This window comes from Periplaneta americana, chromosome 11 (genome assembly GCF_040183065.1).
Source record: "Periplaneta americana isolate PAMFEO1 chromosome 11, P.americana_PAMFEO1_priV1, whole genome shotgun sequence".
NCBI classification, from domain to species: Eukaryota; Metazoa; Arthropoda; class Insecta; order Blattodea; family Blattidae; genus Periplaneta; species Periplaneta americana.
In genome coordinates this window covers 151,588,218-151,876,575 of record NC_091127.1, presented here as the reverse complement: position 1 = coordinate 151,876,575, position 288,358 = coordinate 151,588,218, and the positions used below count along the sequence as shown (strand labels likewise).

At 34.8% G+C, this 288,358-nt stretch overlaps 1 protein-coding gene and 1 non-coding gene across 2 annotated transcripts; one reads left to right on the top strand and one right to left on the bottom strand.

Annotated features, from left to right (window-relative positions):
- Positions 1–46,427: 46,427 nt before the first annotated feature.
- Positions 46,428–212,907, top strand: fuss (SKI family transcriptional corepressor fussel). The gene is made up of 8 exons (XM_069838675.1): positions 46,428–46,555; positions 52,769–52,907; positions 59,924–60,475; positions 63,812–64,441; positions 186,345–186,396; positions 191,815–191,940; positions 210,099–210,191; positions 212,795–212,907. The coding sequence occupies exons 1-8, from the start codon at positions 46,428–46,430 to the stop codon at positions 212,905–212,907; spliced, it is 1,833 nt and encodes a 610-aa protein (XP_069694776.1).
- A 60,581-nt stretch (positions 212,908–273,488) lies between these two features.
- On the bottom strand, positions 273,489–273,561 carry TRNAY-GUA (transfer RNA tyrosine (anticodon GUA)). Its single transcript has one exon. It is a non-coding gene; the product is annotated as a tRNA-Tyr (tRNA).
- Between the last annotated feature and the right edge of the window lie 14,797 nt (positions 273,562–288,358).

The window sequence follows — 288,358 nt, the reverse complement described above, 5'->3', positions numbered from 1 at the left end:
TACCTATTAATTGTTTAAAATTACTCACAAATGGCTGTTAGAAAACCCGGAGATTCATTGCCGCCCTCACATAAACCCGCCATCGGTCCCTATCCTGTGCAAGATTAATCCAGTCCCTACCATCATATCTCACCTCCCTCAAATCTATTTTAATAGTATCCTCCCATCTATGTCTCGGCCTCCCCAAAGTCATTTTCCCTCTGGCCTCCCAAGTAGCACTCTATATGCATTTCTGGATTCGCCCATACGTGCTACATGCCCTACCCATCTCAAACATCTGAATTTCAGGTGAAGAATACAATAGGCCTACGTGCAGTTCTGCATTGTTTAACTTTCTCCACTTTCCTATAACTTCATTACTCTTAGCCTGAAATATTTTTCTAAGTACCTTATTCTCAAACACCCTTAATCTCTGTTCCTCTTTCAAAGTGAGAGTCAAGTTTCACAACCATACAGAACACTGCTAATATAAGCGTAACTATTAGATAAATTACAATTTTCAGCTTTTTGAAAGAAGACTGGAAGACAAAAGCTTCTCAACCGAACAATAGCAGGCATTTTTTCTGTGTTTAATTTCCTCCCGAGTGTTGTTTATATACTTTACTGTGGCTCCAATATTTTTTTAAAGTTTCCACCTCCTCTAAGAATACATTTCCAATTTTTATATTTCCATTTCGTGCTATATTCTGGCCACGAGACATAATCATAGGCCTATAGGCCTACTTTACCTTTCGGGATTTATTTCTAAACCTATCTCATTACTTGCTGCAAGTAAAATTCCCGTGTTTTCCCTAATAGTTTGTGGATTTTCTCCTAACATATTCACGTCATCCGCATAAACAAGTAGCTAATGTAACTCATTCAATTTCAAACCCTCTCTGTTTTCCTGAACTTTCCTAATGGCATAGCCTAGGTCTATTCTAGAGCAAAGTTAAAAAGTAAGGGCTATAGTGCATTTCCTTACTTTAGTCAATAGTTACCGAGTGCCATTTATATTTGTTACTGTGACTCCAAGATATTTAAATTTTCCACCTCTCCTAAGGATAAATTACCAATTTTTATATTTCCATTTCGTACAATATTCTGGTCACGAGACATAATCATATACTTTGTGTTTCAGGATTTACTTCCAAACCTATCTCATTACTTTCTTCAAGTAAAATGCCCGTGTCTTCCCTAATAGTTTGTGGATTTTCTTCTAACATATTCATGTCATCCGCATAAACAAGCAGCTGATGTAACCGGTTCAATTCCAAACCCTCTTTGTTTTTCTAGACTTTCCTAATGGTAGGCCTATAACCTATTCTAGAGCAAAGTTAAAAAGTGAAGGCTATGCATTTCTTTACTTCAGTCAATAGCTATCTTAAAATATCACATAGGCTAGCTTATTTAATGCAGATGTTTACGATAAAAGTAAATGAATTTAGTCAATTGTGTGGAACCGTCGAACAATGCTTAAACATAGCCTAGTCGTCCTGAAAGAAATTTAAATTACGTAACATTATGACTGTTCCCACTGCTATATGTTTCTGAATGTTAGACAACAAAATCAAAACAGAAAATTTATGTAGCATAACTTATATACGCCTATAAACTTCCTGCGAAGGATTATAGGATAAATTACATTTTATTAGAGCGGTAAAAATGACATTCGACACAAAATAAAAATATTCAATATAAATGAATAAAAAAATCTAATATAAGTATGGATGAGCAGACCTAGTAGCCTACCAGCATTTATTATAGATAGGATCAACGGCAATGAAACGTCTAATGTAGGCCTAATTAAGTAAGATGACGCTAAGCCTATTGGTGAGAAGAGAGTTGAGAGATCTAGACTAATGTTGGCAATGTTAGAACGTTGTTGATGTTGATAATGATGATTATGATAATAATAATAATAATAATAATAATAATAATAATAATAATAATAGGTCTATCATCATCGTCATCACCATAACTAAAATCATCAACAAAGATTGTACGAATTAAAATTCACTGGCCTGTTTCGTCTTCATAAAGTTCAGACAGATTTAAAAATAAAATTCATATACAATCATGCAACATAGGCCTACTATTTGCTCGTAGACTATTTTTATTTCACCAACTAACTGTAGGCCTAAGTAGATAAGTAAGTTATAGGTCCTACCACAAAATTGGAAATTTATCTTTGAAGAAGTGGAAAAATTCAAATACTGTATCTTGGAGCAACAGTAACAAATATAAATGACACTCGAGAGGAAATTAAACGCAGAATAAATATGGGAAATGCCTGTTATTATTCGGTTAAGAAGCTTTTATCATCCAGTCTGCTCAGCTGAAAGTTAGAATTTATAAAACAGTTATATTACCGGTTGTTCTTTATGGTTGTGAAACTTGGATTCTCGCTTTGAGAGAGAAACAGAGGCTAAGGGTATTTGAGAATAAAGTGCTAAGGAAAATATTTGGGGCTAATTAAGTTACAGGAGAACGGAGAAAGTTACACAACGCAAAACTGCATGCATGGTAGGCCTATTCTTCACTTAACATAATAAAAACATTAAATCCAGACATTTGAGATGAGCAGGTGCATGTAGCACGTATGTATGAAACAGGAAATGCATACAGAGTATTAGTTGGGAGACCAGAGGTGAAAAAGATGTTTGGGGAGCCCGAGACGTACAGTAGATGGAAGGATAATATTAAAATGGATTTGATGAACCTCCGTGTTCTCTAAAAGCCATTTGTAAGTAGGTAAGTAATATAGTTCAATATTACACAGTGAATTGAATTGGTATGAGCATCTAAGTTATTAAAATGGAGTCAAATCGGATCCATTTCTATTAATATCATCATCATCATCATCATCAACATCATCATCATCATCATAATCATCATCATTAGCATCATCACGGGCTTCGAGAATCATACTCGTATGTTCTTTGTCATCTCTCCACTTAGGGATTATCTGGTCGGTCATGGTTTCTGTGGGAATTAGCTTTTTAATTTCGCTTTTAATTTATTGCTGGTAAGCCTAATTGGTCTGAATCTGTTATTTCAACGTGACGTTTCCAGTGTGGTAGGCTGTCGACCTGTTTAGACTGGACTTTCTCTGAATGTCAGTCTGTCTGTAATTCCCCTATAATTTCTCGATTTTTTTTTCATCTTTCAAGTCACGCTACTTTCAGATCAATTTATTAAGCTATATCGGACAAAAAAAAACACACACACACACACTACTACAATACTCTACTAATATAATTACTACTATAGTTCAACTATAGCCTAAACCATACTTCCAAAACAACCTCTCTGCAAAGAGAAATAAAATAGTAATATACGTTACAAGAGCGGTATGTTGACGTTTTCATGTTCGAGGAAAAGATTGAAAAAGCGAAACGTAGTTGAGCTTTTTTAATTTCCGAGAACATGAAAACAAACATACCGCTCGTGTATCGTACATTATTTTGTGCGAAGATCGTTTATTACATACCTGAAAGACGAATTTCTAATTAGTTGCAATGAAATCTCCATCTTGTTTTCTGTTTAATGACGGCAACTTCGGAATACCAAAATATCTTTCTTCAACATTGTTGCTATAAAATGTTTTCTGTGTTTACTATACTCCAGCAGGCCGTGATATACGTCTGTCTTTTTTTTTTCCCAGTCTATAAATGCGAACTTAAAACAAACGGCAAGGTCATGTAATGATTTATTTTTCATTTTAATATTTTAACAATATTATTTATATAACATATTGCAGTAATAACATCCGCATCTGGAATCTTGTTGATTTTTTCACGGCTTCCTTAATGTTACTTGTATCAGGAATGCAATAAGTTTCGTGGAGTAGTAGACTTTACTTAATTTTTGCAAATATTTAAAAACAATAATTAACATTGCAATTTAGGTGAAATTGGAGTGATAAGTTTCCAATTTATAATTATTGCTATGTTAAACGTCTCTAAAAATAATATGTTAAAAGCCTAAAGTAGTAAAATGAATGTCGCGCTTAAGCGGTAAGAAGAGGGAAATTGTTATGTGTGTTACGTTGGGAATACTGAATGTGGTATTTCACACTTACCGCGTATTGGTTCTGTGCGGAAAACAAGCAAATACGCACGATCTCGCACAAAAGTAAACTATTGCTATTCTCCATACCCTGCAAAATAAATACAAATTAGACCTATAGTTAAACAGATAGAACAAGTCAATTATTTAAGATTTTTATGTTCACCCATGCAGTCCAAATACAAAATGTGAATTGTTGTAAATTATAAAATTGAATATTTAAATCCTACGTAAGTAGGTTAGGCTACTAAGATAATGAGAACGCTAAATGTGCATGGAAAGAAACCAAATTAAAACTCTATGAAACTACAACAATATTATGTACGCTATAAGCTTATAGGCAGATGCTAAATTTGAACGATGAGAGAAAAAAAGTAGGTAGGCTTGGCCTAAGAGAAACAGCCGAAATATAGGTCTAAGAATCTGCAATGAGGAAAGAAGAAAATATGCCTATAAAAATTGAAATATTCGAGACAATTTTTTTTCTATAGGTTAATGAAATAAACGGTTAAAGAAAAAGTGTAAGAACTCATACGAAGACTGGATTTCAAGTGAAAAGCGAGATGAATTTTTAATCGCTGAAGTAAAATAAATAATAGATCTATTATGGGAAATGTCTAGAAATGTTCACGACAAAAGAGATGATTTCAATAAATCGCAATCACAGAACCTTGACAGTTCAATGTTTGAAGGAAAAAGAAGGAAAATAATAGACCTACATTATTATTATTATTATTATTATTATTATTATTATTATTATTATTATTGTTGTTGTTATTCTTATAATATAAATTGTGGAGTCCCGCAGGGATCTACTTTAGGACCTCTCCTATTTATTATATTCATAGATGATATATGCAAAAGAATAAGTTCTGACTGTTTATTATTTGCAGACGATTTAAAAATTTTTCGTACAATCAAAAGTAGTACTGACTGACAATCACTTCAGTGTGACATTAATTCAGTCGCTAAATGGTCGGAAGACAATGGTATGACAATTAACGTATCCAAAACTAATGTAATAACCTTTTCTAGAAAAACTTCTTCACTGAAATTTAATTATTATCTAAATAATGTACTAATTAACAGAACGGATTGCGTAAAAGATTTGGGAATATTCTTTGACAGTAAATTGTATTTTCATAGTCACGTTGATTACATTTACAATCACGCAATCAGAATGCTAGGAATAATACGGTCAATAACTTATTCTTTTTCCACGCCCGATTCTCTTTTAATGCTATACTATACATTGGTGCGATCGAAACTCGAATATGCATCTGTAGTTTGGAACTCGATTACAACTACGGACTCGGCTAAATTAGAAAATATACAAAGAAAATTTATATCCTTATGTTCATTCAGATTTCTGCCCATTAATTCCGGGTATAGTTAGGAGAGAAAATATTTTAATTGTCAAAATCTATATGCTAGACGCCATGAGCTAGATTATCTGTTCTTTTGTAAAGTCCTCAAAGGTGATATATCCTGTGACTCTTTCTTAAACAATATTACCTTACGTATTCCAACAAAAGATATGAGAGCCCACAAACTTTTCTATATTAGAAATTCGAAATTTTTTTCACCAGTCTCCAGATGCATTAAAAATGCCAACATGCATGGCTGCGAATTCGATCCCTTCAATGTATAGACTTTGTTTGCTCTTGGCAACGATTTATCATTTATGTATTCTTTTAGGCATTATACTCAATTAACATTGTCTCATAGTATTCTTAGTTATCCATTCATCGTCATTATTGTAATTGTAATTATATTTATGTGTAATAATTATTTTTGTTCTATGTTTTTGTTATATTTGTGCTGAACTGTAATTGGCCACTGGCTGTTGTACAGCACATTAAATAAATAAATAAATAAATAAATAAATAAATAAATAAATAAATAAATAAATTATTATTGTTATTAATCAACTCTTAGTCTATTACGCCACTTCTTAAGAATTGGATGCATTTAAACTTATTTTATTCCTGTGATTTTCCATGTTTCGTGTTAAAGAGTCAGTTTCGTTCGGAGTTCATGTTTTTTTCTATGTTTCGCCAATGTCATATAGTTTACTCCCTTCAGTATTATTTCTTGGATTCTTACAGAATAAGACTAAGTTACTAACGCCGGCTCTCTTTTCCAATTTACAAACCAAAAGGAAAAGAGAACGAACGTTCAACCTACACAGTCACGATACACGATGGGGAAGGATGAGACAAGAAAATAAAAGCAAGTTCGTCAATAGGATTATTTCTACAGTTGTCGTAAAAAATAATAATAAAAAAATCACTGCAAACTAGTAGTCATTAAACAAAAAGTTCGTGTGCCGCTCTCTAGACTAACCTCTGTGTAATTTATTGCAGTAGACCTACTTTAGACCCTGTAGATTTTTTTCATTTCTACCTTCCATTTTATAATCATCCCCTTCAAATATAGTCTATCTTAATTGTGAGTAGAGATAGATTGTTACTGCGTTTCAAATAATACCATCGTGTAAACTATTTTCACTGCTGTCTAAGTTTATACTTTTGTTTGTGTTGTATCTCTTCTATCTCTCCTAACAGTGGTACTTAGCCTAATACTCGAAATTTTCAATCTAGGCCTAAACATACTTTAGGAATCCTGGTTAATAATGTTGTCTGCTTTCTCAGTCAGTCTACGAGTGTTTAAGATAAAAGCATATTTGCTGCTTCATGAGTAAATATATGACGTAAATTAGGCCTGTTAAACTGACTTCAGGCGCTTTGATATGTCTATTTGTCAATATTCTCATTAAGAAATGTAGGTCATAGGATATCAACATTAATTCTGGCATCTATAAATGTGTTTACTACTCAAGGAGATTCCACCGCCTGCTTGAACACATCTGATGGCCGTTTATACTGCCTGCTCATAAGACCATTCTAACAATGCTTTCGCTGAAATGGTAGACGGCAGCACCAAATAATAATAATAATAATAATAATAATAATAATAATAATAATAATAATAATAATAATAATAATAATAATAATAAACTAATAATAAGTAACTTATAGCTCTTGAATTAAAAACTCTTACTTTAGCATTTTCAATTCTATACTCAATCTCTTAAAAATTATTCTGTTAACTTCAGTGACTAGCTACTTTTCGTAGTTTCTTATCGTGTGACTACTCAACATTTATAATTCCATATCCGTTAGAGCTTTGACTTTCTCTTCCCATCTAATTTTAACTCTAAAAATAAATTTTCCTAATTTATGCAGACTCCTGGCGTTAAGAGGACCATTCATTTTTATAAGCTACTATAGCGTTTATTTGTAGAAATCTTTTATCCACCCAACTGTGTCTCAAATCATTCGTTGCCTGACACTTTAACGCAATATGCATTGCGTCTTCCGCTAGTATACACAAAGGACATTTATCCTTCTCTACGTTCCCTCTCTTATTCTTGAGCCTCCAGATACCCTCCACCATGTCATTCCTGTTCTCTCTTCCCTTGAATTTAGTCTAACATATTCTTCCTGTTCCCAAAACTGCTTAACCTCCCTATAGTATTTTAGTGGTCCTAGGTTTTTAATATTACTAAAAATATCTTGTCTCGAAATTTCGTTTATCCTCTCTTTTACTATTCTTCCAATAGTTTTCGTGTGTATAGACCCTAGTTCTCCCCATAGCCAATTTAGACCTAATCTGTTTATTTCTCGTTCCAGCTCTTTCAGCCAATTCGATTTCCAATTACCGGTTCCATATAAAAGATACATGTTTTCATAATTGCTGAATCATTCCTACGCAGAATATTACATAAATATTTGATTTTTCTTTCTAGACTCGAATCGGTACCCATCTCTAGTAACGCTGCCAGGTTAGAAGCATTCTCCGGTATTCCTAGAAATTTGTTACACATTTGCAGCACCAAATATACTATGGTCTTCGTCAGTATTTTAAGAACAAAAATAATAACTTAACCTCACAAGTTCCATAAAATGTCCTACGTGTAGTTAATTTGCCATTATAACTTGGAAACTGTTTTTAATTCTAGGCCTATCACATAGGCTAGCAGTTTTTGTAAATGAGCAACTCATTGAATGGAAAAAAATTGTCGCTACATGGCAGCTTCTAACGGTCAGTGAAGTCGCTTGTGGATATAGACACAATATTGGTCCGTCCCAGAAATCTGTAGAGTAGAAAGACGAAACAAGACCTCTGCGCAAGTGGTATGTGGGAGGGCTAGGGTCAATGACACTTTTGCGGGGGGAGGCATTGCTTCAACGAAGCGAGCAATAGCTTGTAGGGAGGAGATCATTTCTATCTGAACTCTACTCTAACTTCTACTACGAGCATCTTACCCCTTAGCGGCCTCGAGCTGATGCCGCCCGCAATACACTCCGGCACAGATTAGGCTCAACCCCATATGCGTGAAGTTACTCTACGGATTCCTGGGTCAGACCATAGGTCATGTTACAGGTTTGACCATTGAATGAGCAGGCATAAGCAGCCATCGGATGCATCGAATTCGTTCGAGCAGGGGGTGAGAGATTCAGACCTCTGCTGATGATATCATTGTACAAAATCCAAAATAGGCTATTTCAATTGCTAATTTATTTTATATTAATATATACATTATACTGTCAAATTTAGTTATAAATAATGTTCTACCTTTATTGATGAATTTTTCTCTGGTTATGAAAAACCTTGGCAGTTACTGTAATAATAATAATAATAATAATAATAATAATAATAATAATAATAATAATAATAATAGTATTTTATTTATTTATATTGGCAGAGTTAAGGCCATAGAGCCTTCTCTTACACTCTAGTTTATAACATCATATTAATAAAACTGTTATTGCAGTTTCATTAAATGAAACATTATTTATGGAATTTCAATAAATAATTTCGAAACTGACATTACAAAATGTATAATATTCTATTAAAGTATAATTTTATTAATTAACTTAATTACATGTAAATGACCTCTGCCGGTATCTTTAATGTGGCGATATTTGCTGTAAACTGGCATTTTTGCCTACATTCCTCAAATATATAGGGTAAACATTGGTAATTTCGTGATAATTTCATGAAAATTAATGTAAAATGCAAATGTGTAAATATATCCTTATTCCGATTTTTTCATCTAAAAGACGATAATTTGCTGAACAAATCTGGAGACATAAAAGATTGGACACGTTCTTGAACAAGTGCCAAAAACCACTTTTACAACTTAAGCTGAAAGGTTGGTTATTTCGTGATAACCTTGGTAATTTTGTGATAGTACATTGATAATTTCGTGAGAGGTAGAAAAATTGTGGAAAAATTCATTAAAGTCAAATGAAATTCTCATTTATTGTTACAAGACTTCAAACATAGTAATTCCGTCTAATATTCATAGCAACACATAGGCCTATTCTTAAGCATGTAATTCATACCCATTAGGTTTAATTTTATTTAATCTTATTACGATGACATCTTTGTTTCTTCATTACGAATTCTAGGAGAAAAATATTTGTCCATGATTGTGATGAAAATGTAACTTAGTTTATCCTTTATAAATTGATCTGACAATATTCCCAAATTAGGCCTAAGGGTTAGGCCTACCTAAATTAATTGTGAAGAAATTCAGTAGGTAGTCTATAGGCCTATGCCAACAACTTGACAATCCACACTTACCAGTTCTGTGCAATTTTAATGAAAGAGAAAAATTACATTTATTGTTTCCTAAATAGAAGATTGTAGGCAACTACTTATTTCAAATATAGGCCTAATGGAGATCCGAAATATGTAAATCTTATCATAGACTGTCATTAAAAAAATTAAGTTTGCTGTCACATCCTCTATGCCTGGATAACTAACTTTTTTCGAACATTGGTATCATATTGTTTGGTTTATCTCCAACAACTTTTTGTATAAAACATCTTTTTATTGAAATTTAAGAAGTTATGAGAAATATTCCATAACTTAACTAATGAATATTATGTATAATAATTTCTGTAGTTTCGTTAAACATAGCAGTCAATTTTTCCCAGATTAAATTACGATTTCTGCCCCATTTTCAAAATGGATCGCTCCATCTTTTAAGTGGACGTCTCAATTTTTTAGGTAGTCCTAGATATTCTGTGATGATACGAGCGTTTTAAAACTTATCTTTTGCATTATGTTCTCATTCATACGATTTAGATATTTCAGCAATTTGACTTTGCTTTATTCTTTTGGTACAATATAGATAGGCCTACAGTACTTACATATGTTCTGACTTAGGCTATTTACAAATGGCTTTTAAGAAACCCGGAGATTCATTGCCGCCCTCACATACACCCGCCATCGATCCCTATCTTGAGCAAGATTAATCCAGTCTCTACCATCATACCCCATCTTCCTGAAATCCATTTTTATATTATCCTCCTATCTACGTCTCGGCCTTCCCAAAGGTCTTTTTCCCTCCAGCCTCCCAAATAAGTTAACACTCTAAGTATAAGCATTTCTGGATTCGCCCATACGTACTACATGCCTGTCCATCTCAAATGTCTGGATTTAATATTCCTAATTATGTCAGGTGAAGAATGCAATGCGTGCAGTTCTACGTTGTGTACTCCATTCTCCATTCTCCTGTAACTTCATCCCTATTAGCCCCAAATATTTTCCTAAACACCTTCTTCTCGAACTCCCTTAGCATCTGTTCCTCTCTCAAAGTGAGAGTCCAAGTTTCACAACTATACAGAACAACCGGTAATATAATTGTTTTATAAATTCTAACTTTCAAGTTTTTTGACAGCAGACTAGATAACAAAAGCTTCTCAATAGAATAATAACACGCATTTCCCATATTTATTATGTGTTTAATTTCCTCCCGAGTATCATTTATATTTGTTACTGTTGCTCCAAAATATTTGAACTTCTCCACCTCTTCAAAAGATAAATTACCAATTTTTGTATTTCCATATCGTACAATATTCTCGTCACGAGACATAATCATACACTTTGCCTTTTCGGGATTTACTTCCAAACCTATCTCTTTACTTGCTTCTAGTAAAATTCCCGTGTTTTCCCTAATCGTTTGTGGATTTTCTCCTAACATATTCACGTCATCCGCATAGACAAGCAGCTGATGTAACCCGTTCAATTCCAAACCCTCTCTGTTATCCTGAACTTTTCTAATGGCATACTCTAGAGCAAAGTTAAAAAGTAAAGGTGATACTGCATCTCCTTGCTTTAGCCCACAGTGAATTGGAAACGCATCTGACAGAAACTGACCTATACGAACTTTGCTGTACGTTTCACTGAGACACATTTTAATTAATCGAACTAGTTTCTTGGGAATACCAAATTCAATAAGAATAACATATAAAACTTCTCTCTTAACCGAGTCATATGCCTTTTTGAAATCTGTGAATAACTGATGCACTGTACCCTTATACTCCCATTTTTTCTCCATTATCTGTCGAATACAAAATATCTGGTCAATAGTTAATCTATTACGCCTAAAACTACACTGATGATCCCCAATAATTTCATCTACATATGGAGTTAATCTTCTCGAAAGAATATTGGAGAACATTTTGTACGACGTCAACAAAAATGATATTCCTCAAAAGTTACTACAGTTAGCCTTGTCCCCCTTCTTAAAGATAGGTACGATTATGGAGTTCTCAAAGGATAGCCTATATTTTCAATTTTATTATTTCCATTTCGTATTATGTTATGGTCAGATAGATGTTCACTATTTTTAAAAATATATTATTAAATACTGGTATTTAGAAAACATAAATGCTTACTGAATCCATAAGCAAATAAATTTTCAATTCAATTTAGAGGTCTTTACGCCTCCGTACCTAACTTAATTCCATAAATAATAAACAGCTTTATCCAACAAAATGAGTTACCACAGAGCACATAGCCGTTGTATCGCCGTGCACAGTGGAATGGCTCGTTTTCAACCTCTTTATCGACGTCACAGACATGCGTTCCTAATCAAGTGTAGAGAATTGAATCCTATGTTTTAAAATAAACGTTTTCATACTGGTTTACCTGGCTCTTTCGTTTAATTATTTTAAGTAAATGCGATCAACACTGTTTTATGCAACAGTATATATGAATTAAAAATAAATCCACCGTCCCATACCGCTTTGCCTGCTGTGGTTATAGCTTTCATTACTTATTAAATCCGGTGTACAATTCAGGGAATAAGTGAATGCATAAACGTGTTATTTGTGGCGTAGTTTAAACATGACGGGAGAAAAATAGGCCAAATAGAATAGCAGATGAAGAGATTTCCAGTGAAATTGTTGCGGGATTTCTGGCTTATCAGTTGTAGTGGTTAGTTAATGTCTCACTGCACCGCAAGCTTTCCGTGACTTTCACACACGTTATAGATACGTGATCTCTCTGATCTCTTCAAAATATGTGACTGGTTCTCAGTCAATAAATTAGTATTAAATTGTAACAAAACTAACATAATTCAATTTAAATCCTGTCCAAATTCAACGTCGCAAACTTCTAGCGCAATAATTAACAATAGATCCCTATTAGAAACAACAACAACCAAATTTCTTGGCTTAAAAATCGATAATGTGTTAAATTGGAATAATCATATTAAAGAAATTACCCCCAAACTAAATTCAGCTTGTTTTGCTATTAGATCTATGCAAAAGATAGTAAATATCAATACCTTAAAAACAATATACTTTGCATACTTCCACTCGGTAATGAGTTTTGGAATAATATACTGGGGAAATTCCACAGATAGTAACAATATATTTCTATTACAAAAAAGAGTAATTAGAATAATAGTAGGTGCGAAATCTAGGGAGTCGTGTAGGACTATTTTCAAAAATCTACAAATAATGCCCATGGCTTGTCAGTATATCTTTCCATTAATAGTCTTCCTCGTATGTAATCGTGAAAACTTTGTAACTAATTCAACAGTTCATAGCATAAATACACGTCAAAAAATGACTTTCATACTCCATCGGCAAGTCTATCATGCTATCAAAAAGGAGTGCGTTATATGGCAGTAAAAATTTTTAATAGCCTCCCTATCGATGTAAAAAATGAAACTCAAAACATAAGATTATTTAGGGCCAAATTAAAGAAGTACCTAATTTCTCACGCCTTCTATTCTGTAGGTGACATTCAATAACACTTCATGAAATTGATATTAAAACTATGTGTTGTACTAGTAGACTATATATTGTAAATCTCGTCTGTATATATTTCATCTAGACTGTGACTATAAATTAAGATTTTATAATAGTATTAAGTTTTTTGACTTGTTCCATATTCTAGCTGTAAGCATGTATGAATACCATGGAACGTTAATAAATACAATACAATACAATACAACGCTTGTTTCGTCATTTATTACTCTCCGATAAACAGGTAATCCTGTCGATCTGGACACATAATATATTATAAAATAATATTAAATAATAGGATTTAAAGATTAAGTTTAGAAGTAGGTCTACTTAGATTATGCTCGTTGGTTGCTAGCCATTTTTCCAAGAATTGAGTTTGGAAAGATGTAGGCATTAGTTTCCTTGACTACATTTCAATCGTGACCCGTACGCTAACAATCTCTGATGTAACGGCTACGAAGATAGGATTATTAATATCTGCAGCGTATAAGCACTGTACGCATTGTAAGCATAACCTCTACGCAGACGATTTACAAATCTATATCCATACAACCCCTGACTCACTCAATGACGCAATACAAAATCTTAACGAGGACCTTGAATCTATATCTGCATGGGCCAGAAAATTTGGTTTGACTCTCAATGCAAAAAAATCACAAGCAATCCTAGTGGGACATCAACGTCTATTATGCAACATTACTCCTGCTCTTCCAGTCAAGTTAAACGACACAATAATCCCTTTTGCTTCCTGTGTTAAAAACCTTGAAGTTTACTTTGTTACGCATTTAAACTGGAATAACCAAGTAACCCATATTACCAAAAAAGTGCTTTCCATACTACATTCCTTAAACAGCATTCGAAAATTCCTTCCGCTATCACTCAAGAAAATACCAGTGGAAACACTAGTAATGCCCCACTTCGATTATTGTGATTCTCTACTGACTGACCTCAATGTCAACCAGTCGCAAAAATTACAACGTGTTTATAATTCTTGTGTTCGCTTCGTCTGCGATGTCCGTCGCGCTGACCACATTACCCCATCCTTCCAAGCTCCAAACTGGCTACGGCTTAACGAACGTAGAAATTTTCATTCTCTTGTTCTCCTTTACCAAGTCCTTCACACTTCTACACCTACCTACCTTGCCTCCCAGTTCAGTAACCTGTCATCATATCATAATCTCTTCACACGCACGCAAAATAGCCGCATACTAGCCATACCAACACATAAGACATCATCGTATTCATCATCATACACAATCTCGCTCTCGCGCTTGTGGAATACCCTACCCAGTGACATCAGAGATTGTCGGAATTTAGTAGCGTTCAAAAGCAAACTTATTAAGCATTTTCTTACTGAGTGGAGTAGGTTTAATTTTTACTTGATCAATAAAAGAAATGCTTCTCTCTTCTTAACTTTTACAATAAACTGTCTAGCTTTTATTAATCAGTTAATCTTTTAGTACTTTGATTTTTATTTTATTTGTAAATTTACTATTAATTGTAATTATAATTGTAATTGTATTCTTAATATTGTAGTTGTAATCCCCTGGTAGAGGGGAAGAGAAGGCCTGATGGTCTTATCTCTACCAGGTTAAATAAATAAATAAAATTAAAAAAAATTAAAAAAAATAAATGTTCAAAATTTATACAGTATGTAAACGATATAAACTGCCAAAATTATAGGCCTAATAGACAGTACGCATCTGTCTACTGAACAAAACGCCTAGTGAAATTTAATTATTTCTCATAATTCTTTTTTTAATATGTAAAATATCATGTTTTTAAGATTAATAGTGTCTAATATTTGTTTATATTTCCACTGAACGTGAAAGCTACTGTCAGTGAATGACCTTGCGCCGAACACATAGGTTGTACCAATAGTAGTGTAGCAGTAGTAATATTGAGTAGCTAGGGACGAATTAAGGACGACCCTTCAGCAGGTTGGCTCGACAGTGGCCTATTGTGCGCCCCGAATTATGGAATGAATGAGAATGAGGTGTACCACCCCACTGGTCACATGAGACCCCTCACCCGCTCACCCAATGGGCCCCCTACATTATTGATTTGTAATTTGGAGGTCTTCAAACATCAACTCACGACGAAAAGCATGTTAAACTAATGTTACACTTTTAAATTTTGCAAATCTCAATACGCTTCTTATCGCTCATTGCTTTGCACTAAACGATGTTTTGTTTATTCAGTCGTTGCTAAGTGATAAGTCTGATTTCTTTTGTTCATAAAACAATAAGTATGGAAAGGTTAGATTTATCCCTTGAAAAAAAAAATGAAAATGGATCGAAATTCAATGAATAGGCCTAGCCTATAGGCATGAAGTGACAGATTATTTTAATGTGGAAGAATGACTTGAGATAATATCTAACTCTATCCCAAAATTCATTGATCTCAGTATACTCATTCCGGATAGGATAATTATTTTTTTCCTACAAAAAATGTAATCTGTCAATAAGTTTTCATAACAGAAAAATTGTTGTACAATCCATAGTTTGGAAGGATCAATAACTATTTTCAGGCATCATACATATGAACCATGACTTTAATTCGCATCTCCTTGACGTTACTTCGTTTATTATCATGTTTCAATCTAATTCAAATTGTTATTTTTCACTCAAACAACAATGTGTCACTAAGCCTCAAGGCATTTACTCTATTTATTGTATCATGGTACTCTGTCAATGGCAACCTGTAGTGGTTACAGGAAGGTACAAAGAAAGAAAGAAAGAAAGAAAGAAAGAAAGAAAGAAAGAAAGAAAGAAAGAAAGAAAGAAATAAGGAAATAGATAGATAGATAGATAGATAGATAGATAGATAGATAGATAGATAGATAGATAGATAGATAGATAGATAGATAGATAGACAGACAGACAGACAGACAGACAGACAGACAGACAGACAGACAGACAGACAGACAGACAGACAGACAGACAGACAGACAGACAGACAGACAGACAGACAGACAGACAGACAGACAGACAGACAGACAGACAGACAGACAGACAGACAGACAGACAGACAGACAGACAGACAGACAGACAGACAGACAGACAGACAGACAGACAGACAGACAGACAGACAGACAGACAGACAGACAGACAGACAGACAGACAGACAGACAGACAGACAGACAGACAGACAGACAGACAGACAGACAGACAGACAGACAGACAGACAGACAGACAGACAGACAGACAGACAGACAGACAGACAGACAGACAGACAGACAGACAGACAGACAGACAGACAGACAGACAGACAGACAGATAGATAGATAGATAGATAGATAGATAGATAGATAGATAGATAGATAGATAGATAGATAGATAGATAGATAGATAGATAGATAGATAGATAGATAGATAGATAGATAGATAGATAGATAGATAGATAGATAGATAGATAGATAGATAGATAGATAGATAGATAGATAGATAGATAGATAGATAGATAGATAGATAGATAGATAGATAGATAGATAGATAGATAGATAGATAGATAGATAGATAGATAGATAGATAGATAGATAGATAGATAGATAGATAGATAGATAGATAGATAGATAGATAGATAGATAGATAGATAGATAGATAGATAGATAGATAGATAGATAGATAGATAGATAGATAGATAGATAGATAGATAGATAGATAGATAGATTAGATTAGATAGATAGATAGATTAGATAGATAGATAGATAGATTAGATAGATAGATTAGATAGATTAGATAGATTAGATAGATAGATAGATAGATAGATAGATAGATAGATAGATAGATAGATAGATAGATAGATAGATAGATAGATAGATAGATAGATAGATAGATAGATAGATAGATAGATAGATAGATAGATAGATAGATAGATAGATAGATAGATAGATAGATAGATAGATAGATAGATAGATAGATAGATAGATAGATAGATAGATAGATAGATAGATAGATAGATAGATAGATAGATAGATAGATAGATAGATAGATAGATAGATAGATAGATAGATAGATAGATAGATAACTAGGTTTAAACTAAAAACTTCATTTTTCACAGGTGTTTGTTCCCTGTAGCAAGATCAGAGAGTCTCACATAAGTATAAAGTCAGGAGTGAAACATCTCTTTTGAAGGGATGTCCTTAAACATTTGGTAGAAGCTGCATATACTGTATGTCTTCCCAAACGGATCACAAGGCATTATTGCTCTTATGCTCAATTTCAATTTACGTAGAGCAAAGGCTCAAGACTTGGCTTCTATGTATTGACGTTTCCACCTAAAACAAAATAACATAGCTTACAACGGTAAGGAGAAACATTCATGATTACAATGGAACTCGAATCCACGATTGTGACCTAACGCCAGTGGTTCCCAACCTTGACTGACGACACACTTTACTGAACGCCCACGATATCGCGACACACTTATTTGTTTTTATTAATAATATAATAACAATAACCAGTGATTTCCTTCTGGATAAAAACGTGGTCGATCTCTGTGTACACTTCAACACCAAATTACCTTTCGTCTCGTTTCTCTTATCTATACTCTAACCACGACGTAAATACCAGATCACTTATCTGTGGCGCGTTGAGTAGGCCTAACTTATACATCTTCATAGAACATCTCGTTATTCATCATCTTTTACAGTATCCACCTCGAGACAATGGAATTCCCTGTCACAAAGTATTAGGGGCTGCAAGACAATAAACACTTTTAAAAACAGCTTAAAAGATAACCTTCTTAGCATTTCACTCCAATCATACTGACTTGAACTATCACTGTCTACATTGTTACTCCTTCCTTTAGACATGTATCCTGATAGTGCTGTATTTTCAAAATTGTCTCACAATAATCTCTTTCTATTATCTAACATTATTTGAAATATATTAACATTCTATGTATTTAGCTTAATTCTGCTACATAGTTTGTATTTCAGTGTTTACTTAATAGTTCATAATATTTTATTGTTTAATTCGTAAATAACTCTTGTATACATGTAGCTCTTATCCAAATCAAATTGTTGAATTCTTTGTAAGTTCATACATATGTTTGTATACTTTTTGCTGGTTGAGTGGAAGCGAAGGCCTTACGGCCTTAACTCTGCCAGCTAAAATAAATAATCATTATTATTATTATTATTATTATTATTATTATTATTATTATTATTATTATTATTATTATTATGATCCTATAGCGGACGGAGAGATAATTACTGTTCAACGCACGGGAATTTTGTCTTTTTTGGCTGCCAGATCTTTAAAAATGGTGGATGGAGCCTAAATATATTAGAACAAAAACATATCGCACAAATGTGTAAAGTCATCATTTATGTACAAAACCAAAAATTTTAAGTTTTTTGCCATTTTGGCCAAAAATTCAGTCCTGATGTTCCTTAGGCCTAAGTCAGTCACCTCCGTACTTCGCTAACTGATGATCGGAGAAATGCTGTGAAAATGATAATGGAACGGACAGCGGCCAGAATGATACACATATTGATGCTTATCATGAACAAACAAACTCAGAGAAACCCCCCATTTGCGGCTTTGTCCGCCATGCCACTGCATTTTTCAATAAAATATCCCAGATCTGACCGGGACTCGAACTCTGTTACTAAATGTAATTTATCGCGATGCTTATGTGATTATCGAAATACTTCATTGAATCTGTGATTATCGAAATACTTCATTGAATCCTAAAAAAAAAAAAAGGAGACGCTAACTTCCAACGTGGATATTTCTGATCATTTTATTTTAACGGGGACATTGAATCAAAGTGAAATTATCGATGACTCTTTGTCCTCCAGAACGTGCGTCCTATTCTGCTATCACGGCGATATTATTCAACTAATTACAGTCACACAAAATTATCACGACACGAGAGCGGAATTGTTCAGCCGGTCTAAAATGCCCGCTAGTACGAAGGCACATTACCATCGCCGACACGAACTGTTAGTCTAATATTGACTAGAAGTATTAATAATAAACGGTTGCCATGGATAATGGGATAACAAAACACGATTTGTTGTAATTCCCCCTATAAAAAAATACCGCGCAATCAGTAGAACAAACTGTCACGGTATAATGAAACTTAGGTACGTCATTGATGTGTGGTAATTATCACTCCAAATAGTAAGTCTAGTCTTCACATGGAATATGTGCTTCCAGACAACATTAATTCCATTTTTGCCCTATAATGAATGTACAGTATGATCCATTTTGGTCTGGATAATATTAATTTAGTATTATAGGCCTAAAGCTATTATGAGAAAAAATGGGGGTATAAGGGTACAGTGTATCAGTTATTCATAGATTTCAAAAAGGCATATGACTCGGTTAAGACAGAAGTTTTATATGATATTCTTATTGAATTTAATATTAACAAGAAACTAGTTAGATTAATTAAAATGTGTCTCAGTGAAACGTACAGCAGACTTCGTGTAGGACAGTTTTTGTCAGATCCGTTTCCAATTCACTGTGGGCTAAAGCAGGGAGATGCATTGTCACCTCTGCTTTTTAACTTTGCTCTAGAATATGCCATTAGGAAAGTTCAGGATAACAGAGAGGGTTTGGAATTGAACGGGTTACATCAGCTTCTTGTCTATGCGGATGACGTGAATATGTTAAGAGAAAATCCACAAACGATTAGGGAAAACACGGAAATTCTACTTGAAGCAAGTAAAGCGATAGGGTTAGAAGTAAATCCCGAAAAGACAAAGTATATGATTATGTCTCGTGATGAGAATATTGTACGAAATGGAAATATAAAAATTGGAAATTTATCTTTTGAAGAGGTGGAGAAGTTCAAATATCTGGGAGCAACAGTAACAAATATAAATGATACTCGGGAGGAAATTATACACAGAATAAATATGGGAAATGCCTGTTATTATTCGGTTGAGAAACTTTTATCGTCCAGTCTGCTATCGAAAAATCTTGAAAGTTAGAATTTATAAAACAGTTATATTACCGGTTGTTCTGTATAGTTGTGAAACTTGGACTCTCACTTTGAGAGAGGTACATAGGTTAAAGGTGTTTGAGAATAAGATGCTTAGGAAAATATTTGTGGCTAAGAGGGATGAAGTTACAGGAGAATGGAGAAAGTCACACAACACAGAACTGAACGCATTGTATTCTTCACCTGACATAATTAGGAACATTAAATCCAGACGTTTGAGTTGGGCAGGGCATGTAGCACGTATGGGCGAATCCAGAAATGGATATAGAGTGTTAGTTGGGAGGCCGAAGGGAAAAAGACCTTTGGGGAGGCCGAGACGTAGATGGGAAGATAATATTAAAGTGGATTTGAGGGAGATGGGATATGATGATAGAGATGGATTAATCTTGCTCAGGATAGGACCAATGGCGGGCTTATGTGAGGGCGGCAATGAACCTCTGGTTTCCTTAAAAGCCAGTAAGTAAGTAAGTAAGTAAGTAAGTATTATTGTTATTATTATTATTATTATTATTATTATTATTATTATTATTATTATTATTATTATTATTATTATTATTCTATCCCACAGAGCATAAAGAAAATTAATACTTTATCAGCAGCAATATGTTCAATATAAAGCTTGTCATCTTTTGCCCAATGACTTTATGACATATTTAAAACATCCACTTCCTACTTCAACTCACTTCGGCCGTAGGTGTATGGATTAGCTTGTCTAGACGACTTACAAAGATAGCCTACATAGGCCAATAAACCTGCGATGTACAGTATCTTCAGATTATACATGTCTGTTTAGAATATGTTTAATAAGATCGCGTTACGCTTGCGGGACAGAAGTCAATGATTTATATACTATTATTAAATCGGAGCATATCGATTATAATCAATATAATTATATATCAATAACAGAAGAAATTCATTACTTCTTCCCAAAAATTAGTATAGGCTATTAATTTAACAATTACTGGTGAAAGGAACACACTTCTGAGTTTTTGTATTTTATGTATTTTTTTAAGTATCGAAGTACTTTTCATGTGTTGCTGGTTGCAGGATGTGAAACTAGGTAGGTCCTATGTTCATGCTTTTAATTCCTTTTTACAGAAAGTATCTCCCTTTTAATTAATGCCGAATACTATTACAGTATATTATCCACAGTAATGTCATAAGAGGTCTGAGATTCCCCGATAGATTCACGAGCGAAACGACTGGATTTATCTGGATAATCTCAGACCTCGAGTGACATTTATTAGGACTATTTCGTGAATAAAATAAAAATGTAAATAATATAGCTCTCAAATTCGCTCATAAAATTTTAATAATTGTACACTTATGAATACTTAAACCATTCAGACCTTGTGAAGTTAAAAAAGATGAATATCGATTACTACAATAAAGAAATTGAAAGTTATTCAGTAGTGCCAATTGAGAAAAGAGAAATACAGGTTCAACAATGTTAATTACATGTACTGGGCTTTTCTCTTGTTATTATAACAGAAATACGTTATCAATATCTGCTGAAATAATAATTTAATTTAAACATTTTATAATATAGTTACAAATAAACTGATTAATACTTTAATTAAATGAACAATTGTTATGAAAGAGTGTAATTTTCTTTAGATACGATGGACATGGAATTAGAAGATGAAGATGTAGATGTGGATGCAGGATTTCGCACTTTATTTAGTACAATGGATTCATGCTCATCGATTTATTGGGAAACACTGGCGATACTGACTAAACAAAAGTACGACCATGCAATAAATTGATAGTGATAAATCGAGCTGCAAAAATTATCGCGATGTATGACTGTGATTGGTTGGAATTCAAGATTTAATTATACTTCATTGGTCGAAAATGGAATGAGGTCATATAAACGAAATATCAAATTGATGGATAATTAGTTTATTCCGTCGTAGAGACAAAGCTTAGATTACACAACATGGGAATAAATTAGAAGTTTTCTTCACTCTTGGATATACTTTTTTTAACATTTGTAGGCCTATAATCACTGATTAACGTTATGGCTGCTTTACTGTGTTAATACTTTAAAAATTACCTGGCTGAAACCAGAAGATAATGCTGGACATCACTTAACTTCGGACAATGACGGACACCACGTCGAAATTTGTCAGCCATGTAATTTTTATAATATCAATATAGAAGTTGTCATTAAAAACAATCATTTTAAGAAACATTTTGTATGTTGATCTCATAATTTTTCTTTTTTAGGCTTATCTAGAAATAAAAAAAAACCAATACTGCATCACACTATATTTTAGATGCATATTATACAATTAGGCCTAAATAAAGTTACACCGTTTTAATCATTGTGGAAATAATTTATACTTAGCTAGTTTTAAGAATATGAACAGAATGAATGTGCACTTTCAGCAGCCACTAAAGGCTGTAACAACACTGTGTGCGGTCTTTTCGAAAATCTTATAAAAGGTAGACTTAAGGTCGAGACATTGAAATTTTTATTACATTATTCTTCAATGAATCGGAGCTTTTTTGCGAAGAACATTTGCAAAATGCAGAGAAAAATTATGATTTTTCCCTCAAATCATGTTCCGTAGTCGCATGTGTCCATCTGATAACGGAACTGGTATGACTATTAACTAAAAATCGTGTAAGTTACGACACCTCATAATATAATATAATATAATATAATATAATATAATATAATATAATATAATATAATATAATATAATATAATATAATATAATATAATATAATATAATATAATATAATATAATATAATATAATATAATATAATATAATATAATATGATATAATATAATATAATATAATATAGGCTAATATAATATAATATAATATAATATAATATAATATAATATAATATAATATAATATAATATAATATAATATAATATAATATCATTGGAAGAAATATTTTATTTCGTGTAGAGCTGTAGACAGTTTTTCGCATCCTTTAGTTTTGTTGCTAATTTCTAGTTTGTCCCTTACTCAATTGTTCAATTTAAATTTCAAAATTGGATTAAATTTTATTTTGTATAAGACAGTTTGATATGTTTTTTAGATAATATTGTTCTAAATTAAAGCATTAGGTAAAATTGTTGAGTAGGATAAAACACTCTATGAATTATTATTGTTCCAATATTTATTGTTTATATACATATATTTTTTAATGTACTGTATATTTCATTATATAACGTTTCAAATTAAAAAAAAATATATATTGATAAAAATACAAAATGTTACCATAGTTATTGCATTATTATTGATGTTTGCGAATGAAAACAACGTATGTAATATAATATAATATAATATAATATAATATAATATAATATAATATAATATAATATAATATAATATAATATAATATAATATAATATAATATAATATAATATAATACAATATAATATAAATTAATATAATATAATACAATATAGGGTAAAGTTGTCTAATACCGTGATACACCTAATTCCGTGATACGCTTTTTTCACTGACTATCACGGGATTGGATATCTTGCTTGAAAGTTCACCGATATCTCAAAAGTAGCTGAAAGATGCACTCTTTCGAGAAAGATGTCTGGCACTATGATCGAACGGCAAAACTTTGACTGACATTCAGCTTTAAAAAAAGTATCACGGGATTAGGGGTATCACGGCATTAGGCAACTTTACCCTATTTGTCATCAAACAAATAGGCCTACTCTATCAAACTCTCAATACAAATTTGTGGAGATATAATTTTAATATCAATAACAAACTATTATGTCCCATTATTGCGTCCATAATTAATTATTTACTTGTTCGATAAAACTGTGTGTACTGATTAACAGAAATAATGCTGATCTTCAATAATGATTATAAAACACAGTAACTCACCGTTCACACAGTTGGTAATTGGGCTAAGTGGATTATCAAGAAGAGGTTTTAACGCCAGTAGGCTATACGTTGTATCGATGCATAGTCTGTCTCGCTTAAGAACTCGATTATTCAAATTTCATTTAATGTACTGTACAGTTGCGAGTTTTACGGACCAATAGAAGAGTCTATTTTTCTGTTCAGGGTAAACGATAAGATATTAGCTAATTACGGATGGATGGTAGACCAAGCTCTCGCCTATTAGGCCACTGATGTGGGTCCATTGTTACATCCAAATTTTGTCCTTTCCGAGAAATTGTAGGAAAATTTTACGTGGAATCCTCTATTAAGGGCAGGCTTCTATTACGACATTGGATTCCTGACTTTACTCCCTCTCAAAGGAAGGCGTACTAAGAATTTTCATCATCTGTAAGGGCCGTATTCATAGACATTCTTAGCGCGGGCTTCCGGTGGATGATCAGCGAACTAACGTTTTTCGTATTCATGAACCAGTGTTAGCGATATGATATGATATGATATGATATGATATGATATGATATGATATGATATGATATGATATGATATGATATATGATGTGATGTGATGTGATGTAATGTGATGTGATGTGATGTGATGTGATGTGATAGGATATGATATATGATATGATGTGATGTGATGTGATGTGATGTGATGTGATAGGATATGATATATGATATGATGTGATGTGATGTGATGTGATGTGATGTGATGTGATGTGATATGATATGATATATGATGTGATGTGATGTGATGTGATGTGATGTGATGTGATGTGATGTGATGTGATGTGATGTGATGTGATGTGATGTGATGTGATGTGATGTGATGTGATGTGATGTGATGTGATGTGATGTGATGTGATGTGATGTGATGTGATGTGATATGGTATGATATGATATGATATGATATGATATGATATGATATGATATGATATGATATGATATGATATGATATGAATCCCGTACAAGTAACCAATCGATAGCCTGGGCTAGTTTAGCACGCTCGTAGCGCGGGCTAGCGAAATGTCTATGAATAGCACCCTAAGAATTTATTACTCTTAGTCGGACTTGAATCCACGGACTGAGATACAGTGGCAAGCATGGTCCATTAATTAATTCTATCGCGGAGATTGTCTTAAGCGATAAGAACGGTCGGCTAAAAGAAATCTATGAAACAAGTGTTTTAACAGCACAAATAGCTAACCTCTTATTTTCTATAACAGAGAATTATAATATAATATAATATAATATAATATAATATAATATAATATAATATAATATAATATAATATAATATAATATAATATAATATAATATAATATAATATAATATAATATATAATATAATATAATATAATGCAATGCAATACAATACAGTACAATACAATACAATACAATACAATACAATACAATATAATATATAATATAATATAATATAATGCAATGCAATGCAATACAATACAGTACAGTACAATACAATACAATACAATATAATATAATATAATATAATATAATATAATATAATATAATATAATATAATATAATATAATATAATATAATATAATATAATATAATATAATATAATATAATATAATATAATATAATATAATATAATTGTCTATGTCTCGTGATCAGAATATTGTACGAAATGGAATTATAAAAGTTGGAGATATATACTTCGAAGAGGTGGAAAAATTCAAATATCTTGGAGCAACAGTAACAAATATAAATGACACTCGGGAGGAAATTAAACGCAGAATAAATATGGGAAATGCGTGTTATTATTCGGTTGAGAAGCTTTTATCATCTAGTCTGCTGTCAAAAAATCTGAAAGTTAGAATTTATAAAACAGTTATATTACCGGTTGTTCTGTATGGCTGTGAAACTTGGACTCTCACTTTGAGAGAGAAACAGAGATTGAGAGGCCTGAGGGGAAAAATACCTTTGGGGAGGCCGAGACGTAGATGGGAAGATAATATTAAAATGGATTTGAGGGAGGTGGGATACGATGATAGAGACTGGATTAATCTTGCTCAGGATAGGAACCAATGGCGGGCTTATGTGAGGGCGGCAATGAACCTCCGGGTTCCTTAAAAGCCAGTAAGTAAGTAAGTAATATAATTGTCATCAAACAATATGCATAGCTATATGAAACTTTTAATGGCGGTCCTCTTACAATACTTTCCTGTTTCTCAGGATTATTTTCTGTGCCAAAATATTGAAGTGAATTCTACACATTTAGGCCTACACACACGTGTAGAGCTCATGGATTATTTCACACAACATTTTAAGAATATGCCAGCTATGTCATGAATTTTTTTGAGCTTTTAATATAATATTGTTATTATGAAAATAAATTAAACTGCCAACTATGACTGCCATATCATTAATATTTTAGTCATACGGATGACTGAAAAATGGGTGGAAGTTACATGTTATTCATCATTTAAAATATCTAGACACTCTATATGAAGTATTATCGAAACTAAACAGACGCCATTGTGAACCTGAATAGCTATATTTTATTACTTTAAAGACTAATCCGAATAATATTAAGGCATGCTCATAAAATCACCTCATTGAAAAAAGAAATAGTTGTATATTCGAATTCAATAAATTAAATTCATGTGAATTTCATTCGTATTAAAGAAAATCTTATTCCTAATCCATCTCCCAAGTTTTATGACTTTATCTCAAAAAACCTGTGAATAATTAAATCAATAAAATTGTTAATTTTTGTTCCGACGGTTGAAAATTGCTTGCTACGTGTGGCGGTCGTAGCGTTCACGAGACTTCATAACGCTATCTCAAACGTCCGTCTCCCTGACTTTGATCGCGCAACATTCTGTACGACGGGAGAGCCTACCTGCTGAGCTCCTTTTTTCCAGTGAGTTATTTTTATTAAAAACTGACATGATATTTAAGTCAGCACTCTGAAATTTTCATAGTGGAATCAATAACCCTAAAGGATTAAACACATGTTTTTTCGTCTGTGAAATGAATTGCATTTTGTGTTATTTATTTTTTAAAATTATTTTAGGGTGGGTAACTATTTAAAAAATTATGTTTTTTTTTTTTTTTTTTTTAAGGGCATTTATAAACAAGGCTCTCCTTTTTCGAATTGCATTTAAATCACTTTTCCATCTTCCTTTACATAGTAAGAAAACTTCAATGAATGAAACCATGTTCTTTGTTAAACCAATATTTTAAATTCTGATTGCTGCCAAACTATGAAAGATATAAATATAGTATTGCTTAAATTCATATTTAGAACATACAAAATAACCTACTACAATATTTTTAACCTTTGAGACATTATGGTTAAAAAACATAGCTATTTTTTTGCATGGAATAACCCTCATGCATTTTGTCAAGACATTCTCCCACTCTTCCCGCAGAGTTCGGATGAGTCTACTTACGAATTATAGGGGAATGGGTTAGCTTTTGCCTTGAACTCGGTAGACACACGCCCGACCTTCCCTTCTACTCCTACCTCCTCTACAGAAACGTTGTTCTCCTACTGCGCATCGCGAGTTTCTTGACAAAATGCATGAGCTGTAAATGTTATAACTATAAATATTTGGAAAAGGCGGAGTTGCGATGCGATGCTTTGCGACATGATGTGATATGAAGTGATGCGATAGTCCTATGGTTTGATATGATACGACATGATTCCATGCGATGAAATGTAACACTAAGAGATTTGGTATTAGGGGAGAGTCGGGTAGTATCGGACATCGGGTAATATCGGACAGTGAGTTTCTTTCATCTACCACACGATGATAGTACCTGATTGACATGGTTACGTTTCAGTAATGTCGCATAGAGAAACGTAACCATGTCATTCAGGTACTACCATATGGTGGTAGATGAAAAAAACGCACTGTCCGATACTACCCGATGTCCGATACTACCCGACTCTCCCCTATACTACATGATGCAATGCAATGCAATGCTTTCTGATATGATGCGATATGATATGATGTGATCCGATACGATGCTATGTGATACACTATGAAACAATACGACGCGATGCAATTCTCTTCGATATGATATGATATAGATTATATAAGACCTGTACGATATGATGAAGTTAGACGGTTATCATTCTATGTTCTCGTTTCTCTCTGTATTTTTTTAACATCTGTGGCTTTTATTGCAATTTATGTCGTAGGAAATACGCACTTTGCTTTCCCTTCAACGTCTTTGAAGTCTTTCTACCCACCTTCTCCTTGAATGACGATTTTCTTAACAGTCCTTACTAGCTTCTTCTTTGGTAACATGACAAGCTCTTATTCAATTACACGTTTAGGCAGTATATATATTCTATTTTCTAGAAAAGTTAATTAATGACAAGATGTTCAAACATTCCATTTAGTTGATTAAAGACAGCGACCTTATTTAGACCTAATTAAATTTCATGAATACAATCATTAGCCTGTTATGGTTTAAACAACAATAACAGTTGATATGCTCGTCACCATAAGTCAGTGTGTAGCGTGTATATTTCTGAACCAAACGGTCTGTAGTTCGATTCTCGTCACAGAAGATATTTTATCTCCATTCCACGAAACTGTACTTGTTCTGCGACGTCTCTGCGATGGCCCTGCAGTGTGCTCATTACAGGGTCAAGGAGGTTGACCATGTGAGAGAATTTAACATAGATTTAAAGAAAGACCTAGACATCCAAATGATATTCTACGTCTCAAGAAGCAGAAGAATAGTAGATATAAACTCAATTCTTCCTGGAGTGTCTAACAGTACTTAACTGTTGGTTCCCGGCCGCCCAAGCAATTTCTTGTGCGAATAATATTTAACTACTGTTGAAAATGTTTATTAATAGGCCTAATGTTTATACCATTTCCAAATAATATTGTTAATTAATTAATTAATTTGTGCATGTATTTATGTATTTATTTAATTCCTTATTTTTTCACAAAAAAGCTAAAAGCTATAGGACTTGTCAAAGAAAGAAAAACAATAACTAAAACAGAATTAAAATTACAAAATTAGCACCAATGTAAACCCGCACATATTTAATTTAAATTGTAGGGACAGAGGTTTGTTAAAATTATTTTGATATACCATTATTTTAAAAACACCTTAAATCATTCATATTTTTTATTTGATCAGGTAAATCATTATATTAAGCCATAGACCATATACGTATTATTGAAACTTGTTAGACGATGTGTTGGAATATTAAATTATCCTTAAAATGAGTGTTGTAGTAATGAAAATCACTATTTCGATAAAATGGTTCCCATTAGTATAGTTCTATAAACTTAAAAATATGTAGTAAAACATAAAATGTTAAAATATTAAAATTCTTAAAATATTCCCTACATGATGTACGATTATCTACATCTGCCATGCACCTCACAACATGCTTCTAAGCAATAAAACATCACTAATCTTTTCATTTGACCCCCAGAAGCATAGGCCTATCGTCGTTGATTTTATGAAACCTTCAATGTGACAGAACAGAGCATAATTTTTTTCAGGAGGAAGAAAAAAGTAATTAAATATCAATAGGACTGCAGAAGAATATGAGCTAATTCGGTAGAAAACGTTGGTGAATATGATCATCGAGGATCAGTGTGGGCATGTTGATATTTAATTTTATTCCTCCTGAAAAATTATACTCTGTAGGTCTACTGTCACACAGGAGGTTTCATAAAATCAACGACGATATGACATATGATAATCTCGATTCTACTTCGACATAGTAGAAAGATCGAATCGTTCTACAACAAACACAATATCTAAATTTGTATATTTAACAGACAAAATTTATTATCACAAGTAAGTTTGTGATATTTCCTTAATTTTACAATAGACTATTTCTTTGCAAGTGGCCACTGATTTGGATAACATAAAATTAAAACTAAAGCGGCAGACATATAAGCTAGGACTTTTTCCATAGGCAGTGTAAATGAAAGTACAAAAATTCACAATGTATTGAAGGTTATCTATCTTTGTTTCCTGGCGAATGAAATAGTAAGAAATTTATTCTACTTATTGGGGTAGTTAAATATGTCTAAATCCGCATAACTGACCAACGACTGGCAGTAGAAAGCGAGATATTAATGAAAATAATAATAAATGTATAACTTAAATAAAATTAAACCAGTGCTTCTATTTGAAGATGTCGAACTAACACAACTGATTTCTTATTTACGAAATTGTATTATTAGGCCTATTATTATTATTATCATTATTATTATTATTATTATTATTATTATTATTATTATTATTATTATTATTATTATTATGCATCTCTAGGTGCATTAAAATGCCAACATGCATGTGAATTCGATGTATAGACTTAGTTTGCTCTTGGCAATGACATCACATATGTATTCTCTGAAAAATTATACTTAATTTTCATAGTATAATCAATAATATTATCATAGTATAATATATCATAGATTAGAGAAAAAGTCTTCGTTTCAAATGATTTTCTTTTTATTTTTTATGCATCCATTAACTAACATTACAATTTTAATTTACTTATTTTAATTTTTGCATTATTATTATTATTATTATTATTATTATTATTATTATTATTATTATTATTATTATTATTGCACAAGAATTATTTCAGATATGTATAACGAGGAAAGAATCATTGTCGGGCCATTCTTTTATCAAGAAACAATGCCCATAATTATATTCTGTACTAGCCGTACCCGTGCGCTCCGCTGCACCCGTTAGAAATAAATATAAAGTAATTACATAATTAAAATAGGACGTTTGATCCAGGGAACATTCGTGTTTGATAGAAGGATAAATCGTTTAATATGTTGCTTAATTTAAATTGCATCCGAATAATTAAAATGCGATCATTTTGGTCCAGAGACATTCATTTGGTGCAATGACAATTCCTTTAATCTGTTTCTTAATTTTTATTACATGCAACCATAGTTTAATGAAGATTGACATCATTTAGATTTAATGTGTATATTTTATTTTACTTGTTATAGGTTTCCATTGAATTTTAACCCTTGTATTCTACGTATTCAGTAAATGGCGCTTGGCCCACTATGGTTCTGAACCTTTCAAATAACTTAAATTATATTACATATTATATTATATTATATTATATTATATTATATTATATTATATTATATTATATTATATTATATTATATTCTATCAGAAGTTACTGTAATATCATTATAGCATTATGTCCATCTAGAGAAACTACACTTTCCAATGGTGAAATAATAATTAATTATACAAATCGGTTAATTTAGCTTCAGATATTACTTCAAACAAACACAGAAACATTCTCTGTAGGCTATCTTTCATAGCTTTCGATTGTTGCTGTCCAAGGCTCCTTATAGACAAAGTCATTTGTTTTTTAATTCATTACACGGCCTTAGATGGCAGTTGTTTTAATTTTAAAACTCATTTATCTCATTAAATATCAGTCCTATCAAAATTTGTCAAGGAATAAACCTTATCGCAAATTATTCTTAAAGAAACGTTTGTTATGTAACATTTGTCACAAAAATCAATAATAAGCGAGATATTTCGATTTATTTAATTCAGGCCCCCTTATAACCCCCTTTTAAGTAATGTATTTTGGATGCCATATAGCCTAAAATCTAAGTTGCAACGAACTTAATTTATATTCCAACTTTCATCGAAATCCATTCAGCCATTATCCCGTGAAAAGGTAACAAACAGACAGACAGACAGACAGTCAGACATACAAACAAAAATTTCAAAAAAGCGATTTTCGGTTTCAGGGTGGTTAATTATATATGTTAGGACCAATTATTTTTGGAAATTCGAAAATTACCAGAAAAATTTCGGCTACAGATTTATTATTAGTATAGATGTGAATCTGATTTTGCACTGAGGAAGTTTTTATTATTTATTTTATGGATAGACCTAGGAAAAGTTGAAGGATCAAGACATGTGAAGGCGGAACAAAGCAAACTTGATTTACACCATAATGATGATGATGATTATGATGATGGTTCATTTGTATGTATTATGAATTTCTCTTAGACAGTTAATTAACCACCGCATTTAATCTTATTTGATTAGCAACAGATAGCTCTCAGATCATACTGATGTTACGTGCTTTATGCGTAAGAGCTGCTGAAGAGGATGCTGGCAAGATTAGGAATTAGGTAAGCACGAATATAATTATCGAAGGAAATTCTGAGATTTGTCAAGGAAAAAATATGAATTCTATCTCAACTGTAAGTACATGCATTAATGTAAATCGAAATTCATAAGCCTATTGCTTAAAGAAAGCATTCTACTTTTTTGTATTTTGTAAACAGTCAGTTTGCCTGTTAAGGCTAGATAATTCCTTTTGTCTTTATCGGGTCGTGTCTTATTTCTGCGTGCCGGTATTTTATATATTTTTATGCTCGACCATGCCGAAATTTAGTAATTATACACCTGGTAGCAGACCTTTAATGCATGTCATTAAAGTACACCTACTCATTAAAGGTCAGGTCTTTCAGCCAATGACGACACAGGATACAACTGTTCAGCCAATGACAGGTCAGCTTTCTACCGTTATAAAACCGCAAGTATCGATTATTCTCGGATATGCAATCGAAAGAGAATTAACGGAAATTTACGGAGGCTGGAAATCCAATACTGTCGCAGAAGGTTATGTTCTGTTACTATAATAATTAGCGTTAATTGTAAATAATATTCAAATAAATTCAATTTGTCATCTCGTTTTTCAATGCCTAATTTTATTTCAATGTTATCTCTGTAGGTTCTTATGGCCTAGCAAGGTCAATGTGAACATCTGTTCCTCGGAAAAAATCAATACTTTCGCGTCTGCCAACATCTCACAACATACGGGACATTGGTCAAGGTCAGATACAAAGAAAATTAATAATATCAAGTTAGAAATATGGTCGAGCATAAAAAGTCGTATGAAAATCGCCTACAATGGTAATTAAGAAGCTCGTATGAAAATTATGAAACTCGCTTGCGCTCGTTTCATAAATATCCATACTCACTTCTTAATTATCTTCATTATAGGCTCGTTGCATAATGTACTATTTCATAATCACTTCTAATTAATCTTTTTTTGGTTATTTAATGACGCTGTATCAACTACGAGGTTATTTAACGTCAATGGAATTGGTGATAGCAAGATGGTATTTGCCGAGGTGAAAGAATAAGTATCACAAATGCAGCACTATTGCGTTGGTCATGCTACTCCTTTGTACTTCCACATCAATTATATTTCTATAAAATTATTATTAGGACTTGTACTATTTCAGTTTTTAAATTTATACTTTAATTCTTTCCAAGCTTTCATCTTCGAAGTTAATATTTTTCATTCAGTTTGTTTTATCATTTGTAACAATTAGATATTGCCGGAATCACGTAATCACTCACGTATTAGCTCAACACTTCTCTACACAAACAGACTCAGTTTCATTAAATGATCCACAATTTCCTAGACTCTAAAACAGAATACAAATATAAATTATTATACATAATCAAGCACTGTTTGCATAAGGTTAACTCAAGACATTAACCACGATTAAAAAAATGACTCCGCACCAAACATATCAGAACACTGTCACTTTCTGTGACACTTTTTATATTATCTTTGAGACTGTCAACTTCCAGATTCGACACATCGCAAAGTGCGTGAAATGGTAGGGAGAGAAACTATTATGTGTATAAAATTGGCCTGAAAATAATGCAGCAAAATTCTTATCATGTTCCAGCAGTTTGTTTTGGTAACATTTATTGTGACTTTATCAGTTCTTCAATCGCGAGTAAAGTCTCGACTCACTATGAAGCGTACTCAACCCCAATTTTCAGTGCGATTGTTGTAGATGCAGTTCCTTGATAAGAGTGACACGTTTGTTTCTTTATAAATTGCCTTTTAATTCCGACAAGTATAACTTTCACAATATATCCTATTTAACTATCTGAAAGCTAGTACTTTTATTTATTGACACGAAGTTGAAACTTTCCACATGTAATAATAATAATAATAATAATAATAATAATAATAATAATAATAATAATAATAATAATAATAATTTTTATTTTATTTATTTATTTAATTATTAATGTGGTAATAACAGCCATAAGCCAATAATAGCCCAGCACAATTGATACAATAATAAACACAATTAAAATTTCAATGCAATTAAACATATACAATAACAACAATAATAATAATAATAATAATAATAATAATAATAATAATAATAATAATAATAATTTATTTTATTTCTTTTTATATTTATATTTAATGTGCTGTTCAACACCCAGTGGCCAATTACAGTTCAGCACAAATATAACAAAAACATAAAACAAAAATAATTATTAAACATAAATACAATTACAGTTAATTGCAATAATGATGATGAATGGATAAATAATGGATGACTTTAAAATACATAACTAAGAACACTATGTATGAGACAATGATAATTGAGTATAATGCCAAAAAGAATACATAAATGATAAATCTTTGCCAAGAGCAAACAAAGTCTATACATTGAAGGGATCGAATTCGCAGCCATGCATGTTGGCATTTTTAATGCATCTGGAGACTGGTGAAAGAAATTTCGAATTTCTAATATAGAAAAGTTTGTGGGCTCTCATATCTTTTGTTGGAATACGTAAGGTAATATTGTTTAAGAAAGAGTCACAGGATATATTACCTTTGAGGACTTGAATAATAATAATAATGATAATGCAAAAATTAAAATAAGTAAATTAAAATTGTAATGTTAGTTAATGGATGCATAAAAAATAAAAAGAAAATCATTTGAAACGAAGAATTTTTCTCTAATCTATGATATGGTATGGTATGGTTTATTCTCACTCAAACCTTTGGTCCTGCTGGCCCTTCACATAATAGTATTCGGACCACCAGTCCCTTCCATATACTATTTACAACTTGCACAACACCCGATGTTAATGACCGACTTCTCTTCATCATTTAATGTTCACCCACTATTTCTTTCATGTTCGTTCACCACACTTCCTATATTTCTGCGTTTATTAACTATTCCTTCTTTCCCTCTACTCCTACCTTCTACTATTTCCTATTCCTAATAACAACATAAATATTACTTTTTCTACTCAGCTTTTTCACAGACCCAACTTATTTACAAATCACTACAATCATTTTACTGTACTATAGTCTTAACTAAGCCTACCCTCTATTATTTGCTTTACATCTATCTATATTACTTCTTTGTCCTACTGATACCTATCTAGTCTAGTCCTACTTTTAGCTCCTCTACTCTTCCTATATTTACAGTACGTCCTACTCATTCCTACTAATTAAATAAACTCATCATGACCCTTCTCATACTTAAACACTATTCACCTATATTCACTGCACCCTTAATTAATCCTTCAATCCACTGACACACCATTTCCTTAGATTGTATGCTGGTTTATCCTTGCTGCTCTCCGCCTTATTTTAATCTATAATATATTATACTATGAGAATATTATTGATTATACTATGAAAATTAAGTATAATTTTTCAAAGAATACATAAGTGATGTCATTGCCAAGAGCAAACTAAGTCTATACATCGAATTCGCATACATGTTGGCATTTTTAATGCACCTAGAGATGCATAATAATAATAGTAATAATAATAATAATAATAATAATAACAACAATAACAATAATAATAATAATAACAATAATAATAACAATAATAATAATAATAATAACAATAATAACAATAACAATAATAATAACAATAATAATAATAATAATAATAATAATAATAATAATAATAATAATAATAATAAAGGTATTTTCGGTACAAAAAGTCAATATTTGACCGCCGTTAATTTAATAATCTTAATTGGGAAATTAATGCCAGGAGAAAATTCCTCCCAGGCCATAATCTTGAATTGATGTTATTTTTATTGTTCCCAGTTCTTCATAGACCACGTCCATGAGATACTCGTTAACCCTGTGCTGCAAACATTAGTTGCTCTGCACCAGTACAGCCGACTATAGCTCAGTGTGTACCATTGTGGCGCCTCGTCTGCAGTTTTATTGTAGTCTGAGCGTCCAATTAATGCCCAGGCGGTAGACTTAGTGTTGGATATATTTTTTATATTCATCAACACTTGTAATGTCAAGCGGTGTTGTCACATTTTCGTTGCAAAGATTATTCCTGATTATAATTATTTTTATGCTCGACCATGCCGAAATGTAGTAATTATACACCTGGTAGCAGTCCTTTAATGCATGTCATTAATGTACACCTACTCATTAAAGTACAGATCTTCAGCCAATGATAACTCAGCTTACATGTGTTCAGCCAATGACAAGTCAGCTTTGTACCGTTATAAAACCGCAAGTATCGATTATTCTCGGATATGCAAACGAAAGAGAATTAGCGAAAAGTCACGGAGGCTGGAAATCCAATACTGTCGCAGAAGGTTATGTTCTGTTACTATAATAATTAGCGTTAATTGTAAATAATATTCAAATAAATTCAATTTGTCATCTCGTTTTTCAATGTCGAATTCAATAATCAAGGTTATAATATTATAATATTATCAAGTTTAACGGGACTACGTCAAGGTCAATGACATTATTGTTCCTCGGAAAAAATCAATACTTTCGCGTCTGCGTACATCTCACAATTCACGACCTAGAACAAGGTCACTTCCGATCTTGTCAGATACAAATAAAATGTATACATCTGAATACCGGTAATTTCAAGTTAGAAATATGGTCGAGCATAAAAAGTCTTATGATACTCGCCTATAATGGTAATTAAGAAGCTCGTATGGAAATTATGAAACTCGCATGCGCTCGTTTCATAAATATCCATACTCGATTCTTAATTACTATCATTATAGGCTCGTTGCATAATGTACTATTATAGCGATATCAATATATTGATTTCTACCAACACTATCAACAGTGAATAGCCTACACTTTAAGCTATAAGATTACTTTTAATTATTAAAATTTAAATTTAAATTACTAATATATTTTTTTTCGTCATCAATCAACTCAAGTTACGATAATATTGATTTTTACTCCACGTGGAGTAGATCTGAGAACATCAATTACGAGCCCTAACACATCATTACATACATACATACATACATACATACATACATACATACATACATACATACATACATACATACAATGTCCTGCGTCTCCCTATGGGGAGCATAAGGCCACAACAAAAGAGCGCCATTTTGACCTATTTGCGGCCAAGGCCTTCACTTCTCTTCAGTTCTTCCCTAGATTTTGGGCTTTTTCTTGAACAGAGCGCCGCCACGTTATCCTGGGTCTTCCTCTTCTCTTGCTCCCCTGGGGATTCCATTCGAGTGCTTCTTTAGCATTGTTTCCTTCTGGGCATCTCAGGATGTGTCCAATCCAGCACCATTTTCTCCTTTTTATCTCCAGATCAATAGGCTTCTGTTGCATCTTCTTCAATGTAATGTATTGGAAATGACGTTCCGCCAATATACCCCCAATATGTTGCGTAAACAACGATTCACAAATGTTAACACACCATTAGTAGACATATATTAGCGGTTCTTGTGATTAGTTTGGCATCTGAGAAGACCTAATCAATAAATAAACTCTTATCTCACCCCTTCAAAAGAAATCGCTCTTTGACACCGCCTGGGTATGAAATGAACGCTCGGATTATGCGTCTTGTTTGAATGGAAATAAAAGCGACAAGCTGAAGGATGACTTATAACCCCGTATACGTTCCAGGGCGCGAGAAGTCTCGTATTTCCGAGGTAACACGTGCGATGTGGCGATATGGAATGACCAGACCGCGCGATTACCAAGACCCGAGACACGAAGCGGGCCGTCCCGACTCCCCGCGCGCTGTTCTTTGTGTAATTATTGATTATTGTGTTACTTAATGTGCCAGAAATGTCATTTAGCAATTAAACTGATAATGTAACTGCATTATAAATTATTGCCGATCATATCAGCATAACATTATCTTATTGACAGGAGAATGGTTGCAAGTTGTAAATACTTGTAGTTACCATGTTGTACAATGGCGGACAAAAAGATGGCCGGCATTAAAATTATTAAATTATACCGCGCTGTCACTTGAGCTACGGAAAATTGTTCTTTATATGGCGATATAATGTGGTCCTACATGTAAGTAATAGATTACATCGATTCATAGATACCTTATCCCAATTATATAAATCTCATGACCTTTTGCTTAAAATGATCATCATATTATTGCATGCATCCAATAAGGTACTGTTATACGTGTCACGTGCTACAGATAGCGAGACTGATTCCGAATTATCGTAATACTCGAAACACTGAAAAAATAAAATTGAATTAGTTAAAAACGGAAAAAAAACTTGCTCTGGCCCGGGCATCAAATTCAGGACCCCGTTCTAGGCACTGAATGTTCTACTTCCACTCGGTAATGAGTTTTGGAATAATATTCTGGTGAAATTCCACAGATAGTAACAGTACATTTCTATTACAAAAAAGAGTAATTAGAATAATAGTAGATGCCAAATCTAGGGAACCTTGTAGGACTATTTTCAAAAAACTACAAATAATGGCCATGGCTTGTCAGTATATCTTTTCATTAATAGTCTTCCTCGTATGTAATCGTGAAAACTTTATAACTAATTCAACAGTTCATAGCATAAATACACGTCAAAAATGACTTTCATACTCCATCGGCAAGTCTATCGTGCTATCAAAAAGGAGTGCGTTATATGGCAGTAAAAATTTTTAATAGCCTCCCTATCGATATAAAAAATGAAACTCAAAACATAAGATTATTTAGGGCCAAATTAAAGAAGTACCTAATTTCTCACGCCTTCTATTCTGTAAGTGAATTCATGACATTCAATAACACTTCATGAAATTGATACTAAAACTATGTGTTGTACTAGTAGACTATATTGTAAATCTCTCTGTTTATATATTTCATCTAGACTGTGACTATAAATTAAGACTTTATAATAGTATTAAGTTTTTTGACTTGTTCCATATTCTAGCTGTAAAGCAATGTATGAATACCATGGAATGTTAATAAATACAATACAATACAATACAATACAATACAATACCACTGAGCTACGCCGAGATTCAATCCACAGCATCGGATCAAATCTTTCTCCATGTTGAATCTTTCGTACACTACTTTTAACACTTGAATATAAATAATTGATTAAATGGCGATCTTACTCGTGTTAAGAAAGACAAAACAAAAGGAAGACAAAACAAAAACTCAAGAAACACAAAAACACACAAAACACAACACAAACACAAGAACACAAGAAATACATCACACTGACATAAGAAAACAAAAACACACACAAGATCGCATCCTCATTCAGAAAACAGAAATACAACATAGCATACAGAACAGAAAACACACTGCAAAGACATCTCAACACACAAACAACACAAACAAATAAATACGACCACACAGGCGTATACAAGCTCACATGCAATAGTTGCGACAGTTTCTACATTGGACAGACAGGCAGATCATTCCAAACTCGATACAAAGAACACATTAAAGCAATAACCAGAGGACACAATACCTCGTATGCCGAACACATAACTAATACTAACCACACATACAATAGCATAAATACAGACATGGAAATCCTACACATTCAACCCGAAAACCAAAAACTCAACACACTAGAACAATATGAAATATAGGCTACAGACACACTAAAACACACCCTGGTCAAATTCTCTACACACAGATCAATTTCAGAACACACACACTATTTGACACCACATTTCAACAATCGAACGCACCCACACAACAGGCAGCGAAGTTCGAGATGACGCCGAGCTCTAGTAGGCTCTGAGGATGGTGTGAAGAAGCACCGAAACAGCTGTAAGCCGCACATGCTTACACAATTAACACGAGTAAGATCGTCATTTAATCAATTATTTAAATCTTTCTCCTTTGGTTTTTTCCCCTCTGTGCATAGAACTGGTGGAGATGGGCTCATAAATTTCATCTCCATTAAGGGTTAAACACGAGAGTTGATGGTCATCATTTCTTTATGATAAAGTTATGTTTAGAGTACTGATTAGAGTGCGGAAGTTAATGTCAGACTCCCAACAGCACTGTCAATAAGAGGATGTTAAAGTGAAAGCATAGAAGTTTGTTTGATTTTAAATGAGAATTTACCCTCATACTCATGTGATTACACATTTTCAGCAGTCGTACTCGTTCCGTTCAGAAATCTGTAGCCTCTTCATACTAATATCCTCTGTTAACGATAGCCATTAAATAAAGCTTAGAAAACTAAACAAGAGAGCAAATAACGCTGGTAGAAACTCAGTTTCCTGCAATTCGAAGGATTTCTGAATGAAGCGGTAAATACATGTAGTATCCCTCAATATTGTGAACTCCACTTCTAATAATGACTTGGAATGGTGAGATCCCTTAGTAATAAGCAAAATTCAGCTCCACTCTGCAGTTAAGACAGCTAATAATGAAGTAAGTTTCGCTACTCGGCACGCTGCAAGTAATTCCATTGTGCTCTCTACTACACAAGTAGAAATGCGACTAGAAGTTGGCACTATTGCTCAAATGCACATATCCTACATTTTGTTTAAAATTATTAATTGAAAAACGTAGAGAATTCTATCTGGAAACCCACTTTTTATTTATACATTACGGAAAATCTTTCCACTGTGTGAACAGATAACTTCTACAGGGATATCATTTTATTTTTACTAACATTTCTAATATTAACCTGGCTATACCTTTGGATCAACGATTAAGAACCGGAAACACCGTTTGTTACCCCCTTCCACGACTGGAGTTCGATGATACTGGCGTAATATACAAACAAATCACTTTATTAGGTATAAGAGGGAAGAAAAGTAGTTCATCCATTTACGTAAACTAGGAAATATCGCGATTTTGAGTTTGATAATTTTCATTATGTTTTTGTTTAATCAAAATACAGTACAGTATTAACAATGAGTGTTTTTACTCACGAACTGAGCTTTCCATGCGGACGTATTCATTATGCAGTGTATATTATACTGTCTACAGCACATTAGCGTACACTATAGAGAATGAAGTTAAATTGAAAAATAATCATAATATGGATATTTAAACACATTTTTGAAAATGGTGGCCGTTCATTTCGAAACAGGCTTCAGTTCTAATGTGCATATTATCGCACTATAGACTATTGTACGTAATTCCAATTACCAGGTTCGTACTTCGTATCAGTAACTCATGTTGAAATAATTCCGTACCTACTCTATAAAAGAGACCTTACGTACTGTAAATTCAATCTTCACTTCTGCCCGATCCGAAAAGATAAAATTACTCAGACATGCTATCTACTGTCCGTCTAAGTGGTTACGTCGCAGCGTCGTAGAAAGGGAGGAAATCACGTGACAGTTAATTACTTAACGAGGCCCTTTTATTTAAGTTATTTTAAACAATTGTATGGTTATAATATTACGTAGAAGTCCAATTCCTAACAGAAATTAATGTTCTCAGAAAAGAGCTAAGACAGCCCAGCCACTAGCATTTACAGAGAGGCGAATAGAAGCAGGTGGGGGAAACCGGGATGTGACGTAGGCAAAAGGAAAATGATGCAATATTGAAAGCTCTTTCGTCACTGGAAAACGCGAACATATTTTTGGAACGTACTGTTCACTATGACCGTAAGGCTACTATGACTGTATATGCGGTCTTGGATCTGTGTGGAGGACGGTTGAACTTCATTAGTAGAAGGGGTGGGAGTGAAGTACATTCAAAAACTCAGGTACAATAAAAATTGAAGTAAAAATAAAACGATGTCCCTGTATTTAATATTATGAAATCCAAAAATATTCCAATTATTTTACTAAATGCGATCATATATATATACTCATAAGCAAGTATGTACAATTTACAACTCAAAGATGTCTGACAAAATCGCTATAGATAGAGGAGTACGCCAAGGATGTTCATTATCATAAGCGTTATTCAATATGTATGTAAACGATATCATTGCAAAATGGCAAAAGGAAAATATAATTGGAATTCCAATTTCACATAATATACAACTAAAAAATCTACTATTTGCAGATGACCAGATTATAATATCCAATTCTGAGAATAACTTACAAAAAGCAATATATAGGTTAGGTTGCCTATATCGCACCACTTTAGCATTTATAATTTTTATTGAACAATACAGTTTTTATTTTCTCCATTACTTTACAGGGATACATTCCCAGAACATTTACCTTTCATGTAAAAAAGAATCCTTGAATTTGATTTAATATTTTTTAATTAAAATTACATTTTCGAAACACATGTCAATGGTGCCATTTAGGCAACTGGTTTCCTAAATAGCACCTGGGGTTTCTTAAATCGCACCTCTTTATCTGCAGGGAACAGAATGAAGGAAAGCTTTTAATATTGAACATATTGAAGAGTATTTGAATGAATAATGTAATAAATGCAAATTACAAGTTTACTGACATTAATGAAAGAGAGTAACGCATCTTAAAATGAAATTGAAAAAATAGAGCATAAATTACCTAACATTCAAACTTCCTGAATGCGTTTTTTATTGTTATACATTTGCCATGTGCTTCACCAGGCAGTTCAGACTGTAAACTGCGTCATCTTTTCTTCACGATTATCTCGAAGCGACCTAAGAACTGCTTCATGATATAGCTGTCTGAAATGATTTGAAGATAGAAACATCTAAAGGCTGGGCCTATGAGTATTATGACGAGGAAGCTGAAACAGGAGCATAGCATTTTCCCGAGATAATCTAGCTTCTAAATTTTTGGAATGGGTCGTATAGGTGGACATACAGAAGCAGCACTTTTTTCTATGGCAGGTTTGAGTGGCAAATAAAATGTTTGAGCTATTCGACAAATAGTTCACTCTTGATGTAACCTGACTCAGAACAAACAAATAACGATCCTGGAGGAGCGCCAGCTGATAATGAAGGATGCACTGTTTGACGTTTAAAAATTATCACAGGTGGCACAAAATACCTGGTGCGCTTGTACAACACACACTTGTTTTTTATTAATGCCCTTTTCACCACTTGATATTGCACCCACCTGATACATTCCTCGTTCAGTTAAAATTTTTGAGGCCTTCTTTTTTTACGGTTAGAATTGCTACAGTTGCTCATATCGCACCGGTGCGAATTAGGCACCTACAAAGTGGTGCGAATTGAGAAACTACGTCATAAGTTATTATTTCCTTCATTCTAGCCTTTAATCACCACATGTTCGAAAATCCTACTAAGTTAAATGTTCTTTAATACCTCTTTAAACCAATAACATCTTAAGATTATGGATTCCTTTGCATCCAAATCCGTTATTTAGTTACAAAATGTTAGATAATATACATTCACTTGAGCGATTATATTAGATACACTATCGCCACGCTGCTGACACAAAGAAGTGGCAGAAATCAAGTGACATGGTGGAAATTCATATGGTAGATTGTAACAATACCACTAGATGCCACACTACTATAGTAATTTGTTTTAAACTAGCAGTGGTGCCACTTAGGAAGCGTTGCGATTTATGCTACTCTACCCTATACTTACAAAAATAATATAAGAATAGAAATTTAACAATATCTATACAGAAAACAAAGTCTATGGCATTTAAAGATCAGTCACCGAAAATAAGTAAAATTGTGATAAATAACCAAATTATCAAACAGATAGGCCTAAATCAGTTCAATATTGAGGGCGTTCCTACGTCGCTCTTCCATTTCATAATAGGTATATAAACATATTGTTTTTTATTGTTTTTATTTTCACACATTTCTGGGGCGTTCTTTTCATTCTTTTCAAGCATTCTATCAAGAGGGTCACGTAGTATTGAACGCAATAAGATCGACATAAGCAACGATTTCTGTTTGGTGGAGTGTACCTGTGAGGCCGAGCGGACTAACTGTTAAGGCAACATGCTACAGACCCACTGTGGCACTCAATTGCTATAATTACCTATACGGATTACCTGCTTTCAAGTGTTTGTTACTGTGGCAATGGCGGACTAATGATTACTAATGCAATACAACTACTGTACACTCTGTTGCCTAACCAAATTGCGCACTTGTTCACTCTAATTAATGTCGGAATTGACTTGATCCAAAATTATACTTTCTTACATAAAAACACCTTCATTACTCAACATAAGCGTGAACTGTAAGATTCTTGAATTTTTTTGACTATTTTTTTTAATTTGCGATATTGGCCAATAGCGCTTCAGAAACGCCTTAAAATCAACCAATCACAGTTCTGTTTCTTGATAAGACGCTTTGTAAGGAAATAAGACGTCACGTACAATACTGGACATGCAATCGCATCAGTATGCAGTGATTACGTCATCACTCTGTTAGCGGTAAATTCAAGCTCAGAAAGCTGGTTTAGAACAAAAAAAAAAAAAACACACAAAACATTCTGGCCGATCCACAGCAGTATCAAATATAGTTCAGGCTGGATACAGGAACAAGAAATAATACAAATGACAGGTCATGCCAATGCAGTATCACTGAAATCCCATTTCCAGATAAGTAAAGCATCATTCATCGATCGTTCTCTCTAAACGGGACACGATGTATTATATTATATTATATTATATTATATTATATTATATTATATTATATTATATTATATTACATTATATTACATTATACAGTATTAGGGAGAAGAATAGAGCTGTGAAATGGACAAACAGAATGAGAAATGAAGCTGTGTTGAAAAGATTGGGTGAAGAAAGAATGATGCTGAAACTGATCAGGAAGAGGAAAAGGAATTGGCTGGGTCACTGGCTGGAAAGGAACTGCCTGCTGAAGGATGCACTGGAAGAAATGGTGGACGGGAGAAGGGTTCGGTGCAGAAGAAGATATCAGATGATAGACGACATTAAGATATATGGATCACAGCGGAGACAAAGAGGAAGGCAGAAAATAGGAAATATTAGAGAATGCTATGTTTGCAGTGAAAGACCTACTCTTGGGCAAAAAAACTTTGAATTTATATTATACTAGTGGCTTTTACAGCAAATGCTGCAAACTAAGTTCATTAGACGTTCAAATAAACATTTTTCAGATTTATTTTCAATGATGAACACCAGACATTCTGAAAGTTATTTGCTTCCGTAATAATGAAAGATACTCTCTCTCGAGCCAATACTGAAGAGAACCACGCATATAAATATCTACACCACACCGCCATGAAATATATGAAGAAGACCCAACCCCACTTGATTAATAACTATAAAAATATTTTATTTTTAATAATATTATTATCTTACATAAGTTTTATAGTTTTCAGTAACATACACTATATATATATATATATACTATGTAGCCGCCACTCAGTAAAATATAGAAATCAAAATCTAATTTAAGTTATTCTCTACATCTACTTATATAACCCCAAAACGTTTCACTTTCATGTCATCAATAGCATTAATGAAAAATAGTCACATCATGGCATTAACTACAATAATATTTTATTTCTAATGGTAATAATGTCATCAAACCACCTCAAGTTTTGTAGTTTTTAATATCCAATACACAGTTGCACGCAGAAAATTACACACCACAGAATCGAATCTGTAAATTATTTTTTGTAAGTTAAGTTTTTAATAACCAATTTAATTTGAGCTCTAAATATGTCAGCATTCTTGCAGATCATGGCCTTCGTGTAATATTGTTAACTGTAGTGTGTGTTTTGTTTTATTCTGAAATGCAATTAGCTAGTTCTCAAAACTGACGACAGATGGATATTGGAAAATAGGAAAATTATGTTGAAAAATTGAAATTCCACTGAAAACTACTATTTTTCTGAAAAACTTTGAGTTCCAAGCTTCAAAATGAGGGGTTATTTATTAAAATCCGTTCAGCCGTTTTCCCGTAATTTCGATTACCAGTTTAAATTATGTATATAGATTACACAATATTATTGTTGTTATTATTATTATTATTGTTATTATTATTATCATTATTATTATTATTATTATTATTATTATTATTATTATTATTATTATTATTATTATTATTTTATTAGCCTAGTCCTATGTCTCGAGCTGTTGCAGATCCTGTGATAAATTAGTTGCTCATGTCGTGACGTGTGTTAAGTAACTTTATAAACCAAGCTAGACTTCGATCACCCTTGCGCACATATTGTTGCAGAACAAGATTCAACACAGTTTGATGAATTCATCGCGGCTGGAATTGGCTTACCCGCGGGCTCGAGCAAACATTAAATTACATTTGCATGGGGAATTGTTGAACAGACTTCCGTAACGGCAACGCAGCTTTTTATTGTGCAACGTCACTGTCTATTTGTCTATCTGTTGCTTAGATCAAAAACCACATGTGCCGTGTACTAGGAAGGCATGCGTAAATGGCACAGGGGATGGAACTTTATTAAACCAGAATGATGGAAATCATTGCCGCTCCAGCAATGTGGCTGGAATATAATTTCATGGACCACAAGAGATTCGTGTCCCCAGAGGACATCGCTGCTGAATCAGCGGGGACTGCTTGTTTTGTTTATTACTCTTTGTATGAAAGTCCATCTATACGACTCTATTTTTACTTTATTTTTTTCTAATATTATAACCTATGAGGTTCCTACGTCTCCTCGGACAGTAGACTGAACAACAACAAACAACTATAAAAAAAATCCGAGCCATAAATAGCTCATATTCACTTACTAAAAATCTTACTAAATCTTACTGGGATCCGTACAGACAAAACCAAATCGATTCAATAGGAAAGGTCCAACGCAAGGCAGCAAAATATGTCAAAATGGGGAAGGGACATGGTGAGGAGATAGTAAAAGACTTAGGGTGGGAACTTCTCAAATCAAGGCCACGAAAAACCAGACTCACCGCATTGTTTAAGGCACAAATGGGACACAAAGCATGGACCGATATGAATGCTAGATTAGCAACACCATACTTAGGAAGGGCTGATCATATTAGGAAGTTTAACTGTAGAAAACAAAGAACGGACGTGGCAAAATTTTCCTTTGTTAACCGCACAATAGTAGACTGGAACAGCTTACCAGCGGCGATCTTTCAGAGTGGTCCTCTTAAAATCAATACATTTAAAGAAAGGTTGAGAAGATTAGACTGAAAATGTAATTGGAGGTGCAGTGTAATTATTTAAGTTGTGCCATGTAACTAATTGAGTTGATATATAATTAATTAAATTGATATGTAGTTAATTAAGATGATATGTAATTTAGTTGATGTGTAAATAAATTAAGGTGATATTTAATTAATTAAGATGATATGTAATTAAGTTGGTATGTAATTAATTAAGGTAACATGTAATTATTTACATTGGTAATAGTTGGGTGAAATAGAAGTACTTATAAGTTAGATTTACTTTTGCTTATCGTAGGCGTTATTATAGAATAGTTTTTATTTATAGTCCTAGGTTTATTGCATCTACTATTTATAGATTTACGTTTATTTTATTTTATTTCATTTACGTTTATTTTATTTTATTTCATGTAAATTGTAATTTTTGTATATTATACATCACTGTCACCGGGTGTATACCCAATTGTAGTGTTAATAAATACATACATACAAAAGGATGGCAGGATATTCTTAGAATCAGTATAATTGCGTGCATCGTTTAAGTGGTTGGTGATTGTGTGATTTCACGCTATCGTAAGTCACTACTTGATGACAATCATCTTACAAGCAAACATTCTCATGAGGTAATATAATTTAATTTTATTTAGAGTTCAGTCTAAATGACATATCATAGTTTAAAATCAATAACACTTACAAAAGTAAATGATCATTGTATATTATAACATTGAAATGCAAACGTTTTCGCCCTTTGTTTATAATATCTCGAAGAATAACGCCCTGAAATTAATGGCTTTACTTACTGTTTATTCTGTATACTCGTATTATGCAAAGATCAAAGAACTGAGCTATTTGGTAATTTGTGGTCTTCATCAAATTTCTTTCGAAAAATAAAAAAACTTGTATGTTTTATTAACCGTACTTATATAAAAAAGAATACGCTTATTAGTAGGGCTAGGATTTTGATGACCTCTAGATCAAGAAAAAATGTCCTAAAAACAATGCATTTATGACCTAAAAATCTTTCAAAAATTGCCCTTAAAAATGCCCTAAAATTGATCTTACTTAACTGGCTTAATAGGAAAAGAGGTTTTGTACTACCTAATATTTAGACTAGTAATTACATTAAATTCTAGTACTAACATTTAAGTTTATTTAATGTTACACAATTTTTCTTAGTAGTACACTTTAATTAATTATTTTACTTCCATGTAGTCCACCCCAAGGCCACTCTTATCCGGAACTAGCAGGTATAGAGGAGTCTATGTTGAAGGGGTGGTTGGACTGATCCATTACATGGGGTGTACTACGTTAAAATGGCAATATTTGTGTAGAAAAACGATTAAAATATTATACAAAATAATGGGTATTAATGGACAAAATGTGTAGAGAAAATATCAAAGGAAATAAATATTATTTGACATTAATAATGGGAATTTATGGCCAAAATTAATGAAAATGCCTAAAAAATGACCGAATAAAACAAAAAATGCTCTTATGAGCTGAAACAGGCAAAAAATGCAAAAAAAAATGCCCTAAAAATGTGTCTTAAAACACTCAGTTTATCACCTAACATATAAATACTAAAGCAGCTATGTTTTTGGCTTAACAGAAACAAGATGCAATTTCACCAAAATCCTAGCCCTACTTATTAGCTACAATGCCGTCCTCCGGATTTCTTACTTTGTAGTATTTAGGCCAGAGCCCTTAATATGTGCGTATGAGTCTAACAAGGCCTACAATTTTCTAATCTCTCTTAAAATGAATGTAGGCCTATATACTAATGTAATAATACTACTGTTAAATTGAGGAATGTTAAATTAATCGTAATATAGGTTTTATGACAAGATTGACGTCATTCCAATTTGCAAACAGTCGTTTAATTAAGTCGAAGAGAAGAGGAGTTTCCTTATGACCAGTTCTGTACAAGGTAGAGACGGAAAATGTCAAATAACAGAAAATCCTTGTAGCTCCAAAAGTCTTTCTGCGACGGTTTAATACAGCCGGCTCTTGTTCGCGATACAGCAGTCACTTGTTTGTTTCTTCTAAATAAAGAGACACCCTCTCCCCCCTCCATCACCTCGAATTTAATTTCCGGCGTCACAAAAGCAGAACAGTTTGTTTAACGCATTCGCGACAAGGCCGGAGTGTCAAATTGAATTATCTAATCCCACGGGAGCCGGGCGGCTGGAGGGGGAATTTTGTTCAGGATTCAGGCGCAATTCCAATTAAAATTGACCTGCTCTTTCCCCCACCCCTTCGCTTCTATTAAACAAATTGGGAAACAAGGGACGACTGTAGCTACTCCAGGACTTGAAGCAGTACTCAAACTGAGCTCTACCACTTGTCGTTCCGAAGTAGGAGGGTCGACTTCAAACCCGCAGCTCGTTTCAATATGGAGCTCAGCATAAAACCTCCCTTCAATATTAGTAACATCCGTGCCATCTTCATGGTGCTGTAGTTGTCTCTGGACTCAAGTACCGCGAGTTCGGTACCGGTTGTTCCCCTTCTTCATAAAATACATTATATTAATGAAAGCAAAATTATTATATGTAAGGTGGGTGCTTTTGTTATGGCCATGTTCCTGATATGGCCACCCCCTCTATTGTGAGTTAGTTAACCAAAAAATCCGCTAAATTGCAGCAGCATCCAGTGAAAGGGCATCCTGGTATCAGTGGCGTAGCATGAAATTTTGAGCTAACTCAAGTTGTCTTTCATGTACATATGAGAAAACGTATTACAAAAATATAGTCTTAAAATAAATAGTAGTCAATGTCAAGTCTGCAGTCCGAAGATTGGTTGGAACCTCGTATGTAACACAAATAAGGCATGACCTCAAATGGTACGTAGTAAAATATGATTTCATGGTTTACACATATTTCTAACAAATAGACACGGTCATTTGTTTTTTAAATCGCACTTTTGTTCGTAAGTCAGTCTTGATAATAGAATTGTCCTAAAAATTCAAGTACATTGGTGTCAGGAACTGTTATTTCACTCATTATTTATTATATCAGCCGCAATGCACACTAACACTTCAACTGAACACAACTCACGAAAGGGATAACTCGGAAACTTTCAATGTTAAAGCTAGCTTCTTGCGAGCCTTGCGACCAGGGTAGTTTAGTTAGAAAGGGATGGAAAATCTGCGGCTGGGTTACACAGAAGAATGAGTGAAAGAAACCACTCTGCTTGGAAGCAGGTGTGTGCAGGCTTCTAGTTTACTGCTGCATCATAAATCATCCTGAGCTGCCGCATCACAATATTTAACGCATAAATATAAACTTAATTAAAATTAATACATAATTTTGTTCGTAAACTGCAGGTTTATTATGAAATTATTATTAACTGGGGAAGCTGAGCTTTTTAGCTTACACTGACGCTGCGCCACTGCCTGGTATGTCACTTGATCGTTTTCCATCCAGTCAGGTTGAGCAATATGGCGTCAGTTGCCTGTTTTGCGGTTTTCATGTGACTTCTTCTTATTTTTCTCTGGTAAGTCTCCTTTGTAATATAGTACGAAATGGAACTATAAAAATTGGAGATTTATCCTTCGAAGAGGTGGAAAAATTCAAATATCTTGGAGCAACGGTAACAAACATAAGTGACACTCGGGAGGAAATTAAACGCAGAATAAATATGGGAAATGCGTGCTATTATTCGGTTGAGAAGCTTTTATCATCTAGTCTTCTGTCAAAAAATCTGAAAGTTAGAATTTATAAGACAGTTATATTACCGGTTGTTCTGTATGGTTGTGAAACTTGGACTCTCACTCTGAGAGAGGAACATAGGTTAAGGATGTTTGAGAATAAGGTGCTTAGGAAAATATTTGGGACTAAGCGGGATGGAGTTACAGGAGAATGGAGAAAGTTACACAACGCAGAACTGCACGCATTGTATTCTTCACCTGACATAATTAGGAATATTAAATCCAGAGGTTTGAGATGGGCAGGGCATGTAGCACGTATGGGCGAATCCAGAAATGCATATAGAGTGTTAGTTGGTAGGCCGGAGGGCAAAAGACCTTTGGGGAGGCCGAGATGTAGATGGGAAGATAATATTAAAATGGATTTGAGGGAGGTAGAGACTGGATTAATCTTGCTCAGGATAGGGACCAATGGCGGGCTTATGTGAGGGCGGCAATGAACCTCCGGGTTCCTTAAAAGCCAGTAAGTAAGTAAGTAATTAAGTAAGTAAGTAAGTAAGTAAGTAAGTAAGTAAGTAAGTAAGTAAGTAAGTAAGTCTCCTCTGTTTTATGCATCTTTTTCAAAGACTTGTTTCATGACAACCATAGTACTCCATTCAGTTTTTAATGTTCTGTTGATTGGTGTTGTCGTTGATGCGTATCTTTTACGAGTTGTTCATAATCAAACGATTTTCGTGAAAGCTTACCTGCTCCTGATATGGCCATATCAAATGACCATGGCCATATCAAGTTCATTTCACTTTTATTTTTTCACCTGACAAATTAACATGCCTTATAGCTGGGATTACGCAAAAATTTTGTATTTTAAGAAAAACAACTTAATTTTTTATGGAAAAACCTGTTTTAACTACACTTTTGAATTATAAAAAAGATTATTAAGTGTCGTTTTTATTCATTTTACACCAAAATTATTTAATTTTAGCACAACTGCGCTATCAAACTGAAAACAATCACGATTTGTAGAACATGGAACAAGGGTGGCCATATCATATGCACATGTTCCTAATATGGACAATAGGTAGACTTTTGGAATTTGGGACTTTTTGGACAATTAAAGCTATTTTTATGGGGAAAGGAAATTGTTTTAAGAAAGTCCATTAGACTGAGAACGAGTAAGAAAAAAGTGGTTTACATATTTTTTTCAAAATGGCGGCTAGAAAAATTCTCAAACCTTAGCATCGCCATATCAGGGACACCTACCTTACAACTTGATTACATAATTTTTAACACTATATCACTTTGGAAAACGTATTATATGTCTTTCACGTGTTAAATTTTTTGTTGCCTTACAAGCGTACACAAACTCAAATGTAACACCTGCAACAACTTCTACATAGGACAGACAGGCAGATCATTTCAAACACGTTACAGAAAACACATCACAGCCATAACAAAATTACAAAACACTTCCATATATGCAGAACACATCACAATGCTAACCACACATACAGAGACATCAACACAGACATGGAAATTCTACACATCTAACCAAAAAGCCAGAAACTAAACACACTACAACAATACGAAATATACAAACACACAAAAACACATCCACATGAAATTCTCAACACATAACTCAATTTCAGAACACACACACTCTTTGACTCCACATTACTTTACACAAACACACTCTCACAGGAAACAAAACAAAAAGCGCCAAGACCAGCAACAACCAGTTCTGATGATAGCCGATAGCAGGTCGAAATATGTTAACAAGGTAACATAACATTTAACACGTGAAAGACATATAATATGTTTTCCAAAAGTATATGCCCAAATCCACAATTTAGACACGAGGGAAGTCCTTCTCTTCCTGGAACTGATGTCAGCAATGAACAAATGTTGTTGCTGTCATGCTCGAAATGTTCTGATTCGTCTTCATGCTTTAGAGATGACAGCAGATTGCCAAAAATACGATCCATGTACCAAGAAATTAACGTCTTTTTGTACCTTTTCTTTTAGATCGGAGCGTTGCTTCTCAGGAATGGAGTCTGCTACGGGGATACCAATTACCTCTGCTAGTCACGTGACTGAACCGCGTAGTCCCAAGGAACAGAAGCTTTCGCCGACTCAGCCACAATTGAACTCGAAACCGAACCAGGTAATTTAATCAGCATTCTTATTTATGTAATTCTGAATGGAATATATTGTTAAAATGAGTTGGGCGGCTGAATAAAGCAAGGCTGAACAGATGTCGGTCTTCAACCCCCACCCATTCATGCAGAACACATTTTATTCGCATAACTTATGTAGTACTAGACCTACAGAGAACACCTGGAGCTAGTCTATACTGTTTTCGCTGTAAGAAAAATCCTAATGTAAACAAAAGCACGTGGCTGTCATACCCGTGATTGGCTCCCAGTCGAAACACTCACACGACGCAGGAATATATAGTCCGTATTTGGAAACTATCATCTTATATTACGAGTAGCCTATTTGAAAATAAAATATTGAATTCTAGTTGTTAAATACAATGAAACATATAACTTCACTCATATGTAAAACGCCATGTAAAAGAAAAGCTACTTTTATATTTTGTTATGTATTATGAACGCGGATGAACACCAACAGTAACACCGAGGTAGTCTGTTCTTGTAACAAGCTGGCGTTACTTGAGCTCGTAGTTGTTCACGTAAGCACGTGGTACTGAAGTATGGCTTCTGCATCCTCGGTGTGGTTGGTTATTAAACATAAGAGTGGAAACCCTCTCAAAAGCAGAGAAAAACAAATAGTCTTAAATGTATATAATAAGTTATGTGAGTTTTAATTACAGTAATTATAAAGTAAATGTTTCCTAAGCAAACGAAAGCATAGTAGTGAGGTTAGGCCTACTTGACGAGTAACGGGAAATGTTTAACATGAAACAGAATGTACAACAGTAGGCGGGAACACGTACTGAGAATCTATGGCGCCAAACAGCGGCCAATGAAGCCTCACTTCAGTCACGTGCTATTGTTTATATTAGGATTTTTCTTACAGCGAAAAGATTATAGGCACTGGTAACATTCCGAAATTGTCTGCAATTGCCTTTATAACAGCCATGGGCATAAAGGGGAAGTGAAAGGGAAGGGAGAAACTCCAACCCATGCCCTTTTGCTTACACCACCTTACAAACAAATGCATATTAAGGTACTGTGTATCAGTGGTAGATTTTAAGCAACCAGCGAGAGCCCGAAAGTTCGTAGAAGCTATGATGCCTGCCTTATACAATCCGTTACTGAACAATACATGTCTGTTCGTATCGGACGAAAACATTACTGCCTCAGCCGAGGAAGGTTGAGTGAGGAGTTAAGGGGTAGTGTGCAGTGACTCGATTGAGGTATTAGTGTCCAGGCCTGATTTACAACAAAGTGCCATTACTGTTCTATGGATAGTGTACGAACTTCTCAACCCAGTGCTCCGTGGTTAGATTCACGGCGTGGGCAGAGACTGATCTCCATTCCACGGGAATAGGTCCACTGAGCTGTGATTGTTCTGTGATATCTCCGCGGGAGTCCTGCGTCGAATCAAATCCCCAGCAAGGAGGTTCCATATGTGAATATAAGTAATGTTAAGCAAATAAAAACCCCTCTCTTGTACCGCACTGACTTTTAAAACGGAATAAGGTGGGAGAAAAAATAAAGAAAGAAAGAAAACAGAAAGTTTTTGTACTACTTTATATTACGGACAGACAGCTCTATACGAACTGTATAATGTATTTCATTCATGAAGACAATCATAAAGGAAACATTCTTAATCATAACCAAAATTATTTGGAAATAACACGAATTGAACAATTCTTTTACAATTTTAGAAAATTGGGCTTATACATAAAACTTAACTATTTATTTGGTACAAAGGAAAATAACGTAGTAAGGAACGAAATCGTATACAAGAATGATGTTTCGATTTTATAGGCCCTAATATTGGAACCTAATAGAATATAACAAAGAATTTGAATCAATCTTATATCCGATTTCTTATGGTAATTAACGGATTTCGAGAGACTAATGTTGAACTATTACAGACGATACAAGTTCTATTAAAACATTTTCAATTAAATAAAATTGATGGTCACCAATTGAAAGTGGCTCATCCATGTGAAAATAATATAAATAAGAAACACTCCAACTCAATGGGGTGAGAGTTTTCCGACCTAAAAAATCTACTACAGCTGCGGTAGACATCATCAGTGGCGAGACACACTAAGTCATAATGATCTTTATATGCGGTACTAAATATATGTATTTAGATTTATTTATTTATTGTTTATTGTTAATAAAAATAACATTGACAGAAATACAATCTTAGTTCTTCCCTGAAGGAGTAAAAAACTCGTGCTCAGGGAGATATCTAAACACAAAGATAATTTTTTGACACAAACTGGGTCAAGAAAAAAAAATTTACAGGAATAAATTAAATTTAAAAATACAATTTCAATTTTAACAATTTAAGTCATACAAATACATATACATATTAAATCAATATATATTCTTTAAAAATTAAATTCCTAACGCTATTTTTGAAATTCCTGATACTAAAATTTTCCAAATTTGGGTATTTATCAATTATTTTATTGTATAACCTTGGACCAAAGTAGGTACCATGGCTCAGAGCTGTGCTTGTGAAACACTTTGGTTCCTCTAGTCGTATAAAATCGGATCTTTTAGTTCCATATTTATGATGATACAATTTGAATTTATTACGGTTTTTATGTATGAAGATTAATAAGGCAATATAATAAATCTGTTTAATTTTCAAAACATTAAAATCAGTAAACAAAAGCTCGGATGAGTAATCAATTGGTTTATTAAGGCATATTTTAATTATTCTTTTCTGAATAAGTATTAGTGGAGTGAGATTTGATATTGTGTTTTCGATATTTTATTGGCATCGATATTAAAAATAGCAGTATAAAAAAGTAGGCTATTCAAAGAAACAAAACGAATCGGATTTGTAGTTAACCATAGTAAGTTACTGTGTTGTATTGATTGTGTTGTGAATAAACAGCTAAATGACTCCTTCTACAAGTACATCATGGACTTATTTCCGTAAGAAGGATGTGTAGACGAAAATCATGACAAAGAAGAGTTTTTGGATGTAAGTTAAATAATATGAGATTCAGTATCGACACCAGTATCGCTTAGAATACAGTATCGCAATGTCCCTAGGTGTATCTGTGCACTTTCTGAAAGTCACGAATTTCGTATCTGCTAATGTTTCAGTGAAGGAAATGGACTCAAGGCACACTCATGGGTAACTAAATAATGTAATGCTGAAAATATTCAATGAATGGGGCATCGAGACGGAAAAAATCCAGCATTGTTACTGTTAATGGGCGCAATATAGTGGCATTGCTCTTTAATGAACTTTAGCGATACCAGTCGATATTATGAATATGGAATTCAGTATCAATACTAAGTAACGCTTAAAATGGAGTGCCGTGACGTCACTAGGTATAACGGAATGCGACATCTCGTGATACCATCGCTTAACTCGGAAAAAAAATTATCATGACAAATGCCCCAACTCTCGTATAAAACCAGTGTAATAAATTTATTATAAAACACAGTATTGTTACTCTAGTCGCCATCTCAGAAGTTTTCTCCGGGAGCTACAGTTCCCCTGTGGCATCCCAACAAATCTCCATCATCTCATCTCATTTCTTCGCGAGTGTTGCAAAGACCAGTCTCCTAAGGCACACCCTGGGCAACCACTCTGTCGGTAAATTGGTCTACATAACTGGCTTCATGTGAACGAATAACGAAAAGTGAAGTACTTAGGCCTACCCTTAGTAAAAAAAAAAGTATATGTATATACAAGGTGAGTTATAAGTATGTTTGAAAAACGTGTGAGCGTGCTCCTGAATAAAAAATAAGAACAATTCCTTATATGAAAATTTGACGGAAAAATGCTTATTTTTGGAGAAATGGTCATACTTTGTTTTTGTTCTTTTTTTGTTGTCACAAGTACATGCTTGGAAACCTGCCATTTAACGTTTACAAAAAGTTCCTCTCCAATGTTTACACATGCCTGAGTACGAGTAGCGAAGCGTGACACAGTTTTTGGGTAAGCTGGGATTCGAAAATAGTGGTCTAGACCGTGCTTTACGTCGCTGGAAGGTAAACGAAACGCGGAAACGCTTCTGTTTTTAATTAACTAAATTCTAAATTGGTCTTATCCCTTCTTCGAAAATGTTTGGGAAAGCTCAGCGTACCTTGCCTATCCTGACGAGTTCGCTCAAACATCATGTTGTCATCACTGATCAATTGACATGCATTTTCAACACGTTGCAATAACTCCTCCGCATCATTCACTGGTGTTGCATAGACGACAGACTTCAAGTGACCCCAAAGGTAAAAATCTAATGGGTGAGGTCAGGTGACCTGGGTGGCCAAGGAACTGGACCATCGCGTCCAATCAAAACAAAAACAATGTACTACTGTCTTTTCACTGCGTTGTTTGTAAACAAACACTGGTACAAATCAAAACAAAAATAACATAATAATATGATCACATACTTATGAAAATAAAAGTCACTATTACTATTTTTCCCAATAAATAAGCATTTTCCGTCAAAATGTAAGGAATTGTTCTTATTTTTTATCCAGGAGCACGCTCACGCGTTTTCCAAACATACTTATGAGTCACCGAATTTGGACTACACGTTTCCGCTGTAAGAAAAATCCTAATGTAAACACAAGCACGTGGCTGTCATACCCGTGATTGGCTCACAGTCGAAACACTCACACAACGCAGGAAAATATAGTCCGTATTTGGAAACTATCATCTTGTATTATTTGAATATAAAAAATTGAATTCTAGTTGTTAAATACAATGAAACATATAGCCTAACTTCACTCATATGTAAAACGATATGTAAAAGAAAAGCTACTTTTATATTTTGTTATGTACTATGAACGCGGATGAATACCAACAGTAATACCGAAGTAGTCTGTTCTTGTAACAAGCTGGCGTCACTTGAGCTCGTAGTTGTTCACGTAAGCACGTGGTACTGAAGTATGGCTTCTCCATCCTCGGTGTGTTTGGTTATTAAACATAATAAGTGGAAACCCTCTCAAAAGCGGAGAAAAACAAATAGTCTTAAATGTATATAATAAGTTATGTGAGTTTTAATTAGAGTAATTATCAAGTAAATGTTTCCTAAGAAAATGAATGCATAGTAGTGAGGTTAGGCCTACTTGACGAGTAAGGATACGTACACGTTGGAGCAACGATAAACAATAAGAGAAATGGTCTAGCGACGCTTTGGTATTATCAAAGAATCAAGTGTTCATATCGGAGCAACGAGGACGCGAGAAGCGAACATTTTGATTTATCAGTAGAAGATATTCTATGTATCCACTTAATGAGAGAAGATATATAGAAAGTATCAGCTGCCAAGTTCAAGGTTAATATAACTTAAAAACGTACAAAATTAAACCCGTTTCTCATCCCAAAGATAGTATAAATTCGTTGTGTTGTGATTGGTTCTTGTGATCACATAACATAGGACGAATAAATACACAACTGATCAATTTGTCAATATCTACAATAATTAATTTAATAAGCCGAAATAATAATAAATCGATTAATATTCGGATATATTGATAATCACCGGTAATTATACAGATTAATATAATCTTAATCAGAGATCATATGAACGACAAGAGCGAAGAAAATGGAACTTTGGATTTTCGTCGCTTTTATCGTGTATCTTCGCTTTTATCGTTACTCCAGTATGCACACCTTAATGACAATGCATGCTTCAATTCTCTCTGATATAGCATCGCTGCTTCTTTTATCGTTTATCGCCGCTCCAACGTGTACGTACCCTAACGGGAAATGTTTAACATGAAACAGAATGTACAACAGTAGGCGGGAACACGTACTGAGAATCTATGGCGCCAAACAGCGGCCAATGAAGCCTCACTTCAGTCACGTGCCATTGTTTATATTAGGATTTTTCTTACAGCGAAAAGATTATAGACGGAGAGGGCAAACTGAGCAAATTTGGTGCTGGTGTATGTGTATGTATGTATTTATTCACACTGCAATGGGTATATACCCGGTGGCAGTGGTGACTAATTACACTCAATAATGACAATAATAAACTTATTAATTGAAAATACAATTAATAATACTAATAATACTAATAATAATAATAATAATAATAATAATAATAATAATAATAATAATAATAACAACAACAACAACAGAGAATATCCTAAGTCAAATGAAACGATCACTTAAAATAACATTTGAAATAAGTCTAATTTGTATCTTAAAACTAGGATCGAACTAAAACCCACGAGTATGATATGTTCATATCTGCACAAGTACCTTTCAACACTACACTCATTTCGCTGTCAACTCACTCACTGCACTGGAACTACGACACATTTCACTGATTCTATCCTGATTTCACTAACACTTCAAAAACATTTCACTGTTCAAATACTTTGCACTGCCACTATAAACTATAAAGCTTCACTGTCAGGAACACGTTTCACTTACACAACACACTTCACTGACACAACATAATTCTTCACTGATACAACACTTCAATAACAAAATATCATTTACACCCTTTAAATACTGTGTATAATTACCGTCTATTAGTAAGGTCCTTAAGCCTATTTTTAAATACATTTTGGTTGTTGGTAAAGCCATTAGTAAGTCTGCAGGTAAAGCATTCCAGTCCCTGATAGTACGATTGAGAAAAGAAAACTTTCCAGTGTCCGTCCTCTGTCTTCTTTCCCTCAATTCATATGAGTGGTCGTTCCTTGAAGAGTAATTTGGCGGCTGCAACCTATTTTTTATTTCTCTCCAGGCAGGCTCATCTCTGTATGTTTTGAACAGTGCGCATAATCGAATTCGCATTCTCATGTCCGTGAGTGTGTCCCGTTTTAATGGTGAATTTTTCCGACAATACTTGAGAGCCCGTTTTTGAATCTTTTCCAGTGTCTTAATATGTTCTAATCTGTAAGGATCCCAACATGCAGCACCATATTCCATTACTGGACGTACTAGTGATTTATATGCAATCTCTTTGGATTTATCAGAACCTCATCACAAAGTGTAACGCTCTCCATGCTTTTCCCGCTATTCCGAGGTATTTACATTTGGTGTGTGCAGGTGGGGACGGTACTGCTGTATGGCATCCCCATCGTGTCGCTGGTGATCGAGTCGCAGGAGCGGCTGTGCCTGGCGCAGATCTCCAACACGCTGCTCAAGGAATACAGCTACAACGAGATCCACAACCGCCGCGTGGCGCTCGGCATCACCTGCGTGCAGTGCACGCCCGTGCAGCTCGAGATCCTGCGTCGCGCGGGCGCCATGCCCGTGTCGTCGCGGCGCTGCGGCATGATCACGCGTCGCGAGGCGGAGCGTCTCTGCAAGTCCTTCCTGGGCGACAACTCGCCGCCGCGCCTGCCGGAGGACTTCGCCTTCTCGGTGCACCACGAGTGCGCGTGGGGGTGCCGGGGGGCCTTCCTGCCCGCGCGCTACAACTCCTCGCGCGCCAAGTGCATCAAGTGCACCTTCTGCGGCCTCTTCTTCTCGCCCAACAAGTTCATCTTCCACTCGCACCGCACGGGCCCCACCGCCAAGTACGTGCAGCCCGACGCCGCCAATTTCAACTCCTGGAGACGACACATGAAGCTCAGCGGATCGCCTCCCGAGGAGGTAGTCGATTACTTCATTATTATAATTACGAAAAAGCATTGTCGTATTAGATTTGTGAATGGAATTAAATCTCAAAATCAAATAATAGTGTTAGTATAAGTATCGCAGATCTTCTTGGCACTTGTATGTATGTATGTATGTATGTATGTATGTATGTATGTATGTATGTATGTATGTATGTATGTATGTATGTATGTATGTATGTATGTATGTATGTAAAAAATTATGTTTTATTTAACGACGCTCGCAACTGCAGAGGTTATATCAGCGTCGCCGGATGTGCCGGAATTTTGTCCCGCAGGAGTTCTTTTACATGCCAGTAAATCTACTGATATGAACCTGTCGCACTTAAGCACACTTAAATGCCATCGACCTGGCCCGGGATCGAACCCGCAACCTTGGGCATAGAAGGCCAGCGCTATACCAACTCGCCAACCAGGTCGACTGTATGTATGTAAAAAAAATATGTTTTATTTAACGACGCTCGCAACTGCAGACGTTATATCAGCGTCGCCGGATGTGCCGGAATTTTGTCCCGCAGGAGTTCTTTTACATGCCAGTAAATCTACTGACATGAGCACACTTAAATGCCATCGACCTGGCCCGGGATCGAACCCGCAACATTGGGCATAGAAGGCCGGCGCTATACCAACTCGCCAACCAGGTCGACTGTATGTATGTATGTATGTATGTATGTATGTATGTATGTATGTATGTATGTATGTATGTATGTATGTATGTATGTATGTATGTATGTATGTATGTGTGTGTATGTATGTATGTATGTATGTATGTATGTATGTATGTATGTATGTATGTATATATGTATGTGGTATTAGATTTGTGAATGGAATTACATCTCAACAGAACAACAGAAAACAATCAAAACCAATAATAGTGTTAGTGTAAGTATCGCAGATCTTTTTGGCACGTGTGATGAAAGAGAAAATTGGTGGTCGTGTTCAGGTTTGGGTCAACCAAAGGGGCTGGGGTAGACAAGGGAGGAACAATGACACTAAAGAAAAGTATGCTCAGTTGCTTAGAGGAAATCGACTTGTAGACGAGATGCCGCCTATGCTTTTTGAACCCAATCCCTAGTAAGATCATGATAAATAATAATTTAATTGAACGTGTTAATTCATTTAACTATTTAGGTTATAACCTCTCTTACATCACTGATGAAGATATGTCAAACAAAATATCTAAATTTATAAAAATCACTGGCGTCATTAACGCCGTCTTCAAATCCTCCCATGTTCAGCAACATACAAGGCTAAAGGTATATAAAACACTAGCTGACCGGTCCTCACTTACGGTAGCGAGGCATGGACAATCAGAAAAGCTGATGAGCAAAGGCTGACGACAGCGGAAATGAGGTTCATGAGACGAACAGCGGGATGCTCTTTGCTGGAACACCGTAAAAATGTGGACATATTGCAGGAACTCAAAATGGATCCTATAGTTAATTTTGTTCAACAATATCGACTTCAGTGGAAAAAACATGTCGAAAGGATGGATCGCACTAGATGGCCTAAACAGATTCTTACTTATGTACCAAGAGGAAAGAGGAAATTGGGAAGACCACGAAAGCTCTGCAAGAGACCGTAACAGATCCTGTAGGGTCTAATACGTGAGGGATATGATGATGATGAATATAGTAGGCCTACTAAAAGGGGAATGAACAAGAGAGATCGTCCTCAATGTAGACTATAGGCGACAATTTTATGAGGAATTAAGCAGAGTAGTCAAAATTAAGATACAGAGAGCAGGCTTAGCAGAAACAAAGTGTCTCTAACAAAGGTGAAGAGGATTTTTCCTGAACAAAAATAACTGATGGCGCTGAAATGACATCCGTGAGTACATCAGGAAAGAAACGGTCGATGGCAAAAGACCGCTACTAATATTGACGACTTTCACAAATGCGTGATACGATGATCGATTCACGAATTCTATCTTTTGCACAAAATTTCTCCTACAATTTCGAAGTTATTACCCATGCTATATGAAATCACTCATCATTGATTGGAGGCACTAATTTAAAGAGTTAGGGTTCAAGTGTAAGAAGACGGGAAAAGAATATCATCTCTATCAGTCATAAAGTTGAGAGAGAAAGGCCGATTTTCTTCCTTCCTTTTAGTCTCCGCATATGATCCATATATCTTAATCTTCTCTATCATCTTATATCTTCTTCTGCCCCGAACTCTTCTCCCGTTCATAATTCTTTCCAGTGCATCCTTCAGTTGGCAGTTTCTTCTCAACTAGTGATCCAGCCATTTTTTTCCTCTTCCTGATCAGTTTCAGCATCATTTTTTCTTCACCTACTCTTTCCATACTGTATCATTTCATAACCCTGTTAATACTGAATATTTAAGCACGTAATTATACGTACCTACTAGAGTTGAACAACGATCGAGAAAGCAAGACTAAAGCGCTCGCAAAGTCGAAAACACGCACGACAGTATTGCCCACATCATTGACCGCTTGTAAGAAAATGTTCCAGACATCGAGACTTCGGGAGTTATTAACTCTCGAACGTCAAACAGCCTTGAATTGTCAGAGTTAAACATACTAGCCTGAACTTTTATCTATTTTAGCAACTATTAGATATGTATAAAATCAAGTAGCTATTTGAAACATCATCTCTACCTTTCAGTGTATAATAATTCGTTCCCCAAACTTTATTTCATTACTAGTCCCTTATTAAAAGGCTAGAATATTTTTTCGTATGTTTGAGATCAAGTGTACAATCTGAAGTAAAAAAATATTAACGCTTTATTTAACGTCATGTTTTATGTTTCTTAGAAATGCAAATTTATTTGAGATTTTTTTTTCTATTTATATAACCATAGATAATATCTGAGAATTGAACCAGAACATTTTCATAACTATGATAGGCCTACTGTTTTGTTATGTCTTTTTATATCAATTAAACATCTCCAATGTTATTTATTTCAATGATGTAGGCTATTTAAAGTTACAAAATCTTTCCGCGTCGACCAAATGCTATTTCGAATGATGAGAAAGACTCGAAACGCACGAGAGTTATGAGACGAGACTCGAAAGACAAGTGCAACGAACACAACGAGCGAGAGAAGCAGTTGAGGCTGATTCACAATAAACCGGGAATGGGAACGAGAACGGAAATAATGTTAAATACATTTATTTTAACATTATTTCCGTTCTCGTTGTCGTTTCCGTTCCCGGTTTATTGTGAACCAGCCTTTAGTTTTATTCATCTCTAGTACTTTCATTTCGAAGATATTCGCTTTATTAGCTTCAGAGAAAAATAAATTGAGTTGATATATTCGTGTTGAAGATAATACGTTGTTTGCGTTGCAGATCACTCACGCCTGGGAAGACGTGAAGGCGATGTTCAACGGAGGCACCAGGAAGCGGCTGCTGGCGTCGGCGGTGCACAGCCAGTCGCACCCGCCGTCGGCCCCTACCCCGGCCAAGCAGCCCAAGCTCCCGCAAGAGCCGACGCAGGCCGCCGTGCCGTCCATAGTTCCCTTCTCGACGACGCCCGCCTCCCTGCCGGCACCGCCGCCCCGCGTTCCGCCGTTCCCGGACCTGCCCCTGCCCCTGTCCCGCAGCCTCGTGATGGACTACGTGTGGCACCACAGCACCAGCACCATCAAGCACCACCAGTTCCCCTTCCCGCCCTACGCGGCCCTGCCCTGGCTGGCGAAGCGAGGCGCCCCGTTCCTGGGCTTCGGGCCGGCGCCGCACCCCGACGGCGGGGCGCTGCATTCGGCGGTGGGGCCGCAGCCGGGGGACAACAAGCTGTACCAGTCGGCGTTCAGGCCCGTGTACCCCGTGCTGCCGCGCCCCGCAGAGCCCGAGCCGGAGCAGCAGCCGGAGTACGAACTGGAGGCCTGCAGCGACGAGGAAACCGTGGACATCGAGACCACGGAGGAGGACGCGCCCGTCACCCCCGACACGCCCGCCGCCTGCTGGACCAAAGAGCAGGTCAGACTCTGCCTAGTCTACCGTTCACAGGGGAAACACTAGCTTTGAATTTTTAAAGTATTCCTCAAGGATCAATATTAGGTTCCCTACTTTTTCTAGTGTTTATAAATGATCTTGCCCCCCTAATAAAAGATGTAGGTCATCCCATATTATTTTCAGATGACACAAGTATAGTAATTACAGCCAATAACTCCAACACATTCCAATTTTCAACAGAGGAAATTCTCTTCAAAATATGTGACTGGTTCTCAGTCAATAAATTGGTATTAAATTGTAACAAAACTAACATAATTCAATTTAAATCCTGTCAAAATTCAAAGTCGCAAATTTCTAGCGCAATAATTAATAATAGATCCCTATTAGAAACAACAACAACCAAATTTATTGGCTTAAAAATCGATGTGTTAAATTGGAAAAATCATATTAAAAAAATTACCCCCAAACTAAATTCAACTTGTTTTGCTATTAGATCTATGCAAAAGATAGTAAATATCAATACCTTAAAAACAATATACTTTGCATACTTCCACCCGGTAATGAGTTTTGGAATAATATTCTGGTGAAATTCCACAGATAGTAACAATAAATTTCTATTACAAAAAAGAGTAATTAGAATAATAGTAGGTGCCAAATCTAGGGAATCGTGTAGGACTATTTTCAAAAAACTACAAATAATGCCCATGGCTTGTCAGTATATCTTTTCATTAATAATCTTCCTCGTATGTAATCGTGAAAACTTTGTAACTAATTCAACAGTTCATACACGTAAAAAAATGACTTTCATACTCCATCGGCAAGTCTATCGTGCTATCAAAAAGGAGTGCGTTATATGGCAGTAAACATTTTTAATAGTCTCCCTATCGATATAAAAAATGAAACTCAAAACATAAAATTATTTAGGGCCAAATTAAAGAAGTACCTAATTTCTCACGCCTTCTATTCTGTAGGTGAATTCATGACATTCAATAACACTTCATGAAATTGATACTAAAACTTTGTGTAAATCTCGTCTGTATATATTTCATCTAGACTGTGACCATAAATTAAGATTTTATAATAGTATTAAGTTTTTTGACTTGTTCCATATTCTAGCTGTAAGCATGTATGAATACCATGGAATGTTAATAAATACAATACAATACAATACAATACAATACAATGGCCTTTGTATGCATAATTTTAACCGCGCGACAGGGATAAAAGAAAAGAGTACCATGGATTAATGAAACGATTTTTACGAGACACGTAGTCAAAATACTAGCAGGCTTGTAGGAATACAGAGTGTAACATATAATTTCTAACTACGTACGTGTAGTTACTAATGCAGGAGTAAAGGGAAGCTTTAACGCGAATGTAAGAATATGTGTATCATAGGTCTGCATCGGACGTTTTCGCTCGAGCGCCAAGTAGTTCATGGCATAAACCGATAGGTAGCGCACATGCATGATGGGTAAAATTGTCACGAGCGATAAATCCTCGAACGGTATAAGCCGAGCGTTAGACATTCGTTCTTGTTACAGTGATGAACTGTGTAATAACATCATAGATGTTTATCATTTCAAAACTTTGCAGTGTTTAACTAACCTCTCCATAGTACAACTACAAAACTTGCTTTAAAATGTAATATAAATGTTGTAGGTAAATGTTTCCCCCCCCCCCCACACAGGAGTGATTTTGTTTTTGCCACATCTGATAGATGTTATTGGATGTAAATGTAATTATTATAAACGGAGAACACAATCACGATAATGCAAGAACTGTATCAAGTTTTCTAGTAATCATAATAACAATAATAATAATAATAATAATAATAATAATAATAATAATCTCTAAATGATTAGTGTATCAATCTTTGCGTCTGTAACAGTTGTGCAGCATGATTATTTGTTTTATTATACAGGGACATCATTTTATTTTTACTAACATTTTTAATATTAACCTGTCTATACCTTTAGAGAACCGGAAACACCGCTTGCTCCCCCCTCCAAGACTGGAGTTCGATGATACTGGCGTAAAACACAAATCACTCTACTAGGTATAGGATGGAAGAAAAGTAGTTCATCCATTTACGTAAACTAGGAAATATCGCGATTTTGAGTTTGATAATTTTCATTAGGTTTTTCTTTAATCAAAGTACAGTACTGTATTAAGAATAAGAGTTTCTACTCACGAAGTGAGTTATCCATGCGAACGTATTCATTATGCAGTGTATATTATACTGTCTACAGCACATTAGCGTACAATATAGAGAAAGAAGTTAAATTGAAAAATAATCATAATATGAATATTTAAACACAATTTTGAAAATGGTGGCCGTTCATTTCGATACAGGCTTCAGTTCTTTTGTGCATATTATCGCACTATAGACTATTGCATCTAATTCCAATTACCAGTTTCGTCCTTCGTACTAGTAACTCATGTTGAAATAATTCTGTACCTACTCTACGTACTGTAAATTAAATCTTCACTTCTGCCCGACCCGAAAATATAAAATTACTCAGACATGCTATCTACTGTCCGTCCAAGTGGTTATGCCGCAGGATTGTAGAAAGGGAGGAAATCACGTGACAGTTAATTACTTAACGAGGCCCTTTTATTTAAGTTAAATTAAACAGCTGTATAATATTACGTAAACGTCCAATTCCTAAGAGAAATTAATGTTTTCAGAAAAGAGCTAAGAGGGGCGAGCAGAAGTAGGTGGGGGAAATCGGGATGCGACGTAGGCAAACGGACAGTACCTGTGCGAAAATATGATTCAATATTGAAAGCTCTTTCGTCACTGGAAAACGCGAACATATTTCTGGAACGTACTATACTCAGTAACTCAGTACTGCTTACTTTTTGCGGTCTTGGTTCTGTGTGGAGTTGGAACTTCATTAGTAGAAGGGGTGGGAGTGAAGTACATTCAAAAACTCAGGTACAATAAAAACTGAAGTACAAATAAAATTAAGTCCCTGTATTTTCTGTGACGTTATCTCTGTACTAATATTGTTATTAATCTACTGCTATATCAATAATATTTTGTAAAACGTTTGTACATTGTCGCAGTATATAGGCGGAACACTATGTATGGACCTATCATATTATATATGTGTGGTAAATCAAATATTGAATAATTATTAATTAGCAATAATAACTGTATATCGAAGTTTTTCATACTATTTTATTTATAACTTCATGTTCCTGTTTTGGTACGTTCCATTGACTGTTCCATTAAACGTTTGTCATAAACGCAGAAAATAAAGCCTTATTTTTTACCGTGTGAGCAAAACATATGTGTATCTTACCTGTCGCCTTTCATACAAGATAAGACATGTCGGTGAGATGACCTTGTACTGTGCTTCTATTTATTACGAGCGTATGACGGCCGATCGTATCTCACTCGAGGGTGCGACACTCGACCGAGTTCAAGCGAGCGATTTAACTCCAATTCAGCACTCTGATGTGTATATATTTTAGTATATTATATATACTTACGTAGGCCTATATATAATGTAGGATAAAGGTTGGTAATATCGTGATATCAGTAATATTGTAATAGTTCTTTTTGAGAAATTATTACAATTTTATTGAGCGAGAGGAAGATCGGTTTTTTGCGTCAACGTATTAAGGGAATGTTCGTGGACAAGTTGCTGCACAAAACCGGTCCTTTTCTGTCAGTAAAATTGAAATAAATTCTCAAAAAGAACTATCACAATATTACTCGTTGGCTATTACTAAACTTTACCCTACACAGACGCAAGCAAATATACTGTAAAGAATGAACAATATTATTTTTCTCTCGTCCAATAAACGTCAACTTTGACTATTGGCGAACTACTTCCCGCACGCTGGTTGCGAGCAAGATTAATCCAGTCTTTACAATCATATCCCACTTCCCTGAAATTAATTTTTATATTATCCTACAATGCGTGCAGTTCTGCCTTCTGTGACTTTCTTCATTCTCCTGTAACTTCATCCCTTTTTGCCCCAAATATTCTCCTAAGCACCTTATTCCCAGACATCCTTAACCTCTGTTCCTCTCTCAAATTCAGAGTCAAAGTTTCAAAACCATACAGAACAACCGGTAATATAACTGTTTTATAAATTCTTTCAGATTTTTTGAGAACAGACTGGATGACAAAAGCTTCTCAACCGAATAATAAGTCATTTTCCATATTTATTCTGCGATTAATTTCCTCCCGAGTGTTATTTATATTTATTAGCCTACTGTTGCTCCAAGATCTTTGAATGTTTCCACCTCTTCGAAGGATAAATTTCCAATTTTTATATTTCCATTTCGTACAATATTCTGGTCACGAAACATAATCATTTACAGTACTTTGTCTTTTCGGGATTTACTTCCAAACCTACCTCTTTACTCCTTCAAGTAAAATTACCGTGTTTTCCCTAATAGTTTGTGGATTTTCTCCTAACATATTCACGTCATCCGCATAGACAAGCATAATCGTTATCATATTATTATTATTATTATTATTATTATTATTATTATTTTATTAAAATATTGATCTTTTTTTTTTTCATTTTAATGTCAAATCTTCAGAAATTTAAGGCCATTTTTAGAGGTCATTTTTCTATGATTTTTAGGTCATCAAATTCAGAGCCCTAGTAATAACTTTACTTAAAATGGAATGTTTTAATTTACTGCGTAAATATACGTAGCCTATAGTCAAAACACTTGTGCCATTTTAAGGAGCACTGTTTGATAATTTCTAGTCAGAAGTGGATTCTTAAGTCTCTTCTCATATCTGAGGGCCATGAAATTTGAAGATATCCGACTGAATGATTCGTCACATTTCTTCATTATACACGAAGTAAGAAAATAGAAATTCTCTTTTAAAGATCCCGAAAGTAAATGCTTATTATATTGGTTACATCAAAAAGCGCGAGGAATTAAAAGATTAGGAAATATCCGAATATTGTAATGAACGGGCAGGAAATTACACCCCTGTCTGACCATAACGCCCACAACGAGAATGTTTGCTAAAGTAACTTGAGTCCAAATTGTGTGCAAATGAACTTCAAAGTTAATTTAAGTAATCAAGACTGAAGGTGCCACAGGAGGGCCGTTGCGAGGCTGTGCGCTCCCCAACTTGGAAACAACAGCCGTTCCGAGCTCGGTCGGTGGAATGCTAACGAGCGACGAGCAACACGCACGGCTGCACTTCTCCTAAATTCGGATTACTGCAAGTGCAGCTGTCTGGAGTTCGATGTCGTTCGTGGTTCGTACGGGCTATTCCATATGAAATCGATCAGTAAAAAACCTCGCATTTTCTATACTCTAATTTTTTCCCTATTTATACAAGGTGCTGAGGAGAGTGCATTTGCAAAAATATACTATCGAAAGTCAAACGGTTTTCCTACTATTGAGCGACAAATTTAGCGTATTTTATAAAAACAAGCCTCTTTCAGCGCTCAGAACTCTGGAACCATTTACTGCAGAACATTGAACGGGAGCTCATTTTGAAGCTGACATTTGGTAGATTATGTTAAGAAGTAATCCTTATTTTTATTATATACAGAGAGACAGATAATCTGATTTTACTTACTTTTAGGCTTTTTGCCCATTTGTAAAAATGTAAAAAATATTGAGAAAAAACCTTGCATTATTAAGAGGGATTCGGCATTGTTTGCTTAATGGCTCGGCAATACGTTTCGAGGGTATTAACCCTTTCTAACCCAAATTAAATTTACAAGCAATCCATGTTGAAACAAATAGCTGTATTAGGACCAATTCAGTGACCAAGTTACGGGAGTGGCAACATTTGAAACAAAACTATATTGATGAAAATGTATTGAAATAGAAGTTATCCAGCAAAATTTACCTTCATATGGAACACACAAGTATATAAATGCTATAAAGTTAATTATTTCCATATGGTATCTATAGGTAAGAAAGGGTTAAATAAATTATATTCACACGCCTAGACTTTAAAGGCGCAACACAGCAAGCACTGGCCCAGAGATGAAGATAAGCGAGCATTGGGCGTCATTTTGCTCTTGTATTTATGAAAACTTGTGATAAAGCTAGCCCAGCTATGCGCTACTAGACGAAACCTCACGTGTTTATGTCTTTTGGCCTTGCTTACCTAGGCTAGCTCCCGCCTCACAGTCAGCTGGTTAGTTCACGCGCGTACTACTTATTTTCTTTATTTGATATTTTCAATACTTTCTTATCAACGTCACACCAGTAAAATATATGTGTTTATTTGTACTTTCGATGCGGAATCTAACCATATATTTTAAAAATATTTTTTTCGTGGGCAAAGGCGTCTTAATGAAGAAAAATCTAAAATTCTCCGTTTCCATAAAAAGTAAGAAAAACTGTTTACATGTCAATATAAACTTTAACTTCTCAGCATCAAAATAAACTATGATTTTGATCACTGGGTGAAAGGGTTTCGGAGCCACAACAGTTTAAAGTTGCTAATTTTATGAAAATACGATAAATTTAAATATTTTTAATTTAAACATTATGAAGTTCTGATGCCTCAAACTTTGCACAAAGCATTATATCACAGTTGTCAACGGACAGAAAAAGTTTCATGGTATTTAAAAATTGCAAGGTCAATTTTCTCTATATTTCGGTCGATTTGAGATGGAATAGCCCGTACGCTTGATTCCAGACCTAGCTCAGTCAGCTACAAGAACAAAATTTATTAACTTATTTTCGTTACATGAACCGACATTTGGATTTTTCAAAATACTGTACAGTACACCGTAATTACAAAAGAAATAGACAACTTCAACACGTCATAAAATCATAACTACTGAAGATGTAGAAATTATACCTATTTGTACATTTTTGTTCAGCAATAATGAAAGTTTCTATCGATAGATATCGATTATCGATTACGTCAAGTCACAGTTCCTCCAAGGTGGCCGTCATTGCCGTTGAACATGGATTTTGCTGCTTGAATTAACTGAAACAAAGACTGTTACAGCTATGCAACGGTATTTTAAACCATGTTTCAGAAAATTACACTAACTGGAAAGTCAATTGGCACAATAAATTTGAAACAACGGGATAATAATAATAATTCTTTATTTATACTGGTAGAGTTAAGGTCATGGGGCCTTCTTTTACACTCTACCAGGTCACAAAGTAGCCTATACAATCATTGAAGAATTTGACAAAAAGTTAAAGAACAAAATAATAACATATTACAAAAAAATAATGATAATAGCATAATAAATCGACACTAAACAACATGAAAATAATACCATAATAGAAAAAAAAAGAAAGTAAAATACATTTAAATATAGTAAAAGCAACTCATTTAGTACAAATAGTTAATATGAAGAACGTAAGGAAGAATATAACAAAATGGAATGTAATAAAATCATAAAAAAAGATGTGTGTAACGGTAAAAATCCGCGTGCGTCGGATGAAAAAAAGTTTATCGTGTTCGTGATTTTTTCAAACGCGGTGCAAATAAATCGACGAGAAGGGAAAATATGGATATACAAATTTCACAATCGACAGTTTGGAACATTTTAACTGACGCCTCTGGCAAGATTTCGACTACTTCCTTGGTATATCCTATGTGTCGCAGGATCTACACATCAAAAATTGTAAACTGTTGAAATAAACTTGAAGAATGCATTTACAAAATCGCGCAAAGTGATTTTTTTTTTTTTTTTTTTTTTTTTTTTTTTACATTTAAATAGTTCTTGTCGCATAACTTGTCTCTTCGAAATCTTGAACTTCTCTTCGAAATCTTGAACTCTTCTATTCCTTCGTACCTGTCGTCTCGCTTCACTTACCTTTCTTCCCACCACAATCTGAACACACGCTCTCGCCATGAAACAATACTAACAATACCATCCCATCGCACCTCCTCATACTCATCCTCTGTCACAATAGCCCTGCCAAGACTCTGGAATTCGTTACCTGCTAGCATCAGGGACTGTCGAAATAAAATTCAATTCAAACGCAAACTTACTAGGCACTTGGTCAGTAATTGAGACTCGTTCAGACATGGTTTCTTGTAAATAGTTCTTTTAATCTACCACAAAATATCTCAATATCCGGTAATTTCATCACTATAGAATTTTGTTATTGTAGGTTTAATTTGTAATTTAGTAAATACAAAAATATTCTTTGTTCTTAACTTCTATGATAAAATGTCTAGCTTTCATTAATCAGGTATTCTTGTCGTACTTTAATTTTTATTGTAATTGTAATTGTAAATTTAATATTAATTGTAATCTTATTGTTCATGTTATAGTTGTAATCCCCTGGTAGAGGGGCAGAGAAGGCCTGACGGCCTTATCTCTACCAGGTTAAATAAATAAATCTAATCTAATCTAATCTAATCTAATCTAACTTGTTAAAATTGTCTATTCCTTCTGTAATCAAGCGGTATTTTGGAGCTAATGACTTAATTGTTTTTATGTGAGGACATTACGTTACGGATTTTCACCCCTAAGGATGTTGGTTGCAACGCCTTCATGGTCTAAGTACGCACGGCTTTTCTTTGCCTACCCGGAACGTCTCATTTTGAGAAACCGAATATTCATCCTTACTCTCTCTCTCTCTTTGCATACTCACTGAATTCAAATTACTCATATCACAGGATTTGTTGGCAGAATTCTATTCAACGGATACACTTCTCAGGAGCTTCACTCTAAAGTTTCGAAAAAGTTCGGTTTATATTTGAGGAGCAACTACCAAAATACATTTAGTCCATCGGAGGAAAATGTTGAGGATCACTTTTGGTTCTTATTTATGGTTTCTACATCTCTCTGCATTCATACTGCTTCAAAACGTAGGCGTATATTTTACCATTGAGAAAGCATTCCAATAATCAGAAGTTGCAACAAATCGTGCTTTGTCCAACGCACTATGTAGGCCTACAGAGGTGCACTCATTACGAGCACCGTCTTGAATCACTAAGTGATTACTAGACTTCGTGGAATTGCCACGAGAATCGCAAGGTTTACTACGCACGCGGTATAGACTGTATGAGAAGTGGGCGTGCAACGGATGGAGTATGCCTCTAATGTAACCACTGAGCAGTATACTGCGGTTACAATAAAGCCTGTATCCTGCATTCAAGAAATATAATGAATGATCATTGAAGTAGGAAATGTCTAAACATGTAATTACACAATTATTTTATAGTGAGATATATTAACTCTTAAAACTTAATGTAATATAGCCTACTCACATCATCCTTCAATATGCGCATTGCAGTGAAGAGTTACGTACATTTTGAGCGATTGCAAAGTCACTTAAACAGTTTTTATATTGGGAAAATGTATATTCGAATCACACGATATAATAGGTGCATATTTGAAAAACGGAAAGTCACTACTTTTTAGTACATCAACTTCAGACGTCTTATCGAGACCTGATAGTACATAATTTATAATACGAAATTGTGAATAGGCAGAATTTTTAGCAATAATATTTCTCAACTTACATTTCACTTTTTCTGAAATTAATGAATTGTTATTTTGGATAACGGTTTGTGATACTTTATCCGCTATATTAAGGGCTTCTCAGAGTTGTAGTTTAGACGATTCTAACAGGGTGATGCTTTTGGACACGATTTTAAAATTAGAATCAGTGAACAGAATATCTTCCAATAGCGGTTCAGAAGGCAATGATTTTACAGCTGCAACAGCGGAACTGTCTGTGCTATCCAATGCAACAATTACCTCCATTGTTTTGCCATAATATTCTGCATAATAATTAACAGCATCCAACCACTTTTCTCAACGTGGTCGAGACTGGCTGCGGGGGTATTCCAGGGGAAATTGTTTGGAACAGCATCACACTCATTGTAGCATGTTTGATTGAATTCTTGTCTACACTGAACACATGTTAAGCTTTGACTATTCCAACCACAGTAATACAAGAACAAGTGCTTACGTAGGTATACATTAGCAGTAGCTGCTCTATCTATTTGGACCGGTCACAACTCTTAACATGAACTGCTTATACTACGAGACCGGGCGGTCGCTCACCTCATCTATACTACCATACATCGGCAACCTGATTGCATGCTGTGTGTGGCAATTCGACGAAGTCTAGTGATTACTTACGCATATCATATTATTATTATGATTTACAGAAGTGTAAATAATTGTAGAAAATTGTAAAATTGTAAAAATATTATACGAATTTTAATTGTAATTGTAATCTTGTAAAATTTTGACTTGTTCCAAATCTTAAAGCTTCATTGCTAATGTAAGATCTAAGGAATATAATAAATGAATTCTGCGTTATCACACAATCTGTGACACAGTACATGAGGATAGGCCACATAAGGGAAAACTGAGAGGTAGAACTTAAACTGAGGGGATTCGATCCGGCATCGGAACTGGAATCCGGTGTGGCTTAGTGGATAAAGCGTCAGCACGTAGAGCTGAAAACCCGGGTACAAGTCTCGGTGCCAGAGAGAATTTTTCTCTGTTATATCCATCCTTCATCATACTGTATGATAACGCAGAATTCATGCACGGAAATATCATATGTACTTCGGTACATCATAATAATATATTTCATATAAACTAAATTTGTGCATAGAGTATAAACAAACATATGCTTAGCCGCCAATAAACAGTACGTAGATTGTCACACTTCGGAAATAGAATAATTTCTCACGCCCACCGGATCACAAAATTATTGACCGTTTTACGTAGGTTATTCATATTTCTATTCGACAAAATTCAATCAATCTTCGAGTAAAATATTATTTAAATGATTATCACCGTTCTGCATGGATTTTGTTGTTTTGAAATAAATGAGCGTTTCTGATTCACAATTTCACACTGATTGCAAAAATGAAATCCGTTTTCGCGTACCACGTCAGAATTTTTTACAATTCAAAATTGTATGTTTTCAATATTTTTCGTAATATAGTAATACTAGTGCCTTGTGCAGCAAATGCTGCTGCAAACTAAGTTCGTTAGACGTTCAAATAAAAATTTTTCACATTTATTTTCGATGAAGAATACTTGTCTCTTTGATAGTTATTTACTACCATGACAATGAAAAATACTCCCTCTGAATGGATATTTTTAGGCCAAATACTTTTTCTTGAACCTATCCAACTTCAGTTTTTGAGTTTCAACGCGAAAACGCAAGTATCAATGTCAGGACTATAGCAGTAGTAGTGTCAGTATTTCAGGTCATTGTGGATTGTAGGCAAAAGTTAAAAAAATGTCAGGTTTGCTAAGCTTTCGAACAATAGCATTTTCGTATAGCTGCTGCATGTAGAACTTGAAATGTAGAGCGTAAAATCATTTTATCCTACTAAGAGATCTTCCTGAAATGATCTGGAGACTACAAAATTTTCTAGGCCTCTTATTTTATCAGTAAGTAATACCTTTTTATCTTTCCTTAGGCACTGTAATTTTTGTGCTCTCTCGAGCCAATACTGAAGACTATGACACATATCAATATCTACACTACACCGCCATTAAGTATATGAAAAAGACCCAACCCCACTGGGTTAATAAGTATAAACATATTTGATTTTTAATAACAATATTATTATCTTACTTAAGTTTTGTAGTTTTATATATAGCAGCCACTCAGTAAATTATAGAAATGAAGATCTAAATTAAGATATTATCTACATTTACTTAAGAACCACAAAACGTTTCACTTTCATGTCATCAATGTAGCATCAATATTATGTACAATTAATGAAAAATAGACGCATCATGATATTAACTATAATAATATTTAATTTCTAATGGTAATAATGTCATCAAACCACCTCAGGTTTCGTAGATTTGAATATCCAATACACAGCCATACTCAGAAAATTATACACTGCAGAATCAGTTTTTAATAACAAATTGAATTGAGCTCTAAATATGACGGCAATCCTGCAGGTCATGGCCTTCGTGTAATAGCCTATTGTTTATTGTAGTATGTGTTTTGTTGTGAAATTAAATCAAGTCGGCCGTGATGCAATAAAATTAGTTCTCAAAACTGACAACAGATGGATTTTGGAAAATAGGAAAATTATGTAGGAAAATTGACATTTCACTGAAAACTACTACTTTTCCGAAAAACTTTGGGTTCCAAGCTTCAAAATGAGGGGCCATTTATTAAAATCCGTTCAGCCGTTTTCCCGTAATTTCCATTACCATTTCAAATTATATATATATAGATTACAGTGTGCTTGTTGTTTGTTAAAAAGGCACGATAGCTTATAATTTAAACTTTATTACTTAAAATGTGACATAATATATTTAATCATGTTTATATTTGATATTTATTAAAATCTACTGAATGTATCCGCCCTTAGGGGATGTACAAAATTGTACCCTTCTCCTTAAAATGAACCGAGGTTAAGACACCCGTTGTTTATACTTGGAAATTTTTGTCTGTCTGCACCCAACGTTATCTATAAACAGGAAGTTGAAATATTTAGTGTCTCAGGTCATAAAAAATTATGAAGGAAATATTTACTGTTAGAGATTGCTGTTAATACTAACAATGAATTAGAGAAATGACATAGGGTCCCTGTATATATATATTTATTTATTTATGGAAGTGCAATCCAGCTTATGAGGCTACAGATTTCCTTCCTGAGATAATAAACCTATCCCCTTTTAAAAGTTGTTTTAAAATTAGAGGTTCAGTTTTGTGTTGTTGGTTGCCGTGCAAAAGTGAAGTGTGTGAGTTCTCATTTTTATGCGAGAGTACAACATAATAGTGTTGTTTCATAAAAGTGTCGAAACGTGGTTGTGTAAATGATCCAAATTTGTTTTACTATATGTGTGGGTCATATACGTCAGTAAAACAGAGACAGAATATAACAGCTTTTGTAAAGAATACTTACTTTCAATATTTTGGCATTAAGTTAGGAGACCAGGACAAATCCTAGTGCCCCCACAAAGTATGTCGTAGTTGTGTTGAAGAGTTGAGGAGTTGGAAAAATGGCAAAAGAAAGTCATTACCCTTTGGTATCCCTATGATTTGGAGGGAACCTACAAATCATTTATTGTTATTTTTGTACAGTTAAGTTAGCTGAATATACTGCTAAAAACAAGAAAGATATTCTATATCCTAATATTCCCTCTGCCATTCGGCCCATACCTCATTGTCCTGATATTCCCGTTCTGCTACCCCCAGAATCAGATACATTGCCATCTGGATCCAGAAGCACAGAAACTGAATCTCCAGTGGATCATACTTATGAACCAGACAATACTGGTGATGATAGATGTTTTAATCAAAGTGAGCTTAATGATTTAGTGAGGCATTTAAATTTGCCTAAAGAATCAGCAGAACTATTAGGTTCTATGTTAAAAGAAAAGAAAGTATTAGCTGAAGGTACATATTTTTCATGGTACTGGCATCGTCAGAGGGAACTTGTCCCCCCCCCCCTTTTTTTTTTTTTTTTTTTTTTTTTGCTGAAGAATAAAATTTAGTGTATTTCCAAGACATCCCTGACGTCTTAAAATTTCATAACATAAACTATAATTCCAAAGAGTGGAGGTTCTTCATAGATTCTTCTCAGAAAAGTCTTAAACGTGTTTTCCCTCATAATGGAAACATTGCGGACTACTGCTGGATGTTAAAAAGGGACTCCTCTGCACAACATGCAAGGAAGTCAAGGAGGACAAAATTTGAAGTGCAATATTGAGGTAAGGTTATGAAAGTGCTTATAATTATTAATTAATATTAATTAATGATTAATTAGTGGCAAATAGCAAATTGTGGCCTAATTTTTCTCACAAAATTCTTGTTGAAAATAATTGTTATGACGTTTCACAAAGCTATAATTTCATTTCTAGTTTTTCATTAATTGTCTGAAAACCTGACGTGATGAGGAAAAATGGAGATTATTTTCGAATTCAGCATAAAAAATCCGTTTGGAATCGCCTATCCGATTGAAAACAACAGAAAATAAGTTCTGAAATGCAGAACGGTGTTATTTGAAAATAAGTAAAAGTTACACAAATAATATTAAAAAAGAAAACAAGTATGAAATATGACACTAAGACGAACAGAAAAATAGACTGGATGTGATAGAGGATAAAAACGGATCTGCTAATTTTGACAGAGGAGAGACCTGGATGGTTTGATTCTTGCAAACCCGTTGGTTCAGTGTACAATAGAGTCAATGAGGACACAAAGCTCGGGCTGTAAAACCTACAAATCGGCAGATGAGGTTTAGGTGGAATAATGTGTTGTTGACACAGAGACAGTTGTTCCAATTCAAAGTTTCCAGCCACACATTCTAAATCGCTTTCATTGGGTCAGTTTCGTGTACGTTAGCCTTTCTCAAACTATGGTCCGCAGACTTCTAGCTGTTCCCACGATAAAGCTAGGTGATTCATAATGAAAAATTATTACTTAAAAATACTACTTTGTTTGTAGTATTACATTGCACTTATTCAGTTTAAAGAGTACAGAATGTATTATTCACAAGTTTATAAACGTTAGAATGGAGTGAATTTCAACAAATTCAGTTAGTCACCGGCTTAGCTCAAAAGGTAGCACCAGCGTATAGGTAATTAAGTATGGACACTTCGCGTCCGGACTGATTTCAATGACCTTCAAGCCAGCTAGAGCGTGAGATTCTGCTTTCTCCCTAGAGTTGGCATTGACATCACACCAGCTAGCAGTCGACACAGCGGAAATGTAACACATATAATTAATACATCTAGGTACATTATGTACTCAAATAAAATAAATTGGATCCATAAAATAATAAATCCGTCATTAACTGTAATGTGTAGACTATAGAGCAGGCCTGCACAAGGTTTGCGCTCTCCGAGCCGGCTCACAGCTCATGAGCGGAATACAGATATTAGCTTCGCTCTGTATAAGGGTGGACTGGAAGAAGGGGTGATCTTGTACAAAATATACACAAAAGGAAGTACTATTACAAGTGCTTATGAAATGAATTCCCGTTCAGTGTTTGCAAAACTATCTTGGACTATTATTAATTAATAAAGAAATATTTATTTTACAGAAGTAATAGAAATTCTATAGCTACTTAAATGTACAATATCATTTTGTTATATTTTTATTTATCACTATATCAAAACGAGGTTTTATGCTGTTGGCAACTGAAAGGAACAGTAGCCTACTGATGATAATGAAACATCAGTTACAGATGTTCGATGTCTGCCTTTATTAAAGTTGATTATAGAAAAGAGTTGCTTACAAATATAAATGTTAAGCCAAACATAGCTATCATTTTCACAGCCAGCCTGTGTAGTCGTGGATATTATTGCTAATGTTTAGTCTTGTAAAACTCAACCAGGCTAGTGGTATTATTCAAACGATCTTTAGCCCTTAGGTCACATTGAAGATCGATAAGTTCGAGCTGTAAATCGTTAAATGTTATGTTCCGTCTTTTAGATTCCTCCATACTGTACTGTAGCAGTAGGTAAGCAACGTGAAACAGTTACTGAGAATAGGCCTACACACTGAACGCCACTAGATAGCTGAGTGGTCGTTTCCCTCTCCTCTACCTATAGCAAGTCAATGTCATTCTGGCGTATCTTCCTCTCCGTTTCGGGGAGCGGTAAACACGGCTCTCCCGCTCCGAAGGAGCGCGCACGCTCGTTGAGCGCTGTTTGTGCAGGCCTGCTCTAGAGTTCCTTTATAATGAGAGTTGAGACGTTGACCCCAACAACAATTAAAATATGTAATGATTTGATAGCACTGAAAATGGAAAAACAAAACCCTTATGGGAAGTAAAACCATATACCTATATTATTTTATATACAAATATTAAACGAATTCGATACTTAATTTTATAATGTATTATATTATTTTATAATATAATTTATTATATCTGAAATATAAAAAATTATTATTACAACTAGTTTGCCACTGAGAAATAAGGAAAAGCTGTTAACTTGAATTTATTTGAAGCAAAGCGTTACTGGATTATGCAATAAGGTAGGCGATGTTTGGATTCTGTGTCTCAACTCTATACTCAATTATTATCTTAGCGTATGCTCGATTACACTAACCTCTAGCGCTTGAAAGAGGAACTAATCGCCGGCGCACAGAGAAACAAAACGCAGGAAAATTCACTCAGTGTCCATTCCTTATAATCCCTATTCGCTGGTAGCACTATTGTCTGCTGTTCCGAGTTTCTCTCGACGTTGGGCCGATTACCTGGTTGGGTTTTTCGGCAATTCATGGCGAATCCTCGGCCTCATCTCGCCAAATACTTTCTCGCTATCACCAATTCCATCCAAGCTAAATAACTTCTTGGCTGATACAGCATTTTTAAATAACCGACTTGGAAAAAAAAAAAGAACTCAGTTCCCTTTGACATGAATACTTTTCATAAAGACCTAGTTTTATAGCATTTACCGTTACTTGCAAGTCCTCGAATAGCTGAAAATTTTATTATTGACCCCTCAAGTCTCAGGCTGTAGGAAAGTTTTATAGTACATAAGAATATATATTTTTTTCACTATTAATCAGCGAACGAAAGATAATGTTCCAAGTTTTGCTTCTGAAAGCAAGTAATGATTGTAAAATTTAACACGCAACAAATACAACAAATATAAAATTGGAAGTTCAGCAACGAAGTTGTTAAGCTGTGTTGCTGGATATAGGGATCATAATACGTATAGGCTTAAATCACTAACATACTATAGCTAATCGCTAAGAACTTTAATAGTACATTACGCAACGAGCCTATAATGAAGGTAATTAAGAAGTGAGTATGGATATGTATGAAACGAGCGCAAGCGAGTTTCATAATTTTCATACGAGCTTCTTAATTACCATTATAGGCGAGTTTCATACGACTTTTTATGCTCGACTATATTTCTAACTTGATATTATTAATTTTAATTGTATCTGACCTTCAGCAATGTTACGTATGTTGTGAGATGTGCGCAGACGCGAAAGTATTGATTTTTTCCGAGGAACAGATATCCACATTGACCTTGCTAGGCCATAAGAACCTACAGAGATAACATTGAAATTAAATTAGACATTGAAAAACGAGATGACAAATTGAATTTATTTGAATATTATTTACAATTAACGCTAATTATTATAGTAACAGAACATAACCTTTTGCGACAGTATTGGATTTCCAGCCTCCGTGACTTTTCGCTAATTCTCTTTCGATTGCATATCCGAGAATAATCTATACTTGCGGTTTTATAACGGTAGAAAGCTGACCTGTCATTGGCTGAACAGTTGTAACCTGAGTCGTCATTGGCTGAAAGACCTGATCTTTAATGAGTAGGTGTACTTTAATGACATGCCACCAGGTGTATAATTACTACGTTTCGGCATGGTCGAGTATAAAATATTTTAAACGAATGAAACAATAGATCAAAGGGAACAAAATGGAAAGAATGAAATGGAATGGATCACCATACTTACTTAACTTACTTATATCTTTTAAGGAACACGGAGGTTCATTGCCCGCCATCGGTCCCTATCCTGTGCAAGATTAATCCAGTCTCTACCATCATATCCCACCTCCCTCAAATCAATTTTAATATTATCTGTTCTATGTATGTCCACCTATAAGATCCATTCCAAAAATTCTGAAGCTGTTAGATATTCTCGGGAAAATGGTGTGCTCTTGCTTCAGCTTCGTCGTCATAAGGCTCATAGGCCCAGCTTTTAGATGTTTCTATCTTCAAACCATTTCAGACAGCGTATAGCATGAAGCAATTCTTTGGTGGATTCGAGAAAATCCTGAAGAACTACCTGATAAAGCACATGCCAAATGTGTAACAAAAAGCGCATTCAGGCAGTTTACATGTTAGGTAATTTATGCTCTATTTTTTTTCAATTTTATTTCAAGAAGCGTTACTCTCTTTCATTAATTTCAATAAACTTGTAATTTACATTTATTACATTATTCATATTAAATACTGTTCAATATGTTCAATATTAAAAGCTTTCCTTCATCCTGTTCCCTGCAGTTAAAGAGGTGCGATTTAAGAAACCGCAGGTGCTATTTAGTAAACTAGTTGCCTAAATGGCACCATTGACATGTGTTTCGAAAATGTCATTCTAATTAAAAAATATTGAATCAAATTCAAGGATTCTTTTTTACATTTAATTTAATTTAATTTATTTATTTAATACTTCACACTTGAGCTACATTAGGCATTGCAGCCCGAAAGAGCAGAAGCTCGTGCTCGGGCGCAGTTCAGATCAGTTATACAAAATATATCACAAAATTAAGAGAGTTCATTGAGCACAATTACAATAGTAAATGGCAAAATACATACAGCATGTAATAATAGGGTCTATATACAAATAGAAAATACCAAAAGTACATAAATATTAGAGTATCAATTTTTAAACTCAATTAGCTTAAACAATTAAATAATTAATCTGATTTGTTTCTTAAATCTATGTGTGTTCAGTGTACTTAGTTCAGGGTAAGCTCTAATTAATGCATTATATATTTTGGTCCAAAATTTCTGCTGTGTTTTACTCCAGCAGTTGTGTGGCATTTGGGAGTATTTAGAAAGAAACTGTAGTTTTGTCTCGTATGGTATTCGTGAGGATCAAATTTAAATTTATTTTGGTTTTTATGGAAGTAAATCAGCAATGTTTGTTTATAAATTTGTTCTAGATCTGATACACCAAATTCCTTAAAAATTAATTTTGTTGGGTAATCAAAAGATTTATATAGACAAATTTTGATAATTCTTTTTTGGAGCAAATTTAAAGGATGGAGAGTCGATTTTGCTATTCCTCCCCAACCTAATATACCATACTGAATTATTGATTGAAACAGAGCTAAGTACACAGTACGCAGAACATAAACAGGTAAATAAGAGCGTGGAATGGAAAATTTGTGGATTGTTTTACGCAATCTGTTACACAGGAAGGAGATATGCTTGTCCCATTTTAAATGTTGGTCAATAATAATGCCTAAATATTTAACTTGTGAGGATATACTCAAAGCGTTACATGAGCAAGTAGGTAGGTTACAATCATGTATTGTTATACTGGAAGCTAAATGTTCTGGAAATGTATCTCTGTAAAGGAATGTAGAAAATAAAAACTGTATTGATGAATAAAAATTATAAATGCTAAAGTGGTACGATATAGGCAACCTTACCCTAATAGTTTACTATAATATAATATCAATTTTTGTTTTCCACCTGTGCTTATCTTATTTTTTTTTATTTGGATTTATATTAACGTTTTCGACACTCGGTGTGTGTCATCTTCAGATATGGGGTCTATGTCATTGTGTGTTGTGAAGACCTAGCTTCTTAATTATGTTGTGGGTTGTTCACTTGTGTATGACCTTTCATGATTTCTTAATTTAGCTAAAATTACTATAAGCAGTGTGTGGTTGGTTCTGTTAAATTCTATCTTTTGAAAACCCATATAGGACAATAGAAAATTATGTTAAAACCATTATTATGACACATAAATATAAACAAGTAAAATACATACACTATAAAAACACTGTAAAACACTGTATACACTATATCACTTTTATCACATATATGGTTGGCTGTGTTGGCCTGTTATATCGTTAAAATTGGGTTGTTTTTACTGTTCTTGGTAAAAACTATCTTTTTGACGCACTTTCACTGATTTTCCATAGTATTGTATGTTGGAGTTTTGATGTTGATCAAGCTGACTACTGTGAATCGTGGATGCTGTTATTGAGTACTTAGACGTATATAATACAAGCTATTTTCTGTTGAGTCCGCTGTCTAGTATGGCCATGCGTGTCTGCAACAATTTACTTCATATTAATAGATTGAATTAAGACGATTTTGTTTTTTATTAAGTTGGAATTTATCGCGTAAAAATGTTGTATGGAAAATACTTACAATTTTAGCTGATGTTGGAGTGTTCCTATGTGGTGCATGGCTGAGACTAGAATGGCGGGCTCAATTACAATATTTTCTTAATGTACGTCATCTGGAGTGGGAAGTGGAGGGGGTATTGGTGGGACCTGTGTGGTTGTTGTGTGTGTTTGTTTCGGCGGGAATAATTTAAACAAGTTAAAAAGTGGGTTATTTGTATTGGCTATTTGTTCGTTGAGGAGGGGTCTTCCTGAGTTAAATTCTTTTATAATGTGGAATTGTTCCGCGGTGTCTATTGTGGAGGAGTTATTTATGATTTTTAATATTTTTAATGTGTCATTTATATTAAAAGGCATATGACTCGGTTAAGAGGGAAGTATTATATGATATTCTTATTGAATTTGGTATTCCCAAGAAACTAGTTCGATTAATTAAAATGTGTCTCAGTGAAACATACAGTAGAGTCCGTATAGGTCAGTTTCTATCTGATCCTTTTCCAATTCACTGCGGGCTAAAGCAGGGAGATGCACTATCACCTTTACTTTTTAACTTCGCTTTAGAATATGCCATTAGGAAAGTTCAGGATAACAGGCAGGGTTTGGAATTGAACGGGCTACATCAGCTTCTTGTCTATGCAGATGACGTGAATATGTTAGGAGAAAATACACAAACGGTTAGGGAAAACACGGAAATTTTACTTGAAGCAAGTAAAGCGATCGGTTTGGAAGTAAATCCCGAAAAGACAAAGTATATGATTATGTCTCGTGACCAGAATATTGTACGAAATGGAAATATAAAAATTGGAGATTTATCCTTCGAAGAGGTGGAAAAATTCAAATATCTTGGAGCAACAGTAACAAATATAAATGACACTCGGGAGGAAATTAAACTCAGAATAAATATGGGAAATGAGTGTTATTATTCGGTTGAGATTTTATCATCCATTCTGCTGTCAAAAAATCTGAAAGTTAGAATTTATAAAACAGTTATATTACCGGTTGTTCTATATGGCTGTGAAACTTGGACTCTCACTCTGAGAGAGGAACATAGGTTAAGGCTGTTTGAGAATAAGGTGCTTAGGAAAATATTTGGGGCTAAGCGGGATGAAGTTACAGGAGAATGGAGAAAGTTACACAACATAGAACTGCACGCATTGTATTCTTCACCTGACATAATTAGGAACTTGAAATCCAGACGTTTGAGATGGGCAGGGCATGTAGCACGTATGGGCGAATCCAGAAATGCATATAGAGTGTTAGTTGGGAGACCGGAGAGAAAAAGACCTTTAGGGAGGCCGAGACGTAGATGGGAGGATAATATTAAAATGGATTTGAGGGAGGTGGGGTATGATGATAGAGACTGGCTTAATCTTGCACAAGATAGGGACCGATGGCGGGCTTATGTGAGGGCGGCAATGAACCTTCGGGTTCCTTAAAAGCCATTTGTAAGTAAGTAAGTAAGTAAGTAAGTCATTTATATTTGTTAATTCATGATTTTCCTCGATGAGGTGCTGTGCAAATTTGGATTTGTTCCTATTGTAAATAAAATCGGAGGTGTGTTCACGGTATCTAATTTTGAAGTTTCGTCGAGTCTGACCTATGTATGTTTTGGGGCAATTTTTACATTTCAATTGATATATTCCGCTGTTTAGTAATGGTTCGTTGTTATTACACAGGTGGAAAACAAAAATTGATATTATAATACAGTGAGCTTATCGGCATCTCCAAAATGAAACTAATAGTTTACGATTTTACAAGGATTTGTATTTTCGGAATGAAGTCAAGAATCGGTACGGTAGTGGGGGGGGGGGGGAGGGGGCGTTGCAAACTGTAGTCTTGCCCAAAAGTGGATCGCGCTTTCAAAAAGTTTGGGAACCACTAGTATAGACCGTTATCTTGGATGTGTCATTGCGTTGTATTTGTTACAAGAAACGTACAATAATTCTAGTCATTCTAGTAAAACAGACATTGTTAACAGAAGCACAGAGTTAGACCGTAAACGCCGGGAACACACGGTCTGTGTTTGAGAGCCATAACTCGTGCGAGAACTAGAGCGGCACAGTGAACATTATCGTCATTCTTTTCAATAAAGTTATTTTGAAAATTCTGAATAACTCGCATGTTGTGGCTCGCCTCTATGTATTACGGTCATGACGGTTATTCAATCGAAGTCAACCCCCCTCCAAACAAACGACACAGCGCGATACGATCGCCGCCATTAATAATTCACACCTCTTTCCAGGACTCTTTCACTCTCCACGAACAATGTACCGCGACTTGTGTAATGCCGGTACGTGGCTTGATCGTATTTCTTTGTGCGTTCCGGATATCGATACTGTTTCGTAAATAAAGCAATACATTTAATCCAATAACATGCCAGGAATTTTTATTTCAACTCAAAGGCAATACGAAACATATATGTTATTTCTTCAGGGTCAGAACAAAAAAACCCTAATAAAGAAACTATTGTTTGGTGCTAGTTTTATACAGAATGAAACATAAGTAAAGCCATTAATTTCAGAGGGTTATTCTTTGAGATATTTCAAACAAAACGTTTAATACAATTTTGCTCCCTTTTGCTTTCTTTTCGAGATAAAAATTGTTTCACGTGAAGCACTTCATAGGCATTGATTTAATTCCCAATATGCTCAGCCAATTGCACTTTTTGAGTTAGATTCCTTTCAGTTATAAGCCCTTTTCTCTGCCATACTTTTGTAAAAATATAGGTTATATAATTCTTTTTCCTTCCTTTCCCCTTTTTGTTCTCTTTATCAACCGATGAATTTATTATCATAGCCTTTTTATCGTGGATTTTATTTAATTTTCGTATTTCTTTTCTTTTTATTATTATTTTATTACATTCCATTTTGATATTTTCTTCCGTACGTTTTTCCATATTAACCATTTGTACTAAAAGAGTTGCTTTCACTATATTCCAATGTATTTTACTTTCTTTTTTTTCTATTATGGTGTTATTTTCATGTTGTTTAGTGTCGATTTTATTATATTATTATTATTATTATTATTATTATTACTTATTATTATTATTATTATTATTATTATTATTATTATTATTATTATTATTATTATTTTTGTAATATGTTAGTATTCTGTTCTTTAACTTTTTGTTAAATTTTAACTGCTTGTATACTTTGTGACCTGGTAGAGTGTAAGAGAAGGCCCTATGGCCTTAACTCTGCCAGTACAAATAAAGAATTACTTACTTACTTACAAATGGCTTTTAAGGAACCCGAAGGTTCATTGCCGCCCTCACATAAGCCCGCCAGCGGTCCCTATCCTGTGCAAGATTAATCCAGTCTCTATCATCATACCCCACCTCCCTCAAATCCATTTTAATATTATCCTCCCATCTACGTCTCGGCCTCCCTAAAGGTCTTTTTCCCTCCAGTCTCCCAACTAACACTCTATATGCATTTCTGGATTCGCCCATACGTGCTACATGCCCTGCCCATCTCAAACGTCTGGATTTAATGTTCCTAATTATGTCAGGTAAAGAATACAATGCGTGCAGTTCTGTGTTGTGTAACTTTCTCCATTCTCCTGTAGCTTCATCCCGTTTAGCCCCAAATATTTTCCTAAGCACCTTATTCTCAAACAGCCTTAACCTATGTTCCTCTCTCAGAGTGAGAGTCCAAGTTTCACAAAGAATTATTATTATTATTATTATTATTATTATTATTATTATTATTATTATTATTATTATTATTATTATCAATTTAAGAGCGCAGTGTATTGTGGTAAAAAGAGAATGAAATAATATTAGTATTCTCCTTTAAATGAGCAGAAATTTGATCTGAACAAATGTAACATTTTAAAATTCCTTTGCAGAACGAAAAGCTATATTTGTTCGGATCAAATTTCTGCACAGTGAAAGCACAAAACTAAAATTGTTTCAATCATTTATTATCATAATACACTACGTTCTTAAATTGACTGAGCATATTGAGAATTAAATCAATGGCTTTCACAAAACACGCTATGAAATGTTTAATATAAAACAATTTTTATCTGAAAAAAGGAAGCAAATACGAGCAAAATTGTATTAAACTTTTTTGTTTGAAATACCTTAAAGAATAATTCTATGAAATTAATGACATTACTAACTATTCATTCTAAATAACGATCCTTTCTAGCTATAGAGGTTGTTCAGACACAATGAAGAAATTATCGTCGCCGCCATCCTCATCATCATAATCATCATCATCACATCATCATCATCATCATCATCATCATCATCATCAGCAGCAGCAGTAGCAGCAGCAGCAGCAATTCCAATTAAAAATTTTTATAATCCAAAAAACTTTTATTGTTAGGGGTATGCCTAATTATATTTATAATTTGGGGATGAAATTTGTGAAAGAAGAATTGGTTTCCCTGCATCGTCTACAATTTTGAACATTTTAATACTTTCTTATTTCATTTATAATGAGTGAGTTAACAAACCTTATCTTTAGCACTGTTTTATCATTTAAAGTTCTTTTCTCATTAATAATTCTTTATGCAAAAAATTTAATTTTACAATTGAAAGCAAACAATTCAGAAAAAAAAAATATTTCTTACTGTAATTATATTTACTATGTATTGTAGGTCCCTATTACCACGGCATGGCGCGTCCTCACGTTGCAGATAGAGGAGACGGCCTCCAGTTATGGGGGGTAGCTGCCAATATATTGAATAAGCAGTCGTGGACAGCCGATAAGGGATGGTCCTCCAGCTTGGGGGTTGGGCGAAGGGCTAACAACCCATCACCGTAAAAAAACAGCTTGTTACGAATCCATACAATAAGAAAATGGATTTGAGGGAGGTGGGATATGATGATAGAGAGTGGATTAATCTTGCTCAGGATAGGGACTGATGGTGGGCTTATGTGAGGGCGACAATGAACCTGCGGGTTCCTTAAAAGGCATTTGTAAGTAACTAAGTAATTATATTTAATTGGTAAGGGCAGAATTTGTTAACACACTCAGTGTGAATAAAATCCAGAAGAAAGCATTTTAAAACATTCAAAATTGTACAAGATATCCAGGGAAACCAATATCAGGGAAACCAATTTTCGCTGCACAAATTGCACGCTCCATTTTAAGAATGTAATTACCCTTAACAATAAAAGTTTTTCGGTTCAAAAATTGTTTATCAATCTAGAAATACTGTCCAATAATTGTACTAAATTCCAACACAAAACTAATTCAGGATAAGTAGGAATTTAAATTTTAAATTTTACTAAATAATTTATACTAGCGAGTGGTATACAGTTTTAGAAAAAAGTTTCGTCGCACAGATACTTTATTAGTTCCAGGGAATTATTCTAGAAAGAAAAATCAAATATTTAGGTAATATTCTTTGTAGGAATGATTCGGCAGTAATGAATACATGTATCTTTTGTATGAAAGCCGCTAATTGGAAATCGAATTGGCTGAAGGAGCTGGAACGAGAAATAGATTAGGTCTAAATTGGCTATGGAGAGAACTAGGATCTATAAACACGAAAACTATTGGAAGAATAGTAAAAGAGAGGGCAAACGAAATTTCAAGACAAGATATATTTAGTAATATTAAAGACCTAGGATCACTAAAATACTATAGGGAGGTGAAGCAGTTTTGGGAACAGGAAGAATATGTTAGACTAAATTCAAGGGAAGAGAGAACAGGAATGGCATGGTGGAGATTAGGTATCTGGAGACTCAAGAATAGGAGAGGGAACGTAGAGAAGGATAAATGTCCTTTGTGTGGACTAGCTGAAGGCGCAATGCATATTGCGTTAAAGAGTCAGGCAACGAATGATTTGAGAAACAGTTGGGTGGAAAAAAAAATTCTACAAATAAACGCTATAGTAGCTTATAAAAATGAATGGTCACCTAAACGCCAGCAATCTGCATAAATTAAGAAAATTTCTGTTTAGAGTTAAAATTAGATGGGAAGAGAAAGTCAAATCTCTAACGGAGATGGAATTATAAATGATGAGGAGTTATACACGATAAGAAACTACGAAGAGTAGTCAATGAAGTAATAGAATAATTCTTAAAAGAGTAGGAGTTTTAAATAAAAGAGTATACTTATTAGTGGATTATTATTATTACTTTTATTATTATTATTATTATTATTATTATTATTATTTATTATTAGTAGTATTATTATTGTAAACAGAGGATACTTATAAGTTCAAATGTATTAATTTTTTGTTATATTTGTATAGAGAGTGATGGCGGATTAAGAACTGGAATACATCTAATCCGCAATGACGTGAATAATGATTGATGAAATAAGTAAATAAATAAAGAGTCCCAGAAAGGAGGCAGTGCCCATGATCAGACATACAAAGAAACAAAACTAATTTTATTACCTCAACTAGTCCTTCTCTTGTGAATCAGGTCTCTCGTCCTTTGATCTTGCGCACTGGAACTTACAAAGTATTTGTGCGGCAACATTTTTCTTAGGACTGTACATACCCCTACATATCCCTTTAATGTTGCACTTGCGTCATATATAATTAAAACCTTGTTTATTTTAATAAAGAATTACGTATTTTGGATTTGCTGCATTGTGAATCACTCAAAGAGCACCTCAAATCCGTCATAATCTGATTGAAAAAAGACTTACGTGACTTCAGCTCTCGTGTACAGGAGTATATTTATACATACAATATAAAGAGTTATCATAGATGAGACGCGGTAATTTAATTAAATATGAGAAACAAGTTAACATGTGTCCTAATAGGCCTACTAATTCTAAGTGGATAAATCTCGTCTGATATCGTTATTTATTTTTTTCTTTGAAGTCGGTATGACTTACATTTTGATCACCGTATAACTGGCTTTGCGTAAAGATCTCACAAAGAATAGGCTTTGCTTAATCTTCTTTACTTCCACATTCGGCATAGTCATACTTAAAATAGCGTTTTATAGCCTATATAACAGGGATGTCAAGACGCCTGTACTGCGTACTCTCGAGAACCCGCACAACATTTCCTTAGGAGCGTTGATTGTACTTTATCTTGCTGAAAAGTGAACCTTCTTGGGTTTGTAGTGCTTGTAGTATGAACACGTAATACAGGCGATTTGACAACCCTGATGGGCTATATGAAGTGCATCATATTAAAGAAATTACCCCCAAACTAAATTCAGTTTGTTTTGCTATTAGATCTATGCAAAAGATAGTAAATATCAATACCTTAAAAACAATATACTTTGCATACTTCCACTCGGTAATGAGTTTTGGAATAATATTCTGGGGAAATTCCACAGATAGTAACAATATATTTCTATTACAAGAAAGAGTAATTAGAATAATAGTAGGTGCCAAATCTAGGGAATCGTGTAGGACTATTTTCAAAAAACTACAAATAATGCCCATGGCTTGTCAGTATATCTTTTCATTAATAACCTTCCTCGTATGTAATCGTGAAAACTTTGTAACTAATTCAACAGTTCATAGCATAAATACACGTCAAAAAAATGACTTTCATACTCCATCGGCAAGTCTATCGTGCTATCAAAAAGGAGTGCGTTATATGGCAGTAAAAATTTTTAATAGCTTCCCTATCGATATAAAAAATGAAACTCAAAACATAAAATTATTTAGTTCCAAATTAAAGAAGTACCTAATTTCTCACGCCTTCTATTCTGTAGGTGAATTCATGACATTCAATAACACTTCATGAAATTGATACTAAAACTATGTGTTGTACTAGTAGACTATATTGTAAATCTCGTCTGTATATATTTCATCTAGACTGTGACTATAAATTAAGATTTTATAATAGTATTAAGTTTTTTGACTTGTTCCATATTCTAGCTGTAAGCATGAATACCATGGAATGTTAATAAGTACAATACAATACAATACAATACTAGGTCTATGTATTATATCAGAAAATACTGTTTTCTTTGAACTAGATTTAGTATTGTTCTTTATTATATAAGTAATGATTAAGTACATATTCTTGTTGTTGAAAAACATGGATTCTGACTAAAAAAGACGGTCTCAGAATTCTTGAAAACATAGATCACCGATTTCTTCCATAAAGATCCATTACCATCTCTCCCTTTGCCACCCCTAATTTCATAATTGTATTCTGTTCATAACAATAACTGAGGGGTGTGAGGATAAATTGGTAATTCACCATTTAGATCAGCACGAGTAACATTGATTACTCTCCAATTTACTATTCTGACTGTTGATTGACTAGCGTTACCGGTTCCAATATACATATCCACACAACCAATCTAATTTAGACATTTAATGAACAACAGGGTAAGGTGGCATTAATTTGCAAGCATTATCATACCCCTTCAGAGCTCTCAAAAGCGGAAATTACTTTCCGTGAGAATTTTGGTGCGGCGTATAAATATTAAACTACATCTACAGATACGGAAATAAAATTTGAAGCTCTCTTATTGTGCAAGTTTCGCTTACAACACACTGCGCATGTGCAGTAAACAAGAGCCCCTGTATACATATGTGCTACTTGTGGATAGAAGTGTGAAATAATTATTGCCTACATACAAGTGGACTCCCATCAAGACTCGCTTCAAATTTTAATTCCGTAACTTTACAAGTGAAGACAATTTACATCAACTGTCCATGTGGAGTAATGGTTAGCGCGTTTGGCCGCGAAACCAGGTGGCCCGGGTTCAAATCCCGGTCGGGGCAAGTTACCTGGTTGAGTTTTTTCCGGGGTTTTCCCTCAATCCAATTTGAGCAAATGCTGGGTAACTTTCGGTGCTGAATCTCAGACTCATTTCACCCGCATTATGCATTATCACCTTCAATTCATTCAGACGCTAAATATCCTCAGATGTTGATACAGCGTCGTAAAATAATCTACTTAAAAAAATTACATCAACTGGGCCTACGGTATCATTATAAAGGTTAATTTTTACTTCATATTGTACAGAGTAAAGAAAATGTATTATGATTCTTCAAAGTAAATACCAAGGTTTTCACCGTTTTGAACATTTCTGTACTGAAAAATGATTATGGAATGCCATCTATCTGATCCCCCGTCGACCTGGGTAGCGCAGTTGGTATAGCGCTAGACTTCTGTGCTCGAGGTTGCGGGTTTGACCCCGGCCCAGGTCGATGGCATGTAAAAGAATTTCTGTGGACCAAAATTCTGGCACACCGGCGACGCTGATATAATCTCGGCAGTTGTGAGCGTCGTTAAATAAACCATAATTCATTCTATCTGACCCGTTTCTCCTATGTCCGGCGATCTAACTTTGGCCAAATTCAATTCGTGTCTTTAAGTAATTTGAAAAAAATTCATATAACATAAAACATTTGTATTGTAAGAATAATATCAAAGCCTGTGTGATGAATCTTGTATCACTGTGAAAAAAGAAAGAAAGAAGATATGTCTTATTTCGTTTGTGTTGTTATGGGATAGGGTGAGTGGAGCGATGCCGTCCATCCATCCAGTGGCGGAAGGAACTAGTTGATACATTCTGTAGCACAAAATTAAATAACAAAATATCTCTCTTCGTACTGTGTAGTTCCGTCACTGAGCTTGTCTTTCAAGAAACTGAGTTCCGGTAGCCTGTACAATAACAAGATTTTGAAAGGAATCCTGAAAATTTACAACCCTCCTATAATCTCCATCCTCATTTGAAGGGACTTGGTTTTATTACTACTGAGACAACATAAACCAAAGCAGGTATAGATATGTGAAAAATACAAAATTATTTATTCGATATCGACTGCATGGTTTTGTTCTTAAACATTTTCTTACGTAAACCTGATTACAAATGAAATAAAGCAGCAGGCAATTCTTCAGAATGTTTCTGGAGAAAATAATTACTATTTACAGAATTACGAATCCAATGGAAAATTGTTGTAGACAGACATTCAGGTCTAATAGAGATATGCATGAAATACTTTGAGAAAGTAATGTATCCCTAGTGACATGTAACGCAATTTTCAAATATGCAGACCATCCGTCAAATTTCAAATAAAATATAATATTTTACAATCATTCGTATTTTTCTATACAATATATCGATCTCAATGTATATAAAAGAAGTCACTGCATTAATTAATTTTGAGAATATTAGATAGGATAAAGAAATAAATCATAAGAACAGAAATTAGTATAAAAGCAATAAATAATAAAGTAGATTTTTAAGAACAAAGCTATAGCAAATTATGCACAATAGGGGCTTTCCACAACAGGCCATAAAAATTATTCAAAGTCTATATATTGGCACAAATATAATTATTGACAAAGAAGGAATAATTAATTTTAAAACAGTGAACTCAAATCAAGATGTTAAACAAGGTTGCCTCATGTCCCTGGCTCTTTTTGTGTTTATATTGAACATGCCATTAAGGGGAGTGGGTAGTGATGCCTGTACGATTAAAAAATTTCAATACAAAAGTTTAGTTCAAAAGTTTTAGGCTTTTAGTGCTCAGAAAAGAATAAAAATTTCCATCCTTATACAATCAATCATTCTGAACTCAGTGGTGTAGAAGACAACTAATTAGTTTCTTATCCAAGTGCAAAAGAAAGGCCCTAACTGATAACCTTTTTCCCAATTTGCTAAGTGCACGTCATTCTTTATGTGCAAATTACTTGCTACACACTTCACTCATTATACTTTGTATTTTTTAAGTTATCTAGTAATGTATATTGTAAATTATAAAGCAACATTTAGTTAAATATTTCACTCTTAGTGAAACAGAAATATTTTGAACTGTGTTTAATATTTTTTGTAATTTTTTTCAACGCATATATATTTTTTCTCGTGTTATGTACATGATATTCTTAAACCCGTAGCTCTACTATATATAACACAGGCTACAGGAAACGGTGTAAAAATTTCATATAAATTTATTTATTTATTTTATTTATTTATTTATTTATTATTTTGCTAATAATCGTAACATAAAATATAATATATACAGAAAAACTTTAGTTCACCCCTGAAAGAGCAGAACTCGTGCTCAGGAGCGGATTCCTGAATTGAAATTAATAATTATACAATACAATTTGTCTTATGTCTACTGTGCAATTTTAGTATATAAATTTAAATTTACAATTTTTCCATTTTTATAAAATCCATACATAACTTTTTAAATTTAATACTAGAACTATTAGAATTGACAAGATTATGATATTTAAATATAAATTTGTTATATATTCTTGGGCCTAAATTACTACTATGATTAAATACTGTAACAGTGTTGCATTTTGGTTCAACAATCTTAAAGAATTCATACCTTTTGTTTCATAACTATGAGAATGCAATTCAAAATTATTTCGGTTTTTATGTATGAATTTTATTAATACAATATAATAAATTTGTCTTACGTTAAGTACAATAAAGTCTAGAAACAAATTTTGAGATGGAAAATCAATAGGTTTAATGAAGACATATTTTAATTATTTTCTTCTGTAATAAATAAAGTGGATTAAAATTGGATTTAAATGAGCTACCCCATCCTATAATTCCATACATAATTACCGATTGAAATAAAGTTAAATATATTGTGCATAATAAACTTATTGACAAGTAATTCCTCAATAAAACAAAATAATATACTATTTTACGTAATTTATTACAAAGGTAATTAATGTGTTGGTTCCATTTTAAATGATTATCGAAAATTATGCCTAAATACTTAACTTCAGAAGACTCTTTAATAATCGGACATTTACACTGTATAAGACAACAATCAGAATTATGTAATTTAATACTTAATATAGATGTAGGAGGTTGTTACATTTTTCAGACAATCAGAATGGAATAATTATGGTTTTATTTTCGTTGATAGAAAGATAATTTATGTCAAACCATTTTTTTTATTAATTTAAGTCCATTATTTGAATTATTATATGCATCATACCAGGTTTTTCCACCAAAAAGTGAAACTGTGTCATCTGCATAAGAATAGTGAACACCATTGTATTGTTGTAAGTCAATTTTTAATAAGTCATTAATATATATTAAAAATAGAATAGGGCCTAGAACTGTGCTTTGGGGAACACCTATATTAATAATTAAAGGTTCACTTGAATAATTGTCAATTTTCGTTATTTGAATTCTGTCGTTAAGATATGATTTTATTAAGTTTAAAGCGATTCAGTAGTTTCAGAGAAAAATGCACTTAAGTTTGAAAAATGTCAACATAATGGAAAACTGCATTTAAGAAAAAGAGAATGTATGAATTACATCCACCGCCAAATTTAAAGACGCCATTTAAAGGGCTTATTTGCAGAAATACCCCCACAATATTTATATTGTTTTAAAGAGCAACTTTTGTACTTTTTAGAACATAAAAAAGTCGGCTTTTTGACCCCTAATCACTACCTGGTTCCCTTAAGGAATGGCAAGAGAAAGTAATAAATAATTTTAAAATTAGAGACAAGGCTTTGAACACTGTCGTAAATACTTGTAGGTACATGTAGCATACGAATAGGTGTAAGTGCACCTTTACTTGTAAGGAATCGAAGTGCAATTGAAGCAAACACGTCTGGACAATGAACAACACTTCAGTTCCATTTCATATCTGCTGGGTGTCCTGTTGATCAATCTCTAAGTAAGGATCTATTATGACTAAGTTATGAAAAGACTCGAGATCGATATAATCATTGTAGAGTCGCCACATTGTGTCTACCTGTTGCCTCCATAAATCACCCATCACACACTTTAATCATATCTAGTACACACCCATTCAAAACACGAATACATGCTGCTTCGTGGAGCCAGTTCCTTACTTGGGTTTCCTACCCACTTCGGAGAAGAGGCACAGCAGGGAAGGTCGTCTTAGGCCGGCGATCTCCACTGTTCAGGCATCGAAGGTAGTCTTTAATTGCCTAATTTTTCACAACTAATTGTTCGGTAGTTTATAAACTATTAAATTAATTAGTGCAGAATTTAAAATTATGTACGACTTAATGGAAAGTATCCACGCATAAATACATACACATCGCACATAAACTTTAGGAAAATGAGGCAAACAAGACTTGACTCTGATAAGGTGCTCACTTGTTGCTCGCCACTAGTCTCTCTCTGTTTTCTACCGACACTAACGGATTAAATTTTGAGTCCTAGAAAATAAGGTTGTTGCAATACCTAATTCTGCACTAACATTCTTAAAGATTTGACTTCGGACTTCGTAACAATCTTGTTTGCATATTTAAAGATAAAACACACATATTAGGTCAATTATACAGTGTTCATACATTTGATAAAATACTTTAAAATTGATATATTACAGTTATATGAACACTAAAAAAATACTGTAAAATTATTAGAGAAATTAATTATAGTCAGACATGTTTCGGAGATGCTTCTCCATCTTCAGTGACTATTTACCACGACGGATAGTTCAGGTGTTCGAACCGCGTTGTCAGTCTCCTTTAAGCCAAGCTACAAGCTGAAGATGGAGAAGCATCTCCGAAACATATCTGACTATAATTAATTTCTCTAATAATTTTACTGCATTTTTTTAGTCTTCATATAACTGTAATATATCAATTTTAAAGTATCTAATCTTGTTTGCATATCTTCGAGATTTTCTGCGAAAGGTCTCTTTGCATATTGTATTTTCTGTTGCTTAAAACTGAGCCCGTTTTATGCCACTTCTTAAAAAAGTCATGGACATATTGCTTAGACGGTTGGGTAGCTTCCGGAAAACATTCGACATTTGCGCAAACATTTCACTTACGACTTTTTCGCTAAAAGATCTCCACACTGAATGACGTGAGAACACTAACGAACCTGACCACTGTTTGATAATCCAAATTCAGTTTGTCTATCCTCAGACTGGAATCACTATGCCTCCTTGCTTATCAATTCCTAACGGTGAGCGAGCGAGGTACGGGGACCTTGGTTGCCGATGAAAGTAACCACCGCGACCGAGCCATAGTCCGGGAAACGTTAGATTTAAGTGATCTGTGACCTAAAGGCTATAATAGTGCATGTAATCACTTTTGTAAAACTTTTAATCAGTCAGTAAGTCATTTGTCTCTCCATAAATTATGTAAGGCTTTTCATATGTAACATTAAAACAGCTGGATCTCTACACACACATCCACACTGACAACTGAACAGATGTTTACATAAATTTTTGCCCTGAATAGCCCATATTACCACGTCCTAAAAAAAAGTGATATTCTTCCTGAAACACTCTGTATATACCGATCATACATACATATATATACAGAATGAATCGTAAGTAATATCATTAATTTCAGGTGGTTATTCTAAGTTTAATACAATTTTGGTCGCTTTTGCTTCATTTTCTAGATAAAAATTGTTTTATGTGAAACGTTTCATAGTATGTTTTGGAAAAACCATTAATTTAATTCCCAATATGCTCAGAAAATTTAAGAGAGCAGTGTATTATAATAAATAATTGAAATAATTTTAGTTTTATCCTAAAATGTGCAGAAATTTCATCAGAACAAATGTAAAATTGTAAAATTCTTTGCAGAACGAAAAGTTCTTATAATAATAGTAATAAAATAATAGTAATATTTACTTACTTACTTATGGCTTTTAAAGAACACGCAGGTTCATTTCCGCCCTCACATAAGCCCGCTATCGCTCCCTATCCTATGCGAGATTAATCCAGTCTCTATCATCATATCCCATCTTCCTCAAATCCAAAGTAATAGTAGTAGTAGTAATAATAATAATAATAATAATAATAATAATAATAATAATACATTTATTCTGGTGGTGTTTGGGCCATCAGGCGTTCTCTTCCATTGCACCATAAATGTGTATACGTACAGTGAAAAACAAATTAATAACGTTCGTTCAAACAAAACAAGAACGTTTAGGCGTACAATCACAGTGACACAAAACAAAACAGGACAGGTAATGCAAAAACATTAACACTTATCTTCAAAAGGAAGCAAAAACGAGCAAGATTGAATTACACTGTTTTGTTTGAAATATCTCAAAGAATAATCTCCTGAAATTAATGACATCACTTATTGAAATTTTGTATATGCTCAGTACATAGGTTAGAGGCCTATGTAGCCCTACGGAAGCCTTAATATAGAGTTGTGAACTCAGGTGGCTCTAGGAGGTACGCCAGACTATCACCAGAGGCATGTTTTCCAAAATATTCGGTTGGAGAGGAAGACATGGTGCAGCGGATGGTGCAGTCGGCTTAGCCCGAGTATCAAAAACGGCACGTACAGTCCTCGTCACCGTTTTTGGCGTGTGAAATAAGTAATGGGAACGTTAAGTACAAGTGTTTTACCTTTGCCGCAGTCAGTCTGACAACTGTGTTTGGCAAATGGCTTATCTGACGTGCATAGGAAGTGGTACCATTCTGAGCTGCACTAGGAACATGTTCACAAACTGGGCATTATACTCTAGGACACACGCCAAAAACGCTGGCGCCAGTTGTAACTCATTCTCTGTCGACGCTTACACACATGCATAGCATATTCTTGAATTGCAAGTAGGAATGTGTTTGAACTTCAGCAACGGACATCGCAGTGGACGTAGCTCTTCGGCCGCAGACCAGCCAATGTGTGCTCGGAGTGTACTGCGCCCGCCTGACCGATGTTTGCTTACGAATTCTGAACGGAAAGTTGAGTGACAAGCGGCGCGCACCTAGCTGTCACGGTCCACTTGACCGGAACGGAGGGAGTCGAACTAACGGCAGCTAATTGGATGGGGCAGACAGCTTCGACAATCCGAAATGCACTTATAACAATACAGCGATCAGCGTTGGAGGAGCAGCAATAGTGGTAACCACACAAAAATGCAGGCACGGAAATAAGAATCGGACGATTTAAAGTTTGTAGGTCTATTGAAGTATTCGGTGGTTGTAATTTCCTAACCTGCAGTGACAGTGGCACTCCTGGAAAAGGAGAATGTCCGAGGACCGGACCCGGAGCGACCCCATACACTTTGGCTTCCTCTAGCGATGATTGTCCAAGTCCGATAGGTTGCCTGGACGGTATGGCATAGTTGCGCCCCGCGGTCAATTGGGAGGCCTAGGCATGGCATAGTTGCGCCCCGAAGAAATCAGGTAGCAGAATGGACATGGCATAGTTGCGCCCCGAAGAAATCAGGTAGCAGAATGGACATGGCATAGTTGCACCCCGAAGAAATCAGGTAGCAGAATGGACATGGCATAGTTGCGCCCCGTTGGGCATAGTACACACAAAAGTGACTGTCATAAAATAAATAAATTAGGCCTACTTAAAAATATTAGCTCTATAGTGGTAGCGCACTGAAATCAGATAGCATGTGATCACTTTTGTTACTTAAAATAACACTTTCTTTATCGATCACACATAATAAATGAACTGCAATTTTTGTTTGTACACCGATATCTTAACCCTACGGTACAGGGTTTCGCAAATCGAAACTTAGAACCATTGTAAATTAATAACTCTTTACCCTTTTCACTAAACTTAACATTCATTTTAAATTAACCTCACTATACGCCACAGACGGTGTGAAAATCACTAATTAAATGTCAAGATTGCTAAGGCCCCATATTCCAACGGATTACTCATTTGAATATGTCAGCTAATAAAGTACTGCCAACTTCATGGTGTTCATTTTAACAGTAGGCTATCGATAATCACTGCATAAACAGTAGAAAAACGGTTAATAAAGTACTGCCAACTTCATGGTGTTCATTTTAACGGTATCGATAATGAATATTAAATAGAATAAGAAATCAATAAGGTTGGTTGATTACGAGGCTCGAGTTCCCGTAATGTCTTTTTCTCTAGCTTTTTCATCGGGGCGCAACTATGCCATGCCCTTTTATCTACCTGATGGGAACGGGGCGCAACTGTGCCCACAAAACAGGGACCCTTTTTTATCTGCTGCATCTTACCTAACCGTGGGGCGCAACTATGCCCTGCCCTGCCTGGATGGTATTTGCATAGTCCAGCCGTGGCGAAAATGTGACTCAAGAGCACATTGTGGCTCGCAATGATAGCTATACATTTCTCTTGCTTCATACCACCCCCAACACCCACCCTCTCACTCACTGGAGTCAAATTCCGTTCCATTTGTATTTGTCTCTGACCTGCGAGTGGCGTATCGTCGCAATGTCTCTCTCGAAACCATGTACCTCTACAAAATCGAAAGTTTCAAGGAGGATGGGAGGACCCATTTCTTTTGCTCCAAATATGATGAGAATATTAAATGTATGATTTGTTCACAAGTATTACGAGGAAACGGTTGTATAACATAAAACAGCATTATACTGCATGTTACTCATGAAACATTAAAAGGTTAAGTGTTATTATTATTATTATTATTATTATTATTATTATTATTATTATTATTATTATTATTATTATCATTATCATCAACATCTCTGTACGTCGATCCTTTTTCAGCAGATGTACGAATAATGCGGTTAGATCTTCAATTTAAATTCACAGATTTACTATGTGATGTTAAATGAAAGCTAGATGTAAGGACTTGACAAATGTCGAACTTTTCAAATGTTTGCCAAAAAATAAATATCAGAAGCTTTGTTGAAGCCATGTTTATGAAAAATTATTTTCAACAATGAAAATAATAAAAACCAAATTTAGGTCACGACTGACAGACAAATACCTTCGTGATGAACTACGACTGGCAGTAAGTGATATAATTCCCGATGTTGAAACTCTATCGCAGAAACATTCTGAAGACAGTTAATTTTAGGTTGTGATATTGTGTCCTATGTTTTCTTGTTCATTTCTTTCTTCGTTACATGTACTGAACATTAATTTGTAACCTTATACTGTATAAAATTAGGCCTATATTTAAGTACTTTACGTAAGGAAAATGAAAATCCGTTAATAAGTCAAGCAGTTGCTTCACTTCCCCTTCGGGTGTCCGCCTCTCTCCATAGATGCTATGCACGTTGCAGGTTACACAGTGGCTCGGCGCATGATCACATTTTCGCCACGACTGGCATAGTCTAATATCATACAGTCACGAAGCTTGAGGTGATTGTTTGCATTTCTCGCGATACAGCGCTCCAAGCGGTTAGCAACTGAGAGGACCAGGAACAATAGACTGTGCCGGTACTATTTCGCAGAGTCTGTGATGACGCGATAGTAGCGATCCTAACGGCTAGCAACTAAAGTTTAACTGTCATTGGATGCATATTCCCTATGTATTGAGCTTCGTGACTGTATGTACTGGACTGTAGTATTAGTGACAGGTTTGCATAGAACTGACAGACTCAGGTCTCAGACATGACTACAGGATCGGAAGCCTTCATCCCAGCCTATTTTTAACTACCGGAAATTGATATACAAAATGAGGGGAAGGTCGAAGGTGGAATGTGTTGTCCGCTACTGTGGAGTAACCGCTAGCACGTCTGACCGTAAAATGAGAGGACCCGTGTTCAAATCCTGGTTGGGGAAAGTTATCAGGTTGAGGTTTATCCATGAATTTCCCCAACCAATTGAAGCACTGTAGTAATTTTCGGTGTTGGACCTCGGACTCATTTCGCCATCATAATTACACTTCCTCTATTTCATCATCATCTCCGTTTCTTTCAGGTTTCGGGCTTGTTCCGATGTAGGTTCGCCTGCGGGCCGCCGCTGAACTTGGACTCCGTGGATATGTGGTCATTCGTTGTCGGTGGTAGCGCTATGGACCGTAGGCTCTCCACTGGGCTCATGGTAACTCGTGGGACCGGAGTTGAGGGACCGCGATGAGGCCTACATGAAAAAGCAAAGGGATTATATAGGCTGTAGGGGAGTTCGGAGGCGGCGCGCAGGGGAATCTGTAACTCGGTGGGCATTAGCGCATGCACAACATTCAATCCCTGATAGTACAATGCGCCAACCCGAGCGGCCTGGTGTGAGGACGTCCCAGTCCGTGGCCTCTCCTAAAAGGGGAATAATAGACGATGGAATGTGTTGGTGGAGTGATAAAGGGAAACGGGAATATTATATAAAAAAACGTTATGAAACTCTTTGTCCGCCACAAATTCCATCACGATCTGACCGGGGATGGGACTCGGGCTATCTGGATGGAAGACCAGAACGCTAGGGTTTGAGTCATAAACTCGGCTGAATGTCGAAAAGAACCGAATTGTTCAACTGATGATCAATCGCCAGACTCTTTGTATGTATTTATTCACACTGCAATGGGTATATACCCGGTGGCAGTGGTAACTAATTACACTCAATAATGACAATAATAAACTTGTTAATTAAGAATACACTTAATAATAATACCAATAATTAATACTAACAATAATTATTAAATGAAGCACGATCACTTAAAATGACATTTAAAATAAATCTAATTTGTATCTTAAATCTAAGTTCGAACTAAAACCCACGAGTATGATATGTTCATATCTGCACAAGTACCTTTCAACATTACACTCATTTCGCTGTCAACTCACTCACTGCACTGGAACTACGACACATTTCACTGATTCTATCCTGATTTCACTAACACTTCAAAAACATTTCACTGTTCAAATACTTTGCACTGCCACTATAAACTATAAAGCTTCCCAGACAGGAACACGTTTCACTGACACAACACACTTCACTGACACAACATAATTCTTCACTGATACAACACTTCAATAACAAAATATCATTTACATCCTTTACATACTGTGTATAATTATCGTCTATTAGTAAAGTCCTTAAGGCTATTTTTAAATACGTTTTTGGTTGTTGGTAAAGCCTTTAGTAAGTCTGCAGGTAAAGCATTCCAGTCCCTGATCGTACGATTGAGAAAAGAAAACTTTCCAGTGTCCGTCCTCTGTCTTCTTTCCCTCAATTTATATGAGTGGAGAGAAGTGGAGAGAATCCTTCAGCTGACAGAGCTATTTCAAGTCCTCATTGCTGTAGTCGTTACACTTGCATTAAGCCTGGTTTACACTAAACCGGGAACGGAAACTACAACGAGAACGAGAACGGAAATATTGTTAAAATAAATGTATTTAAATGTGAGCATTCACAATGAACTATTGTTAATGTTGACATTTAAATACACCGTGTTCCGCTTATAAGTATAACAAAAGAAATAGCTATAACTTCTGAATTAATACAAGTATATAGTTGAAACCAACTGCTACAAAGAATGAAAACTGGGAATTTTTGTTACCTTATGTTCCATAAACCTCAACATGGCTTCCATTGGTGGCACGGGAAATATCCAACCGGTATTCAACCTCGACCCAAGTGTTATGAAGCATCTGTGGTGTAACATTGTTGACAGCAGCATAAATTCTTTCTTGTAAGTCTGCCAAATCACGTACTGGCGTCCTGTAGACCTGGTCCTTAACAAACCCCCACAGGAAAAAATCAGGTGGTGTTAGATCTGGTGATCTGGCAGGCCATGTGATGTACGGTGATCCTCTTCCGATCCATCTTGCAGGAAATTGTTCGTCTAAGAATGTGCGAACCATGTTGGCAAAGTGTGGTGGAGCCCCATCTTGCTGGAAAATTGCTCCATCTGGGAGTTGTGGCACAGCATACAGTTGCAACATATCCAGGTACGTGTTTGCAGTGACTGTCTTTTCAGCAAAGAAATAGGGACCAATGATTCTGTCACGCATGATCCCACACCAAAAATTCCATTTAGGGGAATCCCGTTGGTGTTCAATTACGACACTTGGATTTTCCGACCCCCAGATGCGACAATTGTGTCTGTTTACTTTTCCACTGACGTGGAAGGTTGCCTCATCTGAGAAACAGACTCGAGTTAGAAATGTGTCGTCATCGTCCACTTTATCCAACATTGTTTCTGCAAAGCGTTTTCGTTCCAGTTTATCATTCAGCGTAATCATCTGATAAAGTTGCAGCTTGTACGCTCGCAAACGCAATCTTTTATGGAGCACTGTATGCACTGTTGTTGGTGGGATGTTCAACTGCACACTAGTCTGTCGAATGGATTTCCGCGGGCTTCTCTGAAATGCCTCGCGAATGCGTTCGACATTTTCGTCAGACACTTTACGCTTGGAATGTTTACCTGCATTAGACAACAAACTTCCTGTTTCTCTGAGCTGCCTATCCCATTTCATTATTGAGACGTACGTCGGTACAGCTTTCCTCGGTCTAAGATTGTACTGACGGCGAAACAAGCGCTGTACACGAATTATGGATCTATGTTCTGCTAATGACAGCACACAAAAGGCTTTCTGCTGTGGCGTCCACATGCTGACTGACTAAAGATACGATACGAATTCTCTTATTTAATGATCTGCGCATGTGTGAGTCTTCTAAAAATAAGTAACAACAATGGATTAAAACTTCCCAATTTCCTCTTTACAATGGTACCAATATTAACCCATTTGCATGCATTGTTATGAAATTATAACTATTTCTTTTATTATACTTATAAGCGGAACACCGTGTACATTTATTTTAACATTATTTTCGTTCTCGTTGTAGTTACCGTTCGCGGTTTATTGTGAACCTGCCATTAGCAGTGTAATCTGGCTGAAATCACTGCTATTTAATGTACAGATTATAATTTCTTCTCCTTGAAATCTTTATGCTCTTCCCCTTTTTCTTCTTCATATTCTTCCTCCCCTCTTCTTGATACTTTCTATTCCCTTCTTCATCTTCATCTTCTCACCGCAACATTTTAATTTCATTTTTCACATTTTATGTTTCATATTAATTTCTTACGTATCTTTCTCATCTTCCGCCTTCCTCTACAATCCTGTTTTCTCTGCTTATTTCCATTCCACTTCTTTTCTCTATTTACTTCTTCAACTTTTTTTCCTTTTCTCGCTCCTCTCTTTTCTTTTGCTCATACCTCCTTCTCATTCTCATTTTACTTCTCTCTTAGCTTTAATAAGTGTGCTGAGCCTCACTCTAACATAGCGAAGTTTCCCTTTAAATTAATTTCCGTAATTGGTTTTAAACTTACATTGCAGAATACTTAACCACTTCTGTAACGACAAGAAATGTAAACACTAACCTAAACGACATAAACCACACAAACAACTGTTTAAAAAATACGCCTTGTGGTAGGACTACTTACAAAAAAACTGGCAATTACGCTCGTTTCTATAACCACCTAAAAGAATACAATGTAGTGTGGATATTAATAATAATAATTTATTTAATCTGACAGGATTAAGGCCATAAGGCCTTCTCTTCCATCCTACCAGATAGCACATATAAATACAAAAAAGAAATACCAACACTGATGAAAATGATACAAATTAAGTTAAAGCCCTATAGAGGGTCAACAGAGTCAAAAGTACATTATAGTGCTCTCATCGAGCTAATACAACGAAAAGAAAGAAAACAAAGTTAGCAATGATGATATTGATAACTGACAATAATAATAATAATAATAATAATAATAATAATAATAATAATAATAATAGTAGCAATAATAATAATAATAATAATAATAATAATAATAATAATAATAATAATAATAATAATAATAAATACATTACATATTCATTTTCAATTTTACAACAGCATAGTTACAATATTTACTATATGCCATGGGTTACGGAAAAAGTTGCGCAACCTGACATGTGTTCAACAAACAATTCCACGAACTAGAATGTGATTTTTTAATTGAAATTTGAATTTTGATATTGTCCGACAGTCTCTGACGTGGTCAGGGAGAGAATTCCAGAGGCGTGGAATAGATATGCTGAAAGATGATGAGTAGAAGGATGTTCTGTGCAGAGGAATAGAGAGAAGGTACATGTTCCGGGTTCGAGGTAGTGAAAGGTAAACAAAACGAGATGCTAGGTAAGAGGGTGTGGAGGTGTGGATGATTTTAAATAGTAATAAGAGAGAGTTGAAGAATCTTCTTTCTTTAAGTGGACTCCAAGACAACAATTCTAGTGACGGTGTTACATGATCGAATTTTCTAATGTTACAAACGAAACGAACGTAGATATTGTGAACACGCTGTAGTCTATGGGCAAGATCAGTATTTAGATTCGTGAATAAAGAATCGCAATAATCGAAGTGGGGCATCACTAAAGTTTGGATCAGGTTCTTTTTAAGGCTGAGAGGTAAAACATTGGTTAAGTGTTTGAGGGAATGAATTATGGAAAAAAGTTTTCTTACATATGTAGGTCACTTGACTTTGAAAATTTAAATTTGAATCTAAATATACCCCTAAATTTTTTACTGTCTTATTATATGTAATTGTAGTATTATTAATTTTTGTATTTGATATAGTGGCTAGATCTATTTTGTTTAATGCTAATTGGTGGCCCATTATTATAGCTTGTGATTTGTCTGGGTTTAGTCTGAGTCCAAATTTTTGCGCCCATTGAGCTACAGATGCTAGATCTTCATTAATTCTGGTCACAGAGTAATTGATTGTACAAGTTCGGGAATGAATGTAAAGTTGTAAGTCGTCAGCGTATAGGTGGTGTTTTGAATATTTTAAGATCTTTGTTACGTCGTTTATATAAAACGTAAAAAGTAATGGCCCAAGAACCGAGCCCTGAGGGATTCCGGCCTTGACGGTACGCCAATTGTAAGAATGGCCACCGGCTGATACACATTGTTGGCGTTCGCGAAGGTAGGAATCGAACCAAGCAACGGCACTGTTAGAAAGAATGTAGTTTTTTAGTTTGCATAAAAGGAGTTCCGTGTCAACTGTGTCGAAAACTTTGCTGAAGTCTAGTAAAGTCAGTAGTGTTAATTCTCCTCTGTCGCTGGCTTCTCGAGTGTCTTCAATCACTTTTAAAAGGGCAGTAGTAGTATTATGTCCTGCACGGAAACCAGATTGGTAGTCATCAAGATATTGGTTCTAAGAATAAGCTGCTGGGCTTTCTATTTGCTGCTATTAACCTTGAATTAGGATGCAGAAATATATAATTAGTGGGATGGAAAGTATGTACCGAGGAGCTGTCAGTCACTTTTCTTCCTCTCACGAACTGTAATTTCACTTCTTTTTTGTTCTTTTTCTCGGTGAAGCGTCTCTCGTCCCCAGTCTGTAAATAAACAACCCGTCTCCTCTCCGACTGAAATATGTTTCGTTAATCTAGGAACCCGCTTCGTCCCCGGCTGAAATATGTTTCGTTAATCTAGGAACCCGTTTCGTCCCAAGCTGAAATATGTTTCGTTAATCTAGAAATCCGTTTCGTCCCCGGCTGAAATATGTTTCGTTAATCCAGGAACCCGTCTCGTCCCCAACTGAAATATGTTTCGTTAATCCAGGAACTGTCTCGTCCCCGACTGAAATATGTTTCGTTAATCCAGAAACTCGTCTCGTCCCCGGCTGAAATATATTTCTTTAATCCAGGAACCCGTCTCGTCCCCGACTGAAATATGTTTCGTTAATCCAGGAACCCGTCTCGTCCCCAGCTGAAATATGTTTCGTTAATCCAGGAACCCGTCTCGTCCCCGGCTGAAATATGTTTCATTAATCTATGAACCCGTCTCGTCCCCGACTGAAATATGTTTCGTTAATCCAGGAACCCGTCTCGTCCCCAGCTGAAATATGTTTCGTTAATCCAGGAACCCATCTCGTCCCCGGCTTAAATATATTGCCAATTTCAATTCTCATGCATCGACTACTCGTACACACGACTGACTGAAATATTCACGGGATAAACCAATTCTCATGCACCGACTGTTGGCAACCCTGCGAAAGATGGCGATGTGCAGCCTTGGGCGATGTGTGATTGTTAGTGTTGGCAATTCTACGTTTCTGTATTGCCTGTATCAGTACCTCTCAACAAAACATGTCGCAACTGAGTGAAATCTTGAATCAGCAAACAATTCTCGTGGTAAATAATTATAAATTTAATATGCACAGACTATTGGCTTCAGGGGAGACAAATACCTATGCTAAGGGGTTTTGTACAGCTTACAGCAGTAACATTTTGGAAATATTCAAGATTTTTTCCCTCTATTACTGTATCTTGTACAATAATGAAAATTAGTATGTGTAAAACACTGTCTTTCTGCTATATGAAAAAAATTATTTTAGTAGTATTTAGTAGTAGTATTTATTTATTTAACCTGGTAGAGATAAGGCCGTCAGGCCTTCTCTGCCCCTCTACCAGGGGATTACAACTATAATATGAACAATAAAATTACAATTAATATTAAATTTACAATTACAATTACAATAAAAATTAAAGTACGACAAGATTACCTGATTAATGAAAGCTAGACATTTTATCATTGAAGTTAAGAACAAAGAATATTTTTGTATTTACTGAACTACAAATTAAACCTAGAATAACAAAATTCTATAGTGATGAAATTACCGGATATTGAAATATTTTGTGATAGATTAAGAGAACTGTTTAGAAGAAACCATGCCTGAACGAGTCTCAATTACTGACCAAGTGCCTAGTAAGTTTGCGTTTGAATTCAATTTTATTTCGACAGTCCCTGATGCTAGCAGGTAGCGAATTCCAGAGTCTTGGCAGGACTATTGTGAAAGAGGATGAGTATGAGGAGGTGCGATGGGATTTACGATTAAAAAAAATATTTCTATATATATTTTTTAAATAAAAAATGGTGGCAGTTCACTCTAGTGATGAAGCTTTTCCCTCATACCGTTTTATTGGTCGAAAGTAGTATGACGTAGTAAAAGTGTAATAGCCAATATTAAATGTTCCAATAATTCTGCGACGTCATGTTCAGTATATTGGTTTAATATAAGGACTGATTCAATGCCATCTGTGTTCATTATTCCACCAGTATACAAGTTATAAAAATCCTGACTCTCGCAGCCATCGCACAGGAGGGTATGGCGAGAGGGGAAGTTTGTGTAACATGTAATTACGGAGATTAACTTTCAACAGCCGGCGTTTAGGTCGCTTTTGTGCGGGACGTTCTATACAAACAAGGAACATACGCCCAGAGCAGACCTTTACTTAGTTTGGTGACTGGCATACTTACTTGTTCTGGATGACATATTGTTTGCAGTGGGAAATTAAATGATGACCACTTGAGACAGAGTTAACATTTCCACTGCCATCATCATCACCCCCACCCCTGCCTCGCAAACCCCTAATACCTTCATCCATTAAATCCCTCGATACATCAGCCCTTTAAAAAATTATGCAAAGGGGAGGTAGGAACGGTTTGCTTTCTGTAAGGAGGGAGAGAAGCGGTGCACAATGCAGCTAACAGTAGCAAACAGATTATAGTACAGACAGCATCGAGCCAACAGATACCATCTCCGGCATCAGAAGTGAGCAACTGAGTACGTGCAGCGAACTGTACTTACTGCTAAAAATGGGTGGAGATGCAACATTTTATCCGGAGGTCACTGCAAAAGGCTTGATCTCTCACATAATTATATTTAATTCAGAATATGTATGGTAAGACTTCCCTGTGTTAAATTTCAACGTACCTCGTTCACATGATAGCTATTACTAATAAAAGTGATTGAAAACAATACAACTATTTTGTACTAAATAATAAGTGTTGTGAATTTTAATTTCAATTTGTCATATTAAATTTTATGTTTTCCTTTATTTTTATTATTATTATTATTATTATTATTATTATTATTATTATTATTATTATTAGTTGGGGTATTTGATCACTAGTCCTGCGCCGTGGCATCGTGGTCTAAGGCATCCTGCCTAGAACTCGCGTTACGGAATGCGAACTGATTCGAGTCTTCATGAGGGAAGAAATTTTCTCATGAAAACCACACGATAGACTACCTCCACTCTGGTTGGATGATCGTCCACTTCTGCTTCGACATGTGAACATGATGCCAGCAGCCGATGGTAGGTCTGGGCCCTTCAAGGGCTGTGGCGCCACGGATTATTATTATTATTATTATTATTATTATTATTATTATTATTATTATTATTATTACTATTTGATCACTAAATCCAATACTATGTGGAAGAAAAAACTGTTGTTGTTTAGTCAACACCTCGTCACACTAATAAGGCATCATTCATGAGGCAACTAAGTCAGGAGATAATGGGGTAGAGTAGCCAGTTCCTTTGCCCTGGACTGTAATTTCCCGAAGAAAATAAATAAAGACATAATATTTCACTTCATGCACAATATTCTGTAAATGTAGATGTAGATTTTAAGGCTAGGATGCGTGGGCGAGAATATGAAAGGTTACGTAAGCACTAACCTTATCAGTTTTTATATTTAATATATTTTATTAAGAGTTGTATTATCTCAAGTACTTCACCGCTACGAAAATCATGTAAATATAATTATACATCTTGATTACACAACTTTTAACACTGTATCACTTCGGAATATGTATGGTAAGACTTCCCTGTGTTTAATTTCAACATACCTCGTTTACATGTTTCGACCTATTTATGGGTCATCTTCAGAACTGGTCGTTGTTGGTCTTGGCGCCACTTGTTCTGTTTCCTGTGAGGGTGTGTTCCTGTGGTATAATGTAGAGTCAAAGAGTGTGTGTGTTTTGAAGTTGAGTTGTGTGTTGAGAATTTCGTTGGGGTGTGTTTTTGTGTGTCTGTATATTTCATATTGTTCTAGTGTGTTTAGTTTCTGGCTTTTTGGTTGGATGTGTAGTATTTCCATGTCTGCGTTGATGTCTCTGTGGGTGTGGTTAGCATTTGTGATGTGTTCTGCATATGTGGAGGTGTTTTGTAATTTTGTTATGGCTTTGATGTGTTCTTTGTAACGTGTTTGATACGATCTGCCTGTCTGTCCTATGTAGAAGTTGTTGCATTTGAGTTTGTATACGCTTGTGTGGTTGTATTTGTTTCTTTGTTTGTGCAGAACACATCACAAATGCTAACCACACCCACAGAGACATCAACACAGACATGGAAATACTACACATCCAACCAAAAAGCCAGAAACTAAACACACTAGAGAAATATACAGACACAAAAAACACACCCCAACGAAATTCTCAACACACAACTCAACTTCAAAAAACACACACACACACTCTTTGACTCTACACTATACCACAGGAACACACCCTCACAGGAAACAGAACAAGTGGCGCCAAGACCAACAACGACCAGTTCTGAAGATGACCCATAAATAAGTCGAAACATGTAAACAAGGTGCGTTGAAATTAAACACAGGAAAGTCTTACCATACATATTCCGAAGTGATACAGTGTTAAAAGTTGTGTAATCAATCTGTATAATTATATTTACATGATTTTCGTAGCGGTGAAGTTGCTGAGATAGTACAACCCTTAATAAAATATATTAAATATAAAAACTGACTGTGTTAATGCTTACGTAACCTTTTATATTCTCGCCCACGCATCCGAGCTTTGAAATCTAGGTATCGTTTACAGAATATTGTACATGAAGTGAAATATTTTGTCTTTATTTATATTATTCGGGAAATTATAGATCACAACATTTTAAGGACAAAGGAACTGCTACCCTACCCCATTATTTCCTGGCTTAGTTGCCTCATGAGTGATGCCTTATTGGTGTCACGAGGTTCAAACCTGTCTTCGGATACTTGACTAAATAATAATAGTTTTTCCTTCCACATAGTATAGGACTTTGTGTTCAAATACCCCAACTAATAATAATAATAATAATAATAATAATAATAATAATAATAATAATAATAATACTTACTTACTCTTACTTACTTACTTACTTATTGCTTTTAGAGAACCCAAAGGTTCATACATAGATCTCACGTGCTTCTTTGACCTCGGAAAGAACAGGTGATCAATGTGACAAGAGACTGGCTAGCCCTACGCCCCGGGGCCTTCCTGGAAGTTATTCACTATGACACATATGGGAGCATGGAGTTCTAATTTCATGATCTCAGCACAGATGTGGTCGGCACCACGCTCCAACCACGTTTCACTCCCGGGAAAGACCCGGTACCTAATTTGACAAAAGGCTGAATGAACCCCGGTATCGTTCTGGAAATGTTGGAAATGAGAAAATCCCGTCTTAACCCGGAATTGAACTCGGAGCCTACCATAATAATGTGGCTCCAGAAATTATATGTTCAAATTTTAAACAAGTGTTTTATGTAATAAGTTATGAATAGTGATTTTATTTTACGGTGAATAAAAGTCTTAAATTTCGGTAAAAACAATTTGCTTCATTTCGGTATTTTCTTCGCACAAAAACATAAATTCGGTGTTATTTCACATTAAAAAATATATTTTTTTTTTTACTCTCGTCGTACAAAATACGTCACTGTAGGCCTATATTCCTACGTAGATCAGAGGCTTGTATCATCAAAGGAATTTTAAACTTCTCTGTACATTTTAACAATACTTAGAGTTTTCTATCGGCACTTACATGCTATGTAGCCCAGATAAATTTGTGTAAGTCTCCCATTCTGTGTGTGTGAATAAAATTGGTCTGAACTAATCGACACCACAACATATTCGGGCTATTTCTACTTCATATTTAAAAATAAAGTCACTCGAAATCCGGCTTTAATAGAATAAAAATTATGTATTGAAATAGGGTTTGAATAATAAATTCAAAATTCTTGGGGCACTTTAAATAAAAATGACGTACAAAAAAGCAAAATTTGTCTTGAAAAATAATAATTTGAAATTCGTGCTAAAAGCAAATATTTCGCGTTGTTTTCCGCATTTAAACTTACAATAATTTGAAATACAAAATATTTGCTTTCATCAGCTGGAAAACTCTATTTAGGGAATCCGTGGTTTGAGAAAACCAGGTATCTCCAGTTACGAGAATTTGTAAATTCTTTCTCTCCGCTATTACTTGGGTTTTCAAATTTCTTGAAGACACATGTGGCTCACTGTTAATAAAATTGCATTTTAAACTCACAATTTAGGTCTAAATATAAGAAATAGCTCAAAGAAACCATGTGGATTTTATAAGAGCTAATCTGTTGATGTTCGGGTAAAGAGGATTAAGTCGCTTTTGTACAAATGGAGATTTGTTCCTCAGGCGAATACACAAATTAAATTCTATAAGTGAGTGTGTAAAAAACAAATTAATACAAGAATTTTATGTATTTTATTTGTGTATACAATTGTTTGTAATAAGTGTTCGAAGTTTAATTTTCATTTATCTCACTAATAAATTTTGTGACATCTCCCTTTACCCAAACACCATCGAATTTAGATAAATTACATCTGAACAGTTCATGGATGTTCATTGAATTTTAAAAAAAGGCATTTAGTCTGCTGTCAAAAAATCTGAAAGTTTGAATTTATAAAACAATTATATAGCTATATTACTGGTTGTTCTGTATGGTTGTGAAACTTGGACTCTCACTTAGGGAGATGAATAGAGATTAAGGGTTTCTGAGAATAAGGTTCTTAGGAAAATATTTGGGGCTAAGAGGGATGAAGTTACAGGAGAATGGAGAAGTTACGCAACGCAGAATTGCAAGCATTGTATTCTTCACCTGACATAATTGGGAACATTAAATCCAGACGTTTGAGATGAGCAGGGCATGTAGCACTTATGGACAAATTCAGAAATGAATGTAGAGTGTTAGTTGGGAGACTGGAGGAAAAAAGACCTTTGGAGAGGCCGACATGTAGATGGGAGGATAATATTAAAATGGATTTGAGGGAGGTGGAATATGATGATAGAGACTGGCTTAATCTTGCACAGAATGGGGACCAATGACGGGTGAGGGCGGCAATGAACCTGCGGGTTCCTTTAAAAGCCATTTGTAAGTAAGTATTATTTGCAATAAGGATACGAAATTTAATTTTCATTTATCTCACTAATCAATTTTATGACACCTCCCTTTACCCAAACACCATCGAATTTAGATTAATTACATCTGAACAGTTCATGGATGTTCACAGTATTAAAAAAAAATGTATAAAGTGGGCTTAACTCTCAAAAAACAAATGAATGACAGCATTTTATGTCTTTTACTTATGTGGAAAATTATTTGCAATAAGGGTTCGAAGTTTAATTTTAATTTATGCTCGACCATGCCCAAATATAGTAATTATACACCTGGTAGCAGTCCTTTAATGCATGCCATTAAAGTACACCTATTCATTAAAGTTCAGGTTTTCGATTATTCTCAGATATTCAATCGAAATACAACTAGGGAAACGTCACGGAGGCTGGAAATCCAAGACTGTCGCAGAAGGTTATGTTCTGTTACTTTACTAATTAGCGTTAATTGTAAATAATATTCAAATAAATTCAATTTGTCATCTCGTTTTTCAATTCTAAATCAATTTCCAAGTTATATCAAAATTAATGTTCATGTTATTCTCTAGATTATATCAAGGTCAATGACACATTCGTTCCTAAAAAAAAATCAATACTTTTGCGTCTGCGCACATCTCACAATTTAGGTCAGTTCCGCTCCTCACTTACATAACCATAACATGAATACTTATGAATAATTTCAAATTAGAAATATGGTCGAGCATAAAAAGTCGTATGAAACTTGCCTATAATGGTAATTAAGACGCTCGTATGAAAATTATGAAACGAGCTTGCGCTCGTTTCATAAACAAACATACTCGCTTCTTAATTACTACCATTATAGGCTCGTTGCATAATGTACTATTATCTCACTAATCAATTTTATGACACTTCCCATCACCCAAACACCATCGAATTTAGATAAATTACACCTGAACAGTTCATGTATGTTCACCGAATTAAAAAAAAATCTTTATAAAGTGAACTTAACTTTCAAAAAGATTGATAAAAACTTGGGATGAAGCCTTCTAAAGATATGAAAAATTCCATAAAGACGGAAAAAATCTCCAATATTGTGTGGAGAATAGAGCTCGAGTTGGTAGCTGTGTGCTACCACTGACCTTAAAACCGAGGAAGTTCTAATCAAGCCATGACGAAGTGCACACTTTATGCCGACTACTGGTACTGTAAGTTATTGTTCAGGGGTTCCCTGCTCTGGAGGGTACGGGCTGCAGCTTGTCTCGGTCGGCTGGTTGCGTTCAATACACGTTTAATCAAGTGCTATTTGAGCGCCTTTTTGTATATATTAACTATGGGATACGACATAACCTTTTACAATGATTACAATTCTGTTTGGACAATCTCCTCCGAGTTGACTTGAAATGTCAGAGAGATGTGTGCGGCGACACTCCTGCTACCTGTCATGTCGATAGAGTTTGTTTTCCTTCTCGGGCGTCGTGTTGCCCAACGTTCTATTTTCAATACGAAAATTTACATGTTCTGTCATCTTTCAAAACTGATTCCCTCCCTCCTTCCTCCCAACTTCATTACATTACAACTCGATGTTGTCGATCCATATTGCTCTTTATCTAACCTGGCGTTTTTCAGCTTTGGTTTAACTTTTCTATAAACTTCTCTTTTTGTAGGTTCTTTATTAACTCCATATTGTAACATTTTCGAGCTTCGACAGATATGAATTATATAATTTTATTTGTGTATGAAGTATGTCCCCGATTTCATTTCTTTACTTGAGAATTGTTGTACGAGACAAAGTGTTTCTGACGGCGTAGAATTGATTTTTCACATCAAATAAACCCCGTCGATGTTATGCACTGAGGTTAATATGCAGCTTTGACGTGCGAGGAAACTATGGTCGTGAGTTTGAATCTCATCTAGGACTGTGATATTTTTCTGCTGTCATTGCGATGTTCTACATTTTTATGGGGATACAGTCACGTAGGCCTACTGATTTCTAATCTTCTAGTCCCGCTATATATGTGATTAATTTGAGGTCAAATGAGTTAAAATATGTACCGGGTCATCATTTTGTTTTTACCAACGTTTCAAATATTAACCTGGCTATACCTTTGGATTAACGGTTGAAAACCGCAAATACTATGTTACCCCCTTCCACGACCGGAGTTTGATGATACTACTACAGTGATGTCAAAGCAAGCACATTTTTCTGACCTTGACGTCGTGCGCGGGCATCAAGCGCTAAGTATGGAAGGAGGAATAAGCAGCCTGTTGGATTAAGAAAACAGTGGTGCACAAACTTCAAACGGAACGTGAAATTTTATGTCGTTATTTTTATATGGCTTATTTCTGTTTAATATTCTCTACATTGTCTTTAAAACAAAAGTACTAACACCAATTTCTTAATATTGCAGTTGTGTTTTAAATCTTAACAACATAATAAAGAGTTATGAAGGAATAATCACATATATTCCATAGTAGTATAATATTATACTGTACTAAGTAAATGAATCACATCATTCATAAAGAAAGTGATATACCAAAGTAAGAGATTGAGTATGACATGGTAAGTTGAAATTAATATTGATGGTATCTTTAGCCTTATAAAAGTAATAAATGAACTAATCAAAACAATATTACAATACAAAGCAAAACAATATTACAATACAAAGCAAAGTTACCTAGGTACTGTATAATATGTTTTAAGTGTAACTAATATTATATAACAAAACTCTTATCGCATTATGCTTTTAAGGTGATATTGGTGAGCAACTTCCTATCAGCAGAATATTAAATTATTTTCTCGTAATCTGCTGAAGCTATAGAGCTGACATTTTTACAACACAAGGGCACGTATCTTTTGCTTATGATGTAACAGTAGTTGCTTTGTTAATTCATTTCCTTACAAACATTTTCCATGCGAATATTTTCAAAATTTGTAATACACTATCTTCAGCAATATGTATTTACGATATATTAGATTTACGAGAACATTTTTCACTACCTGTAAGACTACTAAATAAATAGGCCTATATCTGAAAATTTCACTTTTCTATAAAAAAAACGTTGAGAAAATATTCCTTTTGAATAAAAAAAAGCAAACTTATAAAAAATGAGCATTAAAATTAACACTCTTACTGTATAATGCAATTATACTTCTCAGACAAATCTAAAAATAAACATGGATACAGTTTTAATAAGTTCTCTTCCCTTTATCTATTGAATCAGTGCTGGCCATCCCTGAATATAGCTCGACCAAGCGGCATATACCACCTCTTTCGTCTGTCTCTTTCCTTTCCGCTGTAAAGCGCTGAGGCTCTCCTGGGCTCTGAAGCCCGCGCTTGCTCCTATGGGCATCAATTTACATGACTGTACTAGTATAAAATATAAACAAATCACATTTCTATGTATAGGAGGAAAGAAAAGTTTCGCATCCATTTACGTAAACTGTTGATTACAGAAAGAGTAACGATTTCTACTGATAAGCAATTTTATGAAATTTTACAACAAATATTGAAATGTTCCAAGAAAAAATATGACAATTCTAACTTTAAAAACTTTATGCTCGACTTGCCGAAATGTAGTAATTATACACCTGGTAGCAGCCCTTTAATGGACCTCATTAAAGTACACCTATTCATTATAATTCAGTTGTTCAGCCAATGAGAAATCACTATTGTACCATTATAAAACCGCAAGTATCGATTATTCTCGGATATGCAATCGAAAGACAATTAGCGAAACGTCACGGAGGCTGGAAATCCAATACTGTCGCAGAAGGTTATGTTCTGTTACTATAATAATTAGCGTTAATTGTAAATAATATTCCAATAAATTCAATTTGTCATCTCGTTTTGAATGTCTAAATCAATTTCAAGGTTATATCAAGATTAATCTTTATTTTACTGTTTAGATTATATCAATGTCAGTGACATTTGTTTCTCGGAAAAATCAATACTTTCGTGTCTGCGCACATCTCACAATTTACGAGATATTGCACAAGGTCAGTTCCGCTCCCCAATCAGATAAGAATAACATGAGTACTTATGAATGATTTCAAGTTAGAAATATGGTCGAGCATAAAAAGTCGTATGAAACTTGCCCATAATGGTAATTAAGACGCTCGTATGAAAATTATGAAACTCGCGCTCGTTTCATAAACATACTCGCGTCTTAATTACTACCATTATAGGCTCGTTGCATAATGTACTATTATAACACCGAAACAGACTAGAAAAATGAACCTGTTTCTTCCTAATGATGGTGATTGCAATAACGCGACATACACATTGACATCAGTACCTGTGATTTGGAGGATTGCTATCAGGGCCCTCGTTCTGAAGTTCAGCAGTTAAGGAATGTAGTTATAAAAAGTGAAGCAAGCTGGCACATCGTTCCCGATCACCACATGATATAAAACAAGACAACGCGTCAGGTAAAGGTCAGCACACAACTTGTAACCACAGCCGGGAAGATGCTGAAAATGTCAACCACCTATAAATCAAAATACGGCTCGATAATATAATCGGCAGGAAGGTCACAACCGACGGTTTGCCAGTCTGTTACCCCGTCACGCTCCGAGCGCTGCTCCGTCGATATTGCAGTTATTTCATTTGCCTGCAGAGCAAAAAAGAAACATTTTTAATTATATTGCCGGTTATTGTTTACATCGCGGGAATAGACGGAGTTATAGGGGGGCACTGCCCCCCAAATTTGTCTGAACTCTTTTCTTTATTAACGTTATAAAATATTGGATTAAAAAGATTTTTCTTGCTTTTGTTTGTGATTAAGTTTCTGTGCTTAAATTGGCAAAATAATGTCTTCAGATCATGTGACTGGACTATAATATTTATTGTATAAGAATTTCTATACCTTAATTGAGGAATGACCTGTCTTTATCCTGTATTACTTTATGGGTGCCAAACATGGTCGCTAACAGGGAAACACAGGACCAAACTGCAAACGTGTCAAAGGAAAATGATGCGCAAAATTATGGGCGTGTCACTGAAGGAGAAAATCCCAAATGCGACACTGTACCAACTGGCAGATACACAGGACATCACACATGCAGCCATTACATCCAAATGGAAATGGGGTGGACACGTGGCCAGGCTACCAGGCGACAGATGGACGTACCGAGCTACCATGTGGGACCCCCGTATAGGAAGGAGGCTTCAGGGCAGACCTCGGCGCAGATGGGCAGACTTCTTCAAAGAACAGGCAGGTCAACAATGGTCCAGAGAGGCAAGAGACAGAAGAAATTGGGAACTACTCGAGGGACATTTGTACATAGACAAGAAGTTGTGAAAGGCAGTGAGAGAATCATTGTTAAGGAAATTCAAGTTCTTAGACTTAAATATCACGTCTAACGTGAACTAGCTCATCACGTTAGGCAAATAGAGCTTTCCCTTATTTAAGGAGGTCTTTGCCCTTCATGGGACACAATAGGCTATCTTTATCTTTATCTTTAATTGAGGAATGGAAGCACTGTAATGTTTCTTTTGTAACAGCCTGCACTCATATGTTAGAAATCTGCAGGTTTTCAGGCCGCCATTTGGAGAAATATGAATAACATACTGCAGAACAATGCAGGAAAAAGAAACGTGATCCTGGTATAAAGTGTAAACTTAAATACGAGGAATTAAGTAAAATAATTAGAATTTACATTTCATATGATATCTTCAGGAAGGTAAACTTCAAATAAAAAGTTTCTGTTATCACTGTTACGTAGTGTTATTGATGTATACATGTGTTTGTGTATAACAGAGAAAAATAGGGAGACTCTTTTAAGTTATGCCCTATTATAATTTGTAGTAGACCTACAGTTCAAGCCCTATACAACTCGGTTCGAAACATCGCGGATATGTATGTAACACTGTAAGAAATATGCTCCCCGAAAATAGCTTGTATGAATAAGTAAATTATCTATTGTGTAATTTATATAATCATTTAAAGTAACACAGCGGGGTAGGTTAAACACCGTGCCAATCGGCCCCTAATAACTGTGCCAACTTTCCTCTCGTGTAAATATTTTATTTGGGATAAAATTACGAATTAGAGTAATGAATGATCGAAATGAAATTAACACGAAACAGAGCCAATTAAATGTATTTTCCAACGATGTATTTAACGTTCTCCTAATATTACATATATACTCTGTAAAAAAATAATCATGAGACGGTGAAAATTTACTTATCTTGCTGCGAAAACAACTCTATGGCTTCCTTATCTACCGCTTGCCACAAAAGTCTGACGCTTCGGTGGAGCATGCTTTATAAAGCAGGGATCATATTGTCTGCGTGGTGGTGCAATCTATCGCATAACTACCAAAATAAAACTGGTGTGCCAACGTGCCTCTATAGCCAACTTGCCTCCATCTCCCCTATCCCTTTAACATACAATCCCTGTTGGTGGATAACAATACAGAAACGAATGTTAGTAATATGAGCAATATTGCTGAACAGTTCTTCGAGTACATACAACTCTTATTATCTTAACCTATAAACATCTAGGTTTACATTAATTTTAAATGTAATTCATATATATCTCTTTAAAACCTAACATTTTTTGTTCAGTTTTCAAAGGAGGTACGATTCAACAGACAGGCCTAACAATTACTTCAACGGACAGAAAAGTTTTATATGGTACTGTGATTTGTTTAAGAAAAATCCAAGAAGAATATTATTAGAGCGGATTACAAGAAAAATAAAACGACTTTATTTTACATTTGAAATAATAATCAATTATTCATTCATGTTTCTGACCAATTAGTCATATATACTCGTAGATGAGGAGATGGAGTAAACGGAATTCTAGAAATTTTTTTTGGATATTAAGAATTCTGAATTATTTTTCTATGGAAATTAAGGATTTTTTTTCACTACCTTAATAATAATAGTTCTTTATATTTCATATAACGAGAAAGTAAAAGCCTATATTTTTAAATCGTGAGTTTTCTTCTTTTCACTAATTAATTGTCTTCTTCTTCTTCTGCTTCTTCTTCTTCTTCCATTTGCAGTTATGTATGTATGTATGTATTCACACTGCAAATGGGTATATACCCGGTGGCAGTGTAACTAATTACACTCAATAATGACAATTAATAATAAACACAACTAATAAAAAACAATAATAATTAATAATAATGATAAATAATAATAATAATAATAATAATAATAATAATAATATAATAACAATAACAATAATAATAATAATAATAATAATAATAATAATAATAATAATAATAACAAGGAGCATCCTAAATTAAATGAAGCACGATCACTTAAAATAACATTTAAAGTAAATCTAATTTGTATCTTAACCCTAAGTTCATACCTGCACAAGTACCTTTCGGCACTACACTTATTTCGTTATCAACTCACTCACTGCACTGATTCTATCCTGATTTCACTAACACTTAAAAACCATTTCACTGTTCAAATACTTTGCATAGCCATTATGAACTATAGAACTTCACTGACACAAACACATTTCACTTACACAATAGACTTCACTGACACTACACACTTCACACTTCACTGACACAACACACTTCCGTACTGATACAACACTTCAAATAATAACATATCAATTACACCCTTTAAATAGTGTGTATAATATACTACCGTCTATTAATAAAGTCCTTATTTACTAATTTTATTTAAAATAGTCTGTATATTATTATATTATTGTCATTAAAATAATTATATTTCATAAGCAACTTCCTAGATTAATTAATTTGTAGGTGTTAAATAGTAATACAATTAGTGCAATACATTAGGAAAAAATGGTAACAAATAGACAAATCACCTTTTTATGTAACAGGATACGTAAAACAATTTACAAATTTGTTTATTAACCTTCGCCATTTCATGCCTACTCATGTATTACATTTGGTTTATTTGGCTATAGGTGTATATGTTATCCAATATGGTATAACTGGATGGGGAGGCATTACAAAAACTGCTCTTCTTCCTCTAATTATGTTGCAAAAACGTATAATCAAAATTTGTTTGAAAAGGCGACTGGATTATCCAACAAATTTGATCCATTCCGAATTGAATGTTTTTAGAATTGACCAAATTTATAATAATAATAATAATAATAATAATAATAATAATAATAATAATAATAATAATAATAATAATAATAATTTATTTAATCTGACAGGATTAAGGCCATAAGGCCTTCTCTTCCATCCTACCAGATAGCACATATAAATACAAAAAAAGAAATACAAACACTGATGAAAATGATACAACTTAAGTTATAGCCCTATAGAGGGTCAACAGAGTCAAAAGTACATTATAGAGCTCTCATCGAGCTAATACAACGAAAAGAAAGAAAACAGAGATAGCAATGATGATATTGATAACTGACAATAATAATAATAATAACAATAATAATAATAATAATAATAAATACATTACATATTAATTTTCAATTTTACAACAGCATAGTTACATTATTTACTATATGTCATGGGTTAAGGTGAAGTTGCGCAACCTGACATGTGTTCAACAAACAATTCCACGAACTAGAATGTGATTTTTAAATTTAAATTTGAATTTTGATATTGTTCGACAGTCTCTGACGTGGTCAGGGAGAGAATTCCAGAGGCGTGGAATAGATATGCTGAAAGATGATGAGTAGAAGGATGTTCTGTGCAGAGGAATAGAGAGAAGGTACATGTTCCGGGTTCGAGGTAGTGAAAGGTAAACAAAACGAGATGCTAGGTAAGAGGGTGTGGAGGTGTGGATGATTTTAAATAGTAATAAGTGAGAGTTGAAGAATCTTCTTTCTTTAAGTGGACTCCAAGACAACAATTCTAGTGACGGTGTTACATGATCGAATTTTCTAATGTTACAAACGAAACGAACGCAGATATTGTGAACACGCTGTAGTCTATGGGCAAGATCAGTATTTAGATTCGTGAATAAAGAATCGCAATAATCGAAGTGGGGCATCACTAAAGTTTGGATCAGTTTCTTTTTAAGGCTGAGAGGTAAAACATTGGTTATAAATACTCTTTAATGAAATTATATCATAAAAATAGAATGAATTTTGTAGCTCAGCCACATGATCATAATACAAGACAAAATGAAATTCTTAAATTAGTTGAACCTAAATGTTTCACATCTGCTGCTTTACTACACAGTACAAATTATGGTCCACGTCTATATAATTCGATAATAAAATTTCATCCAGAATTAACTACTTTAAGCAATGAAATTTTCAGATCCAGAATTAAAAAAATTTATATGACAGACTTCCCTGTATATATATTATGTACCATGTATTGTAAAACAAGTTTATTTCTATCCTAAGTATATTTTTTCCTATCTTATCTTGGTTACTATGTCAACATGACCTGCACTAATTATACTACTGATAATAATTTAATATTAATCCACCAATCTCAACATCGTCTCTTTTTTCACTCAGTTATTACTAGTATTATTATTTACTAATTTTATTATCATCTTTATGTGAGCTTTTTTCTTAAGTATCTTGTCTACAAAGTATGTGTATCTATGTAACGGAACTGTCCCCGAACACGATCTTTGCTCTTTCGGGGTACTTTAATGTAACGTTTTTATGTATATGTTATTATTAAATAAAATGTAAATCTAAATCCAAACATTGACAGTACGCCAAAAAATCAAAATCATATTTTGCAATATTACAATACTTTCTATTCATACTTGATGTAATAGGAGAATAAAAAATTTCCGCTGGTCATCAGTAGTTGAAAGAGATGGATGTTTACTCCAGAATGACTCTGCTATCAGAATACAAATTTAGATTTGTCACCTACCCTTCTCTGTTGGTTGTAAGTAAGCAAACCTATCGGATAGCGTAAAGAAGGGAATTTACAGCCCTTTGTCCATAGCGACATAAATCATAGAAAAGTGTATTACACGTTGAATATAGCAGAAGGCACGCTATTGATTCCGCTAATCACAACTGCAGCTTGTGTGTTGCTATAATTATGGAGATGCTATCAGCCCCGAGCGTCGAGGGGCTCACGTAACCCATCCGTCACAGCTGCGAGGCCCGCTCCTCTCTCATTATGACTTATTCGGAGATTCGGAGTGCGATACTCGAATCTACCGAACCCTCGATTTAAAAATATTTACGAAGCAAGTCCTCAAAGTGTCAGATATATTATCGTCATAAGAGAATCGTTTAAATGTAGTTTTCTACTTTGGCGCACACGCGCAGCTGGGTAATTTGTGGCTCAATAACATTGTTTTTACACGGTCAGTGTTTTCTTTAAAAGGGATTACGTATTTCATATTGATATGGCTGAGAAAGAGAGAGAAGAAAGTGTATCTTCTCCTACTATCATTAGACTACTACAGGGACATCATTTTATCTTTACTAACATTTTTAATATTAATCTTTGGATTAAATTTGAGAACCGGAAACACCGTTTGCTACCTCCTACCACGACTGGAGTTCGATGATACTGGCGTAAAATACAAACAAATCACTTACTAGGTATAGAAGGGAAGAAAAGTAGTTCATCCATTTACGTAAACTAGGAAATATCACAATTTTGTTTAATCCATTTACGTAAACTAGGAAATATCGCAGTTTTGTGTAATCAAAATACAGTACAATATTAACAATAAGTGTTTTTACTCACGCAGTGTATATTATACTGTCTACAGCACATTAGCGTACGATATAGAGAATGAAGTTAAAATGAAAAATAATCATAACATGGACACTTAAACACATTTTTGAAAATGGTGGCCGTTCACTTCGATACAGGCTTCAGTTCTTTTGTGCATATTGTCGCACTATAGACTATTGCATCTAATTCCAATTACCAGTTTCGTCCTTCATACTTAGTAACTCATGTTGAAATAATTCTGTACCTACTCTATAAAAGAGTACGTACCTTACCTACTGTAAATTCAGTCTTCACTTCTGCCCGACCCGCACAGATAAAATTACTCAGACATGCTATCTACTGTCCGTCCAAGTAGATGTGTCGCAGGATCGTAGAAAGGGAGAAATCACGCGACAGTTGATTACTTAACGAGGCCCTTCTATTTAAGTTATTTAACTTGTTTTAGGCCTAAATAGTTGTATAATATTACGTAGACGTCCAATTAATTCCTAACAGAAATTAATGTTTTCAGAAAAGAGCTAAGACAGCCCAGCCACTTGTCTTTACAGAGGAGCGAGCAGGAGAAGGTGGGGGAAATCGGGATGCGACGTAGGAAAACAGACGACAGTACCTGTGCGAAAATATGATTCAATATTGGAAGTTTTCGTCACTGGAAAACGCGAACATATTTTCTGGGTCGTACTATACTCACTAACTCAGTACTGCTTACTATATGCGGTCTTGGTTCTGTGTGGAGGACAGTTGGAACTTCGTTAGTAGAAGGGGTGGGAGTGGGGTACATTAAAAAACTCAGGTACAATAAAAATTGAAGTAAAAATAAAATGATGTCCCTGTATATTAAGGACTAAGCGTGATGTCTGATTCCTTCTTAACAGTGGTTCTCTACTTTCTCCGCTATAACACATACTGTACCTATTTATAACTTCTCTGTAATTGTTACATCATTTATACATTTAAGGGTGCACTCAGGGATGTGATTTTTAAAACTCTTACAATTTTCATCCAAAATTTATTAATTTTAAAATACATAAACATGCCTACAATACTATCATATGTATAAAATTTGGTGCTATTAGGGCTAATAGTTTTGAAATTATATTTCTTAAATATATGTTATACTGACATCACTAAAAAGGCACCTTGCGACAAATTTTTTAAAATTTTTAGTTCATATTTGCTCAGAAGCTTGAAAGGAGGCATAAGAATAAAACATAATCAGCTTTTCGAACTCAGTCTAAAAAGAGAGCCACAATAATTGTTTAATTTAATGTAGGATAAGATTGCCTAATTCCGTGACTTATTTAATAAAGTCTATATTTATGCCAAAATTGTACTAAAAATTTTCAAATAACACCTAACTGACGTTATTTGGACCTTTAGCTACAGTTTCACAAGTTTCATATATAATATATGATTCTTCATTGTTATACCATGGCTCCTAAATCCGTGACAGGGATCCAAATTCCATGATAGTATTTTCCTAATTCCGTGAGTGATATTCTAATTCCGTGATACTAAAATAATCCTCAATAACTGCTCGGAAAACAAACGTGTATTTGAAAAAACACTTTAAAATCATGATATATTGTTTGAATATGGATTAAACAAGAAATTACAACATACAAAAAGGGCCTATGTGACAAATTTCATAGAAAATACTTGTGTAACTGCAGGAATACATATTACATAGTAATATATTATAAACAAAATAAACTGAAAGTTAAATTCAATACAAAATTAAATTTGAATCAATTGAATTATAACACAATAATTATTTCTCATTATTTATATTCCTAACAACAGCAGTAATTAAGTCAAATATATGCCCTATTATTTTATTATAATTATAATTGATGTTTTCTATAACCCATTTCTATTATTATTTCCACGAACTATTTTCTTTCATAGACATTAATTTTCACAATTTAACGTTGGCATCACTGGTCGAGTGAGCCAGGAAGGAGAAATATGAAATTAAATCCGAAAGTGGGAAAGCTCCTGTAGCATTGTTATTGCCTCACAATGTTTAAATAATCATACACATTGATTCATCTGACTATAATCTACAATAATATATCATTTTTATAATGCTATATTAATTCTTACTTCAGATATAAAATATTTCTTCAGGAGCGATCACAAGAGAAAGAAAAACTTACTGGTCAACCACCTTTCACTGAACAAAAGCTTCTGCAGTCGACTGCTTCTATTCAGAAAGCGGGTAGGAATTAGGAGTTTCACGGAATTTGGCACCTTTACCCTACTGCAGAGGTTGCCAAACACCACGAAATTGTGACGTAATAGAACTGCAACCCGCACATCACTATCGCAGGGAGAGGGGTGGAGTGGGTATCATAGTGCTGCTTATGATTAGGTTTTCTCCGGAGCGGTTGTTTGCGCGCTTTCAATCGGAGACCTCCGGTTACCTCCGATTGATGCCGCGCAGGTTGTATATGTGCTGTGGCGCAGACATACACTTTCCGCTGAGCATTCCTTTAATCGGATCAGGTAGTGATTCGAGTCCGCTGACGTCCGCGTATCTTTTAAAATAAGTTCTAATTTGTTGTTGTTTAATCTCTCTTTTATGTTAATCTCTCTATCTTTTTTCGGCTCTTTTTTTGTGTTGCTTAAAGTGCTACGTTAGCTGACAGATTTTTTTTTTCTAGTTTTGAAATTCATAGTATATGTGGAAAGCCGTATTAGTTTTATGTCATTGATCAAATTAATAACATTTAATCTAACTGCAAAACTAACGCAGAAGTAAAGCTTTTCAGTAGCTAATGTAAACATTTATACTTTAATTCTCCTAGAAACTCTCGTTTAATCGCAAACAGGGTTTGTCAATTATTATTCTAATCGTTTTAATTAACGTAAAATATATATTAAGGGAGCTTCAGAATGAAACAAAAGAAACGTGGGCTATCAGTGGGATAAAGTTTACTGTCCAACATAATTTATTCAGATTCTTCACCGGACAGGATTGTGATTATTGTGTTAAAGGGTGTCGGTATTTGAACTGCCGCTTCTAAAACGCGCCACTCTTGCTCTGTAATAAAAATATAAGTGGATATCAACTTAAGGATAATTGTAATTTATATTATTACCAGATGTTTCTTTAGTTTCATTCAGAAATATTTTAATCCAAACAGTAAAATATAACTCATGTCGTCTTGTAAATATTTCATTTGTTTTTTTATTGCCTCGAAAGTTACGTTTTAGAGAAATTTCAAGACTTTTTCATAGACTGTGAGCCTTTGGGAACAATAGCACTAAAACAATTTAAAAAGAAATCGTATCAAATGTTTTGCGTAATTGTTTTCATCAAGTTCGCGATTGTGCGATCGCTTCAAATGGTCTAACAAATTCGAAGTTCCACCACCCTTAGAGTAAATTCGCCCACAAAGTTCACAGCGTGCGACTTTATTATTACCTTCAACTAAATTAAAGAATTTCCATGCGACGGATATCCGATTTGGTGCCATTTTATTCCACTCACAACTACCGTCAGTCCGTACGCGCCGGTCGTCCTTGAGCTAACTGTCGCTTCGCTCCGAACCCCCGCATCCCTCCGTATGTCCCCTGTTCCACCTACGGTAGTATCGGAGATCACCGGTGGAGAACTTTATTCGTAATCTCCGATTCCTCCGCGGTAGTAGTCACTCCGATGAGCAGCACTGGAGTATCTCCTCAGGTAATCCAGTGAATAACAGTGCAGAGACGGACTGTGACCAAAAAATGAAAGCAATATAATATTCTTCTACTTATTAATTATAGGCCTATACACTTTTTTTCCATGTTAATTTTTTATATTCCTATTCATTATTTTTCTATTATTAATAAAACAAAATAAATTTATTTTCTTATCTACCATGAAAAGAACGTGTACTTTACATCAGCAGATACTTGAAATTAGAAAATCATACCAGGTTGGTTACGAAGTTGTAAATTACACTACACACTTTAAAAAAAGTCGAAGTATTTTACTCCGATTAAGACAGAGAAGCCGATACTTTTTATTGTTCGTTTATTAATGAAACATTCAAGTTACAGGTAAGGGCGTGATAGTCTTTATAACAAGAAGAATAATGACATCGTACATTGTTCTTTTATACTTCATTTAAAATTTTACAACAAATTAAGTATCTCATATTTTTGCCATCTGCACAAAATAAATACTTTTCCTTCCATGCTCCTTAAAATAAAGTTTTTACTTACTATCTGTTTTGGAAAAGACATCGAAACATATTATCCTACACACTTGTAACATTACATGCGTACGTCCGCTGCTGATAAATGTCTTATATCGAAGTGATGGCTGTAAACAGAGGGTGGGGATATGATGTCATGGTTACGCTTGAGTGGAGGCAGGGGCATGTGTCGCGACACAGCTTTTGGCGATCACTGCCCTACTGTATTTACCATTACAGCATATTTTAATCTAAGTGCAATATGAATATGTCACAAAGAAACTTAATATTAATATTTTATAGAAATGCCTATTAAATTTTATTTATCAACATTTAATTGACCTCTGTGAGACGTTTCAGTCCAATCTGGCAATAACTGTTGTGCAAGGAGCTTTTTTAATTAAAGAAACTGCTTAAAATTTTTAAGTCGAGAAAAGTGCATAAAAACATTTGTCTCTACCCACTCACGCAATTTATGTTTGGCCACATTTTATTATATGAGATAGTACCTTTGAACGGTGAAAGTTTTAAACTAGAACGGGGTTCGTCTGTATAGTCACAGGGAGCATTTTTAATTTTTGGCAATATTTTTTCTCTCTATTACAATATATAAAATTCACGTGACACAGTTTGAAAGGCTCTCAAATAGGAAATGAAACCACATTATGAAACTAGGAGGTTAAAATATAGGTTAATTACAAATATAAAACAAGCGTATTTCACCATAGTTTCCCTTTAAATGTTTCATTTCACAGGATTTGGTTGCAATTAACGGGTGAAACCGGGATACTTTAGCAATCAACGTACGCAAGCATTGACTATAGCTTTCACACACTCGGTACTGGGCACACACTGTGGACATAAACAAAGGTAGTACAGTCTGGTTATGATTGAAAATAAAGTACTTGAATACATACCTTATACATCCAAGGTTCCTTCTTTTTCGGTTTCGTTGCCGGCATTACAATGAACAACAAAATACATCCGAAGATTTGCGAACTGAAACGTACTGCGGTGATCACTCAAACAGTTTTTATATTTCGAGAACGACCGTCCAGCATCACAGGATGTCAATGGTGAATGCAAATAATACGACATTGCACTTGTACACGTTACCAAATACAGTAGAGCGTCTCGTTTAGGCACGTAAAGAAATTGCAGGTAACGTGTGGGAGAGGACGAGACGTATGATAAACCCGAGGGATGCACAAGGTTTTAGTTACAATATTTATGGCGGAGCATTAATTGAAATTATATTTTTCAAAAACACGCAAAACAAAAGAACACAAATTGCATAACTTTATCATACACACATTTTAACAAACAAGCAATTGTAATATTTAAATAATTCAATATAACAAATCAAATTTTGCTACTTATATGATGTTGTTTTCAAGCAGCATTTTTACGGTCATAAATTTAATTCTCTGTATGACTAACATAATATCACCGTCTTCTGTGGCCGAATTAACAAAACTACATATATTGGGTTATTTTACGACGCTGTATCAACATCTAGGTTATTTAGCGTCTGAATGAAATGAAGGTGATGATGCCGGTGAAATGAGTCCGGGGTCCAGCACCGAAAGTTACCCAGCATTTGCTCGTATTGGGTTGAGGGAAAACCCCGGAAAAAACCTCAACCAGGTAACTTGTCCCGACCGGGATTCGAACCCGGGCCACCTGGTTTCGCGGCCAGACGCGCTGACCGTTACTCCACAGGTGTGGACTACATATATTGGTCTGAAGTGACAACACTATTTCCTAAACATAATAATTATCCCTTCTCAAAGTTCAATTTATTCAGATACAGTACAGAAGACGGTGATATTATGTTAGTCATACAGAGAATGAAATTCTTGACAGTAAAAATGCTGCTTGAAAACATCATCATATAGATTAAGTAGCAAAATTTGATTTGTTATATTGAATTATTTCAACATTACAATTCCTTGTTTGTTAAAATGTGTATATGATAATGTTATGCAATTTGTTCTCTCTTATTTTGTGTATTTTTGGAAAATATGTCAATTAACGTTAATTAATACAATTAATTGTAACTAAAACCTTGTGCATCCCTCGTGTTTATCATACGGCTCGTCCTCCCCACACACGTTACCTGCACTTTGTTTACGTTTTCACTGTGCCTAAACGAGACGCTCTACTGCACAAGTAAACACTGTGACAAACAACCTCGACACTAACGTCAGACACCTGTACACTATGACTGCGCACAGTACTCTGCTGCCTTGGATTCGGTTCCTACAGCGCGCAACAGGACGGCTGACAGGTCGTTTTGCGTTCTTAACAGAATGTATCTACGAGAGTAACGTCACATGTCTAAGCTCCGTTGTGCATCAACCTATTGTCGCCGTAAAGGTATCCCAAGCCCGCCGTCTAATGATAACTGAATTTTTTCCAAAGTGAAAAATATATTCAACATCATCCGTATTTTCAGTTTCTAGAAGAGAAAAGAGGAAGAATAGCATTTAATCTATTACATCCTTTTACTAAGTTCCTTAACCTCTACTTCTTTTGCCATAATCTACGTATAACTCTAAGCCAAACGCTGTTCTAACTTTACAGAATTTTAATCGAGTTCTTATCTTATTGATCATCTTTAGTTGTTCCTTATAGTACCGCAAGTCCATTAGTATTTACGCAACCCTTGATAGAGATCTATTTCATATGATGTTATAACTGAATAATGTAAATTAATTACTTACTATATCCATATGTTCAATAATAAACTTCGCTCTAATGGTTTGTTTTCATTAAAATTTGATCAGTCTGCTTTTGTAAGGATAGCCTATATTCACGCTCTACTCTTTACTCAAAATTATGTAGTTAATGCAATGACGTTTGAAGACCATCTAGCGTATTTTGAACTACAAGATGACCAAAAAGTCACTACACATTTCAACAACAGTTAAGGACTTGAAAGCTTATCTAGCTATATCATTGCTCCTCTTACATGTGATTTTTCACAATCAAGTTGTATTCGTTTCCTTGATTTTTTTTGCCATAATTAATTTAGGCCTGATCTGTTAACATTACACTAGGGCATTCGATAAGTAATGGCAACAATGCTGTAAATCAGTGCTCCTAGCGGTGACCATTGAAATGTGGTACTACGTAATATAGCAGTGATTTTTTAATAAATTTGCAATATTGAAAGTCCTGAAGTAGAAATATTTTGTAAATACAGTAGCCGTTTCTGCCCTAAAGACACGAACAACTGTGCTTCATAAAAATCCAAGTTGCAAGAGAAAAACATGCAATTCAGTGCTTTAGGGTATTGCAAGAAGCCTGTGGGAGCGAAGTTCTACCATACTGAACTATTGCCAGATTGGTCAGTGAGAGAGATATCCAGAAATGGTGTTCCAGATGGAGTAGGTACGGCGTTTTCCAAGAATTTGGCAACGTATTATTGACATGGCAGGATACTATATTTGAAGTGTGTAATGTCAAAAGTAACCTAAATAAATTTACAATTAATATTAGAGGAGAAAAATTCGCTCCGGCGCCCGGGATCGAACCAGGGTTTTTGGTTCTACGTACCAAGCGCTCTGACCACTGAGCTACGCCGAATTCAATCCACAGCACCGGATCGAATTCCTCTCCTTCAATGTGATCCGATCCTGTGGATTGAATTCGGCGTAGCTCAGTGATCAGGGCGCTTGGTACTTAGAATCAAGGACCCAGGTTCGATCCCCGGCGCCAGAGCGAATTTTTCTCCTCTAATATTAATTGTCAATATTACAGATATTATCTGTAGGACAAATTAATAAATCCATAATAAATAAATTTAGTTTTAAACAGTAACTATGTTGCCATTACTTTTCGAATGCCCTAATATTTTAATTATTTATTTTAAATAATTCGATATAATTTTCGTAAAGTTCGAAAAAGTTATATATTTTTCTTATTTCATAATATATTATGTAATTGTCTTCTTTTTACTAATTATTCATCACTGTGTTAGTGAAATGGCATTAATAAATAAAACTCCGGGTTTTGATTTTCCATATACAAATTTACTTGCAACTGAAGTTTCTCGTTAATTTGTCCGTATAATCAAAACCTCTCATAGCGCCTACGGTAACTCTAAACGCAAAGTAACATAGCAAACAGAAAGGAAGTGACAGATTAGGTGTTTAACCTCTGAGCTACCGAAACTAGTTCGAGGAATAGAGAAGTTTGGTATTAACTAAAGAGCTGGGAGAAGGAATTTCGCAACTACTAACTCGGAAAATTTAGAACGTTGTAAAATTTGGCTTTGCTATACTCGTTTCACGTCATTACGAGTAATTTTCATCCAAAATAGTACTGTACAATCAAAATGTATGATCTGCTTCTTGTATGCAAGATTGCAAATAGGTAAACGGGAAAATTAAAGAAAGAAAACAGGAATAGGCTGAGAAAAAAAAAACATAAAGAGAAAGAGAAGAGGATAATAATAATAATAATAATAATAATAATAATAATAATAATAATAATCATCATCATCATAGGTAAACGGAAAAATTAAAGAAAGAAAATAGGAATAGGCTGAGAAAAAAAAACATAAAGAAAAAGAGAAGAGGATAATAATAATAGTAATAATAACAATAATAATAATAATCATCATCATCATCATCCTTCTCGAATTAGGCCTCTATAGACCTGTTTCGGCCCCATCTAGCAGTCTTCTAAAAGGTCTTCCTGGTCGACGATGTCCTCTAGGTTTATACTGCATCATAATTTTTGGGATTCTTGAATTTTCCATTCTTCTTACATGATCTAGCCAATTTAATTTGTATCTGTTAATTTTTTCTTCTACTGACTCTACTTCTAATTGTTCTAAAATTTCTTCATTCCTTTTTCGGTCTAAAAGAGTATATCCTGCTGTTCTCCTGAAAAATTTCATTTCCGTTGCTTTGATTCTGTTCATGTCTTTTTTCTTTAATGTCCAAATCTCGCTTCCGTATAAAAGGGAGGGTAATGCTGGTGTATTATATATTTTTATGCTCGACCATGCCGAAATGTAGTAATTATACACCTGGTAGCAGACCTTTAATGCATGTCATTAAAGTACACCTACTCATTAAAGGTCACGTCTTTCAGCCAATGACGACTCAGGTTACAACTGTTCAGCCAATGACAGGTCAGCTTTCTACCGTTATAAAACCGCAAGTATCGATTATTCTCGGATATGCAATCGAAAGAGAATTAACGAAAAGTCACGGAGGCTGGAAATCCAATACTGTCGCAGAAGGTTATGTTCTGTTACTATAATAATTAGCCTTAATTGTAAATAATATTCAAATAAAATTCAATTTGTCATCTCGTTTTTCAATGTCTAATTTAATTTCAATGTTATATCTGTAGGTTCTTATGGCCTAGCAAGGTCAATGTGCACATGTGTTCCTCGGAAAAAATCAATACTTTCGCGCCTGCGCACATCTCACAACATACGGGACATTGCTCCAGGTCAGATACAATAAAATTAATAATATCAAGTTAGAAATATGGTCGAGCATAAAAAGTCGTATGAAACTCGCCTATAATGGTAATTAAGAAGCTCGTATGAAAATTGTGAAATTCGCTTGCGCTCGTTTCATAAATATCCATACTCACTTCTTAATTACCTTCATTATACGCTCGTTGCATAATGTACTATTATTCTTGTAGATTTTTATACTAATTTAGCTTTTAATGTATTGTTTATTATTCTCAGAATTTAGGAATAATATAATAATAATAATAATAATAATAATAATAATAATAATAATAATAATAATAATAATAATAATGACGACGGTTTATAATTTACGAGGCCGAGATAGGTGAATTGGGAATTTCAGAGACTGTATTCGTTCGCGATTCCAGACAGGACAGAACAGTTCTCGAAGATGGAGCCTCCACCTCTGCGAAGTTAAGTAAAACTCCACCACGGCTGAAGCACCATGATGGGCTGCGACGCCTGCAACTTGTGTCATCTTTGTGCAGGGTGCAAGGGGGCTCGCGGAGAGGGAAGATAAAAATGGGAAGGTCAAGCTGACATTTAACTTAATAAAGAATAACGGTAACCCTCGGCCCCTATGGAAAAATATCGTCCAGGCGGTAAATGTTGCCTAATGTTAATACCAGACGGCGCATAAATTAGTGCTGTTTTATTACCCTCAACAGCTCAACGACGAGCTTGCAGACGTAAATCATGATCGCGCTACACTCTTGCTCAAACTCATCGATCTATCCATATAGGTACTCGTACTTATCAAACACTTCAATGCACAATTTCATTAAGAAACGGACCAGAAAATCCGAGCAATATTTGCTTACTCGATGAAGTGGCTGTTGCTAGATAACAATGCTAGAAACAAAGAGGAGTAAAATAAATGACATCAGTGTGTGAAAAGATAGATATGAATGGAAGTGAGTGAGTGAGTGAGTGCGTGAGTGAGTGAGTGAGTGAGTGCGTGAGTGCGTGAGTGAGTGCGTGAGTGAGTGAGTGCGTGAGTGAGTGAGTGCGTGAGTGAGTGCGTGAGTGAGTGGGTGAGTGAGTGCGTGAGTGAGTGAGTGCGTGAGTGAGTGAATGAGTGCGTGAGTGAGTGCGTGAGTGAGAGCGTGAGTGCGTGAGTGAGTGAGTGAGTGCGTGAGTGAGTGCGTGAGTGAGTGAGTGCGTGAGTGAGTGCGTGAGTGAGTGAGTGCGTGAGTGAGTGCGTGAGTGAGTGCGTGAGTGAGTGAGTGCGTGAGTGAGTGAGTGCGTGAGTGAGTGAGTGCGTGAGTGAGTGCGTGAGTGATTGAGTGAGTGAGTGAGTGAGTGAGTGAGTGCGTGAGTGAGTGAGTGAGTGAGTGAGTGCGTGAGTGAGTGAGTGAGTGAGTGAGTGCGTGAGTGAGTGAGATAAGTGGAGATGGGATAATAGGAAGAGATAAATGAAAGCAGATGAGAGGATGAGTGAGTGAGAAGAGAGATGAGTGGAGATGGGATAATAGGATGAAAAATTCGGCGTAGCTCAGTGGTCAGAGCGCTTGGTACGTAGAACCAAGGACCCGGGTTCGATCCCCGGCGCCGGAGCGAATTTCTCTCCTAAAATATTAAGTAAACAATTAGGAGTTTTGTGACAAACCAACAGGTGGAAAGTGGTCTGATGTTTTTAACATAAAAAAAATTCATTCCATTTGAAAATCTTCTCAAAATAGTGTCATTAATCATGTGTCTTTCAGTCAGTAATTCATAATTTGAAAGACTTTTTCTTTCTACACAATGAGCTCAATCTGGACTGATGAGAAGTCAAGAATAAAAACTGAAACATTCAAAACTTTGTTACAAGTGAAAACAAACTTTCATTTCTCATATGAAGAACTTAGTGTGAAGCTGTATGGAAATGAACAAAGTCTTAAAAAGATATATTCTTCAGACGAGTACTTGTAAATATGTGTTAGATTTCAATGTGTACAGTATTATGTGAAAGACTTCCATGCATGCGTCAGTACTGAAACAGAGTTCTTAGTGGCTATAATTATCTATAGGAGTTATGTGTGTTTATTCATTTAATTTAAAAATTTAAGATACTCTACAAATTTAGTGTGCGAAGTTATATTATAGGCCACGTGTTGGGCTGTTGTCGGAAAGGAGAGTTATTGCGTAACAACAGACATCATAGAGTCCGTGGAGCTATCGCCTGTTTTCTTCGGAACAAGGGTTGGGAAGTTCATGAAGAGGTCCACTGCATTTCTGAAGACGACTCTCACAGAAGAGCGGATATAATAGCAATAAACAGGCAACAACAAAAGGCTATTATCATAGATCCAACTATAGGCCTACGCATGGAGAGAGATCTAAACCAAACTCATCAGGTTGATCATGAAAAGCGGGCCATTTATGAACCTTGCATTCCCTACCTTAGTGCCAAGTATAACATCCCTCTCTTCAATTGGCCAGTGACAGGTTTATTTTTTGGTGCTCGGAGTTCTTTATCAAAATTTACATATAATTTTTTAAAACAATTATCAATATCATCTTTTGAAATTCAAAAAATCATCTCGCAAATTCTTAAAGATTCCCTGCAGATTACACAATTTCATTTATACCACTCAGAAGGCCTTAATTAATGATATATTTACTTACTTACTTACAAATGGCTTTTAAGGAACCCGAAGGTTCATTGCCGCCCTCACATAAGCCCTCCAGAGGTACCTATCCTGTGCAAGATTAATCCAGTCTCTATCATCATACCCCACCTCCCTCAAATCCATTTTAATATTATCTTCCCATCTACGTCTCGGCCTCCCTAAAGGTCTTTTTCCCTCCGGTCTCTCAACTAACACTCTATATGCATTTCTGCTTTCGCCCATACGTGCTACATGCCCTGCCCATCTCAAACGTCTGGATTTAATGTTCCTAATTATGTCAGGTGAAGAATACCATGCGTGCAGTTCTATGTTGTGTAACTTTCTCCATTCTCCTGTAACTTCATCCCGCTTAGCCCCAAATATTTTCCTAAGCACCTTATTCTCAAACACCCTGAACCTATGTTCCTGTCTCAGAGTGAGAGTCCAAGTTTCACAACCATACAGAAGAACCGGTAATATAACTGTTTTATAAATTCTAACTTTCAGATTTTTGGACAGCAGACTGGATGATAAGAGCTTCTCAACCGAATAATAACACGCATTTCCCATATTTATTCTGCGTTTAATTTCCTCCCGAGTGTCATTTATATTTGTTACTGTTGCTCCAAGATATTTGAATTTTTCCACCTCTTCGAAGGATGAATCTCCAATTTTTATATTTCCATTTCGTACAATATTCTGGTCACGAGACATAATCATATACTTTGTCTTTTCGGGATTTACTTCCAAACCGATCGCTCTACTTGCTTCAAGTAAAATTTCCGTGTTTTCCCTAATCGTTTGTGTATTTTCTCCTAACATATTCACGTCATCCGCATAGACAAGAAGCTGATGTAACCCGTTCAATTCCAAACCCTGCCTGTTATCCTGAACTTTCCTAATGGCATATTCTAGTGCGAAGTTAAAAAGTAAAGATGATAGTGCATCTCCCTGCTTTAGCCCGCAGTGAATTGGAAAAGCATCAGATAGAAACTGACCTATAAGGACTCTGCTGTATGTTTCACTGAGACACATTTTAATTAATCGAACTAGTTTCTTGGGAATACCAAATTCAATAAGAATATCATATAATACTTCCCTCTTAACCGAGTCATATACCTTTTTGAAATCTATGAATAACTGATGTACTGTACCCTTATACTCCCATTTTTTCTCCATTATCTGTCGAATACAAAAAATCTGATCAATAGTTGATCTATTACGCCGAAAACCGCACTGATGATCCCCAATAATTTCATCTACGTACGGAGTTAATCTTCTCAAAAGAATATTGGACAAAATTTTGTACGACGTCAACAAAAGTGATATTCCTCGAAAGTTACCACAGTTGGTTTTGTCCCCCTTTTTAAAAATAGGTACAATTATGGACTCCTTCCATTGTTCTGGTACAATTTCCTGTTCCCAAATAGCAAGTACAAGTTTATAAATTTCGCTATATAATGCACTTCGACCCTCTTGTATTAATTCTGCTGGAATTTGATCGATACCCGGAGACTTGTAGGCCCTACTTTTTCAGATTTTCTATCGCAATTTCGACTTCTGAAAGCGTGGTTTCGGGTATAAATGGCTCAGCAGTTTGTATTTCAATTTCGTCCCGATCATTTCTATTTGGCCTATGTACATTTAGTAGTTGCGCAAAATAGTTTTTCCATCTGTTTAGGATTGATGGAGAGTCTGCAAGCAAGTCACCATTCTCATCCTTGATCACGTTTACCCTTGGCTGATATCCGTTCTTAAATTCCTTTATACCCTTATATAAATCTCGAATGTTTTTATTCTTACTATTTGTTTCTACCTCATTCAGTTTTTCCTTCAAGTAACCTCTCTTTTTATTCCTAAGTGTACGACTTGCTTCCCGTCTTTCATTGAAATAATTATCTCTCTTCTCCTCAACTGGATCCTGTAAGAATTTCAATTTTGCCTGTTTCCTTCTTTCTACTACCATGCAACAATCTTCATCAAACCACGGTTTCTTTTTCTTAGTTCCATAATAACCTATGCTCTGCTCAGCTGCAATTTTGATACTATCTCTGATATTTTCCCACACGCTATTTACATCTAATTCTTTCTCAACTTCGTCGGAACTTTCTAAAGTGGCAAACCTATTCGAAATCTCGACCTGATAATTTTGCTTAGCTTCCTCGTCCTTTAATTTCAAAATATTGAATTTAGTAATATTAACTTGTTGCTCTACTCGCTTGGCTACTGATAATCTTTCTCTTAATTCTCCAATCACCAAATAATGGTCAGAATTACAGTCTGCACCCCTGAAAGTTCGAATATCTACTATACTCGTATGTCTCCGTTTATCTATCAAGATGTGATCTATTTGGTTGTGTGTCAATCCATCTGGAGAAGTCCAAGTATATTTATGTATATCCTTATGGGGGAATGATGTACTTTTGACAATTAAATTTTTCGATGTGGCAAAGTTGACTAATCTAACTCCATTGTCACTACTAATTGCGTGTAGGCTCTCTTTTCCAATAGTTGGTCTAAAAATATCCTCCCGTCCTACTTTAGCGTTGAAATCCCCCAATAAAATTTTCATGTGATATCTAGGGAACTGATCAAAAGTATGTTCCAATTCCTCATAGAAGCTATTCTTTATATGGTCGTCTTTCTCTTCTGTAGGGGCGTGAGCATTTATAACTATGATGTCGCACCATCTACCCTTAAGTACTAAATATGATAACCTGTCACTGATAAATTCGACCTTTTTTACTGCTGATTTTATTCTTTTATGAACAAAGAATCCTGTTCCTAATTGGTGATTATCGTTTCCTTCCCCATAATACAACAAGTAATCTCCTATTTGTGATATGCCATTCCCATCTAACCTAACCTCTTGTATTCCTACGAAGTCTATTCTGTATCTAGCTAGTTCTTTTGCTACTAATGTTACCCCTCCTGTTCTATAAAGTCTAGTTACGTTCCAAGTGCCAAATCTCAAAACCTTATTCCTTTGCTGTGGTCGTGCCAGAGAATCAGTCCTATTCCGAGGCTTATTATAGGGATACGTAACAAGCTGTTTTTACGGTGATGGGTTGTTAGCCCTTCGCCCGACCCCCAAGCTGGAGGACCACCCCTTATCGGCTGTCCATGACTGCTTATTTAATATATTCGCAGCTACCCTCCATATCTGGAGGCCGTCTCCTCTATCCGCAACCCGAGGACGCGCCATGCCGTGGTGATAGGGACCCACAATACATGGCTTAATTAATGATATGCTAATTTTAAATAAAATCTTTTATTTATAAGTATAATTTTATAGTCATCTTCTAAGATTTTATTTTATAATTGATAATCAATGATGCTTAATTATTAAATTTTTATTTTATAACAATATTCATATTTAATCAATTATATTTATTTGCTATTAATTTCCGGATCCTCGTGGTCTTCCTTAATTAAGGCCGGACGAGTTATTTCTCTTTCTCTCTCTACATGTATTTTGTGCAACATTTCAACGGAGAGTGACTATAATCTTTTCAAAAAATCCTAATGTAAACAATAGCACGTGACTGTAGTGAGGCTTCATTGGCCATTGTTTGGCGCCATAGATTTTCAGTATATGTTACGCCTACTGTTGTACATTCTGTCTCATGTTAAACATTTCCCATTACTCGTCAAGTAGGCCTAACCTCACTACTATGCATTCATTTGGTTAGGAAACATTTACTTTATAATTACTATAATTAAATTATTTTGTGCGAGATCGTGCGTATTTGCTTGTTTTCCGCACAGAACCAATACGCGGTAAGTGTGAAATACCACATTCAGTATTCCCAACGTAACACACATAACAATTTCCCTCTTCTTACCGCTTAAGCGCAATGTTCATTTCACTGCTTTAGGCTTTTAACATATTATTTTTAGAGACGTTTAACAGAGTAATAATTATAAATTGGAAACTTACCACTGCAATTTCACCTAAATTGCAATGTTAATTATTGTTTTTAAATATTTGCAAAAATTAAGTAAAGTCTACTACTCCACGAAATTTATTGCATTCCTGACACAAGGAAGCCGTGAAAAAATCAACAAGATTCCAGATGCCGATGTTATTACTGCAATATGTTATATAAATAATATTGTTAAAATATTAAAATGAAAAATAAATCATTACATAACCTTACCGTTTGTTTTAAGTTCGCATTTATAGACTGGGGGAAAAAAAGACAGACGTATATCACGGCCTGCTGGAGTATAGTAAACACAGAAAACATTTTATAGCAACAATGTTGAAGAAAGATATTTTGGTGTTCCGAAGTTGCCGTCATTAAACAGAAACCAAGATGCAGATCTCATTGCAACTAATTAGAAATTCGTCTTTCAGGTATGTAATAAACGATCTTCGCACGAAATAATGTACGATACACGAGCGGTATGTTTGTTTTCATGTTCTCGGAAATTAAAAAAGCTTAACTACGTTTCGCTTTTTCGAACTTTTCCTCGAACATGAAAACTTCAACATACCGCTCTTATAACGCATATTACTATTGTGCAACATTTCAACGGAGAGTGACTAGATAAGCGATTGTGGTTTTTCTTGAAATTGCCGATGTCCCCTGCTGGACCATAAAAATCTAGTCAGCCTAGTACAGAACTCGGATCCTTTGACTTTCTAGCTAGAAGTACAACCGCTCGAGGCCTTGTACTTGTGTGGTAGGACATTCTGTATCTAGTGCCTTCCTCACATGTTAAATCTTATCTGGTTTCTCTTCATTGCTGTGAGCTTTGTAACAACCGCGAGGTTAACAACATCTTGCTTGTACAAACACGACTCCAACTTTTAAACTAAATTATTCCAAGTGCTATAACAGAACATAATAACGACTCAGCGAAAAATTAATCATTTTTGCTGTCTCTACTCTTCTGCTGTAAAGTCAACATAATCATTCTGGCTCATTGTTGCAACAATGATAGCGTTGTCTATCTTTGCTAATGGGTTTTAATTCATGAACAAGGGAACAGCATATTCTCTGTGTATTTAAAAGGAGAGGACCTGAAGCGTGTAGGGGTAAGGAGGGTGAGGGTTTGTTTAACCTCCATCCCACTCTTTACATCATCCGAGCCTTTGTATGGCCCACTAGCTTTTACCTAATGAAATTATCAGCAGTCTTTGTATAAGGGTTACAGGATTATAAGCGAAAGAATTAAAGATGTTGGGATCTCTCTATAATGAAATTTTGTGTGGACTATTAATCCGAGGTCGAGCTTTGTCTAATTTGGTTTAATTTTGTATCAGCCTTCGCGAGGAAGCGCGGGTCCCAGCGGGGCTGGGCGGGGGGAAAGGTTAAATAGCGGCCGAACAATGTACCGCTCGCCTCGTGACTAATCCAAGAGTCCTGGAGAAACGATTTTACACAACTCATTTCCTCGGGCAGAAACATGCATGACAGGGTTGTTTTGTCACTACCCTCTTTTGTGTATGTCAGAGACGACCTGTCTCGCAGTGGGATGCCCCCTCGTTACACTCCTTGCAAATCAGGAATTAACATTTTACAAATTCACAGATGCCGATACTGACCGCTGTCAAGTCAATCTGATTGGAGTCATTATCATCTTCTTACTACATTCAGTACAGCTTGAGACTAAATTTAAAATTAACAATTAGGGTAAGGTTGCCTATATCGCACCACTTTAGCATTTATAATTTTTATTGAACAATACAGTTTTTATTTTCTCCATTCCTTTACAGAGATACATTCCCAGAACATTTACCTTTCATGTAAAAAAGAATCCTTGAATTTGATTTAATATTCTTTAATTAAAATGACACTTTCGAAACACATGTCAGTGGTGCCATTTAGGCAACTAGTTTCCCAAATAGCACCTGCGGTTTCTTAAATCGCACCTCTTTATCTGCAGGGAACAGGATGAAGGAAAGCTTTTAATATTGAACATATTGAAGAGTATTTGAATCAATAACGTAATAAATGCAAATTACAGGTTTATTGAAATTAATGAAAGAGAGTAACGCATTTTCAAATGAAATTTGAAAAATAGAGCGTAAATTACGTAATATTTAAACTTTCTGAATGCGTTTTTTATTGTTACACATTTGTCATGTGCTTCACCAGGCAGTTCAGACTGTAAACTGCGTCACCTTTTCTCCACGATTATCTCGAAGCCACCTAAGAACTGCTTCATAATATAGCTGTCTGAAGTGATTTGAAGATAGAAACATCTAAAGGCTGGGCCTATGAGTATTATGACGAGGAAGCTGAAACAGGAGCATACCATTTTCCCGAGATAATCTAGCTTCTAAATTTTTTTAATGGTTCGTATAGGTGGACATACAGAAGCAGCACTTTTTTCTATGGCAGGTTTGAGTGGCAAATAAAATGTTTGAGCTATTCTACAAATAGTTCACTCTTGATGCAACCTGACTCAGAGCAAACAAATAACGATCCTGGAGGAGCACCAGCTGATAATGAAGGATGCACTGTTTGACGTTTAAAAATTTTCATAGGTGGCACAAAATACCTGCTGCGCTTGTACAACACACACTTGTTGTATTCATCACTTGATATTGCACCCACCTGATGCATTCCTAGTTCAGTTAAAATTTTTTTGGGGCCTTCTTTTTGTACGGTTAGAATTGTTACAGTTGCTCATATCGCACCGGTGCGAATTAGGCACCTGCAAAGTGGTGCGAATAGAGAAACTACGCCATAAGTTATTATTTCCTTCATTCTAGCCTATAATCACCACATGTTCGAAAATCCTACTAAGTTAAATGTACTTTAATATCTCTTTAAACGAATAACATCTTAAGATTATGGATTCCTTTGCATACAAATCCGTTATTTAGTTACAAAATGTTAGCTAAATATACATCCACCTGAGCTATTATATTAGATACACTATCACCACGCTGCTGATACAAAGAAGTGGCAGAAATCAAGTGACATGGTGGAAGTTCATATGGTAGATTGTAACAATACCACTAGATGCTACACTACTATAGTAATTTGTTTTAAACTAGCAGTGGTGCGATTTAGGAAGCGGTGCGATTTATGCTACTCTACCTTATGCTTACAATATTTCAAACAAAAGCCTTTTCATTTTCTTCTTGGACAGAGGTTGTTTCTAAGCAGGGTTTAAGCTATAAAATAAATAATTGTCGCAAAAATGTAGAAATGAAAAATTATACAAAAGGTTGGATAAAAAGTAATGGTAACAGTTCGATATTTCTGAGATGGCTTTATTCACAGGAGTACAACATTTACGTACTTTCAATATAGTCGCCCCCCTTATTTATCACCTTTTTTCCAAATGTTTGGAAGTCGACGTTCACCATCAGCGCGTCCATCTTTGTTGATGTTCCGTATTGACCGCTCTATAGCATAGACAAGTTCATCTCTGGTATTGTACCGGGTCCCTCGCAGTGGTTCTTTCACTTTGACCAAGAGATCGTAATCGCATGGACTCATATCGGGTGAGTACGGTGGATCTTCCAGAATCTTCCATTGCCAGCGACGCAAAAGGTCCTTTAAAGAAGAATTATGGGGTTCTGTACCACCAAGTGTCGTCGTTTTCTCCTGAGGGCTGGACGAAGGTGGTGCTGCAGGAACCTGCAGTAGTAGTCCGCGTTTTCCGTCAGCCTTGGAGGTACAGCGTGGTGCAGTATTACCCCATCAATGTCATACGCCACAATGAACATCACCTTCACAGCACTTTGTGTAGGACGCACTTTCTTTGGAGAGGAGAACCGAGATGCTTCCATTCATTTGATTGGCGTTTCAAGTTTGGTTCGTACGAGCGAGCCCAGGTTTCGTCCATAGCGACGATTCGTCCAAGAAAGTCGTCATCTTCCCTTTGGTACCGGTCCAACAAGGCCTGTGCGACTGCATAACGGTGTCATTGTTGCACCTCGGAAATTTCATGGGGTATCCAACGCGCTGCAATTTTGCGGTAACCCAGAATTGAACATTTTTCCTTGGACATTTTTGCATGTGGGCATCTTTTCCCCTGGACTTTTCTATTGTGCATTTTAACCTAAGTTTAGTTGAGAAACATAGATTTCAGTACATGTAGGTATAAATTTTATAAAGTTAAATTATTAAGGGGTTAGGTACAGCTTACAGGAGTAAAATTTTGAAAATATTCAACATTTTTTTCCTCCAGAACTGTATCTTGTACAATAATGAAAATTAGTATGTGTAAAACACTGTCCTTCTGCTATATTAAAAAAAATATTTTTACGATTAAAAAAAACTATTTAAATTGTTTTCTTTTTCAAAATTGAGTTCACTGTGCAGTGATAAAGCGTTTCCCACACAACTAAAAAATTATCCAACATTCTGTGATGAAATTTTTTATGTGTATTTATGCATGTTATATCTACAATATGGTGCAAGATCACGTCTCTACCTTTGATAGATTATTTAAATTATTTTAAAAATTGTCAAATATCAGTATTTTCTTTTAACACAAAATAAAGAAAAATATTATTTATTAAGGAATGTACTTGACGGAGCATGATACTGTAAACATGAGTTTCAGCAATAAAATAAAAGAGAGAGAACATGAAAAAGTTAACAAGTTTATGAGTTATGAGGGAAAAGCTTCATCACTGCACAGTAACTACCACTATTATGAATTTTGAAAAAATATATATATATATATATATATATATATATAAATAATTTTCATTATTGTACAAGATACAGTAATGGAGGAAAAAATATTGAATACTTCTAAAACTTTTACTGCTGCAAGATGTACCTAACCCCTTAAAGCATCAAATTTACATTAGAAATAGATACTACAATACGAATGCTACAAGATTTTTTTAGAGAAACTGGTGACTGCTGGGTATAGTGTTTTGGGCTTGAATGTACTAGTCACGATGAAATGTAATGGAAATTTAATGAGCGAACATGACAGTTACCATATGTGGCAACCATAAATTCACTTCAGCTTTCTATTGAGTGAAATGAGGTATTGGAAGCATTCCATATAAAAAAAAGTTTCCTTCTTTCATAAAACTAAGAAAAGAAATTAAACATTGCCGAAAAAATTCTATTATATAGTAAGACGGTAAATTTTCCTTCAATTTTAGTCTGCGGATGGGACATCAGTACAGTCCTTGCAAACATTTTAAAATTCATAAACAATGAAACACGTGCTGTGCACTAATTATAATTCAGCGAGAGAATTAAATACTCGTGTTAACATTTTGATTATGGTAGAGCAAACAAATAACTCGGAGCGCTATAATTTCAGTACGCCACATCGATCGATCGTGTCTGACGCCTCGCATTATCTTACGATACCATCTTTTCGGCCACATAACAAAAGACGACACAATAACTTCCAATACTTATATAACATCTTCGAAGGTATAAAAAAACAAATGACAGACAACTCTCTCACAATTTTGTTTCATTATAGTAGCTGTTATTTGACAGGCTTACATTTGCTCGTCCCCACGGAGATCTACAATAATCGTATAAGGAGATTAGTCTATCAGTCAGTCCCACGCATTATATAGATGTGCGGCAAGCCTCGTGTTATTATCGCAACTGTTTCCTTACTTTCTCGCCAACCTTTCATTACTTGAAAGCAGTAATATCTCTCCGCAGCCATTAATATCGCATCATGACTAATCGCTTAACGCCTTAAGCGCGAGCAACCCTTTCAAACTGCGAGTCTCTTCGACTTCGCCATCTTCATTTACTCGATACCATGCCACGCTTCACCCTTGATCACGAAATATTTAGAAAATGAATAATATATAACTTAGTAGCCTATATATCGCACCTCCTCATACTCATCCTCTTTCACAATATCCATGCCAAGACTGTTGAAATAAAATTGAATTCAAACGCAAACTTACTAGGCACTTGGTCAGTAATTGAGACTCGTTCAGACATGGTTTCTTGTAAATAGTTCTCTTAATCTATCACAAAATATTTCAATATCCGGTAATTTCATCACTATAGAATTTTGTTATTCTAGGTTTAATTAGTAAATACAAAAATATTCTTTGTTTTTAACTTCTATGATAAATTGTCTAGCTTTCATTAATCAGGTAATCTTGTCGTACTTTAATTTCTATTGTAATTGTAATTGTAAATTTAATATTAATTGTAATTTTATTGTTCATATTATAGTTGTAATCCCCTGGTAGAGGGGCAGAGAAGGCCTGATGGCCTTATCTCTTCTAGGTTAAATAAATAAATACTAATACTAAATATTACTAATAAAATTACAAGGAATGTTTTTGAAAAGATCAAGAAATAAGAAAATCGTCTGGACTGCTCAAATAGCTTTATATTGCACAATAATTTACGTACTATAACTATAAATTATACCATAAGACTGATATTGAACTATGCTGAAAAAACGAGTGCACATTTACTAAAATCTAACTTCGAAATTAAAAGAAAATTAGGAATGATTAACGAAAAAAAGTTTCCTACTTCCTGCCTTCCTCTATATCTTCATCTGCCCAGAACTTTTCTCCCGTTCACCATTCCTTCCAGTGCATCCTTCAGTAGGCAGTTGTTTCTCAGCCAGTAACTCAACCAATTCCTTTTCCTCTTCCTGATCAGTTTCAGCATCATTCTTTCTTCACCCACTCTTTCCAACACAGCTTCATTTCTTATTCTGTCTGTCCATTTCACACACTCCATTCTTCTCCATACCCACATTTTAAATGCTTTTATTCTCTTCTTTTCACTTCGTCGTTATGTCCATGTTTCTGCACCATATAATGCCACATTCCACACAAACACTTCACTAGTCTCTTCCTTAGTTCTTTTTCAGAAGTCCGCAGAAAATGCTTCTTTTTGTATTAAAAGCTTCCTTTGCCATTGTTATCTCCTTTTGACTTTCTTGCAGCAGATCATGTTACTGCTTGTTGTACACCCCAAATAGTAAAGATTGTTCACTTGCTCTACTGCCTCATTTCGATTTCGTACGTTTACCGTCTTCATTTTTCTTCCGATAACATAGTTTTCGTCTTGTTTGCATTTATTTAATTCCATACTGCTCACAGCTGTCATTTAGTTCCAGTAGTAGGGGAGAGTTGGGTAGTATGGGACATCGGGTAATATCGGACAGTGCGTTTCTTTCATCTACCACCATATGGTAGTTCCTGAATGACATGGTTACGTTTCTGTATGCGACATCACAGAAACGTAACCATGTCAATCAGGTACTATCATCGTGTAGTAGATGAAAGAAACTCACTGTCCGATATTACCCGATGTCCGATACTACCCAACTCTCCCCTACAACCCTTAGTAACATCTCCTCTTCTGATAATAACGCCATGTAATCAACAAATATTACGTAATTTGTTCTTCTTCCTCCTACTATCACCCCGCCCACGTTCTGAAAATAGTCCTTCACTAAATTCTCCTAGTATATGTTGAACAGGGTAGGTGATAAAAGGCATCCGTATTTCACTTCTTTCAGACATTTCTTGTCCTATACTGACTTTGACTCGTTCTTTCATATAAAAATTACTGAACAGGCTCCTTTCTTTCCAATCCACGCCAATTTTATTCAGGATCACCATCAGTTTATTACAATCCACTATGAATGCATGAACGAAATTATGTTCGTCGTTATTTAAAACAATTACGAGAAAATAAAATAAAATGTAAGCCATATAGAAGAGCATTGCGATGTCGTTAAAGTACGAAAATGTGAATGGGATTTTCTCATTTGATAACTCAATTAACAGACAACTAGGTTACGTCGACTGAGGTCTCGAGTTCATATCGCAACAGTGGCAAAATTGTATTTGTGGTATAAAAAGCCAAGATTATGAGAATGTTCTCAGATTTTTCTCGTTTTTCTCTATTCATTACATCAGCACCGTTTACAAATTTCCCTTTCATTATAACCACCATTTCGAAAAACACGGCACCTACTTACGTTTGTTCGGCGTTGTAATGACCGTTCAACGTGGCTGATTTTCCTAGTAGTTTGTCCAACGACTGGTAGAGTGCAGTGATGGCGAGTATTTTGTATTGTATTGCATTGGGAGGCACAACGACCCAGCGTTTACGCTTACCCTCGACCTAATGCGACCTTATCCGCTACTAGTGTCACTACTCGAACCGCCTGTGTGACAGCTTGAAGATCTAGCTACTAGACGACCAGACATCTAGAGAAAAATCGAAGGTCCGTATCTGATGTCGATCTCTGAGGAACGGCAGAGCACCACCAGAGATAAAAGAATTAGGAATTGTTGGCTGGAAAGGAATGCTTGGTGCAGTGGATGGTGTAGCCAGCTTAACGAGGCAGCACAATCGACATGTAACTCATGGACAATAATAATAATAATAATAATAATAATAATAATCATCATCATCTTCTTCTTCTTCTTCTTCTTCTTCTTCTTCAATGTTTGGGCCTTTCGGCCTGTTCCGCCTCCATTAAAATTGATCTCGCCAATGTTTTACTGGTCTTCCTAATGATCTCCTTCCTGATGGATTATAATTCATGGCTGCCCTCGTTATACTTGTTCTATTTACATGTTCTCTCCAATTATGTTGATATTCTTCAATAAGTTGAATTATACTATCTATTTTTAATTCTTTTCTAATAACTTCATTTCTTTTTTTGTCCAATAGTGTATAACCCGCAACATATCTAAGAAATTTCATTTCACCTGCTTCAATTCTTCTTTCTTCATTTTTATTTAGAACCCAAGATTCGCAGCAGTATAGAAGGGACGGAATTGCCATTACTTTGTAATATTTGATTAATGTTTCCTTTCTCACTTTCTTCCCCAGTGTTCTACGTATTGTTCCACAGAAATAGTTGAATTTATTTAATTTTTTCTCGATTTCACATTTTTTGCCATATGTTATTGAACAACCTAAGTATGTAAAAGTGTTGATTTGTTTTATTATTTTGTTCTCTATAGCCAATTTCACTCTTATTGGTTGAGATCCAATAAATGCCATCGCTTTTGTTTTATTGGTCGATATTTTCATATTAAGACTTGATGCAATTCGATCTAATTTGAATACTGCCTGTTGTAAAGCATTTTCACTTCCTGCTAATGACCACTTAATCATCAGAAATAAAATTGTAGTACAATTTATGTCATTTAATTTAAAATCTAATGATATTTCATTCAGCCATATTCGTATGACTTCGTCCATGTATAAATTAAAAAGTGTCGGTGACAAAAGACGTCCTTGACGGACTCCTTGATTTATTTCTGCCATTTTATTATTACGGGATGTTTTCAATTGTATTGTATTATTTAGATATAAACACTGTATCACTCTTATTAAGTGGGATGGAATTCCTTTATTTCCTAATATTTTCCATAAAATGCTTGTGTCAACTCTGTCGAATGATTTTTCATAATCGATAAATGCAAAAAATGTAGGCAAATTAAACTCTTTTCAAACCACACATACAATAACATAAATACAGACATGGAAATCCTACACATACAATTCAAAACCAAAAACTCAACACACTAGAACAATATGAAATATACAGACACACTAAAACACACCCCAATCAAATTCTCAACACACAGATCAATTTCAGAACACACACACTGTTTGACACAACTCTTCATCACACGAACGCACCCACACAACAGGCAGCGAAGTTGAGATAGCGCCGAGATCTAGTAGGCTCTGAGGATGGTGTCGAATAGCACCGAAACAGCTGTAAGCCGCACATGCTTACTTAATTAACACGAGTAAGATCGCCATTTAATCAATTATATATATACATATATATATATGGAAGGCTGGTGTCATGTTTACACCCATATTCAAGATCCCGGTCATGTGACAATACGTCAGAAGAAGAAGAAGAAGAAAAGCCTGACTGTAGGTTTTACTAAACGCGTGAAAATTGTATTTTGTAAAGTATTTCAAAAAGAAATTTAATTAATCATATAAGTTTTATACTACCATTATATCATTATGTAAGAAATTCCATCTATATGATGGAAATATTCCTGTCAGACAAAAAGCAAATGACAGTACATAGATACAAGAAATGATATATCCGCATTACAGCACGATTGCTGTAAACAGACACAAACATAGCCTTGCTTAATGTTGATGGCCAAACACTTAATTTGATTAGGCGATGTAATTCATTATTCCATTAAAATATAACACCGAGTTGATGACGTCAATATATCTATGTTGAGTCATACTCGTCCATGGCAATCGTAATGTAATTTTCCATAATCTATCTTCGTAGGAAGAAGGTCTTCAGGAATGATGTTTGTGTGACTACAAAGAGTAGAATGAGAGACCTGTGAAAAATCACCGAAACAGTTCGCTACGTCCAAAGACGAGATTGGTTAAGTCAAAGTTACGATTGTCCTAGATGTTTGGCGTAATATAACTCACATAAATTAGGCTTCCGACTTTTTAAATTTAATGCTACTGTGTAATTTATTAAAAATGCCTGTAAAGTTTCATAAGAATTTGACTTTTTAATTTCATAAAAGTACGATACAACAGAAACCAATATTTTGTACCTGAAAGATAATAACAGAGGTGAACTGAAGCGTAGAATATGAAAATATTTCTCCGTTAAAATAAAGGTAAATGCCATGACATTAGTTTGCTAAGAAGCACAAAGAAGCGTGATAACGATCAGAACAACTTGAGAAATGAAACATGTGTGTAATATCTCAGTGTTATGTGTAATATAGGCCTACTAACTTTATGAAAGAAGGTATTTCCCTTCGTTGGAAGTTTCCAGTTTCATAAAACCTACAGTCAATACGTGCGTCCTGTATAAGCAGAGACTTATGAATATCGACTATGTAATTTGAAGAAACGGTTTTAAAATATGTATATGTTGATATTACTTATCTAAACGCAAAGGTAAACGCCGGTACATTATACTTCGTTATGAAGCGTCGGGAGATAGTAACGTGGCAATCAAAAGTTTTTCAGAAACAAAACATACGCATAACATCTCTGTTTTGTATGTCATTTTCTGACTTACGTAAAAAAGCAAGAATATAATTTGTGCTAGTAAAGTGTTCGTCAATTTCATTGAAACTAGTACCGGTGTGGCTTCAAATACAATCGAACTCAAGACATATGACATTGATTATGTAATTTAACATAAGAATACTCCTGCAAGTTATTTCAAGACTTGTCAACAGGGAGGTATATTCGGAAAAGTTTTGTTAACGTAAATATATCGTTGAAAAAACTCTTAAAAACTTAGAAAACAAGAAGTTCGTAATGCAATAATGATCACAATAGAGCAAAAATATATATTCTTAGAAATCTTGCAAATACCTTACTATATGACAGGTTCAATCGACCAAACTGCGTAATTCCCAGGGGAGTGAAAGCGTATCCCAGATGCTTGTGCGTAGATTATCTATAATAGAAAGAAAGTTTTGTTGAGAGGTAATCAAAAGTAATCAAAACTTACAAAATAAGCATTTTCACTGAAGTTTATAAATCGATTCTTTCATGATTCCTAATTTTTTTGTTATAAAGATGTATACAGACAGTAGTACAACAGAAAATATAGGTTACCAGCGTCGTTGTATATCAGGCGTGTCCATTTAGTCATTTGTGATGCAAACTTGAGTTGCGAGCTTCGAACACTGTAAGACAGCCGTGGCGAAAATGTGACTCGCGAACATATTATAGCTCGCAATGATATCTATGCATTTCTCTTGCTTCCTACCTCTCCCAACTCCCATTCTCTCTCACTCACTGGAGTCAAATTCCGTTCCATTTGTATTTGTCTCTGACCTGCGAGTGACATATCGTCGCAATGTCTATCTCGAAACCATGTACCTCTATAAAATCGAAAGTTTCAAGTAGGATGGAAGGACGCATTTTTTGCTGCCATGAGAATATTAAATGTATGATTTGTTCACAAGTATTACGAGAAAAATGGTTTATAACATAAAACGGTATTGTACTACATGCCACTCAAGAAACATTAAAAGGTTAAGCATTATTATTATTATTATTATTATTATTATTATTATTATTATTATTATTATTATTATTATCTCGATAACGATCACATTTTCGCCACGGCTGCTGTAAGACCACAGTCTACCATATACAGTAACGAAGCTTGAGTTTTGAGGGTGCTAGAAGCAATAGAATGTGACGGTTCTATTTTGCATTGCCTGTAATGAGGCGATATTAGCGATCCTAGTGGTGAGCAACTATCTAATGTTTGCATATTTACTTTGTATTGAGCTTCGCGACTGTATATACTGGACTGTGGTAAGACGTAAAGCTTTCTCCCTTAACCCCTTACACTACTCCCTGTATAACAGAGGAACTGTGGTATCAGTGGCGCTTGTATGTACCTTCGCAATGTCTGTGTCGAAGTCGTGTTATTCCGTGCCTATTGTAAAGAATATTGTCGCAAAGGGAGGAGAAATTTTAGTTTCTGAATTTGAAGCAAATATGAAATGTCTCATTTGCTGCAACTTTTTGCGTGGCTTTTCAAAACCAGTATAAAACGCCATTATACGAGTACTACCTATCACTCCCAATATTATGATTTAAAGGCTGTACCTACATTATTATTATTATTATTATTATTATTATTATTATTATTATTATTATTATTATTATTATTATTATTTTTTATTACTATTATAAATATTGAGATAGGTTGGGAAGTAAATCCCGAAAAGACAAAGTATATGATTATGTCTCGTGACGAGAATATTGTACGAAATGGAAATATAAAAATTGTAAATTTAACCTTTGAAGAGGTGGAAAAATTCAAATACCTGGGAGCAACAGTAACAAATATAAATGATACTCGGGAGGAAATTATACACAGAATAAATATGGGAAATGCCTGTGATTATTCGGTTGAGAAGCTTTTATCATCCAGTCTGTTGTCAAAAAATCTGAAAGTTAGAATTTATAAAACTGTTATATTACCGGTTGTTCTGTATGGTTGTGAAACTTGGACTCTCACTTTGAGAGAGGAACATAGGTTAAAGGTGTTTGAGAATAAGGTGCTTAGGAAAATATTTGGGGCTAAGAGGGATGAAGTTACAGGAGAATGGAGAAAGTTACACAACACAGAACTGCACGCATTGTATTCTTCACCTGACATAATTAGGAACATTAAATCCAGACGTTTCAGATGGGCAGGGCATGTAGTACGTATGGGCGAATCGAGAAATGCATATAGAGTATTAGTTGGGAGGCCGGAGGGAAAAAGACTTTTGGGGAGGCTGAGACGTAGATGGGAAGATAATATTAAAATGGATTTGAGGGAAGTGAGATATGATGAAAGAGAATGGATAAATCTTGCTCAGGATAGGGACCAATGGCGGGCTTATGTGAGGGCGGCAATGAACCTCTGGGTTCCTTAAAAGCCAGTAAGTAGGAAGTAAGTATTATAAATATTATACTAACTACTTTATACCGGAGAGGTCAGAAATTGTTATGCAAAATTTCTACCTCGTGACTAGGAGAGTTGGCGGTGCACAACTTCTAATCACTAGATTGTGCACCAATATGCCTGTGTTAAATTTCAAATCTCTCCGCAGTGCATATGAAGAGAAGGCTACGTCACTGTTGGTAGTGATTCGTGCGTCGAATGGGAACGTTAAGCCGGGCGGCCCCCTTGGTGCTATTCGACAGGTGTAGGCTATGTGCCGGCACCGGGTTTCTCCTTCTTCCTTTCTCACCTTCATCATCATTCTCACCCATTCCCTACACTGCACTTACTCGAGGACTTTAACATACATTCACCCTAGTACACGACATAACTCTTCACAGATACACATCATGCATAATGTGGCCCGACCAAGTGGTGGGTCCACACCTGTGGAGTAACGGTCAGCGCGTCTGGCCGCGAAACCAGGTGGCCCGGGTTCGAATCCCGGTCGGGGCAAGTTACCTGGTTGAGGTTTTTTCCGGGGTTTTCCCTCAACCCAATACGAGCAAATGCTGGGTAACTTTCGATGCTGGACCCCGAACTCATTTCACCGGCATTATCATCTTCACTTCATTCAGACGCTAAATAACCTAGATGTTGATACAGCGTCGTAAAATAACCCAATAAAATAAAATAAAACGAAGTGGTGTGGAAATTGAAAATGGGTCACAGTCCTGCCATCTGTCCGCAGTATGTGGAACCCGAATCACGGAAGTGAAGTGGGTAGGCATTAGACTAACACACACAAACACACACATTTCTAATGTTATACAGTATAGGTAATTGGCGTGGAATATGGATTATTATTATTATTATTATTATTATTATTATTATTATTATTATAGTCCACACCTGTGGAGTAACGGTTAGCGCGTCTGGCCGCGAAACTAGGTGGCCCGGGTTCGATTCCCGGTCGGGGCAAGTTATTTGGTTGAGGTTTTTCCGGGGTTTTCCCTCAACCCAATATGAGCAAATGCTGGGTAACTTTCGGTGCTGGACCCCGAATTGAGTTCACCGGCATTATCACCTTCATCTCATTCAGACGCAAAATAACCTAAGATGTACATAAAGCGTCGTAAAATAACCTACTAAATACAAATTATTATTATTATTATTATTATTATTATTATTATTATTATTATTATTATTATTATTATTATTATTATTATTATTATTAGAGTATTAGCGTTCCTTTGCTTGTTCCATAGAATCTATGTGAGGAATATGTTGAAAAATAGCTCAAGAATTGCTATATCTGTTTCAATAAATTTTTCCAATGATTGTGTTTTCTTTCTGTAAACGACCCCACGCGAACTTATTTTTACGACCCTCATAATTGCGCTCGAGTGGCCAAAATGTGTACAAGACAAGCACTTGTTTTGACATTATTAACATGGTTGAAGATGTCTATCCCCATGAGAATGTTTGCTTGAGAGAAGAAACTGCCTACTGAAAGATGCACTAGAAGGAATGGTGAACTGAAGAAGGGTTCGGGGCAGAAGAAGATATCAGATGATATTATACAGGGTATATCAAAAGTCCGGTAACACTTTCAATATTTTATTACACACGTCAGTTTAAAGTCAAACTCTCAAAGTTCTGTTTACACCTTACAGAGATTCAATGTGTGAACCACGAGTGACTCGGAAGATGTCCAAACGATAATCAAACTCTTCCCATACCCTTTTCAACATATCCTCTGTGACCGTGGCGGCAGCTTCTCGAATTGCGGTTTTTAGTTCCTCTAAATCACGTGGCAAAGGCGGTACAAACACACGGTCCTTTAGTTAGTCCCATAGAAAAAAGTCACATGCAGTCATATCGGGTGACCTTGGTGGCCATGTCATGAAACATCTGTCCCTTATTCCAGCACGATTGGAGAATGCTGGGTTTGCAGTGAAAGACTTGCCCTTGGGCACAAAACTATGAATGAATGAATGAATGAATTTAAAACGACTATATTACAGTAATAAAGACCTCTGATTGGTTGAAATCAAACGCATTCTTACACTCCATTCGTGAATAGGTTCTGGAGTGAAACACTCAGCATAATCATCTGGAACATTGTAATTACAAAATTCTCCCACAAATGTTAAAATGTTCAGGGTTAAATTCAGATTTATGAATATGTTTATCTTGTCTCTAGAATCATAAAGCATTCGGCACTGTAGGTATTCATTTATTGCCATCACATCAGCCCACAGTTTGGGACTGGAAATCCCATTACTTGGAAGACTGTGTAGCTGCTTCCTGATTCATTGGAGTGTCACAGAGCTTACACAAATACAGAGAGACAATATTTCAAGTCCGATGTTACAGTTTATTTTTAAACTTGTTTTAACTTCCAATTGATCATTTGAAATAAATCGAATGGGCCTTGTCTCCCTCACTCCCTGCAATCGATTCCGTTCCAGTCGAGAAGATACTTTTATAGGCAATGCCGGTAACGAAACAAAAAACAATCACTGTGCGAATCAACTCCAATATTGGTGACGTGAAGAGAGTCTGAAAGAGTTCGTTTTGGAGACGGGATGGAGCCCTAGGGATCTACAACAGACATTCACCCGAAACACCCTTTTACTCGCCTTTATTTCTTTTCTTTCTCAGGAAACAACTACGTTGTCAGATAGGTTTAAGTGAACGACATTTTATAAGTACAGCAGTAGGCCCGCAAGTTTCTGCTTCTCTTTGTTTCTGTATTTTGTGAGACGTCACGTTCTCAAGTAAAGAGTCCATTTACCAGAAAGTTTGATGTTCAGATACATGGCGGAACAGTATTGCAGCAGTTATGTGGAGGGGAATTCCCTCTCATCCGTATGCCTTCATGATTTGAATTGACGTCACACTTGATGAACAACGTTACTCGTAAATGTACGCATCTGCAATTGCAATTCTTTACTTAACATTCCTTGCTAAATGCAAAAAACAAATTATACTGATATTGCAAAAGTTATTTAGAAATACTTACTTACTTACTGGCTTTTAAGGAACCCGGAGATTCATTGCCACCCTCACATAAGCCCGCCATTAGTCCCTATCATGAGCAAGATTAATCCAGTATCATCATATCCCACCTCCCTCAAATCCATTTTAATATTATCTTCCCATCTACGTCTCGGCCTCCCTAAAGGTCTTTTTCCCTCCGGCCTCCCAACTAAAACACTATAAGCATTTCTGGATTCGCCCATACGTGCTACATGCCCTGCCCATCTCAAACGTCTGGATTTAATGTTCCTAATTATGTCAGGTGAAGAATACAATGCGTGCAGTTCTGTGTTATGTAACTTTCTCCATTCTCCTGTAACTTCATCCCTCTTAACCCCAAATATTTTCCTAAGCACCTTATTCTCAAACACCCTTAATCTCTGTTCCTCTCTCAAAGTGAGAGTCCAAGTTTCACAACCATACAGAACAACCGGTAATATAACTGTTTTATAAATTCTAACTTTCAGATTTTTCGACAGCAGACTGGATGATAAAGGTTTCTCAACCGAATTATAACAGACATTTCCCATATTTATTCTGTGTTTAATTTCCTCCCGAGTATCATTTATATTTGTTACTGTTGCTCCCAGGTATTTGAATTTTTCCACCTCTTCAAAGGATAAATTTCCAATTTTTATATTTCCATTTCGTATAATATTCTCGTCACGAGGCATAATCATATACTTTGTCTTTTCGGGATTTACTTCCAAACTTATCTCTTTACTTGCTTCCAGTAAAATTCCCGTGTTTTCCCTAATCGTTTGTGGATTTTCTCCTAACATATTCACGTCATCCGCATAGACAAGCAGCTGATGTAACCCGTTCAATTCCAAACCTCTCTGTTATCCTGGACTTTTCTATTGGCATACTCTAGAGCAAAGTTGGGTTTGCAAAATACATTTTCAGCATTCATGTTAAACAACAATTACCTTTGGCATACCTTTTGTCCATTTGTCTGTCTGTCCACCTGTAGCAATTTACAATAGACTAATGAACGGATTTCATTCATGTTCTACACCTACTGATCAATACGCACATAAATGATTGAAATTAAACATAATCATAAAAATAAACGAACGTGTATATTAGAGAAATATTTCAAAGTAGCGATTTACTCAAAATAAGCCTTAATGATTTTTTCTAGGTTTTTTTCTTTAAAACAAAGTGACAAATGAAAAGTTAATCATTTTATGTTTCGATATTTTTGTAAAATATAGTTAATTATGATAAAAGTTCGTAAAGGTTATATTTTCGGCACGAGTATAAAGTCTGTGAAACGAGGCGAAGCTGATAACAGAAATTTAGATTAAATTTCAAGTTGGAGGGGTTATAAGATCACGATTTCACGGCCGTCTAAACTTAGTACCATTAAGAAATAAGTATCCCTGGAATTATAGCCTGTTTTATTCATGATCACGATTTCACGGCCGTCTAAACTGTCCAATAATCAACAAAGCAGTTAGGAACAGTTGAAATCTATGAATCGTATTGCAATGAATACTACAGATGTAACTTCAGAATAATACGAGCTAAAATGTAAATATGAATGTTAAATTTGTTACTTATTTGTGTTACGTGTAATATTTACGTCATGAGAGATCGAGTATTGCATTAATTTCTTACTATGAATTCTTTACATTTAATATTGTATTTTTTTGGCAGTTCGTAAAATGAAAAGCAGTGCGTAAAGTGATTAGGCCTACTTACATTTTTACGCACTAGTGTTTTAAAGACTCATTTTAGGCACTGATAACAGTGAGAAAAATGTAACTTTACGCACTATCATAGAAAAATGCTACTTTAAGCATGCTTCCAATAAAAAATTTACTAGGACAAACATTTTAGAGTATAAAAGCCTTTGCATTATATTTAAAGAAATTAAAACAAGAATAGGTCAGATATTAAAAAAGAGATCGAAAGAATAGGATATTAACTCTCATTAAATTCTTACTTTACCCAGTTTAATGCACTTTCTTAGTTTAGTTCTACGTAAGAATTTAATTTCATTTCCTTATATTTTATTATATTCATATTTAAAATTTACTGACAACCAGATTTCACTTCATTATAACAATGATGGCTGTTGAATTTTTATTCAATGTAGGCTACTTTCTGGCCAGATTCTAAAGTGTTTTATAAATTGGAATCTCTACCAATATCAATACTAACATTGACAAAATAATAATAACCATAATACTTACTTACTGGCTTTTAAGGAACCCGGAGGTTCATTGCCGCCCTCACATAAGCCCGCCTGGTCCCTATCCTGAGCAAGATTAATTCACTCTCTACCATTATATCCCACCTCCCTCAAATCCATTTTAATATTATCCTCCCATCTACGTCTCGGCCTCCCCAAAGATCTTTTTCCCTCCGGCCTCCCAATTAACACTCTAAATGCATTTCTGGATTCGCCCATACGTGCTACATGCCCTGCCCTTCTCAAATGTCTGGATTTAATGTTCCTAATTATGTCAGGTGAAGAATACAATGCGTGCAGTTCTGTCTTGTGTAACTTTCTCCATTCTCCTGTAACTTCATCCCTCTTAGCCCCAAATATTTTCCTAAGCACCTTATTATCAAACACTCCTTAACCTAAGTTCCTCTCTCAAAGTGAGAGTCCAAGTTTCACAACCATAAAGAACAACCGGTAATATAACTGTTTTATACATTCTAAATTTCAGATTTTTTGACAGCAGACTGGATGATAAAAGCTTCTCAACAGAATAATAACAAGCATTTCCCATATTTAATCTGTGTTTAATTTCCTCCCAAGTATCATTTATATTTGTTACTGTTGCTCCCAGTTATTTGAATTTTTCCACCTCTTCAAAGGATAAATTTCCAATTTTTATATTTCCATTTCGTACAATATTCTCGTCACGAGACATAATCATATACTTTGTCTTTTCGGGATTTACTTCCAAACCTATTTCTTTACTTGCTTGAAGCAAAATTCCCGTGTTTTCCCTAATCGTTTGTGGATTTTCTCCTAACATATTCACGTCATCCGCATAGACAAGCAGCTGATGTAACCCGTTCAATTCCAAACCCTCTCTGTTATCCTGGACTTTCCTAATGGCATACTCTAGAGCAAAGTTAAAAAGTAAAGGTGATAGTGCATCTCCTTGCTGTGAATTGGAAACGCATCTGACAGAAACTGACCTATACGGACTCTGCTGTACGTTTCACTGAGACACATTTTAATTAATCGAACTAATTTCTTGGAAATACCAAATTCAATAAGAATATCATATAAAACTTCTCTCTTAACCGAGTCATATGCCTTTTTTGAAATCAATAACCATAATAATAGTAATAAAATGAAAATAATAAAATAATCTTCTTTACCTACTATGTTTGATTTTAATACACAGTTACATCTACACGGAAAATGTTCAGTTGTTTACTGCAAGACTTGATTAAATTATATTATGTTTACTTTTTGACCCTTAACGTCCATATATTATTTAAACTGGTAAATAACTTTGAGTATAATTTAGACTTCATTCACTTAATGTGGTCATATTATTTAATAAATGTTTACTTGTGTCAGATACTTGTTTATAATATGGTCAGAATAACGTTTCTTCAACTTCCATTCATTGTTTTCCTTGATCATAAATCAACATTCTTAGCGTCCACCGCTGTGGAGTAACGGTTAGCATGCCTGACTGTGAAACGAGAGGGCCCGATTTTAAATCCTGGTTGGACAAGTTATCTGGTTGAGGTTTTACCTCAATCCAACAAGAGTAATAGCTGAGTAACTTCGGCACCGGACCCTGGACTCATTTCGCTGGCATTATTACCTTCATCTTATTCAGACGCTAGAAGATCATAGCAGTTGATAAAGTGTCCTAAAATAATAATAATAATAATAATAATAATAATAATAATAATAATAATATTATTATTAATACAAATGCAATTGGTCGGTATTGCATCATTCATTAACTCTATTATGAAATGGTAATTTTCAGCGCATTAACCCCGCTAAATCCAGTTTGATTGCAAAGGTAATTATTTATATTTCAATTATTTTAACACTACAATTCATTTAACCCATAATTCAACTACCGCCCATTAGCGGAAGAACTAAAATTTATCGGTTGAGTTGTCACTCTTTAACACTGTACTGTCTGGACAGTTGAATGCCTTCATTATCATGAATTTGTTATGGAATAAACAAATGCAAAATATATTACCAGTAAAATAAACACATAATTATTTCTAAATTAAATGGAAAGGGATTTGAAAACAAGAGGTCGTGATATAATTGAATGCACACTCTTGTTTCACCAGTAAATACTCAACACTGTCCTTAATTTAAGCGGAAACCCATTCACTTAAGAGCCTACTTGGTTATCTCTTATCTTTCGCAAAACAGCAGAATGTACCTAGTACAAAATATACATCTGCAATGACTGTACTGTTGTTTAAATTCAATCTTCCTTCGTTAGGCCAATCGTCGTCATCATCATCATCATCATCATCATCAACATCAAAATTATCGTTAATAAAATTGCATAATTTAATTCTACATCATCCTTGTTTACAATTAAGAGTAATTGTCATATTATATAGCTCTGATTCAGGTTCTGGCTAATATCTATAGCCTACATATTATATTATTATCAATCAGTACATCTCACTTGACGATATGTGACGGAGACAATTGTTTGTATGCATCTTAATTAAGTCTGATTAGTTGAATAAGTAGCTAATCGGTGATGTATGCATTGGAGGAGGAAAGGAACTGGCCACCCTGCCCCATTATCTCCTGAACTAGTTGCCTTATAAGCGATGCCTTATTGGTGTTAATTATGAGGTTCAAACCTGTCTTCAGTTGATTAAACAACAAAACAACAAGTTACTGTATAGCGTAAATTAGGATCTGTTGGACAGTGGGGAATGTTGGACACTTTGTACAGGGTGCGTCAGAAATAACGGATGGATTTCACATGGCAAGAAAATTGTAAAGATTAATCAAATCAAAAATTTATTGTTATCAACATATTCACCAATACATGCAGTTTATTTATGGACACAACATTATCCATATGATGTCCTTGGCTTTCAATACAGGCATCGAGGCGTTTTCTGATGTTCGCCATCACTTTCACAGTCATAGCTGGTGCAATTGCCACGATTTCTTCACGAATCGCTGTCTTCAGTTCGTCCAGTGTATGTGATCGATGTTTACAAACTTACGCCTTCAAATGGTCCTAAAGAAAGAAGTCGCAGGGCGCGAGATCTTACCGTAGCCTCGGACAATCTCAGTGCAATAGAATTTCGTCCAGTTGATTTCTTCTTTAATGTTGAACCTGTGATACGAAATGAAGCCACCCACCGCAAAATTGTATTCCGAGTTGGAATCCTAGCGTGACATCCGATGTCGAAATGAGTCCTGAGTGGCGATCACAGACTCTTCATTTTTCAAAAATGTCTCCACAATGAAAGCACGATGTACACCAGACCAACACCATATTCTCAACTGAAACTGCATTCTATGGCTGACCCAACAGTCGTGGTCCCCCTCACTATATCTCTCTCCTCGTTGCGTATCGATAGTTTGAAATCCATCCGTTCTTTCTGACGCACCCTTTACTTTAACGTGTTACCTCGCCACTTGTGGGTACCACATTCTGCTAGAAGTGAATGACAGAAGTAGCCACGAATTCAATATTATTACTTGTTTTTGCATTGTATTATCAATTATAATTGAGGGGATCAGAAGGAAAGGGGTGTAAGTACACTTACGTCGTTTTCCATAAAATGTGATTAACAGTTACTAAGCTTTCGTGAATTCCGCGAAGTTTTCATTTTAAATATTAATGTGTAATGTGATTAAAAGATATATCTCTTTACCACTGAAATTTTAAATGCTTTAGTTTACCCTGGATGCACTTAAATAATTTTTTTTTAGAAATGTCACTTACACCCCTTTGCTTCTAACCAGCTCAATTGTATTCTCATGGCTGTTGTTTTTACAAGCTATTATTTTAGAATTTAGATTATGTGGAAGATATTTTCTTGCTGGAAACTTTGCAAATAATATTTAGAAAAGAGAGTTATATTTGTATATTCTGAATTACATGTTATTTTAAAAAGTAAGTATTCATGGAATGGCAGTCTGTTTCATTCATGTTCACGATTTCATGGCCGTCTAAACTGGCCATATAATCAACAAAGCGGTTAGGAACAGTTGAATGATAAATTTTGTTACAATGAGTACTACATGTAACTTCAGAATAATAAGGGTTAAAATGTAGATATGAATATTACATTTGTGCGAGATCGTGCATATTTGCTTGGTTTCCGCACAAAACCAATCCGCGGAAAGTCTAAAATTCCACATTCAGTATTCCCAACCTACCACACATAACAATTTCCCTCTTCTTACCGCTTAAGTGACATATTGATTTTTCACCTAAATTGCACTGTTAATTATTGTTTTTAAATATTTGCAAAAATTAAGTAAACTCTACAACTCCACTAAAGTTACTGCATTCGTGATGCAAGTAACATTAAGGAAACAGTGAAAAAATCAACAAGATTCCAGACTCCTTGACCGGCAAAATTTAAACTTGCCGTTGTTATTACTGCAATATGTTATATAAATAATATTGTTAAAATATTAAAATGAAAAATAAATCATTACATAACCTTACCGTTTGTTTTAAGTTCGCATTTATAGACTGGGGAAAAAAAAGACAGACGTATATCACGGCCTGCTGGAGTATAGTAAACACAGAAAACATTTTATAGGAACAATGTTGAAGATAGATATATTTTTTTTTCCAAAGTTGCCGTCATTGAACAGAAACCAAGATGGAGTTTTCATTGCAACTAATTAGAAATTCCTTTTTCAGGTATGTAATAAACGATCTTCGCACAAAATAATGTACGATACACGAGCGGTAGGGGAGAGTCGGGTAGTATCGGACATCGGGTAGTATCGGACAGTACGTTTCTTTCATCTACCACCATATGGTAGTAGCTGAATGACATGGTTACGTTACTCTATGCGACATCACAGAAACGTAACCATGTCAATCAGGTACTATTATCGTGTGGTAGATGAAAGAAACTCACTGTCCGATATTACTCGATGTCCGATACTACCCGACTCTCCCCTATGTTTGTTTTCATGTTCTCGGAAATTAAAAAAGCTCAACTACGTTTCGCTTTTTCAATCTTTTCCTCGAACATGAAAACGTCAACATACCGCTCTTGTAACGCATATTACTATTTCTTTGGCAGTGCGTAAAATGAATAGCAGTACCTAAAGCAATTACTTTTTTACGCACTAGTGCCTTAGACACTGATAACAGTGAGCAAAATGCAACTTGACGCACTATCGTAGAAAAAGGAATTTTTGTGAAAGACTTAAACCTCATATTTATATAGTTTGCTACACATTTTTAACACAAAGATAGTCATCTACAATTTTCTGTTTGTTTTCCCCTTTATATATGTGTATATATTTTCATTAAATCTGACAATGAATTAAAGTTTACCTTAGGCTATCAAGAAAGGAGTAAATTAGCCTTAATGATATCCTAAGTCCTACGAATGAATCTCAGCTCTGTTAGTTCTGGCATACTTTTCAAGAGCGGACATTCTGACGAACTACACGAAATAGGAATAAAAGTCGCTCAAGTGTGTGATTTACGGCAATTATGAAGCAACACGCAGAGTTGCGACATAGCCGCTGTCATTTGTTTACCGGTACAAGGCACGCAACACTTCTGTTCCTTTGTCCTCGCTTTCAGATTTGTAGCCTCCAAACATACAGGTAACCATGGAGTATTATTATCTGTCATGCACTTCACTTGTAACTTATAGCAACACTCATTTCACATACAAATTAAGCACTCATATGGTTCGGTGTCAGAGTTTTCAGCATGTCAGCAGTAGCGGCCTATTCCTTCACATTCACGTCAAGATATCGTTGACTGATTAAATTAGAACTACGTCTACTATATCGCATTTTTCTCATACTTGCTCTCTAGCAATGCCATAGTTTAAGAATGTACGGTCTCTGTGGGACCCTAAAGTCTATACAAAACTATAGTCCCGTCGCTCTAGTTTCCGGCAGCCAATCGCGTTGCAGGTCGACTACATTTGAACTTGTGCGTCTTGTGATTCGCTGATTCATTTCTTAAGGCTCGATAAATACTTAATATAATCGCCTGCCATTTTAGCTCTTTTGTTGGCGTTCGCAGAAAGCACACGAAGACGTTATTTGCCGCTCAATTATTTGCTGAATTACATTGCGTTTGATTTATTATCATAGGAGCTACGACATGATAATGTTTAACGGTGTGGCAAATAGATTCCTCGTATGGTAGCTCGGCAACGTAAGACCAAAAATGGCGCACGATACTACCTACCTAGACTTTATAGAGCCTTCACTTTCTAAGACGTAAGCAAAGAGGCGGAGTCACGCCGGAAATAACAGCGTCGGGACTATAGACTATACTGTTTTCGCTGTAAGAAAAATCCTAATGTAAACATAAGCACGTTGCTGTTATACCCGTGATTGGCTCCCCATCGAAACACTCACATGACACAGGAAAATATAGTTCTTCTTTGGAAACCATAATCTTGTATTATTTGAAAATAAAACATTGAATTCTAGTTGTTGAATACGATGAAACATATAACTTCACTTATATGTAAAACGCTATGTAAAATAAAAGCTACTTTTATATTTTGTTATGTACTATGAACGCGGATGAATACCAACAGTAACACCGAGGTAGTCTGTTCTTGTAACAAGCTGGCGTCACTAGAGTTCGTAGTTGTTCACGTAAGCACGTGGTACTGAAGTATGGCTTCTGCATCCTCGGTGTGTTTGGTGATTAAACATAAGAGTGGAAACCCTCTCAAAAGCGGAGAAAAACAAATAGTCTTAAATGTATATAATAAGTTATGTGAGTTTTAATTACAGTAATTATAAAGTAAATGTTTCCTAAGCAAATGAATGCATAGTAGTGAGGTTAGGCCTCCTTGACGAGTAACGGGAAATGTTCAACATGAAACAGAATGTACAACAGTAGGCGGGAACACGTACTGAGAAAATATGGCGCCAAACAGCGGCCAATGAAGCCTCACTTCAGTCACGTGCTATTGTTTATATTAGGATTTTTCTTACAGCGAAAAGATTATAGACGGCAGTTCGGAAGGCGGTCGGCTGCTATATGCGCCGTAGCATTTCTGGTATGTGACGTCACAAGCTTGTACAGTAGAACCAATCGGAATCAGTCTGTAACAAGTACTTCCCGAGTTCGTTTGTTCACGTGTGAGTGTTTCAATACATTGAATAAGTAAAACTAACGTTTATTGTGTGTGTAAGGTAAATAAATGGAAGAAGAGACTGTAAAAAAACAAGTATTGCACAGGCAGGCGCGGGAAATAATGTTTAAGGTGTATAATTATTTTAAAAACGTTGACGAGCAGAACGCTGCCGGCCATCTTGATGCTGACTGCAATGTTGTCAACGTGCAAGAAACGACTACAGAAGCAAGTGGTGTGGGATTGAGAACCGTGCAAAGGATATTGTTAGTGAAGGAAAGAGTTTTTGTTTGGTGTCATGCTTACAGTAATCAACGGCTAAGGTCATTATTGTCTTTTGATAATTTAAATTCTCTCCTGCGCTATTTGTATTGCACGTGCTCGTGAAGTACGATGTGGCAATGCTGTACGCTGCCTTGCTCTCACTATCTGTCTCTCTCGACGTAAATGCTATACTAGAAGTCGGGTTATGAACCGACTAAACCGGAAGCAACGTTCTGTTGCTCTCCTTATAAGCTCTGTTGCCACATAGTGGCGCGAGATTCAAAGCGTATTCAGCGTTTGTCACTGATAAGTTTAAAATAATTACTGTATATAGTTCTCGACTAGCCGTACCCGTGCGCTCCGCTGCACCTGTTAGAAATAAATATAAAGTAATTACATAATTAAAATAGGACATTTGATCCAGGGAACATTCGTGTTTGATAGACGGATAAATCGTTTAATATGTTACCTAATTTAAATTGCATCCAAATAATTAAAATGCGATCATTTTGGTCCAGAGACACTCATTTGGTGCAACGACAATTCCTTTAACATGTTTCTAATTTTTATTACATGCAACCATAGTTTAATGAACATTGACATCATTTAGATTTAATGTGTATACTTTATTTTACTTGTTATAGGTTTCCATTGAATTATGGTAATAACTTAATTTTAACCCTTGTTTTCCACGTATTCAGTAAATGGCGTTTGGCCCACTATGGTTCTGAACCCTTCAAATAACTTAAATTATATCATATATTATATTATATTACATTACATTATATTATATTATATTATATTATATTATATTATATTATATTATATTATATTATATTATATTATATTACATTATATTATATCAGAAGTTACTGTAATAACATTATAGCATTATGTCCATCTAGAGAAACTACACTTCCCAATGGTGAAATAATAATTAATTATACAAATCGGTTAATTTTGCTTCCGATATTACTTCATAGAAACACAGAAACATTCTCTGTACGCTATCTTTCATAGCTTTCGATTGTTGCTGGCCAAGGCTCCTTATAGACGAAGTCATTTGTTTTTAATTCATTACACGTCCTTAGATGGCAGTTATTTTAATTTTAAAACTCATTTATCTCATTAAATATCAGTCGTATCAAAATTTTTCAAGGAATAAAACGTATCGAAAATTATTTTTAAAGAAACTTCTGTTATGTAACATTTGTCACAAAAATCAATAATAAGCGAGATATTTCGATTTATTTAATTCAGGTCCCCTTATAACCTCCCTTTTAAATAATGTATTTTGAATGCCATATAGCCTATAATCTAAGTTACAACGAACTTAATTTATATTCCAATTTTCATCGAAATCGGTTCAGCCATTATCGCGTGAAAAGGTAACAAACATACAGACAGACAGACATACAAACAAAAATTTCAAAAAAGCGATTTTCGGTTTCAGGGTGGTTAATTATATATGTTAGGACCAATTATTTTTGGAAAATCGAAAATTACCAGAAAAATTTCGGCTACAGATTTATTATTAGTATAGATAACACAAGCAACAATATTAGTACCCTAATTAAAATTACTGTTTTTAAGAAAGCACGAGCTAATGACGCTGGTACGAAATGCGACTCGTAATGCACGTGGTACTGCAAATGGGCTGGGAAGGTTGGCTACATTGTCTCCGTGATTCCGTTGCCAGATTTTCGTTAGCAGACGACATTTTCACGTGAGGTCCAATGAAAAGCTCCGTACTCCTTTCCCCCTCCAACCCCCACACTCAACGTGTCATCGCTGCACAGCCCACCCCTCTAACCCGCACTTTCCTCTCGCCCTGCCAACTGCTTCCTGTTTAGTCGGTTCTTAACCTGGCTTTTAGTAAAGCAGACTACCGCCTTCTGAATTGCCGTCGACTCTAGAAAGGTATTGACAGTTCAGCGGCTTCTAAGCGTCACCATGGCAACCGCTCAAACTAACCAATCTGAGATCATGACAATAGGCCCACGTTGCCGACTGTTTCGCAGCGTGCACGTACTTTGTTCGGAAGTGTTGATGTTGTTGTTATTATTATTATTATTACTATTATTATTATTATTATTATTATTATTATTATTATCGATCAAATTCCAGCAGAATTAATACAAAAGGGTGGAAGCGCATTATCTAAAGAAATTTATAAGCTTGTACTTGCTATTTGGGAAAAGGAGATTGTACCAGAACAATGGAAGGAGTCCATAATCGTAACCTATCTTTAAGAAGGGGGACAAGACTAACTGTAGTAACTTTCGAGGAATATCACTTTTGTTAACGTCGTACAAAATTTTGTCCAATATTCTTTTAAGAAGATTAACTCCATATGTAGATGAAATTATTGGGGATCATCAGTGTGGTTTTAGGCGTAATAGATCAACTATTGACCAGATATTTTGTATTCGACAGATAATGGAGAAAAAATGGGAGTATAAGGGTACAGTGCATCAGTTATTCACAGATTTCAAAAAGGCATATGACTCGGTTAAGAGAGAAGTTTTATATGATATTCTTATTGAATTTGGTATTCCCAAGAAATTAGTTCGATTAATTAAAATGTGTCTCAGTGAAACTTACAGCGGAGTTCGTATAGGTCAGTTTCTGTCAGATGCGTTTCCAATTCACTGCGGGCTAAAGCAAGGAGATACACTATCACCTTTACTTTTTAACTTTGCTCTAGAGTCTAGAGTATGCCATTAGGAAAGTCCAGGATAATAGAGAGGGCTTGGAATTGAACGGGTTACATCAGCTGCTTGTCTATGCGGATGACGTGAATATGTTAGGAGAAAATCCACAAATAATTAGGGAAAACGCGGGAATTTTACTGGAAACAAGTAAAGAGATAGGTTTGGAAGTAAATCCCGAAAAGACAAAGTATATGATTACGTCTCGTGACCAGAATATTGTACGAAATGGAAATATAAAAATTGGAAATTTCTCTTTTGAAGAGGTGGAGAAGTTCAAATATCTTGGAGCAACAGTAACAAATATAAATGATATTCGTGAGGAAATTAAACACAGAATAAATATGGGAAATGCCTGTTATTATTCGGTTGAGAAGCTATTGTTATCTAGTCTGCTGTCAAAAAATCTGAAAGTTAGAATGTATAAAACAGTTATATTACCGGTTGTTCTTTATGGTTGTGAAACTTGGACTCTCACTTTGAGAGAAGAACATAGGTTAAGAGTGTTTGAGAATAAGGTGCTTAGGAAAATATTTGGGGCTAAGAGGGATTAAGTTACAGGAGAATGGAGAAAGTTACACAACACAGAACTGCACGCATTGTATTCGTCACGTGACATAATTAGGAACATTAAATCCAGATGTTTGAGATGGGCAGGGCATGTAGGACGTATGGGCGAATCCAGAAATGCATATAGTGTGTTGGTTGGGAGGCCGGAGGGAAAAAGACCTTTGGGGAGGCCGAGACGTAGATGGGAAGATAATATTAAAATGGATTTGAGGGAGGTGGGATATGATGACAGAGACTGGATTAATCTTGCTCAGGATAGGGACCAATGGCGGGCTTATGTGAGGGCGGCAATGAACCTCCGGGTTCCTTAAAAGGCAGTAAGTAAGTAAGTAAGTAGGTATTATTATTATTATTATTATTATTATTATTATTATTATTATCATCATCATCGTCATCATTATATTAGTCTGGTCAAAGACTACCGTATGATACAAATTTATGAGATTACGATTTCGCGTCAGCTGCTTAGTTCCGACACGGCACACAGGCGGCGCAAAGAGTCGCACTGCACTACCGCACAACTTCACAACGTCGCTCCCTTTCCGCGTGTGCGAGAGAGAACTGTCAATACCTTTCTAGTTTTGTGTAGACTGTAGATCTACTTTCGAAGAAATCCTCGTAACCTAGCATTATACATAAGCTTACATAATGTGGACCTCCCTGAACTTGGGGTCATCACGACGCAGGGCCACCACCGAGTAAGCATAGAACAATCAGGAAACACATATCCAGTCACATGATAGCCTATAACAACTATGGGCATGAGAGGAGAAACCTTCGCCCATGTACTACTTCTTGCTTACACCACCTTATAAACAAACGTACATTCTTCGTTCAACAGTGCATAATATTGTGGAATCCCGGCCACCAAGTCACTCAATTGAGTGCGCTCCTTGTATAATGGCAGTTGACTTAATATAATGTCAACATATATGTCGAATTTGAAGTCAGGTCACAAAGGGAAAAACACTAGAGGAGAGGGATTCGATCCGGTGGTGTGGATTGAACTTCGGCATAGCTCAATGGTTAGAGCACTTGGTACGTAGAACCAAGGACTGGGGTTCGATCCCCGGGCCGGAATGAATTTTTCTCCTCTAGTAACCATTGTTACCTTAACAGATATATTCTGTAGGACCAAAAATTAATCTTTACGTAGGGGAGTTAAGGGGTGGTCTGCAGTAACTCAATCGAGTTATTTGCGCCCAAGCCTTGCCTATGAAGGTAAATTTTATCAAACCCTTTCGAGCTGTCTGGTTAGGAAGAACGTAGGCCTAAGCTATGGGTGACTTCTCACCGTTATAATAGATAATTTCAAAGGGACTGACACTTAATGGACAAGCCACGGGATAAAACATTGGCTTAAAATTGAGAAAACCCAAAATGTTATCCGTTATGTCGCCTATGCGAGGCGCGCTTAGCGTCGCGATTAGGACGTAACGCTGCAAGATTAAAGGTTACGGGTTCGATTCCAGATGAGGTCATGTATTTTCTCGATTGATCTCAACCTTCCGGCCGAACTATGGCCCTGAGGTTTACTAAGTCTCTATCAGTATTTCCTTGAAGGTAAAGGTGGCGGGCATTTGGGACTGATATTTCTACTGTCATTAATATCGATTGCCTGTACAAGCAACAGCCTTAATTCCTCGCCACGCTATGGGCCTCTATGATCTGTAATGGAGTTGACTTTACCTTGTTTTTTAGGTTTGTGTCGTCTATGCTAATAGAGATTTCCATAGTCATTATGTTGTCCCTGTACAGACGTGTGCAAATTGTTAGACTCAAACGATAATATACAGAATGATTCACGAAGAAAGGTAAAAAATTTGGGATGTGAATTCTGAAGCCATTCTGAGTAAAAAAGTTGATATGAACATAGGTCCGTTTTCGAACAATGGCGGAGCTTGATGCATTTTTTTTTGGTAAAACGTCCCGCCTCAATGTGAATCAGACGTTACCATATGCTGCTGACTTGACATGTGAGACAAGGTCACGGATCGCAATGAATGACGTAACATTGGAATCTGCATTGTGAGCGATGTGGATAAGATAAGTTCATTCACCTCACAAACCAGGTGATGCGGCATTACAAATGTCCAACTCTCCCGAGCGATGAGCGCGATTCACGCCCGAGCGCAACAGTGCATTGAAGCAGGAGGAGGTACCTTTGAAAATGTGCGAAAACATCGACCCCGACGTCTAGAATATTAAGTATGTATGCATACGTGAATATAAACTTTAAATTTGTCCGTTATCTGTCTCTAAATGCCAGTTAGTATAATGGAATCTCAGACGTTTTTGTGAAATCAAAGCGCCATATCTCCGTAACCGTTCGAAAACGGACCAATATTCATATGAACTTTTTGACTCAAAATGACTTCAGAATTCGCATCCCAAATTTATTACCTTTCCTCATGAATCACCCTGTATATGATTCAAGTAACATATATTATACAGAACACATTTATTACATACTTTTTTGGAACAATTAATATTTAGTATGAAACCCTTTGTTCTTTATGGCCATTTTTATGCAATTTGGCATGCTGTTCATGAGATTTTCACATTGTTTCTTGACTTCTTCATCCCTGTGCCATATTTGGATAAGTGCTTCTATGAGGTCGACCTTGGTGGTAATCGTCGTTTTTTTTTTTTTTTTTTTTTTAGTTTTCTCTTTACGATAGACTAAAGATTTTCAATTGGATTTGCGTCTGGGCTGTTACCTGGCCAGGAAAGGACGTCTACATTATTTTCAGCTAGAAAATTAGTTACTGATCTGGGTTTGTGATAGGGTGCTCTATCCTGTATGAAGACACATTCATCATCAGAGAACCAGTCCCTCATGTATGGGAAAATTCGGGTTTCTCGGACTTTTTTGTACTGATCCTGTCGTATAGAGTCCTACAGTTATTATTTTGTGCCCAGCAATTCATGATATTTATGAAATTTAAAAAAATGTGGTGCTGAGTCTAATAATTTGCACACGTCTGTAAGCATTCACCTTAGCATAGTACAGCTACAATATTTTTCGTTCACTAATTCATGATCATAATATCGCCTCAGTTAGTTGGGAGGCCGGAGGGAAAAAGACCTTTGGGAAGGCCGAGACGTAGATGGCAGGATAATATTAAAATGGATTTGAGGGAGGTGGGATATGATGATGGAGAATGGATTAATCTTGCTCAGGATAGGGACCAATGGCGGGCTTATATGAGGGCGGCAATGAACCTCCGGGTTCCTTAAAAGCCATTAAGTAAGTAAGTAAGTAATATCGCCTCATTTACGCTAAACAATTTTTACAATGTCGTCAGAGAAATAATACAGCCAGGTTCCATCCGCAGACCAGAAGTCTGATAACCTCCAGAAGACCGGAGCCCCAAGCCTTTCCTGAATCAGCATCGTGAAACCGAAGCTGACAAGTGGGTTATCGTGCTCCTGATAGAGTCAGATCCTATTCGCAAACGAGTAGACTGTTAAGCCAGGAGCCCAAAGCATGGGAAACCAGTGATATCCCCGAATTCACACCAGCCTGTTTTTGAAAATTGCAGATGATAGAAAAAAATGAGGGGGAAATGAAGAGTACTGGTGGAATTATAGACGAAAACTGAGAACCCCGAGAAAAATATTTGCAAGCCTGAATTGTCCATAACAAATTCAATCACAATCTAGCCGGGGATCGAACCCAGACTCCTGCGTGCTACCACTTTAGCGGGACTAACAGGCAAACATTTATAGGGGCACCAATTACAAATTCCCTACAATTACTGCGACAACTTACTCATTACCAGTGGTAAAATTATATTCTACGGAAATTTAGCAATTTTAGCACTACATATTTGAGTAGTTTGCATCTAGGCCTACCTGCGATTAATTTAAGACATTCATCCATTCATAGTTTTCTGCCTAGGGGCAGGTATTTCACTGCAAATCCAGCATTCTCCAAACTTTCCTATTTTCTGCCTTCCTTTAAGTCTCAGCATATGATCCATATATTTTAATGTTGTTTATCATTTGATATCCTCTTCTGCACCGAACACTTCTCCCGTTCACCATTACTTCCAGTGCATCCTTCAGTAAGCAGTTTCTTCTCAGCCAGTGACCCAGCCAATTCCAATTTTCGTTAGGTTAGCCGGTTAATTACCGGTTATTTTTACTTGCCGTTTTAGCCTGATAACCGGTTATTTTCATCAATAGCCGAAAGACCGGTTTTTTTAAATATGTACTAAGTCAAATATATTGTTTTAAATGTATCTCAAATGTCAGTCAAACATCACTTCTTTCCATCATACTCTACGTAATCAGCTCTGTAAACTAATTGTATTGTGAGCCATTCCTAGATGGGTATGGGGTACTGCATTACATACTTTACTTCATCTATCCACAGATGGCAAAATTATATTCGACTCACATTCAACTGTCATTAATCTATGCCTATCTTAATCGCTAACTTTCTCTGATTGGCATATATAAATAATTGTGAGGATATTATAGCATTTCAAACGGCGATAATTTTTTTTCAGCATAGACTTAGGTTATAGATTGCCTGTCGGAATGTGTCATAATCAAGAATACAATTGTAAAAATTGGATAATTTTATTTTATTTACTCTACCTATAACCCTAATGTGAATAAAATAATTAGATAAATCGTAGGGGAGAGTTGCCGAATTTGGACCGTTGCCTAAATTGGACCGCAGTTGTATTTCCATATACAGAAGTATTTCAAACATTTCAGTTGGCACCACTGCTTGCTGACGCTGCCTAAGGAGCTCATCTCGAAGTTCAGTGAGCTGCAACCATCTTAGCGAATAGGATTGCCGTTAATGTGTTTTGGTATTTTCTCTTACAGTTTTTACACTACGGATCTTAAGCTTTTATATACAGTAGGAGTAAGTAATAACAATTTCTACACTATACGTTACAAGTATTTTTCATTAGCTACTATCTGCGTGTTTTAAAACTAGTTTTTAATTTCATGTGTTTGTTTAGTGTCGTCTGTTTGCATAAGTGAACAAGTTGCCTAGGTTGGACCTCTGCTCGTTGCCTGGATTGGACTGGTCCAATTTAGGAAATTGTTAGTATTTTTTTTTAAACATAAATATAAAGCATTATATTATGGTCAATGTTAAGAAAAAATAATGTATTGGGGGATTCTGGGTCTTTATGTTTCCAAGATGTCAAAAAAGGGAACCTACCAGAAATGAAATGATGCTTTGAAGATGGCGGTAGCAGCATAAAGAAATGGTGACTATGGACTCAACGAGTGTGCTCGCGTATATGGAGTGCCATAGACTATGCTGATTGTAAAAACGCTTTCCAATGAAGTCCTTCAGAAGGCAAGCAACCTTCAATTGAGATATGGAGAAAATTATTGCCGACCACATTCTCGTTTGAAGAAAGGTTTTATGGGTTGGCAATCAAAGATATGCATAAGCTTGCTTTTGATGTCGCAGGAAAATATGATGCTCCCTACACTTTTAACAAGGAGGAAAAAATGGCTGGAAAGAAGTGGTTCTGTGCTTCTATGAAGCGAAACTCAAAACTTTTTTTCTCCGTCACCCAGAAGGAGCATAAATGACCCGAGCTAAGCGGTTCAATAGGGAGAGTGTTATCCAGTTTTCCGACCTGCTGAAAAAAAAAAAACTGTCGATGAGAATGGTATCACAGCAAATAGGCCTACTGTGTTCAACATTGACGAATGTGGATTTACAACGGTGGAAAAGAGGCAACAGGAAGTTATAGCTCAGAAAGAGAAACACCAAGTTGGAGCCGTAAGTGGTGAAAGAGGTGTAAACACCACAGTAGCCTGTGTTGTCAATGCGGCGGGGTTCCTTATACTGCCACTGGTAATTTTCAAACGCAAGAGGAAATCATGTCACCTTTTTATTTTTTATGTCTACGTTTCCTTATTCACAGGAGTTTCATAGCCAAACAAACAGGAACTTTCCAATTTTATGTAGGCCTAACATTTTTGCATTTTTTTTTTTTTTTTTTTTTTTTTTTTTTTTTTTTTTTTTTTTTTTTTCTATGAGTCTTCCTGTAATTTTGAAATAGGCTATGTAACCGAGACAAGCAACTAATATAAAACTAATTCATTGCAAAGAGAAATATTCTGAGTGTAACAATCAGCTTGATTGCAATAGTGTTTCTGTAATTAATTTATCTTGTTTTTCTTTAATTTTTCATCAAAGTACAGAGAATTGTGTAACTTCTTTCGCCAAATGTTAATATCTGATATATTTTAACGTAAAATTTGGTGAATTAAAGATATTTATAATAAATACCCTTCTTCTACTTATTTGTTTACTATTACTAATGTATTTTTGCGAGGTCCAAATTGGGACACTATGAGTCCAAATTAGGCAACCGGTTTCCCAATTTGGACCATTTCCATGATTTTGGTTTTACTTTTTTATATTTATTAGGAATTGTGTAATTTAAAATATAAGAATATAGGATGAAAGTACATAGAATGTAGAATGTACTACAACATATTTTGATTTAATTTAATCATTATTAAAGACATGGGATTAAAAAACAAAAAACTGGTCCAATATAGGCTACCTTCCCCTATATTTCATTGCAATTTCAGAACCTCTTATTTCTTGTATTTTGTTTACGGATATCTTTTATGATCAACAGCATCTATTGATGTCATTTTAAGTAAGTTAGTTCACACTTGACTGTAAATTGTTCTTCTTTGATGCATATTAACAATCTCTCACTCCGTCTACCCCATGGTAACAATGATTTCACACTACTCCTTTAAACGTAAAGTTGAAAAAGTTCAAATATATACTATAACAAGCCACACATCAAGCGCGAGAACTTAGGAAGAAGACAAGAGTACTCAATTCAAATAAAATCAGAAAAAACTATGATTAATGTTAGTAGATAGTAATAAAAATATGAGAATAAATAATAGGTATATTTATAATGAGGCAACTTTCTGCGAGAAAATAGGATACATCTTCCTCTATCGCCTTAGTAATTGGGTACCGGAAGATGTTGCAATTACTGTGTAGGGCGGTATTAACTCGAAACACTGTAGCCCAAGACTCTTGTTTGCACTCATTACGGAATGAGTTGCATACCGATTGAACTACCTGGCTAAGTAGACTCCATCATCTGCCGCACCGAGTATTTCTTTTAGCATGTCCAAAATCATGCCTTTAATGACAATCTGCCATAACTCCGAGATTACCTGACTTGTCTAGTTTCTCCAGTGAATAGGAGTTATAAATTATGGACACCGAGCGAATTTTCCTGTGTTTTGTTTCTCTGTGCGCCAGCGTATAGTTCCACTTTCAAGCGCTAGAGGTTAGTGTAATCGAGCATAGGCTAAGATAATAATTGAGAATAGAGTTGAGACACGGGATCCAAACATCGCCTACCTTATTGCATAATCCAGTAACGCCTTGCTTCAAATAAATTCAAGTTAACAGCTTTTCCTTATTTCTCAGTGACAAACTAGTTGTAATAATAATATTTTATATTTCAGATATAATAAATTATATTATAAAATAATATAATACATTATAATATTAAGTATCGAATTCGTTTAATATTTGTATATAATATAATACAGGTATATGGTTTTACTTCTCATAAGAGTTTTGTTTTTCCATTTTCAGTGCTATCAAATCATTACATATTTTAATTGTTGTTGGGTTCAACGTCTCAACTCTCATTATAAAGGAACTCTAGAGTCTAGACATTACAGTTAATGACGGATTTATTATTTTATGGATCCAATTTATTTTATTTGAGTACATAACGTGCCTAGATATATTAATTATATGTCTTATATTTCTGCTGTGTCGACTGCTAGCTGGTGTGATGTCAGCGCCAACTCTAGGGAGAAAGCAGAATCTGACGCTTTAGCTGGCTTGAAGGTCATTGAAATCAGTCCGGCTACATCAAAGGTACCGACGCGAAGTGTCCATTCTTTATAATCCCTATTCACTGGTTTCTCTTTCTGAATTTCGAAGTTCTGTTACTGAGTGGATCTCTAAGTAGTCTAGAACCTACAATCACCGCCATCTACCAATCTGTGGACAATCCACAAGGGACATTTTCCACCACTCACAGTAACTAGGGGCTTCTCGGGGTTCTCCTGTTTTCCTAATATGTTTCGACACTATTCCATCAAAACCTCTCACTTTCATTATTATGACTGTAAGTATTTCTCCAATCACCGCTCGCCGACATGCGGAATTTAACCTAGAGCCCTAGAGGCTTGTGAAATTGCCTGCATGCATCCTGAATACACAGCGAGCCTTAGCACAATTGACCGGTGTGGGTAACAATATTATTAGTTGGGGGGGGAGGTTGGAACAATAAAGAGAGATTAATCCTAGAGTTAGGTCATCATAATGATGATGATGATGATGATGACGACGAACATCGTCATCAAAGATTGTTTTGTTCCCTTCCTCCTCGATTCCATTCACTTATTTCTTTGACGTTTCATGTCGACTTTGCCTAGTAGATTTTATTGACCTGTTTATTCTTGAAAGTGTTCTTCCTATATCTTATAAATAAGTATGTAATTACTAACAATCCGGACTGTTTGATAATCGAGACTTTTACTGTAGGGTACTGTAGGTATAATAAAAAAGTATTAAATTTATGTAGGCTTATAAATAATGGAGAAATGTTCCTGACAATTTCAAAATTGTATAAAACAAATAGTTTTAAGGTAGACTAATAGGTATTCTGCTCAACATATGGTGTTTCAAATGAAAAGATATTTTTGTGTGTGTGTGTGTGTGTGTGTGTGTGTGTGTGTGTGTGTGTGTGTGTGTGTGTGTGTGTGTGTGTGTGTGTGTGTGTGTGTGTGTGTAAACTGCTCCACAGATTTTGTTACCTGTGGGGAGGGTACTGTAATCTTCCTTTTGTTACATTAAATTGTCGAAAAATTGTGAATAGATTTCGGAGTCAATGTTCACCAGGAGTAATAAAGTACCTAGTGATGACGAGGATTCTACTTGAGATAGAGGGAATGTTTGTTTAGCTTGAACTATACTACGTTGCAATACTAACTTTTAGGTCTTCAAAATCCGAGCCCTAGTCATGAGTAAGAACAGGTCATTCATTCATTCATTCATTCATTCATTCATTCATTCATTCATTCATTCATTCATTCATTCATTCATTCATTCATTCATTCATTCATTCATTCATTCATTCATTCATTCATTTATTTTATTCCATAGATCTTACATGAGCAATGAAGCTTTAAGATGTGGAACATGTCAACATTTTACAATATTACAATTACAATTTTTACAAATTTTTATAGTTTTACAATTTAGTAATTTTCTACAATTTTTACAATTTTGTACAATTTTTTTACATTTTTTTTAATTTTGGCGAGATGTAGTGAGATGAGATGAGGTCCGAGGATTCGCCAAAATATTACCCGGCATTTGCCTTTTCGGTGGGGGAAACCTCGGAAAAACCCAACCAGGTAATCAAATCAAAGGGGGTTATCAAATCAAAGGGGTCAGGTAGGCTACTCTGAATTTGATGATGATGATGATGATGATGATGATGATGATGATGATGATGATGATGATGACGATGACGATGACGACGTACATCTTCATCAAAGATTGTTTTGTTCCCTTCCTGCTCGATTCCATTCACTTATTTCTTTGACCTCGATGCTAAGTCGGAATAGGAGTTCGCTTGGATGTTTTGACCTCATGGGGAATAGAGAATGGGAACAAAAGACTGGATTGTTCCTCTGGAAGGCGAGAAAGATTAGAACTTCAGCTGTTGAAGTTTGTGACACGAACTGAGGAAGGGATAATAGTATCTACCCAACTGTACACTTTTATGTCTTTTAGGTTAGGATATATTATAATGTGTTTTATTGTGCCATTTTCATTTTAATATTTGTGTTCTTTTAGAGCAGCGTTGTCAGACAGGGATTAAACGGAGCGGAGCGCTCCACTAGACTGGTTGCGTGCTCCGGTGTTTCCACAGACATAAGCAAGTTCACGCTCCGATCTAGCTCCACAACCGGTTTTGGAGCTTACAACTCTAACAACACTGTTTTAGAGAGTAGTTGGATATAATCATAGGTGGGGGGGAACCTACAAAGAAGGACTTGTTTTGGGTACAAAGCACATACGGTCAGAAGACCCGTGCATTGGATTTGATAGAAAATTAAGATAATATAAAATCTGTATGTATAATATTACTCAATAAATCCATCTATCTATTTCTTTGATGTTTCATCTCGACTTTGCCTGGTAGATTTTATTGACCTGTATATTCCTGAAAAATGTTCCTGCTATATTTTATAAATACGTATGTAATTTCTAACAATCCGGACTGTGTGATAATCGAGATTTTTACTGTAGGGTACTGAAGGTGAAATAAAAAAAAATATTAATAATGGAGAAATGTTCCTGACAATTTCAAAATTGTATAAAACAAATAGTTTTAAGGTAGACTAATAGGTATTCTTCATAAAGAGTTTTCCACTAAATGTAATTAAATTAGGCCTACGTTTTATTTTCCTTAGTCGCGACTATACTGCCGCAAGCATGATTGCCTTCGAACTGAATAAATGATGACGTCGCTTATCACAGCACTACGTCACAGCAGTGTAGCCAGAGCGTATCTAATATTTAACAGGACGGGATTCACACGCAATGCCTTTATCTAACGTAACAAAAAGCTCTAGTGTTTAACGCGCCGATATATCGATCCTGCCTTTTTATCAATATGTTTCCATCTATGTGAAGTTTTAGTTAGAGATGAAGTACAGGCTCATAATTCAACTTCTTCGTCGCTGCTCCACGAGGACTTCCATTCCTGCTGTTTACTTTCATTGTCGATCTCTATCTCTGGCAAGACATCCTTCACTGTTACCTCGAGATGTAAAGACAGTTCTTCCGGTGGCTAAAGAGAGCAGCACCAGTCACCAGCAATTAAAGCAGCTGTCGTTGATTTATATCGCACCTCCCCTTTGTTAAATATGTGGTGTTACTCGGGGGAATATAGCTGGCATGTGAGTTACCAGTTCTAATGTATACGATGACATCGCTCTGTACTGCCCTTATGTACAAGTTCCAGACAAACTATTTAGGACTTCAAAATGTGATAAAATTTCTGATATTCATTTTGTTTCCAAAATTTGACGACGAAGTATATACATTACTTTATCATCTACAAAAAAAGTGAGAATGTAAGTATAATAATAACTACTATTAAATCTCAAGCACTGATTCGGTATGAAAAACTTATCAGATTACTAGGAAACAATTGGTATTCATACAGTCCTCTCTGTAAATTGAAAACTCAAAAAAGTTTCATATCCATGGTTCAAGAATTAAAACAGAAAATCAATATCCCGAATTTAAAAGAAAACTTAAAAATTATGCCAAACCCTTTAACTCTATTAAATATAGAATATAATCTAAATTTAACAGAAGAAATACTGAAATCGGAAGTAAGCACTGAAATAATGAAACAATTGTCTTTAGAGACAATTAATATTAGGTACCCTCCACAAAACTGGCTTCATTTATACACCGACGGATCCTTGATCTCCAGAGAACAAGGTGCCGGTGCAGGTGTTACGTGCTGTCTCTTCTCACTTTATAAGATCTCTTGGATATGGAACAACAAGTTTTAATGGAGAAATCGTTGCAATAAGTAAAAGTCTCAGGAATCTTCTATTTCACATCAATAAAATTAAGAATGCAGTTATTTTGTCAGACTCCAAAGCAGCTATTCTATCAATCGTCTCTAAACACACACCTTCATCTCAAACAGCAGAAATAACTAAAATGCTCTCTCAATTAATATCACTCAATAAAAGAATTGTATTCCAATGGATACCATCCCATTGTGGAATCCTGGGAAACGAGAATGCGGATGCTTTATCAAAGAAGGGCAGCATTGCTACTTACAGACCTGTTATTAAATCTACGTATTACTCTGTGAAAAGATTTATCAAATCTACATACCTAGACTTCAACAAACAAAATTTGATAACAAAATCTCAAGGGAAAAAAGGGAACTCTCTGCATCATAATCCACAGTTAATTCCCGATTTGCCACGAAAATCGACTGTAGCTGCATTTAGATTGGCAACAGGCCATGATTGTTTGGCCAAACACCTGCATAGAATTGGAATATATCAGTCCCCTAACTGCCCATTGTGCAACTCAAACCAAGAAATGGATTCGGAACACCTCAAAATCTATGATTCAGTGGCTGACCATGATAATATCTTTGAAAAATATTGGAGTGCAAGAGGTCAAATGACTTTATTGTCAAACGCCTGGCATTAGAAAACAACAACAACAACAATATTAAATCTCAAAATTATGAAGATATTTACTCGACGTTTAGCATGGATCTGTGTAGCCTACCGTAATGTTCAGTGCCAACATCCCAATTAATAAATTAAATAATCTATATTTTAGGGAATTTCTAAAAAAGAAATACATAGAAAATTAGTGGATTTTCAGTGATGAGCGACATGCAATATCCGAATGAAACACGAAAAAGTATCAAACAACAGGAATATCTTGCAGTACATCATGCACCAATAACGTCATGTGCTATCCAAAGAATTTCATGCAATATAAAATCATTTCAAGTGACATCCGCATATGTTCAAGTTCCGTAACTTACGAATGCACGTTATTATTCACTGCAAAGATCACGATGAAAATGAACATCACGGCTCAAGCATGTGTTTACTAGTATAGCTTCAGAATGTCGGAGTTGACTGTACTCCAAGAACACGCAGTGGCGACGTGTTTGTTTATATCCTTATCCATTGCATTACCTATGTTCGGCGTACTCTATACCCAATGTGTCTTTAACTTCAGTCTTTAGGTAGCTGGAATACGAAGCCTAATAATAACAATAATAATAATAATAATAATAATAATAATAATAATAATAATAATAATAATAATAATAATAACGTGACAGTACTATATTGCTTTCCATAATTCCTGACAGGCAAAGTAAACATTGCCGGCAGAGGAAGGGAGAAAACTGTCAGGAACCTTGGCTTTGTTCACCACATACACGACTACATCATCGCTGGGATTTGAAGCCGGGGCAAGTGCTATGACATCTGGGCGGCCAAGACTGCTAATGCAATATTAATGAAAAAGATTAATTGTATCTATAAACATATGCAAGTTTCAGGTTTGACAGAAATCGAGCTTAATCTTTAGTTTGTTACCACTATTTAAGTCTTGTTTTGTGTATGAAAAAGATGTCCCGAATGGTGACCTCACGTCTATAACTTATGCCTCAGAATATTTGAATGATCATCCAACAAATACGGAGTTAACGCGTGGTTAGCACGAAGATCCCCTCCAGCAGAGGCCTATAGGTGGCTTGCGAAACAGGATTTCGTTATTCGCTCTAGTTCTGAAATTCATGATGCTGGGTGAACACCGGTCCCATACACTGGTCGAAATTACACGAGGAAACTTTTTACCTCATGAAGACTCCAGCCAGCTCTCATTCCGTAACGCCAGAACAAGACGTGACGCCTTAGACCAGGGCTGGGAATAAGCCTCTTTCTGAGCAAGCTCGCGCTCACAGAGAATAGAGAAACCAGCTGCGGACAGGTGGATAAGAACGACAAACAACGTAGAGGTTCAGTGTCGTGCAATTCACAATGAGTGCAAGACGTGCTTCGCCTACATATGGACATAAATACTACATTTAATTTTGTTTACAACAAAAGTGAATGTAGCTTAGCCTACACATTGCACACCACTGATCGATGCTTATGTCCACGATGAACACAATTGCGGGAGTAGAAGGAGACCGCTATCTGAAGATCACTCAAGCTAACACATAAATCCCCCAGGCCTGCCTTAGACCATCACTTACCGATAAGAACCCGAACTAAGCACAATATAAGTCAAGCTTATTAAATAATTTTGTCAACAGTAATCTCACTAGACGTTTTGATTTATCTAGAGAAAATCAAAACTCGAGTGGGATTTAATTGACTATTACACGATTAGAAGAAAGTATATAAAGATTAGAAGTAACTAAGTACTCCAATACAATAAAATATTAATTGACTTCCGAAAATACAACTGTCTTCGAATGTATTATTGTACCATCTCAACATTACAAATATTACGCTAGATGCATGCTAGATGGCAGTAGTGAGCAATGCCTTCTCGTCGAGAAGTTCTCGATCTATTATACACGATGGCAATGTTGCTAGTCAAGAAGGCTTTGTTGATTCAGTTTCATTTTTATTAAAATGCAACATTCCACTTCAATTATCCGAATCCCAGTAATCAACGTCACTTGACAGATGATTTTCAATAAATCTTAATATTAAACAATCTCTGATACGTGACTATCCATAATATCATATAGCAGAAGCTATAACATAACCTAACTAATATACACAAGTGTTAGAAAAGTTTTAATTAACGACGATGACATAAAAAATAAACATGAATAATTTTAAAAGGAATAATTATTGAATATACAATTTTCAAATTTGAATGTGGTTGGTGGTTCAATTGATGTTATATTGGACGTGTGCGTAATAGAAGTGGAACTAGTTGATTTAGGCCTACATGGTGTATTCAACTTATTCAGAATTTCCGAATGAATAATTTTATAAGGAATAATTATTGAATGTACAATTTTCAAATTTGAATATGGTTGGTGTTCAATTGATGTTATATTGGACGTGTGCGTAATAGAAGTGGAACTCGTTGATTTAGGCCTACATGGTGTATTCAACTTATTCAGAATTTCCGAATGAATAATTTTATAAGGAATAATTATTGAATGTACAATTTTCAAATTTGAATATGGTTGGTGTTCAATTGATGTTATATTGGACGTGTGCGTAATAGAAGTGGAACTCGTTGATTTAGGCCTACATGGTGTATTCAACTTATTCAGGATTTCCGAATGGTGCTCTTCATTTATTTGTAAATCGGATTTCAGAAGATGCATAGGTATGATCAGCGATTTTTATTAATTCTTGTTCTTAAATGCCAATGCGAGTCATATTTGAAACTGCTGTGCATCGACTGGAGTGGTTTATATATATATATATATATATATATATATATATATATATATATATATATATATATATTACGTCCAGACCAGCGCAGTTTCAAATGTTGGCAAACAAAGAAACAAATGCTAGGGACGCAATAAAATTAAACAAATGCTAGGGACGCGATAAAATTAAACAAATGCTAGGGACGCGATAAAATTGTGCGAAAATCAGCCATGATTGGTTGAAATACGTCCTTTCTTACCGTTTTATTGGTCAAAAGTAGTATGACGTAGTAAGAATGTAATAGTCAGTTTAAATTTTATGTCATGCCCGTCTCCTAACAAGTACAGCGTACATTTCTGTCTAAAAAGCAGTCTGCTTCATGTAAGTTACTATATTTTCTTTATTGTTTCAGGAGCGGAGCAACGAAAGCAATGCAGGGGAGGAGACGGCAGCAACCTCAGAGGGTGAGTTATTTCTCGAATAATTCAGACCCCTGTGAAATTATTAACAATCAAATCTCGCAGAAATTACGATAAGTAGGCTACATTGAAGTCCAAATGAATATGAAGGATCTTTATACAGTAGTTTTTAGAATGTTTCTGATATGAAATTTATCTAAATATAATAGGCCCAATAATACTCTCCTTGAACATTAGGCCTACCTATCCGACAGTAAATACTGTCAAAGCAATCACTGCAAACATAATATTTTATTTATACGATCTAGTTATTTTGTACATTGTAGATTCCACTCTAATGAATATTTTAATACTTAACACGATTACTGGAGCTAAATGACAGCTGTGAATAATATGGAATGAAGATAAATGCAAACAAGACGAAGGCCATGGTTATCGGAAGAAAAATAAGGAAGATAAAAGTGCGAATTCTAAATGAGGCAGTAGACCAGTATAGGCCTACTTGGGGTGTACTATAAGCAATAACATGAGCTACTGCCAGGGAGTCTAAAAGGAGATAGTAATGACAAAGGCAGTTTTTCATAGAAGAAGGAGAATATTCTACGGACGTCTGAAAAGGAACTAAGGAAGACGCTAGTGAAGTGCTTTGTGTGGAGTGTGGAACGTTATGAACGTTATGTTTTATTTAACGACGCTCGCAACTGCAGAGGTTATATCAGCGTCGCCGGATGTGCCGGAATTTTGTCCCGCAGGAGTTCTTTTACATGCCAGTAAATCTACTGACATGAGCCAGTCACATTTAAGCACACTTAAATGCCATCGACCTGGCCCGGGATCGAACCCGCAACCTTGGGCATAGAAGGCCAGCGCTATACCAACTTGCCAACCAGGTCGACTGGAGTGTGGAAATGTATGGGACAGAAACATGGATATTATGACGAAGTAAAGATAAGCGACTAAAAGCATTTTAAATGTGGATATGGAGAAGAATGGAGCGTGTAAAATGGACAGACAGAATAAGAAAGAGTGGACCAAGAAAAAATTATGCTGAAACTGATCAGGAAGAGGAAACGAATTGATTGGCTCGCTGGGTGAGAAGAAACTGCCTACTGAAGGATGCACTGGAAGGAATGGTGAACGGGAGAAAAGTTCGGGGCAGATAAAAAAGTTAATTTTTTTCTTCCACCATGTTAATAATGTCAAAAAAAGTATTTGTATAAATTCTGGCCACTCGAACGCAATTACGAAGACCGTAAAAATAAGTTTCCCTAGGGCCGTTTGTAGAAAGAAAACACAATTTCATTGAAAAAAATATTGGAACAGATACAAGAAATAATGAGCTCTTTTCCAATAAATTCCCCACTGGAATTGAAACATTTGTCATACCGTGGAATCGACAGACAGATGCAGACGGCTGTCACACACTGGTTCCGATCCCAGGCGGCAGAATACTACGACACAGGGCTGCGAAATTTGATCTCACCGTATGACAAATGTCTCAATTCCAGTAGGGAATGTGTTGAAAAATATCTAAAAAAATTGCTGAAATTGCATTTATTTTTTGTAAACGGCCCCAGGGAAACTTATTTTTTGTAGCCCTCATAATTGCGTTTCAGTGGCCAAAAGCATTTGTTTTGACGTTATTAACATGGTGGAAGAAAAAAATAACTTTTTTATCTGCCTCCATGAGAATGTTTGCTTGTAAGAGGAAGGCAGAAAATATGAAAATTAGGAAATGCTGGGTTTGCAGTCAAACACCTACCCTTGGGCAAAAACTATAAATGAATGAGTCCTATTACTGCAACATCCCTTACGTTGACATTTTTATCATTATTATTTCCATTATTAATATTATTATTATTATTATTATTATTATTATTATTATTATTATTATTATTATTATTATTAACAATAGCAATGTCTTCCTTATTTACCACATCATGGGAGATGTTTCCTAAATAGTTCAATAATTTGTGAAAGAGTATATTTTCCTCCTGGACCTCTCGCACATTATGTTGGTAATTTAGTAGATTAGTGTGATCTAATATTAAAATGTATTTTGTCTGACAACATGAAATTCATTTCTTTGACTAAACAGGTTACGATTCACAAGACCTAATCTAAAAATATGTTTTGTTTGATCATGTGAAATGATTAGTACGAATTCCTAAAACAGAATACCGCTTTGAAATGTATACCGTGCCCTACTTAAAATACATATTCCAAAGTCGCTACCATGCTATTTTCTGTCTTCGATATTTCAATAAGCCACCATACCAAGTAGGTCTATAAGTTATATCTTATTTAATTACGCTTATCTTGATATAGTGTTGAATTGGAATCACAACGCAATACAATTGAATTATGTATTGATATTAATATTAATACCGGTATTACTAATTAATTATTAATTACGTTCAAATTTCACAAACTTAGTTATACTCCCATTTCATGAGTTTACTTTACTGCAAACCAAAATTATTGTTGCCAATATAACAGTTAGAAAATAACTGCCAGTTGTCGTATTTGCCAGTACTCGAAATTCGAAACAAAGTTGAACTCGTCACTGGAACTCTCTGCCGCCTGAAGTCAAGGGCTGCCTAACATTGAAATCTTTCAAATCCAAGTTAGAAAATTATCTTATGACGAGTTGGCAAACTAACTTACTATTATGACAAGTGTTGTATTGCATGTTTCCACGTATTCACATTTTTTTTTATGTTCTAATGATATTTAATTTACTTTATATTTTTGTTTACATATTTTCCAATAATGGTATATCTATAATGTGATGAATTGATTTATATATAATCATAATTTTCCTTACTGTGTGTACCTAAAAATTTTGTATTCATTGTATGCTTTGTACTGCACTATTTTATTACTACTACTATTATTATTATTATTATTATTATTATTATTATTATTATTATTATTATTATTATTATTTTTTTTTTCTTTATTGTTCTAAAACAGCATGTTCCATTGCATACAATATTTGCAATACTACATGCTATGTTTATGTTACATATTTTATAGTTCATAGTTGATATTCATATAGCAGTACACTATTGCGATATACAGAGACGGTTAAAATAGATATTACAATCCAAAAATTAAAATAAAGAAAAAAAAATTATCTACTCTACACAATATATGATCAAGTAGCCAATTATAAATCTTATGCTTAAGTACATTACAAATCCACAATTAATTAATACATTATAAATACACCTTACACATCCACAATTAAATTATCTATGTACTATATAGAATCAATCCGCTCGCCAGCTACAAAGCTTATGCCTAAATGCATTATAAGAAAATTTTGTAAAAGTGTTGCAATATTACATGCTATGTTTATATTATTAATCGAATTTAATACATGTAGAATAGTTCATAGTTATCTAGCAATACACCATTGTAGTAGAGTCAAATTAAATTACACCGTACAAATCCAAAATTTAAAATATGTATCACAAATCCACAATTTAAATTGTACCTTACAAATTCACAATTTAAAACATTATACATTACAAATCCATAAATTTAAAATATGCATCACAAATCCACAATTTAAATTATACATCACAAATCCACAATTTAAAATAAGTATTACAAATCCACAATCCAAATTGTACCTTACAATTCACAATTTAAAATACTATACATTACAAATCCACAATTCAAACTGTATCCTACAAATTCACAATTTAAGACATTATACATCACAAATCCAAAACTTAAAATATGCATTATAAATCCACAATTCAAATTGTACCCCGCAAAGTCACAATTTTAAAATATGCATCACAAATCCACAATTGAAATTGTACCTTACAATTCACAATTTAAAATATTATACATTACAAATCCACAATTCAAATTGCACCTTACAAATTCACAACTAAAATATTATACATCACAAATCCACAATCCAAATAAAATCTTCTACTCTATACAATGGAGGATAAGCTAGCCAATTATGTCTTATGCTCAAATACATTACAAGACAACGCTGTACAAGTGCTCCAATTTTACATGCCATTTCCACGCTACATACATGTTCACACTCACTCAACAACACACTATTGCAATAGACGAAGTCACACTTGAATTGTACATCACAGATACACAATTTAAAATCTTACAATTGTATGCCTACTTGGATTCATGTTTACAAAGTGTTGCACCCATTTGCATTCATGTTTATAATGTGTTAAAGTCTATTTATTGTATGAATGTTTTGAATTGTTTGTAGTGTTTCAAAATGAGTTGATCTTGAGCAACTGGCCACTTTCCATGATTCATTACTATTTCATGTCTAAAGATGTCCCTCTGCTGCTGAAGTTTTCTACACCTGTAAATTAGATGATCCACAGTATTATTATTATTATTATTATTATTATTATTATTATTATTATTATTATTATTATTATTATCAATAATTGTCTTATTTTTTTATACTTTGTATGTCTCATTTATTTTGACCTGCTGTTCACATTTTATTATGATTTTTCTGTAGCCTATGTTATATATTGTCTGATTTCTACTTACTTGTTGTTTACATTTTATTATTATTATTATTATTATTATTATTATTATTATTATTATTATTATTATCTTATTCAGTTTTGTGTGTAAAATTGTAGTGTACTTTGTAAATTTGTAGTGTTTTTTGTAACGCAGTTTTACTCCTGGTTGAGTGTTAGAGAAGGCCGTATGCCCTTAACTCTGCCAGGTTAAATAAATATCACTATTATTATTATTATTATTATTATTATTATTATTATTATTATTATTATCTTATTCAGTTTTGTGTGTAAAATTGTAGTGTACTTTGTAAATTTGTAGTGTTTTTTGTAACGCAGTTTTACTCCTGGTTGAGTGTTAGAGAAGGCCGTATGCCCTTAACTCTGCCAGGTTAAATAAATATCACTATTATTATTATTGTTATTATTATTATTATTATTATTATCTTATTCAGTTTTGTGTGTAAAATTGTAGTGTACTTTGTAAATTTGTAGTGTTTTTTGTAAAGCAGTTTTACTCCTGGTTGAGTGTTAGAGAAGGCCGTATGCCCTTAACTCTGCCAGGTTAAATAAATATCACTATTATTATTATTATTATTATTATTATTATTATTATTATTATTATTATTATTATTATTATTATTATTATAAAAGAAAATTCAACCAGACATCTAGCAAATCACTATAATCCACTCGCATATTTAATAATAGGGGGGGGGGAAATGGTTAGGTTTCACCCTTAGGGTATTAAGTAAGCTGATCCAGCTATAGAAATTACAGAGAACAGAGATTAACAGACTTTATCAATACATGTGTTGCAGAGAACCAGAAACTTTAACCTATGTGCAGCAGTAACACCCGCATTTGTATGTATAACTCACAAGCTGCAGAGGATATAGATTAACAGATTTTATTAATACGTGTGTTGCAGAGAAACAGGAACTTCAGGAGACACAGCCCTCGCCGCAAGAGGGTAGCAGATTGTGGACAGTAGCGAGACTATCGGATAGGGCGCTCTATCGTCAAGAAATGGCGCGGCAACTTCACATCATGAGAGGTAAGTGCAGAGGATTATAACACTCACATCTTACTGCCCTCACTAACGTGTTAAAAACAGAAGCTGCCAAACTTACTCATGTGAAGCACCGCAACCCACTGCAGAAAATCTATATAATATATCATTTGAACTGGTAATGGAAATTACGGGAAAACGGCTGAAAAGATTTTAACAAATTACCCCTCATTTTGAAGTTTGGAACCCAAAGTTTTTTTCAGAAAAATAGTAGTTTTCAGTAAAAGTCAATTTTCCTACATCATTTTCCTATTTTCCAAAATTCATCTGTCGTTACTAACTAATTGCATTTCAGAATAAAACAAAACACACACTACAGTAAACAATATTACACGAAGGCCATGATCTTCAAGAATGTTGACTTATTTAGAGGTCAAATTAAATTGGTTATTAAAAACTTCAAGACTTACTAAAACTAATTTACAAGTCTGATTCTGGTGTCTAATTTTCTGAGTACAACTGTGTATTGGATATTAAAACTACAACACTTGAGGTGGTTAGATGACATTATTACCATTAAGAATGAAATACTATTATAGTTAATGTCATTCTGTGGCTATTTTTCATTAATTATACATATTAATGCTATATTGATGATATGAAAGTGAAACGTTTTGGGGTTATATAATAGATGTAGAGAATATCTTAAATTAGATCTTGAGTGGCGGCTATGTAGTATATACAGTACCTATATATTACTGAAAACTATACGTAAGATAATAATATTATTAAAAATCAAATATTTTTATAGTTATTAATCAAGTGGTGTTGGGTCTTTTTCATATATTTAATGGCGGTTTAGTATAGATATTTATATGCGTGATTCTCTTCAGTACTGGCTCGAGAGAGCGCAAAAATTAGAGTTCCTAAGGAAAGACCAAATGGTATTACTTACTGATAAAATAAGAGGCCTACAAGATTTTGTAGTCTCCCGATCATTTCAGCAAGATCTCATTTCATCAAGATCTCTTAGCAAGATAAAATGATTTTACTCTCTACATTTCAAGGTAGTTTACGAAACATGCAGCAGCTATACCAAGATGCTATGTCTATTGTTTTAAGTTTCACCTACAATCCACAATGACCTGAAATAGCTACTGCTTTACTCCCACATGAAAAACCCACTGATCGTCCTGACATTGTTACTTGCGTTTTCGCGTTCAAACTAAAAAACTGAAGGTGTATAGGTTCAAGAAAAAGTATTTGGCATAAAAGCAAACATTCAGAGGGAGTATGTTTCATTATTATGGAAGCAAATAAATTTCAGAATGTCTGGTATTCTTCACTGAAAATAAATCTGAAAAACGTTTATTTGAACGTCTAATGAACTTAGTTTGCAACATTTGCTGCACAAGCCACTATTGCTTCATAACTGTAACTTTTATATCACTTCTAGTGGCTGCAAAACTAAGTTCATAAGAAGTTCAAATTAAAATTTTTCGATTTATTTCCAATGAAGAATACCAGACATTTTGGAAGTTATTTGCTTCAATAATAATGAAACATCCCTCTGAATGGTTTTCTTTATGCTAAATACTTTTTATTGAACCTACTGTATACATCTTCAGTTCTTGAGTTTCAATGCGAAAACGCAGTAACAATGTCAGGAAGATCAGTCGGTTTTTCATATGGGAGTGAAGCAGTAGCTATAGTCGCGACGCTGTTATTCCCTACGTGACTCCTCTTTGCTTACGTCTTAGGAAGTCAAGGCTCTATAAAGTTTAGGTAGGTAGTATCGTTCGCCATTTTTGTTCTTTCGTTGCTGAGCTTGTAGCGTGACACATGGTCTCATAAAAAACGTAAATAGAAAGAGAAAACGTAAGATTAATTTCATGCAATGGAAGGTTAATGTACGTAAGACACTAAAGGATCAGGGGAAGGAATACACTTCGAAGAAAGATGACATTAAATAAGCTGTAAAACGACCTGAACTGCTGAGTAGAATAATGTTGTAAGTTAATGTAAGCCTATAGAGTGCTAAAGGAGAATAGTTAAAGGTAATAAGGTTGGTTACTCTGAATTCTGACATGGTCTAATAAGAGAATAAAAAAAAAAAAAGGATTCTTGTCTGTGCAATATTGATATTGTATGCTTGAACATACGACCTAAGTTGTGTAATTTGATTCAGATTCTTATGATATAAATTTGTATTATTATTATTATTATTATTATTATTATTATTATTATTATTTAATGTACGCAAATGTAACAACCATAAATAATCAACCAGGAAATATGGACAGTATTTAAGATACTTTGCTTTACAACGTTGACATGCAACGTTTTTCTACTGTAAATGTTCAAAAAGTTGTGTTATTTGGAAGATGAAGGCAATACATATATATATATATATATATAAATGATGTGAATACTTATTGAAGTATTAATACAGACCTCACACTGCCGTGGGACTGAAGCCGGATGGTCTATGGCGAGTCTATGGCGAGTCCTTGGCATCAACCTCTTTGATTTGATTACCCCCCTTTGATTTGATTACCTGGTTGGGGTTTTTCCGAGGTTTACCCCAACCAAAAGGCAAATGCCGGGTAATATTTTGGCGAATCCTCGGACCTCACCTCATCTCACTACATCTCGCCAAAATGTAAAAAATTGCACAAAATTGTAAAAATTGTATAAAATTACTAAATTGTAAAACTATAAAAATTTGTAAAACTTGTAATTGTAATATTGTAAAATTTTGACTTGTTCCACATCTTAAAGCGTCATTGCTCATGTAAGATTTATGGAGTAAAATAAATGAATGAATGAATGAATGAATGAATGAATGAATGAATGAATGAATGAATGAATGAATGAATGAATGAATGAATGAATGAATGAACTGCCATATTTTCTAATATTTAACAATTTTAGTATGGAATAAACATATTTTTAATTTCCCGACAAACTATAAAAATTGACTTACAACGTTATTGTAGGCAGCCATTCAATTAGGAAAAAGTTTTTTGTGACATTTCACTAGTAAATGCGGTCTCAAAATTCTGTTTAATTGATTAGCCTATCTTTGAATCCAAGACATACGGAAATCATAAGAGGGAGCAGACGTGTTAAGAATCTATGAACTTGCCCTACAGTACAGGTTATGTTTGTTATTGAAGCTATAAACTTACAAGTGGCAGCAGGAATCGGAAGCTGTGGTGAGTCAAGGAGAAATTAACACCATAAGAACGAAGAGCTTGAATTTTGTGTAATTGCCATGGAAGAGCATTGTTCAAACTTGAGTTGGAGGAGGAGGAAGTGGTTATTGTAACTAATGCTGCGTGCCTCAACCTCTCGACCGGAATGTTTTGTGAAGACTACTCGTTGGTCAACCAACTTGCGCTACAATGTTGTTTGTTGCGTAAGGCTTATATTAAGGAGTGATTGCTTATCAATGTTATAATTTCATTAATTATGTCATGAGACATCCGCCTGTAACTAGTCTGATTAAGCCGTAGTTTCATTTCGGGTACATCCTCGGAACATAATTTCAGAAGATTGACAAAATTAGAAGACTCATCAACATGACCACGTAAGGCCAATCCTTGGCAAACCAAGAACAATATTGAAGTAAAAATTTTCCTTAAACAAACAGGCATTTCTTTTGCTTTAGAATGAGTACTTGATGACAGAATATTTACTCCTTTTTTCATAGAATTATTTTGACTAACTGAACACATATGCAAATAACTTTTTTTCATGAGATTTGACTCGTTTTAGAGCAACGGACCAGTTCTTAAAGCCGTATTTAACGAATGCATTATAGGAATCGACAGGTATTGGAGAAAAAATGGGAGTATAAGGGTACAGTACATCAGTTATTCATAGATTTCAAAATGGCGTATGACTCGGTTAAGAGAGAAGTTTTATGTAATATTCTTATTGAATTTGGTATTCCCAAGAAACTAGTTCGATTAATTAAAATGTGTCTTAGTGAAATTTACAACAGAGTACGTATAGGCCAGTTTCTATCTGATGCTTTTCCAATTCACTGCGGGCCAAAGCAGGGAGATGCACTATCACCTTTACTTTTTAACTTCGCTCTAGAATATGCCATTAGGAAAGTTCAGGATAATAGACAGGGTTTGGAATTGAACGGGTTACATCAGCTTCTTGTCTATGCGGATGACGTGAATATGTTAGGAGAAAATCCACAAACGATTAGAGAAAACACGGAAATTTTACTTGAAGCAAGTAAAGCGGTCGGTTTGGAAGTAAATCCCGAAAAGACAAAGTATATGATTATGTCTCGTGACCAGAATATAGTACGAAATGGAACTATAAAAATTAGAGATTTATCCTTCGAAGAGGTGGAAAAATTCAAATATCTTGGAGCAACAGTAACAAACATAAGTGACACTCGGGAGGAAATTAAACGCAGAATAAATATGGGAAATGCCTGTTATTATTCGGCTGAGAAGCTTTTATCATCTAGTCTTCTGTCAAAAAATCTGAAAGTTAGAATTTATAAAACAGTTATATTACCGGTTTTCTGTATGGTTGTGAAACTTGGACTCTCACTTTGAGAGAGCAACAGAGATTAAGGATTTTTGAGAATAAGGTTCTTAGGAAAATATTTGGGGGCTAAGAGGGATGAAGTTACAGGAGAATGGAGAAAGTTGCACAACGCAGAACTGCACGCATAGTATTCTTCACCTGACATAATTAGGAACATTGAGATGGCAGGACATGTAGCACGTATGGGCGAATCCAGAAATGCATATAGAGTGTTAGTTGGGAGGCCGGAGGGCAAAAGACCTTTGGGGAGGCCGAGACGTAGAGGGGAAGATAATATTAAAATGGATTTGAGGGAGGTACGATATGATGGTAGAGACTGGATTAATCTTGCTCAGGATAGGGACCAATGGCGAGCTTATGTGAGAGCGGCAATGAACCTCCGGGTTCCTTAAAAGCCAGTAAGTAAGTAAGTAAGTATTATAGGAATCCTTGTTCACAGTAACAGTTTTTGGAGGCAATCTCTTGTTTTCACACATAGACCTACACAGAAAACAATAAAATCTGTCATCTTTTTCGTCATACAGAATGCATGTATATGTTTTTACCCAATGTTTTTGAAAAGTCCTGCCCCTACGGCTGCCACTTTCAGTATCGGTATCATTTTTCGTGGAATTACCAGAAATAGTAACAGGGATTTCATTGTCACAAACTGCCGTAGATGGATCACTTTTACTGCTACACGCTGTCGATTCGATATCACCGCCACCATCACGATTATCAGTCGAAGTCCTTTTGTATTTCACTATATAATTATCCATTTTAACGATTTTGACACGCAAGACATGAAGACATAATATAATTTCAAGTATAGGTGACACAGGTCAAACAGAACACAAACTAACGTCTACACGTTCTGACTTCTGACTACTTCGTACAATTGTTGAAGTCTGGAAATTCAAATTCAGTATTCAAATTCAGCCGCCCGTCAATGCGATGAGTGAATCCATTTTAATTACGGTCAAGAAGCAAACCATTATAGTACCAGTTGGTTAAGATGAAAACGTTTATATATTTTTTTTTACAGAATAGTAACGTAAAGAAAAAATAATACTACAATTTTCAATGAGGTATGCTGTGCATACCCACTCAAATTTTGGGGTTTGCTTGAGCGACCGAGCATATCCGTAGTCGGCGCCTATGCAACATAGCCCTACTAGTACATATGCCTACAGAGAGGAACAGAATTTTTTTTCCTATCACGATTTGAGTTTTTGCTCAATGACATATGCGTGACTATTAAATGGAAAAAATACTACCTTTAACCTTTTTATCAGATCAGAATTAGTAACGAGTAAATTTGTAAATAGAAGGGAGAGGAACGTCGGACGACCCGAAAATGGATCCAACGATGGTTTTCAATTTTCCCGAATTTGGAAAGAAACTGAAGATTTAAGACAGGCCTGCACAAGATTTGCGCTCTCCGAGCCGGCTCACAGCTTATGAGCGGAATGCAGATATTGGCTGCGCTCTGTAAGAAGGGGTGATCTCGTACAAAATATACACAAAAGGAAGTACTATTACGAGTGTTTATGAAATGAATTCCCGTTCAGTGTTTGCAAAACTATCTTCGACTATTATTAATTAATAAAGAAATATTTATTTTACAGAAGTAATAGAAACTCTGTAGCTACTTAAACGTACAATATCATTTTGTTATATTTTTATTTATCAGTACATCAAAACGAGGTTTTATGCTGCTGGCAGCTGAAAGGAACAGTAGCCTACTGATCGTAATGAAACATCAGTACAGATGTTCGATGCCTGCCTTTATTAAAGTTGATTATAGAAAACAGTTGCTCACAAATATAAATGTTGAGCCAAACATAGCAATCATTTTCACAGCCAGCCTGTGTAGTCGTGGATATTATTGCTAATGTTTAGTCTTGTAAAACTCAACCAGGCTAGTAGTAGACCTCTTATTCAAACGATCTTTAGCTCTTAGGTCACATTGAAGATCAATAATTTCGAGCTGTAAATTGTTAAATGTTAAATGTTATGTTCCGTCTTTTAAATTCCTCCATACTGTACTGTAGCAGTAGGTAAGCAACGTGAAACAGTTACTGAGAATAGGCCTACACACTGCACTCCACTAGATAACTGAGTGGTCGTTTCCCTCTCCTCTACCTATAGCAAGTCTATGTCATTCTGACGTATCTTCTATCTTCCTCTCCGTTTCGGCGAGCGGTAAACACAGCTCTCCCGCTCCGAAGGAGCGCGCGCGCTCTTCGAGCGCTGTTTGTGCAGGCCTGCTTTAAGATGTGATGATTTATGATTATGATGATGATGATAATGATGATGGTGGTGGTGGTGAACGTTATTACACAAACACATTATTATTGCTGGTTCAGCGTTTATAAACCTAATAGAAAACATAGCTGCAATAATTTACTTAAAAACTGAATGAAAAGTTGAAATGGCATGGACAAGAGTCTAGAATGTTTCTCATATTATCTTATCATTGGAATAGAATTCAGCCGCGGCGAAAATGTGACTCACGAGCACATTGTGGCTCGCAGTGCTTTTCTCTCGCTTCCTACCTACAACCCCCACCCTCTCACTCACTGGAGTCAAACTCCGTTCCATTTGTATTTGTCTCGGACCTGCGAGTGGCGTATCGTCGTAGTATCTCTCTCGAAACCATGTACCTCTATAAAAAAAAACGAAAGTTTCAAGTAGGATGGGAGGATGCATTCTTTTGCTTACAATATGATGAAAATAATAAATGTATGATTTGTTCACAAATATTACTAGGAAAATGGTTGTATAATATAAAACGGCATTATAAGTTATTACATGTTACTGATGAAACATTAAAAGGTTAAGTGTTGTTATTATTATTATTATTATTATTATTATTATTATTATTATTATTATTATTATTATTATTATTATTATTATTATTATTATCATCATCTCTGTACGTCGATTCTTTTACAGCACATGTACGAATAATGCGGTTAGATTTTCCATTTAAACTCACAGATTTACAATGTGACGTTAAATGAAAGCTAGATGTAAGGACTTGACAGATATTGGACTTTTCAAATCTTTGGAAAAAAATAAATATTTGAAGCTTCGTTCTTTCGCTTGCTCTGTTGAAGCCATGTTCGCTGTAACTTACGTTTGTGAAAAATTATTTTCAACAATGAAAATAGTAAAAATCAAATTTAGATCACGACTGACAGACAAATACCTTCGTGATCAACTACGATTGGCAGTAAGTGCCATAATTCCTGATTTTGAAACTTTGTCGCAGAGACATTCTGAAGACAGTTAATTTTAGGTTGTGATAATGTGTCCTATGTGTTCTTGTTCATTTCTTTCTTCGTTACACGTCCTGAACATTAACTTCCCCTTCGGTTGTCCGCCTCCCTCCATAGGTGCTATGCACGTTGCAGCTTACACAGTGGCTCGGCGCACCATGGCCTTTTCGCCACGGCTGAAATAGATCTTTAGTTTAAGGAAGATAACTAGAACTATTATGAATTACTTTCATTAAGAATTTCAGGAAAAAAAAAATTCTGCCAGCGACCAAATCGGAGTTTTATCTCTTTCCAGACTCAGAACTCGTAAGGAATTCTATATGTGCTTCGGTCCCATACAATGAGCGCCTTCAGAGAAACCGCGGCTGAAGAGAGAGACAGAAAGATAGAAAGAGAGAAAATGAGAGAGTGAGAGAGAAAGCTCTTTGCAAAACTCAATAAATTTCTTGAGGTTACCGTTGAAATTAGTTAAGCCTCGAGACAAAACTTAATTTAAAGTTGTCATGAAACTTGTTTCACGGTAACTTCACTTCCAAAGAGAGTGGGAAATTGTTTTGAATATGGAATATCTTCTTTCATCGGATGAGGTGTTTTCTTTTGCAGACCCGTTTGATGTGGAATACCGAGCACTGCAAGCAGCCACGCCACTAAATAGATACAGTGGTAATTAACAACTTGGAAATTAACGCTTTTCATCATGAGCTATTCATTAACAAACATTTAACTGTGAATTCTACAGCATCAATAGCCTTATTCAGTTAACAAGCACATAGATTCTAAAGACAGCACTGATATACAGGGGAACTGTTAAACTCAATAGTTAATGCCGTCACACAGAGAAATAAAAAAGCTTTAGGAGCGCATGTGTCCCTAAGCCCTGTTATAATTATAACTGTGATGCAGTAATTGGAAGCAACCGCAGCTTCATTTAGCAGTCAGACGGACGGACGGATGGAGCCAAGTGGGTAATAAGCTTATAGAGCTCGTACACTCAACCGAATTAGTAGAGCATTCGAACCTGCGCTGTTTCGTATTAAGGGAGAACGCTACATAGCTGGCAATTGTGTAGCTATGATTTTCCCGGAGTAGAATGCAACCTCAATGACGGACTATTTCAACGGTATGGATGAAGTCCTTACACTTTTTCACCATAACCTTCTAGCAGTGGCGGTTCGTGCCTAAAGTGGCAAGGAGTTCACTACTTTTATGATATTACATAGTGTTTCAACAATTTTAATGATTAATCGTACAGTGTCCTACCGGCAGGACATGTTGTCCTCATCGTCCTACCATGTTCAAGTGATTATATAGGATTTCCTGTCCTGACGAGACAATGTTCACCTAGACCAGTCATGTCAATTGATGCCCATAGGACCAAGCGCGCGCTTTAGAGCTCAGGAGAGCCTGAGTGCTTTACAGCGGAAAGGAAAGAGACAGACGAAAGAAGTAGTATATGCCGCTTGGTCGAGCTATATTCAGGGATGGCCAGCACTGATTCAATAGATGAAGTGAATAGAACTGATTAAAACTGTATCCATGGTAATTTTTAGATCTGTCTGAGAAGTTTAAGTGCATTACAAGAATGAAATTTTTAATTTTAATGCTCATTTTTCACAAGTTTGATTTTTTTTTATTCAAAAGAAATATTTTCTCAACTTTTTTAATAGAAAAGTGAAATTGCCAGATATAGGCCTATTTATTTAGTAGCCTTACAGAATGTTTTCGTAAATCTAATAAACCGTAAATACGTATTACTGAAGATAGTGTATTGAAATTTTTGAAAATATTCGCAAGGAAATTGTTTGTAAGGAAATGAATTAACAAAGCAACTACTGTTACATCATAAGAAAAAGATACGTGCCTATGTGTTGTAAAAATGTCAGCTCTATAGCTTCAGCATATTTCGAGAAAATAATTTAATATTCTGATGATAGGAAGTTGCTCACCAATATCACCTTAAAAGCATAATGCGATAAGAGTTTTGTTATGGAATATTAATTACACTTAAAACATATACAGCACCTAGGTAACTTTGCTTTGTACTGTAATATTGTTTTGATTATGCAATATTAGTTACACTTAAAACACATACAGCATCTAGGTAACTTTGCTTTGTACTGTAATATTGTTTTGATTAGTTTATTGATTACTTTTATAAGGCTAAAGGTACCATCAAATCAATTCCAACTTATCATGTCATACTAATTTTGGGGGGGGGGGATATCACTTTCTTTATGAATGATGTGTTTCATCCATTTAGTACAGTATAGTTGTACTGCTATGGAATTTATGTGAATATTCCTTTTTAATTATTTATTATGTTATTAACATTTAAAACACAACTGCAATATTAAGAAATTGATATTAGTACTTTTGTTTTACAGACAATATAGATAATATCAAACAGAAATAAGCCATATAAAAATAACGACATAAAATTTCGCTTTCCGTTTGAAGTTTGTGCACCACTGTTTTCTTAATCCAACAGGCTGCTTATTCATATAGGCCTACACAACCCTTCCTCTTTCCATACTTTGCGCTTGATGCCCGCGCACGACGTCAAGGTCAGAAGAATGCGCTTGATTTGACATCACTGACCTAGACCATTGACAAGAGCGTTTCTTTCTCTATTAGCGAAAAATAATAATAATAATAATAATAATAATAATAATAATAATAATAATAATAATAATAATAATAATAATAATAAGTTGGTACGACATATTTTTGCTGAGATATGGCGGATTCGTCCGCCACAATATACATTCTTCGCGGTTAATACGTATCAGTAACGGTGAATTCTAGACGACTCATAATTCAGTATAATAGGCACTAAAGCACTACGTCATGTTCCTTGTTATCTGACGGGAACATGGTGACTCAGACTTACAGGATGTAAGGGGTATACGTGCAAAAATCTTGATATTTGTTTAAGAAAAATACACACAAAACGCTCTATTTACTTTTCCTCCTGAACTAATATTTTTTCATAAATGTGACACGTTTTGTACGGTGTGATGTTTACGACTGATCATACTATGAAACGCCTGTCACTGTAGACTATAGGCTTGTTTTTCAGAAATTATTTAGAAGAGCACTTTAAAGCTCGATTCACATTATACGTCACATCAACGTCAGGTCACGTCACGGACCAGCAGCGTTGCATCAAAACATTGTATAACGCATTTCATATTGTAGCGTTCACATATACTGGCAACGTCACGGACCGTCAACGGCACGGACCGTCTGGGATTCTCGAGGAGAATGTTTTGACGTGACGTGGACGGTTTGTTCTGCTAGACTCTAGCAGCAACGTTAAACATTAACATGTCGTAGCCCCTACGAGAGACAATCAATTGCACTGTAATTTTTAGAATTCATATATAAATGTCTAAGGAAAGCATAGAAAAAATTTGGAATCAAAATCTCTTTTGGGAAGTGAGAAAAAAAATTACTAACAGCGAAGTCACCCGTTCAAAATAGCATTGACACTCAAAATTGATAAGCGACAATTTTTTTTTTTTTCACGTTACATGGGGGGTCAAAGCGAGAGAAATGTTTAGAAAGAATAGAAATTACTTTTAAAAGTGGCTGATATTCAAAACCTGTACCGGTTTGCGACTTAGGGCGAGCTTAATGGGGGGGTTTGCGTGGCGGACTTTCTTATGCAGAGTGACAACTTTTATCTGTTAGAACTGCAGATTCTCATAGAAATCATCGGTCTGATTCCAAATTTGTGTTCAAAATATTTCCATTGCTTAAGGTTTTCGAGTTAATTGTGAGTTTTGAAATGTAATTATAAAATTCCTAGTACAATATATAAATAACATCTATGTTGATTAACCTCTAGTATGGCATAATTTGAAATTGAGAAAAAAGAAAAGAAAGAATTTATTATTGTATTACTGTCATTATTATTATTATTATTATTATTATTATTATTATTATTATTATTATTATTAGTGTAGGTGGAAGAGAAGGCAAAAGGACCTAATTTATTTGAATTTATCTCCTAGCGTTTTTACTCGTATTATTATTATTATTATTATTGTTATTATTATTATTATTATTATTATTATTATTATTATTATTATTTTAAAAGTAATTTCCATTCTTTCTAAACATTTCTTTCGCTTTAACCCCTTCATCTAACATTAAAAAAAAACTTTTGCCGCTTATCAACTTTTGATATGTCAATATCTATTTTGAACGGGTGACGTTTCTCACTGTCCAAAAAAGATTTTGATTCCAAATTTTTCTTAAGCTTTCCTTAGACATTTTTATAATGAACCCTACAAATTAGAGTGCAATTCATTGTCTCACATAAAGGTTACAACATTTTTTGAGAGCATAAACTACTTATCTATTCTTGATGACGCCGGCAAACTGACGGTCGCTTGCCGTTAAATGTGAATGAGTTTGCATTGGACGTGACGGTGATGGTGATGGTCCGTGACGTTGATGTTCCGTATAATGTGAATCGAGCCTATAGTCTGTCTTTAGCATGTTGTTTTCTTGTACGCCAAATATAAAATCTGTCATAGCACTTATAGGATTAAGCTATATGGAATTATACTCCTCACAAGATGCATAACTCACTTTTGAAAAAAAAAAAGTGGACAAAGCTCGTTCTTTCTCTGTAGGCCTACCCTTTTTTGTGTAGTAAAATGCACTAACAGATTTCAAAACAAATTTTTGAAAGTCAGATCTCTAACACCTTAATTCTTCTTATGATAGATATCTTTCAAAATTTTCTAGTATGTATAACAATTAAGAAAAATTATACAGACATTGAAAACAATCCGGCACTCGAATTACAAACAACATGATATAATATTCGACTATTTACTAACTTCATCAGCAGATTATTTTGATATTCTGCTGGATTTCTTAGGCTGCTGTATCAGCCAAAATATTTGGACCGATCAAAATTTAATTCCATCATACGGTTGAAGATGTCACTACTTCACAACCCAATCAGTGAAAACCTCATTTCTTATATGTAGCTCTTTTTGTTTCATGCATCCAACAATAGACAAGATGCGCGTGAAATTTGTTCGGTAGAATCTTTTTCACAGGCTCAGAGTGTACTGGGGCCTTGTTCAGTAAAGAAGGGAAAGCTCCGATGGGTTTCTTTTATGACAGAGAGACTCGTTACAAACGTGTAGGATTATCAGTTTCGTCTCAGTCAATAGTGACAGCTGGACGAACCGAGTGTAAGCAGTTGTTGCCCATTTCTAAAGGATCCGAAGCAATCTTCTCTGTCTTCGATTTTGTGTTAACTACGTGCGATAGATTATCTCTAGATTTATGGACACTTCTAGTAAAGGGAAACTTACAAACCGATGAACATTTAAAAAGAAGGAATTTAAAAACTACGACATTTGGTTATGCAAATTGCAGTAATTTAGCTGCTCTTTTGGAAGTTTGAAATGGGTTAGATTATATTGGATTGGATTAGATTAGAATAGGATTAGATTATAATGAGTGTCAATAACTGACCTTATGCACATTAACGTTCAGGATCTACGATACGCCCTTCCCCTATCTAATCCCTGAAGAGCCTAGTATAGTTAGCGAAGTAAAGGCTGGTTCACAATAAACCAGGAACGAGAACCAGAATGAAAACGAGAAGCAGAGGACGTGAATATGAAAATTTTTTATTCACAATAAACCGAGAACGTAGACGACTATGCATATCGATATGCATGTCAATAACGATATGTAAAGTCGATATTACGCATTCTGATGTTATTTGTGTATAATTGATCAATGGCGTTCTTTCATGAGTACAAGGCAGCCAACATAAACATAGGTTAACCAACTTCGAAATTTCAACTGAAACATTTCATTAGGTACGGTCCTATAAATATGCCCATGCATCTTTATTATCACAACCTATTTTAAGTCTACCATGACGTAAAATAATTAGAGAAGAAACATTTGTAATAGAACAAAAATGAACACAACAGTAGTTATTGAATTGAAGCATGAATATGTAGTGTGTAATACAACCAATACAGTAATAAAATATGATTCACTTACGATCGGTATTCAAAGATGCAGCTATTTCTCATCTTTATACGAGGCGCGCCGCTTATCGTAAACGTGTGGATTTTCCTCAACATTCAATATTAGAATCTCATCAAATAAAACTTGCTCCACGATGCACAGCACAGAACAAAATAATGCATAGGTTATGTCACGGTCTTCTTGCTACAAAATATACGACGACAAAATAACTTTTAGATGGCAATAGAATGAATCTAGTAGGCTGTGATCGGAAACGTGAACGCCGAAGTTGAAACTTGGCCAACTCTCCGTTCCCGATCCCGGGCTCCGACAAGCTTTTCGTTAATTGTGAATGCTCATATTTTAATGTACACATTTTAACAATTTTACCGTTTTCGTTTTCGTTCCGATTCTTGTTTCCGGTTTATTGTGAACCAGACTTTAATTATAGCTACTGTTAATTGAGAATTTAGAGCGCCCATTTAATTCCATAAATCAGCTCACGAAAATGTGAACTCTAAGGTATGTCAAGGACTTGCATTTACAAAATAAATACCTATCAATTTTATCTGGCTTTCCACATATCGAGCATAAAGGGTAGGCTACATGTTTCCTCAGTCTTGTAAAAGAAATGTATGGTGTCCAGATATCAGATTAATAAACCATTTTATGTTTTCTCTTAACAATCTATTCCATTTGGTTATGTAATTAGGTTTTTAAGTATCTGTGCTGTTAACACTAGTCATCCAGTTCTTAATATTCTATTTTATTTATCTGTGACATAAGTCAAATAGAATTTCAGATTCTACGAGTAAATTATTATCCTATTCCTTTTTGCCAATCAGTTGATCATTCATTCCTGTAAATTCCATCGTGTTCTGATATCCGCATTAGCTTGAGTGAATTTTTGACCGCCGATCAATACATATGATTGACTCTAAGCATTTCATGGCCAATTTGGAACTTTGAAACCTGTTTATTTATCAGACAGCATAAGAAAAAGTTTATATTTGTACTATTCTTGGTACTTTTCCATATATATATATATATATATATAACAATTAAAAAAAATGAAGAACTGTGGTATAATGATAGAGACTAGAAAGAAATATTGTGCTTCAACCACAGTCTAGTATATACAGTCACGAAGCTCAATACGTAGTAAATATTTATTCATAGATAGTTCCTAACCACTAGGATCGCTACTATCTCCTCATTACAGACAATGCGAAATAGTACCTGCTCAGTCTATTGTTCCTAATACCCTCAAAACTCAAACTTCGTGACTGTAATTGTGTTTCAGCTATATAATATGGAGACGGATGGATCATATGAAATGGACAGACAGAATAAGAAATGAAGAGTTAGTGAAGAAAGAATGATGTTGAAACTGATCAGGAAGTGAAAAAGGAAATTGTTGGGTCACTGACTGACAAGAAACTGCCTGCTGAAGGATGCACTGGAAGGAATGGTGAACGGGAGAAAAGTTCGGAGCAGAAGAAGGTATCAGGTGATAGACGACATTAAGATATATGGATCATATGAGGAGAAAAAGAGAAAGGCAGAAAATAGAAAAGATTGGATAATGCTGGGTTTGCAGTGAAAGACCTGCCCTTGACCAGAACACTGAATGATGATGATGTTGATTTTCTGGGAGATATCCCTTTCAGATTGAAAAGATAGGCTGTACCCCAAGTAACTGAATTCGTTCACTCTTTCCAGAATTTTGTTTTCTAAACATATTTTACTTTGAATTGGGTCTTTGCCAGAAAATGCCATAATTTTTGTTTTATCAGGTGAAATTTCCATGTATTGACCAGAAATTATATGGAGACTATGAAGCGATCTTTGTAAATCATCTTCTGAAGATTATTATTATTATTATTATTATTATTATTATTATTATTATTATTATTATTATTATTATAGATGTTGTTGTTGAAAGGCCTTCTATGAAGTTCAACACGTCAGTTAGAATTGTTAGAAAAAGGATGGACACTGAAAAAACAGTGATAACACGTTTAAAAGAAAGAATTCTACATTGTCATTGTCACATACGACGAGAATAAAATAAAAAATTCACTAAAATTAATTAATTGCTTATCATCAGCAAAGATTTCGGACAAAATGATATATTTGTGACAAAACTCAAACAGCGTGATGCAGAAGGCCGGTAGCAGAACCTATAAGAATTCAATTAGAAAGAGCAATTGGTTTTATAAAGTTTATTACTATTATTTCATTCTGGCCAGTATACTCATCGCGACACACTGTTGCAAGAGAGGAGGACAGCTGAATCGTGTGAGGGCCTTGTAATTCTGTTTTTCACATTGAGCTTACATCGCAATTGAACGAGTCTCGACTCAATGTGGTTCGGTAAATCGTAATTGATTCTTTTTCCCGTCTTCTCCCAGAGAGTAGAGCGCTTTCATTTCCATTTAACAAGCAGCGTCTTTCCTTTTAAACACCTATTCTGAGGAAAGTCTTTTTGCTTTACTTTTCTCTGAAATTCCTTTTCTTGTACTCAAGAAAAAGCTTACAACACACTGCTAACGTAGTTGTACACTCTGTTCATATAAATCTTGACACAAAACATACATTTTTAAACATTGTTTGGGGGCTTTATGTTAGGAAATCAGTATAATTTTCTGAAGAAAATGATTTTCTTACGTAATTCTAACTGCAGAGATCATCTCTTGCTAGCAGTAGCGGCCGGTGATCGAAATCCTCGGTGAGGCCAGATGCAACTAGTTTAAGTGCCTCCGATAGAAAATGTTTATTTATGATATTAATTATTATTGTTATTATATTATTAATATCATTATTACTGTATTATTATTATTATTATTATTATTATTACTATCAATGAAAAATAATAATTTCACTCACCAAATAAGCTGTTATGCTGCGAGTTTCAGTGATTATTTCAGTGTGATGAAGCAACCCATATTATATGTTGACATTTCCTTTTCTTTCCTTTCTTCTTATTTTTTTCCTTTGACAGCAACAAACAAGGCTAACAGAAAAGTTTATTTTGCACCACATCACCGCTTAACCATTTATGTTGTCCATATCAGGATGCAATTGAAACTCGCGTTTTAAGATTATCTATCAGAAAAATTGTCAGCGATGTCGTAGGTATCTCGGTCGACTCTCTCTTTATTTAAAACTTCCTTTCTTTCAATATTATTTCTTCTCGAAAAAGGACACTCTAACAATGAATTAACTACACCAGCATTATTTCTGGCATTTGTTTCTTTTTATATTTCCCCGAAATACATAACGACATTGGCCCTGATTCACTACACGAAGTACAATAGTACAACACCCTCGCTTAAGTCATAAACTAAGACATAAGAGGAGAGAATAGTGTGGGACTCTGCCTGCCAAAGAGCTGGAATGTTTGTTATTTATGGTCTATTTAGGAAGACAAGTCACCCTATTCCCACCCCACTCTACCCTTAAGGCCGGCCCATGGTTGGGAGGAGTGAAACCTGACCAGGCCAGACGAATTATGCCTCAGTTACAACGTTTTAAGCTCAACCTCAAAAGCCCGCGAAGACACACGAAAATACAGAAGCAGACCCGGCACGAGCGATCCTGGCCTCATGAACAAATTTGACTGCAAAACAGATCTATATACATCACAAGTCAGACCCGGCACGAAAGATCCTAGCCTCAGGAACAAATTTTACTGCAAAACAGGTCTATCTACATCACAAAGTTTTCAAATGCTTCTACAGCGATATATGCTTCATTCAAATAACTAATACATTACATAAAAACAAAATTTGATTTCAGTTAAGCCAAGTGACTGAGGCCCGGCCTCACTTGCCTCAGTCAATCAGCCGCCACTGCTTGCTAGGTCTTCCATTGAGGGTTCTAAACCAATTAATGTTTACTGAATTTCATTATTCAACATTTTATCTGCACCTTTTCATAATTTACCCTATACTTTTAATTGAATCGGTAATTTGTAAAACTGCATGAGTCAACATTTTTACGAAAATGAGTTATAGGTACCGTAGCAAGCACTAGGGATAAACACATCATTTCCAGTCAAAACAACATGAGTTCGATCATTACTAAGCATTCTTTAAAATCTTAAAACATTGAGTTCCTTTCAAAACCACATCAGTAAACTCTACCACTTAGACCCAACTACAGTTGACGACCATAAATTATGTAACGCTGCTGTTAATTGAAAGTCTCTTTTCTCATGCTAAGGAGATCTGAAGGTTAGATTTTTAGGGAATAGGCAGGATAGAAACGTCTATATTATCTCGAATAAGAGGACGATATACTGTAAGCGAAAGTGGAAATGTTAATCTATTGTCACTTTCTGCACAGAACTGGCGGCCCCTTCTGGCACCGAACCGTGCTCCTATTTCAGCCTGGCGGAGCCGCTACAAGGAGTGGATAGGAGACATGGCCGCCTCAAAGGTACGTAACTACGGAGACCGATTTTCACATACAAAATATTTAATATAAGCCTACAGCAGAATTTATGTAATGTTATAACAATACAGACGTGGACAAATTATTATCAAAATTGAAGATTTTTATTATATATTGTTACAAAATATGATTCTTCAATTTAGACTACAGTTGACATTTTTGTGTATTTCCAAATTATTAGCAAAATTGAAGATTTGTATTGTATATTTTTCAAAATTTAACTCCTCAATTTGGACTACATTTGATATTTTTGGATATTTACAAATTATTAGCAAAACTGAAGGTTTTTATTGTATATTTTTACAAAATTCGATTCTTCAATTTGGACTACAGTTGACATTTTGGATATTTCCAAATTATTAGCAAAACTGAAGATTTTCGTTTTATATTTTTTCAAAATTTGACTCTTCAATGCAGTTGACATTTTTGCTAATTTACAAATTGTTAGCAAAATTGAAGATTTTTATTATATATTTTTTACAAAACTTGACTCTTCAATTTAAACTACAGTTGACGTTTTTGCATATTTCTGTCTAATGTAATGATGGAAATATGCAAAATTGTCAACTGTAGTCTAAATTGAAAAGTCAAATTTTGTAAACAGAATTATCATAAAAAATAATCAATTTTGTTAATAATTTGTCCACGTCTGTATAGTATGTAGTAGGCTGTGTAAAAAGAACTGAAAAATAATTAATATATTATTGTCTGATGGCCGGTTTCTCCAAGAATTGTTAGAACGTTTTAACGAAGGTTAAACTCTACACAGTCTGTAAAATATAGTTTTTTTCATGTCTTCAACACTAGTTTGAATTAACAGATTGTTAAGCGTTTGTTGACTTTAATGGCCGGTTTCTCTAAGTATTGCTAGAAAACTTAACGACTGTTAAACCATCAACAGTTTGTTAAATACAGTTTTTTCATGTCTTCAACAGTAGTTTGGCTTACCAGATTGTTAACTGTTTGTTAACTTTAAATGTAGGATTTCAGGCAGTTAACTCATTTAACAAACAGTTAAACATGGCGGATGACACCACAGCTGTTCAGACAGAAGTTGTGAAAATAATATGTTATGTCTCTCTTTAAGGAATGTTTAGAGTAAGACTGATAACATATAATTTGAAAGATATTTTGGAATATTAATATAGGGAAGATAATCTTTGTAAGTCAACTGATTATCATACTGACGCTTATTTCAATGCTGAACTATTATCCATTTAATATTTAGAAAATGTTCGATCTCAACGTGGCAAGAAATTGAAGCCAGATTTGAATATCCTACAAAGAGAAATAGGCCACTTGCTCCAATTCAGCAGCTACTATTAACTCTAGATTCTATGTTACTTGTTCTTTTAAACTATAACCGATGTCAATAGTTCTTCAAAATACGCAGTGATCAAATAATAAAATGTTTCAGCGGCAATTGCTTCTTTAAGACGAAATTACATATGATTTCTACATGGACCTGAAGCAGAGAGAGTGATTTGAGAATTTTGTATGATAAGGAATTCTCCTCGGGGTTTTGTGTGCAGTTGACTACACACACATCCCTGTAATTATTGTCACCTGGTGGTCATAGATTTTTCTAAATAGAAATTCATATTTAGCATTACAACTATAACCTTACTTATAATAATTATTCAATAATAGTCAATACAATTTTCATTTATCAACTCTCTGTACTATATGGATCATGGCCTACTGTAACAGGTTAGGATTTTATACATGTTTCATGACTTACTCTACAGTACAGAATTTAAATAATAATAATTTCAGCCAATAAGAAATTGCCTTACATGTGCAAAATCATTACCAACTGCTGTTGAGTAGCTAGAACAGTATTAACGACAGTTAAAGTTAAGTGTTGGTTATTTTAAACGGAATTATGTTGAAGAAATGGAAAACATATTAACAAAACATTAAAAATAAACCAACTGTTAATTTAACATTTGTTATGCCAAATTAAACATTACTTGGAGAGACTGGCCATAACTCTTTTTACTGAAAGGCGATTTCTAATTCCAATTTTTTACAAGATTCATGCAACTAAATTCTCGCTCACAATTTACAGTATGCGATGTAGTTATATAAATCAATTAGAAGAAATAGTTCACTTAACTTACATGAATTGCACCGCTCTTTGAAATCAATTCCCGAACATCTATTGCTCAATACCTTTTTGAACATTGCCCATGCCATTAGCATTTCATTTGAATTCAGATAATTTCAGACACATCTCCGATTTCATTTTCTCCATTACAATCTTCGTTTCTGAAGTCCAATGTGGTTGTCGCATTTTTGTACATTTACATTCAGAGTTTGTTGCATTTTTAAAAGTCGAGTAGCAAAATGCGACAAATGCGATTGTGGCTTAAACCTTAGGAATAATGCAAATGTATGCACGAGTCAACGAAAAACATATGCGGTTGTACGTTTGTTACATTAGTATGTAAGAACGTACTTCCCTCAGATAGAAAATTTCAGCTCAAATGTATAGCGAAGTGTCTAATTCTGTGTAAGTTATCTTCCGGTTGTTATTCGTGGAAATCTGTATAGTAATTCTGGGCATGCTTGCGTTTATTTTCCAGAAGCCCAGACTGCTTTGCAGCAGTTGTCATCCAAGATGGCATTGGACTGTTCCACATGTCATCAACTCTACAGTAGTTCTGTCATCTCTCCGGACACGAAGCTTACCCCCTAAAACGTCGGTATTGTCGCAGAAACAAGATTTAACCAAGAAGTTATCAAACATCCATTCTGTAGAGTAGTCCATAAGTCTCTATTAATTTTGATGAAAATATAACAATGTTATGATTTGCTTATATAGGGGACACGCTGCAGAATTTTAATCGAAACTTTGATTTTCATCAGTTTTTAAATTTATCTCCAAAAAAAGTGTTATGTATTGAGGAAAGGAATTGCAATACATTCTTAAACTAGACTGCACACTTCGTAGGCATAAAAAATACAAGAGGCGTGATTTCCCAGAATATTTGCTGTCATGACCTTAACTATGTCGCAAATGCGATACTTGAGTTAATAAGATTATATTAAATTTTATTTTGCAACCATAAAATTAATTAAGCCCCAATCAATAAAATCTAGGTATTGTTCAGGTATGTTATCAGAGAACATTAAGTAGGCCTACATAATTTTTTGGTAGCTCTGCCTATCTATCTAGTTGGAAAGGTATTGGGCATCTATTGTCGTTTCATGAATAGCTAACTTAATTACTTACTGGTTTTTAAGGAACCCGGAGGTTCATTGCCGCCCTCACATAAACCCGCCATTGGTGCCTATCCTGAGCAAGATTAATCCAGTCTCTATCATCATAGCCCACCTCCCTCAGATCCATTTTAATATTATCTTCCCATCTACGTCTCGGCCCCAATTCCTCATAGAAGCTATCCTTTATATGGTCGTATTTCTCTTCTGTAGGGGCGTGAGCATTTATAACTACGATATCGCACCATCTACTCTTCTGTACTACATACGATAACCTATCACTGACAAATTCGACCTTTTTTACTGCTGATTTTATTCTTTTATGGACAAAGAATCCTGTTCCTAATTGGTGATTATTGTTTCCTTCCCCATAATACAACAAGTAATCTCCTATTTGTGTCATGCCGTTCCCATCTAACCTAACCTCCTGTACTCCCACAAAGTCTATTCTATACCTAGCTAGTTCTTTTGTTTGTTACCCCTCCTGTTCTATTATAGACTTGTAACATTCCAAGTACCAAATCTCAAAACCTTATTCCTTTGCTGTGGTCGTGTCAGAGAATCAGTCCCATTCCGAAGCTTATTTTGAGGTTTCGTAACAAGCTGTTTTTTACGGTGATGGGTTGTTAGCCCTTCGCCCAACCCCCAAGCTGGAGGACCATTCCTCATCGGCTGTCCGCGACTGCTTATTCAATATATTCACAGCTAACCTCCATATCTGGAGGCCGTCTCCTCGATCCGCAACCTGAGGACGCGCCATGCAGTGGTGATAGGGACCCATAATACATGTTCATGAATAGCTACCTTTTTAATACTTCGAACACTTTTTTTGGCTACAGCAAAGAATATCAATTTCATCATCAAAATGTATTGAGACTTTTGGTCCACTCTGTACTGCAATAAACCCGTTGTTTCGGGTTTCGTAAAATCATTGATATTACTTTACCTAAGCATATCTTATGACAACTATATTAGAACACAATAAGACAATATTTTGCGTGTAATGCCAGATAATATTAATATGAACCCTTGTCACTGTGCCGTACTCATAACGTGGCAACTCAGGTGTCGGCGTCAACTCCAGAGATTTTTAAGATTGTTAAGACTCTTTGGAATGTTCGCCATATTGCTACCCTGGAATTATTTTCGTCATAATGTCATACGATGCAGTATCTTTCATTTTATTTCCGCACCGAATGACTTTAAATTACAGTAGGCTTATTTAGAAAATATCAAATTATGGCAGAACGAATGGAAACGCCCTAGGAATATCTGTCCTAACCGCAAATTTTTCTTGGTCTAGCTAAAACATCTCCCATGTCTCGGTGTGATAAATTGATACTGTAATGAACTGATTATAATCCTGAGTCCTGAGAGTATAGTATACTATGTCATACTTCATACATGATTATGGTATAAGATGTATATGCAGAGACCCGAAGTATAAAATAATATACCTACATTTGTGCTTTAACTATAGCCTGCAGAATTTTTTCATCACTTTTCCTCATTTCAGTGACTTTTTTGAAGTGTAGAATTATATTTAACTTTAAAAATAAAACAACAAATGTCTCAGGGCTCAGGAGGAACACAGTACTGAATAAAAGGGCCTATGAGACTTACAAAATCACAATAAAAGTATAGGTATCCCGTTGACGCCGTAGTGCATAGCTCAAATGCTTTCTTGATCTCGGCACTAGGAGGTAATGTGGTCAGCACTACGCCACGATCACTTTTTTACCACTGCAAAGAACCGATACTCAATAGGTACAACACGAAGTCGTCCTGGAAGTTATGGATAGAAAAGTCTCCATCGTCAGAGATTGAACACAGAACCTTTCAGTTTACTATTCTACCAACTAAACTTATATGGCTCTAAAAAGGTTTTATATTATTGTTATTATTTCCATGAATAATAATTATGTAATATGAAATTAAATCGTTAAGATGATCTTTATATTGCAATTAACGATTATGTTGAACTGATTCAACGGTAACAAAATCTGAGCACAAAAAATGTGTCAGTTTTCTACAATATTATATAAGAAAGATTTGAATACTTAGGTTCCATCCTATTGTATCCCAATGTTATTTGTAACATTATGAAAGGTCAATGTATTTAACATTTAAACTGTTGAAGGATATAATATGAGAGTTTGACAGGACCCAGAAAGACATAATTGGACGGAGTTACGCAATAATAGACCAACCGACAATTTGAAAAAAAAAATGAGATATTTGCACAAATCTATTGATTAACTAATTTAACTCGGAAAGAATCAAGAATGCGATATCTGAATTTTGCTGCTATTTATAAGAAAAAATTCGTTTATTGCATAAATTTCATCTATTTATTTAGCTTTGAAACATTAATTCAACTGCTGGTCTCTTATCAAAAATCGGTTAGCCTTTTTTGGTATTATTTGTGCTATTTTTTGTAATAGTATAAATGTTATAATACTTTTTGCATAAAATGTTTTATAAAAAAATATATTTCAATGGCCAATATCTTGAAACAGGTTTTTGACGCTTGGTCTATTATTACGTAACTCCGTCCAATTTAGAGGTTACGAATACACAATTCTAATTGTTACTATTCATTTCTTACTCTCGTATTATTCATTTATATCCGTTTATATCTAGTTACCAATATACTCGTATTTATATTTAACTTGTTTATATATTTTTTATTTATTTATGTTATTATTTATTTATTCATTCATTCGTTCATTCATTCATTCATTCATTCATTCATTCATTCATTCATCTATTCATTTGTTCATTCATTCATTTATTTATTCATTCATTCACTCATTTATATATATTTACTTATTTATTTGTTTGTTTCTTTTTTGTTTGTTTGTTCCTGTTTGTTTATTTGTTTATTTAACCCATTAATTTGTTTCTATCAATTTATTACAATAAATTGTATGCAATCTTATGTGAGTTACTACTCAAAATCAAATATTTTTAAACATTCGTGTGTGCAGATTAGGTAAACAGCAAATATGTGTAGTTTACAATATGTTTATGTAAATCAGAGGAATATTGTTTATCGAAATCTAGTCAATCAGAGTGTCCGTTTGCAAGATATACAAACAGCACATATTCCGAATCTCAGCGCTGAGCAATCAGATGGCATCACGGTGTTCGAATTTCAACGATAACGTCGTTGATGCTCCAGCGGTGTAGCAGAGCTTTCACCAGCGTGCAGAGGTGATGGTTCTGTCCATCAGCCGCCATCAGTGAATCTGATTGGTTCTTGTAAAGGGCGGGAATTGACAGACGAATGACATCGTGCACTGTTGTGTCATGGCGGTGTGTTCTGCTTTGGTTCTGCTGTATTGTTAGTATTGAGCACAATGTTAAAAAAAAAAAAAAATAAGTTAATGGCTTATGAACGAATATGTCAACGAGCCAGTTATTCCTACTCGATTAAGAAATAAATTGCATCTGTTCTCTTTTATTCGATCGAGATGATAGTATGAAAATTTGGCAAAATCTTGCTTGTGTAGCACAATTTTCAAAGTTACTAGTGGCTTGTGCAGCAAATGCTGCTGCAAACTAAGTTCGTTAGACGTTCAAATAAAAATTTTTCACATTTGTTTTCAATGAAGAATGCTTGTCTTTTTGATAGTTATTTGCTTCCATAATAATGAAACATACTCCCTCTGAATGGATTTTTTTAGGCCAAATACTTTTTCTTGAACCTATCCAACTTCAGTTTTTGAGTTTCAATGCGAAAACGCAAGTATCAATGTCAGGACGATAGCAATAGCTATTTCAGGTCATTGTGGATTGTAAGCAAAAGTTAAAAAAATGTCAGGTTTGCTAAGCTTTCGAACAATAGCATTTTCGTAAAGCTGCTGCATGTAGAACTTGAAATGTAGAGCGCAAAATCATTTTATCCTACTAAGAGATCTTGCTGAAATGATCTGGAGAATACAAAATTTTCTAGGCCTCTTATTTTATTAGTAAGTAATACCTTTTTATCTTTTTTTGCGCTCTCTCGAGCCAATACTGAAGACAATGACACATATCAATATCTACACTACATCGCCATTAAGTATATGAAAAAGACCCAACCCCACTGGTTTAATAAGTATAAAAATATTTTATTTTTAATAATATTATTATCTTACTTAAGTTTTATAGTTATATATAGCAGTCACTCAGTAAATTATAGAAATGAAGATCTAAATTAAGATATTCTCTACATTTACTTACATAACCTCAGAACGTTTCACTTTCATGTCATCAATATAGCATCAATATTATTATTTACAATTAATGAAGAACAGACGCATCATGATATTAACTGTGATAATATTTAATTTCTAATTGTAATAATGTCATCAAACCACCTCAAGTTTCGTAGATTTGAATATCCAATACACAGCTGTACTCAGAAAATTATACACTTTAGAATAAGTTTTTAATAACAAATTGAATTGAGCTCCAAATATGTCGGCAATGCTGCAGGTCCTGGCCTTCGTGTAATAGCATATTGTTTATTGTAGTGTGTGTTTTGTTCCGAAATTCAATCAAGTCGGCCGTGAGTCAACAAAATTAGTTCTCAAAACTGACAACAGATGGATTTTGGAAAATAGGAAAATTATGTAGGAAAATTAACATTTCACTGAAAACTACTACTTTTCCGAAAAACTTCGGATTCCAACCTTCAAAATGAGGGGCCATTTATTAAAATCCGTTCAGCCGTTTTCGTATAATTTCCATTACCAGTTAAAATTATATATATATATAGATTTTGTTATTCGGATAAGTACTGTTGTAATAAATTTCTTATTAAATATTTCAGTCTATACTTATCGATGGTTATAGGCTGAAATATTTAATAAGAAATTTGTGTAGCACATACATCAACACTCAAAACCGCCATGACAGTCTTTGAAACTTCCAGCAGTTTTATTCCTATTTCGCTGCAGCGTGACGTCATTGATGTCCACCAGTCCGGTGAGATTCGGAATACGCTGAAAGGTATCCAAAATAAAAGAAAGATTTCCTGTAGTCCTCATATTGTTATCCACGAATCAAATGATTTTCCGTGTTAGCAATTCACGCTCTAGAACGATGCAGTACAGCCGTAACAGAGTTAAACTCGGCTATCCTAGACACACATGCAACCTTCTTCTGAGATGTTTAAATTGTTACAGAACTCGGCCATGAGCTTGTGCGGAGTAAAGATAAAACCTTGAGAGATTCTCTTTACGGCGGAGTAAACCGAAATTGTGTATAATAAGTACAGTATTTCTCGAGAAATGTTTTATTATTTTGGATACTTCTCATCCAGACATCCAATATTAATAATATTCATTTGGTACTGAAATATCATTTAATTTTAATCCAAGAAAACCATAGATCTATTTTGTGAAAATAAGTAGAGTGGATCGGGGGAAGATGCCTGACTTTTTCTTTGATTGAAAATTTAAGATACTGGTCATTTACTTTTGAATTTCATATTGAAATGTCAAAGTCTGGAAGGTGTTTTGAAACTATATTTTTAGTACAAAACAGAAAACATTATAGATATAGGTTTTCTTCTTGCCTCACTGTAGGCATCTTTCCCCGATAGTCGGATAAGATGGCAAATGAAATTAACACATTTACTGATATATTATGTATTTTACCTGAACTTGCTTTGATGCATGTATATAACAAAACTGACTTAATCTAAAGCTCATGGACACTTTTTCACTCATTTATCACTACTTAGCAACACAGTCATTGCACATATTTTATTGCCGTGTGCAAGACTCGTGAAATCACTTCTTGCACACAAAGAATTCAATACAGTACATTTTTTTTATAATCAGTCTTTTTAGGCGGTTTAAGGCTACGATAAGGAAGCCCGTATGCTTGCGATGCTCTAAAACAGTTCATACCCTCTGTTATAACATGTTCCATCGCAAGTTGAAGACTGTCGTCAATCCACTGACTACTATCAGAGGATCTTACGTAATGTTTACACATTCCATGCAATAAAATAAAAAATAAAACTCTTGCAACAAGTTGTCATCTTACCCCCGAAAAAAGTGATCATCTTCCCCAAGTATCGGGGTACGATGCTTAGTGCTGTGACGCAACCTAAGATGGCGGAACAAGGTCGTTGGTTGTTAACAATACAAACCTTATAACCTTTACTACAATATTCATTACAAAAGTTTGACAGTTATTACGAATTCAAGGATGTATTAAAATTTTAACATACTTTTGCAATTATTTTATAGCAGAAAAATGAGCTGTTTTCTTGCTTTTCTTCTTCTCACAACAAGAACGCGTGGCAGAATGAGTTAGCTTCCACTCTACAGACATTCAACGCGTGGTGTTCTCTCTTGGAAGAATGTGAAACTGCAAAGAAATAAGCATCTTCCCCCATAGTCATCTCCCCCCGATTCACTCTAATACTTCAAACCAAAGGACATAGAAGTAAACAAGATCTGTTCTTAAATGACACCAAAATTCCAGTACTTGACTTTAACGATGAGTGTGATTGTGAATCTAACGAATTTTATCATCTGAAAATATATCATGCGAAACTACGATAAGATAATACCACAGTCTACTATATACAGTCACGAAGCTTAATACTTAATAAATATGCAAACATAAACAGTTGAAATATGCACCCATAGATAGTTGCTCACCACCAGGATCGCTACTATCGCCTCATCACAGACTCTTTCCCTAGCAGCCGATAAAATATATTGTACTTTCGATATCGTGTTCTTTTGAAAAAATTAACACCTTCCTTCCACTATTGAAATATGAAATACATAAGGTTTATATATTATTTTCATTGACACTAGCGGGTGTTATTATATTTTATAAACTCACCTTCCTGGATCTTTCGGAAGAAGGATAACTCTAACCTATTTTTTTTTTTTTACAATTTATAGTACTACAAACGTCTCCTTGTCCCATATTATTATTCAAGTTATTGTATTTTAGCCATTTAGTAGTGACAGGGTATTGGAGACACTAAAATTAGACAGAAAGGGGCAACTGGTACAATAAACATAACCTATAATTTCAACATATCTAAATATCCGTGCGGTGCAACTGAAAATTATTTAATCGTGCATAAATGAATGTAGGCTACAAGAATTTCGCAATATTTAATCGAAATAAAGGCAGGTATTACACACACGAACAACGTAATTTTCACACCAAAAATAATATTACTCCTTAACTCGCAAGGAATTATGTCTGAAGTGTCCCCTAATCATTGTTTTAAATTTTATTAATGCAATTACACTACATTTTAGAGAAATATATGTTACTCTTTATGCATTCCAATTCATTTATATGGTTGAAACGCCGCCCTTCGTGATCGGGTTAAGCGAGTCACATGGCCTGCCTTACGGCCTGTATTAGATCACGATGGCAGTGACACAGTCTAGTACTCACAGCGCTCCAAGCGGCTAGCAACTATCGCGAGAAATGCAACTCGTTGGCAAAAAAATCACCCCAAGCTTCGTGACTGTATATAGTAGACTGTGCTAATACCCAAATTCAGATGATCGATGAATCAAAGGAGAAGACAATTCGAGTTTGAAGTTATATTCTAGTCACTAGCGGGTGTTATTACTGTGATTTGCATTATCAACCGTTACTCACATTTCGTGTCGTCATTTTCTACACTTGGGAACGATCACCGTGTTGGCGGCACTGTTTGTGTACATATTGCTGTAGTGTCAGCAGATAGAGTTGTGATGTACATAGTAATTTGCGATTATTGTTGTCCTTACTAGTCGTTGCTGATCTCATCAGACTGATTAATGTGAGTGTTTGTAGATGTAGAATGTAGTGATGTAAAGAAAGACGCCATTACCGTTTTACAAGAAAAAAGACGTAATGACGAGATTAAATAAGTAATAAGAAAATTAATTCTTAGCGATCGGTGAAAATGTCCAAGTCATTTTATCGAAATATAAACGATCTCTGATTTTTTGTAATACTGAAGATTTTGCGTCACCCAGAAATCAACACTTTCGATATGTAGGGTTCGCCGTGGTGTTCAAACAAGAGAGACAATTTGGTTTACAGTTATTACACAAACACCGGTCGAAGCTAACGCCCAGCTGCTTGAAAGCTACATATCGTCGTTGATTTTATGAACTTTCTATGTGATAGTACAGAGCATGATTTTTTCAGGAGGAAGAAAAAAGTAGTGAAATATCAATAGGCCTACAGAAGAATATTAGATAATTCGGTAGAAAACGTTGGTCAATATGATATCATCGATGATCAGTGTAGGCCTATTGATGTTTAATTAATATTTTATTCCTTCTGAAAAGGCTGTTTTTCCTTCTTTTTTTTCTTATATTAGCTCGATGAGAGCTCTATAGTGTTCTTTTGACCCTGTTGACCCTCTATAGGGTTTTAATTTAATTTGTATTATTTTCATTAGCCTCTGTATTTTTTTTTGTATTTATATGTGCTATCTGGTAGGATGGAAGAGAAGGCCTTAGTCCTGCCAGATTAAATAAATAAATAAATAAATAAATAAATAAATAAATAAATAAATAAATAAATAAATAAATAAATGAGTGAGTGAGTGAATGAATGAATTAATGAGTGAATGACTGAGTGAGTGTATGAGTGAGTGAATGAATGAATGAATGAATGAATGAATGAATGAAGGAATGAAGGAAGGAATGAATGAATGAATGAATGAAGGAAGGAATGAAGGAAGGAATGAATGAAGGAATGAAGGAAGGAATGAAGGAATGAATGAAGGAATGAATGAAGGAATGAAGGAACGAATAAATGAAGGAATGAAGGAATGAATGAATAAATGAAGGAATGAAGGAACGAAGGAATGAATGAAGGAGTGAAGGAATGAATGAAGGAATGAAGGAATGAATGAATAAATGAAGGAATGAAGGAACGAAGGAATGAATGAAGGAATGAAGGAATGAATGAAGGAATGAAGGAATGAATGAAGGAATGAATGAATAAATGAAGGAGTGAAGGAATGAATGAAGGAATGAAGGAATGAATGAAGGAATGAATGAAGGAATGAAGGAATGAAGGAATGAATGAAGGAATGAATGAGTAAATGAAGGAATGAAGGAATGAATGAAGGAATGAAGGAATGAATGAAGGAATGAATGAATAAATGAAGGAATGAAGGAACGAAGGAATGAATGAAGGAATGAAGGAATGAATGAAGGAATGAAGGAATGAATGAAGGAATGAAGAAATGAATGAATGAATAAATGAAGGAATGAATGAATAAATGAATGAATGAATGAAGAAATGAAGGAAGGAATGAATAAATGAAGGAATGAATAAATGAAGGAATGAAGGAATGAAGGAATGAATGAAGGAATGTATGAATAAATGAAGGAATGAAGGAATGAATGAAGGAATGAAGGAAGGAATGAATAAATGAAGGAATGAAGGAATGAATGAAGAAATGAAGGAATGAATGAAGGAATGAAGGAATGAATGAAGGAATGAAGGAAGGAATGAATAAATGAAGGAATGAAGGAATGAAGGAATGAAGGAATGAAGGAATGAATGAAGGAATGAAGGAATGAATGAAGGAATGAAGGAATAAATGAAGGAATGAATGAATAAATGAAGGAATGAATGAAGGAATGAAGGAATGAATGAAGGAATGAATGAAGGAATGAAGGAATGAATGAAGGAATGAAGGAAGGAAGGAGGAATGAAGGAAGGAATGAAGGAATGAATGAAGGAATGAATGAATAAATGAATGAAGGAATGAATGGAGGAATGAAGGAATGAATGAAGGAATGAAGGAATGAAGGAATGAATGAATAAATGAATGAAGGAATGAATGGAGGAATGAAGGAATGAATGAAGGAATGAATGAATGAATGAATAAATGAATGAAGGAATGAAGGGATGAATGAAGGAATGACGGAATGAATGAATAAATGAAGGAATGAATGAATGAATGAATTAATAAATTTATGAAGGAATGAAGGAATGAATGAAGGAATGAAGGAATGAATGAATAAATGAATGAAGGAATGAATGGAGGAATGAAGGAATGAATGAAGGAATGAATGAATGAATAAATGAATGAAGGAATGAAGGAATGAATGAAGGAATGACGGAATGAATGAATAAATGAAGGAATGAATGAAGGAATGAATGAATCAATAAATAAATGAAGGAATGAAGGAATGAATGAAGAAATGAAGGAATGAATGAAGGAATGAAGGAATGAATGAAGGAATGAAGGAAGGAATGAAGGAATGAAGGAAGGAATGAAGGAATGAATTAAGGAATGAATGAATAAATGAATGAAGGAATGAAGGAATGAATGAATGAATGAATAAATGAATGAAGGAATGAAGGGATGAATGAAGGAATGAATGAATAAATGAATAAATGAGTGAAATGAATAAATGAATAAATAAATAAAAGTTATGCTCTGTCCTATAACATAAGAGGTTTCATAAAACCAACGACGATATTTATCCGTCCACTTCCATTGTCAGATCTTGTGCTGTCTTACCTAGAGATCCAGGCATCGTGCCGACACGGACTTACGTGAGTGACAAGGAGTAAAAACTTTAGCAGTATATTATTACTACTTTATTACCAGCATGAAACCTGTCAAATATTTGAAAACATTCTGTTTATTAATTTTCTGCATACTGTGGTGGTTACCTGGGGCACCACTCAAACCGATGCAAGCCTGAACTCTTAATTTAACGATTCTGCATGCCTTTCTGCAGAACTCCACGGGAATTAAATTGAATTCCTCAATAATAACTTGGCGACCATCATTTTGAGTGGTATGCTTGTACACTTGATTATTTGTCTCCAAAGAAAAAAAGTTAGGTGGTGTTAGATCGGGAAATCTTGCGGGCCATTCAATAGGACCCCTATCCATATTCTCGGAAACCACACATCCAGCCATTTCCGTACTATCAATGCATAATGCGGGGGAGTTCCGTCTTGCTGCCCCCACAAGTCTTCAAGTTTATTAAATTTTGCATCTTATTTTGTGGCCACCCGGTACAACAGGGACTTTAAGTTTTCTAGTCGTACAAATAGATTTATTAGTGATATGAAGACAAAATGCACAACATTTAAAATAAATTATGCGACGGAATGGACATGAATATTGTCATTTTTCTATAGGAGGATATTAATTGCGAATGTACGCTCAACAGTGCAGTGTGTACCCAGCTTTTGTCTACATATGATACAAAATCGACGGCAGAGTGTGAATTCCGTTCCGGATGCATAGCATTCAGTTGTTCTCTCTAGTGCGAGTACACGTGGCGTACCCTATCTGTAACTGCACTTAACAGTGAGCTATTGTGAGATCGATATATTTTACAACTGGAATTCTTATTTCCTGAACTCCAAGTTGCTGTCACGTTTATACTAATAAAATGACAATGGACATATAATTTAAATAAATTCAAGTTAAGTGTTGATTGTACACAGTTTTAAATCATAGCACAATGTTAACCTTGCCCATATGTAAATATTTATAGATATGTTGCATAATTAATAAGAATGTTGTAATATACCATATTACCTTGGAATAAAACTTAGATTACAGTGTGTTGATTTATTGTGTTTGTATAAAAAGATCTTTAAACCTTTCGTCCTATGACTTTAGTTCATTCAGATGTACAGGGACATCACTTTATTTTTACTTCAATTTTTATTGTACCTGAGTTTTTTAATGTACTTCACTCCCACCCCTTCTACTAATGAAGTTCAACCGTCCTCCACACAGATCTAAGACCGCATATACAGTCATAGTAGTCTTACGGTCATAGTAAACAGTACGTTCCAAAAATATGTTCGCGTTTTCCAGTGACGAAAGAGCTTTCAATATTGAATCATTTTCGCACAGGTACTGTCGTCCATTTGACTACGTCGTATCCCGGTTTCCCCCACCGGCTTTTATTCGCCAGCTAGTGGCTGGGCTGTCTTAGCTCTTTTCTGAGGACATTAATTTCTGTTAGGAATTGGACGTCTACGTAATATTATACAACTGTTTAAAATAACTTAAATAAAAGGACCTCGTTAAGTAATTAACTGTCACATGATTTCCTCCCTTTCTACGACCCTACGACATAACCACTTGGACGGACAGTAGATAGCATGTCTGAGTAATTTTATCTTTTCGGATCGGGCAGAAGTGAAGATTGAATTTACAACACGTAAGGTACTCTTTTATAGAGTAGGTACAGAATTATTTCAACATGACTTATTAGTACGAAGAACGAAACTGGTAATTGGAATTAGTTACAATAGTGTATAGTGCGATAATATGCACATTAGAACTGAATCCTGTATCGAAATGAACGGCCACAATTAAAAAAAATGTGTTTAATTATCCATAATATAATTTTTTTTAACTTCATTCTCTATAGTGTACCCTAATGTGCTGTACACAGTATAATATACACTGCATAATGAATACGTCCACATGGACAGCTCAGTTCGTGAGTAAAAACACTCATTGTTAATACTGTATTGTATTTTGACTAAACAAAAACCTAATGAAAATGATCAAACTCAAAAGCACCATATTTCCTAGTTTACGTAAATGGATGAACTACTTTTCTTCCCTCCTATACCTAGTAAAGTGATTTGTTTGTATATTACGCCAGTATCATCGAACTCCAGTCGTGGAAGGGGGTAGCAAACGGCGTTGATTCAGAGGTATAGGCAAGTTAATATTAAAAATGTTAGTAAAAAGAAAATGATGTCCCTGTAGTTCTCGACATTTTCTGTTGTCCGCATCCTTTAAAATAAAATTTAAACATGTACTCTGGGATCCTTGAAAAAGACTTTTATTTTTAAATGTCTGTCACATTCTTCGCTATATTTGGTGATTATGAGAGATAATTAACCTGTGTCCATTTATTAAATGTAAATATAGTCACCTTAGAAGAAATAATTATTACGGATTGGCATTGGCAACTACCAGCAGGACCGCATCTTTGCTTAAGCACTGTAACCCAAGTAGACTTTTGTACACCAGTTAAGGAATGTGTTAGTGCATCATCTGCCGCATCACGTATTTCTGATCGCCAATAAGTTCGAATATAATATCTCTGACTGAGAACTGTCGTCAAGACCCCGTCAGGAAGAGAATGTAGACTATATCCAAGCCGGGGGCTCTGGTTCCTCTCTGCAGATCTCTGTAACTCATCACCACTGCCATCTTTGGACAAATCACGACGACCACATACTACGACGAATGACCGATCCGATGCTGTACAAATACAAATTATTTTTTTTCAAACGGAGATCATAATGAACGGAAAATTATGGATGATGTTCGTGAAACAAAGAAGAAAAACGGCGAAGCCCCCAAAAAAAAACTGACACAACCTTGAATTTCCCAACAATAAATAGAACTCTGCCATCGCCTGGATCTGAACTTGGATCCTGTTACCTAACTTGACTGGGATTCAATCCTGAATTCCTGTGTTGCGAATATCTTAGTTGATTCAGCTATTGTTTGTGCTCTTACAATTCTAACATTCAGCAGCAGAAAATGTTTTATTTATTTATTTATTTATTTTTACATTTCTCTCATGTAAGTATTTAATTCCATTAAATTTTGAAGTTTTCCATTGCTAATTTACATATTGTAAATCTATCTATCTACAACTGATTTAACAATGTGTACAGTAGTGGCAAAAAACCGGACCGACCCTTGTAGCTGATTTTTAGAGCCTTGTTCACTCCAGAGCACGATAGACTGGTAACTAAGACTTTCGTGGTTCGAATACTACCTGGGAAGGAAACCTTTTTTTGTTCCTTATTGAAATTTATTCCCAATACTTTTCAATTGCAGCTATATTTTACTACTTAATTAACTTATTTTTCCCAGAACATGAATTTTACCAGCAATCGAGAGAAATATTGGGAATAAATCTGAATAAGGAACAAAAAAACGTTTCCTTCCCAGGCAGGATTCGAACCACGAAAGTCTTAGTTACCAGTCTATCGTGCTCTGGAGTAAACAAGGCTCTGAAATCAGCTACAAGGGTCGGGCAGTTTTTTTTTTGCCACTACTGTACATACCTTTCAATACTCAATATTCTAGTTTTTTTTAAATTAATTTTAAACATTCTTTCCAATCTTCTTTCTCTCATTGTTGTTTTAATTCCATGAATCCATGCAGTATTAGGTCTCTCTCTCTCTCTCTCTCTCTCTCTCTCTCTCTCTCTCTCTCTCTCTTCAGTCTTTCGGGCGGCAACCATTCCAACATTTTTTTCGGTAATCGTTCTTCACTCATCCTTTTTACATGACCGTACCATTGCAGTTGTATATGTTGTACATAATCCAGTATTGAATTTTTTACTCCCATTTTAGATTTTATTATTTTATTTCTAATTTTGTCTCTTTTTTATGTTAAAGCCGATCTTCTCGAAAAGTTCATTTCCATAGCTAATAATTTAGAAATTGTTTGATGTGTCAGCTTCCAAGTTCCTGTTCCATATGTAGCTATGCTTCTTACTGAAGCTCTAAAAATTTGTGATTTATTTTCTTTGGTAATACTTCTGTCTCAGAGAATGCTATTTAAGGTTGCAAATATATAATGTAAATATATACAAAAATACACATAAACTTTGGCCTGAATACAAAATATAGAATATATAACAAAAGAAATACAGAGTGATTTATACAGAACTGACACATTTCTTTCATTAATTGTTTCAAAACGAATTGCGCTAGCGACAACTTATTATACCTAAAATGTAGAGGAATTATGGGAGATTATTTACCTCTATAGCAAATGTTTAAAATGTCCTCCATCCTGCATAAGGCACAACTCAACACGTCGTTCCATATTACTGGCCACTCGTTGGAGGACTCTGTTGTCAATAGCTTGAATCTCCTGTGTGATGTTGTGCTTCAGATCGTCCAATGTCTGGGGACGTGTGGCGTAAACCCTGTCTTTTAAGTAACCCCATAGAAAGAAGTCTGGCGTTGTCAAATCCGGAGATCTCGGTGGCCACAGGTTCCTGGAAATTATTCGGTCGTCAAAGAAACTTGCAAAGTTCCATTTGATGTATGGCATGTAGCTCCATCTTGCTGAAAATATCCATGACTCAGCTCTACATCGTCCAGTTGCTCAACAAACTCCATGAAAATCAGTCGGTACTCTGCAGTGTTCACAGTCTGGTTAAAAAAATTGGCCTCACTATTCTCTGTGCGGATATTGCGCACCAAACTCCTATTTTAACCGAGTGCATAGGTGCTTCATGGATGATATGTGGATTTTCGATGGCCCAATGGCGTGAGTTCTGTGAGTTCACATAAAAAGTCGTTGATTTAATGTGTACTGCATTTTCACGTTGACACAAAATGTCGAAAACAGCTGCCAACAATAAGAATAAAACATAAACATCTGCGCATCTAGTGACAAGGAATCGAAACTCCAGAACATTCTGCTTAATTTGGTGCTAAAATTGGGTCATTTAATGAATTTCCAACGATATAATTAAAGAAAGAAATGTGTCAATTCTACATAAATCACTCTGTAGAATCAAATAATACATAAGTATTATAAGCGCTCGTTATTAATTATGAAATTAATTTGTAGTTAATCATCATCATCGTCATTATCGTCACTATCACTATTTCTGTCAACACATTCAAGGTTGTGAATCATTGAATTGATCTGTCCCAATGACAATGACACTGACACGAGGGAAGGAGTGAAAATCTAATAGTAGTTCAGTAACTAACTTAAATAGGCTAATTGAACAAGTGTGGATCTTTAAATACTTAGAGGGCTAGATAAATTATGCAAGCAGGGTAGAAACAGAAGCGACATTGTAGTATTATAATAGAATGAATGGAATGATAGGAAAAAAATTCGTAAAATCCATAAAGAATACACAACATTATTAGTGAACATAATTAATTAGTACATTCATACATGGCAGCGAAGCCAGGACTCTTACTAATGCGAAAGAGAGAAGAATAAAGGCATCCCAGACGAGGTTCCTATGACCATTAATATGGATGAGAAGGAAAGATTAAAATTATAAACGTAATTCTTTATAATTACAAAGAATGGAACAATAAATAAATCAAGAAAAGAATATAATCATTCATTCACAGTGTTCTGTCCAAGGACACGTCTTTCACTGCAAACCCAGCGTTCTCCAGTCTTTCCCATTTTCTGCCTTCGTCTTTGTCTCCTCATATGATCCATATATCTATAATTATATATATATATATATATATATATATATATATATATATAATTAGATCGGAGTAGATCGTTTGGTAGAGCCAAGATAAGATGGAGAGACAAACCTATCCTGGACCTAGAAATAGCCTATTTGAAAGGAGAAAATGAATATAAAGCACAAGATAGAAGAGAATGGAGGAAGCTTGTGAATGAAGCTGAAAACCTCCTGAGGTTTGAATTACCACGGAAGTAATCAGGTAAGTAAGTATTTGAGTTGAACAATGATCGAGAAAGCAAGACTAACATCGCCCGCAAAGCCGAAAACCCGCACGACAATATTGCCTACGTCGCGTCGTTGATGTACAGACTGCTTATGACTGTTTCAAGACATCGGGAGTGATCAACTCTCGAACGTCAAGCAGTCTCGAATCGTCACAGTTGTTTATACTCACAAACTAAACTGAACTTTTATCTGTTTTGGAAACTATTATATATGTATAAACAATCAATTAGCTTATTTGAAACATCATCTCTACCTCTCAGTGTATAATAATCTGTTCCTCAATCTTTATTTAATTATTAGGCCATTATTAACGTCAGGGGGGATTTTAATTCGGACCTCTTCACGGGGACTGGTTGTCTGTGCAAGTGTGTGTGGTGTTTCGCCACGACCGGGAATCGAAACCGGGCCACCTTGATCAAGAACCCAGCACGTTACCTCAAAACAATACGTTATTTTGTTTATTTACCTAAGTCTTCATGAAACGATAAAAATTTACTGAGATATTAAAAATGTATTGGGGTTTCTAATGAACGTCATTTAACGGGGAAAATATATTTAAACCGAAGCACATAGATAGGCCTAAATGTAATGTAATGAAAATATGTATTGATTTATTTATTTTACCAATAACGGCAGAAGCAAGATGCAAAAAATTTGCAATCTAGATAATTTTGGAAGTCGTTCTTTTAATCTATCTGGAAAAATCATTTCCGCATAAAAAAGACAACGAAAATACAATAAATAGATAACATCTGCACAAAAACGATCTGATCGTATATTTTTTTAAAGGATGAACAACCTCTAACTGCCACAATGAGTATTTTATTTTAATCTACCGGTGAAAAAGGAAACTAGTAAGGTAGGAAAAGAGCTGTGGCCTATAGCCTATAAGGTGTAACTATTACGGAGCAGAGAAGTCTTGAGAATAGAAAGTGGTTGAATATGGGAAGATTGACACCGGGGATTCGAAAGATGTTAGAGACAAAGAATAAAATATAATGAGTTTTCAGTAGATGAAAGGATCAATGTTGTAAGCCTATATTTACGGTGCATAAAAGAACACTTTCAGTAGATGCTGACACAAAAATAAAGTCAGAAAACTATATAGGAGGACAATTTTTGAACTTGTAATACTTAGAATGTACGTGTATTATTCCTAGTATTTCCTGCAATCAGAATAAGTCGTTATAATTGTGGAGTCATTATTCATTATTTCATAACGAAAATAAAAAAAGGAAAATAGAGTCACTTTAAAAGCCAAAAGGGTTAATCAATAAGTTTCCGGACTGCTCTGAATGTAGGCAACATACAGGACATAGGAAACGTATAAGTTATCTAGAATTAGGGAAACGCCTGGAATCTATACTAAACGCGTGACAGAAGAATACTAACCATGAGGCATATATGTATGTATTTATTAACACTACAATTGGGTATACACCTGGTGGCAGTGATATATAATATACAATAATACCATTACAATTATACAATAATTACAGCAATAAAAGAAAAAAATAAAATAAACTATAAATAAATAGACGCAATATACCTAGGACTATAAATAAAATCTATTCTATAATAACTCCTAACAATGAGCAAAAGTAAACCTAACTTATAAGTACTTCTATTTCACCCAACTTAATTACCAATTTAAGTAATTACATATCACCTTAATTAATTACAAATCAATTTAATTACATATCATCTTAATTAATTACATATCACCTTAATTTATTTACACATCAACTAAATTACATATAATCTTAATTAATTACATATCACCTTAATTTATTTGCATATAAACTAAATTACATATCATCTTAATTAATTACATATCAACTTAATTAATAACATGACACAACTTAGATAATTACACTGCACCTACAATTACATTTTCAGTCTAATCTTCTCAACCTTTCATTAAATGTATTGATTTTGAGAGGACCACCCTGAAAGATTGCCGCAGGTAAGCTGTTCCAGTCTACTATTGTGTGGTTAACAAAGGAAAATTTTGCCATGTCAATTCTTTGTTTTCTACATTTAAACTTCCTAATATGATCTGCCATGCCTAAGTATGATGGTGTTACTAATCTAGCATTGAGAGAGGTTCCAAGAAAAATCGCTATAGATCCTCAACATATTTGCACAAAATTACGTGTAGAAGCTCAGTTCTTGAAGATAATCTGAGGTTGTTTTATAGACTAATGGTGTTACTAATAAAAACTCTATACAGACGTTTAACTCTCTTATACTTATACAATGAGTAGCTCGTTTATAAGTCGTGTGTAAATTCCTTACTAATAATCACTACATACATCGTGTATAACAGTAAAACTGTTACACAGCTGCGTCATAGTTTCGTCATTACTTCATTACGAAAGGTAATAGAATATCTGAGATTCTCTATTGCATCCGGTAGAGCGCTCTAGTGTGCCGTGTTAAGTATCGATAGTACAACTGGCTCTGATCGATTACCACACTATATTTTGGTCAAAGAGTACAAGCTACACCAATATTACTCTAATTATTCTATGCTCTTTGTTTTGTTCTTCTGTGGTTACAAGGCAGCCATCAACATAAAATGACAGTCGATACGAACAGCTGTTAGAGGGGCGGGCATTTTTTTCTCTATATTCAACGCTTAAACAAGGGGTTTCGTGTATATAACTACTGCAAAGCAATTCCCATTGTATAGTTACAGACTGTTTATACATCTATCGCTTATGCACGGTTTATTAGTAACGTTTTCTGTCTCAACTCTGCATTAATCCACTCGTTTAGACGATTGAAGAATTTTCTACCCTTTTCCATGATAAAAATGTTAGTGCAAACACTCGTGATGCCCCACTTCGATTACTGTGATATTGTGTTTACTGACCTAAGCGTTACATCGGCGCAGAGACTACAACGTGTTCATAATATGTGCGTCCGTTTCGTCTGCAATATTCGCCGAGCTGATCATGTAACACCATCCCTCGAAATGTTGTCCTGGCTCCGTCTAGAAGATCGTAGGCAAATCCACTGTCTTTCCCTTCTCTTTCACATATTGCATTTCTCCACTCCTGTCTATCTTGCGTCTCGTTTTCAAAATTTATCCACCCATCATAACCTAGACACACGATCACAACACTCCTCAATATTATCCATTCCCTCCCACCGAACATCCTCATATTCATCTTCTTTCACTGTGGCTGCTCCTCGACTTTGGAATTCCCTACCGAGTAATGTCAGGGACTGTCAGACATCAAACCAATTTAAGAATAGGCTAACGAGATATTTTTCTAACAATTCTTGTTAACAATAATAGCTGTTTCAAGTTTCTCAATGCTAGGTTGTTTCAAAAATACGGGGCATAATTTCAGGTATGTATTTCCCACATGTAGACAATCAAAATAGTTCATTACAACATGTGTCCGGAAATGCTTCATTTCCGAGTTATGGCCTTCACAACATTGAAATTCACCGGAACGTTTTTCTTTCCGCAGGTCGTTGCCGTCAAAGGAGACATTAAGAGGGCACTCTGACAGTTCATTCCGAGGCGAAGGTTACATTCAGTGTTGTGTAGGCGTTAGACTGTGCGACATGTATTCAAATCAAGAGCTGGCAGAGATACACTTCATGTACGGTAAGGCGGACGGCAATGCTGCGCTGGCTCGTCGTTTGTACCAGGAGAGGTACCCACAGCGACAATGTCCAGATCGGAAGACATTTGTACGTCTCCATTACCGTCTGTGCGAGTATGGAAAATTTAACTCTCCTGGTTTGGGAAGGGGACGACCAAGATCTACAACTCCAGAAGTACAGGAGGAGATTCTGGAGGCTGTGAACATGACTCCTTCTATCAGCACACGAAGGGTAGCGTTGCAAGTCAATGTTCCCCATACGACTGTCTGGAGACTGTTGAAAGAGTATCAATTGTATCCTTATCATTTGCAACGTGTATAGGCCCTGTCACCAGCAGATTACCCTGCACGAGTTAGGTTCTGTCAGTGGACATAGATGTGAGGTCTGCATTCAATCAGGAGGTGGACATTTTGAACATCTGTAATGACAACGACCTGCGGAAAGAAAAACGTTCCGGTGAATTTCAATGTTGTGAAGGCCATAACTCGGAAATGAAGCATTTCCGGACGCATGTTGTAATGAACTATTTTGATTGTCTACGTGTGGGAAATACATACCTGAAATTATGCCCCGTATTTTTTAAACACTCTGTATATATATCACATATAAATATCTAAATTATCTCATTATTATTATTATTATTATTATTACTATTACTATTATTATTACTATTATTATTATTATTATTATTATTATTATTATTATTATTATAACTGTTTATTACCAATGTTTATTATTGTCACACTAACATTAGTTATCCAATTTTCATTATTTACTTTCATGTTGTTTTATGATCTAAATATTAATGTAATAACTATGTAAGCAAATGTATTTAATTAGAATTAGAGTCTGGCTGGGCGGAAGAGAAGGCCTACTGGCCTTAGCTCTGCCAGATTAAATAAATAAATAATTATTAAGTCTCGTATAAAAACTATACACGGTTTATTAGTAAGACTGTAACTCGACAGACATGGAAGCAATGATCTTCAGTGACACGTGCATTTATGTCTAGCGGTACAACAAATACAAGTGCAGTTCGGAAATATATTGATTGACCTTCGTACAAATATTTTAGACATTTTAATGGCAAGATGAAAATTGTGTTTACTGACGTTCGTAGTAGGATTATATCCATGGCCACGCTTTCGAATAATCGCGCGTAATAAGCAACAAATGAAACACGTTTAAATCGTTATAGGGTTTCCGGGATGCAAACCACTAAAATAAGCGATATGCTCTCCTCTCCTCCCTTGAGCGACTGATGGCAGGCAGGATAACGCAGATACCACTCGAGAGCCAAAATCCCTTACGCTCCAGTGTCACTTTAATTTTCCCCCAATGCCATACACCATAATAGAAAATCTGAACAAATCCCAAGGTAGTAGTCAGCAAAAATAGGATTCACCCTCTTGCACAAAGATTCGTCTCAGTTAGTTCAGTTAAGGGATGATTTGAAGGAAGTAGAGGGGATGTTTTGGTGAATGGAAGCCAGGACGATGTGGGTGGGGGGATCTGTCATTGGTGAGTAAGTTGAGTTAAGCAAACTTGATAAAAAGAGAGCAAAAGGAGAAAAGAAAAGAAGATAGAATTTATTACATAAGCCCCAACTTGAAATGGAGGTTTGTGCGGGCTTAAGACGGTTCGTTACTCCACACAGATTGGTCATACGTTTCTGAGAGGACCCCGGGGGAGCCGTCATCCGGGCCCGCCGCTCATTTTTAACACAGGAACGTGACTCCATCTCGCCCCGGAGCCACTCGGACAATTGTGGGTTAAGCGGCGGGTAGGAAGACTGAATTAACATCGACACTACGTGACCTTCCATCTCGTGTTAATGAGCACAACTCTAAATTAACATGATTTTATGTAGCAACGAGGGTATTAAGTCAGGGGTTAACAAACTATGGCCTGCAGGCAGTAGGCCTACTCTATCTTTTTGAGTAATTAAAAACCATAGCTATAGTCGCGACGCTGTTATTCCCGGCGTGACTCCTCCTCTTTGCTTACGTCTTAGGAAGTGAAGGCTCTATAAAGTCTAGGTAGGTAGTATCGTTCGCCATTTTTGTTCTTTCGTTGCCGAGCTACCATACGAGGGATCTATTTGCCACACCGTTAAACATTATCATGTCGTAGCTTCTATAGTAATAAATCAAACGCATTGTAATTCAGCAAATAATTGAGCGTCAAATAACGTCTCCGTGTGCTTTCTGCGAACGCCAACGAAAGAGCCAAAATGGTGGGCGATTATGTTAAATGTAGCCGACCTGCAACGCGATTGGCTGCCGGGAATTAGAGCGACGAGACTATAAGATCCAGCATAATTTGTTCGTTATTGAATTTCTTTTAATACTACAATTGTTGAAAAAAAATCTTTGAAATCTACAAACTAAAGACAAAGAATAGAATTCTAAAATTTCAGAAAAGGATATTAATTATTACACTAGTCTTGGTTGACCGAATTACGAATTTCCGGGTTAACTGAATACCAACGACGTGAAAATAAAATTTCGATTTTAGAATTTTGCATATGCTACATTTGATTTGTACTCTTAATTATGAACGAGTTACTGTATTTGGAAATTGCTTGGAATTTGCAGTCAGTGAAATTTAATACAATGTTGAAATTCAGTTAAATATAAATTTAAATTAGGAACGTTGTAAGAGTGACGTTTGTATCTTGTTTCCGAGCCCTAACAGTATTAGTGCATTGTTAAAATTCAGTTAAAAATAAATGTGCTAAGTGCCAAAACAACTTTCTGAGTTTGTGTGCACTCGATGTGGGTTCCTGGCGTCTTGTCAGCCCACTTGAGTTATGTGGATATAAAGGGAAAAATTGAGACGGTGTCGGGTGAAGTTCCTGGGTAGCTCAGTTGGTCAGAGCGTTGATGCGTTCAGCCATGGGTCCCGGGATCGATACCCGGCCCCGGAACAATTTTTCCCTTGAAATTATTCAAGTCTGCTTCACAGAGAGCTAATTTTATTTGTGCAATCGATTTTAATATTAGAATTAAATTAAAAATTAATTTAAAATACCGGATGTAAATACGATGATAAAGTACTACTGAGAGAGGTCGTTAACATCGACACTACGTGACCTTCCATTTCGTGTTAATAAGCACAACTCTAAATTAACATGATTTTATGTTGCAACGTGGGTATTAAGTCAGGGGTTAACAAACTATGGCCTGCAGGCAGTAGGTTTACTCTATCTTTTGGAGTAATTACAAACCATAGCAAAGATCCAGCATAATTTGTTCGTTATTGAATTTCTTTTAATACTACAATTGTTGAAAAAAGTCTTTGAAATCTACAAACTAGAGACAAAGATCAGCATTCTAAAATTTCAGAAAAGGATATTAATTATTATACTAGAGTCCAGATTGACCGAATTACGAATTTCCGGACGTGAATATAAAATTTCGATTTTACGCTTTTGTAGATGCTACATTTGATTTGTACTCTTAATTATGAACGAATTACTATATTTAGAAATTACTTGGAATTTGCAGTCAGTGAAATTTAATACAATGTTGAAATTCAGTTAAAAATACATATAGGCCTAAATTAGAAAGGGTGTGAGAGTGAGGTTTGTATCTTGTTTCCACGTTATAAGAGTATTAGTGAATTGTTGAAATTCAGTTACAAATTGAGGACCTAGCATTCTAAATGTGCTAAGTGCCAAAAACAACTTTCTGACATATTGATGAAAAACACACTGAGAAATGCATGTTAAGGTAACTACAACACGGTCAAGAATGAGTCATTTACAGTTGAGCTACGACAAAGACAATTTAGTATGATATTCTCTTAAGTTTCTTCCTTAGATCGGATAAAATTAAATTTGAAAAATTGATACTTAGATGGGAAATGCCTGCTATTATTCGGTTGAGAAGCTTTTGTCATCTAGTCTGCTGTCAAAAAATCTGAAAGTTAGAATTTATAAAACAGTTATATTACCGGTTATTCTGTATGGTTGTGAAACTTGGACTCTCACTTTGAGAGAGTAACAGAGATTAAGGGTGTTTGAGAATTAGGTTCTTAGGAAAATATTTGGGGCTAAGAAGGATGAAGTTACAGGAGAATGGAGGAAGTTACACATCGGAGAACTGCATGCATTGTATTCTTCACTTGACATAATTAGGAACATTAACTCCAGACGTTTGAGATGGGCAGGGCATGTAACACGTATGGGCCAATCTAGAAATGCATATAGATTGTTAGTTGGTAGATCGGGGGGGAAAAAGACCTTTGGGAAGGCCGAGACGTAGATGGGAGAATAATATTAAAATTGATTTGAGGAAGGTGGGATATGATGATAGAGGACGGATTAATCTTGCATAGGATAGGCACCGATGGCGGACTTATGTGAGGGCGGCAATGAACCTCCGGGTTCCTTAAAAGCCATTTGTAAGTAAGTAAGGTACTTAGCACATTTAGAATGTTAGGTCTTCAATTACATTTAAATTGGAAACGTGTTAAGAGTGAGGTTTGTATCTTGTTACCGTGCCCTTCAGTTCTGATTTGTTCTTTAACCAGTTCAGTTATTGCACTGTAAAAGTGTAATAAGATTAGGCGTACAACACTAATGAGCTTTTGAATTTTATTTTTTTAATTCTCAATTTTGTATTTTTTTACATTTCAATTTTCTCATTTCTATGCGCAGTATTCATACAGTGAAGACCTACGTTCGAAAAATGTTTAGCTTATGTCTACTTTAAAAATAAAGATTTTCTTTTAACATGTACAGTAAGTAGTATACTAAACTATGTAAAGCAACTTTACTTCCAGTTTAACGAAATTTTCGTTTAAACAAATCTCTCTTGGTCCCATCAAATACGGTTAGGGGAGAGTCGGGTAGTATCGGACATCGGGTAATATCGGACAGTGCGTTTCTTTCATCTACCACCATATGGTAGTACCTGAATGATATGGTTACGTTTCTCTATGCGACATCACAGAAACGTAACCATGTCAATCAGGTACTATCATCGTGTGGTAGATGAAAGAAACTCAATGTGCGATATTACCCGATGTCCGATACTACCCGACTCTCCCCTAACTCTTAAGGTTTATGGTTCAAAATATGGATTTTTGGATTTTTGGTGTTTATTAGTGTTTCAAGTGTTCTGAATGCGAATATGCGGTTTATAATCGATTCGGACCAAAATTGGATGTTTAATGAGCATATAATTGATTGCATGTCTTTTCTGACCACGCCCACTTTTGCAGACATTAATGTTTTTCGATATATTTCCTAAACCGTTGAAGATATTTTTATGAACTAACTCTTGTTTTTTTTGCGAGAAATTTCATATTTTCTGTTGATGTCTCTGTCAACTTTATCTTTTTTCATGGTCATCTATGGTTTGGTTTCCAAGGAAACGGGAAGCGAGGTAAACGTAAATATTTGTTAGTTTGTATTTGTGAAGGTAAAAAATGGGAAGAAATAAGAAGTTTGGAAAGAGAAAGTTTACTGGGAACACTTATACAAGAAAGAAGGATGTTGCTAGTGATTTAATTAGTAATGGAAAAGTTAGTAATGTTTTTAGTGCAGAAGAGGTTTGACCGAACACCATGTGAAGCAAATGTAACAACTACCAGTGCCGGTAAGTGTGTTACACCACCTAGTTCATCGAAGAAGAAACTTTCATCTTCCATAGAACTATTCGATGAGATGTGTGAAATGCAACAGTCTAATATTTGTGAAAATAACATGTTGAAATCTGGTTATGTACTAGTGGATTTGGAACTGATGTCAAAAGCATTATCCTATAGGATACAACAGGTTAATAGGCTATATAGAACAATAGAAAAAAAATTATAGGAAAATTAAAATTTCACAATACTGTAATATTGTACAACATAAAAATATGGACATTGCGATAGTTGTTTTCTTTACAGTCCGACACGGTTTAATAAATTAGTGTGAGAAATGAAGTTTTGCCAATTTAAGGGTTGAACTATTTTACCTCCGGAAAACTTATCAGAAGGATTTGCCATTAGGTTAATTAGCATAAGTGTAACCGTTTTTTAAGTGGGCACCAATTTTTTGTTTGTAATGGTGGTTACATCACCCACTCACGCAAACCCCCAGTATGACTGGAGGGCCACACCTGTCGTTGGTTAATGGGTCCATCGGACCTGGCCGGGAGGAGTTTTAGAGTCCACCGTCCTTTCTCACAAGCACCACTTGTGGAACATTTCGACGCCGTGGCAGGCCAGCGTAAGAGATGAAATAGCATTTCCTCTATTTCTGATAGTGTGGTTATACCGTAAGCCCTAACCCAGAACCCTCCAATATATCTCACTCTAGAGGAGCAGGCACTAACACATCATGAAAAAATGCTACGATTAACAACAACAAAATGGGAAAAAAGACTGTTACAACCAACCAAGTTGAAAACACAAACAAGTTTCCTGTCCAAAGTAACGGAAATAAAAACAGAATTGAATCTCCCTAAATCTAAAGAAAACATTTTAAGCAGAGAAAACCCTCTAACCTTCGAACCAATTAACATTCAACTAGATTTAGAAGAACCAGTTACAAAATCTGAAACTTCCAAACCTGTACTAAAAGCGCTGGCATTAGAAGCTGTGAACAATAGATACCCGCCAGAAGAATGGTTACATATCTACACAGATGGGTCTACTATCGATAACAACTCAGGATCAGGAATTACGTGTGCGTTATTCTCATTTTATCAACCAGCAGGACATCATACGACAAATTTTGATGCGGAAATAATGGCTATTCATATCTCACTCCAACACCTACTATACAGAATAGATAAATTTCAAAATGGTGTCATTCTCTCTGATTCTAAAGCAGCATTATATGCAATAAATTGATATAAAATGATGTCAATCCAAATTAAAGAATGTCACAAAATGATCCAACAACTTAAAAAACTACAGAAAAGAATTCAATTGCAATGGATACCTGCACATTGCGGAATTGCTGGAAATGAAACTGCTGACTTTCTTGCCAAAAAAGGATCCAATTTAATTCAGAATACAAATACAAGCCTACCTTTTACATCCATCAAAAGACTAATTAAAAATAAATATAAAATCAAGCAAAACCAAGCACTATGTACCAAAGCCAAAGATAAAAAATGGAGCATTTTAATAAAAAAAAAAACAGAAATTATTCCAGAAATCCCACGTAAATCTGCAGTAGCAAAATTCAGACTGCTTACAGAACACGATTATTTGGCCAAACACTTGAATAAAATAGGAATTTACACAAAACCAAATTGCCCTCTATGCAACAAAGAAGAAGAAATGACTGAAGATCATCTCATAACCTGTGAAGTATTACCTGATGGATCCACCACAGAGAAATATTGGAGAACAAGAACGCTAATGGCTTCGTTGCCAAAGCCCGGCATTAGATAACAACAACAACAGGGTTAAACTAGACTTGTTCCAACTCATTTTCTACTCACTTACAAGTCATTGCGGTCTAGAGGAGAACATATTTTGAACCGTAAATAGACTCACTCGCATAGCAAGCCTACCTCCCGTGTAATTAGAAAGATGCAGCAGCGAATAGGGATTATAAAGAAAGGACACTGAGCGAATATTCCTGTGTTTTGTTTCTCTGTGCACCGGCGTTTAGTTCCACTTTCAAACTCTAGGGGTTAGTGTAAGCGAGCATACGCTAAGATAATAATTGAGTATAGAGTTGAGACACAGGATCCAAACATCACCTACCTTATTGCATAATCCAGTAACGCTTTGCTTCAAATAAATTCAAGTTAACAGCTTTTCCTTATTTCTCAGTGACAAACTAGTTGTAATATTAATTTTTTATATTTCAGATATAACAAATTATATTATACAATAATATAATACATTATAAAATTATGTATCAAATTCGTTTAATATTTGTATATAATACCCTATAGGTATATGGTTTTACTTCTCATAAGAGTTTTGTTTTTCCATTTTCAGTGCTATCAAATCATTACATATTTTAATTGTTGTTGAGGTCAACGTCTCAACTCTCATTATAAAGGAACTCTAGAGTCTAGACATTACAGTTAATGACGGATTTATTATTTTATGGATCCAATTTATGTTATTTGAGTACATAATGTACCTGGATGTATTAATTATATGTGTTATATTTCCGCTGTGTCGACTGCTAGCTGGTGTGATGTCAGCGCCAACTCTAGGGAGAAAGCAGAATCTGACGCTTTAGCTGGCTTGAAGGTCATTGAAATCAGTCCGGCTACATCAAAGTGTCCATACTTAGTTACCTATACGCTGGATGCAGAGTCATCATGGTGACATCACAGGACGTATAGGCCTACAAAGCAAGGAGGACAAACACCCAGTCCCATGCAATAGAGATAAGCCTTCACCCACGGCCGGGAATCGAACCACGAAGTGGGAGTGCACGCACCATTCACAGGGCTATAGCGACGGACTATTAACATTGTATTAATTTTATTCTTAAAATAAAATGTTATACCTACTTTAACAAATAAACAAATACAAGGACTCAGGAAAGCAGAAATGCGGTTCTTGAAAACGGTCGCAGATCATGAACTGTAAATCATTACAGACTTCTAACAAGTTGCCCATATAATTCTTAAAGAGTCTGGCCTAAAATCAATCACAACAAGTGAGCATTCTTGTAGTCTGCAAACAGCATGACTGCACAATTAAAAATTAATTTAAAATACCGGATGTAAATAGGATGTTAAAGTACTATTGAGAAAAGTCGTTAAACTAAGTACAGAGAATTTTTTATTAGGCCTACGATGATGACGATTCTTATTATTACTGCATACACGGTAAGGGGAAACCTAAGTTATTTTATCCGAAGGTATATTAGGATTGCAGATCAAGATATTTTTACTATTATTATACCTACGAGTGTAAACTAGATTTCAAAATTATATGAATAGCATATTTCATTCTTCAAATTCCTTTCATCCTATAAAAAGCACAGAAAAATAAACTGAAAATGTATTAGTTTCTAAAAAAGTTCATATGCCCTGGATTTGTGGAGTTTCTGTAATTTCCTGCAATTCACTGTAATTCATTACCGCTGTGAAATGTACAATGGATGTGTGGAATTTCTACACCATTTCAAAGACTTATGTATAGCCCATATGAATATTACAACCATATGAAAAACTGATTTTGAGAAAAAAAATGCGACATGTGGAGTTTCTGTAATTCACGATTCACACAACAAGCGTGTATTTTGAGAAGGAAGGTGTTGCTTGATGTTATCATGTCATAAATCCCGCTGCCGTGTCGGCAACACAGCCTACAGTTTTTCCCCCAAACCAGGAGGGCCTATGTCTCTCCATTCAGAAATTTCATCACACAAAACTGCTTTAAGTGAACGTCTGTGTTATCTTTTACTTTCGTCCACTAATTAACAGATTAATTACTTTACTTAACAGATTAATTACTGATTAATATTTGTTACTTATAATGAAACTAACATCTGTCCATTCTTATTATTACCATTAATTTCTCTAAATAGAATACAAAACCTCTAATGGCAAAATTTCAATACATTAATATTCTCATTATATAAATACTAGTGGCTTGTGCAGCAAATGCTGCAAACTAAGTTCATCAGACGTTCAAATAAACATTTTTCAGATTTATTTTCAATGAATAATACCAGATTCTGAAAGTTATTTGCTTCCATAATAATGAAAGATACTCTCTCTCGAGCCAATACTGAAGAGAACCACGCATATAAATATCTACACCACACCGCCATTAAATATATGAAAAAGACCCAAACCCACTTGATTAATAACTATAAAAATATTTGATTTTTAATAATATTATTATCTTACGTAAGTTTTATAGCTTTCAGTAACATATATATATATATATATATATATATATATATATATATATATATATATATATATATATATATATATATACTATATAGCCGCCACTCAATAAAATATAGAAATCAAAATCTAATTTAAGTTATTCTTTACATCTACTTATATAACCCCAAAACGTTTCACTTTCATATCATCAATATAGCATTAATATGTATAGTTAATGAAAAATAGTCACATCATGGCATTAACTACAATAATATTTCATTTCTAATTGTAATAATGTCATCAAATCACCTCTAGTTTTGTAGTTTTTAATATCCAATACACAGCTGTACCCAGAAAATTACACACCACAGAATCGAATTTGTAAATTATTTTTAGTAAGTTAAGTTTTTAATAACCAATTTAATTTGAGCTCTAAATATGTCAGCATTCTTGCAGATCATGGCCTTCGTGTAATATTGTTTACTGTAGTGTGTGTTTTGTTTTATTCTGAAATGCAATTAGCTAGTTTAGCTAGTTCTCAAAACTGGATCTTGGAAAATAGGAAAATTATGTTGAAAAATTGACATTTCACTGAAAACTACTATTTTTCTGAAAAACTTTGAGTTCCAAGCTTCAAAATGAGGGGTCATTTATTAAAGTCCGTTCAGCCGTTTTCCCGTAATTTCCATTACCAGTTCAAATTATATAGAGAGATATTTTAGATTTATATTTTTTTTCTCCCTATAATATAGTTCTAGTAAACTTATATTAAAGTAATTCTCATCATTTTACTAGCTATCTCAACTTAATTATAATTGATTGAATTAAATTAGCTCATAAATTAAGTTACTACTTTATCTTATAGGTTTATCTAAATTTAAATAAACCTGTACTAGTCGTTAAAACTTAACTGAAGAATATTGGTGGAGAATCTTTTAAGTGTACTGTAAATATTCGTAATTTAAGTATGTATTGTATTTATTTATCTATTTATGTCCATAACAGGGCAAAGACTCAATTACAATAGACAGTACAGATAAAAAAAACATATTGCATACAACACGATAAAAGAGGTAAAACAAATACAAGTTAATTACAAATTAAAAATGGAAAAGGGAAGGAAAAAAAAACAAGTAGATACCAATTAAATAAAAAAAGACAGATACAGATATAAATGAAAAACACCAAATAAAAACAAATCAAAAAGAGCCAAGTACAGATATCACAGCCAAAAATGCAACATGTAGGCGTATCTATAATTGGCAAATTGCAGAGCAAATACAACACCATGTTAATAAATTCAATATACAGCACTACACAGCAGATCCAATAGGCTCAATTAATTTATTCAAAAAACTCACCAACACAGAACATGTGTTTCAAGTAATGCTTTACATAACTTTTTCTTGTACATATTGTACGATAACGAAAAATCTAAATCCTGTTTATTTGATAGATGATTGTAAGTTCGAAGCATTAATAAAAGTGGAGACATTTTATGAGATAGTGTTTTTATTGCCTGTAAATAAAAGAGAGATCTCTTTCTCAAATGTGATTTACCAGTATTGAAACTAATTAGCTGTAAAAGATCAGGGTTGTCTATTAAGCCATTTATGGTTTTGAACAAATACATTTGTTGTGCTCTTATTGTATTGATTAAGGCTGGTTGAGTAGAAGGAAAGGCCTTATGCCTTAACTCTGCCAGCAAAAATAAAACATTCTATTCTATTCTACTGTACTAAAATTATAATTTGGTTTCAGGAGGGAGTGAGAAAATTGGACATTACAAAATAAGAGGAGACAGGATTCAGATTCACTATTTAGGTAGCTCATTTACAATTTGTTTCAATAGTCATACTTAACTGGATAAAATTTAAGATATGTTACTTTAGAAGCGACTCTCATCTTATTGGATAATATTCTTCATTCACTTTTTGTTTTCAATTTTCTTTTCCTTAGAAGGAACAGATGGTATAAAAGATGTCTTTATTGTCTTAGCGATAAGAGTACGATAGTCTTACAGTTCGCCACCGTTAACATCGGCAAAGTGACCTGTAAACTCCAGATTTCACTTCCAAACAAACCTCTACTTGTCTGAAGAAAATTCAACCCAATGCAGAGGTGTCAGCAATTACCAGCAACCTGAACAGGATGATAAAAGAAATTCTTGATCACGGGTGATGTATGGAAGTCGGCGCCGGCGGTAACAAGCAAGTTAACGGTCAGCCTGGAGAGTACAGTCCCCACAGACTGCAGACGCTTTCCGACCAAATATAATAGACCGGGTGCCCGTGAGCTCAGGAAGCAAAAATAATGACCACTGAAAATTAAGCCACGGTCAACGATTTTATGCACATAGTAAAGTCTCGATTATCCGTCCCGACATGTATTATTTTCTTCTTACTTTCTCAAGTATTGTTCACTGACTTAAGAACCGAACTCTCGAGCAAATTACAACATATTCATAATATGTGAATAAGATATGTGTGCAATGTCCGACGATACGATCATATTTCGCCTTTTCTCGAATTTTTATCTTGGCTTCGGCTGAACGATCGCGGAACTTTACACTGTCTTTTTCTTCTATTTCAAATTCTGCGCACCTCAACTCCAAGTTATCTGTCGTCTCGTCTTGTGTATTTATGCTCCAATCATAACTTAAACACTCGATCTCAGATCTCCGATACATTGAGTATACCTCAGCATAACACTTCCTGATACTCTTCATCATTCACCGTTTAAATTTCTCGTCATCTGGAACTCCCTACCTCATTCCTTAAGGGGCTGTCAGACATTTACTAATTTCAAAACCCTGTTGTCAAATAGACTGCTTAGATCGTGAGCTTTCCTAAAATATAATTTTTTCTAATATATTTTTGTATTTAAGATATAAATTTTCTTTATTATTTTAACAATTCGATTCATATTACTATAATTGTTTGATTCTTAACATTACATGTAACTAATCTTACTTTTATTTTGTTGTTGTTATTATTATTATTATTATTATTATTATTATTATTATTATTATTATTTATTCATTTCGTGTTCAGTCCAAGAGCACGTCTTTCACTGCAAACCCAGCTTTCTCCAATCTTTCCTATTTTCTGCCTTCCTCTTTGTCTCCTCATTTGATCCATATACATGTTTGTAGTTTTTCTTGGGAAAGATAAATGCGGTAGCTTCCCGTTGCTTTCCGCACACCACTCTCTCTTTAGCATCTTAAAAGATCTCAGGGGGCCCCAGCGTGGAGGTGAGGAGAGTGGATTTGACTAATTAGGTCCTCCGGACTTCACCGAAATTCACCTCAAGGGTTAAATATCAGTTCTATCATGGTTTTTGACCCGATCAGAAACCGGGAGTCCCCAATTAGCCTTTGCCCCCCTTTATTAATTGTATATTGTTCCTGTATTTCAGCCATTTTTACAGGACTATTTGCTATTGTTCTTATACTGGTTCAGTGGAAGAGAAGACTTTATGTCCTTAACTCTGCCAGTAGAAATAAATCTAGTACTACTTATATGAAGAATACCTACAGAGAAAGTATTGCGATGGTAGATTCTACAGAGTCAACCGTAAATAATGTCATTAATTTCAAGGGGTTATTCTTTGAAATATTTCAAACAAGAAATTTAATACAATTTTGCTCGTTTGTGCATCCTTTTCGATAAAAAAAAATAAATTTTATATGAAACGTTTCATAGCATGTTTTGGAAAAGCTACTGAATTAATTCCCAATATGCTCAGTCAATCCAAGAAAGCAGTGTATTATGATAATAAACGACTGAAAGAATTTTAGTTCTGTCTTTTAAATGTGCAGAAATGTGATCCGAACAAATGTAACTTTTCGTTCTGCAAAGGAATTTTACAATGTTAGATTTGTTGAGATGAAATTTCTGCACATTTAAAGAACGAAACCAAAACTCTTTCAATCATTTATTGTCACAATACGCTACTCTCTTAAATTAACTAAGTATACTGGGAATTAAATCAATGGCTTTCTCTAAACACGCTATGAAATGTTTCATACAAAATAATTTTTATCTCATAAAGGAAGCATAAACGAGCAAAATTGTATTAAACCTCTTTGTTTGAAATATCTCAAAGAATAACTCCCTGAAATTAATGAAATTACTTACAGTTTATCCTGTATGACTTATATATTATATTATATTATATTATATTATATTATATTATATTATATTTTATGCTCGACTATGCCGAAATGTAGTAATTATACACCTTGTAGCAGTCCTTTAATGCATGTCATTAAAGTACACCTAATCATTAAAGTTCAGGTTTTCTATTATTCTCGGATATACAATCGAAAGACAAGGGAAACGTCACGGAGACTGGAAATCCAATACTGTCGCAGAAGGTTATGTTCTGTTACTATAATAATTAGCGTTAATTGTAAATAATATTCAAATAAATTCAATTTGTCATCTCGTTTTTCAATTCTAAATCAATTTCCAGGTTATACATTCTCTGCATTACATCAAGGTCAATGACATTATTGTTCCTCGGAAAAAAATCAATACTTTCGCGTCTGCGTACATCTCACAATTTTGAGCTATGAACAAGGTCACTTCCGATCTTCTGTCAGATACAAATAAAATGTATACTTCTGAATAATTTAAAGTTAGAAATATGGTCGAGCATAAAAAATCGTATGAAACTTGCCTATAATGGTAATTAAGACGCTCGTATGAAAATTATGCACCTCGCTTGCGCTCGTTTCATAAACAAACATACTTGCGTCTTAATTACTATCGTTGCATAATGTACTAATATTATATTATATTATATTATATTATATTATATTATATTATATTATATTATATTATATTATATTATATTACGTTACGCTATATTATATTATATTTTATTATATTATATTATATTATATTATATTATATTATATTATATTATATTATATTATATTATATTATATTATATTATATTATATTATATGGTTTCAACAAATGTTGCGTAACCAGTTTCACTTCTGAAACGCTCAGTAATTCCTCAAAATTATTTATTTAAAAATAAATAAAATTGTGAAAGGCGAATGGTTCCGCAACAATACAGATTAGTTTCAATGTCAAAATTATTATTTTTAAGATAAGAAATGTATTTTTTCCTACAGCCGACAAAATTTTTAATCAGAAAAACGTTTCGGAACTCTTGAACTCATAACACAAACCGATATTATCCTGGAAAATCAGGCACATACAGCAACTCCGACCATTTCTTCATTCAGATGAGCCGCTGTGCGTGGCAATTTCCCAGATTTCGCTGCGGACTGTACCGCGCCGCGGACATGAATGTTTCATGCCGCCATTCTTTATTTCACACGGTCGAGCGCATCAAAACATTCGGTTAACAGGGAATTCCCGCGGGAGCATATTACCTGCCGGATAAGGAAGCCAATAAAAACTATTACAGGCGGCGCGGACATTTAATTTGGAGAATTTATTGCCTCGCCCGCAGTAACGATGTTTCTAATTTTATTGACGCTCTTCTCCGAGTCCAGTTCGCAATGCTGCCAGTAGCCATAGGTTCGAATTCTACTTACAGAGGACATCCCTGTCTTGGAACTATTGTTACGAGACTTGATAAGAAAGAAAGGCTGCAAGGATGTAAAAGTCTCAAATTTACACTATTTATCAACAGTAATCTCACTAGAGGTTTTGATTTCTCTGGAGAAAATCAAAACTCGAGTGGGATTTAATTGACTATTACACGATTAGAAGAAAGTATATAAAACTAGTGGCTTGTGCAGCAAATGCTGCTGCAAACTAAGTTCGTTAGACATTCAAATAAACATTTTTCAGCTTTATTTTCAATGAAGAATACTTGTCTTTTTGATAGTTATTTGCTTCCATAATAATGAAACATACTCCCTCTGAATGAATTTTTTTAGGCCAAATACTTTTTCTTGGACCAATCCAACTTCAGTTATTGAGTTTCAACGCGAAAACGCAAGTATCAATGTCAGGACGATAGCAGTAGCTATTTCAGGTCATTGTGGATTGTAGGCAAAAGTTAAAAAAATGTCAAGTTTGCTAAGCCTTCGAACAATAGTATTTTCGTATAGCTGCTGCGTGTAGAACTTGGAATGTAGAGCGTAAAATCATTTTATCCTACTAAGAGATCTTGCTGAAATGATCTGGAGACTACAAAATTTTCTAGACCTCTTATTTTATCAGTAAGTAATACCTTTTTATCTTTCCTTAGGAACTGTAATTTTTGCGCTCTCTCGAGCCAATACTGAAGACAATGACACATACCAATATCTACACTACACCGCCATTGAGTATATGAAAAAGACCCAACCCCACTGGTTTAATAAGTATAAAAATATTTGATTTTTAATAACAATATTATTATCTTACTTAAGTTTTGTAGTTATATATAGCAGCCACTCAGTAAATTATAGAAATGAAGATCTAAATTAAGATATTCTCTACATTTACTTACATAACCTCAAAACGTTTCACTTTCATGTCATCAATATAGCATCAATATTATGTACAATTAATAAAGATGCATCATGATATTAACTATAATAATATTTAATTTCTAATGGTAATAATCTCATCAAACCACCTCAAGTCTCATAGATTTGAATATCCAATACACAGCTGTACTCAGAAAATTATACACTGCAGAATCAGTTTTTAATAACAAATTGAATTGAGCTCTAAATATGTCGGCAATCCTGCAGGTCATGGCCTTCGTGTAATAGCCTATTGTTTATTGTAGTGTGTGTTTTGTTCTGAAATACAATCAAGTCGGCCGTGATTCGATAAAATTAGTTCTCAAAACTGACAACAGATGGATTTTGGAAAATAGAACAATTATGTAGGAAAATTGACATTTCACTGAAAACTACTACTTTTCCGAAAAATTTTGGATGCCAGGCATGAAAATGAGGGGCCACTCATTACAATCCGTTCAGCCGTTTTCCCGTAATTTCCATTACCAGTTCAAATTATATATATAGATTAGGTGAAATAAAATAGGGCTGATCTAATACAATAAAATATTAATTGACTTACTAAAATTCTATTTCACTAATGTTACCTTCACCAAAACGTTTGAACGGAGCCGCCATTTTCAGTCGACTATCTATGCGGGAAATAAATGACGGTTGCACAGCATGTTTTATAGTACCGTAAAGAATTTGCAGTTTGAAATGTTGGCAAACAAAGAAACAAATGCTAGGGAAGTGATAAAAACAAACAAATGCTAGGGAAGTGATAAAATTAAAAAATGCTACGGAAGTGATAAAATTGTGCGGTAAGCAGCCATGAATGGTTGAAAGGCGTTCTTTCGTACCGTTTTATCGGTCAAAAGTAGTATGACGTAGTAAAAGTGTAATAGTCAACATAATATCCTTGTAAATAGCGCCATTTTTTCACCTGTCTTGGAACTATTATTACGAGACTTGATAAGAAAGAAACGCTCCAATGATGTAAAAGACTCAAGTTTACACTATTTAAGTTATCAACAGCAATCTCACTATAGGTTTTGATTTATCTAGAGAAAATTAAAACTCGAGTGGGATTTAGTAATTTACTATTACTCGATAGAAGAAAGTATAAGTTATAAAGATTAGAAAAGATAAAGTACTCTAATACAATAAAATATTAATATTGACTTACTAAAATTATATTTTTTTTTAATGTTAGCTTCACCAAAACCTTTGAACGGAGCCGCCATTTTCAGATGACTGTCTATGCGGTAAACAAATGACGATCGCAAAGCATGTTTTATAGTACCAAAAAGAATTTGCAGTTTGAAATGTTTCCAAAAAAAGAAACAAATGGTAGGGAGGTGATAAAAACAGAAGGAAGTATATAAAAATTATAATAAATAAAGTACTATAATACAATAAAATAGATGTTAATTGACTTATTAAAATTCAATTTCACTAATGTTCCCTTCACCAAAACGTTTGAACGAAGTCGCTTTTTCAGTCCACTATCTATGCGGGAAACAAATGACAATCGCAAAGCATGTTTTATAGTACCGTAAAGAATTTGCAGTTTGAAATGTTAGCAAACAAAGAAATAAATACTAGGGAAGTGATAAAACAAATGTTAGGGAAGTGACAAAATTGTGCGTTAAGCAGCCATGATTGGTTGAAAGACGTCCTTTCGTACCGTTTTATTGGTCAAAAGTAGTATGACGTAGTAAAAGTATAATAGTCAACATAATATCCTTGAAAATAGCTCCATTTTTCACCTCTTGTGGATAGTTTCTTCATAAGGCATGTCTCTAATTTTGCAGACATTTTTGCATTGCATGTAAGACGACAGTCTCTATGAAATAAAGACAAAGCCAATGGGACAAAAATTCGAAACGTATGCTCTCCATTTAACTCCTTCCTATTAGAAATAGTACGGAATAATCTGGCATTTCTGTGTCACATGTGGCATTGTCGTGTAAAATTATATGTGTGTGTGTATCCAATGCCCAGCCACTTCACTTGCGTGATTCGGGTTCCGCATATTGCGGATAGATGGCAGAACTGCGACCCATATTCTGGTTGTACACGACTTCGTCGGGTCACGCTGTACATGATGCATCTGTAGAGAGTTATGTCGTGTACTAGGGTGAGTGTATGGTAGGTGTTCCTGTAAGTGTAGTGTCTGGAATGAGTGATGATGATGAAGAGGAGGAAGGGAGAAGGGGAAGCCCGGTGCCGGCACGTAGCCTACTCCTGTCGAATACCACCAAGAGGGCCATCAGGCTTAACGTCCCCATCCGACGGACGAATCACTATCAACAATGACATATGCTTTCTCTTCATATGCACTGCGGAGAGATTTGGGGTTTAACCCAGGCATATTGGTGCACAATCTAGTGATTAGAAGTTGTGCACCGCCATCTCTCCTAGTCCCGAGATAGAAATTTTACTTCTAATCACTAGGTTGTGCAATAGATGTCGCTGGTATCGTTCGATCAGTTACCTAGATCCTGGATTACATTTTGTGCGATTTTTGCTATGCTATAAAAGAGGTAACTAAAAAACGCAAATTTCGAGTTACCTAGTGCTTGCAATCAGGCGACGATATGAAGAGAAGGCATATGTCACTGTTGATAGTGATTCGTCCGTCGGATAGGGACGTTAAGCCTGGCGGCCCTCTTGGTGCTATTCGACAGGAGTAGGCTACGTGCCGGCACCGGGTTTCCCCTTCTCCCTTCCTCATCTTCATCATCATCATCACGCATTCCAGACACTACACTTACACGAACACTTACACATACACTCACTCTAGTACACGACATATCTCTCCACAGATACACATCATGTACAGTGTGGCCCGCCGAAGTGGTGTACAACTAGAAAATGAGTCACAGTTCTGCCATCTATCCGCAATATACGGAACCCGAATCACGCAAGTGAAGTGGGTAGGTATTGGATACACACTGGCTGTTTCATATAGGTCTAAGGCATTTATTAAATCATAACATATGTAATTCAAGCTGTACACTGCTTCATATCCGTGTTCGTTGCAGCTATGCTGATATTTGAGCGAAGTATACCAAATATAATCATCTTAAGTTTTGTGTTATTTTCATTTGTGCTTGGTAGAAAAACTATGATGGTATATGTTTTATAGAAAATTACCCAATGAAAGCATATTAAAGAAAATACTTATAGACAATAACTTTAAAATGTAATATCAATATTATACAATTTCATAAAATGTTACGATCTGCAAACTACCAACAAACGATTAAAATAAAAGCAATTTAAAAATACACATTAAAAGAGAATAGCGAAAGACTATTAGATGAAAATCCGATTATAAGTTATTATTATAAAATTACGTCGACTAAATTAGTTTATCTTTGCCTGTCCAGTTACATATTCAATCACAATAAGAAGACAAAAGTAAACTTACCCATTTACTTTATAATGTTACCATTTGAACGTTCGTAACGTAATTTCATGGTTGTCTTTGCACATCACGCTTTTGTGAATGGGTTTCTCATGTCTAGGAAAAAGAATGTCACTACAGTCGATGCATCTCCTTTAGAGCAGATCTTAAGACTTTTTAAATATTAATGTAACCAGTTCAGATTTGCCTCTTTACCTCTTCGCCGACAATTCAACGTGCAAATTAAACTCTTTTATACAAGATTCTGACTCGGCTTCTTAGTTTAACAAAAGAGTTTAAAAAAACAAGTGAGCCTCTCCATTTCTCGCAGGAAACTGTCTACTGCAACATCAAGTCGTAGACTAGACTTAAGTAAAGCCCCTGTGGCAGAAAAAATAATTATTTTATAGAAATAACATCTTGAATTCTGATGGAAGTTACAGTTCAGAGACACTCACTGAATAACAAAAATGAAACCAACTTCTCTGTTCGTTGAAAGAACAAAATACAGAGAGAAAGATTTGGTTAAATCATCAGTCCTCCAATGACGGTGATCACAAGGATTCTGAATACAGAATAGTTACGTTTTTAAGTCGTTATTTCATTTAAACAAAATTCTAAATTTTTAAGGGGACAAGGTAGTCTAGGTGTTTTCATAGTGCGTAATATTACTCTACATCTGTCTTGCGATGGTGACTAGTAATTTCGAGCTAGAGTTCTTTTATGCCCGCTGCTCGCGCGCGGAGCTCTTTTACCTGTAAACATTGCTAATGGATGTACAGATCTTAGAACACAGCGCATCATGACGGAACGGAAGCGCTTAAAGCTTTCAAGGAAGAGTTGAAGATACAATATTTAAGCTTCGAACATGGTGATGAAGTCCAGTGTTTGTCATGTAAAAAAAATATCATTTGCAAAAAAAAAAAAAAGCAACATGAAAAAAAATATATAGCCTAGGCATTATTCAGGAGAAGAGAGAAATAAATTGATTTCGGAATTGACATCGAAGGTAAATTAATTTACATTTGGGTTAGTAGATTCTATTAGGTTCCTTTTATTTCTTTATTTTAAATTTATTGTTGATGTTTTATTTGTTGCTTGTTTCTGGACATTTACTTTTATTAGACTACGTGTTTCTTGAATTTATAAATAATATTTTAGCTTTGATTGCACTAAAAACTTATACTATTATTAAGCTCAAAAAGCTAATTCACTTTTATTCCAATAACTATTTTCAAGATTTTGAGCAAATATGAACTAAACATTTTGAAAACTTTGATGCAAGGATCTTTTTAGTAACGTCAATATAAAATATACTTAAAAATATAATTTCAAAACTATTAGACCTAATTGCACCAAATTTTGTACAGATGATATTATTATAGATTTGTTTATATAGCTCAAATTTCACAAATTTTGGTCGAAAATTGTGGAAGTTTTAAAAGCAAACATATCCCCTTAAATGATTGACCCCAAAAATTACGATGGCTCTCAATATCTTAATTTAATTAATTTGTTTTTTCGTGTTACGTGGATCTCATAAATCACTCTAAGAAAACTCATTACATAATCACGACTGGAGAGTAAGGACTACATTTTCACAATCACACAATCAATATACTCTATTTCAATCGATATTGTCATTATTTTTTTCAACAAATATTCAAAAGTACTTAGAGATCACACATGTCGAGCAGGTAGACCCTATTAGTTTCTCCTAACCAATGAACTTACATAATAAATAGTTGCTTTTAACAAGAAAATGGTTTACATACAATTAACTTTTCCTATTTCTCTTTTTGTTCCCAAAAAACCTTCCCTTTGCGATTTGTTTATATATGTACATGTATATTAAATAACTGAATAATTAGCCCTATTACATAGCCAGAAATTTAGTACAGTAACTCAAGTTATTGTAATAATTTGATGCCTTTATTCCCTGATGTCTACGGTACGACGCTATGTAGTGGATGCGCTATGCGCTCGTGATCAAGGTCGAGCTCTTCTGCCGTGATTGGGAGCTAATATCGTCTCATCCCTGCTCTACATGCTTTTAGGATTATATTTATGTTAGTTTGTTATATTAGCTGCTATAATTGAGTTTAAAAATAAATTGTATTCAAATGAAAGAAGGAAAAAGAAACAAAAAATTATTAAATTCATGCACCTTTCTCTTGAAAACTGGTTAATATACAATGCTAAAACTTTTCATACATATTTGCAATATACTTATCCACGTTGGCTAGCAAAATTATAGATATAGCTTAATTTTACCAATTTTTGAAAAATAATATACTTTTATAAAAATTCTACCGAGAAAAACCTGAAATTTTCAACACAAAATTATATATAAATCTTGTAATACAATATATTATATCAATGTAAATGTGCTACCATTAAGTCATTATATGATGTACAATGAACGTGCAAAATTTCAGTTCTCTAACACTAATAAGTTCTGAGATATATACTTTAAAATATTTGTTGTTTTAAGAAAACCACGTTTAAAAATTAACATCAATTTCTGAGTTACTTACAAATCTACACTAATTATAATATTACCACTACTATTTAGGCCTACATCATTACTGTTAATTTACAACACTATCACTACTGGTATTTACATCCTGCACAAGGTTTTTTCACTTTCACATTTCAGTGAAGGGACGTGGCACTACTGATTTAATGAGACATCCGCTTCAATTAGAAACTGTTTTTTGTAGGTTAGACACAACGCAACATTATAAAACTATAAATATTATCGATCAGAAAGACTCAGGGAATTTATTTACGTTTAAAAAAAAAAAACAAAAAATTCAATTTTTTTATGATTAATTTGGGATTCGCTTGGTGCCAAAATGTCATATTGACAAAATTAATTTTCTTGAAATTATAAACAAAATTGAATTGCATGTAAAGAGTCCCTAATAATTTGTAATAGGATGTTTTGTATTTGAAAGACTTCGAATTTTTCCCCCAATACCACCAGGTTGTGATTTAATATTTCTGGTTTCTCCTGGCAATGGCTTATTTGTAACCCTTTTCAGAGGTTGAGGCGCCTGAAAGGCGGAGTTGAGCTGCCTCGATGATATTATGACGATGATTATGGAGTGGCATGAGAGGTCTTAAATCTAAGCCTAACCTAATTTCCAGACTGTAGACGAACACAGGATATTCCCATAGAAATCGACAGAACAAGTCTCTGCCTCAAGTTCTTCTCTTAAAGGGCAAGAAATGGGTAGTCGGTAAAATTTTCCTAGACCGCTTTCAGTCAGGGATACGATTCATGTGACGTAAAACTACGATTCGATTTCTCCGATTTCCTTTCCTTCCGAATAAGTCATAGTAAGATATTTATCGTTCCCTTATAAAAAATCATAATCAGCCGAAACAGTAGATTGTATTTAAGCAGTTTGTGCGAGATCGTGCTTATTTGCTTGGTTTCCGCACAAAACCAATCCGCGGAAAGTCCAAAATTCCACATTCAGTATTCCCAACCTAACACACATAACAATTTCCCTTTTCTTACCGCTTAAGTGACATATTGACTTTACTGCTTTAGGCTCTTAACATATTATTTTTAGAGACGTTCAATATAGTAATAATTATAAATTAGAAACTTACCACTGCAATTTCACCTAAATTGCACTGTTAATTATTGTTTTTAAATATTTGCAAAAATTAAGTAAACTCTACAACTCCACTAAAGTTACTGCGTTCGTGATGCAAGTAACATTAAGGAAGCCGTGAAAAAATCAACAAGATTCCAGACTCATCATAGACTGGGGGGAAAAAAAGACAGACGTATATCACGGTCTGCTGGAGTATAGTAAACACAGAAAACATTTTAAAGCAACAATGTTGAAGAGAGATATTTTTGTTTTGCAAATTTGCCGTCATTGAAGAGAAACCAAGATGGAGATTTCATTGCAACTAATTAGAAATTCCTCTTTCAGGTATGTAATAAACGATCTTCGCACAAAATAATGTACGATACACGAGCGGTATGATTCCTTTCAATTCTCGGAAATTAAAAAAGCTCAACTACGTTTCGCTTTTTCAAACTTTTCCTCGAACACGAAAACTTCAACATACCGCTCTTGTAACGCATATTACTATTTTGTTACGTACCGAATGCTAATATGTTCACGTATGTACGAGATGTCATTGGTTATACACTTATTCTTACTCATTAAATGCGAGATCTTACGGGCGTGAACTACAGTTATACGCCAGTGACTTTACACATATCACAGCATACAATACCATCTAAGCAGCTTTTCAAGGAAAGGTAAAAAAAAAAAAAAAAAAAAAAAAAAAAATACACATTTCAGTTAAATTTTAATGAGGACTTGATTTTCATGGCTTTTAATATAGACATTTTTTCCTTTCACAGAAACAGGAATAGGTCGTGGAGAAAAGAAAGAGAAGAACTGCTTATTCTTTTTCCCCAGCGCAATCTTTTTCAAGTTTTTAAATTTAAGTACAAATTCCCCGCTTCTCCTCGTGATGCAAGATGCCTCCTCCCCCCGGCCCTCAATCCTATTTCACCACAGTTCCTCTCGCAGAATGAAAGGCTCACGTATCATCAATTCACTGCGTCGTTATGCAGCTTAAAGAATAAGTTGCACGTACAGTCGGCTGACCGGCAAACGGACCACATATAAGAGACCACGTGGCTAGATAGTCGTTTGTTCACGCGTAGCATTGTGGAGGAACAGTAATTTCAATATAATTCAGCTACATGACATAACTTCAAGTTACAATTTACTTCAGTGGCATCAAGATTAGACACATAGGTCTAGTGAAGAGGAGGAGAAAGCGAAGAGCAAAGAAGAAATGGAACAGAAAAGGAAAAGATAAGGAGAATGAAAAGAAGAGATGAGGAGGAAAAGAAGAAGAGAAAATGAAGAGGTAAAGAAAAGGAAAAAGAGAAATATGGTGTGAATAAGATGGCAAAAATGAAGAAAAGGACATGAAAACGGAAGAGTAAAGGAAAGAGAAGAAAATGAGGAAGAAAAGAAAATAATGCTAGATAATATGGGAAAAAGAAGTGAAGAAAAGAAGCAGACAGAAGGAGAAATGTAAATGAAGAAACCGAAGATGATAAAGACAAGAAAGGTTGAGAAAAGGAAAAGAAAAAAGAAGAAAATGAAGAGAGAAAGAAAGGTGAAAAAGGGAAGAGGAAAGGGAGAGGACGAGGACGAGGGAGAACAGGAAAAAGAGAAGAGAAGAATATACGGAAGTTATAGAAAAAGAGTAGGATGAGAAGAAAAAGTGGGCAAAAGAAAGGAAGGAAATGAGAAAAGAAAGAGTAAAAGAAGAGGACGATAGAAAAAAGGAAGAGGAAAGAGAAGACGACAAGAAAAAGAAAAGCAAACTGAGAAGAAAATGAGGAAAAAAAAGAACGTAAAAAGGGGATAAGATGAGGAAGGAAAAAGAAAAGAGAAGAAGACAAGGAAAAGAACAGGAAAATTATAAGAAAATGAGGAGAAAAAGAGCGGAAAAAAGGGAAGATGAGAAAGAAAAGGGAAAAAGGGAAAAGAGAAAAGAAGAAGACAAGGAAAAGAACAGAAAAATGAGGGAAAAAGAGCGGAAAAAGAAGAGAAGATGAGAAAGGAAAGGGGGAAAGGGAAGACGGGAAAAGAAAAGAGATGAACACAAGGAAAATGACAGGAAAATGAGGAAAAATGAGGAGAAGAAGAGTGGAAAAAAGAAGATGAGAAAGGAAAGGGGGAAAGAGAAAAAGACAAGGAAAATAACAGGAAAATGAGAAGAAAATGAGAAGAAAGGCGGAAAAAGGGAAGATGAGAAAGGAAAGGGGGAAAGAGAGGAAGGGAAAAGAAAAGAGAAGAAGACAAGGAAAATTAGGGAAAATGAGGAAAAAATGTGGAGAAAAGAGAGGAAAAGGGAAGATGAGAAACGAAAGGGGAAAAGGGAGGAAGATGAGAAAGGAAAGGGGGAAAGGGAGGAAGGGAAAAGAAAAGAGAAGAAGACAAGGAAAATAACAGGAAAATGAGGAAACAGAGGAGAAGAAGAGTGGAAAAAGAGAAGCTGAGAAAGGAAAGGGGGAAAGAGAAAAAGACAAGGAAAATAACAGGAAAATGAGAAGAAAAGGAGGAGAAAAGGGGCGGAAAAAGGGAAGATGAGAATGGAAAGGGGGAAAGGGAGGAAGAGAAAAGAAAAGAAAAGAAGACAAGGAAAATAACAGGAAAATGAGGAAAAAATGAGGAGAAAAAGGGCGGAAAAAGGGAAGATGAGAAAGGAAAGGGGGAAAGGGAGGAAGGGAAAAGGAAAGAGAAGAAGACAAGGAAAATAACAGGAAAATGAGGAAAAAACGAGGAGAAAAAATGCAAAAAGAAGAGAAAAGGAGAAATTAAAGGGAAAGGAAAGAGGAGAAGATAAGGAAAAGAAGTGGGAAATGAGAAGAAAATGAGAAAAAGAGCGGAAAAAGAAAAAAAATGAACAAGGAAAGGGGAAAGAGAAAGAGGAGAAAAGGAAAGAAAATAAGAGTAAAATGAGGAGAAAGCTTAAGAAAGAGAAGTTGAGAAAGGAAAGAAGAAAAAGGAGAAGACGAAAGAGAGAAGGGAAAAGGGAGGAGAAGATGAGGAAAATAGGAGGGGAAAGAAATTGTGGGTCGAAAAGAAGTAAAAAGGAAAGAGAAGTATAAGAGAAAATCTAAGGGAAAGGGCCCGCTCGCTTCACGGTCAGATATCGATGGCCTAGATTTAATACCACGTACTTATGTGATTTTTTTTTTTTCAAAATTCTGAGGACAGACATAAATTTGTTTATTATTTATACATTCTATCTATTTGAACCACTGAAAAGCATAATAATCAGTAAAAATTGGTTCAAATACATACAATATATGAATAATAAACAATTTTGTCTCTCTTCTGAACATTTTGAAAAAAAAAATCACATACGTGGTATTAGATCTCGGCCACCATATGCTAATCGTTACTTCAAACTTAAGATAAAATTGTTGAAAAATAGAATGACACAGACCAGACTTTCAATTGTTTTACTGGATTACCGACCTCAAGCAACCAGAAGTATCGGCGCACCTAAAACAATATGGAACTGAGAGCTGAACCGGCCATGGGATCTAATTCTTGTTTGGAGAAGAAGAAAATAGAAACACTTCAATTTATTGCAGACCTCACTACTTACTCTAACCTCAACCCTAGTGTGTATAAAAAGCAAATAACTTTTTCACTATCAACCTTAAACTTGCTGGTAGAGCTGCAACCGATGATAATTCCTACACTATATCTCAGTTGTCGTTAAATTTCCAAACTAATTATTAATGTATAGTTCGACAACTTCAAGTGAAACCCCGTAAAACACGCCAACTTCTGGAATCTCTCTCTTTCTTTCTTCTCTCTCCCTCGCTCCTCGTCATTCAGTCATCAATCACCACGTAAATATCTGAGAGGGTGTGTGTGGGCATCGCGACCAATAGAAGAACCACTCTCCAGTATTACCACAATAACGGATTCTTCATTTTTGCCTCGACTGTCGGCTAGGAAGGTTCCATTATGCAGGCAACTAGTCAACCTTTTAATGCTTTTGTTAGCAGGTTTGACAAACTGTGAGTGGACCTGCAAGTACATAGTGCAAAGTGCTCTCTCCCTTCGCCCCGTGCTTTCTCACTTGCTCCTCCCCAAGAAAGCCAGCGTTCACGTAGTAACTCGGTCAGGGTTTCAGTTTGATTTGTCAATCTAAAGATATATTAGAAACTTGAAAATATCATATGACGAAATTTCGTTTCGTGACAATTCTGTAGCTAAAAAATGTATTTTGTTTCCCTAGTCACCTTAGCGCGGAATAACTGATTGGTGATGAAACTTCACTCCACATTAGTTTTTAATTTGAAGATGTGTAGAAATTATTATTATTATTATTATTATTATTATTATTATTATTATTATTATTATTATTATTATATTTTATTTAAATTTAAATATACAGAATAAAGAATATAATTACAAAACAAACAAGAGAAATAGAAATAAAATAATACAAGCAATATAAAAAGAAGATAACAAAATTTGAGACCGAATGAGCAGCGCTCGTGCTCGGTCGCAGTTCAGATATAATAAAATAAAAAATAATAATAATAAAAATAAATAAGTAAAATAAAATAGGAACTAAAATATAATTACAGCGACAATGGAATTATATACTATAATATTAACACTAGAGAAGAATAATATCGCACGTGAAAAGTAGGACTAATATATATTTCAAAATTATAGAATACAAATATAATATAGGTTGATTAATTCATACACATAGGCTATAAATTTATTTAATCAAATTGAAGATATTAACACGTTTCTAATTTTCTTGTTATATGTTAGTGGGTTACATGTTAGAAATTCTGGTGTAATTTAGTTGAAGCATTGTACAACCGAGGGCCAAAATTTATGCTATGCTTTAGACCAGCAGATGTGAGACATTTAGGTTCTACTAATGTTGAATTAATATTTCGTCTTGTGTCATAATTGTGTGTCTGTAATACAAACTTATTACGATTTTTATGATAAAATTTTAACAGCGTATACTTATAAATTTGTTCAATATTAAATACATTAAATTCAGAATAAATTAATTTAGTTGGATAATCGAAACGTTCCTTCAAACAAATTTTAATTATTCGTTTTTGTAGTAAATTTAACGGACTAAGATTAATTTTTGTACTTCCACCCCAAACAATTATACCATATTGAATGATAGACTGAATAATGGCCAAATAAACATTTCGTACAACTCTAATAGGTAAGTAGCATCGAAGATTAACGAATTTATAAATTGTTTTACGAAGCCTCTTACAAAGATAAGTAATGTGATGAGGCCATTTTAAATTCTGATCAATAATGATACCCAGATATTTGACATACTTGGCTTCTTTCATAGGTGGACATTTACAACTTTATTATTATTATTATTATTATTATTATTATTATTATTATTATTATTATTATTATTATTATTATTATTATTATTATTATTATTATTATAGTCTTTTTCCAGGATGAATTGATTGGTAGATACAGAGACATAACGTAGGCCTATGTCAAAAACCGTCTTCTTGATTCAATGAATGTACAAAAATATATATTTTCATAACAATCTTGAAATAGATTTATGCATTATTATAATTTCTTCTCTTGAAACTACATGTAATGAAATAATAAATAAGTTATTTCAACGCTTCTTTTCAAATACATTTCTGTGATCGTTCGTTGCAGGCATTTCTATGATGGTCGTAACTGGATGTAGTTTATATTATCGTCACTATGTGACTATATAATATGTTTAAAATATAGTTGTAGAAATAATTGGTTTAGTGCAGACTTAATTTCATAAGTAGCGTTTTCATGTGAAGAGCCATTACCTAAATATCGGGGCACTGAAGATAGTTCACAAGCGTGGAGTGCGCTTGATCAATGTATTTTGTGCTCATGTGCACGCTCTGTAAAAGCACGTATGATACGTTTTATGCCGAGTTCATCCTTTCAATTAGCCACAGCACAGTTATTCATCAATTTTCCAACGTAGATCTGCGTGATAAATGTTTAAAAAGTGGATGATATCAAATTACACATAGTTTCTCCTATGATTCACTTCAGAGACAGATTCATTATTTTGAAAGTACATACGAACTTAAGCACGATGTTCACGTGCTCAAGTGACAATATGCTTGCTTACCCTTCAAAGGAGTTGCTCAAAATCAGCCCCATGAGCCAAGATTTGTAACGTTTTGTCACAGACCGTCACTTTCCCCATAATTACCAATTTCATCGAAGCTAAATAACTTCGTAGTTGATGCAGCGTCGTTAAATAAGCAAATAGGTCTATACAAAAAAATGAAACTGAAGTACATTTTAACCAATAGGATGACACCATTCACAGTAGACGCACTAAATGACCACTTTGTTTTGACACAAACAACGGGCGTGAATGAAACAACAAAACAACATAGCCTACAATTGACGAACTAAACAGTATTACCCTACCAGAGAGGGAAACGTTTCACTTTCTGTAGCCTACCTCTCATATGATGACGTAAAGAAGGCAATAAAGCGTATTTCGACCGAAGCTGAAAGATCAGATCGGATTGGAATAAAACTGCTCCAGAAAATTATTGACGTAATACTACCAACCTTGACCCACATTTTTAACCCCTCACTCATAACCTCTACATATCCTCGACTTTGGAAACAAGCCCTCATTAGACCTATCCCGAAAAATAAAATTCCTGAATCCCCAAACGACCATAGACCAATCAGCATCTTGCCAGCTCTGTCAAAAGCACTGGAGAGCGTGGTACATAAGCAACTGACTGACTACCTCAATGAGCATTGCTTACTTGACGACTACCAATCTGGTTTCCGTGCAGGACATAATACTACTACTGCCCTTTTAAAGGTAATTGAAGACACTCGAGAACCCAGCGACAGAGGAGAATTAACACTACTGACATTACTAGACTTCAGCAAAGCTTTCGACACAGTTGACACGGATCCTCTTTTATGTAAACTAAAAAACTACAATCTTTATAACAGTGCCGTTGCTTGGTTCGATTCCTACCTTCGCGAACGCCAACAATGTGTATCAGCCGGTGGTCATTCTTCCAATTGGCGTACCATCAAGGCCGGAATCCCTCAGGGCTCGGTTCTTGGGCCATTACTTTTTACGTTTTATATAAACGACGTAACAAAGATCTTAAAATATTCTAAACACCACCTATACGCTGACGACTTACAACTTTACATTCATTCCCGAACTTGTACAATCAATGACTCTGTGACCAGAATTAATGAAGATCTAGCATCTGTAGCTCAATGGGCGCAAAAATTTGGACTCAGACTAAATCCAGACAATTCACAAGCTAAATAATGGGCCACCAACGAGCATTAAACAAAATAGATCTAGCCACTGTATCAAATACAAAAATAAATAATAGGCCTACTACAATTACATATAGTAAGACAGTAAAAAATTAGGGGTATATTTAGATTCAAATTTAAATTTTCAAAGTCAAGTGACTTACATATGTAAGAAAACTTTTTCCATAATTCATTCTCTCAGACACTTAACCAACGTTTTACCTCTCAGCCTTAAAAAGAACCTGATCTAAACTTTAGTGATGCCCCACTTCGATTATTGCGATTCTCTATTCACGAATCTAAATAATGATCTTGCCCAGAGACTACAGCGTGTTCACAATATCTGCGTTCGTTTCGTTTGTAACATTAGAAAATTCGATCATGTAACACCGTCACTAGAATTGTTGTCTTGGAGTTCACTTAAAGAAAGAAGATTCTTCAACTCTCTCTTATTACTATTTAAAATCATCCACACCTCCACACCCTCTTACCTAGCATCTCGTTTTGTTTACCTTTCACTACCTCGAACCCGGAACATGTACCTTTTCTCTATTCCTCTGCACAGAACATCCTTCTACTCATCATCTTTCAGCATATCTATTCCACGCCTCCGGAATTCTCTCCCTAACCATGTCAGAGACTGTCGGACAATATCAAAATTCAAATTTAAATTAAAAAATAACATTCTAGTTAATGGAAGTGCTTGTTGAACACCTGTCAGGTTGCGCAACTTCGCCTTAACCCGTGACATATAGTAAATATCGTAAATATGCTGTTGTAAAATTGACAATTAATATGTAATGTGTTTATTATTATTATTATTATTATTATTATTATTATTATTATTATTATTATTATTATCAGTTATCACTATCATCATTGCTATCTCTGTTTTCTTTCTTTTTTCTTGTCTTAGCTCGATGAGAGCTCTACAGCGTTCTTTTGACTCTGTTGACCCTCTATAGGGCTTTAACTTAATTTGTATTATTTTCATCAGTGTTTGTATTTCTTTTTTGTATTTATATGTGCTATCTGGTAGGATGGAAGAGAAGGCCTTATGGCCTCAATCCTGTCAGATTAAACAAATAAATTATTATATAACAGGGTACTCATTGTGTTGGAGAGATAAGTCAAGCTGAATGAATTCGAAAGCTCTGCCCTAAGCATTAAGACTTTAGACGCATAGGCCTCTACATTTTTCTTAACACCACGTCGTCGTAGGCCTATAGGCTATACTGATACCGTGAAACAAGAAAGCTAACATAGCCTACAGTCCCATGTATATTACATTGCTGCATCTTCCTCAACTCAGTGAGTCGAGCTCTCCAATCAATCCAGTGTTACATCCAGTGCATCAAATAACGTTTTTATATTTCATAATTATCCATCTGGATCGGATAAAATAATTATCGTGTGTTCGGTCGTAACCTAGATAATAGAATTTTTTTGCATCTACAATTAAAGGGTATTTTTCCCCTGCTAAGCTTCCGGATAATTCTTGGATAATCGAGTTACAAGCGGTCGGCGTGCCGGGCGCACACCGGCGAGCTCCGGCGTGTCCCTCCCACTCTCCAGATACCGTTCAGCAGTCACGCCCACTCAACAAACAGGGCGCGGCAGTCGTGTCCGGCAACAATGGAACCCGCTCTGATTTCTCTAGTGCCACCCTGGCCACTGCTTCACTACAGATCCCTGCAACCGCACACGCATCAAGAGATCTAATCTCAATGGGAGTCAAGTTTGCTCCTCGGTAGACCAGCACCAAGATAAGGTGAAAAAGAATTTTTAAACTTTGCCATAATGTGAAAACTTAGAGCTTTTATCAATCACATTGGTCTTTAGCTCTGAGTGTCAATGTCCCGAAAACGTTTGTCGGAACTTATATTTATTCCGGTGTTACAGTACTTACTTGCTGGCATTTAAGGAACCCGGAGGTTCATTGCCGCCCTCATATAAGCCCGCCATTGGTCCCTATCCTGAGCAAGATTAATCCATTCTCCATCATCATATCCCACCTCCCTCAAATCCATTTTAATATTATCTTCCCATCTACGTCTCGGCCTCCCCAAAGGTCTTCCCCCCCCCCCAGGTCTCCCAACTAATACACTATATGCATTTCTGGATTCGCCCATACGTGCTACATGCCCTGCCCATCTCAAACGTCTAGATTTAATATTCCTAATTATGTCAGGTGAAGAATACAATGCGTGCAGTTGTGTTGTGTAACTTTCTCCATTCTCCTGTAACTTCATCCCTCTTAGCCCCAAGAACCTTATTCTCAAACACCTTTAATCTCTGTTCCTCTCTTAAAGTGAGAGTCCAAGTTTCACAACCATAAAGAACAACCGGTAATATAACTGTTTTATAAATTCTAACTTTCAGATTTTTTGACAACAGACTGGATGATAAAAGCTTTTCAACCGAATAATAAAGGCATTCCCCATACTTATTCTGTAGCCTATTTAATTTCCTCCCGAGCATCAATTATATTTGTTACTGTGGTCGTGCCAGAGAATCAGTCCCATTCCGAGGCTTATTTGAAGGATTCGTAACAAGCTGTTTTTACAGTGATGGGTTGTTAGCCCTTCGCCCAACCCCCAAGCTGGAGGACCACCCCTCATCGGCTGTCCGCGACTGCTTATTCAATATATTCAACAGTACATGGTTCATTTTAAATCGAGCAGGGTCGAGATGGTATCGTCTCGGATTCGCATTCGGGATGCTCGGGTTCAAATCCCGAGGCCGATCAATCTGAATGTGGGCTTTTCAGGGCTTTCCCCACTCGCAAAACACAAGACTGACAATTTGGAATTTACTTTCCATCTACCCAATCTACCCCAAACTAGAGTTTCGGCCTTGTAGAATAATATCACTTAATATTTTAGGAGAAAAATTCGCTCCGGCGCCGGGGATCGAACCCGAGTCCTTGGTTCTACGTATCAAGCGCTCTGATCACTGAGCTACGCCGAATTCAATCCACAGCATCGGATCGAACTCTCCTCTTTCGATGTTTCCCTTTCTGGCCTGACTCCAAGTTAGGCATATTTATGTGTTGACGTGTATCGAAGGAGGAGAGTTCGGTCCGGTGCTATGGACTGAATTCGGCGTAGCTCAGTGGTCAGAGCGCTTCGTACGTAGAACCAAGGACCCGGGTACGATCCCCGGCGCTGGAGCGAATTTTTCTCCTAAAATATTAAGTGTCAATATTACAGATAAATTCTGTAGGACAAATTAATATATCTATAATATTCTTGTAGAATAAATTACTGGTCCGGTAGTATTGGTAGAATACGACAATCGGGTATTATACAGTAGAAATGGTTGTAGAATTGTAGTATTGGTCAGAAAATAACCTTGAATAGATGTATAGGAATCGAAGTATTATTTAATTAAGGGTTACAAAATCATATAACAACCAACGAAATGCCTTTTCAGTATAAACAAATAGGGCTGTACGCTGGTTATTGATGTTATGTATGTATGTATGTATGTATGTATGTATGTATGTATGTATGTATGTATGTATGTATTCACACTGCAAATGGGTATATACCCGGTGGCAGTGGTAACTAATTACACTCAATAATGACAATTAATAATAAACACAACTAATAAAAACAATAATTAATAATAACAGTAATAAGAGCAACAATAATAATAATAATAATAATAATAATAATAATAATAATAATAATAATAATAATAATAAGGAGCATCCTAAATTAAATGAAGCATGATAACTTAAAATAACATTTAAAGTAAATCTAATTTGTATCTTAACCCTAAGTTCGAACTAAGACCCAGGTTTATACCTGCATAATTACCTTTCGGCACTACACTTATTTCGCTGTCAACTCACTCACTGCACTGATTCTATCCTGATTTCACTAACACTTCAAAACCATTTCACTGTTCAAATACTTCGCACAGCCACTTCACTGACACAAACACACTTCACTTACACAATAGACTTCACTGACACTACACACTTCTCTGAAACAACACACTTCCTCACTGATAGAACACTTCAAATAACAAGATATCAATTACACCCTTTAAATAGTATGTATAATACACTACCGTCTATTAGTAAAGTCCTTAAGCCTATTTTAAATACATTTTTGGTTATTGGTAAAGCCTTTAGTAAGTCTGCAGGTAAAACATTCCAGTCCCTGATAGTACGATTGAGAAAAGAAAACTTTCCAGTGTCCGTCCTCTGTCTTCATTCCCTCAATTTATATGAGTGGTCGTTCCTTGAAGAGTAATTTGACGGCTGCAACCTATTTTTTATTGTTGTGAATTGTAATTTGTGAGTATGTGAAATATATAAAATTGGTTTTTAGATAGAATGACTGCATGAGAGAGGAGAAATGGGAGGAGAAACTTTAAAGTTACGTGAAAACACGTCATTGCAAGGGAGTTGGGGCTGTGAAAAACTGAATATGTGAGCTCCAAGCCCGTTGGCCACTTGTCTCACTTCGGGTTTCGCCGCTCCACTGAAGAAGCGCTAGAAAATTTCGAGGGGGAAAGCCGAAAATGGACGTAACATATTAGCTACAACATACGGGGGGGGGGAGAAGTACAGAAGATCCAGAGGAATTAGAAACGCGATGATACCAACTAGGAGGAAGTCTAGGCAACGAAACGGCAATAACCAATTTGGCTGTTTGAAGGTCCGAACGCGTAGGAATTATTCATCTTAACGGTAATAGCCAATTGACTCTTTGATGACTCCAGTGATCTGTAGAAGGGGACGATTAGATTTTGTGTTGTTTCTCTTAAATTAATATCTGACATTTTGGTATCAATAATAATATGTGTTCCCTTACTAGAAATAGATTTTTCTCGAATAGGAAGTTTGAGGAACTCGTACAGATCCAGAAGTTACCCGACTGATCGTATATCAAGAATTGCTGTAGGGAAAAGCATACTGTAGCTTAAATTATATGAATTAATCTACAATTTTATTTAATCAGAAATGAGACTGATCGTATATTAAGAATTACTGTGGGGAAAAGCATACTGTAGCTTAAATTATATGAATTAATCTTCAATTTTATTTAATTAGAAATGAGACTGATCGTATATTAAGAATTACTGTAGGGAAAAGCATACTGTAGCTTAAATTATATGCATTAATCTTCAATTTTATTTAATTAGAAATGAGACTGATCGTATATTAAGAATTACTGTAGGGAAAAGCATACTGTAGCTTAAATTATATGAATTAATCTTCAATTTTATTTAATTAGAAATGAGACTGATCGTATATTAAGAATTACTGTAGGGAAAAGCATACTGTAGCTTAAATTATATGAATTAATCTTCAATTTTATTTAATTAGAAATGAGACTGATCGTATATTAAGAATTACTGTAGGGAAAAGCATACTGTAGCTTAAATTATATGAATTAATCTTCAATTTTATTTAATTAGAAATGAGACTGATCGTATATTAAGAATTACTGTAGGGAAAAGCATAGTGTAGCTTAAATTATATGCATTAATCTTCAATTTTATTTAATCAGAAATGAGACTGATCGTATATTAAGAATTACTGTAGGGAAAAGCATACTGTAGCTTAAATTATATGAATTAATCTTCAATTTTATTTAATTAGAAATGAGACTGATCGTATATTAAGAATCACTGTAGGGAAAAGCATACTGTAGCTTAAATTATATGCATTAATCTTCAATTTTATTTAATTAGAAATGAGACTGATCCTATATTAAGAATTACTGTAGGGAAAAGCATACTGTAGCTTAAATTATATGCATTAATCTTCAATTTTATTTATTAGAAATGAGACTGATCGTATATTAAGAATTACTGTAGGGAAAAGCATACTGTAGCTTAAATTATACGCATTAATCTTCAATTTTATTTAATTAGAAATGAGACTGATCGTATATTAAGAATCACTGTAGGGAAAAGCATACTGTAGCTTAAATTATATGCATTAATCTTCAATTTTATTTAATTAGAAATGAGACTGATCGTATATTAAGAATCACTGTAGGGAAAAGCATACTGTAGCTTAAATTATATGCATTAATCTTCAATTTTATTTAATTAGAAATGAGACTGATCGTATATTAAGAATCACTGTAGGGAAAAGCATACTGTAGCTTAAATTATATGCATTAATCTTCAATTTTATTTAATTAGAAATGAGACTGATCGTAAATTAAGAATCACTGTAGGGAAAAGCATACTGTAGCTTAAATTATATGAATTAATCTTCAATTTTATTTAATTAGAAATGAGACTGATCGTATATTAAGAATTACTGTGGGGAAAAGCATACTGTAGCTTAAATTATATGAATTAATCTTCAATTTTATTTAATTAGAAATGAGACTGATCGTATATTAAGAATTACTGTGGGGAAAAGCATACTGTAGCTTAAATTATATGAATTAATCTTCAATTTTATTTAATTAGAAATGAGACTGATCGTATATTAAGAATTACTGTAGGGAAAAGCATACTGTAGCTTAAATTATATGCATTAATCTTCAATTTTATTTAATTAGAAATGAGACTGATCGTATATTAAGAATTACTGTAGGGAAAAGCATACTGTAGCTTAAATTATATGAATTAATCTTCAATTTTATTTAATTAGAAATGAGACTGATCGTATATTAAGAATCACTGTAGGGAAAAGCATACTGTAGCTTAAATTATATGAATTAATCTTCAATTTTATTTAATTAGAAATGAGACTGATCGTATATTAAGAATCACTGTAGGGAAAAGCATAGTGTAGCTTAAATTATATGCATTAATCTTCAATTTTATTTAATTAGAAATGAGACTGATCGTATATTAAGAATTACTGTAGGGAAAAGCATACTGTAGCTTAAATTATATGCATTAATCTTCAATTTTATATAATTAGAAATGAGCCTGATCGTATATTAAGAATTACTGTAGGGAAAAGCATACTGTAGCTTAAATTATATGCATTAATCTTCAATTTTATTTAATTAGAAATGAGACTGATCGTATATTAAGGATCACTGTAGGGAAAAGCATACTGTAGCTTAAATTATATGCATTAATCTTCAATTTTATTTAATTAGAAATGAGACTGATCGTATATTACGAATCACTGTAGGGAAAAGCATACTGTAGCTTAAATTATATGCATTAATCTTCAATTTTATTTAATTAGAAATGAGACTGATCGTATATTAAGAATCACTGTAGGGAAAAGCATACTGTAGCTTAAATTATATGCATTAATCTTCAATTTTATTTAATTAGAAATGAGACTGATCGTATATTAAGAATCACTGTAGGGAAAAGCATACTGTAGCTTAAATTATATGCATTAATCTTCAATTTTATTTAATTAGAAATGAGACTGATCGTATATTAAGAATTACTGTAGGGAAAAGCATACTGTAGCTTAAATTATATGCATTAATCTTCAATTTTATTTAATTAGAAATGAGACTGATCGTATATTAAGAATCACTGTAGGGAAAAGCATACTGTAGCTTAAATTATATGAATTAATCTTCAATTTTATTTAATTAGAAATGAGACTGATCGTATGTTAAGAATTACTGTAGGGAAAAGCATACTGTAGCTTAAATTATATGAATTAATCTTCAATTTTATTTAATTAGAAATGAGATATCAACGTTAAATATTTAAATTGTAATATTCTGCGTTAGTTGTGTGCAAGGCCGCCTTAAATAGACGGAGTCATTTGTTATCATTTCATTAGGGGAGAGTTGGGTAGTATCGGACATCGGGTAATATCGGACAGTGAGTTTATTTCATCTACCACCAGATGATAGTACCTGAATGACATGGTTACGTTTCTGTTATGTCGCATACAGAAACGTAACCATGTTATACAGGTTCTACCATCTGGTGGTAGATGAAAGAAAGGCATTGTCCGATATTACCCGATGTCCGATACTACCCAACTCTCCCCTATACCCTATTAATCATTATTATTATTATTATTATTATTATTATTATTATTATTATTATTATTATTATTAATCTGAGGCGGCGCGGCGATGATAAAACGTATTGTTAATTTAAAACTCTTGTATCTCGTTAAATATCAGTCCTATCAAAATTTTGCACAGAATAAAACTTATCGGACATAACGTTTAAAGAAACGTTTGTTATGTAACATTTTTCATGAAAATCGATAATAAACGAGATATTTCGATTTATTTAATTCAGTCCCCCTTATAACCTCCTTTTAAATGAAGTATTTTGAATGCCATATAGCCTAAAATCTAAGCTAGAACGAACTTAATTTATATTCCAATTTTCATAGAAATCCGCTCGGCCATTATCGCGTGAAAAGGTAACAAATATCTAGGCAGACAGACATACAAACATTTCAAAAATGCGATTTTCGGTCACAGGATAGTTAATTAGGCCTAACTTATACATGTTAACACCAATTATTTTTGGAAAAGCGAAAATTACCAGAAAAATGTCGGTTACAGATTTATTATTTTTATATATTTAATACGTACTTGAATATCGATTGTGTGGTTTAATGACCTTCGATTCTCGTTTTCACATCACTGTACATTCTTCTGTAGACTCTGCCACATACAATTTTAGTAATAGAGCGTCTGGTCTAATTAAAAACAATTTCGGAAATTTAACACATGTACTGGTTGGGTATGACTAATTGAGGACATTATGTGAACTGAAACCCATACCAAAAAGAAAATGTCTACTTGGATTTAAAAAATTAGATTTTAATAGACAAATGAACAACGAACAGCATACTGATGAACTAATAGAACTCTGACATATACGAGTCACAATTATCGCTCTATATGACAATGAAAACCAACTGCAATTCATTTTCAACTGCATTAAAAAAAAAGAACTGCTCGTACAAACAAAATACGTTTTCACTTATACAGCAGAGTGACGTTAATCCCAAATACTTATACAATTTCTCCATAAATACATGTATTATTAAAATTCATGTCTACATTTGATTGAAACAGAATTTAAGTTATAGGCCTATCTGGCGAATTAATAATGGCGTAGATGTAATAATAATAATAATAATAATAATAATAATAATAATAATAATAATAATAATAATAATAGTAATAATCATCATCATCATCATCACCATCATCATCATCCTCGCCGTTCCTTCATTTCATCACCGTCTTCATCATTATCGCATGACTACGAGTCAAGTGTCGTGCAATGTTTTTTTTCAGTAAGCTGCTTTTTTTTTAAACGACAATGACTTTATTATAGATTTATTTAATCAATTTGTCCTACAGAATAATATCTGTGATATTGACAATTAATATTTGAGGAGAAAAATTCGCTCCGGCGCCGGGGATCGAACCCGGGTCCTTGGTTCTACGTACCAAGCGCTCTGACCACTGAGCTACGCCGGACCGTCAGGCCAAAAAGGGAAACATTGAAGGAGGGGGATTCGGTCCGGTGCTGTGGATTGAATTCCGCGTAGCTCAGTGGTCAGAGCGCTTGGTACGTAGAACCAAGGACCCGGGTTCGATCCCCGGCGCCGGAGTGAATTTTTCTCCTCAAATATTAATTAACAATGACTTTATTGTGAAAATAACAGTAATGACGAAAAAAATATACAACACATGAACATAAACTTTTTCAGTTACTGAATTAACAAGGTAAATGATAAATTTAACAATAACTTCATTATGAAGAAAGAAATAATGACAAAATAAAAACACATGAACGAAATATTTTTCAGTTACTGAAATAAGAGAAATTATAAATTTAACAACAATGACTTCATTATGACATTAGTAATTAAAAAAAACCATGAACGCAATCTTTACGAGTAACTGAATTAAATTAAAGCATGTTTAATCCATTACATATAATAGACACTATAGAGTAACCTCATAAAACGCCACCATTCATTTTCGGTGATCCTGTATTAGGAATCTGTTCTTGAAATCTTATCCTCTATTTTTAAACACCCTGTAGCTCTTTAAATGCAACTGAGTTGAACATGAAATGGTACTGAGCTGCTTCTCTTGTGTTTCTTCAACATAGAGAGGAACAGAGGTTAAGGCTGTTCCAGAATAAGGTGCTTAGAAAAATACTTGGGGCTAAAAGGGATGAAGTTCCAGGAGAATGAAGAAAGTTACACAACGTAGAACTGCACGCATTTTATTCTTCACCTGACATAATTAAGAACATTAAATCCAGACGTTTGAAATGGGCAGGTCATGTAACACGTATGGACGAATCTAGAAAGGCATGTAATGTGTTAGTTGGAAGGCGAGGGAAAAATATCTTTGGGGAGGCCGAGACGTAGATGGGAAGATAATATTAAAATGGATTTGAGGGAGGTAGGATATGATGATAGAGACTGGATTAATCTTGCTCAGAATAAGGACCGATGGCGGGATTATGTGAGGGCGGCAACGAACCTTCGGGTTCCTTAAAAGCCATAAGTAAATAAGTATTATTATTATTATTATTATTATTATTATTATTATAATTATTAGTAGTATTAGTATTATTATTAGTATTATTATTATTAGTATTATTATTAGTATTATTATTATTATTAGTATTATTATTATTATAATTATTATTATTAGTATTAGTATTATTATTAGTATTATTATTATTATTATTATTATTATTATTAGGATTATTATTATTATAATTATTATTATTATTATTATTATTATTATTATTATTATTTTGCCCTGATCGATATGTTATCATTCAGTTTTAGTTAATTGAACTTTCACATTAAAATCTATTACAGCAATGTGATGTTCATATGCTGCTCTTTGAAAATGTCGTATTTCACCAGAGTATCAATGGGCAATGACCGCTCCTAAATAAATAAATAATATTACTAATGGTGTTCCTACATTTTTCTCATTCCCAAGCCAGTAACATCGCCTCACCTGTCTTCTTGCGAGTAGCATCACAATTAAGTAAAGGGAATGAAAGCAGAGAAGTAAAACATGGGAACAAACCTCTTAAAGTTGCTTACAACATGAGAATTCAGTTTGTTGTCATTAAGAAGCTTAACGTTTTGCTTCAAACGCTCGTTCTATGAAATGACATTTTATAAAAGAACTCAAAGAAAAGAAGAGTCAAGTACGGTATTCGTAACATATACAAAACAGTACATACATCGTTGCGTCTGCTCTCACTGCATAAGGAAAACGTAAGATGAATGATTTACTTGAAATATCTTCAACAAACAAGTAAATAATTGACTACGGCAAATACAGATCAAACGTCGCAACATTGTAATTTCAAAACTTTCATCATAAAACCTAGACTCTAATTATCATCCTCACGAACTTTAGATCGATGTAATAATATAGCTTATATTGAACAGGCTTACTAACAAAACACAGTTATGCAATGTATGTAAGTCCTTTGATGTTTCAGAATTAGAAATGGACCAGCGATGCTTCTATCAAATGAATAACTGGAAAAGATTCCTTTTCTTACAATTGCTGCATTCGAGAATTGAAAGATCTTTTAGTACATCGAAATTTTCATGGGAATACACACTTCTTGTAGAATACTGTATCACTCTGGATAATCATTTTTCACATGTTATCTGTCTGTGTATGAAGATTTCCCACGAACCATTGATCGCATTTTATTTGACATTCATTTTATAGGAATCAGTTTATCCGGAAAAGAATATGCACTTTAAATATAGGTCTAGTGATTTACGTTGAAAAATAATTCTGTGGCCGGGAGGAAAAAGGTCTTGAGTAAAAATTGTATACTTTTCAGGAGAGCAGTAGAAAGATTGAAATTGGTGTCAATTATAGAGTTCTTTTAATTAAGAGGTTTCTTGTGGATATTATTTGTTTAGGTTCTTCTAAAATAGGCAATGTTGTTTATTTAACAATTTTCTTGATCATTTCCAAAAGTAGCCGCTCTTAAGCCCTTTTAAGACTAGACCCCAAACTGAGTAGAAGGGACTATTTAAACATAAAACCTTTTTCATGTCAAAATAAATGAGAAATGTAAATTATTAGGAATGCAAAATGGGTCTTAAACTATTATAGGACTGTTTACCCTGGTGCTTAAAGTTTTAAAAGGAAAGGGCATCAGCATGTGATAAAATGACTAAAATACAAGTTAGACCTTTTAATAGGGAAGCATGGAAAGTAAACATGTGATGTTTGTTAGGAATAAAGTATTAAAATTTCTTAAGTCCTTTATTCTGTGTGTGCTCGATTCAAAAAGTACTTAGGAGATTTGGTAACGCTATATAAATCCAGTCAGGAGTCTTATTTGACTTTAACCGTTTTACTAGATTGAAGAGAATAATTGTTTCCGCTTTCAGAATATATAAAAATCTCATTTTCACAAAAAAAAATTGACTTAAGACTTTTTCCTCCCGGCCACAGAATTGTGATAAAAGATAAACTGTCGAGTTGCTATAATGGCACTTCATTTGTTTCCTTGTTTAACAGAAGATAAATTAAATCAAATTAAATACTGCCATAATACAAAAATCTAGAGCTGTCAAATCGGGTAAACGCGAAGGCCATACAATATCACAAGATTGAGAGGTGATGCTTCCGCGGAAGAACACCCGCAAAGTCTGCAAAAGTATAAAAACACGAGGGAGTTTTCCCAAACATTTATATGATATTCATGAGCTGAGGAACAAGATTCTGCATGAAATTGAACACATTGGTGAGAAGTTATGTTGCTGTTTACTCAACTTCCGAAGATAGGTCTGAACCTCACAAGTAATACCAAGAAAGCACCACTTATGAGGCAACTAGATCAGACAATAATGACATAGGGTGGCCAGTTTCTTTCCGCCTCCATTGCATACATCGCCGACTAGCTAGATATTACACTAGTCAGACTTGTGTTCGTATCATAACAAGTTTCTAGAAGGGAATTATACAGTGCAGTGTAATTGGAAGAGATCACCTAAATAGTGTGTTGTTTTTTAAAATAACTTTAACAATATAAATAAACAAATTATGTAAATAAACAAAATTAAAGGATTTATTGTTATTATTATTATTATTATTATTATTATTATTATTATTATTATTATTCACTGTGGGCTAAAGCAAGGAGATGCACTATCACCTTTACTTTTTAACTTTGCTCTAGAGTATGCCATTAGGAAAGTCCAGGATAACAGAGAGGGTTTGGAATTGAACGGGTTACATCAGCTACTTGTCTATGCGGATGACGTGAATATGTTAGAAGAAAATCCACAAAAGATTAGGGAAAATACGGGAATTTTACTTGAAGCAAGTAAAGCGATAAGTTTGGAAGTAAATCCCTAAAAGACAGAGTATAGGCCTATGATTATGTCTCTGACCAGAATATTGTACGAAATGGAAACAAAAATTGGAGATTTATCCTTCGAAGAGGTGGAAAAATTGAAATATCTTGGAGCAACAGTAACAAATATAAATGATACTCGGGAGGAAATTAAACACAGAATAAATATGGGAAATGCGTGTTATTATTCGGTTGAGAAGCTTTTATCATCCAGTCTGCTGTCAAAACATCTGAAAGTTAGTATTTATAAAACAGTTATATTACCGGTTGTTCTATATGGTTGTGAAGCTTGGACTCTCACTTTGAGAGAGGAACAGAGATTAAGGGTGTTTGAGAATAAGGTTCTTAGGAAAATATTTGGGGCTAAGAGGGATGAAGTTACAGGAGAATGGAGAAAGTTACACAACGCAGAGCTGCACGCATTGTATTCTTCACCTGACATAATAAGGAACATAAAATCCAGACGTTTGAGATGGGCAGGACATGTAGCACGTATGGGCGAATCCAGAAATGCATATAGAGTGTTAGTTGGGAGGCCGGAGGGAAAAAGACCTTTGGAGAGGCCGAGACGTAGGTGGGAAGATAATATTAAAATGAATTTGAGGGAGGTGGGATATGATAGCAGAGACTGAATTAATCTTGCTCAGGATAGGGACCAATGGCGGGCTTATGTGAGGGCGGCAATGTACCTGCGGGTTCCTTAAAAGAGAGTAAAAAATTATTATTATTATTATCATTATTATTATTATTATTATTATTATTATTATTATTATTATTATTATTAGATAATAATTTTAAAGACGTATTTGATTCATTGCATGAAGTTTTATCACGCTTTAAAATATTTAATTTAAAATTCCCACTTTATATAATCCAACGGTACTGTCTTTAATTCCATATCTCTTGGAACAAATACTTTATTTTTTTATACTGCCTTAAAATGTTATGCTGATAATTTATTTAACGCAAATCAAAATAAAAACAAATTTTTATAGTCGTTACTGTAGACTACAAAATGTAAAATAAGAACGTGTCAGCATCGACGTAGCTCAGGCGGTAGCGTGTTTCCCTGCTGATGCGGAGCTGCGCTAGGGCGTTAGTTCGATTCCCGTTCAGGCTGATTACCTGGCTGGTTTTTTTCATGTATTTTCCCCAAGTGTAAGGCGAATGTCAGGTAATCTCATCTTATTAAATACCATCTCACTAGCACCAGTTCCATAGACTCTAAAAATAACCTAGTAGTTAATATAGCGTCGTTAAATAACAGAGTAAAAAGAACGTGTCGCTTACATGATACAGTTTATTTATTTGTCACACTAGATTGCAGCAGATGCAACTTGAGGTCGGAGTCAAGTGCAAGTGGGACGCGTGACACATGCGGCTCGTCACGCCACCTTGCGGTGTAATTAATTAACTGAACGCGGCACGTGCAAACAATAGTGAGTGCAGTACTCGTACTAGAGTGCAGTACTACGCAAGAGCGGCGCTCACAATAGGCTTTGTGTTGCACCATATGCTGCCCTCGGCCATGGTCTGAACTGTGCTCCCAAGACATAACCAAACAGACTTACATGTTGGTATCTGACGCCCCAAGTTCGGAATCAGACACTGTCGAGAATTGGCTACAAGCTTGCCAAGCTGGCGATTACGTTGGTCATTGGTCACTTCGAAAATTCTCAATGCAGCTAGTGACTTCGAAGTGGTCAGATTTGGAAGCTTCTATAGTCCCGTCGCTTTAATTTCCAGGCAGCCAATCGCGTTGCAGGTCGGCTACATTTAAACGTGTGCGTCTTGTGATTCGGTGAGGAAGACGTTATTCATTTCTTAAGGCTCGATAAATACTTAATACTGGGTGTTCATTTCAAAGTGTGTCATGACGTCACTGTTGTTGGGTCACCGATTTGAAGCGAGTTTCAGCTTATATGTCAGAGAAGTTGCCTATTATTTAAGGCGTTCTTCAATCTGAACTTGAGAACGTGTATGGTATAACTTGAACGTCGTAGCAACAGATGGCGGTCTGTACGGTTTGTGTGCTACCATAACCTCTTTCGAACTGTGTTTTGCGCCGGCAAGTCGTACGCAGGGTATTTGTTATCATCGGTTGCGTACGGTAAAATTCCACAACACAATTCAAATGCTCCGTGTCCATGTTGACCGCCCAAGTTAATGTCAACAAATACGTAAGTAATCGTCTTCACCCTCTCCCCATATCCCGACAGTACGTATTTCCAAATAGTTCACATTCCTGCCACTACCGGCGTTACCGTACGTATCGGTACGTACTCTTCAGAATGAACGCCGTACTTGCTAGGCAACTTCTCTCGCATTTAGGTAATACGCCTTTGCGGAAGTGTAGGAAGATTGAATTCTCTAGGCTCATCGGCTAGCCACATGACGGCATACAGCGAGCCATGACACACTTTGAACTGAACACCCAGTATAATCGCCCGCCATTTTGGCTCTTTTGTTGGCGTTCGCACACGAAGACGTTATTTGCCGCTCAATTATTTGCTGAATTACAGTGCGTTTGATTTATTATCATAGGAATTACGACATGATAATGTTTAACGATGTGGCAAATAGATTCCTCGTATGGTAGCTCGGCAACGAAAGAACAAAAATGGCAAACGATACTATCTACCTAGACTTTATAGAGCCTTCACTTCCTAAGACGTAAGCAAAGAGGAGGAGTCACGCCGGGAATAACAGCGTCGCGACTATAGTTGTTGTAACTGCTATTGTTGAAGCATATTCAAGAGTTATCACTAGCGAATGGATTTCTGGTTCCATACCTATTTTGTCTGCTTCGTGCTAGACCTATGTTATCAGTAGAGCCCGGATGTTTGGCAAAATGCCTTTTTTACTGGGTGGAAGTAAATCATTATTTGCATGGATATAAATGAGATTTCGAGTAAATTAAAAGTGATAGGACCAATTTTTATTTTGCCTATTTTGCTTTTTAAGGTGTTTCTTACTAATAAATGTCTTTTTTTGTCATCAATATTTCTTGTTTATTTTCAAATTTTCTAATTAATTGTAATGCAATATGTATGAAATTTAAATATTTGAAACAATGACTAACTTCACTAACAATAGTAAATAAAAGTAATTTATTTCGGTGCTTAATCTGCTAATAATCGTGCTTTAATACTATTGGTGTAATATGAATAATGATCGATAATCCACAGTTACAAATATAATATTGTCATGTCTTCACGATACCAACAATCACCTTTATAATTTTAAATATTAAGTTCGTTCTCATAGAAGTTGTCACGTAGCATTTCCAAATGTTTGCTTTCATATTTTCAAATCTTACTGTTACAATTTTGTACTACACGTGTTTATTATTGTAGGAGAAAGAAATTTGAGGTAGGAATAGTCAGTTATTGTCGGGTGACAGACGCTATAAGATCGGTTAGCTAGAATGCCTAAATTTAGTAAACCATTGAAAAGTAAACTTCGTGCTTACGTTAGTGAATTTGGTGCCCATGTGTTTTCAACCGATGGAACACTTTTGTTATGTAAGGTTTGTGAAAAGACAGTTAATCACGAAAAAAAAAAGTATTTTATAAGTCAACATGTGTCAACTACGAAGTAATATGTGAGTTATGTTGATATAATTTAAATTTATTGCTAAAATACATTATACCTTTTTAAAATTTATAACGCCTTTTTCAAAGATTAATGTGCCATTTTTACGTTTGTATTGCCTTTTTTGCCTGCCTATTGTTAGAAATGTCTAAACATCCGGGCTCTAGTTATTAGGATATCTCTACGTGTTATTTACACAGGATCCCCTTATTAAAATTCTATAGGATATAAAACGCCTAAATCAACCATAAACATCTAAAAATACCTAAAACAAATGTTTGTGCCTGAAAAACGTCTTTTTCGTATTTTTCGTATACTGTATTTAAAATAAAAATGCCGGTACTAAAAATGCAAAAATATTATTTAAAAATATGTAAAAAAATCTTTTACAGACGAACACTAGTCTTGCAAGTTCGTCCCATATATTGGTCTTAGTATGGGAGGGAAGAAGATTTTACCTAATTTCCTGGAACCGAAATTCGTTTGGAAAAGTCCATCCTAGAACATACATTTCGAACTTCTAAATTTTGTCGTTCACTGTCTTCATCTCACTACGGAACCTTTGTAAACGCGGACTCCCAACACCAATAAGCTTCGGGGACTTTGTTCGATGGTACTGTTCCTCTCATTTGGCTTTGGCTCCAGGACTGGACTTGGGATGCTGTGGGGTGGGGCGGTTGTTATTATCGCTCTGGTGAATAATATTCACTGGCTTGGTTAACCTTTAAATTGACAAAGTATCCTATAGGATACAACAGGTTAAATAGGCTATATGCTATAATTTTAATAGAACAATAGAAAAAAAATTAATAGGAAAATTAAAATTTCACAACACTATAATGTTGTAACAACATATAAAAATACGGACATTGCGATAGTTGTTTTCTTTACGGTCCGGCAAGGTTTAATAAACTAGTGTGGGAAATGAAGCTTTGCCAAGTTAAGGATTAAATACAAGTTCAGGTAACGTTCTACGATAACCTTATCGTATATCTTTTAGTTGCTTTTCCCCCCTTCCCCCATTCTTTCATATTGAGATTCAGGTAGTAGCACGAGTAGGATTACGTCGCCCTTTCTTAAAATCATTTGTTACGCTAGTCCAAATATGGTCCTTCCCAGGTATCTGTAGAGTAAAAAGACGAAACAAGACATCTGCGCAAGTGGTATGTAGGAGGGCTGGGGCCAATGATCGTTCTGGGGGAGGTGTTGACTGAACGAAGCTATCCATAGCTTGCAGGGATTGGATCATTTCTATCTGAACTCTACTCTACCTTCTACCACGAGCATCTTACCCCTTAGCGGCCCGGAGCTGATGCTGCCCGCAATACACTCCGACACAGATAGACTCCGCCCCCATTTGCGTGAAGCTACTCTACAGATCCCTGAGACTGATCATAGCTTAACATTCATGTCACATTTAAATTCCGATATTCGTAAGTAGAAAAATACAGTAATATTAGAAACGATTACAACATAGATATAGCTAACGCATGTCAATTTAAAATTATGTACCGTATACAATGCACTTAAATATATTATCCATTAATCAATTTGCATTTTAAATACAGTATGTTTTATATCGCCTTTCCTCTTTTTTTCAATCCTTTTTTTCTACTTTCTTTATCATATATTTCTGTCCTTCCATGAATAGCTGCTTCATGAGTTTGAAAATGTATCAGTGGATACATGCCTGTCAAGCAAGTTAACAGAGAATGTATGCAAAGTACAGTGGAGTCTCTCCGTTAGAAACTTCTGTTATGGAAACTTCTAATTTGAAAAGCTAGCCGACTCCGCCCACTACAGGAACACCACTCAATACGTTATACTGTTAAGGCGATCGCTTTGCTCATGCTCGACATTGACATAAAAAGACATAGCAAAGAAGAAGAAAGGAATGTATTTAAACTTATACATGAAAATATTACAAACTTAAATAAGAACTATTTAGCATCTAAATTTGTACACATACAAATATGAGAAAAATTTTTAATAACACATACAAATATAAAAGTAAATAATTACAGTGGTAACTCCTCTAAATAAAATAATTGTTTTAACATTAATGACAAAAATATTTCAAAATCATTTAGACTGATTCCCTTTCATAATACATTTACTCAGACAAAAATTTTAGTTGAAACTTGTAGAGAATCTGCTGCGTGGTGCATTCATCGCTTAGATACAAATATGTACAGTGTTTGTACTCACCTTGCTGCTTACACCACGTTCTCTGTCTACCTGTCACTGAGTTCATCGTTCGGCAGTGATTACATCGTCTAGGTAGGGACGGGCACAGAATACCAATAATGCGATAGTACATACAAAAGTATAAAATTAGCTTTGATCGGCTAATAGTTTTTATCCCCATTTAAAATCAACGAAAGAACTCCACAGTAAATGCAATTTATACAGAAATGTACGTAATTGATAACATAAGAAACAAAATTGTTTCGGAGCGCACAGAATGTACAGTAGTGGCAAAAAAAACCGGACCGACCCTTGTAGCTGATACAAAGGAATCCTGTGCTGTGTATTGTGTCAAACTGTGGTAATTTCAATATGGATAGTGAAGCCAGAGGCATGTACTGCTATTTAATGTAAAAATACGCAGTTATCTTTGCCGAATAGAGGTAGAAATGTAATATTGATGCCAGATGAAAATAAAACTCTCAAAGTTTTTTCGTCTGTAAGTTTGAGGCACTGAAAGAAACAAAAGACGGTAAGAATCGAAAAAATGCAATAAATTTCATTGCTACAATTAATTATACAAGATGGATGTGTTTTGTGACTAGCAAAATTTGAATCTGTGACTCTGAAATCAGCTACAAGGATCGGTCCGGGTTTTTTTCTGTATAGTGTCATTTTAATGCCTCTGTTTATTACTGTCGTATAAGTATTTAAATTAATTAAAGTTGCAGTAACAAAATTAAACCTACGTACAGAGTTGCACACATTTTAAGACGTATAATTATGTTCTTCGACTGCAATAAAAAGTGTCTTATGTACTCAATTTACATCAAAATTTAACCATTCCCCGCACAAAACAAATGGAACGTGAAATGATAGGATGCAGCGCGAAGGGTATTCCAGAAACATGAACATCCCCTCAATTTGTTTCCCGCATGTGTTTCTACTTAAACTCAGTTTTAGATTAAACATATGATACCCAGCTCCGTATAAGAAACGGGTCATGGTGGATTGAGAATTAATCCTGTGGGAGCTTTGGCATGAATTGGGGGTTGTAACTGAGTCTCAGAATTGTTAAAATTATAGTTTGTAGACTGTACAGTAGCTACATCAAAGTGTGTGCAAACGTACTGTGTATGTTTTGTCACTAATATCAATACCTCCAAATTGGAGTTGTAGTAGTAGTAGTAATAAATTTGGTATCGATCAAATTCCAGCAGAATTAATACAAGAGGGTGGAAGTGCATTATATAGCGAAATTTATAAACTTGTACTTGCTATTTGGGAAAAGGAAATTGTACCAGAACAATGGAAGGAGTCCATAATTGTACCTATTTTTAAAAAGGGGGACAAAACCAACTGTAGTAACTTTCGAGGAATATCATTTTTGTTGACGTCGTACAAAATTTTGTCCAATATCCTTTTGAGAAGATTAACTCCGTACGTAGATGAAATTATTGGGGATCATCAGTGCGGTTTTCGGCGTAATAGATCGACTATTGATCAGATTTTTTGTATTCGACAGATAATGGAGAAAAAATGGGAGTATAAGGGTACAGTACATCAGTTATTCATAGATTTCAAAAAGGCACATGACTCGGTTAAGAGGGAAGTATTATATGATATTCTTATTGAATTTGGTATTCCAAGAAACTAGTTCGATTAATTAAAATGTGTCTCAGTGAAACATACAGCAGAGTCCGTATAGGTCAGTTTCTATCTGATGCTTTTCCAATTCACTGGGGGCTAAAGCAGGGAGATGCACTATCACCTTTACTTTTTAACTTCGCTTTAGAATATGCCATTAGGAAAGTTCAGGATAACAGGAATTGAACGGGTTACATCAGCTTCTTGTCTATGCGGATGACGTGAATATGTTAGGAGAAAATACACAAACGGTTAGGGAAAACACGGAAATTTTACTTGAAGCAAGGAAAGCGATCGGCTTGGAAGTAAATCCCGAAAAGACAAAGTATATGATTATGTCTCGTGACCAGAATATTGTACGGAATGGAAATATAAAAATTGGAGATTTATCCTTCGAAGAGGTGGAAAAATTCAAATACGTATCTTGGAGCAACAGTAACAAATATAAATGACACTCGGGAGGAAATTAGACGCAGAATAAATATGGGAAATGCGTGTTATTATTCGGTTGAGAAGCTCTTATCAACCAGTCTGCTGTCCAAAAATCTGAAAGTTAGAATTTATAAAACAGTTATATTACCGGTTCTTCTGTATGGTTTTGAAACTTGGACTCTCACTCTGAGAGAGGAACATAGGTTAAGGGTGTTTGAAAATAAGGTGCTTAGGAAAATATTTGGGGCTAAGCGGGATGAAGTTACAGGAGAATGGAGAAAGTTACACAACACAGAACTGCACGCATTGTATTCTTCACCTGACATAATTAGGAACATTAAATCCAGACGTTTGAGATGGGCAGGGCATGTAGCACGTATGGGCGAATCCAGAAATGCATATAGATTGTTAGTTGGGAGACCGGAGGGAAAAAGACCTTTAGGGAGGCCGAGACGTAGATGGGAGGATAATATTAAAATGGATTTGAGGGAGATGGGATATGATGATAGAGACTGGATTAATCTTGCACAGGATAGGGACCGATGGCGGGCTTATGTGAGGGCGGCAATGAACCTTCGGGTTTCTTAAATCCATTTGTAAGTAAGTAAGTATATGAAACCGGGAACCAAGACAAGCTTTGAATTCCTCAGGCTGTCGGTCAATTACGTTAGACGACTGTGTGAAAAATAAAGTGTACGTAGTTCGAAATTATAAGTATTTTGGTACAGCACACAAATCATTCCCTTGTATGTTACATTTTTGTGGAAGGTATTTAATATTATAAAATTAAAAATAGCAGAAGAAACTTTGAATATTCCAGCATGCATTCATCCATTCTCTCAGTTGTATCCAGTGAAGAAAATCCTGTTGAAACAGAATGGGCTATGTCAATTATCATTTCAAGATGGAGAAAGAATATAACTTTCAGAAAAGAAAATGCAAGAAGGGAAGAAAAGTTTCCTATTCAACAGACATGGATATTTTTGCCAGGCAATTTAAAAATACCAAAGTAAGAATTGGACTCCTTGCGTCTTATCTTTAAAAAAATGGAACTCACTTCCCACTTTACAGAATCACGCATAATTTATCGTATTTATAGAAGTGAACAGAAACCTATCGTAACTACTTCTCTGGCACTGTTGGTCCCATTGAATCTATAAACTCCCCTCATAATTCGTACGACTGGAATATTTTAGGAAAGTACGTAGTTTAACTGAAGGTCGTATGAGCGTTGCTCTACACAACCAAAACCATCTTCCTTTCATTGCAATTTCTCATTTCGACTTATCCGAAAGAAGACTACGCTGTTATGAACAGTGCAAGTGAGATATTTGTGGAGATTTAAAAGTGTTGGAATTTCTTATCGGTCTGCAAAGTAGCTTATTTGCTTCTTATTTCTTTGTGTATGAAAAAGTTTCAGATAATTTTACCGTATGTCGCATAAGCATTACCAAATTAGTCTATTAACATATAGAAGCATAAAAAAAGACTCAGAAAAATTATCTTCCTGGATAATTACTCAGTTAATAATAATAATAATAATAATAATAATAATAATAATAATAATAATAATAACAACAGCAACATTATTATTATTATTATTATTATTATTATTATTATTATTATTATTATTATTATTATTATTATTATTATTATTATAAAATCGTATTTGCAAATAAGTGCTTTAAAATATGTTTTAAAAACTTTAAGAGCAAATTTCGCTGTTTCAATTGATTTGGTAAATAATACCTTTGGCATGATTGAAAAAAACATGATAATAAATATAATAATAATAATTATTATTATTATTCTTATTATTATTACTACTACTACTTATTATTGAAATATAAATGACACTCGGGAGGAAATTAAACGCAGAATAAATATGGGAAATGCATGTTATTATTCGGTTGAGAAGCTCTTATCATCCAGTCTGCTGTCCAAAAATCTGAAAGTTAGAATTTATAAAACAGTTATATTACCGGTTCTTCTATATGGTTGTGAAACTTGGACTCTCACTCTGAGAGAGGAACATATGTTAAGGGTGTTTGAGAATAAGATGCTTAGAAAAATATTTGGGGCTAAGCGGGATGAAGTTACAGGAGAATGGAGAAAGTTACACAACACAGAACTGCACGCATTGTATTCTTCACCTAACATAATTAGGAACTTAAAATCCAGACGTTTGAGATGGGCAGGGCATATAGCACGTATGGGCGAATCCAGAAATGTACATAGAGTGTTAGTTGGGAGACCGGAGGGAAAAAGATCTTTAGGGAGGCCGAGACGTAGATGGGAGGATAATATTAAAATAGATTTGAGGGAGGTGGGGTGTGATGATAGAGACTGGATTAATCTTGCACAAGATAGGGACCGATGGCGGGCTTATGTGAGGGCGGCAATGAACCTTCGGGTTCCTTAAAAGCCATTTGTATGTATGTATGTATGTATGTATGTATGTATGTATGTATGTATGTATGTATGTATGTACTACTTATTATTAAACTCAAAATTAACATCAATACAATAATATTGTTCTTAGTCATGGGAAGGTTTTTATTTCCCTTCAGAGGCTTAACCTAATTCTTTTTTCGAAAAAAAAAGAAGAAGAAAAAAAAAAAGAAACGTATATTTCCTCAAAAACACCACTTCATCACAATACTTTTTCTTATACTTGTTATTATAATGAGAAAATAAGAGTTTGAATCGGTTACATAGTTCGAAAGAAGGTACTGAAGGTCGCAAGTGTGAAACCGATACGTTTATGAAGATTGTGATAAAGACAACGATAGAAATTATTACGATGATTATAATATGATTAAAGCCGAAGGAGAAAACGATAATAACTGTAATAAAGATAGCGATGATGATGATGATGATGATGATGAAGATGATGATGACGATGATGACGATGACGACGACGACGGCAGGAATGATAACGGCAATTCGTATTTCTGAAATGGACTCTTTTTATGAAACTGATTTGAGATTACTATTGCATGAAACATGCAATCGTATATTAATACAAGCTGCATTTGACAACGC

Bases quoted from the DNA above. Each gene is read 5' to 3' on its own strand.
- fuss (XM_069838675.1), top strand. From the start codon at position 46,428: ATGATGGAAATCATTGCCGCTCCAGCAATGTGGCTGGAATATAATTTC. The intron at 60,476-63,811 runs GTCGATTACTTC...TTTGCGTTGCAG, and splicing joins GATCGCCTCCCGAGGAGGTA to ATCACTCACGCCTGGGAAGA. The intron at 191,941-210,098 runs GTAAGTGCAGAG...CTTTCTGCACAG, and splicing joins GCAACTTCACATCATGAGAG to AACTGGCGGCCCCTTCTGGC.